Here is a 288,358-nt window from a genome sequence, read left to right as displayed (position 1 = left end):
CTTCTTCCAATGCTGTCCTCTTTTGGAATCCATAGTCCCATGATTTCCTTTTTTTTTTTTTTTTCTTTCTTTCTTTTTTTTTTTTCTTCTTTTTCTTTCTTTTTTTTTTCTTTTTTTTCCTTTTCTTTTTTTTTTCTTTTTTTTCCTTTTCTTTTTTTCTTTTCTTTTCTTTTCTTTTCTTTTCTTTTCTTGTCTTTTCTTTTCTTTTCTTTTTTTTTACTTTACTAGCTGTTCTCAATGCTTTTAGCAAACATTTACTCTTCTACTCTGTCACTAAATGGTGGAGGCCCTCTGAAAAAAATCCAAATTTATGTCTTCAGCCCATAACTTTCTTCCGAGCTCAAGTCTGATGCAGCCAAAAGCTCAGTTGTCTTACTAACTCAGAGTCTCATTGGCTCATAGGTAATAAAATTCACATATTTAGGAGGACAGTAAAAATTAATCCTCCAGACTTTTCTATCTCACAAAGTGGGGCCATCATACACCCAATTATTTCAGCTGAAAACCTAGGTAGAAACCTATGCTCAATTTCTGCCTTTCTTTACCCCCTCGCCAATATATAATCCATCAGCAATCACTATGACTTTTAGCTTCATATCTTAAAGCTGTGTATGTTTCTCCATCTCTACCATCAGCCCCAAACCTTCATCATCTTGCTGCTGGCTTACTGCCAAACCTGTGTTTGCATGTCCACTCTTCCACTTCCAGTCCACACTCTCCAAGCAACCAGAGTGGTTATAATTTTCACTAACTTCCCTAAAGCAGTTCCATGGCTTCCCATTAAAGTCAGGAAAAATAAGTTCAACTCCTGGACCTCTGAGATCTTGCACATACTGCCTCCTTCCACCTCTCCAACCCCATCTCATGTCACTTTCCCCCTTGCTCCCCAGGTGGCAGCCACTCTGGCTTCTTTTCATGTTGCATGTGCCAAAATACTTCTTTTTCAGGGCCTTTCATTTCCTTTTCTCTTTGTCTGTGATGTTTCTCCCTCTACTCTTGCTCTTGGCATGGCTGGCTCCTTCCTATACTGAGGTCCCAAATTAACCTCCTTGCCTTGTCTGACTACTCTGCCTATAGTTTCGTGGTGGCTTTTTTTTTTTCTTTAATTGCCATGGCTTTTCAACTGATTTGCTTTAAAATATTTATCACAACCCATAAATACCTCTCCCTTCCTATTCTTCTTTCTTTTTTCCTCCCTCTTCCCTCCCTTCTTTCCTTCCTTCCCTCTTTTTTCCACTTAAATGTAATCTCCATGAGGATAAGAAGCTTGTCTGTCTTATTTACCGTCCTATGTCCTATGCTTTATAGATTGCAAATGTTCAGTAAAGAATTTCTTCATAAATAAACGAGGCTGTGAAAGAGTACTTCCCAATAGTACTTTATTAATTTCACAAATTAGAATTCATTTTTTTCTTACATCTCAAAAGATAGCAAAATTAACCGTGTTCTTTCTTTTCTTTCTAATTTCTTAATTTTTTTCTTTCTTTCTTCTTTATTTCTTCTTTCTTTCTCTTTTCCTCTTTCTTTCTTCCTTCTTTCTTTATTTTAAATTGTACCGTGTCTAAAGAATTTATATTGTGTGAACTTATAAGGAACTACTTTCCGCTCTTTGGGATAAATGGTGGTAGTGATGGTTAGGAATGATTACTTTAGAATTTTCATGTTTTTAGTTAATTAATTTATTTTTGAGAGAGAGAGAGAGCACATTTGGGTGGGAGAGAGGCATACAGAGAGGAAGAGAGAAAATCCCAAGCAGGCTCCATGCTGTCAGTGCAGCTTGATCCCATGAACCATGAGATTATGGCCCAAGCCAAGTTGAAGAGTCAGACATTTAACCAACTGAGCCACCCAGGTAACCCAGGAATGATTGCTTTAATCATACAGTTTAGATTGTTTAAATATGGAAGTGCTTAAATTAAAAATTGCTGATACCCCTTAATTTTGGGGTTCAGGTTTGTTATACCTCAAAAACCAACTGCATAGTAATAAATTATGGTAATACAATTAATTATTATTATTTGCCATTTGTTGAATTCAGATAGTGAAGTTAGGTCTGTAGAGAACTGTTTAGAAAAAACATAGGACTTGCTACAAAAAAGGTATAGATGATTCAAGGTTTGCCTTTCTACTCCTCCCATATTTCTGTTTTTTCATTTCCTTTTCTTTCCTTCATATCCTTGTAAGGCTAAGATATTCTGAGCATTCTCAGTGCTCTGTTCAGCAGATGTTAGCATGCATATGCTAATTCAACATACTTCCTTCCTACTCATCCCTAAATTCACAACATCTTCAGTGTTTCTAAACAAAATCACTCGAACTATCCAGATCAAAAAAATACATATATATATATGCATATATATACACACATATATACATATATATGGAATATATATATATAAATACAAATATATGGAATATATATATATATATACGCACATATATATATATATGGAAAAAAACTTAGCTACAGGGTTTTTGTTTTGTTTTTTTTTTCCCCCTTACAAGTTTTGAATTTCCTATAAAATTGCTGCAGGTCTAAGTGAGTTTTCTGAGTTTTCATCCTCAGTATGTGGGTATCAAGAAAGGACAAGGTTTATATCTGATAAGAAAATAAAACAATATGTGTTTTTACATAATTACTTAAAACTATTCCTTCATGTGGAGAATAACTCAAGTGATTAAGAATATACCCAAACAAGTGAATAAAACAACATGAAGCTGTGCCCTCTTGAAAAACCAGCCTTGAAATACTTCTCAAAATTAGCCACTTTTTCAGAACGTGTTTTTATCATTTTACTTTCCATGTCCTGAATTTTCATATTTGTTTATTCATCTATTAATTCAACATTTATTAAATACCTGCTTTGTGTAATAAAGGATATATTTTGTAAAGTACAATGACTCAAGAGCTCTCTTCAAGGAACTTATATTTCAGGTAAATAGACCATTCAAAGTTAAACAGGGCCATTAAGAAATGTAGAAATAAAATTATTTGTTTCGATCTTCTGGAAGTAATAAGATCTGATGGATATTTGGCATTAAGAGACAGAAGAAATATGAGTAAAGTTGGTGATGAAGAACCAAGAGAAATTGTGCTCAGAAATAAATAGAATAGTTGTGTGGACATAAATTGGAGAAAAGAGAATAATACAAATAAAATAATAAAACTATATATTGAGACCAACTTAAGAAAGACCATTAATGTCAGCAAACTTGTGTGTTTTATTCTATAGGAAATAAAGAATCATTGATAATGTTTAGGTAGGAAAAATGCTTGACTACATGTGTTTTTATAGGATTAAGATGACAGACAAGATGGTTATGGGGAAGTTACTTAGAGACAAAGAGATCAAATAAGTAACAAAGTATAACAGACAACTGAGATGGTAATTAGGAAGTCAACTGTTAAATGAATACAAGAGAATAGATGAGATAAATATTACAGATGTAGAATGGATTTGGAAATGAATTAGACATGGATGTAAAGGAAATGGAGATTTTGAACTTGAATGCATATGTTGATGTGTTCCTATAAATGATATCTGACAACTGAAAAGAAATACAAGTATGAGGGGGAAGATAATAAAATCATTCAAGGCACGTTATGTATGTAAATATATCCAGTTGACAGATGGTAATGTTGGACTCAAACTGGGATGGTAATTGTGGGAATAGGAGACTAGAAATAGAATTGTTAGTTTTTCTGAGCTCACTTTAGTTTCAGGAGTGTGCCTCTAAGTGATTTAACTTCCACAGAGCTTTTTGGTATTCAAGGTTTGCTGGAGGTTATTTGGCCCAGTTACCCATGAACTAGGAAAGTGTCATTCCTCCTTTTTTTTTCTTTTTTTCACTTCCCTAGTCAATAGGAAACCCTTTGTATATCATAATTATCATAAGAAACTCGTAAGATGAATACTAATATCAACATTTTACAATTGAGGAAATAGAGTCATAACATAACTAGGTAAGTTACTAGTGAAAGGTAGATCTAGAATTCCCACTCAAAATCTTCAGTCTAGGGGCACCTGAGAGGCTCAGTCGGTTAAGTGTCCAACTTTGGCTCAGGTCATGATCTCAGAGTTCGTGAGTTCGTGCCCCATGTCGGCTCTGTGCTGACTGCTCAGAGCTTGGAGCCTGCTTCAGATTCTGTGTCTCCATCTCTCTCTCTGCCCCTCCCCCGCTCATGCTCTGTCTCTCCTCAATAAATAAATGTTTAAAAAAAATTTTTTTTTAAAGAAGAAGAAAATCTTCAGTCTACAGTTAAATCCCACCCAGAATCTTGACTCTTCTCAAAACCAAGATAGTCAGGAATCATTCATGCCTTGGAATTAGTCTCATGGCTCTAAACCAGTTACTACATTCTTGGAGGGTGTGTCATTGATTTTCACGTGTCTATTGAGTTTCAGCCTTCACCATCAACTCTGTTAAGTTTGTGAGGCTCAGTTTGCTTTGTGGCATTGGGGCCCTGCCTCATTCTCTTGGTTGGAATCTCACTTATCCTGGTGTAGTTTTTTTCTGCCTCCTCACACAGTAGGTCAGATCTTGATCTTCATAACTCCAGTCAATAGCTTGAGATTTTCTTCATCTGAGATTAATGGTGCTGGAAGGATAGTCTATAATTCAACTCACTTTGCTTAGAAATTCTGTACCTCTCTCACCAGAGAAAAAATCCTGTTAAAAACAAGTAACTAAAAGAGAGCTGAGTTGCCACCTCCTCCCTTGAGGCCACTTCTCCAGGCCTGCTGAGGAGTACAATTAATCTGGCATTATACTGGGTATGCCATTATAAAAGTAAGGTTGATACAGTCAGGAGTGTGTTTAATGGTCTTCTCCAAGAAATCCCATGATGGGCATGTTTCTGCTTAATAAGGGTAAGCAGATACTAAACAGCTCAGATATTAAACAATAAGTATACTTTTCTCTCAAAGAAGCATTCTCATTAGAGTCTTCCCATTGCTACAGCACAAGGCAGAATGCAAAGAAAGATGACTGAAGGACCCATGGGATGGTGTGAGAAGATAAGGTAGCTTAGTAGACGGGAAATGGACATTGAAACTCGTTTTATGACCCTATCCGAGCAGATTTCTCCTGTCAGTCTACTTAAATGTAAAGTGAAAATAACTATTTTATTTGTTTTTGTGAGACTTAAATGAGATAATTCTTATAAAACACCAAGTATCATTCTTAGGGCTTGTGGAGTCTAAATAAATGGCAGCCATTATCATCCTCATCATTACTTTTATTATGAGGCAGAGGTTCAGTCCATGAAAAGAGAAGCTATTTATCAGTGGTAAGAACTAGCATCTGGCAATTTCAAAACCATTTGGGAAGGAAACAACCTTCTATATAGATTATAATCATTAAACTTGAAGTTCACTTTAAGCAATTTTAAATGGAGAGATGCAGAATTTTCTGCAAATAGGAAAAAAGAAAGAAAACAGTGACATACTGGCATAGAAACTTAGAGGAAAAAATAACATGTGAAGAATTCCTATAGAACTTGAATAATGAAAGGCTGAGAGAAATCTAGGTTGTATTAACAAATGAACAAACAAACAAAACAACCACAAACTAGTGAGAAATGGAACTTAATATCAGAACCTCACTGCACCATATTCTAGTTGACATGATTATGCTTTAGATACCTTTACATTTATCTCTGTGCACTTTTCATTCTCTAGTATGGATTGTTTTATTAATTGCCATGATGTCTTCATGAAGTGCATAGGTTGTTACCTGGACAAGATAAATGTTATTCGCTCATTCTGATTAAAATGTTCATGCTCCTACTGAAGTAAGTGGCTGCACCCTTGTAGAATGGGCTGTTGTTAATCAGTCAGCCCTTCAGAAGACACTTATACAGTGTTAATAACATTGGGCCACCTAGTCGCTTCTTGAAAAAACAATGATAAAACCTCTTTTGACTTGTGGGAAGTACCGATAAGTATAAGGTAGGTTAGGCTGAGTAACAAACAACTCTAAAATTGTGTAGGCTTACAATAATAAAAGTGGTTTCATTTTCACCTATATTACATGTCAGTTGAGAAGTAGCTGTAGCCCTCTCCATGTGATTTTTCACTCCAGGATCCTGGCTAACAGTGTTGATAATCAAAAAAGGAAAAGGAAAAGAGATTTGGGGTAACCACATACTGGTTCTTCTTTTTTTTATATAATTCACACACAATGTTGTATTAGTTTCAAATGTACAATGTGGTGACTCAACATCTCAGTACAATATGCTGTGCTCACAAATGTAGGTACCATCTGTCTCCATATCATACTACTATACCATGATTGACTATGTTCCCCATGCCATGCCTTTGATTCCCATGACTTTTTCATGCCCTAACTGGAAACCTATATCTCCCACTCCCCTTCACCATTTTGCCCATTCCACACCCCTTCCCTCTGGCAACCATCAGCTTATTCTCTGTATTTATAGATTTGATTCTGCTTTTTGATTGCTTATTTATTGTTTTGTTTTTCAGATTTGACATATGAGTGAAATCATACGGTTTTTTGCTTTTCTCAGTCTGACTTACTTCACTTAGTATGTATTGCTTTTTACATCTTCACAGATCTTAACATTTTATTGGCCAAAGCAAATCATGTGGCCTAGCGTGACATCAGTGGAAATGGGATGTGTAATACTTTCAAAGAGAGTGAAAACAAACATTTTTTAACAATAATTCGATCTATCACAGGAAGTTAGCCTTTGTCCCACTGAAGTGTGTATTTTAAACTCTTCTTCCTAGTCATACTTTCTCATGCCCCTATAAACATGTAACATTTTAGTATTATTTTCCTTTAAGCTGTATAGTTGAGAACCACAACCTAACCGTTATTTTTCATATTAAATGATTTTATTTATATCACAGCTACTTTACTTTATAAGAAGCCTAGAGTCACAGGAGCTGAAGCATAATATCTAATACTGTTTTCTATGCATCACAAATCATGGGTGAACCATTTATGGATCAGATTTTCATTCTATGTGAAAACTTGGTAATTTTACCACATACCTTCAGAAGGGTAACTGTCATAATTCAGCAGAAGACAGTGTTAATTTTAAGGAAGTGAGGAACAGATGGCACTTCGGAGCCTTATTTTTAATGGAGTTACGTAATAAAAAACACATACCAGCAATTTAATAATGGTAGTCAATGTTAAAATTAAGTAACAAAAGATGGTTACTTTTAGGAACTTAAATATTTTCTCCTGTAAGCAGACACTTTTATTAAGTCAGGTCTAACCCTCTGACATGTCTGCTGGTCTTATGTGGAATCTTCTCATTCTAACTATGGTAGATATTCCTAGAGGCAAGAACAGGAAAGAAAGAAGTGAAATACAGGAAACTATGTCACCAAAGAATAATGTCAAAATAGACTTTCTTCTAACTCTTCCAGATCTGTCGTATATATTTGCAGAGTGAGGTCTTGGCAGGGAGTGGTTTGTACAGGAAAGGGAAAACTATATTGGAGTAAGGAATTTGTGGGTCCATATGGTAAACTTCTATTTTATTTCTTATTGATGGTAGATACTGAGTCTTGCTCATCCATATAAATGAGGAGTAGAGTCAGTGGAGATTGATTACAGGCCAAGTGTATTAACACACATATACACACACATGCAAGGTTCTGTTAAGAAAGCGTAGAGCAGCACTCTGAAAACAATCCCCCACACCAGTGGGGTCCTCTACCAGTTTTTATATGGCTACCAAATTAAGATTGTATTTTATATATTTAAGTGATTGAAAATTAAGAGAAAAATTTAATTTAATATAATGTGAAAATGATATGAAATTCAAATTTGAGTATCCATAAATAAAGCTTTATTGACACCTGTACTCTTGTTTATTCCTGCTTTGGTGGAGACCATATGGCCCACAAAGCCTAAAATATTTGCTATATGGTCCTAGGCAGAAAAAGGTTGCTCACCTCTGACTTAGAGTCATTCTTAAATTAAAGTTGCAAATGGTTGGCAGATAGCTTCCATTTATGTTTGGACAAAATATGAAAGATGTCAACAATCTAGTAGTTTTATTTTCTAAGAAATTAAGTAATTGACTAATTGTGTCCTCTGCTACTAAATGGGAAAGGTTATTTAAGTTAATGGTTAGGTTAGGAATTTTGGAAAATGAATAATTTAAATGTTTGTTTTCTTCTATTGAAGCAGACTCCTTGTACCATTTATTTTAGAAAATTCTTCATTATTTTCTGAAATTCAGCAATTTAGTTATCATTACCTTCATACTGACATTTAGTAAATGGTACTTCTATTGTCATTTTCCTAATAACTCCCTGGGGTTTTTAGCAAGATCTTTCTACCATGAACATCTTAGTGTCATAGTTCGGTGAGTGAGTTTCATAAGTTATTCCCTGAGTGTGCTGTAATGAAATGTTAGATTCTGTGAATCTAAATAAAGTTAGTATAATATAAAAGGTGAGATGATAAAAGAAAACTATTAAAATGTAAAAGTATTTACCGGTTTTGCCTGCATTCCAGCATGTTATAGGTTTCAGAGGAAGATGTCATAACAATTATAGGTGTATAATTTTCTGAAGAAAAATTTGTATAATTTATGTGATATAATAAAAAAAATACATATTTGGTCTCTGCTCTTGATTCCTGACACAGAGCTACTAAATTTTTGGGGATTTCCTGAGCATTAGAAGCATCTTTTGTTCTAATGAAACAACTCTTTCTGGGCTCCTAGGTCACTTCATGATGGTGGCTGGTCACCAGAAAGACCAGGTCATGATTAGACACTATGAACTTTCAGCCTCACCCCCATCCTGTAGGGAGGGTGGAGGTGCTGGAGATTGAGTTAATAGTCAATCATCCTTGTGTGATGAAGCCTCCATAAAAATCTGTAAACAATGGGGTTTGGAGAGGATCCAGTCTGATGAATACATGGAGGTACTGAAATGATGACATGCCTGTAGGGTGTTGGAAGCTTTGCATCCCTTCTTCATATCCTCTGTGTACTTCTTCATGTGGCTGTTCATCTTTATCTTTCATAATATCCTTTACAATAAACTGGTAAATGTCAGTAAATGTCTCTCTGGGATTTGTGAGCCTTTCTACATAATTTTAAACGTGGGGAGGGGGCTATCAGAACCCTGATTTATAACTGGTCAGTCAGAAGTGCAGGTAACAATCTGGGACTTGTGATTGGTTTCTGAAGTGAAGGGCAGTTTAAAGGATAATTTAGCTGGGTATAGAATTCTAATTATATATATATATATATAATATATTATTTATATATATATAATATATATATTTTTTACTTTCAACACTTGAAGTATTTCACTCCAGTGTTTTCTTGCTTACACTATTTCTTATGAGAAGTCCATTGTGATTCTTAACCCTTGATCTCCTAAGGAAAGTGTTCCTTTTCCCTTAGACTTCTTTCAATATTTTCTTTTTGACTTTAGTTTTCTGTTGTTTGAATATAACATAGCAAAGTGTAGATTTTTTGATATTTATTCTACTTGTTGTATTTTGAACTTCCTGGCTGGATCTATGACTTGGTGTATGCCATTAATTTTGGAAAATTTTAACCATTATTACTTGAAATATTCTTCAGTTCTCTTTTTTCCTTAGTATTATAATCACACATACATTACATTGTTTGAAATTGTCCCACAAATCTTGAATATTCTCTTCTGTTTTCTGTTTTATTTTGTTTTTAAGTTTATTCATTTTTCTTTTTGTTTTTCTCTTTGGGAGGTTTCTATTGATGTACTTTCAAGCACACTAGTTCTTTCCTAGGCCATTTCTAGTCTTCTGATGAGCCTATCAAAAACTCTTTATTTGTATGACAGTGTTTTTGGTATCTTTTTCTTTTGACTCTTTTTTAGATTTTTTCGGTCTCTCTTGCTTACATTACTCTTGTTTCTTCTGACTTATCAACTTTTTCTATTAGAGCCCTTAACTTACTAATTATAGTTATTTTAAATACCCTCCCTATTAATTCCAAAGCCTATGTCATATCTGAGGCTGATCCTAATGTTCCCTTTGTGTCTTCAGATAGTTCCCACCTATTGCTTTTTAGAACACTTAATTATTTATTGAAAGCCAGACATGTCATATTAAATAATAGGACACAAAGTATATAGTGACTTAATGTGAGGATTTTTGTTAATCTGAGTAGGAACAAACATGAAAGTTTGCTGTATCTGTAAGTTCCAGAGGCTTCAGATTTCTCTAGTGTTCTATTTTTATCTCCCTCTTGTCTTCAGTTTTCTTGAGTACTCCTTCTTAATGAAAATCTGCATCTTGAAGCTTTTTCAGCTATAATCCATTGTACTACTTTGGAGCACTCTTGGTGTAGTGTGAAGGTAAGTATTCTACAATCTTATGATTAAATGTCAGTCTTTTAAAGCTTCTGCATCTCTGGCCTGTGACCTTCACGTGTATTTTTCCAGTTGAATAGCTTTTTTCCTTCTTCCATGAAATATAAAGGCTGGTCAGATAGAATGGGTGGAATGAACTTCCCCCAGTTGAAATAAGACTCTGGTAAAGTCCTTTTTGCCTTGAGAGTAGACCTTTGATACGGAGAAATCTCTAGTTGTATTTCACAAAAGATTAATCGTCTTCCCCTGCCAGAGGCAAGAAAATGTCTTTCTGGAATTTTCACTGTGAAAATCTTAAGGGATTCCTGGTGGTAAAATCCATGAGAGTGCCCTTCCTCCTCCCAACACTACAGTCTCCAATAGTGTCTCTGTCAAGCCAGTCCACATTCAGACTCTGGCCAATTGTCATAATTACCATTTAAATGTTCATACCAATTTATGGCTCTAGTGGCTTCTGCTGCAGTTGGATCTTGCTTGTTATTTTCTGGCTTTAAGTCTCCCCTGATTTGGGGTGTCTGTCTGCCTTGCACCCTCAGTTCTCTGATGAGTCTAAGAAAAGTTATTGATTTTTAGTCCCTCTTTTTTTGTTGTTGCTGTAAGGAAAGAAGTGACAACTTCCACACCCTTTATACATCAGTGATGAAGACAAAAGTATCCCATTCTATTTTTTTATTTTAATTTTTGTTTTTGTTTTGTTTTTGTTTTTATTTGTTTGTGGTTTTTTTTTTGTTTTGTTTGTTTTTTTGCATGGCTTTTTCTTTAAGATCTCAAATGGCACGTATTTACAATTATCTTTCTGTCTAAAATAGATACCTTCTAAGATTACTCTCTATATAGCACAGGGGTGCCTGGATGGCTCATTTGGTTAAGCGTTGGACTCTTTATTTTGGTTCAGGTCATGATCTCATGGTGATGAGATAGATAGAGCCCCTCTTCAGGCCCCATATGGGACATGGAGCCTGCTTAAGATTCTTTCTCTCCTTCTACTCCTTCCTCGCTCATGCATGCACTCATGTGCTCTCTTGCTCACTCTCTTTTCCTGTCTTAAAAAGAAAAAACAGATTCCTTTGTAGCACATCACTTTAACAATTAAAAATTCTGTCAATTTTGCAGTGCCTGGGTGGCTCAGTCAGTTAAACGTCCAACTTCAGCTCAGGTCATGATCTCATTGTTTATGGGCTTGAGCCCCACGTTAGGCTTTGTGCTAATAGCTTAGAGCCTGGAGCTTGCTTCAGATTCTGTGCTTCCCTCTTTTTCTCCCCCTCCCCTGCTTGTGCTCTGTGTCTCTCTCTCTCTTGAAAATAAATAAATGTTAATTTTTTTTTTTAATTCTGTCATTTTTAGGTTTGGCCTAATTGGTAGGAGTAGTCTCCTCTCCACACTAATATTTGAAATCACAAAGTTCCAGAAAAGCCACTACTCTGGAATTGAGATTTACAAGATTAAGAAATAAACATTTATTGTGTAAAGCCACAAACATTTCAAAGAAGACAATTTTTGTATGGCTAACGTGTATGAACTATGTTTCTCGGAAGCACCAGCCAGCTTCTAACAGGTTATATGCTTAGCATATGTTTTTTGTTTTTTGTGTTTTTTTTTTTTTACTTAAATAGCTATAATAGAGTAGATGTCAGAGGTAGAAAAGAGAAAAGGTAAGAGGAGATGTGTCTGAACATGATTGACCATTACCAGCATCCCATGGAATCCCTGTGTCTTTGCACTCTATAATCCTAGCATAAGGTAAATGAACGGGTTTTTAAAAGTAGAAACTTGTTTGGAGGTAGGGTGGATAATCAAAGATTAGCTGTACATCCCAGATAACTACTCCTACTCCCGTAATTATGGAGGTAATCAAAGATTAATATTCCCTTCATGAAAAATGGAGATGGAAAGAACATGTTGGCATAAATCTTGTGTATAAACCAACAGGAGTTCAACAGTCTTAAAAAGCAATTTAAACTAAAGCACTTCTGAGCTTTGATTTACATTATATAGGCAGCCTGACTATAAAGTTGGCAGTTCTCTTATTACAAATGTAACTCTACCAAGGTTCAATGAAACATTTTCTTACTTCTAAACCTAAGTCTCTTTTTAGAAATAAATTAACATTTTGGTTCTTTATACTGTATTTTAGATGCTTTACTTTAGAAGCAATATAATATGTTTCATTACTCCTCAAACACTATAGAGAGCTAAATTTATGTTTATTAAATTTTGTATAATCATTAATATAAGCTGCAGCAGCCAAGAACGTCAATTTGGATTATTGGCAATTACTTGAAACACTGTAGATAGGATAACAGAAGTAAGGCTTTCCCTTGGTGACCTTTTTTAATTCAAAGGACCGGTGCTCACAGTCTGAGACTTACCACTTCAAAAGACAACAGAGACAATTAGAATCAAATTACCCAAATGCTGTGTTTCTTCACCACCTTTTTTGAAGCAAATTTTGATAACAAATATGGCACCGTGGTTAAGAACATGGCTTTCATTGTCAGCTGGAAGTGGGCTTGAATCCCTGACCCTGCTACTTCCTAACTGGTCTTAGAGAATATAGAAGTCTTTTCCTCTTGAAGCCTTAGTGTACTTTCTCCTAAGATATATAATATTAGTACTTACCTCACAGGAGTGTTTTAAGTACAGAAAAAGATAAAACCATCAGTGTGTTACTGGGACTCGAACAGAGTAAGAATTCAAAAAATATCAACGTTATTTTAATATTGTTTTAGACAGAAGCCCTAAAATTTGTAATTTTCTTGCAAACAAACATTTCTGGGGGAAATGGTCATCAAAAACAAAGTTGGATTAATTCAGTTATTCAGGAAAAAATTATCTAGTGAAGTGATTCTTTAAATTTTGGTCTGTGACATTTTATCATGCTGCTGGTATGTGTGTGTGTGTGTGTGTGCATGTGGGTTTCATTTTTGGCATGATAGCCTCCATTCCTGCTACCATGGATACTCTCCTGTGTTCATGGGATCAGTGTGCAAGCACAATATAGCCCAATATAGCTAAGGACAGAAGCTAGCTGACACTCACTGCTTGAATCATTTTGTCCAGTGGTTGTCCAGCATCTCCTCTGGAAGAGGCACTGTGGGCATTGATGCAAAACAGAAAGATATATACACTTAGTGCCCATTCCTGTAAGTCCCTGTCTCTGAATCTCTATCCCCTTCCTCTGTCCTTTGCCAACATGATTCTTACATTCAGTGTTGCTTATTGTGAGCTATCTGTCTCTAAGCTTCAAGGAGCCTTTATAGGCCTTTGTGAGGATACTGGATTCTGAATCACAGGAGATTGCTCTATTTTTTATAAATCTCCCCTGTTTTGCCTTATATTCTGAACCCTTCTCAGTGCAACACTCTAAGGACATTTTCATAAATAAACTCTTAATTTCTGCCACTATGTATTATAAAAGTTCTTAAGAATTTTGGCGAATAGTCCATACGAAGGATGGACCTTGCCCATTTATGCCAGGGGAAGACTTGATCCTAACTATTGATCTGGCATTACTGGGAGAGAGGCAAGTATAGAGCCTGAGGAGGCAAAACATTCTCTGTCAGGCACTGACCTCTCGTGAGACCTTTAAATGGTGTCCAAGCAAGTAACAATGCTTTCTTTCCTCTGGCAATGATGAGGGGAGAGGTAGGCATTGAAAGTTCTTAAGCTCATTTACCCATTAAATGTCTCATTCAAGGTCTTAATGTCTCACTTCTCTCCTATCCTGGCCCTGACTTTGGCATAGAAGATTTTCTGGGGCTATGAATTTAGATTCAATTGAAATTACATCTCTCCTATGATCAGATGATAGACCTAAATGTCAGCCTGTTCTGCACATCAGCTGCAGAAAAGGATCTCAAACACTGCCATGAAAGTGTTCTGCCTTTACAGCTTGGGATTGATAGTTGGCTGACCTAAGGCTGCCATTCTTTTTTTCAAGGCTTTTATGTCAGTTATAAAAAGTCAATCTGCTCCACAGTCTTATATTTATTCTCATTTCTTTCAAGTTCTAGAGCATTATCTCTTAAACTTTGCACTGCATTAGAATTCTTGGAGAGCTTTTCAAAACACAGATTTAGGGATCCCAATTCCTGAGTTTCTGATTCAGTAAGTCTGGGAAAGGGCAAGTGCCCACATGATACTAACACTGGTGGTGCAGGGACCACACTCTGGGGACCAGTGTGCTAGACCTATTGAAAGTCAGAGCTTTCTCTTCCTTATTCTCTTCCTAATCTACCATATGTAAGAATGTATGTAACTGTGATACTACATAATGACTGAATTATAACATTCCATTTTCCATCAGAAGTGTGGTTCTAATTTCTCTCTGGTCAGCAGGCAATTCAATTCTAGATTCTTATCCTGAGAACCTGCTTTCTAATGTGTCTACTATAATGAAGAATTTCAGCATGGATTCCCTCAAGCATACCCTGAGACAGAGATTTGGGTACAAGTAGTTTATTTGGGAGGTATGTGGGTCTGTATCCAATCAGGACTCAAAACTCACACAGATATTTAAACATGGAAGGTTTTATATAAAGAAGTATTAACTATATGATGAGATTGGAGTAACAGAGATGAGCTAATAAGGAGTAAAGACAACTGTGAAGAATATAGACATAACAGATACAAGGAGTCGCCTCTATCCCCCCAAGCTGAGATAGAGTGCCAAAGGAAGAACCTCTGATAGAGGGTCTCCATCACTCCACCACACCCCCCCCCCCAACCACACACACACATTCTCTCTCTGTCTCTCTCTCTCTTTCTCCGGATGGCCAATATCCAGACCGTTTTGAATGGGATGCAGCTTGGATCCATGAGTTCACTGAGGCTGTAAAGATGCCTAAGGGGTGCCAAGGAAAGCCATCCATGGGGAGATAATGTACTAATGCCACTTCACTGCAAAGCTGCTCTAGGAGCTGCCATGGAAAATTATTCATAGGAGATGCTGGGCTTGAGGCACTTTGCTGCAAAACCGTCAGAGAGGTATGCCAGGAGAAGCTGTTTATGGAGAGTTGACTGCCAGATACTGTGGAAGCTTCATGTGCTGCTGCAGCTTACCTAGTGGAACATACTGGAATCGGGGAGAAAACTTCCTTCCCCTCCATTGTGTCTCTCCAGCACCCTCTACTGAAACTGCTTAATGTTATTACAACTGGCAGGGGAGAAATTCTAAAGGCGTCATCTCTATTATCACAGAGTCAGAGATAAAGGGTAGATTGGGGGTGAATGAATTGATACGTGGCACAGGAAGCAACGTGTGGGAGTGAGGAAGTTATAACGGGAAAAGAGAAAATTCATAAAACCTTAATTTATGAGCAGGTTACCCTTTTGGGAAACTGGAGTCCATACCTACTGGGGGTCATCTGATAGGATTTATAGAACACAACTCAGAGTTGCCTCATAAAAGAGGAAGAAGCTGGGGTTCTTGCTTACAAATTCCCTCTTCTCATTAGTCGAAGTGACTCCTAAGGGTGCTTCTTGGCTTGTACTTCTGGTCTACTTGCACAAACCAAGGTCACATCTATAGCCTAAACATGATCCCAGGCAAAGACACAGTTAGATGTAGGCTCACATGGAAACTTTGTGAGGTCACGGCTTTCGTAGCCCAAGCAGACATGGGCAAGCACAGCATCAAGGGCATTAACTGCATCATCATGAAATCCTAAAAAAAAAACAAGGCCTACCTCACTCAGAACTAGAATAAAGTCGGGGCGCCTGGGTGGCGCAGTCGGTTAAGCGTCCGATTTCAGCCAGGTCACGATCTCGCGGTCCGTGAGTTCGAGCCCCGCGTCGGGCTCTGGGCTGATGGCTCAGAGCCTGGAACCTGTTTCCGATTCTGTGTCTCCCTCTCTTTCTGCCCCTCCCGCGTCCATGCTCTGTCTCTCTCTGTCCCAAAAATAAATAAAAAAACGTTGAAAAAAAAATTAAAAAAAAAAAAGAACTAGAATAAAGTGGAAAACAAAAAAGCAATATCCAGAATTCATGTTAAATAAAACTGTGTAGGCATTTCAAATGGTCTGTATAAATTCTACAACTTCTACCCAAGGTCTAAGACCTTCTGATAATGATAATGGTCGTTAACACACATCGAATACTTAGCATATTCCAGGCACTGTGCCAACTAATTTGCTTACCTCATTTCTTACTCACAGTAAAAGAAAAAGTTAGGTACTATTATTATTATCACATTACAGCTAAGGAAACCTTGGTTTAGAAAGTTTAAATAAGTTGACTAAGTCTCCAACATCAGTAATTGCTGACTCTTACTTACCTCTGATCCTTAGATTCCTAATCCCACATTCCTGACTGGCTGTGCTCAATTTGTGTTTGCTTTGTACATTGTACTCACTCAGAAAATGTTAATCAATAATGATGGTCTTCAAAATGAGAATTCTGGAATTCAATCATCTAAGAAATATTAAGTGACAATCTCAGATACCATGAAAACTGCCAGATTTGCCTCCTTGCTTCTCATCTCTTCAAATTCAAAATATTCTCTATACTCAGTCTGAATACTGAATACTCTGTATTCTCAATATTTTTTGAAATACTTGCTTCTTTTATATCTTCTCTCTGATACATACAAATCAATGTATTCTGACTCAATTTTGTGAATCTATTCCAATCCAACATATTTATTTTATCTTTTAAGCCATATAGTGCTCTTTTATTTCTAGCTAGTTACATACTTCCTTACATTATTGTTTTATTTTTATATTAATGTTATATTTTGTGAATCTTCTAATCTACCAGATAATAAACTCATTAGAGTCAGGAATTCTATATTATGAATCATTCGTATTTGCTACTGTGTCAACCATTGTTGAGTCCATATTAATTCAATAAGGACTATTGGAATAGGCATTATTAACAGTAGGGATAGCAACAAGAAAACATGGACCTTTTAGTCTTAAAGAGAGAATTAGCAAGAAAATCCCATTATCCAAATTCAAAGTGTTCCATTTAATCAAGGTTCTACTGTACTATGCTCCTTCCCTTTTCTGTGTAATTAAAGCCCTCCCAAGCAGATTAAATAAGCAGAGATAGGGTTTTCCTTAATTTTATTTTCTCTCTTAAATTCAACCAGCATTAAACAAAGAGATGTTCCAATCTCCCAGTAAGAATTAATTTCTTCCTCTTCTAAAACAACTCTTATAGCCTCTGGATTATAATTACTCAGTGAACATCACAGAGCAAAGCTTACCTTCTGTAAGAGTCATCTATGTACTTACTCGTGTTACTCACTAGATTGTGAGATCCTGGGGTTCAGGAACCCTGTGATTTTAATTTTGAATCTACAAGCAGAGGAATTAGTATATGAAGGCACTCAGTAACTATGTGATGTATCTAGTTTTATCTACTGGTATCTGGAAATGTACCTAACAATATAATAGTTGATGTACAAAACTGTAAAAGTTTTAACATACTTTCCTATTCTTATCTTCTCATCAATATGTAATATAAGTATAGAATTTCCATTTTGACAATGGGGAAACAGTCACATAGAGGGTGAAGTTAGGAGTAATAATATTTTGAAACTCCAACCACACATTGTGTCCTTTACTATATTTTATTTAACCATTAATTTTGTACTAGTAACCAGGCAATAGATGCCCATGCCTATCTTGTACTTAAGTATTATATTTTTATCAGATGAATGGTTAGATACTACCAAGTAAGTCTAAGAAACACATAAAAGGCACGATTCCTGACCTCAAAAAGTTTACAATCTTATTTATGAATGGATTTTGAAGGCCAGTGGAGTTAGGGAAAGGCAGCCCAGGTGATTGTTTTTTGTTTTTTGGGTTTTTTTTTCCCCCTGTAAAACACTTTCTCATCCTAAAGGTCATAATGCTTTTAGAGTAAAGGTCTCAGGTTTTAGTGTGCATAGTGATTACCTGAAGCACTGATTAAAATGGCAGGTTCCTAAACTGCATCCTCCCAGCTTCTACCATCCAAGTTAATAATGATGCAGATCACTTCTTCAGAATCCTGTGGAAAGGCTCAAAAGAGAAGTGACCAGCATTGAGTTCTAAACTGAATGCACAACCAGAACAAAAAGCATGAGTGAATAAATTGGCCTTCCATCTCCCCAGACTCCAATATAAGACAGAAGAAACAGCTCTCAGAAAAACCAAACCAAAACAATAAACAAATAAAAATAATAAAAACCAAAAACACACTTATTTCTTTTGTACCAAGTCAGGCTGTTTCATACCAAGTCACAGAGGCTCCACTTTGCAGCTCTTAGCAGGAAAGGGAGCACCATGAGGGCTTCTGAGAACACTGCATCGCGGAAGAACTTGTGAGCACCCGGTGAGCATCTCTTCAGATCGTCACCGAGATACCAGCCTTAATTAAAGGAAAACAAGAAAGAAGGCAGAGAGGGAGGCAGAGAGGCAGAAAAGAGGGGGTGTAGGCAAGCCTGAAAGAAGGAACAGGAAGGGAGGGAGGGCAGAGGAGAAAATGAGATGGTGAGTGTCAGAAATTGCAGTAACAGAAAAACAAGAATAGATTTAGAGAAGAAGGGAACGATGCCATGCTCTACTATTATAATCTGGAGAGCCAGAGAGGGCAGTTCTACTGCATGCTTTATTAAACTGACTTCTCCATTTCTCCCCAGGCTGGACTGCACAGAGGAAATTCATTAGCTCCATTTAAATGCACACCCCAGAGCCCACCTTCAGTTTCCAGCACAGCACAACACGTTTCACATTGGATAAACCACTATGACTCTAGAGAATATTTTTTTTTCTTAAACTTAAATCAACCTTCATGGAACAGTTTGTATTCTTATGATTTTTTCATTATAAGTGAAGAACTACTCTATAGACAAGGACTAGGTAAAGTCATTATACTAAATAATTCATGGTAGAGAATTTTGTTGTAATGAGATCAACAAGGCACTAATGCTCTAGGCCATTGGCCTGGGCTTAGAAATAATTTTATTATTGCAAACTTCTTTCCCCTGTATTGGTTCTTGTTAAAATGGAATTTAACTGTGCAAATAAACTTATATATATTTACAACTCACCAATGAATACCAGTTATCCATAGTCAAAACTTTAGAATTATTTTTAACTGTTCATATATTATACCCACATCCTATAAATGATAAAGTTCTATTCTCTACTGTTTTTTTTTAATTATTATTATTCCTGTTGGATCTTCCAACAGTGTCCTCGCAAACTATCAATCCTTCACTGTCCCTTAAATGTTGATCATCCTTTGAGACTTTTTTCTCTTACTATAGACTCCATTAAATTGTCCATTCTCATGACTTTAATTACCATTTATATCTTGATAACTTTCATAGTTATATTTCTAGACCACCCCACTCTCCTAAGAGTTATTTGTATATTATCAACTGTGTTTTGGTTATTTTATATGGATGTAACACAAACTAATGTCCCAAACCAAATTTATCATAAAACCCCCAAGGCACATTTCTATCTTCCCCTGTAATCATTAACTGAGAGAATGACAGTACATCCATCTAATTGGCCATGCCAGATACTCCTTACTCCGTCATCCCTCATTCAAATTACCACCATTTGAGACATTTTTAAAAGGGGAGGGTGATGCCTCCCAACACTGGGATCCACTGACCGAAGAAGATATAGCTTATTATCAATCAGTTATATCAATCAATATAGCTATATTATTCAATGACTTATTGGAGTGACCTCCTTCTAATCCCATCAGCATTAAAGATAGGACAGAAATCAAGTTCAGACCAAACAGCCTTGGGAAATGTGACATTCAGGATCCAGGCAGTAAGTCACCTTCCTAATAGCTGGCTGACATACTGAACAGATTCTTCCCCATCATACATACTCTCCCATATCAGCAGAGTCCTAGACATTGACCCCAGATACCCACTTCCCCTGAAGAGCTCTATGAAGAAAGAGCTCTACAGAAGAGAAGAGAGTTCTTTCACCACGTATTCACAGGAGATGCCATTCAGTATTAGCTCTGCATCAGTAAGCATTCTTACACCTAAAAAAGAGATGTCAACCATTATTTTTGACACTATAGATCTATAGATTGAGAAATTTTAGGACTAATCTACACTGGTTCTAACTGGGAGCAGACAGCTTGCACAGTGTGAAGCACAAGATGCCATAATGACTGGCACACCATGCTTCAGTAGACATGTTTCAGGTGAAGAGAATTTCTTTAAGGCAGGTGAATTTTGCAAGCTGTCAGAATTTATGTTAGTGATCCTGTGTGTGTGTGTGTGTGTGTGTGTGTGTGTGTGTGCGCGCGCGCGCGCACGTGTGCGCACGTGTGTGTGTGTGTGTGTGTGTGTGTGTGTGTGTGTGTTTCTTCTAGTGGAGTATATGAGTCATTTGCCTGAATGCAATCAAGGCAGTCCGAATCATCATTGATGTTAGAGTCAGAGACCTCTAAAAGAAATGACTTCTGTGCAGCCCCTTACATTGGGAAGGGAATTTTCCCTGGTTCTCCACAAGGGATCAGAGGAATTCAACTTCCCTAATAGTTTTTGTAATAAGAAGTCATCTTACAGATGAAATTTATGAAAAAAATGAGGAAATTTTATTACATACCTTCTGTTTGTTGTTATAGTTCCTGACTCCATAAAGGATGTCCACAGTCATCACTCCCAGGGCCTTGTCACCTTTATTTTAAAGACTTTTCTCTGTGTGATAAACTTACACCCTCTAACAGATAAGGGAAAGTGTCTGTCCAAAGTATTTTTTTTCTTTCTTTTTTCTGTTAACACAATCATCAGTTTTCAAACATTGTGAAATACCCTATATGCTTTTTACCTTTATATCTTTAGATTTTTCAGACTAGAAAATAATTTCTGCAATCTTGGCCCTGGAGACCAGAGAGCTGGCAGTATTGCAGATGACAGCATTTCTTGGCTGTGACATCCACATCTGACTGCCTGCATTTCTCCTTTTCCTGGGCTTAATGGGAACCTTGAAGCCATAGTCAAAACACAATAAATGCTGTTCTTAGCCCTCCCTCCTGCCCCGTTGATACTTTCCCTGAATATAATATATTTGTTTCTATTTCTTCTTTCATCCTTTTTCCTTTTTTCTTTTGTGATTACCTGGAGAATTATTTCTCCTAGTTTCAGAAGAGCAGCTGCTGCTATAAAAGTCCACTGAATTTTATCCCTGTGACAACGAATCTTACACTGTCATAAAGATACCTTTAGCATCCCTCTGCATCCTTAGGCACAGAGGAAAGGAATGCATCTGGGAACACATAGTTGCAAATAGCCTGAGTGTTGCCAAACATCAGAGAGCCCAGATCTGGCTAGTGGTCAGCTCAGGCCCTGGCATCTTGCCAAGGAATGCTGGGAGACCTGGAGGGGATTTAAAACTATTAATGACTCCAGCCAATGTGTTTTTTGCAGTAAAATTAGAATAGTGGTGTCTAGTCAATATCAACATTACATTTCAGGGTTTATTTTCTTTGCAAAGCTTTTTGAAAGTCCACCAATCACACAATTGGTAAGCAATGTGATTCTTACAGGTCACCTGGGAATTATTATGCTTACATAAATTAACACAGAAGCAAAATAAATCATCTGTATAATGTTTCTAAACCACCACTTCATTTTGTCAATGTAGATTTGATGTAACTTATTGTAGCATTTATTAAAATGCCAATAATGGTCTACTGAATCCCATTTTAAAATGTGTACCGACACTGCTTTTGATTGGCCTCAGTCTGGTAACTAGCGGTCTCAACAACGTTCTCAAGTCCCCATATAAAATGTTCCATGTGCCTGGAGATGCTATGCACTCCAGATTAAGGCCCATACCTAGAAGCCAGTTGCTACCACATCAGCCTTGACTCAGTGCCCAGCTCTGACAACAGGATATATCTGACTCCCCAGCCCCAGTCTATTCTATGTGTTGTGTTTTTACAACTGAGCCCCATTTTTTTTTTTTTTTTTTGGTTCTGGTAAATGTCCTAATAATCATGTCTTCTTTTTAATTAGTGCTGTGGCTTTTTAAAACAACAACAACAACAACAACAACATCTTAAACTGGGATGCCTGGGTGGCTCAGTGGGTTAAGCATCTAACTCTTGATTTCGGCTCAGGTCATGATCTCATCGTTCATGAGTTCGAGCCCCACATCAGGCTCTGTGCTGAGAGCATGAAGCCTGCTTAGGATTCTGTCTCTCCCTCTGCCTCTCCCCCGCTCACTCATGTGCTCTTTCTCTCTCTCTCTCTCTCTCTCTCTCTCTCTCTCTCTCTCTCTCAAAAAAAAATTTAAAAAAAATTTAAAAATAAAAATGTCTGAAACTTCATGGGTTCATGGATTCTGCCATTGTGTAAGTCTTGATGAAAGCTGGGTCCCTGATGGACAGCCAAGGAGAAAGAAGATAGGTTCTGTTTTAAAAATAGAAAAAAAGCAGCTAATAGGAACTCACATGTGATTTAAATTTGTCCCAATTGACTCTTCCTGCCAGGGCATTTGAAATAAATGGTCACAGAAGCATGGATGATTCAGAATTCATTTGGGCAGAAGTAGTGCCGCATCCTTTATAGACTGATAGTAGCAGCAGTAACCCAGCTTCGTCATTCCTGCCCAAAGGGCTCCAGGTTTAGTTTATTTCAGTTGATTGCAACCGAGAAACAAATCAGAACTTTCTTTGTTTTGCAGCCTGGATCCCGAAACCCAGCTAGCAAGAAGCTGTTGACTGGGGAGACAGGTCAACTTCCAAGTGTCATTCAGCCAGGAGTCTTCCCACCTACAGAAACCAGCAACTAAAGGAACTATTCCACATTGGACTCCCATTGCCTCTCTACTTTATTCATGTTTAATGCAACTTGTGTCTGATTGAACCCGTACACCTTGTGCCTGCCCTGGATTCATCCTTCTCCAGAAGCACTTGCCACTGGGTCAACTCTTCCAGGACCGATCCTGTTAAAGTGAGTGAGACTTCGTCAGAACGGGGCTTCTCTTGGCCTGTTTCCTGGGGAACAGGATACATTGGCTTCAGAGAATTGACAGTGTGCAAGTGTTGCGATAAATGTGGGAGTGGGGTAAAATAGATCTTACAGGAAGCTCAAAGAAACTGAGCTACTCTAAGCCAGTCGCAGAGTGGTGTTGCTTCAAAATTATAGGGATTGACTTTCAAAATTGTTGAAGAGTAATTGATTTTTATTATGAATTTTATTGGAGAGGCGGCATAAAAATTTCTCAAAATTTGCAGAGTTCTTCCCATAGGAAAACTTCCTAATGTTCCCTTGAAGCCATTTTCTCACTGCAGCTGTTCCTATTCATTCCATCCCCCCACCCCATCCACCAGGCACAGCTCCTTCCCCCTAGTTATACACTCCCAGTCACCAACTCCTCTGAAGGTCTCAGGCAATATGCCCTCCAGGAACCTCTCCACCCAGTTCTTTCACACCTCCTTTCCCATAAATAATAGCCCCTGAGAGGTACAGTCCCTTTCTACTTGGTCTTATTTGGTTTTGCTAAGAGTAGCCAGTTAGGCATTCTGGTTCATCCTAGGAAAAAATACTTGTTGATCACCTATCGTACGCAGCTGTAGATTCATTACACATAGAAATTAGGTTGGGGTGGAAGAAGACCACTGTGGCTTACCTGGGATCAATATCTGTATGAGTTTTGTCCAGTAGAATTTACTGATAGTTCAAAGGATATCACTGTGAATCGAATACATTTCTTGAAAGAGCATTTAAAAAAAAAGTTACAAGAAGAATTTTTTTTTTTCATTTTGTTTTGTTTTGGGAGATTTAAATTTTAAAAGAAACTTTATTGGAGTGAAATTATACATGACTCTTAGTCTATCCTATTTTTCATCATCCCTGAATTAAGGATTTTATAATATATGATTTCAACAACATCTAGAAATAAGAAAACAGTTCCTAAATCTGGGTTTGCTTAATTCTTTCTCTCTGAAAATCAATGGGAAATTCATATAGTTTACATCACCAAATAAAATTTAATAGGTTATATATGAGGACTGAGAAGCAGGGCCTTGTAGCATGTTCACTGTTGGGGAAATCATTTTAAATGGCTAGAGGAACTGAGGAGTTTCTGACCCTGGAAAATATCTAAAAGCTGCTGAAAGAAGAGAGATAAACATTGACTCTGACACAACTCTTTAGTGGCTAGGAAAAAAAAAACAGTAACAAAAGGTTATTTTACCAACAAAATAGCCAATTTCCTAACTGATCAATATGTGTGTATAAAACACATGGGAGGGTCTGCCACCTCACGGTTACCTTAACAGCCTTACTTCCTGCTCTCATAAGCACCCTTGTGAGCCATCTGTTAAAATAACTCAGTTAACAGAAACTATAGAGGGGTCAACTCACTAATCTAGGTGGAGCTGATGAGGGAGCATAAGGCAGGCTGAGGGCAAAGTACAAACTAGCACCCCCTTCCCCCCCACCCCCACACCCCAGCCACCAGATGGGATATGTGTGATATTCCTCAGTCACTCCTGGCTGCCCAAGAACAGAGGAAAGGAAAGAAAACAAATGGTTAACTGATAAAGATCACAGTCATATAGGACATGGGTCTCCATCAGTTTACAAATATCTTAGTAAATTACAAGAAAAAGGCAATCTTATCAATAGCCTAATCTCCAGAAACCTGTAAACTAACTTTCCTGGAACCCCAAAATCACCCTCCCCTCCATAGCGATGTGGGAACAAAGGCAAGAAGGAAATGGCAGGTAAAATTAAATTTCTTTATGACCTGCAGTCCATGGACAAATACTGAAGCAAATACAGTGTGTAACATTTCTCTAGGAACCCCCTACAGTCCTAATGTTACTGTCTTACTAGAAGAAAAACAACCTTAGCTTGACAATAGCAAGGCTCCTGGCATCTTAAGAGTTCTCTTTAGCATATCAAAGTCCTTCCAGAAACCTCAGTTTTGACTTTACCTCTCCCAACTCCATAGTAAATAACCAGTCACTCTTTACAACCCCAGTGCAGCTCTTTCTGCTCATGGATCCTATACCCATGTTTTAATAAAATCACCTTTTTGCACCAAAGATGTCTTCAAGAATTCTTTCTTGTCCGTTGGCTCCAAACCCCACCCTCACCCCAAAACTTCATCAGAACTGGTCTGTGGGGCCTCCTGAGCACTTCACAGAGGAAGGAACGGGAATCATCAAGTGTATCAGGAAAACCCAGAAGGAGGCATATCTTATTCCATCTTTAAAGTACTCTTGGAGGGGCGCCTGGGTGGCTCAGTTGGTTAAGCATCCGACTTCGGCTCAGGTCATGATCTCGCAGTCCATGAGTTCAAGCCCCACATCAGGCTCTGTGCTGACTGCTCAGAGCCTGGAGCCTGTTTCAGATTCTGTGTCTCCCTCTCTCTCTGACCCTCCCCCACTCAAGCTCTGTCTCTCTCTGTCTCAAAAATAAATAAACATTAAAAAAAATTTTTTTTTTTAAAAGTACTCTTGGAGCAGTTAACGCTGCCTTGTGGCTACTGGGATTGTCTGTTCTGGCTAAATCCTCAGGATCTGCCTATGAAAAATATGAAGGAAAGCACCTGCATACTTTGCTCTAGGAATGCAGAATTGTGCAAGAGTCTAAAAGACAGGGAAAAAGAAGGTATGTGTCAAGGACTCAGTGGCTGATATAGGAAAAATGAATTGGGAAGAGGCTAAGAGAGAATCTCAAGAGAATCACACCTTGTTAATCAGCCTATGATGAATAAAGGTCAAAATGGCACCATTATCTGTATAGTAAACATCACAGGGAATGTTATTAAAAGACTATATAACAGGAACTGCTTAGAACAAGAAAATAGATTCCAGGGGCTATTCATGGAGAGAAGGGTTGATATGGTGGTGAGCAAAGTAGTTTTTAAACTACCAAGTCAAGGACCACCAAGCATCCTCTGGCATGGAGTGAACAGTGTATCTTGAAAATTATGCCCTGCTGAAGAATTCTTAGAAATAGGAAACATTCTAGCAAATAATCTGTGAATAACCAAGTATGCCTCCTGAGTAAATTGTTAACCTTACCATAAGCAAGCCTTCTCAAAGAATTATATCCATCTTACAGAGCCACAAGACTATTCCTGATCCTGGAGATAGAATGATACAGCCTAGAGAATGGATCTTCTCTCATTAGTAAGCGTCTCAAACTATATACATCTAACCTATAGCCAATTCCTTTCTCTTAAGTATGTTCTCTATTACAAGAAAGTTCTTTATGTATTTACTTATGGAATTGTACATTTATTTAAACAAAAATTCTCCAGATATCAAGATAGTCATATGAGGATCATAACCCAAACTATTGCATGACTTTGGCAAAGTTATCTAACTTCTCTGGGGATCAATTTTCTTATCTATAAAATTTGAAAATACTGTGCTTGCCTTACAGGATTAATCAAGAAAATCCACGTAAAGAATTTTGAGTTTCAGTATCTAGGTATGAGCTCAATAAAATGTTAGGTATTGTTGCAAAATTTGTCAAGATTCTTATCACCACAATTGTTTAACTAGAAAGACTAAATGCAACTATGTAAACATATGTTTCTTGTTGTATTTCATTATAAGACCTGAAGAATGTGGAGTTTCGGAAGTGATGACCATGGGCAAATATGCTTTGACATATTTGCCTTTAGTAGAAAATGTGATACATAGTTAGAGATGACAGTTGGTGATTTATGATCACCATTACCAACAAAATGATACTCAATTAGTCCAAGTCACAGAATTTTGGGCAAAAGGAAAAATAAAGAAGAAAGAAGTGGCAGAGAGGAAGGGATTAAGAGGAAGAAACAATAAAGGAGGAAGAAAGGAAGCAAGAAAGGAAAGAAGGAAGGAAGAGGTTATATTGTATTTCTGGTTACTGGAAGAATTCAAGAAAATACAACTGATGATATATATGTTAGAACCTAAAGAGAAGATTGACTTTTATCCAACATAATAGGATTACCATTTGCTATGGTCTGAATGTGTCCACCCAAAATTCATGTTGAAATCCTAACTGCCAAAGGTAATGGTATTAGTTGGTGGGGCCTTTCGGAGGGAATTAGGTCATGAGGGTGGAACCCTCATGAATGGGATTAGAGCTCTTACAAAAGAGGTTCCACCTGTGCTCTCCAGGCCCTTCTGCCCTGTGAGGCTTTAACAAGAAGTCTGCAACCTGGAGGAGGGCCCTCACTTGACCATGCTTGTACCATGATCTCAGACTTACAGCCTCTAGAACTTAGACTAATACATTCATGTGGTTGATCAACTACTCAATCTGTGGTATTTTGTTATAGCAGCCTAAACAGACTAGGACACCACTTCTTTTAGAAACTGGAGATATATGGAGCTGATAATACTATTAGTCTTTCCTTCATAGTTTGCTTTGTTGCTGATCACACAGGCTCTTCTGCTTTCCAAGTTTCCTCCCAGAGTTGGTGGGCTGGCAGCTGGTGAGGAAGAAGTAGGTGGAACTAAGGGCACTTCAAAGTAGTTATTTTAGGAGACAGCTGCAAGCCACAGAGTTTTATGGACTGGGTCCTCACCTCATGAAAATTCAAGAAAAAATTAAAGGAAAGATAAATGTGGAATTTGTGTTGGGGGGAGGTAAGTGGAATCAAAGAAAATCAAAGTTTGTATCAATAGAGTAATAACAGACTAAGTGGGGAAAAATGCAGCTTGCATCTTGAGTACTCCACAGAACATTGGCTTGTCTTGTTGAGGGAGGGACAGTGAACAGACTCAGCTAAGCCAGAGAATCATCAATCCAGCCATCATTTGAAATGCATTTTATATTCTTAAAAAAAAATTAGTTTTAGTTAAAGTGAGCATTTATAACAATTTCTATGGGGGAAAGACAAAACAAAAGTAAAACACAGAAATCCATCTGATCCCAACAGCTGCATCAACAAGAGAACAACATTTAAAACAAATTCTGCAAATGTTAAGAATTTTATTAAAACATTTACCCAGAAACCATGCATAATTTCCTAATGTTGCCCAGAAGTGATTGCCAGACAGATCTCAGAAACCAACAAGAGGAGAGTTTTTGTTTTATGTGCTGAGCCAAATCAAGTAGTGTTTAGACAGTCATGTTCTAGAACATAGAGTTCAGTAAACACTAGATGAGCACCTAGCAGATGCTGAGCATTGTATGAGAAGAGAAGACAGATGATCTCACAATGAATCTATGAATGTGGCAAATAGCACAACAACCTATAGGGGCCTATGAAATCTGAGTGCCACTGCCTCAATTTCTAGGACATGAAAGAATCAAAAAGAGCTGAACTTTGTGTTTTAGCCACAACTGTATTTAAGCAGATGCAGACATTCCTATTCTCCCTATAGACTTAGGGCTGCTCAGCTGTGAATTTTAGAGAATCTCAGTGGAAAGAACCAATATGTTATCAAATAGAAAATACTCTTGATTGCAAGGTACAATATTCAGTGTTTCCCTAAAAACAAAGACAGAGCATGAGAAAAAGTAGGGGAGAGGGAGAGGCACATTTTCTGGGATTCTAATAGGGATTTCTGCAAAATCCATCCTAAATCCTCATTGCAGAGGTAAATAAGAATTAAACCCAATGTTCAGAAAAGGACAGTTAGGGAAACTTGTATGTTTCAACATTGACACTGGATAGAGGTAGGGAGAAAAATATCTCCCATGAAAATTTGAACTACAATCTTTTGCAGGTATGCAGTCTGAGTTCACAATGCTCATGTGGTCCCAAAATCTTTAGTAGAGGATTTAATTTGAAGTGGTCTCAGCTTGATAGTGCCCCCAGGTGACTGGCAAAAACAAACACAAAATCTTCCACAGAAGGAGGAGAAATGAGAGTTCAATCTGGGACAGTAGAAGATGCATCAAATGGGAGGGGCATCCTGATTTCAGAGATATGCAAATGTGAATAAAGTGCATCCTTAATCTGAAGAAATCAGACAGCTGGTATGAAATTCTGCTTGGTCAAGCACACTGGTTTTCATACATGCTCAGTTATGCAAAGACCATGTGGAATTTTGTTTGTTTGTTTGGACTTGATTTGAGGCTAATTCTTTGTTCCTAGCTGCTGTTCATATTTTGGGCATCCTGGAGCTTTGACCTAATACATCTCTATTTGCTTTGATTGCATCCTACTCTTTGCTTCTTTTCTCTGGTTTTATCGTACTTTCCTGAATTTCTACTTTTTCATTCATTCATTCATTCATTCAAGAATATTTATTCAGATGATTCAGAACTTCATGAGACAGGAGGATTCTTGTCTTCATGGAGTTCAAAGACCTACCTAGGGATTTTCAGACTTTAGTAAATATTAAGTTCTTATGAAGACTATTGAGAAGGAAAGTGTTCGTGTCCCTCTTTGGGTGGCTCTGATTCAGAAAGTCAGGGACTTGTTCTTAGTAGCTGCATTTTTAACAAAGCTACAAATTAATCTGATGCACGCTAATGTTTGAGAACTCCAGACAGTGTGTGCACTCCCATCTCACCTCCAAAATCCCAGAGTTGACTGCTTTGTTTCTGCTCCTCACAGTCCTGGGCCTAAAACAATTAGAATTAAAACTTGTCCATGAGAATTCTTTAAGGCAGGTGTGGCCCAAGCCAACAGAATCAAATTATTCTATAAAATTAGCTGGATTTGATCAACTTAATGGACTCAGCCATGCAATTCCTACTGTATTGTTTGCTCCCACAGCAGCTGAATTCCTGGAAAATGGCCCTGATCTTCCACTTTGAAGGACTCACCCCCAAAACACAGAGCAGAGCTTTCTGGAATTCCTATTGTGTGGTGAGTTCTCTATGGATGTTTTTTGAAATGAATGAGTTGGAGTCTCTAGAAGATTCTTCAGTCCCTTCTGAGTGATTAGGGAAAAGTTGTATTAGAAAATGAGTTTTCCGAGGGCATCTGGGTTGTTCAGTCAGTTGAGCATCTGACTCTTGATTTCAGGTCATGATTTCACAGTTTGTGGGATCGAGCCCCACTTGGGATTTTCTCTCTCCCCCTCCCTTGCGCTCTCTCTTGCATGCACTTTTTCTCACTCTCTCTCCATCTCTCAAAAATAAATAGGAAGGAAGGAAGGAAGGAAGGGAGGAAGGGAGGGAGGAAGGGAGGGAAAGAAAGGAAAAAAGAAAGAAAGAAAATGGGGTGTTTTGCTAATAGCAGAGAATTATGGTCCTGTGAGGTGAATTGTATTCTTATTCCCTGGGGATACATGACTAATTGCTAGTGTGTATAGAAAAATCAGAAAGTCCCATTTATAATCATGTCACACATTAGACACTTTTGTGTTTTGCTTGTTACAAGCACATTTGCAAAGCATGCCATGTTAAATACCCTGATCATTTTTCAGCTTGATTATTGAGGTAGAAAGAGAGGGAGAATGAGCAAAATTTCAAAGTTCTGATCCTGGCTATGTCACGAGCAATCTTATACTGTGGGCTTCAATAACCACACCTGTAAAATGAGAAGACTGACTCACATGCAGTCAAAACCCTCAGGTTTACCGTACAATTCCTGTAAATCACCATGTGACAAACGTGAAATGCAAGGTAGAGCTATCATTACTAATAATGTCATTAGAATGAAGGGAGCAGCAGTTGTAACTTGGTTACTTTCAATAACAGAGATTCAAACTATGACTGGAAGCGTATTATAACCTGTTCGCATGCTGAGTAAATACATGCACCTTCATTCACTTAGCACCTCTGTAGGTTTTCAGATTAGGAAATAAACCATGATACAAACTTAAACTTGACATTGCTCCACACCTCTCAATCAGGATTATCTTATATCAGGTTATCAAAAAAGACACACCATCCACTTTCTTGGTGACATCTCCAGTCTTTCCTTTATTTTCACTGTTTGTCGACACACTGTGCTTGTGGCTGCGTTCTCAAAAAGGAATGAAGGAAAGTTCAGCAGCAGGCTGTGTAGCTCTGTTCTAAAGGCAAACAGCCTTTCAGGATATACCACTTTTCTTCTTCTGTGTGATATTGTATGGACCAGAGAAGTGTGAGTGGGTCCTCAAGGTGATGGCAGATCGTGTGATGACAGATCGGTTGCCCCAGAGAGCACTGTTAGTGACTTTATATTCTTTGACAAGAAGGAGATAGTATAAGTCAATATTTCTAACCATTTCAAAAGTTTCAAATTCTACCTTCAAAAAAATCCAAATCATTTCCTTCGCGCTACTCCAGGTCTTAATGACAAATTTTGCAGTTTGTCACGTGCTTTACTATTTGGTTTAGCTACTTAAGTGTTATTATTACTACTCCATCACAGTTACTATTATTAAAAAAAAACAGTTTCTGTCTTAAGTGAGTAAGAATAACATCCCAAATCTGGATGTTATACAGACTTTCCCATAGGGGCACTGTTGACTGGGAGAAGGGGAAAAGAATATTTCACTGCAGTGTTTATTGGAGAGTTTTTCCAATAATATTAATTTCTTAAAAAAGGGCATCCCATCTTGTGCTGGGGAAATTGGAAGCCTGGCACCACAATCCCATAGGGATTGAAACAGCCATCCATAAATCTGCACAGTGTGTCTGATTCTGCCCCCATTGAGCAACTGTAATAGGAGTTCTATAGACACGGCAGGGGCTGAATCAAGACTACTACCGAGTGAAAGAAGGCTGCTGTCAGCACTGTATATGCATTAAAAGACAGTAGACAGCTGCGCATGCATCCTGGGGTTGTACAGTTTCTGAATGTGCTAAGTCCTAGATTCTAAAACTATTTGTGTTTATTTACCAATACCTTGCTATGCTATTTATTAAGTTTGTCGCTAAACCTTGTTTTGCATACACTGGTACTTGCTCATGCATGCCTTATGAATATAGAAATTAGCATCTCATTAACTTGATAATTAGGCCAATGATAAACAGCTGTTTGGTTGCCGTGTAGGGCAAGATTTCTACCGAAGTTACTTATCTGCCATACACAATAGTGGTGCAATTATTTGTCACACTATCAATTATAGACAAACAACAATAGGAAATAAACTTTTCTTTCACACATTTGCTTTCATTGTAATTAAGATCCAAATTCATGCTCTGCTTTTGGAAAAACAATAATGCAGTGTTGTCTAACAATCTTGATAATGTAAATTTTCAGCTTGGCTTTTATATTTCACACACAGTTCAAACATCTCACATTGTGCATTCTGCTATAAATGACTATTTCCAAGATGTCTTTTTTTATTTTTTTAAAGCTCTCCTGTTTCCATTTTATGATGTTGAGAACACTGATCATTGAGAATTTCTCAAGTTGTCTGGTTTTGCTCTAGTTTCTGTCTCCCTCCCCCTCCAAGATTAAAATCTATACTTTGACCTTCTCTTGCTTATAATAGGATTTGTGCTGAGAGAAATCATCTGAGAGATGTCTGGAGTGCAATGAAAGCAATGACAATGTTTTCTCGATTGTTTATGCATAGCTCAATCTACATTATTTCTGGAAGAAAAGAAAAAAGAAAAAAAAGAATAAAGAAAAAGAAAACAATGCATTTCCCTTCAATCCACATGGATTTAAAACTGGAGATGTAATTTAAAAAAAAACAGAAGCAATGTTTTCTCGATTGTTTATGCATAGCTCAATCCACATTATTTCTGGAAGAAAAGAAAAAAGAAAAAAAAAGAATAAAGAAAAAGAAAACAATGCATTTCCCTTCAATCCACATGGATTTAAAACTGGAGATGTAATTTAAAAAAACAGAAGCAAAAAACAAAAAACAAAACCAGAAACTGGTCTTTCCAACTAATAAAAAGGAACTCAGTGCTGTGCTCACAGCAAAGTCGTGGAAGATAATTTGAAACTTCAGTTAGCTTCCTGTAGAGAAAAATAACAACCACCAAACTAATGGGTAATCAATGGCCAATTGCCTCAGAAAAGAGGCGCCCCACAGAATTCCCTAGAAATTAATGTGCTACATAGGAGGCATTGGAAAATATCTTAAGACTATCCTAGTGAGCCCACCTTTCTTAACAAATAAGTAAGGTCTAGGGTGCTATCTTTGCTAATAAAGACCTGGAGACGAAATGCGGTCTTCATTTAAGTTTCCATGTGCTGTTCTCTGAACCACTATATTAAAAACAATCTTCCCCCATGATTTCTAGTGCTGTAGTGGAGCATAGTTTATGTGAAAGTAAATCTGGAAAGATTACCTTTCAAAACTGCCAGATGCTTCGCATTTTCTGGTAGAAATCTGGATTCTAGGTCTGTAATGATATTTCCTGCTGTGCTCAACACTCAATCAGAACGTATGCTTCTTGGAGGGCAATATAAGGATTCCAAGGCTAACTTGGTCATTTGGCTTTTATATTTTTCCAATCCAGCTGGGGGGTATAAATTTAAATTTTGGGCCTCCCAAGCTAAACTTCAGAAGGGGTCTTTGTTAATTTTAGATCTCCTGCAGTTGAAACCCCTCCTTGCATAAACTTTCCCATGCAGTGCAGTTTATGATTATATTTATACCAATGAATAAAACATACCTTAAAAAAAAAAGAAAACTAAATTACGGCATTAATGATACAGGAATGTATGGATTCTCATTGCCCTTGGCTCTCCCATGTTTAGATTCAAGTTCCTTCCTCTACCTAGTTTGAATTACATTAGTGTCCCCTTCCCTCTCTTCCTTCATCCATCTTATACATTCTTTAATAGGGTATCATGGTTCTAAGCACATACTCTGAAGTGTATAAGACCATGGTTAGAATTTTGGCTCTTTCATTTTAAATCTGTTGGACTTTGGGGATGATTAACCTAATTTCTGTGATCAGTGGTGTGCTCGTCTGCAAAATGGAGCTAATAATAGCATCTACTTCTTAGCGTTATTGTGAGAATTAAGAGAAATAATATAGAGAGAGCACTTAGCACAGTGCTGCACAGAGCACACGTATCAGTTAATGTTAGCTGCTTTCCCTAACCAGGGGACAGCCTTACAGAGACGCAACATTGCGGGGGTGGGGGGTACTCTTGCACCTGCTTGCCTTGGTTCAAATCCCTGCTTTGGTGCACTCTACATGTGCCACCTTACACAGCTATCAACATCTTTGTGTCTCAGTTCCCTCATTTCAAAAATGAGAATGATAGTAGTACCTATCTCATGAAGCTATTGTGAAGATTAAGCGGATTAATGATTGGTCAATAGTGAGTTCTATATATGTTCATTAAATAAACCTGTTAAATATTTGGTCCAACTCAATTTGGTCCAGACTCTTCCCCACCCTACTGCTATTCATCCATTCCTCGCAGTGCTTCTCTTAAAACTCTGGGCATTTACCTAAACAGGCTCTTCCTGTGCAGGACACCATACAATAGTGTCACCTGAACCAGAGGTGACTGGTGAGGCAAGCAGGTCATTGAAGGCAAGCAAGCTAGCCTGGAGGTTATGCAGTCACGCACTGTAGGCTGATAAGAGCTGCTTAGCTCTGGGGATTCTTATTTTGTAACACTATTTTTTTCATCCAAGGACCTTCATTGTTTTCCGGGCTCTCATCCTATAAAGTACTGCACATAGAAGGTCTAGATCCCTTACTACTGAGATGCTTCTTGTGGTACTTCCAGCCTAGACACACTGGGCCTCAAAAACCTTGCTGAGGTTTATAAAGGCAAGTCTGGAGCATTGCACTTCTCTGCCATTTCCCTGCTTGTAAATTGCACCTCATATACCTTTGTATATATTTGTATCATATTAGTATCTCCGTCATCTTTGAATGACGGTTGTATCATGATTTGTCTAAATATATGTGTATTATTTTCCTAGTTAGCCAGAGAATTCCTCAGGAATACCTGACATGATGCATGACCTCAAAGCCTGGCACTATCCTTAGACTGTCACAGGTACTCAGTATACTTTTGTGTTTGGATAATTCTGATAAAACCAGTGAGAGTTAAATTTGGTTATAAGTATCAGGAAAAAAGACCATGGTTTAACTAAGATAATATATTTCCCTCTTACCCTCAAAAAAGATGTAGCCTAAAGTCGGTGTGATGGCCCAGAGTGCCATATTGGTTCCTTCTGTGTCATTCCTTTGACTTCAGATCATGGCTCTAGCTCCTGAGATCGTCTCATGGTCCAAGAAACTGTTGAAACCCCAGCCATTGTTTTCCCAGCACAGAAAACAGAAAGGTAAAAGGGGAGAATACCTCACTTGAGGAGAACTTGCTGGTAGTTGAACACTAGGCACATTTGTCAGCATTCCATTGGCTAATGGACCACGCATAGCTGCAAGGAAGATGGAGATGAGGAAGTATGGTCTTTGTCCTCGGTGGTGATGAGTCCTGCTAAAAGTCACAATTTGATGACTAACGAAGAATGGGAGAGTAGACACTGGGGATGATGACCCTCCTGCTCTGCCCTAGCTGCCATGGCTTTTTAGTTCCTGGTTCCAGATCCTTCCCATTTCCCGATCGTTTTGCTTTCTGTTCACAAAAAGAAATCACTTTGATTTCTGTGATTAAATCTAACCAAAGAAGTCTAAGCAGTAAGCAACATATCCATGTAACCATGGACAATTTACCTTATGTTTATTGATTTTTCAGAATTGGCAACATATTACCTAGCCCTTTGCCTATGTTTGCTATGCAGAGTTGTAAAAAGTGGAAAAAAATAATAATACCCAATGCTATATACTAGGGACCTGGAGATACCTATTTTAATCCTTACACCAATCCTATGGGGCAGATTTCATTACTTACATATAAAGATAAAGAAACTGAGGAGGTTAAAGTATGCCTCAGCCATACTGTTGCTGATGAGCATAACTGGGATTGGAGTCCAGGGCATTCCAACGCCTGCATCCACTGTGTAACCTCTTTGCAATGCTTAATGAAAGTTAACTGTTGAACTGTGCCGTAAATCTTGTAGACGTAGTTCTGCATCCTACACATTTTAATTATCTGATATGTGATTATTTTTCTTGATGACAATTTTATGTATTCTTTGCACAGCACAGCAACATATGGAAATCTGACATGATAACATATACCTTTTAGGAATGAAGGCTTAATAAATCATCTCAAAATTTCTCACAGTTTTGTTGCTCTTACCATTAGAACGTTCTTTATTCAAAGTTTGTGTCTTATAGATCATAGAGTGAATTAGAGGCATCCTTTCCCTCTTGATTTTCCTGCTATACTCTAGCATGGTGAGAATGAGCTAGAACAGATCATTTAAGCTCTCAGAACTATGCTTAGAAGGACCAGAGCACATGGAGCATAATAATTAATTGCCATAGTTGCTTACTCAGCATTTTGTGAGATGCAAATTCTCTTCAAAACTGTTCTCTATATCACCCTTTGGTGTGACCATGTTAAAAATGAAAAATGAAAAATGAAAACAGTGTTCCAGAGGAGCGGGGGGAAGGCTTGAGTTTCAAAATAAAGGGATATGGAGGGGCATCTGGGTGGCTCAGTTGGTTAAGCATCCGACTTTGGCTCAGGTCATGATATCGCGCTTCATGGGTCCAAGCCCCATGTCGGGCTCTGTGCTGACAGCTCTGAGCCTGGAGCCTGCTTCAGATTCTGTGTCTCCCTCTCTCTCTCTCTCTCTGCCCCTCCCTTGCTCACACACGCTCTCTCTCTCTCTCTCTCAAAAATAAATAAACATTAAAAAAAGGGTTATAGAATGCTCCCATCTATATTAATCTCTCTTTCATAGCAATGAAAAATGAAATTCAGAAGCAATGCCCCTGAAATGCAGGGGCAAATGCTTACCTCAGTCTCTATCCTTTCAGAACTGCTTGTCACATGTCAACCCCATCCTTGAGATCTGATAACAGTGTTTGCCACGTATGACCCCACAGCCCTGGCCATAGGTAACTGGACAGGTGGGGAAGTTCTCCTGCCTAAAACTAGAGCAATAAGATTACCTCTGCCTCAGGAGTTTGTAATAAGGGCTGAGAGGCAGTCAGTCATTTTAGGTTTAGAAATGACTTTTTCTTTCCACTATGCAAAGAGATGGAGAAAGCTGAACTGTAGAGAGTCAAAAGTGAATGAAGCACATGTGTTAAGAAGACCAAAGATATAAGATGGAGAGGTTGAGTGCCCTGCATTCCCTAAGGCTTTTTGCCTCCTGGTTCCCTCATCTCTTTCCCTTTTGCTTGCTTTGGCTTGATTTGATTTCTGTTATTAAATGTAACCCAAAGAACCTTAACTAATTCAGGCGGGAAACAATGTTAAGAAAGGCAGAGCGGGAGAAGTACTTCTAAAATAGGTTGCTACTGCACAGAAATGAGGCAGAAAAACCAAGACCCCCAGAGATCTAAGGCAGCCTTGTTGATTATACCCCCCCCTTGTCCCCATTCAGAGTGGAGACCAGTTTTCTCACTTGTCAGGCTACTCATGACAGTATCTAATCACGAAAATCTCTTCCAGAAAGGCGTTCCAGGAACTTTGCCCTGAAAAATATTTGAAACTGAACTGTACAAGCTTATAAACAGACTCCTAGTATTCGCAGTGTAATGGAAACAACAGGACTCCCCATGCATATCTTCAGGCAGGAAAATCTCCTAGAAGCTATGAAGCCTGAAACCAAAGATTCTTTGGAATATATTGCATGAAGACGATCTTTTTCTTGGCACTCTTCCACAAGCCTTCAATCACTCTGTGAACTAAATTTCTTTCCATATGTTTTTCATTCATTTACATTTAAGATAAAAATTATTGACTCTGAGAGCCATTTGATGAGTGGTGATTCAGTGATTCTTTCATTGTGATCTCAGTTCAGTGATGATGCCTCTCGTCCACAAGATGTTCCAAAAAAGTGGAATCATTACTGATGTGACTGAAGTCATCACTGGGTAATAATAGACTTGCATAGTTTCTTTTAATCCCCAGCAAAGAAGTCTGAAACAGAATTAATATCTGTTCCGTCGCTCTATTTTGAATTCATTTATTTTGAGTTCATTTATTGAAAACCTAACATTCTAACTAGGACAAAGAGCCATTGTTTAGTTTTTGGAAATTGTATGTCTATCTTATACCAGTTGCTGCTTCCAAGAACATACTAAGACACAATTAAAACCTCTCCATCTAATTTTGGCACCTCTGGCCTTAGTTTATATTCTAGGGAAACATCGTTATTTGATTTATTTTTCATTACTAAAAGCAATGAGGGGCACCTGGGTGGCTCAGTCGGTTAAGCGTCCGACTTCAGCTCAGGTCATGATCTCACAGTTCACGGGTTTGAGCCCCAAGTCAGGCTCTGTGCTGACAGCTCGGAGCCTAGAGTTTGCTTCAGATTCTGTCTGTCTCTCTCTCTGTCCCTCCTCCACTCTCACTGTGTGTCTCTCTCTCAAAAATAAATAAACATTAAAAAATATTTTTTAAATAAATAATCAAATAAAAGCAATGAAAAACTTTTTGATATGGTCACATTTATGCTACACTGAGCGATTACTTCATTTCTTCTCTGACATTGCCAGTATGTGTCATAACATTCAAAATATAAGCATTAAAAAAAAAAACTTTAAAAAGCAGCCACTGGTGTAAAATACTTGAGCTGTTCATCCTAGTATCTGCCTTCCCATATCCTCTCTTTGATGAAATGTAATTTCTCTTTTGCCTTCTCTGAAGCTGTATCTATCTACCTGATACCAAATCGTTGTGATAAGACAGTCCCAAATCATGATGAACATCCATTTACCAAGTCCTACAGTGACCCATAGCCCTACATTTTTTCTTGATTGGGATTCTAGATAGGGAAGTTTGTCTAGATGTAAAGATAAAATAGAGGTGGTCTTGGAGAAACTATTTTCATCATTTAAGAAAGAAATATATATTCCTGAGCCTTCACTGGAACTGTCCCACTTGGGTTTTTAGAATGACAAAAGGCATATTTTGCCTCATTTGCCTGCGAAAATATGCCTTTTTGAGTGCATAGAAAACCTATATTATTTGAAGTGCAATTTGATAAGTGTTTCATTTTTATGAACCCCAGGAAAACAAATTTATTCCATTTTTACAAATAATAAAGTTTTTTTTATTCTTAGAGCCATCTCTTCACTAGAAATTGAGATCATATACTGAGTATTTCCTATGTAGATGGGAATTATTCATGAAAGATAGGAGAATACAAATTTTCTTATGACCTTATTAGAGCTAACTTTGAGGTTTTAATAAGTGCTGAGTATTTCACAAATGTTATCTCATTTAATCTTTCATAACTCTAAATGCCCAATTATTAGCCCCACTTTACAAACAAGAAAATGAAACTGTTAAGAGTTTAAATAACTTAACTGTAGTCACATAGCTGGTAAGAGAAAGAGCTGAGACTCAAGCCCAAATTCCAAAAGCTGAAGGTCTGAAGGTATATCTATTATAAATTTTGAAAACCACCATTAAGGAGAAAGAGATACCAGGATGCCAGGGCTACCCTGCCATTTTATTCATAAAGTGGGTTTGAGAAAGGCACGTACTTCTGCATATATTTTTTTGTCTTTCAGTAACGCAGGGATAATAATAACTTCTGTGCCCGAGAGGGTCAAAGAAGGTAGTCTTTATAAACGTACTCTGATTCTGCCAAGTGCTCTTCATAGATATGATGGAACTATTAAGTTCATCTACATCTGCAGTCTTAGAGCTTTGCAGTATGTGTTTGCTCTTTAAGGTCACAGATGAGAACCAATGTGCACTGGGCAGCAGGGTTACATATTCTTTTTGAGTGAGGAGTGATTGGCACTGATTGCTCCAGCTTTTCAAGTCATCTGTGGAAACAGAAAATATTGTGTTTTATCTGAGGCAACAAGATACTGTTTTTCAGCATTCACATTCTCATCAATTTCTCTTGAAGAACATATAATTATACAATGGGTGGATCTGAATCCTGAGAGTAAAGAGTAAGAGATGGAATTGCAGAAATCTGTAAGATGTGAGGCATGTGATAGAAGATGCGTATTTGCATCCACTTCCTTCCCGGAAATGATGGTTTCATTTTCTGAAAGAGAAATGGTAATGATAGTTTATGAGAGAAATAGACTATTCTCTGAAACATCCTGAAGAATATTTTTGCTCAGAATAAAAAGTGGTTACAGAACTGTTCATAGATCCTATATATATATATATATATATATATATATATATATATATATATATATTTTGGTCAACTTTAACGTTTAGAAAAGTTCATTGGATGAGCTAATTTTGGTATTGGCATTCTCTCTCATGTATATGTATTTGTATATGTATATGTACATGTATATGTATATGTACATGTACATGTATATGTATATGTATGTGTATAGTCATATGTATATGTAAACAAATGAGAGACAAGGTAGCATTGGTATTTGGAAAACCACTTCTTAATTAGCACTTATCATGTACCAGGCAAAGGCCTTCTTTTCCCCTATCTTATTTAATCGTTCCTACAATGTTGTAGGTGTTATATTCAGATGAAAAGCAGAGGCTTGGAGAGGTCAGTGACCTCCACTCTTTACCTCTGCTAATAATCATATTTGAGAGCCTGTTATGTGCCTGACATTTTACATACATTATCTCCAGTCCTCACAACAACAGTACAATGTAACTGACATTGTTCTCATTTGCCATTGCAGACACTAATTCTCAGAAGACTTGAAAAAATACTAGAAGTCATACATCTAGTAAGCCACACAGCTAAGAATCCATGCCATGCTGGACCGACTTCAAAGCCCAAATCCACACTTCATGGTACAGATTATAAATGGTCAATAGGTTCACTAGCAGTTGGCAGAATTCTGTTCCTCAAGGTATCACCTCACCTCTGTTGTGTGGTGCTGTCTACAGTATAGCATTTTGCCTCTCTAAGACCAGCTACAGGGCATCTTTCTTTAGGGTGCTAAAACAGTTCTAAAAATATAATGTAATAAATAGAATAACATACCATCACCTTTGGCATGTAATGTAACCTCATCAAGAGAGTGACATCTCATCGCCTTTATTATATTCTTTTGGATAGAAATAAGACACAGCTTCCACTTCAAGGAGAGGGGATGATACAAAGATGTGACACATGTCAGGAGGAAGGAGTGACCACTAGCTGCCTGCCACAGCTAGTACACCAAATAATTTTACTTAGATTAGAATTATCATATAACCCAAACCCTATTATTCTGTGTCATTAAATTTACAAATACTTGAAGGATCAAAAACGGATACAATTTTCTTTATAAAATTATGTAGCCAACATAATACATATTAATGATTTTGTCATCACTATTTCCCCACATATCTAGTTCTTGATAACCATTTTGTACATAAAAGTAAGTGCTCACAAGCATCACTAATTACTACAGTATTTTATTCTTTCAATGATTCTTTCAACATTTATATACTTCAGTTGATTGATACAATTTACCATATAAAACTAAATAGGAAATTTTCTTTCAAGTTATATCTAAAATGCTTCCCTATATTTGAAAGTGAATGTTTGGATATCAACAATAAACGTAAATGATATACTTTGTCCCTATTAACATAGTTACAGTGATTACGTACAATCGCAAGCTGTTACTTGTGATAGGAAGCTATATAATCACATAAGCACAGATCATGTAGAATTCCAGGCATGTTAGATATAATGTTGAAGTAGGCATGAGGCTATTCAGCTTCTAAAATGCTGAGTTTCAAATTGAACCCAATACCAAGGCAAAAGCCGTTAGTGTTGTTTCTACTGATTTTCACTCATGGTAGCTTTAGAATTGCTGTTGTAGCTGTAGTTGCGACCCATTTTTCATTCTTATTTTCATTTACTAGTGCATCCTATCATTTTTTTCTTGATTAATTTCACCAAAGCTTTGCCTATTGGTTTTATTAAAGAATTGCCTTTGGCTTATTTTATTAAATTTTTCTATGCCTCAAATTCTCTTCTTGTAAAAGTGGAGATAGTAATAGTTCTCCTTAAAATTTGTTTCCTATTTCAATTAATTTTTGTTCTTATTATTTTGTGTTTTCTACTATATTTGGGTTTTTCCTACTCTTCCCTAAGTTCAATTCTTTACTTTTTAATTTCTTCTTTTTGAATAGGAGTATTTAAAACTATATATTCCCCCAGCTAGTGCACACGTTTTGACACACTTTAACTTCATTATCTTTCAGATGTAATGTTTAAATTTTTTAGTAATATTTATTCTCTGACCCAAGAGTTATTTATAAGTCTGAGTTCCAATTTAACAGATGTTTTGTTTTAATTGACCTTTTCATTGCTTTCCAATTTAATTGCCCTGTGGTCAGAGAAAATGATATGACATTTCTTTTTTCTGAAATTCATTGACACTTCCTTTATGGACTGGAATATGGTCAATTTTTTAAGTTGCTGAACATTTCAAGAAGATTATATATTATTTAATTGTTTTTATTTGATAACCCATGGAAATCTTAATGAATTAACATAATAGAAGCTTCTCTCTCACTCAGGTTAAAGTCCAGATATTGGTAGTCACTTCAAACTGTGATTCAGGGTTTAGGCTGCATCCAACTTTAGTTCTGCCATTTTTGAAATGTGATTCTTAAAATGACCCTATAGACTATCTCCATTCTGAGTACATGAGGGAAAAAAGTCACAGAGACCAGCTTGGTCACATGGGTACAAATGACTAAAAAGCAGCTGAAAAATGTAGTCTAGCTCAGAGCCAGGAAGAAGAGCAATAGATTTTGTTGATTAGCTACAGTACTACCTCAGTTCTGATATTTTTTAACTCTATAAATTAAACACTTCTATCATTTTGTTAAATACAGAATTACAAATATTTAGATTTTCCTACATGTCTGCACATACCTTTGTTCATCATTTTCTTAATTTGTTTTTTGTTTTTTGATTTTTTATTATTTTTTTTTAAAAGGATAGGCAGGCGATACAGTAGGGACCAATTAATACTGAAATCTCATTGGGTTAACCCATAAAAAAATTATTTCTCATTCACACTAAATGTCTGATAAGGTGAGTGGAGCTGTTTCTCCTTAAAATCAGTCAGGGACCTCATCATATTGTGCTGTTGCCTTGGAATTACACGTGCCACCAGTCCTGCATGTCCCTCCCTCTTATGGCTCATTAGTCAGAACCCATGGTATGGCCTCCAGCTGACTGCCATCACCTCATAGCAGAAATTGGGTGGTGAGCACACTGTCTCTGTCACGCTTCCCTCTGGTTTCATTTTCTTCTTTCCTTTAGAAATTTCCTCCTGTGAACTTCTGTTGGTTGTAAACATTCTTATTTTTTGTTTCTCTGAATATGTCCTTATTTATCTCCAATATTTAAATATAGGCAGTTTTCTTAGAATTACAGTTATAGGTTAATTACAACTTTCTCTTGACATTTTGAAAATATTATTCCATTATCTTCTGGCTTCCACTAGGCTTCTAGAAGTAGATGACATTTTACTCTTTTTTTTTTTCCTGTAACTTTAAAGTTTATAAATTTTTAGCACAACGTGTGTGTGTGTATCTTGTTAATGATGTCTGGAACTCAATGGTCTTTTCTTGAATTTCAAGGGTTTTTTTCTTCAGTTCAGTGAACTGGTATTCTGTTATTTCTTTGCTCATTGTTTCTCACCTGTTCCCTTTTGTCCCCTAGTAATTATATTATTCATACACTAGATATCCCAGATCTCTCCTCCACATCTCATATTATTTTGATCATATTTTCTGTTTCTTTGTGAATTTGTTCTGCATTGATGGGTATTTCTTCAGTTTGATCTTCCAAGATAACTATTATTCAAAATAACTATTTCCTGCCATGTTGTCTTTCTTTGGAACTGTTGTATCTCTTACCTTCTTCTTTTCACTCAGGGTAACCACCATACTTCTCTGAGTACAGAAGCTTCTGGAGAGATCTTCATCTTCCAACTACAAAATCTGCAAGTAACTCTGTTGCACCTGTTTTATTTGCTTTTGTCCCTATTGCAGTGGTCAAATACACTATCTGTACTATAAATTCTAGTATCTCCCATATTATAATTCTTTTTGTATTATCATTCATTTCTCTATATTTATTTGCTTATATCAGCAAACAACCATACTATAGTAGCAGGGAGTATAACATGGTGCTTCTGAAATCAGACTACGGAGATTTAAAGCTTAACTATGCCAATTTCTAGCCTTGGGGACCTAGATAATTTAATTGTGTTTGCTTTATATCTCTTTATATGCTTTTATTAAGGGAGGAAATACCAGTATTTGCCTCTTGGTATTATTAAGATGAAATACTTTATGAATTTGAAGCAATTGGCATAGTGCCTGACCCATAGCACTAAATAAATAGAACTTAATATTTTTAATCTTAAAAAGTAAAAACAGGGATGCCTGGGTGGTGCAGTCGCTTGAGTGTCAGATGCTTGGTTTTGGCTCAGGTCATGATCCCAAGGTCGTGAGATTGAGCTCCAAGTCGGGTTCTGCGCTGAGCATGGAGCCTGCTTAATATTTCCTCTCTCTCTTCCTCTGCCCCCTCCCCTACTCACATTTGCTCTCTCTCTCTCTTAAAAAAAAAGTGAAAACAATGTCACTTGACCTACAGAAAGCCCTGATTTCTACCCACTTGTCTGTTCTTTGTCACATAAAATCTGTTCTCACAATGTGTCCACAAACTCTCTCTCCTTCTCTGAATCACCCCATGCATTGCTTAACTTGAAATACAATCGACACGCTAGTAACCCCCAAATATCTCTCTACCTGCCAATCTCCTTTGCATCCTAGACTCATATGTGCTTATTCAGTATCTCTATTTTTATGACTCTTTTGCATCTTACTCTTAACATGGCCAGAAATCAATTCTTGACCTTGCCCCTTCCCCCTCAAATAGTTTATTTTTCCACTCTTTTTGATCTCATTAAATGTCACCACCACATACCCAATGTCTTAAACCAGGCTCTTAAAAATTATCTTCGATCACTGTATTTCCCTTACCAACCACATCAGCATGTATAGTTGGTTTTACCTCCAAAATGTGTCTTGCATCTGACATCCTACTACTGTCTCCAAGCCACAACCTTGTTCAATCCAACATCATTGTACACACATTGCATTTTACAATAGCTTCCTAATTACCCTGTCCATTTCCATTCTTGCACCAATAGCCTCTCGACATGTTCTCCAGATAATTGCCAGAATCTCCCTTTAATAATTCAAATATCATCATGTTGTGATCCAACCTAAGATTCCTACTTTTTTTTTTGTAGCCTAAAAGTTGAACCAGTATATAACTTAACACATCCCTGCCTGATCCTCTCCTACTGCCTATCTCTCCTACTTTATCTTGATAATTCTCCTTACATTCACCATGTTCTAACTACCCTGTACTGATAGTTCATAGAGAATCTGAGCTCCTTCTTGTCTCAGAGATTTCAAGCTTAGTTTCCCATTACAAGAATAATATCCATTTGCCAAATCCCTCCAATTCTTTGGGACTGTGCTAACACCTACATGGAAAGGATTTTTCTACAACCTCACATACAGTAGTTCAGACCTCTCCCTTTATTCCCTATCTTAGCACTGTTCTTATTGTCTTCACAATATTTCATACAGCCTCTCATTTTCTTATATTGTGGTCTCTTGTTTACTTCCTGTCTCCCCACTTAAAATAAGTTTCATAGGGCCAGGCCACCTGTCTTGTACCCTGTTAAATACACTGTGCCTGGTACATAATAGATTCTGAGTGATTTATTCACTAAATAAATAAATGAAGACTAAATTATTTCTGAACAATATTATTTTGTTAATTTATCTTTCAAATTTTAAAGTAAAATATTATGTCTTATTTCATTTCCAACAATACATTTTTGTGTTTTAATTATCTCTCTTCAAAAAACTGTATTACAGTTGTATTCAAATTTTCCCTTTTTCTTTCTTTCTTTCTTTCTTTCTTTCTTTCTTTCTTTCTTTCTTTCTTTCTTTCTTGTTTTCTTTCTTTCCCTCTTTCTTTTCTTTTCTTTCTTTCTTTTTTTATTCCAATAGTTCTACTTGTACAGAACCACCAGGCTGGTTCTTTGGCTTGCTTTCCTTCTTCTGATTTATTGTATCAATATAAATTGATTGTGATGGTTCCTTAGCTGGCCATGTTTGAATTGGCCAGTGGTTGATGTGTCTCAGGCAGTGGTGGACTGGAAGTCAGTGAAGATAAAGAAGTAAATTCTTTCTCAGTGAGTCAAATGAACTGTAAATCAAATGAATTGTAAATCAGGGAACTCTATTTTAAGTCATGTGTGATGCAACCTCCCTGTTTTTCAGGTGCAGGTACAGACAGACTGTTCTCATCCCAGCACTGCAGAAGGTACTAATGCTTCCTGTATTAAAATGAACAAAAATATTAGTCTTTCCTAAAACAAAGCATCAAAAATTGACCAGAATAGTCTCCTCCCTGTGCTGAGAGGATACTCCTATGTTTGCACTTTTCATAACCCTCATCAGTCTCCTCCTAGACTTGAAAAGAAAGGTACAGCATATTTCCAAGCTTCCTGGTTCTTAATATTTTCTACCACCTTGATTAATCACACTGTTTAAAGAGTTACACGCTGTTCAGGTACCTAATAAATTAAGTCTGGATATCCAGATGTATCAGGACTACCTCCATGGTCAACTATGATAGTATCAAAGAGAAATTAGGAGATACAAAGGGTCAAGAATGGGTTTTCAAACCCCCATTTCCCATCTGTGTTTTATTTTGAAAGCCTGGTTTGAATCAAAAAAGAACAAATGTTGCTATATGTCCCTATAACATTAAACTTGACTCAGGTATGGAAAGAAATTTAGGTTTGGGATGAGAGCAAGGGTAGTTGAGAAGAGGTAGCATGAAGAGTTAGCTAGAAAATTTAATGACTTTGCAGGTGTTTTTGACAGTGGAAAAAAAATGTTTCAATTTATGTCAATTAATTGCCATCTAACGGTTTAAAATTTTTTAAATTTGTTGCGATGCACCTTATAATGTATTATAATGTGTTATGTGTATGATGTATATATGATGTAAATATGTCAAGATCAAACACTTTGGTATTAAGTAGTTTCTGCTGGCTGGTGGATTGCCTTAGATGTTCACCTTAAGCAGATAATATCGGTAAAAATACCTTGGAGAATTTATAAAGAACTCTTCAATTATGATTTAATCTGGACCTCAAAGAATAAGTTCGATGTTTATCTTGAGGTTTTTTTCAGTGACAAGAGGTAGCAAAAGCTAGACCATAAGACAATTAATACACAAACAATGTGATTAAAAGAACTAGCACAGTTCAACTAATAGTATACTTCCCTGCCATTTTTTGCAGTTACTTCTTTCTTGAACTACTGTAATTCCAGTACTTAGCACAAAGTGTGGGATACAGAAAACACTCACTGGGTAGAATGAGTGACCTATGTTCTAGAATGGAGAATTTAGTCTATGAGTTAATCATTATGGATTCTATTCTTCATTATAAAATGTAGCAGTCAGAAAGAAAATTATGCCAGGGGTGCCTGCATGGCTCAGTTGGTTAAGCATCCGACTTCAGCTCAGATCATGATCTAGTGGTTCGTGGTTTCAAGCCCTGTGTCAGGCTCTGTGCTGACAGGTCAGAGCCTGGAGCCCGCTTCAGATTCTGTGTGTGTCTCTCACTCCCTCCTTGGCTCATACTCTCTCTCTCTCAAAATAAATAAATTTTTAAAAAAATTAACTTTTTTTAAAAAAAGAAAGAAAATTATGCCAATGCTCAAAAATAGTATTGGTTTTATAAAAGTAATAAAATATATAATAAAATAATTACAGGGAAGAGAAAGAAGAATACAGAGTTTCAGAAAGTCAAAAATCAAACTAAAAATCCAAAAGTCAAGAAAGAACCAGAAAAAATAAAACTCTGAAAAAAAAAGTATGTTATAGAAAGAAAACTGTAAAAAACAGAAATATTAGAATATTTCCCTCTTCTATATAAAAGGTCTATCTATGCAGGTATTCTCATTTAATAAAACTAATCAAAGGATGTGTCCAGGTAATATGACATTGATATGAGCTCCCACAGTTGGAGAAGTCATTGTTTTAAGGCAATTGGTCTCGCTCTCATTTTTCTGTTACTATTAAACTAATCCAGAAATAATAATTTAAGGGAAAAATGAAAACTAGGAGGTCTGTCTGGATGGAAGCCTTTACTTTTTCTGGGCCTTGATTACTATTGGAACAAGTTTCTTTTTTAATATACTTCTCGAAAACAAAAAAGGCCTTTTGTGGGAATATTGGCAAGTTTATCCTTTTAGTATCCTGATAACTGGCTTTATTGACACTTGAATTTTGGAACAAGCCCACAAATAAATTTTGATGAAGGGGTACAGACTACATGGGTGGCAAAGGATGACACATTTACCCTTAGTTTGTTTCTATTTAGAGAGGATGATTTTTCTTGGCTGAATTTCTGCTGAGTAGAGTAATTTCTGGACTAAAATGCAATGCTTTAGAAGCATTCCTAGCATTTGGAAAGGGCTCAAGAGCTGGTACATTATCTTAAATGTTATTTTGATGGCATAATGGTATTTAGATTGATGTGAAAATGCCTCCTCCTGCATCCTTTGTGGGAAGGCACTGTGGGAATGTGCATTTGGAATCATCCCATGACCTCTTGCATGTTTATAGTGATAGCTGCTTTAGGACAATGAGAATCTGAAGTTTATGGAATATTCTAATTAATCTGATAAGATAACAAAACCCACTGTCTAGAGATGAACATGATCATATATGTCTGAGACATAGCAGCTAAGCCAGAGAATTCTAGAACAGAAGAATTAATAAACTAAGAATGCCAGGTATTGGCATATACGGGGTTGGAAACATTCAATTTTTGCTAAGGCAAAGGGAATAAATATATTGTTTCTTATGGTGTTACTAGGGAAAAGATGGCTGGATTTAAAAAGAAAATCAAAATGACAATAATAATAGCTAAGGTATGTTGAGTACTTAACTAACATGTTCAACCAGCACTTTGTGGTCAGCGCTTCACAAGCAATAAGTCATTTCATTGTCTCAAAAACCTAATGAGGCAGAAATTGTATTATCCCTATTTTAAAGATGAGAAAACTGAAGCTCAGGGAGATTTAATGACTTACTCAAGATGACATAGATATAGACATAATGCAGCTGGACTTTTAACCCTTGAGTCTCTGATTCCAAGATGCTTAAAATATGCATGTATTAATCTGTATAAGATCCAAACACCTGCCTATTCTTGTAAATTGAATTGTCTTCTGATGTCTACAAAGAGCAGCACTTTTGAATCTAGAACAAAAAGCTGCCTTTTCATTTTGGCTTAACTATGGGTTGTAAAATTTTAATTACCTTTTGTTTAGAAAGTGCTATAGAACCTGAACTTGTAATCAGTGCTGGAAGTAGGCACACCAAGGGGTTGTTGATTTCCCTAGTGAATTTGAGTATCATTTATGGAAATGTAATTACAGTGGAATCCTGTTATAACGATCAATTTGGGCAACCCCCATTTGATCATTACATCCAAATGATTACCACACACAGACCATAAAACAGCGAGCCTCTCAAACCAGACAGGCTCAACAGTAAAATATCCATCTTGCAAAAACAGTATTATTACCACTAAGTACTTCAGAACCAGCACAGGTCAGTCGAATTATAGGCTGTAATTAGCCCTTCTAAAGGCTATAACATTCTTTAGCTAAATCATAACAGCTTATATGAAAGGTTTGAAACTCAACTAAGACAACAAGTATTTATTATGTACCTGCTGTGTACCCCCACAGGAGTGAGGCACTGAGGAGAATGTAAAATAAATAGGAATTTCTTTTTGCAGCTCACCATCCACTTAGGAAACAAGTTGCATAAACTCCTCGAACAATCTTGTTTAAAATGAATGGGTACTCACAAACCCCCATATTACACTATTGGTTGGTTTCAGAGGTGAAAACATTGGCACCAGTAGAAAATAGTTGGGAGAGTAATCTTTTGTCACAAAACTTGACTACAAAAGAAATGGGATGGGAAACGGAAATAAGTAGTTCCTACCTGCAAAACCAGCACCTTAAGTCAGAGACAGCAAAGGGGAATCATCTCACATTCCAATTTCAATGAAGTGTTACCTAAATCTGGGAGAGCAAGAAGATTTTATCTCTCATATCAGTATTGATGAACTGCTAATGAATGACTGAATTGTTGGACTGAGAATGATCTTGAGGCCAAATCAAGACTAATGGGAAGGTGTATTTATATGGATGAGTAACTCCAGGCATGGGGATTACAGGTGGAAGTCATAGGTGAAATACTGAGCATTGTCCTATCTTGGACTTCTTTAATTTCAAGATCTCTGAATTGACATGCCTAGTATCTAACTACACTCCTAGAATCATAGCACAGAAAACACTGTACTGTGTATTGCACATAGTAGGTGATTTTTTTGCCTTTTCTACTTTTCCTTCATTTTTACTTTCCTTTGCACTCACACTCTGTTATAGGAATTAAACAGAATCCAAATTGCTACTCTGTCCACATCAATAATCCCCAACTGACGACTCTTATTTCTGTACTCAACCCGGATACTGTAATCCACCACTTAAACATTGCTCTAGGGGCTCCTGGGTGGCTCAGTCAGTTGAGCATCCAACTTTGGCTCAGGTCATGATCTGGCAGTTTATGGGTTCAAGCCCCGCGTCGGGCTCTGTATTGACAGATCAGAGCCTGGAGCCTGCTTCAGATTCTGTGTCTTCCTCTCTCTCTCTCTCTGCCCCTCCCCTGCTCACACTCTGTCAATCTCTCAAAAAATAAATAAACATTAAAAAAAAACATTGCTCTAAGAACATAACATACCTTATGTCCTAAGCCCTTGATAGTCAATATTTTTCTCAAAGCCTGTGACTCAAGCCAGTAAACATGTAGAGCCCAGCAGAAAACCTCACCACTCTATCCAGGCAGATACTTTCTCTCTCTTCTCACTTTTAGGAAACCACAATTTATGCAAGCAGTGGTATCTGTCTACTTAAACTGCTATCTTTCCCTGTAACTACATGTTTCTAAACACCTGCTTATTCCTTAGGGTAGACGGCAGTTGCCTTGTATTTTGATTGTTTCCAACACCCTTCTTATTTCCCTTTCCTCTCCAGAGAATCCACTACAGAATATTCCCTCATGATTCTCCAATGTATTATATTCCTGAACTTCAGTCCCAATTCACATATGTTGTATTTTAGCATGCAAGGTGTATTCTGTGAAGCTTCCCCTAACCTCTCAATCTTTTGTATAACCATTATATCTTGAAATGTGATAATATGGTATCAGTATAGAATATTATGATGATATCTTTTCACGTCTATCTTTCTCACACAACTCTGAGCTATGTCTTTTCATTTTGGGGTCCTTATCCCCGGGAAAAATTTCAGATAGCTATTAATTTTCCCAGGGTACTTTTCTAAAGCTCTTTGGGCGTTTTAAGAAGGAAGACATAACCAGGCTTCTTGGCCATCATTGTTTTTGATTTTTTTTTTTAATTTTTTTTTTCAACGTTTATTTATTTTTGGGACAGAGAGAGACAGAGCATGAACGGGGGAGGGGCAGAGAGAGAGGGAGACACAGAATCGGAAACAGGCTCCAGGCTCTGAGCCATCAGCCCAGAGCCTGATGCGGGGCTCGAACTCCCGGACCGCGAGATCGTGACCTGGCTGAAGTCGGACGCTCAACCGACTGCACCACCCAGGCACCCCTGTTTTTGATTTTTAACACATACTTTAGAGAAAAGAAATATGGCACCCACACATTCAGCAGCCTTCTAGACTAAACTAAGAAAACCTGTTGAGAATGCTTACCTTATGGAGCTGACCACTGATATTTGACCTACCCATCAATTATCCCCATTACTATAACAATCAGAGATAGATTTCCCTTAACTCTCTGATAAGGGTAAAATCATACATGAGGACTAATTATGTACTGAGCCATAACAAAACAGGGACAAGGGTTGCATTTGTCCCAGCAGCTTTCATGATTATTAAGGTTTCTTGGTCATAGCAGTCATGGTTTTTTCAGCATATAGGGACCCTTCTGCCCAGACCGGCAGCTCTGGAGGATAAAACTCGTAGTGTAACATGTAGTGTGTGTTTGCTCTGTGGGTGGGCAGTAGTAAGGCAGGATGTAAAATTAAGGAATAACTTGTTAAAGTTCAGAAGAAGTGAAACAGCCATTTTTTAAAAATAACTAGTGAAAAGGAGATCAGTAAATTTCATACAGACAAGAGAACAGAGAAGGCTAAGACAGTAGCAGTCAAAATAAATGTGTATCATCTTGGCAGGCCTATGGGCTGGAAAGGACAGCCCAGAGAGCCTGCACTGAAGCTAGCATTTTAAGAAGTATATTTTGTAATGGTATTCCCTCTCTCAGAAGCCCTAAGACAGGTGGGGGCGGGGGGAGGGGGGAGACAGATTGGGATCTATTGAAACTAGGACTTCCTCCAATACTAATAGTAACTATGGTAAAACCAACCCATCCCATTTTTGACTGTGACTTTTCCCATATATCGTTTTCAGAGACACAGAAAGTTTTTCCACTTTTACAGATCCTGGAATGCAAATGAGCCCTTCTACTCATTTTTGCTGATTTTCTATTAGAGTGGTTAAACCTGAGGGTATGGGCTGCAAACTGCTTGGGTGGTAACTGTAGTCCTAAACAATTAAAAGAAGCACAAGGGTGTGGGAAGGTTTAGCATAGGCGAGCTTTGAGCTCAGCCTCAAAAGGACAAGAGAAAGACATGACAGCTTCCCCATCATCTAGCCTCTCACTGAAGTAGGACAGCAGGCTTGGAACCGAAGCCCAGTCAAGAAAAGGCACTGGGCATTTGGTTGGAGTGTTCTCTTTGTTGTACTTCTTAACCTAAGAACAGTAGTTAGAGATTGTTTTCTGTATTGAGCACTTGGCAGACACATGATCCTAACATGATTTCCAAGTTTAGTAATTAGTGAGTGAACTTTCTGAATTAAATAGGCACAGAAAAAAACCACTGACTAGGTCAGATTTGTTGCAGATCAAAATGGTCAAGTGGCAGCAAAATTTTAGATTAGGGGGAAAAGCAGGAAAATAGGATGGGGGTGATGGAGGGAGTTTTAAAAAATGTTTATTTTGACAGAGAGAGTACATGCGTGTGAGCACAAGTCAGGGAGGAGCAGAGAGAGAAGGAGAAAGAATCCCAAATAGGCTTTGTGCTGTCAGCACAGAGCCCAGCGTGGGGCTCGATCTCACGAACGACAAGGTCATGACCTGAGCAGAAATCAAGAGTCATACTTTTAAGTGGCTGAGCCCCCCAGGCACCCCTGAGAGATTTCTTGAGTACACATTTTTCCATCCAGTGCAGATTGCCTGCCTACTGTATACAGCAAAAAGCAGGTTGAATGATACACTTCAAATGGTAATTATAGATCTTCCATGGAACCTTGTGGCCAATTTTTGAACTTCTGAATGATAAAAATAGGCCAAATAGTGCTTTCCTACCAGAGTTGTAAGGACCCAGTGAGACACAGCAAAATGCTCGGTAGAGAGCTTGGTGTGTATGTAGCCATTCATGCATGCTGTTTCCTTCCTCCTCTTCATTTCCCTCCATTTTTATTAGGTTATGCAGAATTAATCTTGAATATTCTTATGAGTTTGGTTTGAGTTCCCAGAGCTGCTATATCAGTAATCAAGGAATCCTGGGGGCCAGCACCCCTTCCTTTGCCACCACTTGCACTGCAGGGTTTGATCCTTTCAGTCAGCCTGTGAACCTGTGTTTCCAATGTAGGTTGTTTGTTTCCTTCTCTGGTTTGCATGAGAGCAAGAAGATAAGAGCCCTGAATTTGTGGAAGCTCTTGTGAGACTAAGGCCAAGCACATGATTTCTGCAAGTGCTGGCCCCTCCTTGAGTGAACCAACTTAGCTTTAAGCAGAGTTATTATGTGTGTCATTTGGTGCCATTGCTATATCCAAGATGAATATAATATCAACCTCAATATTGTGAAGATTGTGGAATGCAGACATTGATGGATGACAAAGACTCATTCAATTACAATTAGGACAAAACAAACAGCTTTTTGAAATGAAGCTCATGGTGGGAAGGGAGGGGGAGAAATTCCTATCCTGTTGTACTGATAGGTTTCCTTTTCTAAATGAGCATGGCAGCAGACAGGTTATACAGAAATGCCTCTGGCAGTAGAGATGACAGTGACATTAACAGCATTTGGAAAAGAAAACAAATTGGCATCATCAAAGTACAGCATGCACCTTGTAAATTTATTTCGTTATTATTTCTTTTACAACTTGCATAGCATACATATGTATCTATAATAGCTGTTGAATGTAGTAACTGTGTAGTACAGAATATTCAAGAACTGCATATAGATATGTAGTTCAGTGCACTAATTATGGCATTAAGTATTGCCTCTTTAAATAGAGGATTTGGCATAGTAAGGGTCAATTAGAGCAAAAGACAAAAACCAAAAAACCAAAAAAGAGGCAATAGTATGAGTTTTAGAGTGACTCAGACCTGGGCTCAAATTTCTGCCTCTACCTCATCGTAACTGTATGCCTTTTCCAAGTTTCATTTTTTTTCCACTGGAAAATGAGAATATTAACACCTATCATGCAAGGTAGTTTCTCTTAAAGAACTGTAATGAACACTGGCTGTCTTGTGTTTTCCTAGTTAATTCCTACTCTCTTTATAAACTAAAATACGAACTTGGACATCCATCCCTAAGCCCACCAGAGAATTAAGTGGCCCTTAATTTGCGACGTTTACCTCAACTACTCTGAATTATAAATGCCTGTTGATTTTGCTGTCTCCTGCAACTAGACTGGGAATTTTTTGAGAAAAGGACCCAATACATATTTTCTGTAAACATAAATTAGTGCCTGAATACTTTAATTAAACAATCAAAAATTAGGCTCCTCCTGCTTCTTATCAAACATTATCAGCTCCCTGACATTCAGTGTTAAAAGAGGTAACCTGAAATGGTATCTACTAAATCATTTCTCCAGTGAGCCATCAGGGAAAATCAGCTACCAATGTAACTTTAGCTGACCTTCATGCTTAATTCACCCTCAGATGGATGGGCATAATATGAAATAGGTTTTCATATTTATTTTGAATTTAGAAACAAGATCAGAATCTGGAATTGGAAAGTTTCAACACTTTCATGAATAACCACTTTTTTTCCAGAATTGTTTGTCTCATTTATATAGATAAATAATAGTATATCTTTATGTGTGACTTATCTTTATAAATCCAAGTGCTATGTATTGGAGATTAGGAAAAGACAAGTAATTATTCATTAAAAATTTTTTCTACTAAAGACTCTGAAAAACTAGTTCTATAAATACAAAATGTAAGCTAATAATCCAAATAGTGCTATATACTTTTAGGAAGGGAATAAACAAGTGATCAGATGGCTGTTAGCAAAATTTTACTTGGGCCTGAAAGCAAAGGTCTTTGCATAGTTTATGGAAAATTTTCAAGCTTATAAAAACATTAAAATATTATATATGTGTGCATATATAAAATATGTAATGTATGCGTATTATATATGCATATAACATATGTGTATAATACATACACATATATTTTAATGTTAAAATATTTTATGTGTATAATGTATATATGCATACACACAAATTTACATGTGGTAGGGTTATGACCATGCAGTTCTCAAAGGAGATAATTATGGTACCATTCCATTCATGACACAAATGTTTTCCCCAGTAACAACAGTATAGCATATAAAGGTAGATATTGGGCACAGAGGTGCTTTTTTTTCAATGAAATTACATTTTTTCCATAGCTTAGATTAGATTATTTTCAAAGGGTTAATCAAACGTATTCTTAGAAAACCAAGAGAGAATAAGATACACACACACACAAATCATAATAAAATTTCAGGATGAAAAATGCTGCTCAAGTTGGTCTTCCTCACCAAGTGCTGCACCACTTAATGGTGTTTTGTCCCACTCAACTAATGGTTTTCCACTCTAGGCTCTCCACATCTTAGAGAAATCAGAGGCTAAGAAGACAGTTTGCAAAGGTTTTTCTTGACCCTGTGAACTGCCTTCTTTGTGGCCCCTGCCAACCCCCATTCCTGGATCAGCATTCACCGTGTTGAGAATGAATGGCACTGATAACATTGTGCATTCCATTTTCTTCCTCTTAGACTTGTGTTATTTAGATGCACTGAACCCATACAATGTTATGAGGTAAAAGCTACACTCATGACCTGTAAAAATAAATGTCACTTTCTGAGATATTGGGGTAGGGCTGTGCCCTGGGAGAATGTGCTGCCCTCCCTAACTGCGATGCATGCATCACTGTGATGCTCAGAAAGTAACAACGTTCTCTCTTCCCAAAGAAGAATGGAACATATGTGAAGCAGTCATTTTACTCACAACAAGGTCAGAGAACAAAGCGCTGCGAAACCAAATGAGGAAATTGGGGCGTGAAGATAATTATTTTAGAATATTTCTGGAAATATGTTAACCAGTCAAGACGGCATTTATTCTAAAGTGTGGCATTATCATTTTGCATGGGAATTTTTTTATGAGCATTTTTTGTCACTTTCAGAGAGATGTATTATGATATGTAGTGCTGAAGGGAACATGTTGACATGTCTGAGAGCTAAAACAAACGTGAAGAATGAAGCTGAAAATAGCAGGCTGTGAAGAAAGCATTAAAAAGCACTGGGTGGCACTCAGCATTGTACATCTAGAATTCAGAGATGTGTTAGGAGAAGGCGTTAACATGGCACTCGTAGCACGCTTTTCTGAGAAGGAATTAAGAAGGGCACATCATTTGCTATTATAGACTAAGGTAATTGGTGTCTACATCTCTATGCTCTTCAGTTGCCAATAGGGAAGCACATGAAAAAGATGCAGTGCCTCTCTCCCTGCATAGTGCATTCCTGAAAGCTCTACGCAAATCATATCCCATTATAAAACCAGAAATGGCTATTATTTTCTGATTAGTCTTCAATAGAAATCGCTCCTAATATTCAACCTTTAGGATCCTTTGCCTAAGCCACATGAGGTTCAACTCCCTTTTCTATGGTAGCAGTTCCTAAATATTAGTTCTGTTTTTATTATTGAGATATAATTGACATAAAACATTGTTAGTTTCAGACATAGAACATAATGATTCAATATTTGTATACATTGCGGAATGATCACCTATAAGTCTATTATATAAAGTTACAGAATATGCAGTATAATATTACTGACTAGTCACCATGTTGTACATTACATTCCCATGACTTACTTATTTTATGAATGGAAGTTTGTGTGTATTGTTCTCCATTTTCCATTTTGCCCATCTCTAAGCCCCCTCCCATCCAGCAACCATCAATCTGTTCTCTGTACCTATGGATTTTGTTTTCTCATTTGTTTTTTGGATTCCACATATGAGTTAAATACTATGATATTTGTCGTTCCCTCTCTGCCTTATTTTACTTAACATAATACCCGCAAGGTCCATCCATGTTGTCATAAATGGCAAAATTGTATTCATTTATATGGCTTAGTAGTATTCCTTCTTTATCCATTCATCTGTCAGTGGATGTTTTGATTGTGCTCATATCTTGGCTATTTTGAATAATGCTGCAGTAAACATAGTGGTGTATGTATCTTTTCAAAATAGTGTTGCTGTTTTCTTTGGATAAATACCTAGAAGTAGAATGGCTGTTATGTTAGTTATTTTTAATGTTAGTTATTAAATGTTAGTTATTTTTTAATTTGTTGAGAAATGTCTGTACTGTTTTCCACAGCGGCTGCGCCAATTCGTATTTTTACCAGCTATGAACAAGGGTTCCCTTTTCTCCACATCCTTGCCAATACTTGTAATTTCTTGTCTTTTTGATAATAGTCATTATGACAGGTGTGAGGTTTTGTGTGTGGTTTTGACTTGCATTTCCCTGATGATTAGTGATATTGAGCATCTTTTCATGTGCCTGTTGGCATGTGTATATCTTCCTTGAAAAATTATCTATTCACAATGTCTGCCCATTTTTTTTATTCGGATTACTTGGAATTTTGTTGTTGTTGCTGTTATTGGGTTCATATGAGTTCTTTACACATTTTGGGTATTAGCCTCTTGTCGGATATATCATTTGCAAATGTCTTCTCCTAGTCAATAAGTTGCCTTTTCGTTTTGTTGATGGCTTCCTTTGTTGATGGTGCAGAGCCTTTAAGTTTGTTGCAGTCCCATTTGTTTATTTTTGCTTTTGTTGTCAATGCCTTGGGAGTCAGAGCCAAGAAAGTATCTCTGAGAGCAATATCAAGGAGCTCACCACCTATGTTTTCTTCTAGAAGTTTCATGGTTTCTGGGCTTATGTTCAAATCTATAATCCATTTTGAATTATTTTTTGTGTATGGAGTACCAGAGTGACTCAATCTCCTTTTGCATGTGGCTATCCAGTTTTCCAACATCATTTATTGAAGAGATATCCTTTCCCCATTGTATGTTCTTGGATCCTTAGTCATAAGTTAATTGGCCATATATGTACGGGTTTATTTCTGTGCTCTCTATTCTGTTCTACTGGTCTGTGTGTGTCTGTTTTTATGCCAATACAATATTGCATTTTGATCACAGCTTTGTAATATAGTTTGAAACAAAGGAGTGTGTTACCTCTAGCTTTGTTCTTCTTCCTCAAGATTGCTTCAGTTATTTAGAGTCTTTTTTAGGATTGTTTGTTCCATTTCTGTGAAAAAAAATGTCATTGGAAGTTTGATAAGAGTTGTACTGAATCTATAGGATGGATGCCTTGTGTAATATGGACATTTCAACAATATTAATTCTTCCAGTCCATGAGCATGGAATAGCTTTACATTTCTTTGTATATTCTTCAAATTCTTTCATTAGTGCCTGTCATTTTCAGTGTACAGGTCATACAACTCTTTGGTTAAATGTATTCCTAGGTATTTTATTATTTTTATGCAATTATAAGTAGGATTGTTTTCTTAATTTTTCTGACAGTTTATTAGTGTAAAAAATGGAACAGATTTTGAGTATTGGTTTTGTGCCCTGAAACTTTACTGTTTTGTTTCTTAGTTCTAACAGTTTTTGATAGTGTCTTCAAGGTTTTCTAATAAAAAATCGTGTCATCCACAAATAGTGTCAGTTTAACTTCTTCCTTTCTAATTAGAGTACCTCTTATTTCTTGTTCTTGCCTAATTGCTCTGGCTAGGATTTTCAATACTATGTTGAATAAAAGTGTCATGAGAGGGCATCTTTGTCTTGTTCTTGATTTTAGAGGAAAATCTTTCAGATTTTCACTGTTAAGTGCAATGTTAGCTGTAGATTTGTCATATATGGCTCTTATTGTGTTGAGGTACATTTCCTCTATACACATTGTTTTCAGAGTTTTTATTATAAGTGTATGTTGAATTTTTTCAAATGCTTTTTCTGCATCTGTTGAGAAGATCATATGACTTTTATCCTTAATTTTGTTAATAGTGTATCATGTTGATTAATTTGTGGATGTTGAATCATCCCTGCATCCCAAGAATAAATCTCATTTGATCATGGTGTATGATTTTGTTAAATGTATTGTTGAATTTTTTTTTGCTAATATTTTGTTGAGATTTTTACATCTATGTTAATCAGAGATATTGGCCTATAATTTTCTTTTTTCTTGGTCTGATTTCAGTATCAGTGTAATACTAGCCTCATAAACTAAGTTTGGAAGTGTTTCCTTCTTTTCACCTTTTTGGAAGAGTTTTTGAGAAATTGATGTTAAATATTCTTTAAATGATTAGTAAAGTTCACCAGTGAAGTCATCTGGTCCTGGACTTTTGTTTGTTGGGACATTTTTGATTACTGATTCAATCTCCTTGCTGATAATTGATCCATTCAGATTTTCTGTTTCTCTGTTGTTCAGTCTTGGAAGATAAGGATTTGTTTCTAGGAATTATCCATTTCTTTTAGGTTGTCTAATTCATTGCTGTGTAATTTTTCATAGTTGTCTCATGTTCCTTTGTGTTTTATGGGAAGTTGTAACTTCCCATCTTTCATTTCATGATTTTATTTATTTGAGTTTCCTCTTTTTTTCTCCTCAGTGAGTATAGCCAAAAGTTTATCAATTTGATCTTTTCAAAGATCCAGCTCTTAGTCGTTGATTTTTTCTATTGTATTTTTAGTCTCTATTTCATTTATTTTTGCTCTGGTCTTTATTATTTCTTTTTTTTTTCTTTTTTCTTTTTTCTTTTTTTTTTTTTTACTTCTACTAACTTTGGGCTTTGCACTTCTTTTTCTAGTTCCTGTAGGTGTAATATTAAATTGCTTATTTGAGATCTCTCTTGTTTCCTGAGACAAGTCTGTATTGCTTTGAATGTCCTACTTAGAACCGTTTTTGCACATCCAAATTAAATGGCTCTTTTATTCTAAGCTTATGTATTTTTTTTAACCTTTTGCTGTTAAAACGACAAGACTTTTTTTTATGAAATAGTGCCGATAAGAGACATTCATTTTATTGTGTTGCTTGAAATTTTACTAGATCGTGAAATCCAAAACTATTTGGACCACAATATACAATCACACAAACAATTTCAATGAAACCTTCATCAAAAGTTATTGCATGTTTTAACAAACAAATAATTACAAGACCTTCTTTATAGTGAAAATATGCCATGCCTATTTTGTAACACAAAGATAAGTCTTCTGGCATTTCTGGTGTTTAGCATATTCTCTTTTTTTCCCTTTTAGCAAACTCATCTGACTGGTGATAAGAATAATAATAAGGTCTATACACTTGAAATATAGTAATTTAACCATCTTGAAGTTCACATTACATTAGTCAGTGCTCTTAGTTACAAGAAACAGAGTTTTATTTGTTTACTTACTTACTTATTTACTTACTTATTTATTTAGTAGGCTCCATGCTGAGCACGGAGCAAGCCTCAACACTGGCCTTAAACTCACAACCCTGAGATCAAGACCTGAGCTGAGATCAAGAGTTGGGTGCTTCAACGACTGAGCCACTTTGAGGCCCTAACAAAAAAAAAAGAATTGGGGTGCCTGCGTGGCTCAGTCAGTTGAGCATCCAACTTCAGCTCAGATCATGATCTCACAGTTCATGAGTTTGAGCCCTGCATTGGACTCTGTGCTGACACCTCAGAGCCTAGAGCCTACTTCAGATTCTGTGTCTCCCTCTCTGTCCCTCTCCTGCTCTGTCTCTGTCTCTCTCTCTCTCTCAAAAATATATTAAATAAACATTAAAAAATTTAAAAGGAAACAGATTTTAAATATTCCCTAGCCTTTAAGATCACTTATGAAAATTGAATAAGATATTGCACATAAAACACATAGTCAAAGCTAAAAATGTTATGTATTATCACTTCCCTGAAGAATTATTTGGTGGTGAAAAATGTTAGTTATCTTAGCACAGCCATACTGCTTACAAAAAAAACTCCACACACACAGTAGACTAAAAACACGATGCATGTGGTAGCTGACATACTGATTTTCTGTAAAGAGTCTGTTCTGCCAGAGCTTAACATAGAATGTTGAGTGCTTCTGTTCTTGGTCATGAGTCCTAGTCACCATTTCCCCTCCTCCAAAGGAGATATCCTATTCAGCATCCTATATCATAGTGCACATTTTAGTGGGAATGACAGATATTAATACATCACTGAAATATATCATTATAAATGACAATAAGTGCTGTGGCAAGAAACATACATGGTAAAGTAAAAATGTATGACCAAAGGACCTGATGTGTATCAGCAGCTTCCTTGAGGAAATGACATTTGAACTCAGATTAATAGGATAATTAGAAGTTAATGAAGTATCCCCTGCAAGGGTAATGGTCAGGATCAGGAGCCAGGAGGGAGTAGGGTGAATTAAAGAAATTGAAGGTCAACATGGTTGTAGCATAGTGGGTTAGAAGATGGAAAATGGTGTCATGATAAAGGAAGAGGCAGCTTCTCAAGCAGTATGGTGGGACAGACTTATTTGAACAGACCCCCTTACCCAAAAAGATATAAATGCTTTATATATAATAAAAGGTGATTTTAACTATATTACCAATACCTGAAGGGAGAAAAAGAAATTTCCATAGGCAGAAATAAAGAGATAAATGAAAACTAGAGTGGCTAAGACTTGTACAGTACTGATCCACTAGGTTTTCAGATCAGATATTGACCATTTCTACAGCCCATGTAGAGACAAGGGACATATCAAAGGGCTTTGTGAGATGTGGAATAGGACCACACTCCCTGCAGAAAATCTGAAGGACTGGAAAACCCTGAGGCTTCCAGCAGAAGAATATTCTGGTTTGTTGTGGAAGAAAACATTGACAATCTAGGGTACATGAATACCTCAAAACTTTAACAAATTAAAATTCTACTGAAGATGAATTCCCAATAACAATGACAAACTGAGGGGGGTGCCTGGGTGGCCCAGTCAGTTGAACATCTGACTTCGGTTCGGGTCATGATCTCATGGTTCAGAGCCCCACATCGGGCTCTATAAAGAGAGCTCAAAGCCTGGATCCTGCTTCAGATTCTGTGTCTCCCTCTCTCTGCTCCTCCCCTGCTCATGCTCTGTCTCTTTCTGTCTGTCTCTCAAAAATAAATAAACATTTTTTAAAAATGATAGACTGAGGATTGATGGAGGGAGGTGGGTGAGGGATGGGCTAGATGAATGATGGGGAGTAAGGAGGGCACTTGTGCTGAGCATGGGTGTTATATGGAAGTGATGAATCACTGAATTCTTCTCCTGAAGACAATATTGCACTGTATGTTGGCTAACTAAAATTTAAATTAAAAAAAAAAAAGACAAATCATATCATAAAATAAACTACCATGGGGGATGTATGTCTCTTCAAAGATCATGGGAAAGGCCTTGATAATATGTCCTCATGGCCATGTATGACTTTATAAAATTTTCGAGTAAGATATTTTAAGATATTTTAAGTGTAATCAGTTTAGACTGTGTTCGTTTTTTGCTGTAATTTCCCCTCCGTCACAGTTCCTCTTGTGTTGAGTGGTAGTAGGGTGACCTTAGAATATTTTGGATCCACCTAAAGGAAATTGAAGTTTACTGGGATATACTCATGTGATTCTCAATCACTTTCTTGTGTAGGTAAGTTATTACTCGCTGACCCAATGTAGGAATGATTTCCAGACATCCTCCCAATGCCCACTGGATCAACTCATCTGATATTGTGCAGGACAAGAAGTTGTATTGCAGAGTTTGTCATCCTATGAAACCAAGCACTCCAGATATGAGGGTAGCAGGAGAAAAAGAGAGAGAGCACAAAGTATTAACAATTAACAAAACAAAATGAATGATACATAGGAGTTCATTTTACTATTCTTGTAACATATCCTAGGAAATAAAAATAAAGTATAAAGTTAGAAAACACGAAATTTTAAAAAAGTCTTACAATTTATCATCATTTTAAAGAAATATTTACTTTGGCATCTAAATTTGTATTAGTAATTTTATATTGTTCCCTTATAGAAGGCCCTAAAAAGTACAAATGTCAGATCTCACAGTACCTGGATGAGCCAGAACAAATAACAACAAAAAAGAATTAAAGCCTAAAGAAATAGAAATAACCCCCGACTGGGGCGCCTGGATGGCGCAGTCGGTTAAGCGTCCGACTTCAGCCAGGTCACGATCTCGCGGTCTGTGAGTTCGAGCCCCGCGTCGGGCTCTGGGCTGATGGCTCAGAGCCTGGAGCCTGCTTCCGATTCTGTGTCTCCCTCTCTCTCTGCCCCTCCCCCGTTCATGCTCTGGCTCTCTCTGTCCCAAAAATAAATAAACGTTGAAAAAAAAAATTTAAAAAAAAAAAAAAGAAAGAACCCCCGACATCCCCAAGAGAAAAAAAAAAAGAACCTGGAGATTATAAAATAAGCATGTTTAACATGCTTAAAGATATTTTTGAAGAAAATTAAATCGTGAAGGGGAAATGTACTATATGAAAACTACAAGGTATCTTGTAAAATAATCAACCAGACTTTATGAAAAAATATATATATATACATAGTCATTGATACTAAAAAGCAAATAGATGGGATATATAGACATTTTTAATATAGAATTAATTAACTGAAAGGTATAGATATGAAGGGATAACTTTGTAGGAAACAGAGAAATGAAGAGATAAAAATTATAAATAGAGTATTAAGATATGTAGGTTATTGAAAGGAAGGTCACAATATATATTTAGCCAATTCCCAGAAGAAGAGAATTTTTTAAATGTTGGGGGAAAAATCTATTCACAGAAAGAATCGGTAAGAATTTTTTTAGAATTATAAGTGATGTTAGTCTTCACATTGAAAAAGCACACTGAATTATAAGGAAAAGCAAAAAGAAATACAGACTTGGACACATCATGCTAAAACAGCAGTTCATGAACACAGAGACTATATTAAGTTACTAGAGAGGAAAAATAGTTTATCTACAAAATAACAAGAATCAGATTGACAGCTGACTTCTCATCAGCAATAATACATGCCAGAAGACAGCTAGAGTAAATAAACTGTGACTATAAAATTCTATAAAGCATTCATTCAAATTTGAGTGTAGGAAAGACACTTGCAAGAAAACAAAGAGGTGTTTTGTTTTGTTTTTTTCACTCCTCACAGACCCTTACTACAGAACTTCTCAAGAAGAAATAAACTGCATACCAAAAATAATGGTGAGGGGGAAAAAGTGTACATATTAGTAAATCTAAGTAAACACTATATAAATTAAGAATCGTAATTAATAGTTTGGGAAAGGTATAAATGAAGGTAGAAATAACTTACTAATACATGAAGAAGAGCTCCTTTGGCTAGAAAGATAGTGATATTGATTCATTTATTTTTTTATTAAGCTAGGTAAGAGCGCTAAATATTAACAATACTTGTAAATAATAAATTTAAATCTTCAAAACCAAATAGAAGAGAAATAGAGGGGAGTGATTAAGAGAACTTACTTACCTAATAGAAGGCAGGGAAAGCAGAAAAAAATGAAGAAAGCATGAAAAAGAGAAAACACAAATTGACAGTAATCATTTGTCAAGAATTACATTAATAGAAATGATCATATGTACCCATCTAAAAAATAGGATTCTATGATTAGATGAACAAAATCTCACTATCAAACTAGATTCAATTTACAAGAAACACATAAAATGTTAAGAGCACAGAAATATTGACAACAAAGGATGGATAATAGTATTACCCAAATAACAACTAAAAAGTAAGGTGGCAAAATAACATGTGATAAACTAATGAACATTAACTTATAAACTATCATTGAATGAAGAATATAATTACTTCATATAAAGGGGAAATGACAGAAAGGTATAATAGTTATGACATTTTATGCCAGAAATATAAATTAAAAATAAATTAAAAAACATTTAACAGAATTATAAGGAAAACATAAATATCAATCATAAATGGATGTTTTGTAATTGAGACATCCCTTAGACAAACTATTATTAAAAATAGTAATTTGAACAAAATAATCAACATGATTGATGGATAGATATATATTCCCAAACTCCAATTTGAATGTTTTATTTGTTTGTTTATTTATTTTTGAGAGACAGAAACCGAGACAGAGTGTGAGCAGGGGAAGGGGCAAAGAGAGAGGGAGACACAGAATCCGAAGCAGGCTCCAGGCTCTGAGCTGTCACCACAGAGCCTGAGGCAGGGCTCAAACTCACGAACTGAAAGATCCTGACCTGAGCCGAAGTCAGATGCTTAACTGACTGACCCACCCAGGTGCCCTCCACCAAACTCCAATTTTGATAATGTCTGTTTTGTTCAAAGGATCATTTATAGGCATGGATAATTTTTATATATGTTTTCCTGAAAAAATATATTTAAATGAACATATAAAAATATATTTTATAGAGTTCAAACATTTAAAAATAATTGACACACAACTCAGTAGAAAAATTAACAAAAAATGTTACCAGATAATTTTTTAAGCAATTTTATTATTTATTTATTTATTTATTTATTTATTTATTTATTTATTTTTAAAGATTTTATTTTTAAGTAATCTCTACACCCAATGTGGGACTTGAACTTACAACTCCAAGATCAAGAGTCACATGCTCTACTGCCAAAGCCAGCCTGGTATCCCTACTAGACAATTTTTAAAACAACTTTTCTGGTCAATAAAAATGTGAAAAGTTGTTTATTCATCAGAAAGTTGCCAATTAAAATGAGGTAAAATTCCCTATTTTTTAGGTTGTCCCAAATATCTTGGGACAATTCTGAGCATGTGCGAGGATTCTGAGCATTGCATAATTGTCTGAGTATCTTAATTGTTGGAGAGTAGACAGAGAACCAGAAAATTTAAAGTCAAGAGGAAAATTTGGTGCAACTACTTTGAAAGAAATTGTCAATATCGACAAAATATGAAAATACCTTGTGGTCTAGCAATTGTACTTTGAGTTATAAACTCTGGAACAGCAGCTTCCAAACTTTTTGACAGCAATCCACAGTAAATAAACATACATAAGTATTTTACTTTATATGTATGTACATAAATAATAAGTATACAGTTGACCCTTAAACAATATAGATTTGAACTGCACTGGTTCACTTATATGGAGGTTTTTTTTATAGCACAGTACTGTAAATTGTATTTTCTCTCCCTTATGATTTTCTTAATAACATTTTCTTTTCTCTAACTTACTTTATTGTAAGAATACAATATATAATACATATACTATACAAAATATGTATTAGTTGACTATGTTATCTGTAAGGTTTTCAATCAACAGACTATTAGTAGTTAAATTTGGGGGGAGTCCAAAGTTATACATGAATTTTCAATTGTGTGTGGGGTAGACCCCCATAACATCTGTGTTCAAGGACCAACTGTATATAAAAAATACATATGTATTTTTCCCATTGCAAATCAGAATATGCATACATACTTATATACATGACAATTGCACAATATAATACTTAGCCTTTTACATCCTATTTGATAGAATCTTTATTCTCTTCTTTCTATTCTATTCTATTCTATTCTATTCTATTCTATTCTATTCCATTCCATTCCATTCCATTCCATTCCATTCCATTCCATCCCATCCCATCCCATCCCATCCCATCCCATCCCATTATATCCCATCCATTCCACTCCTGTCCTTGAATGGTTACAAGGCATTCAGTTGATTTCAAGACATCAGTTGGTTGTACCCTTCAACTTGAAAATCATCCTGTTAGAAAAATTCTCAAACATGTTCAGAATTGTCCAAAGGTGTTTGTTAAAGTATTATCTATAATAATGAAATGTGTGATCAATCTAAATGTCAAAGAAGAGATATATAAATAATTATATATAATCATATAGTAGAATTGCTTGGAGCAGTTTAACTCTCCTGATTTACCTGGGGCAGTCTCTGTTTCCCCTGTTATCTCAGTATTCCAGGTAGTTAGCACCTCCTTTTGCTCTCAAACGTGTCAAGTGTATGATAAGGTCAGGGCCAGATTCATGGGCAGATAACCAGTACACCAACAAAGGATCCCATTCTCAGAAGAGGCCCACACTTCGGGTTTAATAACCTGTAATATTATCTTTGAATTCGAATTTTGGAAGGAGGTTGATGAGGTTGATGACAATGGACAATAGAATATATGTGGGGCAAGAGAGGCTTGGAGACTCAGGTCCTACATGGTTTCACCTCCTCCCACCTCTTCACCTTCCCTGATGCTTTTTGGCTGCCCTTTTCTCTGCCAATTCCCACCCGGGCCCCCACTCCATGCCAATGGCCATTAACTGCTGCCCTTTCTATTGTAGGCTCAAGGAGTCTTAGGATCAGTTGAGTTCTCACAGCATCTTGGGGTGGGATATGGTACATGCAACTCATAAACCTCTTGTCCAGCCCTGGTCCCTATGCCAACAGACAAGTTGCAGTCCTTTAGGGGTGACCCATCTACTACAAGTTGGGGCATCAGGTCTATGAGAAGGGGAGATGCCTAAGAAGAAGAATATTTCCATGCCTGAAGAAAGACATTAAACAGCAAATAACATACACCATGGCAGGTAGAGAAAAAGAATATAGAAGAAAGACACCTTTACATTTTAATATCTTTATGGGATTTTAGCATCCTTTTCCTTGCTGCCTTTTGAACAAGCGGCAAACAAATTTTGTAGCTAAACCTGCATAAAATCTATGATATCTTATTTTATTCTTTCACAGAGCAATGAGAAGCCATCAAATTGTTTTCATCAAGCAAATGGCATGATTAGATTTATATTCTAGAAAGATCACCCTTTAATTCCTGTTCCTGCTGTGAGTTCTTGCGTCCATCTTCCCCACCTGAATGCAGTACACTGATACATCCACTGCTTGAGCACTGTTTTTCAATTATTATGAATGTGTTATAATCCTATTATAAACTTGAATCACTGGAAGTCAAAAAAGGAAAGAAAAAGAGCAATCTTCTGCCACTTGTCCTGTCTTCTTCCTACTCCATGTCCACTCCCTTATCAGGTGTTTCTCTTCATTTCTGATTGTCATCCATTTGAGCCCCCCTAATCTGAGTGGAGGGTCCTTTAGCAACACTGCACCTGGAGCACTTAGTGTACATTCTGGTGATTACCTTTGTTGATTAGTTTTGTCAATTCCTCTCATCCTTTCAGCAAATTTAGTTGGGTCACCTTGAGGGTACTTCAGTTTTAATTTGAATACATTTTTTTAACTCGCTTGTGTTCTCTGACAGTTACTATCATTCCATTTGCTCTGTGAGATATTCTGTAAGTTTATTTTCTCTGTTTGTTTCCCCTAAGATATACTGAGTTCAAAACCGAAATCATAAAATAAGACTGAAAGTTGGCTTCCAGAGGTTATCACATCCCTTCCCTCTTCACAAGGACTGCAAGGAAGCCACATCTGAAAAAGGAAGACTTACTCTATTTTCAGAAATTGCTGGAGAAAGAAGAATTCACAGCCACTCTTCATACCCATGCTGGGGCTAGCGAGGCTTGTCAGGGAATTTTTTTCTTATATCTAAACTAAATCTAGCTTAATGTTCCTTTCAGGGCAGGCAAAGTACACTGTGTTCATTTAATACTCAACTAAAGCTTTCTTTTTGCTCTGACGTGCCATGCCCCAAGGTGTTTTAGGACGGTGGTTGAACATGTCAGAGAGAAAATAGGTTTTTTGTTATTTGGTCTGAATCTCCATTAGGTGCCTATTTGTCTGGACAAACAGGCAGGAGTGCCCATCTTTAAATAATGAGCTCAGAGTTACCTAGAGAATTACTTACCAATGAGTGTTACCTTCAGGATGAGAAAAAATAGCTGATAAAATCATTACTAAGAGTTATAAAACACCCAGGTGGGTAGTATACGCAGCTTCTGCCTGGATAAATCATGGCTTTCTAATCTAGTTGGAATTTTTGAAAGAGTTAACAAAATTGTGAAGTGTAGAGAAGTAGTGGGCATTAAATATTTAGACATTCAAAAGGCTTTTGATCAAGTCCCTAACCAGAAGACATTTAGGATCCATTTCAGCCTTAGGTAGGACCCGAGAGGTGAGAGGTAAAATTTTGTCTTGTAAAACCTTGATGTTAAAAAAAAATGGATAACAATGAAAATGAAAGGTAGAAATAAATGATGTTGTTAGCCTGAAAGGAGGTTAATAGAAAGGTGCCCCAGGGAATGGTATTGGAACCAGATTTTTTATGTATGTTAACACCAATCAATCTGGAGAGCCTTCTGAATAATGAGGTTGCAAAATGTGTTGGTAACAGAGAATTATTTGGCTAGTTAGGAGTGGGGAATATTTTGAGGAACTCCAGAAGGAAGCACAAAAAGTGGGTAGTTGAATAATCCTTTGTCAGATACAATTGAGCCAAGACAAGAAAACGGTACTTTATATTATGAGGCATAATTTAAGCTACTGATGCACACTGATAGATTTTGAATTACAGTGTAACCTCTCAGGAAAAAGGTCTAACAGTCATTATGAACATCTCAAAAGAGGTATCTGCTCACAGCAGAAAGACTGTAGGAAAGGTCTACAGAAGTGCAAGCAAAATGATTAGATGCACATGAGAAAAGATGAAGAAGGTCAAGATTATTTCATTTGGAGAGGAGAGCAAGCAAGAAGAAATTTGTTAGAAGAGGGTAAAAGTTGAAATCTTAAAACAAAAAGTTCAGCTGAGCACTCCTATTCACTTCTTTCCCATAATACTAGGAATTCAGTGAAATTAGATAATAGAAAATTTAAATGAGAATGGAGGAAAATGTTTATGTAATTCATAGTTAACATTAAGAGCTCCCTGCATGGAATGTCATTGAGCTGGATACCAACTACTGAGCAAGGTATCAAATGGGTTACACATTCACAGGGGTGGGCTGAGATTAAACTCTTTCCAGAAGATCCTATTAGAGATGGTGTATGAATGTGTATTCAGTCTCTCTTATATTTGAGTTGATTTATGTCTCTTATCCAGTTATAAACTCCTAGAAAGCAGAAGTTTTTGTCTTACACATCTTTGTGTCCTTTCCCCTCTCCTCTTCAGTGTCTAGTAATATGCTTTGCGTCTACAAAGTACTCAATAAATATTTGCAGATTTAGAGCATGTGTGGCTTGGGATTGAGAAGTGAAAGAGAGGATTTTCTTCCTTGAGTCTGTCTGTCCCACCATTGCCACTAAGTGTCTGTTTAACTCATACAGCAGCCATCAAAGAGCAATGAAATGAGATGACATCAGAAAAAGGAAAGGAAGCTGGAAGTAAGATTGGAAGCCATTAATCATAATTAACAATCTGTATGTGCCAAGCACTTTGCTATGCATGTTGATGCATGCCTTATCAACACCTTAAAAAAAAACGACAGTTGAAGTAAGGAACAGTCACCACTTATTTGGCAAGGAAATAGTCCTAAATTTTTTCCCTGTGCTTGGTCCACTCCTGAAAATATAAAAGAGCTCAGAGAGTTGTCTTTTTTAGAAGTTATTTACCTTAAATGAAAAGCACATAATATTGAACCAATAGGGTGTGTGTGTGTGTGTGTGTGTGTGTGTGGTAGATTTTAAGGAACTTAGACTTTAAGGAATTGGCTCATCTGCTGATGGAGGCTTGGCAAGTCCAAAGTCTTCCAGGTCGGGTGGCAGGCTGGAGACCCAGAAAAGAGTTGAAGTTTGAATCCAAAAGCCATCTCCTGGCAAAATTTGTGCTTTCTCCAGAGAGATCAGTATTTTTTCTGTAAGGCTTCAGCTGATTATATCAGGCCCACTCATATCCTGGAGCATAATCTTCTTTACTCAAAATCTATTTATTTAAATGTTAATTTTATCTGAAACATACATTCATAGAAACATTTGGAATTATGTTGGACCAAATATCTGTTTAAGTTGACACATAAAATTGACTATCACAGTACAGCTATTATAGTCAGTCGTTGTTAGGGAGCAACTTATAGGAAATGCAGCCTTGGCTTGATGCAGTGGTAGATGGGTGCAGGGTAGCAGCAGCTGAGGCTGTCAGTCAGTTATGCTCTCTTTGGGAGATCTGAGCATGGCCATCATACACACTAAAGCAGTGATTAAGGCAGGATCAAAAGTGCTGTCCAATATGTAGCTATAAGCAAATGCTGTAGAGTTGAAGAAAATCAGTGGACAGACAAATAAGACCAGGCAAGTGTATATAAAACAAGCTAAATGGGTAGCCACAAATGGGGCAATACTTTGAAGCTGAAAAGAAAGCAGAAGATCCAGAAGTGGCAGTGTGAGCAACACCATTGTATAACAGGCACTATGCTAAGTGTAAGCTCATCCAATTCTCTCCCAAACACAATTAAGCATAAAGTAATATCATTGTGGAGAGAAGAGACATTGGCTCAGAGAGTCTATGTAACTTGGCCAGACTCATCTGGCCAATAGTAATGAAGCCAGATGTAGAATTTGTCTTCCTGATCCTGTATCCCATCTCTTTCGAGTCTATTACACTGCCTTTCTCATCAGTCTCAGGACCAAGAGAACTATTAAGGGAAGAGATAGGTATGGGGCAGCAGAAGCAAAACATCTTTGGTATGAAGCACATCATCTGCTTCAACCGAGCAGCATCTTAATTTATTTCCTACGGAGGCAACTTCCAGTCCCTGGGGAAGTCCAGGTTCAGGCCTGCACGTGAAAGCAAGAAAGTAAGTGGATGCAGTCGGTGGAAGCAGTGGGGATGAGGGCAGAGGCATGAGCTGATCCCGACATCTTTGTGAAATGGGAATGAACTATCAGAAACAGAAGACAGTTTTCCTTTGAAAGTCTGTCACATTCACAATGAGAGTGATGAAAGACTTTGCTTCCTTGCCTTTTAGGTGACTTCAATATGGCCAGACTTTGAAATCTAATACAGTACTGAATTTTGTATTGAATGTGGTGGTGCGATATTGAACTATAAAGCAGGGGCTGGAACAGTACTTTTCAAATACTTGCTGCTCAGAATCCCTTTGCCCTTTTCCACTTACAGGTATGATCTTATCTATTGATATTTTCTGTCTGAAAAGACCCTCTGTCTATTCTATCAGGTTGCCCTATTTTTCATTGTGTAATAGGCTGCATTTTGAAAATGAATAGCCCAAACAACTTCGATATATTGCTATTACTGTGCTGGTCTTTTGAAGAAATTCTTCACTTGGCATTTGCACTTTAATCAGACTTCAAGCTGCTATGATAGCAGCGTCCCTCCATTGCCAGACCCCACCACCACCCAGGCACTGACTCCTTTGTAAATCTCAATGACTTCTGTCATCCTTAACGCTGAGAGTGCCCCTCCTGACATCCTGAGTTGGTGAGGCGCAGCTGGGGGCTTTCTTCCCACTTCTTCCCAGCAATGCCCACTGCCGCCACTCTGCAGCAATCAGCACACGCACTGTGTGGCTTCCTTTATTCTTCTCACTGCCCTGTTCTGCCCACCTTTGCTCTTGATGCCCAGTTGAGATCCTTATGCATCGCATTTGCAGGTCCTCATGGGCACTAGATCTAAAGTGAACATGCCAGAAAGAGCTATGGGCAGGCCACAAGTCTGTGAAAAGCTATTTGTGTTCTAGAAGCATACTGAAGAGTGAGCCCACTTATGTAAACACCGAGCACATTGACATGGTGGTATTCTAGCTGCAGTTGGGAGAATTTCTAAATACGACTGGTCTGGGTAAAGAATATAATTATACAGATATGAATAGTCTCGCCAAGCTGTGGTCCAAGTCATGGAAGACACAAAGCTAACAATATAGTGTGGTGAGCATGACTCCTTTACTGCAATGGTTGAAGACAGAGACTGAAACTCCCAACACTCTGAGCATTCAAATCCCCTGCTGGCACCATGGATACTCGGTCAGTGTGTATTTATCAGAACTGAACTTAAAAAGCAAAAAAAAAAAAATTGTAGTTCTTAAGCTTATTTGTGTGCAATGTGTTTCAGAGTTTGGGACGATCGGGTGAAAGTTAAGAGCCCTCCCTCCAGAAACATACACACACAAAAATTTGCATCAAATTTTAAGTTATTCTGTTACCCACCTAAGATGCTGCCATGAACCTCATTTGAGGTTTTCATATACTCAAGAGCCTAATGTAAAAAATGCAAAAATTAGAGGAAGACCCATGAAGTATCAATAACCGGAGTTACATCCTCTTCCGGCAAAAGGTCGATAATCTGACATTTAAATACAACCCTGAAGTTCACTGTTTATATAAAAACATTTCTTAACCTACCTAAACCTCATCTGCAAAATAGGGATAAAACATTATTTTTTTTCTTCTGTATGCTATTGTGGCATTTAATGTGATAATTTATGTGAAATAGTTATGCAACCTGTCCACAAATGGTATTATTATTGAGAAAATCTAAGCTGCCTATTTTATGTCTGCTTGTTTCTTTTCATCCTCTTGTCTTTCTTCTTCTTCTCCTTCTTCTATTCCTCCTTTTCCTCATCTTCCTCTTCCTCCGCTGCTCCTCCACATTCTTATTCTTTTTTTTTTTGGCTTGATATTTGGTGAAAAATGTTAGTATTTTCATGGTTATACATGAAGAGTCATGAGCAATGAAAATACCTAGATGTCCCGTTAGCATCTAAGAGATAGCTAGTAGCGTGTATTTCTTAGTTTCCATTGTTTATACAAAAAACGTGGGTCCAGACCTTGAAAGATTGTAGATTTGAGTACTTCCTTTCATTTATTTTGGGAGGGCGGCTTAACAATCTTTTTGTACATCTGTACTTGGAAAGCTGGCACTTTTGGAAAATGGGTATAATAATGGTAGGATTTGAGACTTCAAGACTTCATATATACTTAAAAATAATACTTTGTGAATTGGAAAGCACGCTGCAAGAGTCACTTACCTTTAGGAAATAAAGATGAGAGAGTGTCAGTCCCACCGCTCTTTCACTGTCTGGATGCTCTGAGACTGAAGAGGGCATTTATGATTTTGTCTGCCAGCCCCTCTGATGAGATCTGAATTGCTTTTTAGATTCTACCCTGTTCTGTCATGTATGGGAATGAGAACTTCTCTGTACTCTTCTTCCCAGCCGCCATGACTAGTCCTGGGTTGGCTCAATCAGAGAGTTTTCCTAAAATTTTCCAAATTAGAGTTCACAGAAAAGGAGCGTTTCTTTCAAGGAGCCAAGCTGGGAAGTTGTAAGTCTGGAGCTTTAAGTGGCCATGGTTTAGCCTCAAGTGAAAAGGCTGTTTTCAGAGGATAAAGCCACCATACAACAGGGAGCATGGAGAACAGGACAAAATGGATCCTGAAGTGATTTAAATCCCCGACATCCCAGAAGTCACCCCAATCCCAGAAGCCACATTCTTGAGGCTCAAATGTTCTGATGTTCCTTAGTGATATGATATGTTTCTGTTACCACATTTTCAAAAGTTTCTTTGAGGTGGGTTTCTATCATTTGCACACAGAAAAATGCCAGCTGACACAGACCCTGCGTGTGCCTTCATAAGGTACAGAATGTAGTTATCAAAACGATGTCTCTGCACACCTAGAGATAAAAACCTCTCTGGCCCCGCTTTGGTCCTAGCCCAATCAAACCCACTTTTCAAGTTTTGCTTCCCAAGGAAAGCAATATGTTCGGTATCATCTGCCTAAAAAGCCAGGAAGATGCGTATCCACAATTTACAAAACAGCCTGTTCCTTAGCCCAGATCTCATGTGAGAAAGTACTGGGCATCTTGTGAATTCATCGTGTTTCTTGCAGCCAGAGTATGTCTTTAAGAAGCCCAGCCGGGGGAGACAGCGTGAATAGGGCAATTTGGATTGATTGGAGAGGAGACAAGCATGAGGAGGGGACAACAGCAAGAAAGAAATGATTTCTGAGCAAGAGTAGATTGCCTCTGTTTGGCTCTTTTAGCCCATGGGACCCAATAATAATTTCCCCCAAGTTTCAAATTTTCTTCCAAGCCAGTCCTATAATCACATGTGGAGCAAGGTCTGAATTACTTTGCTAGTCAAAGAGGAGTGTTGTTTATAAGTGGCGAGCTAACATACCTCTCTGCCCTCAAGTCAGGCAAAGACAGATCCTTCAGAATAGAAATAAGGAAATACCTTAAAACTCCCACTTAATGTTAAAACAATCTGGAATTCTTCATTATTCCAAAAACTGATCAGAATATTTTGTTTTAGGGGCGCCTGGGTGGCGCAGTCGGTTAAGCGTCCGACTTCAGCCAGGTCACGATCTCGCGGTCCGGGAGTTCGAGCCCCGCGTTGGGCTCTGGGCTGACGGCTCAGAGCCTGGAGCCTGTTTCCGATTCTGTGTCTCCCTCTCTCTCTGACCCTCCCCCGTTCATGCTCTGTCTCTCTCTGTTCCAAAAAATAAATAAACGTTGAAAATAAATAAATAAATAAATAAATAAATAAATAAATAAAACGTTAAAAAAAATTTAAAAAAAAAAAAGAATATTTTGTTTTAGGCCTTGCAATAATTAATCCTGCCATCCTTTTACATTTGAACTGTGACAAACTAATATATTTTATTTTAAAAAAAAAAGCCATCAACTTGCAATTGCTTGTGTAAACCTATCTATAGAATGTGTCCCTCTCAAAACACAAGGTACAGAAACTAGGGACAAACATTAAAATAGGCTTGCTACCTTTCTCTAAAGCCTGGGAACGCTTTCAAAATTCCACACAATAAAATACTACATCATTTCTTGGGCCTATGTAGTGGGAATCTTTTATAGGAATTCCTAAAAGTGATAGTCCTCCATTCCCTCTTTTAGTACCTACTCCTGATTCCTACCCTTGTCTACTTCTCTGTTGTTACTGTATTAGTGTTGCCTGTGTTCGATATTCCAGAACTTTCTCTAGGCTTAAGGAACCAGCTAGTCTAAGGGTTTTTGCTTGTTTGTTCCTATCTTTAGGTATTTAAAAAGCATTTTGTTATGTTAGTCCCTTCTAAGTTTCAAGACTCTCTGAAATGAAATGAATTTATAGAAATAGTTGCTAATTCCTTACTGTTGTACTCATTTTTCTCTAGGTGTTATTGTACATACGTCTAGAATTAATCTTTAAGGTAATTAACTTTATCACTTGCATACCTCTTACATCCTCACATACTCATTAAAAACACCTTGATATTTTAACATTTAGTTTTGAGCTTCGTCTTATAGAAAACAAGCATTTTTTTTTCCTTCACTTGTCTAATTTTCTAGTCTTTATATGACACACTTTCCTGGTAACCCCAATCTACTAAAGATAGATTTATAAATGTCAGAACAAACAACTGTGCCATTATGTGTATCATTTAATAGATTTTTATTTCTTTCTTTCAATATTCCCTAGGTCCACTCAATTTTTGTTTTAGACAATTGGATTTTAAACATTATCCTTCAGGTTTCCAAACTATATTGATCTAAATATGATTCATGTTGTCAATTGAGTTTTTAAAAATGTATCGGCCTGTATTCACACATAATTCAAGATGTGTATAGTTTTCTAGTCTTTTGCCCTTTTGCCCTGCATAATGTATAGTAAATCTGTAAGTACAAGTAGCTTATGTCAGGGTGAATTATCGAACTAAAAGTTTAATATATGATCTGGGTAAAATACAACATTTTCACTGAAGACAAACCATAAATCTCTTTGGGGCAATTCACATGGACTCCTTAGACGCTTATTTCAAGTTTTTTTTTTTTTTTAAGACACGCAGTTATATACTTATATCTTTATATTTATGAATGTATTTCATTTTGTTGTTAATAAATAATAACAATAGAAAATGTTAAAGAAGACATTTATGTTTCTATAGAAACTTTAAAATATATTGGTGTGCAAATGAGTGACACAACAAATCGGGTGCTTATGTTGACTCACGTATGATTTGCTTTCATGTTTTCCAAACATTTTTTCCACAATATAATTTTATTTATTATAGAAATGATACACAGCACATTCCTAAATTATAATGAAGTAGAAGCATGTAAGAAACATGTGAATATCCCCTTTTATTCTTCATCCCCCAAACTCACACATGCATATACATGTTTATACATCTCACACACCACTGCTGAGCCCCACTTCCATCTATAGATATGATTGCTTTTGTGGTTTAATGTGCTTCCTTTCAGAATATTTACATATATTTAATTAATTTTAACATTTATTTATTTTTGAGAGACAGAGGGAGAGAGCATGAGCAGGGGATAAGCAGAGAGAGAGGGAGACACAGAATCCCAAGGAGGCTCCAGGCCCTGAGCTGTCAGCACAGAGCCCGATGAGGGGCTCGAACTCACAAACTGAGATCATGACTTGAGCCGAAGTAGGATGCTTAACCGAAGGAGCCCCCCAGCCCTCCACCCCCCTTTTTTTAATGTTTATTTATTTTTGAGAGACAGAGAGCAGGAGCAGGGGAGAAACAGAGAGAGCTAGAATGTTTTCACATATTTAAATTCACATATGCAATTATTCCCAAATATATTCCAGCTTGCTTTGTTTTGGCTGGCCATGAGCTTCTACCTAACATATAAATGCTTTACATTGCTCTTTCCTCTTCCTGAAATTGTCTTCCCCAAGATGGACAGCAGGCACAGCTCCTTACTTCTTTTATTTCTAACCTCTCCCTTTATTGAGACCTTTCCTAGCTCCCCTGTTAAGAACCGAAACTTCCTCCCTTCCACATATTCTCCTCCATACCATCCTTGTCCCTGACGTATGTGTCATCATAGTTCTCACCTTATGGCGTCACATAATTTATGTTTTTGCCCACGATGTACCCAATAGAGTGCAAGATCCATCTGAGCAGGTTTTTCATCTGGTTCATTTATTACTATGTTCTCAGCACCTAGAGTGCTTAATGCCAGTAAATATTTAAGGTGTTAATGAATGAAGATTGTGGTCACTAAAAGTGATTTCTTTGGAGCCAGATTGCCTGGATTCAATCCTAGCTCCCACATTCACAAGTTGTGGGATGCTGGAAACTTATTTAAACTCTTTGCTCTTGGAGCCCCTGGGTGTCTCGGTTAAGCATCTGACTCTTGGTTTCAGCTCAGGTCATGATCTCATAGTTTGTGGGTTTAAGTCCTGTGTCAGGCTACATGCTGACAGTGAGGAACCTGCCTGGGGTTCTCTCTTTTTCACTCTCTCAAAATAAATAAATAAGCTTAAAAAAAAATAAAGAAAGTAAACTCTTTGTTCTTTGATTTCTTTTTTAGTGGTATGAAGATAATAATAGTGCCTATCATCTGGGTTGTTACAAGGATTAAACAAATTTACTATGTATACGGGGCAGTGCCAAACTTCTATAATCTTCACTAAATTGTTAGCTAGTAAATGTGAAGCAGTAGTAATAATGTCAATAGTAGTAATAATGTGTAACCAGCTCTTTCATTCAACAATGTCTTAGAAACATTTCAGTCATTAAATATAGGTCTACCCACATTTTTATTGCTGCAGAGTATCCCATTGTATGGCCTTCTTTTCAGATATATAACCGCTTCCCTATTGCTGAACATGAAAGTTTCCCACATTTACATGTTACAGAGCAGTTGTAATTGCAAGTGATATTCTTGTACACACTTGTGTTTGTGTACAAATTTATGTGATGCCATTGTTATATGTAGTATATGAATCCCATGGTCAGAGAATATGTCTATTCCAATATTCTCTTTCACTTTTTCTCTTTCAATTGCCTTTGCTTTATAGAAATTTTGAAATGTTAGTCAATTAAACTAAGTACTTTATTTATGGCATCTAGATTTGAAAATTATAAAGTCTTCTATATTTTCTTCAAATGTTTTTATTGTTTAACTGAGCACTTAAATCCATTTGGTAGAGAATGTGTTTATATGTGTAGCAAGAGGTTGGCATCTGATTTAGTTTTTCCTTAAAGGAATAGTTTAATTGTCCCAACATAATGTATTAAAAATTGCTTCCTTTTCTTACATAGTTGATATTTTATCTCATTCAGATATCGTATCCCAAATATATCTGTCTTTCTGCATTCTTTTCATTAATGTCTTTGTATATTCATATGCATGTAGCATATTATTTTATTTATTTATTTATAATATAATTTATTTTCAAACTGGCTAACATACAGTGTGTACAATGTGCTCTTGGTTTTGGGGGTAGAGTCCCATCGTTCATCACTTGCCTACAACACCCAGTGCTCATCCCAACAAGTTCCCTCCTCCTTGCCCATCACCCATTTTCCCCTCTCCCCCACTCCCACATCAACCCTTAGTTTGTTCTCTGTATTTAAGAGTCTCTTATGGTTTCCCTCCCTCCCTCTCTGTTAGTAGCATATTATTTTAATTACTATAGCATTATAGTCTGTTATGAAACCTATTTTCTTGTTTTTGTTTTTAATTTTGAAGATAATGCTTTCATTAAGGTAAATTCCCAGGAATTACTGAAGTCTAAATTAGCTCGAGTAGTATCACAGTCCATATTTTTCCAAAAATATTTTTAATATCAATTTTACTTATTAATATTTGCTAAAAGAATAATTCATATTAACTGTAATACTACTGAAATAACTCAAATTAATTATAATATTATAATATCTTAATGTATTAAGCGTTCTCAAATGATCTTCATAAAGAACCACACATGAAAACAAACCTTTTAGGCTACGTTTCTCAACATTGGCATTATTGTCATGTGGACCAGTGAATTCTTTGTCCTGTCTTGTATATGTTGCCTACAAGAAACTAACTTCAGCTTTAGGGACACATAGGCTGAAAGTGAAAAGACAGAAAAATATATTCCAAGCAAATAGAAATGAAAAGAGAACAAGGCTATCTATATTTGCATCAGACAAAATAGATGTTAAGTCAACAACTATAACCAGACACAAAGAATAAAGATAAATGATATAACAATCATATATGCATCCAACATCAGAACACCCAAATATATTAAGTAAATGTTAACAGATGTGAAGGTGGAAATAGATGGCAGTGCAATGAGAGGTGGGGACTTCACTACCCTACTTTCAACAATGGATGGATCATCCAGACAGAAAGTTAGTAAGGAAATCATGGACGTGAACACAACTTTAGACCCAATGGACCCAACAGACATACATGGAACATATTACCCAACAGCAGCAGAGATACCAGAGATAATATTTTTTGGCTAACTTCTATCTCTCAGGGTGCCATTTATACAGTAGTATATGCTCAAAGACTTTAATGCCTTTTAAACTCCTGTGATACTGTGATGTAATAACAGATGTAGTTAGCCTTCTTCCCTGGTTCCTGACACAGAGCTACTAAACTTTTAGAACTTTTGTGATAGGGATAGACCATCTTTTGTTATTCATAATGAGCCCTTTCCAACCATACCTGAGTTTGTGTTAATGAGGTAAGTCTTGGAGGATGAGGGCTTGTTGCCAGAGGAACCAACCATGTTGTTAGAAGTGGGAATTGCAGCTGCACCCCCAGACCTCTGGGAGCAGGAGAGGGGAAGGAGATTGAATTCAGTCACTAACAACTGATGATTTACTCAATTATGCCTGTGTTGGAACGTCCACAAAAACTCTTAAACACTGGGGTGCAGAGACCATCCGGTTACTGAACACATCAAGTGAGGTTCTGGGAGTGTGGCACATGTGGAGAAAGTGTGGAAATTCTGCGTCCCTTCCTCCATACCATGCCCTGTGTGTGCATCCCTCCCATCTTTGTTGTATCCTTTTACAATAAACTGGTAATCCTCTAAGTAAACTGTTTTCCTGAGTTGTCTGGCCTTTCTAGTAAATTCTCAAACCTGAGGAGTGGGTCATAGGAACCCCTAATTTATAGCTGCTTCGTCAGCAGTACAGGTGACAACGTGGGGGAGTCTTGTATGACAGCCCTTACTTAGCCTGTGGGGCGTTTGAACTAACTCTGAACAGTTGGTGTTAGAATTGAGTTAAAGTGTAGGACACCCAGTCTGTGTCCACTGAGAATTAGAGAACCGTTTAGCGTGGAAAAACCCACTACTGGTTTTCCGAGTATTGAGAGTATAGAGAGAAATAGGATAGTTTACCTTTCCCTCCACACTACATGATAGGACATTCTGGGAACAATGAATACTATCAAATATTCTTGAGTATTGCCAAGGCATTTTGAAAGTGCAGAAATCTTTGCTTTTAGTTTAAATTTGGCTCGTTCCTGGAAGCCTGCCTTTGATCCCATTCCAAAATTCCCTTGATTGTTATACAGTACATTCCTCTATAAGAGGATGGGGGTGATCCTTATCAAAAAGAATTTTACTGGCTTAGACCAAAGTATCCAGTGAACTTACCAGTATATTCTTTTTGAAAATGATTTCAATCATATTAACTCTATAAGATGGATTTCCTAAATCTCAATGATATCTTGATAGCATTTGGAATTTTGTTTAAATCAGTGATTTCACAAAACACTTGAATACCAGTTTATTTTATAAATCACTTCTTAAAATCTTAGCAAGAATTCTCAGACAATTCAGCTTGAAAAACTTGAAATAGAACATGATGGTGTTGGCAGTGGAGTGTGGGACAGATGATTTGGATGTATCCTAAGATCAAAGACTATCAAAGAGCAAAATCTTTGACCCCAAGCAGCCGTCACTCGGATTCATCATTTTGTCAAAGAAGAATGAGGATCCAGTGTACCATTATATCACTTATCACAATTTGTTGGTGGAGAAGAGGGTTTTGAAAATGAATAGAAAAGGAAAAAATAAAATAAAATGAATTTATCTTAACATACATGCCCTCTTGCCTGTGAATTAGAAGAATTGCATTTACGTACAAAAAAAGCATTCCTTAACCTGTTTCCAGCCTTGATCTGACAGTAGGGAAAATAGTCTAGTGTTAACATCAGCTGGAACACAGCCCAAACCTTCTGTCTTACTCACAGTTGCTGTTCATGCCTGTAACACCCAGCAGAGAGACCCCTGTGTACAACTTTAGTAGTAAGTGTGGCCAAGAACAGGGCCATGTGGTAAGCACACACAGGCGTCATGAGTGACAGAATAGGAGTTTCCCTATGGATTCAAGCCAGTTCCCCACAAGTCCATGCTGCCTCTCATTTCTAAGCCTAGGCTGGGGTGTAAGAGAGAGAGAGAGAAATTCCCTAAACTAAGATATTCTCATTCCAGGCTTTGATCTTTACCTGGAATATACTTTCTTTTAATATATTCAGAAAATTGCTATCACCCTTTAAATCTCAACTTGAGGGGTGCATGGGTGGCTTGGTCAGTTAAGCATTTGGCTCTTGATTTCAGCTCAGATTACGATCCTGCGGTTCATGAGATCAGCCCTGAGTTCAGCTTTTCACTGATAGCACCAGGCTCTGTGCTGACAACATGGAGCCTGCTTGGGATTCTCTCTCTCCCTCTCTCAGTGCCTCTCCCGTGCTCATATGTTTGCTCTCTCTCTCTTTCTCTCTCAAAATAAATAAATGAACATGAAAAAAATTTTTAAACCCACAAATCTCAAGTCTAGCATCACTTTTATACAGAGACTTTCCTACCTGCCCACTTAGGCAAGAACCATCCTGTGTGTTTCTGTTACGGTCTCTATTTTTCTGATTTTCTTACCTAGAAAATTTTACTCACACATACAGAAGGATAAAGAAGACTATAAGAAATTGATCCACAACTGAGAATTAATTAATATTTAATTTTCTTTCCTTCCAGTGTTTTCTTCTGTATGGAGTTTATTTTGTTTATACCTAGTCCTATTGCATGTGGCCCTGACCTAAGAGAAATACTATCATGAGCTTGATTTACATACTTCAAATCCACTCCTATTTCTTATACACACATACACATAAAAACACCATTAACAATAATACACCATTGCACTGTATATGTTGTACATTTACCAAAATATATCATTTTTCTGTAGACAACATGTTTTTGAAATATATCTATGTTGATAGTTGTAGACATAGTCCTTTCTTCTTCATTGCTATGGCTTATTACATAATTCTTCTTCTGTCTTTCACATGTATGTGCTTAATCTTATTGATTATGTCTCAGAAAACTTCATTAAACTATGAACTTTGTTCACCATTTTTCTTTCATTGCATAGCATAGTATCTGCTATTCTACTGACAAACTGTAGAATACTGAATCAAGTTTGCTTTTACATTTACCTTGAAATGAGTATCTATATATACATATGATATAGATAGATAGATAGATAGAGATATAAAGATATATACATACACATACATATACTCTCTCTCTCTCTCTCTCTCTCTCTATATATATATATATATATATATATACATATATAAAATATGTATACGTACTAAAGTTTATGGAATCATTCAGAGACAATGTTGATGAAATCTTATTGACTTAACATCTTTGGTCTTAATTTAGAGGGATTTTTGAGAGACTTATTAATGTTATGTATTGCTGGGCACCCAGTAAGCTATGGTAAGCTCACTGAAAATGCCAGCTGAGTGCAGAAGAGCTCCTGAACGGGGCTCAGTCCTGACTTGCATGATTCTGGACATACTACTTCTGCTCTCTCTCCAAATTTCGATTGTATCTGTCAGACATGGTGGAAGGTGATAATACTTCACCTTCAGAATTAAAATAACCCATGTAAAGCTGTGACACAGTGTCCAGTATACCATACGAGTACAATGAACACTGGTGGTTACACAGATTACAAACTATTAAATTCTCTACATTCTAAAATGCCAAGCAATGCCATAAATAACTTCTTTTGTGATATAATCTAATCACATTTTCTTGGAAAGACCTTAGAAACTTACCTTTAAAGTTCACAAATAATATTCACAATACCTTTCTACAATTATTATAATACAAAGAGTAGAGGCTTTGGAATCAACCCGACCTAAGTCCAAGGTGCTAATAACTGGTTAGTTGTGTGACATTAGCCACGCTATTTCTCCTCTCTGAGACTCAGGTTTTCACCTGCTGATCACACTTTCTATCAGGGAGTGTCAAACTTCCTTAGTAATCTATTGTCCTTGCTCACTCTGCCTCCAGCCTATCACAGAGGAACTCTGATATGAAAGTGAGGAAAAATAGAGTTCTCAAAACACACACAATGATACTGGTGAGGGAAGTTTTTGTGAATTAATTAAAGCCATCACAATAAATCTGACTGATATTTGCTTTTCCTTTCCACTTCTATATTTGCTGTGGCTTGTGTGGCTAGGTCGGCAGTAGGGATTTGGGATCACTCCCCCCCCCCTCCCCGCATATATCAAAAACAGGAACTGGATTGAAGCCAAATAAAGAATACATGGAGGAGAAATCTTAAGGCAGTCTTAGGATGGAACCTTAAAGAGGGGAGGCGGGTCTTCAAGAACCCTGTGTGGCTCAACCCCTATCAAGGCAGTATGCCAAGGACGGATATGGGGCAGGCACTTGAGCTGTAAATAAAATGTGTGCCCTTACTTCTAGTAAACTTTGCCTGTAGAGCCTTTGGGAATTCAGTAAAGCATGGACACTTGGTGGCTAGATCAAACTGTAAGGACTTGGGGTCCACATCTTCACCATTTACTTTTCAATAGACCTCATGTTACCACCAACTTCAGACATGTTATGAGACCTAAATGAAATGATATACAGGAAGTAATTTGCTTATTCTTTCTTGCTACAAGTTCTCCTTCTTAAGGACCTTGATAGGAGCAAATTCTAAGTAAAATGTCAAAGTGGGTGATGTTGTCTTTGGCATTCTCCCTTCTACTTCTTTGTCCCCTGATGTTTTATCTTCTGTCTGTCCATTTTTGCAGATTCTTTGTCTAGCTACACCCAGGAGTAGGGTTTCTAATTTTTTTGTTTCACCTTTGTAAATATGAGACTTTAGGCAGCCCATGAGTAATCAGGAATCTCAGAACCCTTGAGCAAATAATAACATTAAGCAAACGTCTTGCTATCCAACTAGCTAATCATCATGTCTTATCCAAAAATCTGCTTGCTGCAGTTATGATTAAGTATAGACTCCTTAAGAAAGAATTTGCCTCTTCACCCACTCACTCAGAACTACCTATTATGAAAAATAAGCATCTACTAATAAATGACCTTTCACAGATTTTATTTTAAGGGAGGACTCTTGAAGATTAAATAGGATTCAAAGCAATGAGTTGCTATATGGAATTTCAGGTACAGTCTTATGGGAGCAAGTGATTAAGGTTTCTAGGCTATAGCAATTGCTCAATGATGAACAAATGAATGAGAGATATTTTGGAAGGGGATACCTTCATAGAATTCCTTAAACCATTTAAAGATGGTGCCCCTGGACTCGATGGCTATTTCAGAAACTAAAAACTCTAACCTATCTTCTACATATCCTTGTTTTCTAAGAATGCCCATGGGAGATCTGACAAAATAACGCATACCAGGGTGGTAGAGGGGAATGAGTTGCTGACCTTGTGTGATACCTGGAATGCGACCTACAGACTGGATGGAGTACACCTCTGTTTTAAAATATTTCATTCTTACAAAGCTTGTGTGCATTTATGGCTTTAAGGCAGGAATTCTCTCAGGCTTAAGACATAAATTAAAGCCATGCAGTGTCAGCTTCAATAAGGGCCTCTGTTTTTCAAATTTTTTGACTTCCACTTAGAGAGACAACACTGCACTGGGAGGTTACTCTTTTTGATCAGTCTCAACTTTTTTCCAGCCATTCTCAACTCCCCTTCAAAAGAATCTCCCACTAGAGTTACATGAATATTGTGCCCCCAAGGTGAGCACAATGTTTGGAACAACAAAATATTGATTTCCCATTGTGTAACTTCCATTTAATTTAAACCAAAATGCAAGAAGGGGAAAGAGTTGGTAAGAAAGTATACTGATGTAGCCCTTTCCAGTGATCCTTAAAAACTTCACACATTTCCAGTGTTGAATTTTGTTGACAGATACTTCTTTCAGTCACATTTTGGCCTTATATATCTCTTTAGTGTCTGGTTTTGAAAAAATCTAAAATCCTTCTTAAAGTTTGGCTTCTCCAGCCCAGGGTGATTCCAAGAATTGGTATGGTAAACATTAAACTCTAGCTGCCCAATTAAGCCTAATTCATTATAGTTGGTTTAATTCTTAGGACTTACTCCAAAATAGCCTCTAAATTTATTGGCTATTCCATAAGTGTATGAAAAAATCAGATCTAATACCACCTCCAGCAACATGTACTTTGTCTTTGCAACACAGTTCTTCCAGTCTAAGAGTAATTTGAAAACCTCTTAAGCAATGTTCTACCATTTTGTATATTCTATTATCTTGCTAAACATTTCCTGATCTGCTTTTCTCTTCATCCCCAAAGATCAGCAACATTTTCCTATGATATTTTTCTCGACCTAACATTATTTTATAAAATTATATTAAATAAATTTATCATTGGTTATTATTTTTTGGGCTGTGTCTCTGCTGGATTGCTGAAGTCCTTACATCTGATTGCTTTAGATGGGAGATATACTGGGTATTTTTCTCAGGTTTTAGCATTTTTATCACTTAATGTATAAGGTAGTAATTCTTCTCATCATTAACTTCCAGATTTTGTAATACATTCATTACTTTCACTCATTTTAAAGTCATTTAATAATGGGAAAAAAAAAGACAACCTACCTCTACCAGACCATGCTAAAAGCATTTTATTTTATTTTATTTTATTTTATTTTATTTTATTTTATTTTATTTTATTTTATTTTATGTTTTTAAATATTTTTTTAACGTTAATTCATTTTTTTGAGAGCGAGAGAGACAGAGCACGAGTGGGGTAGAGGCAGACAGAGAGGGAGACAGAATCGGAGGCAGGCTCCAGGCTCTAAGCTATCAGCACAGAGCCCAACGTAGGGTTTGAACCCACAAACTGCGAGATCATGACCTGCACCAAAATCAGATACTTAACCGACTGAGCCACACAGGTGCCCCTAAAAGCATTTTGTATACACCATTGCATATACTTTTCACAAAAACTTTAAGGAGTTAGTTCTACTATCCTCATTTTATTGATAAAACTGAGGCTCAGAAAACTCATATAATTTACCCAAACTACAGTGGTAAATAGGAAAAGCAGAATTATAACCAATAACCTTCACTTTCAAAGTCTGAGTTTTAGTCTTCATACTATCCTAAATTTATCAGTGGATCACTATAATGTCTTATAAATAAGACATAATGTTTGCTGGTAAGAAGAGAAAAATAAATTTAGAAAAGATACTTCCTTTTCAAAACTTGCAATAGAAAGAAAACAATGTATATACACCAAAAACTATAATACCTGGTATAAATATGACATAAGCCTGGGAAAGATATAGTTCTTCAAAATAGAAGCTTTTCATAAAATGGAGAAAAAAAAGGTGGGTCAAATTTTTTAGTTCACATAATTGCACAGTTCAAGAGTAGTCAGAGAAGCTTGGTCCTATGTTTCAATGGTATGACCAGACCCATTTTTTTTTTCTCTTCCCTTTCTTTTAGACATTTCTTCAGTATGGGTCCCCTTTCCTCTGTCATTTCAAAGCTTCAAGGTAGCATGCTTTCTGGTTTACATCCAGCAAGAAAGAGAAAACCTCCTTCCTTAATAACTCAGTCAAAAGGCATGGAATTTAGGGGATCCTGATTGGCCTCACCTGAGTTGTCTATCTCCTAAACCAATCACTGTTGCCCAGAGGTATGTTAATTGGCTTAATTTAATTAGAGATTGCTGCTGAGTTCTGAATGGGATCAGTTAGACATACAAAGCACACAGCAGAGAAAATCAGGATATTATCAGAAAATGGAAGAGAGTAATGCCAGTCACTAAGGATTTGTGCCCTAAGATTTCATGATTTGTTTATGCTACGTCTTCAACAGAAAAAAAAAATAGTATTCAATTATTTAAAATTGTGAAGAGATATTCTCAAATGCTATTTACCAATATGCTTTTTTTTATTGGGTTTGGTATAGGGTGATTCTTTATAAATTAACAATCCGCTATCATGAGGACATGGCTTGTAAGTTTCATCTTGTGATTTTTTTTCTTTGCTCGTGCTGTTCCCCTCAACTGAACTACATTCCATCACTCCTCTAAATTCTTAACAAACTAAAGAGCACAACTTAAACCCATCCTTAGAGTGTCTTTCCTGGCCACTTTCCCCCAGAGCACTGTCTAATTCTAGTCATATTTAATATCACTGCTTGTTATGTTAGTTATTTGTCTTTATTTATATGGGTTGTCTCTTCAACCTGATAATAATCTTCCTGAGATCTCTCACTGAATATGCAGGCTACTTGTATATTAAAAATAAAGGGCGTTTGTCATTGCAATTACAAACACAGTTCATTTTTAGCAGAGCAGTGCTTCCCAGCTTGGTGAGATGGAAGAAAACCTAGAAAAACATTAAAATTATTATGTTGTAAAGACACCAATATATCTGATTTTATGCAACTAGATATATTATTTTATGACATGTTAGTTACCATCCTAAAATTTATGTAGGTAAGTAATAAGAAGCAACAAAAATAGAAGAATAAAAAAATTATGAGAGGAAAAATATAAAAATTCTACTAGTGTGTATGTCTTACTGATATGTTTCTGTTGTGTTTTGCCTTGCTTTGTTTTTGGGTGAAGCAGGGGAAGTATAAGCCTTCTAAACTATTAGTGGTACAATTCCTTGATTTAGTGCACAAGGCCTTGGAGTTCTATGGGGTCACACTTTGCAAACTTCTGCCACTGTGGCAAAATATATTTATTCGTACATCAACCTGTGAGACAGGTAATGGTGACACATGTCATTAATTGCAATAGAACTCAGACTAGCTCAGTTACACTATTAAGAGCTTGGTCTTAAAATCAAATCTAATCACTAAGTCCAAAGACAGTGTTTTGAAGGCCTTAGTACATCTTGTTTTGATCTTTCAGATATTTGGCCCCATATTCCTATTTTTCCAGAACTCTAAGAAAATATATAGAGAGGTTGAAAACGTAGTAAGCATTTTCAGTACTGTTGTGATCTACCAAGACACTTTTCAATCTTTAATAAACAATGGACAGGAGGTGAGAGAAGGCACCAGTATTTCTTTAGTCCTAATTGTGTGCCAGGTACGTTGTATGACTTAATTTATACATTCATTTACTCATTCTTTAACATACATATTTGAGAGCTGGTAGGCAACCAAAAAAAAAAAAGAGTATTACTGTGATAAGCAAAAATAGACTTATTCCCTATATTCATGAAGAGTTTATATTCTAGTGGGAAAGTCATACACTAACTAAACTCATCATTGTAAACAGTATTGGGAAGGAATAAAATGTAATTTTATCTTTAACAATCCTTTAAGGAGGCATGCTGTTCCCTATTCATAAGTGAGGAGATTAAGGAACTTGTCCAAATCTACAAGGTTAGTAAAGGTCAGCAGGCCTGCCAAGAATTGCTGGGCAAGTGTTGTCCTGTACATCTCCCGGGGGTAGGAGCCATCATTCACATCAACTCTAATGTGACTGAAACTCCTAGAGTTTTGTAGTAGACCACCTGCACAACCATATGCATGGCCTTGAGTCAGATGGGATTCAATACTTTGTCCATATTACCCTGGTTAATGTAGATTTTCAGAGTAACCAGATCTAAAATGTGTTAAATTTGTTCATCAAATCCACTGTATATGAAGTTAAGTTTTATGGGACAACATCTAAACAATACCCCGAGATATAATTCCTCATTAAATTAATAAAAGATTGTTTGGATGCCTCAGGTATGTAAAAAAAAACAGGGAAAAGATGTTTCTTGGCCTCACAGAGTTTCTAGTAAACCAGGAAAATAAAAGGAATTGAGATTGGCCATTATGACACAATGTACTTAGAAGGCATGGTATTGTTAGTAAAAGATTCTTGTTTCTCGTAGAGGTTCAAAATACTTATAGGATAGATGTTTGGCAAGGCAACCAGAATGCTTGGATAAAAACTTTGGGTTTTCTTACTCTGGTCAATAATGGACCACTGCCAATTTGGGGAAATGGGAGTTCAGTGTATTACACCATTAGGGTGGCTACTCTAGCCATGCAGACACATGATGGAAACCAAGTCCCAGGGAATCCAGCTATAAGACTTTAACAAACGGTCAATTTAATGTGACAAGTTCTTATATTATAATAATGAAAAAATTTTTAAAGGGGCAGGAGGATAAATGCAGAAAAACGTACAATTCAGAAGGAATATTGAAGTCTTGCTTCTTCTTGTTTTCTTAGAGTTCAGCTTTATGTACAAGTAACAGTAAATCTTTCTTACTTTTTCATTGTAATATAAATGAACAATTTCACATAGCTCATTTCTCAGCTCGTTTTAATTAGTATCAGAATAGGAGAATGGGTATCTCAGGCTATTAGTAATTTGATATAGAACTTTTCACCTCCAGGTCAATGGTAAGTGAAACACATTTACATATTTTTAAGTGGATTTATTGCTCTTGAAGGGAGCCCAGTTGTAATCCTTCACTCCAGAACATGTTATTGCCAGAAAGCCCACAGGCGTTGAAACATTGATCAGGAAGTAACAGGGAGAAAGGGTCCAATTTCAACTGCTCTTCAGTGTTTGGCTTGCAAGATCTTCTTAAATTGTTTTAATTAATCCTAATTATGATTCTATTTTTAAAGACTGATGACAAATTGGATATGGACCAATAATCTAGGCCTATTTCAATTTAGAATATGCGCCATGCAGTTACTAAAAAATAATTATCCATACCAGAAAAAGCAAGAAATTTACTAGAGAGCTCACTTTGTGCTAAGGGGGAAAAGAATGAGTGATAGAAATTCTATTACAAATTTCAGTAATAGGAATATGGCTTTTACAATTAGAAGACAATAGCGTCATTTACACTGATCTTGGCATCAAGAGAATTAGAAGTTACTTTTCCTAGATGTGTGTACCCCTAGAAATGGCCATAATGGATTCAACCCTGTCCGGCTTCCCCAGCCTCCAAGGCAACACATCCGTGGCAACAACTAAGCATCATTACAGTTTCTCAACTGTGGAAAAATAACAATTCCTTAACTTGCTTTAGCCTATGCTCTTCTTAGCAATATAAAAACAAAACAAAACAAAACAAAGCCCAAAATGTCAATTCTATCCTCATTGACAAAGCTATATGCTTTGTCAGACATGTGATTATGAAATGGGCATATAATTATAAATAAAACATAATACCTGTGTCATAGCTTGAAGTGCAAGGAATGAAGGACTTGAGAAAAGAGTTTGCATGTAGATTATTTATTAAAGACATGATCCCTAAGATCAGGAGTGAGAGACAGTGGAGGGAAACAAGGAAGAAGGGAGAGCCAAATGAAGGATTAATGGATTGGCCAACACCACGGGCAAATGGTGTTCCATCCTGCCAGATTTTCTAAGGAGACTTATGACATGTGTCTCAGAATTTTTCACTTGGAAGACAGAAGAGAGATCATTTTATCCATTGGCTCCTGTTCTCCAGTTGTGAAGTGGGACTTTGTGGACATGAACTTCCCCACATTGCCCACTTGGCACATGTATGACAGACACTGGGGAGCAACCATGCTGCAGCATCAGGGAAGCCTCATGGGGTCTAAGCAAGACACTGTCAGGTTCACCTGAATGAGTCTGCTCAGGGCCTGTGTGCAACTAGACATTGTAGCAGAGACTGGAGAAAGAGATCATCAGAGTGAGAGGATTTAATGTGGTCTGGGACAGGTGTCTAACACACTCTGCCCTTTCAGGATTCAGTATTCAAGGTCTCCGCAAGGAGACACAACTTCTTTTGAGGGAAAGGAGTTGAAAACAAGGAAAATTTTTAAATCTGTAGAAATGTTTAAAGAAGCATCCTTTTAAATTATTGTAGAAGGGGCGCCCGGGGGGCTCAGTCGGTTAAGCGTCCGACTTCAGCTCAGGTCACGATCTCGCGGTCCGTGGGTTCCAGCCCCGCTTCGGGCTCTGGGCTGATGGCTCGGAGCCTGGAGCCTGCTTCGGATTCTGTGTCTCCCTCTCTCTGCCCCTCCCCTGTTCATGCTCTGTCTCTCTCTGTCTCAAAAATAAATAAACGTTAAAAAAATGTTTAAAAAATTATTGTAGAGTGCATGGCTAGAGATTGGATACATGGACTTTGGAGTCAGATGAATTGTGGAGTCAGACGAATACTGTCTCAAATTCTTACTCATTGTGTGGTGCCTATCAACTCATTCAGAATCTCCTGATCAGTATGGTGGGGGAAAGGAGGTAGAGTAGTTTCTATCCCATGTAACAATTGTGAATATATTTTTTTTAACAATTGTGAATATGAAACAAGATTAGGTATGTGTACAGCATAGTCCATTGTCTTGTAGGGGTACCATATCGAAAGAGAGAGAGAGAGAGAGAGAAATAGCTACTGCACAAGGTAAAGCCTGGCAATCTTCTCATTTCTTATCTCCGTTTATATGTTTGCATGAAATGATGCCATGAAGCCTAGTACCTTTTTAATATAACTTGAAGTTTTCTAGGGTAAGAATAAGTCTCCTCAAAACCGAAAAATAGGGAGCTATATTTTGTCTACAGTCTTTCATCAGAGTTCAAACCAGAAGTTGTTTTTACCTTCATTTTTAATTCACAAAGTTTCTTTAAAGTCTACCTTATGAGAAGAAGGTAGCAGATGATTTGGTGTACTAGTTGTTAAACTAACTTTTTAAAGATTTAAGGAAAAACTGACGTTTGGCTGAGCTGTTGCTTGAAACATCAGTGACCCTGAATGCAGTCTTTACAAGCTAAGAATTCCCCAAAGCTCAGTGGGAGAGTTGATATCTTAACCTACACAACAGAACAGCAGGATCAGGCAAGTCGCTGCGCTGAGACACCACTTGGGGCCAGATTTTAATAGCTGACAACTCATAATGGATTGACAAAAGCAAAACATCATTAACTTGAATCTACAAAGTCGACATTTCCATATGCAAATTGGAGCTAGCACATATGTGCCAGTGTACAAGTCTCATTGCTTGTTTAGTTATCTGTATGTCCTTTAGGTTGCCTTCCTTTGTCTTTAAGATCCCAGTGGACGAGAACCACGTCTGGTAACCCACTTTGCAAAACAACAACAGGTGCACAGATTGGTCCTCACTAAATGTTTTTTATGGTAATGATGGTGATATTGTTGACTTTCTTTCTCACACAAGAGTTTAAGATCTACAATGTAATGTCAGCACCCAGGGGTAAAAGGACAGTCGCGAAAAATACGTTTGAGCAGTGTAACATGAAAGTTACTGCCTGTTTAATTTTTTTTAATGTTTATTTATTTTTGAGAGAAACTAAAGTGCCAGTGGGGGAGGGTTAGAGAGAGAGGGAGACACAGAATCTGAAGCAGGCTCCAGGCTCTGAGCTGTCAGCACAGAAGCCTGAGGCAGCGCTGCAACTCACGAAATTACCATGAGATCATGACCTGAGCCGAAGTCGGCCACTTAACTGACTGAGCCACCCAGGTGCCCCGAAAGTTACTGTATATTTATATAACAAGTTCCACTGAACTGATCCCTAGGGGAATGAGTACTAGAAAGAACACTCATTATAAATTTCTACATCTTATTCTAGGTTCCTAATATGGATCCTTACTAAAGATGTGTCCTACGTTGCAAGCTAGGCAATTCTTTCGTGTTTATCTTTCTGGAAAATGATGGGGCCGTGACATTTTACTTTTTAGTATAATTCTTCTTGGTTCAGTGGCATAAAAAAAAATTATAGCCAGCCTAATTCTGGCCCATGGGAAAATGATTTAACCTCTCTGAGCATTAAGTTCTTGAGTTGTTACAACGTATCTTACAATCTTGTTGGGTGGATGAGTTAAGATCAAGTAAGATAATGTAAAGTGCTATAAAAACTTAAGCTGTTGTTATCCCCCAAAATGCATCCTTTGGGCTGTGCTTATGTGACTTGAGGAAATAGCCAATTATGCTATTTCCTTTCTGAGACTATGATCTTGGACTTATTGTTCAACATGCCTGTATGAACACACCACAAGGCTCAGCAGCCTCTTAAGATTCTTGACTCATTACTTTCTTTCTCCATTTTCCCCAGTGAGCTGTCCTTTCTTGGCTTGTCTTTCCTTTTCTGTTGTGTATACAAATGTTGTGTGTTAAGATCAAGGGGGTGGACACCTGGTTTGCTTCTCTGAGTTCTATCACTCACTCTCATAAAGATTTTGCTTTGGGCATTGCAGCTGGCATTCCTCTCCTTTCTTTTCCTTGCTGCCGAAGAGTTACACAGGAAAGAATCATGAAGGCTTAAATTCTCCAATCCTGCTTCCTATCTACCTCGCATCCTCCCGTTACCAAAGGGGAAACACATGTTTTTCAAACTCAATTTTTGCTGATGAAAATTTTGTTCAATTTCACAGCTTGACTTCAGAATTTTCCCCACTGATGGTAAATTCCATTCCCTTGCCAAACAAGGAAAAATTCTACAACCATGTTTGGAAGGAAAACTTAGAAATCTCCCTCCAGCTCTAGTATCAGATAAATATAAGAAAGAAAAGAATTTGTTATGCTAGCCTGTCTGTCATTCAAAACTCTAACATGTTTGATGATTGTAAATTTGGGGAAAATATTTAACATAGGTGAATGGAATTTGTTGTTACAGAAACGTAAAGTTCGAAGCACAGATATTCATAGCAATGGTAGCATTCAGATGCTGGTGGCTTGTGTTGAATGCATATTTGTTGAATCAATTACGGTTGGAAAGAATGCTCAGTTAGATTTTCTTCCTCTCGTGCATTCTATTATTTTGCTTAGAATCTTTTTTTTTTAATAACTTACCTTTCCTTGTGAAAACTTATTTCTCTTATTCCTTTTATTTACTTGATAGTTACTTAAACCAGTATAATTCCAAGTGCTTTTTTCCTTCCTTAGTGCGCCACAGCCCAGATCAAAACTCTTTCGATAGGTCACTTTCATTAAAGGTGTTATAAAAATAAATGGCTTGTAACAGGTAGGGAAAACATGAACCAGGGGAATGGTGCAGAATCTTATTTCCCAGCTGTGCCACAGGAAGCCTTCATGTTCTTTGGGGTTTTATTTCTGTGTTCAGTTCCGGCCAAGTAAAACCCCCTGCCTGGATGTCAAGGGCTAGTACTGAAAGCTACAAAAGGCGGGAGAGACCTTTCTCCCTGAAAGGGGTTTTGGAAGTGAGCTAGTTTATTTAATCCCCAGGCAAACCTGTAGTCAAGCTAATAAGAATGAGGGAAACAGCTTCCTACATGTGAGCTAGGACTGTGAGAAATTGTTTTTCAGGGTGTTTTATAGCCAAAACCCTTCAAGGGTATGGAAGAGCTCTCCAACCAGGGGCACAAATATTCAAGGAGAGCTTGTTTGTTTTATGGTTATTCTTATCCCACAATAAACAGCTTAAATTTGCAGACTATACTTTTTTGACTATAAAGTGGGTTATTTCTCAAGATGCCGGTGCTTTCCGTAACAGATGGAATAAATAGGAGAAAATGCTGAGAATACACCACTGAAATTCTGATTTATTCAATCATTAACAAAAAGAAGTGCAATTTCAATGGTAATAGAATGAAAACCCAACTGTTTCTGCTTTCCTTCTGAAAACTTGTTTTCTATGGAGAATTCTGCTCTTAGGCAAACACCTATTTAAACCTCAGCAATGTATAATCTTAACTTCAGGCAGCATGGTTGTATAGGTTCAGTAATTTGTAATACCTCTGCAACTAGGGATAAAATATTAACTTTCAATAACATAAGCACTCTCTGCACTACAAATAGTGGGGGGAAATACCACACATGCTATTTCCAAGGAAAGATGTCTCATATATACACGTCATGTATATATCTATATCTATATCTATATCTATATCTATATCTATATCTATATCTATATCTATATATCTAGACACTTTATACTTGCCTTTCAATGTTTATCAAGGCAGTTGCTTTGCAGTTTGTTAGAGGCATCACAGTCCATGCATAACCTTTGGGGAGTTGGCAGTAAGTAAGAACAATTAGTCCATTGTCTCTGTCTCAAGATACAATTAAGAAGGAGGGGAAACAAAAGCCATTTAAGTGCAACAATGCTTACAATAATCATAGTGAGGTCAATTCAAGGTTGGAAACCACACTAAATGCTTCCTGGGACAATTGTTTGAGTATAATAAAGGCAAGTAAAACATTGCAGTAGTCTTATAAGAAAAACAGAATACTTAAAAACTCCATGATACACACTTATGTATAAAAATGTTCATAATACACATACATGCACACACAGAACATTTCTCCGTATTTTCACTGCATATCATAATTAAGGCTGTGGAATATGAAGATTTCAGTATAGGCTTACTTAAACTTTTCTAATATTTTAAAGTTTCTTCATAATCAGTCCTGATCTGGGTGAACCTAACAGAATTCACCTAGTATGGAACCAGTAACCCAGTTACAGTCTGTCTGTGTTACTAATCCATGGTGTGACCTTGGCTAACTCATTCATTTTTCCTCCTGGGATCCTTTATTTTAGTTTTTTTCTTGAATTTGGTAACTGGGCTCGTAAATGATCTTACAAGACCCCTCTGGTTCTAAAATTGTACCGTTTTGGGACACCTGGATGGCTCAGTAGGTTAAGCCTCCAACTCTTGGTTTCGGCTCAGGTTCTGATCTCAGTTTTGTGAGTTCAAGCCCCGCATCCAGCTTGCCACTGACAGTGTGGAGCCTGCTTGGGATTCTCTCTCTCCCTCTCTCTCTGCCCCTCCCCAACTCGTGCTGTCTCTCTGAAAATAAATAAACTTAAAAATAAATAAATAAGTGAATAAAATTGTACCATCATAAGGTTTTCTTTTTATTTGTTGTCAATTGAACATATCCTTCCTTACTTTGAGCTTATTATTAATTAAAAAGAAATCAATGTAAACTTAGATTGGGGTGGTGCAGCCACCTATATTGACAAAAGAGAAAGATGTTTGTGACAAAAACCCTTCAGTTTTGTCCTTTATTAACTTTGGTTTGTATCAGGTGGAAAATTTCTCCTGTACTAAGATGGCATTTATAATCTATGAAGCTTAGAATGAAAATTCCTGAAGTCATTTGATAGGAGACCCAATTTAATAGATTCACTTCCCCCTTGCTTATCCCTCTCCTTCCCCTTTTATTTCAGCCCTAGCTCAATTCTTAAACTCTTAGAGAACAGACTTTCACAGTAGCCTTTCCAGGAGTTTTCACAAAACTACATATATAAATACAGTCCAGTTAAACATTTTCAATCTACATATTCTGAAAGTCGATGTGGCTTCTCCTGTCCTAATGCTGTGACCAGAACACAAGATTGCTGCTCAATCTAGCAAAATTTTTAAAAATGTGCTGCCCATTTCCCTTCTTGACCCACCAAATAGTTGCCACTATTTTTTTAAAATATTTTTAGTACTCTGTCCACACAGAGTATCATGCCTATCTTTTTGTGCAGGTGTGTATTTTGTTGGGGTTTGTTTACGATGGTGGGGCTTGATTGTAAAAGCCCTGTATTATGAATAAACCAATGGCTGAAATGAAGTGGAACCTTGATTTATTTGGGTAGGACTGTTTTCCAGTGCTGTAAATCATATTTTGGTGTTCATTTACCTTTGCATTCTTTTTGAGCCACTGGCACCGAGGCTGACGAATGGGAATCAAATGAAGTGTGCTAAGTGCTTCTGCTGGAGGGTTTCATCTCCCCACATGCCGGGGTGTGATTTATCTCTGCAATACATCACGCAACTTATTTTCCTTTACTTATTTTATTTAGTGTTGTCACGAATAATATCAATTGGCCATTGACTGTGAACTCTAAACAGTAGTAAATTAATGAAATAAGCTACATCTACAGAACTCATCTGTCCCCAATTTGATTAGAGCCACTTTGGTTGCACCAAACCATTTACTAGAGATGAACCTCATTTATTAAACAAGCAGCTTCATGAGTTCTATGTAAATTGTTATGCATAATATTTGCAGTGATTTTAATGAAACACTTAAAGCTGACTCTTATATCTCAATCACTAAGAGTACTTTATGTTTGTGGAATAGGCATTTTCAGTCATCCTGTGACATTAATCTAAGTAACTCTATCTGAAGTAACTGTCCATTTAGAGAAGGAGATGTTCATTCTTTTTTGTTTCTGGGGAAGACAACAGGAGCAAGGAAGAAGCACAGGGATTTTTAGAGAAAGGGCTTTATGGAGAAAGTGTCACATGAGCATGGTTAATTTTCATCACAACACAGAGAAGGTACTCAGAATCTCTGACCAAGCATTCCAGCATTGGGCTGCACCAGTATATCAAGAATTTCAGACCACAGGAATGCATAATTCCAAGAGTTTGATTTCCCTTGGGATTTGGAAAGGTACGTTTCACAAAAAGAATGGCTTAATAAAAACAATCTTAATAATTCAAATAGATAATGCCTATGTTTTTTTTGTAGTGGCTTAAAAAAATGTAGGGAGTCTAAACATGTCCCAGAAAAAGCACGGAGAGGTAGGTAAAAGCTGTAAATCAAAACCAGGGGAGACATAAGCAAGTTCAGTTTGAAACAAGGTGATAGCCTCTGGGCACTAAGGCAACTGTCTACAGAAACAGGAGAAGGGGTGAGGGGTTTAACCGAGGGGAACATATATCCAGAGCTGTCCTGGAATGGGAGGGGCTAACTATACAATTTCAGTGAAGAGTAGAGGAACAAAATAGAGCAACAAAGAAGTCGCAGTGTATGAGATAAGAACATTCCTGGGAGGTATCTGTATGGGACTAAAGCGGAGTAAAAATTGGAAACATTTGGTAGAGTGTCTTTTTCCAGAACATAAATGAAGGTGGGTGGTGGTGATAGAATGCAGAGTATCCTACACATTCGCTGAGGACATATGCCCTCCTCATGAATCCCCTTGATGAGATCTACTGCAATCCAGATCTGATTAAAGAGCTGTGAGGCATCACAGTGAAGTTTAGTATTAAAGTTAAAAGCATATTCAATATGCTTGCTTTACTAAAGAATTCGATGCATGCCAGCACCTCAAACCCTCATATATTTTCAAAGAAATTTAGAACCCTAGAATTCTATTTTATTTTTGAGAGACACAGAGACAGAGTGCAGGTGGAGGAGGGGAAGAGAGAGAGACAGAATCCAAAGCAGGTTCCAGGCTCTGAGCTGTCAGCACAGAGCCCGACACGGAGCTCCAACTCATGAATGGTGAGATCATGACCTGAGCCAAAGTCAGATGCTTAATCAACTGAGGCACCCAGGTGCCCCTGAGAACCCTACAATTCTAGAACTTGCAAATTGTAAATGAGGATTTAGATATCTCAGTCCCAAAGATTCTGTTGTCTCCCGAGAGTTATTTCAGATTTTTTCCATATATAGTTATTAATTGAAATCCAATTCACAGATACAAGATCTTTATTTTAAATAGAACTGAAAAGTCCATTGAAACAATCACCTGATTAGAGGGAACATATCGAGGAAGGAAGGAAGAAAGAAGAGAAGAAGGGATGGAGGGCTTGCAGTTGATTTAAGTATATATTTTTTCTTATTATTATTACTGAGTGGGTTTTATTTTATACTACATTATGCAACATATAGATAAGATGCAACATTTAGGTTGAGGAAAAAGAAGTTAGAAAATACTGGATAAAACATGTCTAGGGAAGTATGCCCTAAAGTGAGTTTCATAACAAATGTTTACTACTCAAAATATTGGAAAACAACCACAATTATGAATACCTCTTCAATATATACAGTATACATAGTCAAGGTTCTGAAGAATCCTGCAGTAAAGAAAGTTGTTTGAGTTTGTTCTAACTTGCATTTCAAAAACACATTTGAGTAGGGTAACTTTTTTCCATTTAATCCCTACTAACAGCTGTAGCACTGGTGTTCCTTGGAACACATTTTGGGAAATGGTGCTCTCAACACATCTGAAGAACTTACCTACAAAGTCTAACTCTTTCAGAAATTATACGTAGGAAAATGTGTCCAAGGGTAGAGTTATCCACAAGAAAATCAAGGTTTATGAAAGGAATTCTTAACTCTGAATTCTTCAGAAGTGACTGATGATGGGGCACCTGGGTGGCGCAGTCGGTTAAGCGTCCGACTTCAGCCAGGTCACGATCTCGCGGTCTGTGAGTTCGAGCCCCGCGTCAGGCTCTGGGCTGATGGCTCAGAGCCTGGAGCCTGTTTCCGATTCTGTGTCTCCCTCTCTCTCTGCCCCTCCCCCGTTCATGCTCTGTCTCTCTGTCCCCAAAATAAATAAACGTTGAAAAAAAAAAAAAAAAGAAGTGACTGATGATGAATGAAAATCTCATTTTGGAAGTTCCCCAATTCCAAATATGTTTTATTTTTCCCATAACAGAACTTGAAGTTACAAGTTTAGTCTTTAGAACTACAGTAGTATCTCCCAAAAACAAAACAAAACAAAACAAACAAAAACAAAAAACACACTTCAAATCAGAGACTCACACTTAGCAACCTTCTTTTCTCCTGTTTTTGAAGTTGTATACATGACTGAAACCCACTTATGAAAATTGCAATTTCTGTGCAACAACTTTCTTTGTTACCTGGAATTCACATCCTCTACAGCAATCATGCTGCTTAAATCTCCTTCTCTCAAACTTGCAATTACTCTCTTCTGATTATTTCTCAGATTCAGCTCCCTTGATATTTCAGACACATTCGATAGTGTTGATCATTATCTTCTCACATGTGTTCTGGCCCAGGTCCTCTGTGCCACTCACTTTCTCTCCTCTCACCTCTCAGATACTCTCCTGGTCACTGTTTGCTAAACCAGTGATTTCACTGCTCCCATGTCACAAAGCCCAGGTTTCAATCAAATGTTCATTTCCCTCCATATTCATTCTATTAGAGTCCCTGCTTTGTCTCTCTTTTTCAGTTGTCTTTAAAAATATGCCTGCCCAACGTGTTTATCTCTCCCAGCTCAAAAGCCATCTTTGTAGTATCAAGATTACCAGAATATATTCTCTCAAATACAATTCTGATATATCCAACTTATCAAGTGAACACTAAACTTACCATCTACCCTAAGTCAGTTCCATTTACCAATGATCTTTATGCTCTATGTAGCAACACTGTTTTTCAGCTTAAAATGTAAGTTTTTTTCCAGTGCCTTGTGTACATTTGCTTTCTGCTTGATCGTGAAATTCTATATATCATGCATCAACGGTTTATTAAATCTGTAGAATATTCCACTACAATAGTAGGCATAGATACAAAGTTACTTGACCTTCAGGAAACTCATAATTTAACATGAGAAGTAGGAATATAAACACAGAATTTAAATAAGTCCAATGCTACAAGTGCAAGATATATAGGTTGCTATGGAAGAAAGTTTCCAAAGAGACATGGTGATATGACAGTATTAGAAAACGCTTAAAAAGAAACAACATTTGAGATGGGTCTTGAAGGATGAGTTGAAAGTCACATGAGGCATATGACAAAATGGTATTCTATGCTATAAATATTAATAACTTATTTAAATAAATGGCAAGGGGCGCCTGGGTGGCGCAGTCAGTTAAGCCTCCGACTTCAGCCAGGTCACGATCTCGCGGTCCGTGAGTTCGAGCCCCGCGTCGGGCTCTGGGCTGATGGCTCAGAGCCTGGAGCCTGTTTCCAATTCTGTGTCTCCCTCTCTCTCTGCCCCTCCCCCGTTCATGCTCTGTCTCTCTCTGTCCCAAAAATAAATAAACGTTGAAAAAAAAATAAAAAATAAATAAATAAATAAATAAATAAATAAATAAATAAATAAATAAATGGCAAAAGGTTTGGTGTGTCTGTGAGGCGGGATAAGGATTCATACAACTTGTGTTTAGAAGGAATGTTAGGAGATGAGACTGGAAAGTTGTTGAGCCTGCTTTACTATGGACTTTGAATAACTTGCTAAAAAGTTTATACTTGACCCTGAAGATGCAGAGATGATCAGAATTTGAGCAGACAAGTGCATAATCATATCTGTATCTTAAAGTTATCATGCTGGTTAAAACAAAAACTAAAACTAAGACAAGAATGGGAAATAGAAGATGGGGTAGAGGACATCAAAATAGTCTCCCACCTAGTTTCTTTATTCTCAGCTCTTTACTTAATTCCAATCCTCCTTGGATGACTCTATGGTACTTTATTGCACAAATATAAACAAAAATATTTCAGCAGTATTTACCTCTTTATTGTTACGTCAAAATTAAGCTCTCTGCCTGACTTTTATCATTTACTATAGACCAAATGTTTGTGCCCCACAAAATTGTTATGTTGAAACAGTCTCCAATGTGATGGTATTTGGAGGTGGGGCCTTAGGAAGGTGATTAGACCTTGAGGGCAGAGTCCTCACGAATGGGGTTTGTGCCCTTGTAAAAGAGACCCCAGAGAGTCTCCCCACCTCCTCCACCATGTGAGGACACAGTGAGAAGATGGCCATCTTTGAACCAGGAAGGTGTTCTCACAGGACACTGAATCTGCTGGTGCCTTTATCACGGACCTCCCAGCCTCCAGAATTGTGAGAAAATGAATTTCTGTTGTTTAGAGGCCATCTAGTCTATGGAATGGGCTAAGACAGTGTCCTTTATGTTTATTCAAGGACTTGTTATCCTGCATACAGCAAGTTTATTCCTCTCCCAATGCTCACCTTCCCCCGCTCCCAGTCAACATTTTCCTTGCCTTTACAACCCAGTACTCCAGCTGAATGTGTTGCCTTTTTCCTCTCCCATGAGATATTCTTCTTCATGGATTCAGATCAGGCCTATTCTCCAGTATCAAATTCAAATCCCTTCTTTTCCCACAGTCTTTCTGGAAGCTTTACCTATCTCTTGCCCTTGATGTCACTGTTTTTTGTTTTGTTTTGTTTTTGTTTTATTTTCTAAGTGCCTTGGTATATGCTGGATCTCACAATTCATGCTTTGTCTTCACTATTTGCTACATTTATGTTTGAGTCTAATTTCAAATAATTTTTTGTTCATTAAGGACAAGATTGATGTACTTATTATACTTCTGAGTTTTTTACTTTTTTATTGGACAAATTACAAATTATCAGCATCCTAAAAGAAATCTACAGGGTTCCTGTTAGCATGTTGTTTTCAATGCAAGAATCTGTAATAAAATCAATGTCTAAATTTATTGAGCACTTATTATATGCAAAGCACTGTGCTAGGTGGATCTATCATAAGCCTTACAACCACTATGTTGTAAGTATTATTATTGTTATTGTTATTCATATCATCATATTATCACCATAACCACATAAGGAAAGTGAGTTAGAGATACATTAAGCAATTGCACAAGATCACTAATTCATTCAATCTATCAATACATTTTTATTGAGTTTTTAATAACGTCCCAGGCATGATTCTAAACATCACAGAAGGAACATTGAACAAAGCAAAACTTTTTTTAAGTTTATTTATTTTTGAGAGAGAGAGAGAGCACACAAGCGAGGGAAGGGCAGAAGGAGAGAGGGAGACACAGAATCTGAAGCAGGATCCAGGCTCTGGGTTGTCAGCTCAGAGCCCAATGTGGGCCTCAAATGCACGAACTGTGAGGTCATGACCTGAGCCAAAGTAGGACAGTTAACTAATTGAGCCACCCAGGCGCTCCTGAGCAAAGCAAAATTTGTCCTGAAAGCAGGGCATTTTGCTTGGGGAATAGACTATTAGAAATTTAAACATTTTAAGAAAACAGTTCAAGCAAATGGTCTTCTAACAATATCTGGTGGAATGATGCATGCTATAAAAAATCAAGCAAGGCAAGAGCATGGAGTACAATGAGTACTAAATCATCCAGCCAGCATGGGAAGGCAGGCTGTCCAACTCTATGTCCTCTGTAATAAGTCCCCTATTATTTATCAGCCTCAGGTACAACTTCATTACTAGCATCTGAAGCCTGCAGTAATCTCTTTCCACACACATATTCTAATGTAACTCAAGTCTCATCAACATCAGATCTACATTCTAATGGGACAAGTACTACTATCTTCACTTAAAATGTACTCACCATGGCTTTTGTGTTTCCCCCAGCTATTCTTTTAGCACATGAACACACACACACACACACACACACACACACACATACACACACACACCTTTGTTTCTTTTAACACAGATTTAATTTACTTTTCCTCTAAAACTGTTTTGTCTATTAGAACAGGAGTTGCATCTTCAATTTTGTTAGCAATCTCCATCATTTGTACTGTTATTCTAAGCAGTTTATAAATATGTGTTGGCGTGACAGAATTTTTCTGAGTTCTAGTTCCTGAAAATTATGAAAAGAAAACAATTATATCAATATGTGAAAAAGTGAAGAATTATAACTTTGGATCTAACTTTCTGATGTAGTGTCTGCATCAACAATTAGTTTTAAAATTAAGGTGTAAGGTCTTAAAGTTTCTTTGACATAATGGACCTTCTGATTAAGGAAAAACATTGAGGATAAATACATATATGATATGTGTTATGTTAGACTTTGAAGCGTTTAAAAAACATTACATTCACGGTAACCCGTAAATCCTTGTATATTACTATTATTTAAATTTTATGTCCTCTAATTCTGAAGAAAATATGAGAACTTAATTAAAATGGTTATTTATGTCATTTCAGCCATTAAATGTTTAAACACATTTAAAAGTTGTCACTCAGTCGCAGTGAAGAGAATGGTTCCTTTCTGAAAAAAAATGAAGCAGGTGTATTTATAGCTAAATAGGAGAAAACCTGTTTGAGAAAAAGCAGAATGCTGAGAATGCATATGGTATTTGCATCATCTCAAACTAATGCTCAAGTGACCTTGCCAACAGTATTTATTCTGAACAACCACATAAGCAACTATCTTCTCAATATAAAAAAGTACTCATTGTTCTTTTTTTTAAATATTTCTAACAATAATAAAGAGTCAGAAATAGGCCTTGGCTAAACTGTGATTGCTGTTCCTGCTTTCCATACTTTTCTAACTTTAAAATACTATTTAAAATACAATTTGTGTATCTTTGTAAGCAAAACAGAGCTTTCACTGTACTCATTAGCAGCTAGCATGTGTTGTTAAATTTGACAGATTCAACCAGAGGAAGAAACACAAGTAGCACGTATAAAGTCCGAACAAAGTTGCCATTATAAATACCACACCCATTTGTTAGGGCTGCTGTGGCAAAATTGAAAACTGTTTGAAATTTATTGACTCACAGTTCTGGAGGCTCAAAGTCAGCTATCAAGGTGTTGGGAGAATTGGTTCCTTCACAAGTCGGTGAGGGAAGGTCTGCTCCAGGCCTCTGTCTGTATCTTATAGTTGGCCATTTTTATGTTCACATGCTGTTCTCCCTGTATATGTGTCTATCCAAAATTTCCGCTTATGAATTTTCAGTATGGGTCCACATTAATGGCCTCATTTTAATTTCATTATCTCTTTATAGGTCTATCTCCGAATAAGATCACATTAGAAGGTACTGGGGTTTAGGATTTCAACATATGAATATTGGGGAGGGGCACAATTCAGCGCATAACTGACACTTTCCTCATTTTTCTTTGAAATGTCATTTAAATTTTTATTTATTTCTTGCCTATAATCGAATGGATTATAACACATGTATTAGAAATAGTATTTGGTGACTCTTCAAAACTACTTCGATTTTCCAAATTAGGAAGGAAGAAGTTAAATTACCTTTGTTTGCACATGGCATGATCTTATATATAGAAAACCTTAAAAACACAAAAAATATTAGAAATAACAAATAAATTCAGTTAAGTTGCACGATTCAAAATCAATATGCAAAAATCAATTGCAGTTTGATACACTAGTAATGAACTATCCAAAAAAGAAGTTAATGAAACAATCCCATTTATAATAGCATCAAAAACAATAAGATACTTAGGAATAAACTTAACCAAGAAGGTGAAACATCTGTACACTGAAACTATAAAACACTGCTAAAAGAAATTGAGCAAAACAAAAATTAATGGAAAGATATATCCTATATTCATGCTTTGGAAGAATTACTATTATTTAAATGTCCATATTACCAAACCTATAGATTCAATCAAATCCTCATAATAATTCCAATGGCATTTGCCAAAGAAATAGAAAAAAGTCCTAAAATTCATATGAAATCACAAAATACCTTCAATAGCCACAGCAATCTTGAGAAAAAGAACAAAACTAGAGGCATAACACTTCCTAATTTCAAACCATACTATAAAACTTCAGTAACCAAGGGGCATGTGGGTGACTCCATTGCTTAAGCATCGAACTCTTGATTTTAGCTCAGGTCATGATCTCACAGTTCATGAATTTGAGCCCCACATGGGGCTCTGTGCTAACAGCGCAGAGCCTGCTTGGGATTTTCTGTCTCCCTCTCTCTCTTCACCCCCCCTCTCAAAATAAATAAACATTTTTATAAAAACAACTACCATAACTAAAACAGTACTATATTGGCCCAAAAACAGATACAGAGACCAATGGAAGAGAATACAGCCCAGAAACAAACCCATGTATGTACAATCATCTAACCTTTGACAAGGCAGCCAAGAATACACAATGGGGAAATGATGGTCTCTTCAAAAATTATGTTAGGGGACGCGTGGGTGGCTCAGTTGGTTAAGCTTTGGACTTTGGCTCAGGTCATGCTCCTGCAGTTCAATGAGTTCAAGCCCCTCCTTGGGCTCTGTGTTAATAGCTCGGAGCCTGGAGCCTGCTTCAGATCCTGTGTCTCCCTCTCTCTGCCCCTCCCCTGCTCACTCTCTGTCTCTTTGTCTCTCTCTCAAAAATAAATAAACAATAAAAGTGGTGTTAGGAAAGCTGGATATCTACATGCAAAAGAATAAAAATGGACTCTTACCTTACACCATTTATAAATGTTAGCTCAAAATAAGTTAAAGACTTAAATGTAAGACTTGAAACTGTAAAACTCCTAAAAGCAGAGGGGGAAAAGCTCCTTGACATTGATCTTGGCAATGATTTTTTTAGATATGACACCAAAAGCACAAGCAACAAAAGAAACAATAAACAAGTAGGACTATGTCAAACTAAAAAGCTCTGGTCAGCAAAGAGAACAATCAATGAAATGAAATGGCAATCTATGGAACGGGAGACAGTATTTACAAATAATGTATCTGATAAGGGGTTAATATCCAAAGCATATGTGTCACTCCTTGTAGTCATTTTCACGATGCATGCATATATTAAATCATGACATGGCACATCTTTGAAAAATCACACTATACAACCTAAATATATGCAATTTTTCTTTGTCAATCATACCTCAATAAAGTTAAAAATAAGAAATAAACAAAATCAAAGGAAAAAATAAAAATCTGAAAAAACTATATAGATTTGAAATAATAAGTAAAATACTTAGAGTTTATGGTTGTTTGTTATAATTTTGACACATTCCAAGTTCAAATGAGCTGTGAATCAAAAAGTGACTGAACATGGCTATTCAGGTTCATAAGCTAAATAGACAGATGCCTATCATTTGAGATACACTTGAGGTCCTAGAAGTTGTACTTCCAAAATATGTGCATTGTCCATGTCTGGTTAATATCTTATAATTGACTAAAGATTGTCTCACAATGAAATGAACATATTTCAGCAGTGGTAGATCAAGCCACTCATCAATCAGAAAAATTGTGCTGAGAATAACTGTAATGAATTTCTTCCAAGCAGTAGCTCTTCTTTCCCATCCAATAACACAAAGTCCTGTTTCTTCCCCAACCAAGCATCTCTGTCATATGTCTGAGATTCTCTACACTGTCAACTTCCAGTCCAACATACTGATGCCTCTTGCCTGAAATAAGGTCTTAATTGGATGAATATCTTAATTCCTTTATTCAGCAATAAATTATGAGGTTTACACCATGTACCAAGCACTTGTCATAGATGCTTGACTACCTCTGTGTGGGGTTTATCTAGGTGGGTATGGAAATGCCTTTTGTTTCTGTTTTTTGATCTCCTTCCAATTTGTTATCCACACAATACCCAGAGTGATCATTTCAAAGGGAACTCTGACCCTGTAACTCCCTACTTAAAGCCTTTTCATAATTTCCAATTGCTTTTAATTAAAACCTGAAAGCTTTGGTATAGACTTCAAGGCTCTGTGTAATCTAGTTTCTATTGCATTTGCACCTCATTCCATCTGGCGCTCTCCCTCACCCACTCTGTCTGGTCACACTGGTCTTCTATCTAATGGTGTCTATAACTAAATCTCTACCATCTCAGAGCATTTGCATACTTGCTTTTTTTCAGAATCTCTCTTGCTCTTCACGTCTCCATATACAACTCTTCCTTCCTGTCTCAGCAGAAACATCACTTCTTCATGGATGGCTCCCTAACTCACCTAATTTACCCAGTATTCCTGTGTCGCCTACTTAGATCTTCTCATGTATACCAATGGTGAATAATTATATATATAATGTTTATCTCTCTAATTGAATTGAATCCAATTAGGACAAAGGCCACGTGGGTTCACAATTTCTTTCTATACTTAGCACAGTACTGGATAAATAGAAAGTACTTAATACATTTCTATTGAATATAAGAGGAATGAAGAGAAGAGGAAAGAAGAAAGAGGAAAGAGAAAGAATATCCTGAATGCTGATGAGGCCTACATGAAAGTGGAATGAGCTTGAAGTGAGATGAACACTAACTTAAGGGGTAAAAGTTTGGATTCTGGGCAAAAAACTTCAGAGTAAACAACTATTTTAGCCCACATCTTCCAAGTACATTTAATGGCAGACCAATCTCACAAAATGCTTCTCAAAGGCATAATACCATGGTCAAAGTAGTGTGCACAATATTTTCAGATTCTAGAGATTCCCAACACATATTATCAGCTACTCTTAAGAGCTCCAAGAAAACTCCTTGTGGAAAAAAAAAATGTGTTTAACAACCCCCTATCTAGAATAGCTAGCAATGCTCAGAAGCACTTGCTGGGAAATATGATTGTGAGATTTAACATGCCTTTTCCACTCCCTTGCTTATTCCCTCATAATTAAAGGGATTTAGATGGGAAACCTCATTCTGTATTTTCCCTTGTCCCAAAAGACAGCCTTGGATGACTTATCTTCAGAGGTTTTGTTTTTACTTATTGATTACCAATGTATAGCATCAGGAGTCTTGGCCCCTCTTTACAATATAGGATTTACATAATTTTGGATAATTGGTGTATCCATACATATGGATTTATAGTATTATAATAATGGTCATATGCTTTCCACCTAAAATTTCTTCAGCTTAATAATAATATAGACTAGGAGTCCTCAAACATTTTTCAGTGCAAATTTCTAGTACTTGTATATTTATTTATATATGATAATATAAATGTACCACTATATCTACATATTATTTACTTTATAACACATACCCCAAAATAAAAGCTTTAAATAATGAGGTGAAAAAATATATAATGAGAGGCCCTAATATATTCTTTTCACTACTCCACGGGTCATTTTGCATGGTCCCTATATTACATGCATGTACCTTACTTTAGAGGTAGCTTTTATAAACTCTAACAGGGTTAGAGCTCACCAGGAAATAATGGGACCTATGACTGTTGTTCAAGAATAAGTGGCAATGTATTATAAGGCTTATAGTTGTTATTTACCCTGAAAATGACTCAGCTGTTATTTATTGGATGTAGCTTGTTTAGGTGGGTAAAAGGAACTGGATCTTTAGGGAAGATATTGGAATGTGGACAAAGAATACATCTTTATAAAGTTTATGTCAATATTGAGATGTTGCATAATTTACTACCATAATGTTACCAGATAGAGCCCTGTCTTCTTTACCTTGGCTTGGAATGTCAGGAGGGCATAGTTGCAAAGGCACATGGCCCTCCTGGATGACCAAACTACAAAGGCAGTCTGATCCTTTAGATAATGAATCGACCAGGGGTTCAATGTACAGAAAACAGAAGTGGTGAGGATGGAATCTAAGATTTAGCCTAATGATTTTTACTCAGGGAGAGTCCCAAAGAGTAATTTCCAAGTTAGTCAACCTGGAGAACCCTAACAATAGTGCCTGGCCAGATATACTTATCTTATTGTACAAGCAACTTAGTTTAATCCTCTATCCTGGGAGAGACTGCATTCAGAGAAGCTCTTAAAGGGGATTCATTACAGACTTATGAGTTTAAGGGCTCCTTGAGTTCCAGAGTTATTTATCATTAGATAAAAGCATCATAATCATTTGTAAGTAGTATTACAGAATGATTAGGAATGCAGGCTTTGAAGGGAGATGAGTCTGGTGTGAATTTCTACTTTAAACAACTTGAAGGCTGTATGATCTGGGATAAAATATTTCATCTCTCTGACCTACCATAAAGTGTGAATAGCTATAGTTCCTCAAATCCCACCTTAAATTAAAACACTTAGCACAATGGTGCTATAATTAATACTCACTAAAATATAGTAAAAATAGTTCTTTTTTTTTCTTCTCCTCTTTCTTCTTCTTCCTCTTTCCATCTTCTTCCTCTTCCTCCCCCTCCTCCCTCTCCTTCCCCCATTCCCTTCTTCTTCAGTACTATTTTCAGTTCCATGAAGGAAATGAGAATTGTCTATGATCCAAACTGTTTTCCAGATATGTAACTGAACCCTAAATTTCTTGTTTCCATTTCATATAGATGCACTTGACTACATTAAACCTAGTGACCTGTTAAGTTTCTCAGGATCCACATGGGGGAGGGGAAGGAAAAAGAGGTTAGAATGGGAGAGAGCCAAAGCATAAGAGACTGTTAAAAACTGAGAACAAACTGAGGGTTGATGGGGGTGGGAGGGAGGAGAAGGTGGGTGATGGGTATTGAGGAGGGCACCTTTTGGGATGAGCACTGGGTGTTATATGGAAACCAATTTGTCAATAAATTTCATAAAAAAAATAAAATAAAAAAAAATAAATAAACCTAGTGACCATATGTAAGCTGACAACTTTGATTAAGAAATTTTCTATTTAAACTTGACTTAATCTTTAGTTTAAGTGGAAAATCTGGTAGTAAGACTTTCTCTCCTCTGAAGTTTTGTTAAACACTGTGATCCATGGAGACAGAATGGGGAATTAAGCCAAGGAAGCATGGCATAAGTAAAAAAATTGTGGAATTGAACCCAGAAGCAATTATGAAATAACTGCAGAAAAAAATACATAATCAACACTGCAAAGCCAAATGACTACTGTATCTTGTATTGGGTGAATTTGAGGGTGAAATAACTTTCACAAAATGAAATTCTTAATGACGATGAGCTACAAATAACATACTCATTAATCTTGATTTTGAATGGTGTTCTAGAACAACATTTGAGTTCTAACACATTTGTAACAATTGTCAAAGTTCTCCACTGAAGACTGGGTTAAAAATTAATTAGCAATAAGTTTTATGTGTCATATTAGTCTAATCAGCTGCTAACCCTGCAGAGATAAGTTGTCACATGAAGTAAATTGGAAGTAGAAATGATCGATTTTTCCTTTCCTCAAAGACAAGATAGATCTTTAAAAAGTAATTTTTCCTTTTACGAAAAAGGACTCAGGCTTCAACATGATAGGTTGAAGTAGGCTCATTGATTGCTCTTTAAGGACCTGGAACAGTTCATGAAGCAAGCACAGAATGGAACAGAATAGCTTCAGCAGAGAACTGATGTTCCAATTCATGCTCTTTAGAATTACAAATGGCAATGCTTTCCATTATGATACATTTCCCTCTACACATCTGCAAAGAATTGTTCAATATGTTTGTAAAAATAATTTTCATTGTGATTTTATTTTCGGGGGATTTTAGATTTCTTAACTCTTTATTATGCTGAAATAATCAAGGCTAAGATGATCTCCTGAAGAAATTATTTTCTTAACATAAAAGTACAGCTAATGGAGAACACATGTAAAACTTTAAACTTTTGCAAACCAACATAACATCCCATGCATGCAGCAAAAATTGACCATCATCAAACACCTTTTTTTTTTTCCCTTTGGACAAGTTAAAAAATAGTGCACAGTGGGCTTGTACCACTAGAACAGGGCCATCTTTACCAGGGTAAGCATTGGATTCATTAGCCTAACACCCTCAAGGCAAAACTGTAATGACCTTTGGATCATAACAAGATGGAGGTCACAGGAGAGCCATTTAACTCCTAACACAAAGTTATTTATGAAAAAAAAAAGACACAACTGAATTGTTTTTTGCCTGAATGCTATAAAATATTTTTTATTAAAATAAAAATAGTGATACAAAAAACAGAAGAGAAAATACCCCAAGCAACCAAACATATTTAATAAAGATGAAGCCCATTCTATTTCCCTGGAGAGAAAATGTGTGGTTTAACATATGAGAAGGATATTTCAGTTGGTGTATGTTACCCATCATAGCTGTACCAGCAGGAGCAGCTAAAGAGAACGGTCCATTAGTTTTTCCATAATAAACTCTTTTTTCACTGGAACACTCTTGGGATTCTTTGACATTACTTCAGTGTAGTTATTGGTGGATGGCTTCAATAATTGGAACTCTCACAATCTGAAATTAACATTTTCCATGTCACTCTAGTATACGTTAAATATTATGAAACTTGATTTTAAAGGCATCTTCTCCAATATATGTGATTCCAAAGGCAAGGTTGTAAATGCAAAATGCTCTCTAAATTTTTGCATTTCACATTTGCATTTTTTTCTCAAATTAACATGTCAAGACACCTATTCAATATAACTTTATCATGCTCAAGGAAGGACTAATGAATGAGAGCTAACAGCTCCCAGTTGGAGTCTCCAATGTGTCTAACTTATACCTAAGGCAACAGCGTCCACACAAGGGAGTTCTCTGAAAAATATGTGCCCTAAAATGTACAAGCATAAATGAAAATTGGATAGAAGTCTTCATTGAGGTTAAAAAAAAAATTCAGCACCTAATTTTGCCAAGTGCTAGGAAGAAGACATGGTTCTTATGCTAAAAAGAAATCATAGTCTAATACAGAAGTCAGGCATTTAAGCAACATAGTGAGATAGATTCAGCTGGAGAAATATACAACCATTTAAAGAAGAACACAGAAAGGATGTGATTTATGCATACAAAAATACTCCTTGGAAATTTTTCTTAAAGCTACAAAGAATGTGAGACTTCATCAATTTGACTTACGTCCTCTCTAAATATCATGGATAAGATTGAAGCCTAAAGATGTATAATGACTCAAGCAGGGACCCACAGCTCACTGACCTCACATCTCCAAATTCCAAATTGAAAGTCCTATTGACTAGCGCATACACCTCTTTGGAAATACATGGTAGCACATCCCTAATTCACAAAACCAATTTGCACGTTACTGCTCTCTTCTTAAGACTACAGTGAAGTGGGGAGGATGTGGCCTGAGGGACACAACGAATTTCCTACTTACTGTTCCCTTCAATTGTGCTGTTTAATAAATTGCTGAGAGACTAGGAACTTAAAAACGAAGTCTAACTGAAAGTCTGAGAGAATAAGCAAAAAAGAAAAATAGTCGGGGCACCTGGGTGGATCAGTCGGTTAAGCAGCCAACATTGGCCCAGGTCATGATCTCGCGGTTTGTGAGTTCGAGCCCCGCATCGGGCTCTGTACTGATAGCTCAGAGCCTGGAGCCTGCTTCAGGTTCTGTGTCTCCCTCTCTCTCTGCCCCTCCCCTTCTCACGCTCTGTCTCTCTGTCTTTCAATAATAAATAAGTGTTAAAAAAATTTTTGTAAAGAAGAAAAATAGTTATTGTATTAGATCCCATGGAGTAAGAGATGACAGGTTCAGCATTTAAAAACAACAATAACAAAACGTAACATCTCTTAGAGAAAAAAAATTTTTTGAGAAGAAAATAAAAGGAAAGAAACAATAATCAGGAAAATTTAACCAGCTTAGGTAATGTCATCTAAGAAATATTTATTGAGGGGCGCCTGGGTGGCGCAGTCGGTTAAGCGTCCGACTTCAGCCAGGTCACGATCTCGCGGTCCGTGAGTTCGAGCCCCGCGTCAGGCTCTGGGCTGATGGCTCGGAGCCTGGAGCCTGTTTCCGATTCTGTGTCTCCCTCTCTCTCTGCCCCTCCCCCGTTCATGCTCTGTCTCTCTCTGTCCCAAAAATAAATAAAAACGTTGAAAAAAAAATTAAAAAAAAAAAGAAATATTTATTGAACATTTATGTTCATGCACAATGCTGGATACTAAGTGTTGCACAAGAGATGTCAAAATTACTGTTTTTAGAAAGTTATTAGTTTAGTGGGAAATTAATTGAATTATCACATTAATAATTCAACCCAAATCAAATGCTCTGTGACACAGTAACATGGTTCTTATGAGGGGTTATAACAAAGAATTCTGACATAGCCAGGAAGGTCAAAGAAGTTTTACTGTACAAACTTATATTTGAGCTGAGATGAAGGATGAATGAGAATTAACTAGGCTAAAAGAATGAGGCAAAGGAAGCAATATCTAAGCAGTTAGTGGAAGAGAACTGGGTGACATGGGTCTGTGAGCCAGAGACCATGTGAAGAATGTAGGTCTTTATAGTAGATTGATTGCATTAATGGTCTCACTCTATCATACCTCCCTAAATCCATGCCCTTCTTTCACTGCCTCCTCGTGATGACTCTGAACTTGCCATGTAGCTCACTTTGGCCAGTAGGACAACAGCAAACCAGACTTAAATAGACTTGAAAAAGCACTTTCATGTTGCTATTTCCTTTTGCTCCATCATGGGAAGATCATGCTTGGGCTTGCCTGCTGAATGAGGAAATGGAGCTGAGTTGCTCATTGTCTCTGCTGAGGCCTACCCAGACCACCTGACCTCCAGCTAAACACCTGCGAGAGCCCAGCCAAGGTAAGCAGAGCAGCCTTGCTTACTGGTAACCAGTGAATGAATTCTGCTAAGCCCTGCTCACATCAGCAAAGCTCCCCAGAAGAGCCCCAAAGAACAACTCAATCAATGCACAGATTTGTGAACTAAATAAATATTTAATGTCTTAAGCCACTGGGATTTGTGGTTGTTAGGCAGCATCAGTATAGCTATAGATAGCTGGCAGAATGTTAAATGTAAAAAAGAGATACGTAGTGGTATAGGTATATGGTGTGCATAAGAGTGGAATGATTTTAAGTTGTTATAGTAAATGATAATGGCAACTTGGACTAAGTAATAGTGAAGATGAAAACAAGACTACACAAGGCAATTTGGTTTAATTCTCTAGAAAATGGTAAACTACTAAAGGCTTTTAAACAGACAGATTGTGACAGGAACAAACCTCCACTAATTTAGGAAAATTAAATTGATCATGTTTTCATAAATACCGAGTAGAGGAACAGAACACTAGAACAAAAAATTTAAAGAAAAAAAAAGTTAAAAGCCAGGAAAGTTTCTCTTCACAACATGAACTTTAATGAACAGCCTCATACAATGACACCATTCATTCTGAGGCTCATATGTAAGAATAGATTCTCACTCTTCAAAAGATATTCTTTCTAGATGTTAGTAGTTTCATTAAAGGCCCCTTTGACAGCCCAACCTCAATTACTGGAGTCTCTAAAGGGGAATGGACTTCATGGATTTAAAAAATGATAAACTAGTTCCAAGACCTTTTCCATTCAGTGTTTTTTGTAGATAAGTAATTAAGGTATAAACAGTTTATAGGATAAGGAGTTTGTTTTAATGTCCACTTTCATATTATTGGCAAGGAATCACTAGAGATTAAGAATTTAATATGTCAACAAGTTACTCCTTTCTGACCTTCTAAAATTTTCTCACCCCCATCCTCACAACCATAATAGAAATCATATCTCATAATATAGAGACATATATTATATTCTCTCAGTGAGTGTTTAACCACTCTAGAATATTCATGGGTGCAATATGGACTAGAAACAGTTTAGGAGACTAAACAATGGATTGTAATCTTGTCTCCGTTTGAAGCCAATCCTTCCAATGGTATGTAAATCCCATTTCCTCTTGTTTGTTTAAGGACATCATTCCAGAAATTCCTTGAGCAGCCTAACTCCAGCCATTCTTCCTCATTCTTCCTCCTAGGTCAATATTTGTCTCTTTCTCCTCTATAAATGAAATCAGTGCACACATATATTGACATATCTAAATTGTTAAATAATTCTCTTGCTTCATCTTCCTTGTCACTTTGTCTATCATCAGGTTGTATTTATTGAAAAATTCTAAGGAAGTAATCTCTTCTTGTAGTTTCTAATTCTCTCCTCCCATTCTCTCCCAACTCACCTTTGGTTTTTGCCCCCATCATCCCATCAAAACTACTCTCACCATATTTACCACTGATTTCTGCATTGACAAGCCAATGACCACTGTCAACATCAACAGCACACCCACTTCCTTGATAGATTTTCCCCATTTGCACTTCATCCCATCCACTCCTTTGCTTTTCATTCTTCACTGTTTTTCCTTAGTCTTGCTTGTTGGATTTTTTTTCTCTCCAACCTCTCTTTTTTTAATTTTTTTTTTTTAATGTTTACTTATTTTTGAAGGAGAGAGCGAGCTGGGGAGGAGCAGAGAGAGAGGGAGACACAGAATCCAAAGTGGGCTCCAGCCTCTGAGCTGTCAGCACAGAGCCTGACACTGGGCTCAAACTCACAAGCTGTGAGATCATGACCTGAGCTGAAGTCAGACGCTTGACCAACTGAGCCATCCAGGTGCTCCTCTCTCCAACCTCTTAATGTTGGAAGACCCTACAGCCTTGGTCTTCTCTTCACTGTCTCCGTTCATGTCTTTGGTGATCTCATCCAACCACATGGATTTAAATATATCTTATATGTCAACTGCTCACAAATTTGTAGCTCTAGCCCATCCCTCTATCCCAAATAATAAATTTGTATCTTTATCTACTTAACTATCCACTTAAATGTCTAATAAACATTTCAAAATCCATATGCCCTAAAATAAACATGAGGCTAGTCCACCTGCAACCTTCCACATATCAAATGATAGAAATTCCATCCATCTAATTGCTCAGGAGGAAAAATTATATACATACACATATATCCTTAACTCTTCTTTTTTTTTTTTCATACCCCACATCGATCCTATCAGTAAATTCTGATATATATCCAGAACCTTATCACTTCTCTTCATCCCCACTGCTAGCATCCTTGTGTGTGTGGGCTACCATCATCTGTCCCTTGAATTACTATGATATCTTCCTGACTGGTTTCCACTATTGTCTTCTGCCAGTGTATTCTTTTTTTTTTTTTTTTGACGTTTATTTATTTTTGAGACAGAGACAGAGCATGAATGGGAGAGGGTCAGAGAGAGAGGGAGAATCTCCAGGCTCTGAGTGGTCAGCACAGAGCCCGACGTGGGGCTCGAACTCACGGACCGCAAGATCATGACCTGAGCTGAAGTCGGACGCTTAACCGACTGAGCCACCCAGGTGCCCCTGCCAGTGTATTCCTAATACAGTAGCCAGAGAAATGTTTTTCACCTTTGAGAGAAATCATGTAATTCCTCTATTGAAAAAAGTTTAATGGCTTCATTTTAATGTGGACTGAAAGCCCAAATTCTTTTAAAATATTAAATGGACCCTACTCCTGTACCTGAATTCAGTTATCTTTTAATTCAGCTCCCAATATTCTCCCCTCAGTAGAGCTGTGAGATCTCCTTACTTCTCCTTAAACATGATGAACGTAGTCTCACATTAAGGAGTTTTCTCTAGTTGTGCTCTCTGCTTAGAATATTCTCCCTCTACATTTACACATCACAAATTCTCTAACTTTCTTTTAATGCCATCTTCTCAATGATGCTACCCTAACCTCAATGTAACATTCTAACTCCCTTCCCTAAGCCCTGGCACTGTTGTTTCCCTTTGTCCTATTCTACTGTTTTCTTTTTTTTCTGTAACACTTATAACCTATGAACACACTAAATAATTTTCTTATTGTTTATATGTTTATTGTTTTTTTCTGTCTCCTTTCTCTTGAACAAAAGAAATCTGAGGTCAAAATCCTTTTTCTGTTCAGTGAAATATCCCCAAGAACACATAGAAAAAACTAAATTATGTACTGAATGAATGAATGAATGAACGAACAAAGTGATATTTTGATGTATTTGAAAGGACATATCCCACTCCCAACTAAGCTCTATGTGTGGGTTATAAACTGTTTTTGTGGTTGAAATGAATGCTTTTTTCTGTTGGCTGATATAATCAGAATAATGTGAATTAAGGCATCCTTCCCTCACTTTTCTCCTTTTTGTAATTTAATTGCCTACCATTACCACCACTTTGTATGCAATGTGGAGGCCCTGCCCTTACTGAATATAAAATGTAGGACTGACAGTACTGAGTGACTTGTGGGTTTGGGGAGTGTGCAATGACAAATAGGAGTCAAAACCCCTGAGAGATAGATAGGACAGGAACCTAGTCGAGTGATTTACCCAGTTACACAGTGAATCACCAATGGAAATGCAAGAATATGGGTTTCCTATTTTCTGGTGAAGGTTATTTTCACTCGAACTTACCACTTAGAGTCTAATGCAGAGTTCTAAAGTTAGTGGCTTGCTTCCTCCAGGATCAGACACCTCAGGCTACAAGCTCTAGGTGATGTTCATCACAGGCCCGTGTTGGACAATCCCCATGGTTGACCTTTGTCATCCCCTTTGCTCTCTTACGTTATGTTTAAGTTGAGGGCCCAAGGTGTTTAAGTCCATGTATTTCCTAGAGTACTTTTATAACAATTATTTGGTATTTGTGTGTGTCATGCATACAACACGGCCCACGTAAAGCTGAAAATTCAAAGAAATCAGAAATGGTGAAGGATTGTCTATGGTAAAAAATGAACAGTATCATGCTGACTTTAGCAAAAAGCACACTTCAACTCTGCTGTTCTACCTTTCTTCTTATATCTATCATGTATGAGTGCAAGTCCTTATATTTTATTTACATTCTCTCTGAATTTTGCTTGAGTTGTTCTATGCTTCGACAGTGAACCCTCACAGAGACTCACCTGTTAGATTGCAGAATATTTCAACGTCTCATGCTCCGACTCCTGATTCTCATCCAGACATGGCATTGATTGCTATAAATGCGAAATTAAGGATGGAAAGAAAACCATAAAATAAATACAAACGAATGAATAGATTCGTATGTATGATTAAGTACTGGGCAATTCTCTTCATTAACCAATACCAAATAAATGGTAGCTAATGTATAAAACCAAATGGTGGGAAGTTTATCTTTCTTACAGTAGCTTATTTTCAAGATTTTGGTATTCAGCACTTTAATGGCTTTTGAACTATGATCTGTTCTCATATTCGTATGCAATCACCTGCCCAGTAGATACTTATTTTATGCAGAATATTAGATTCTGTTGAGGCTTAGCGAACTATGTACTTCAAAGGATGACATTTGTAGAGCCAGTATTTGAAACCTCTTCACTACAGTGATTCTAAATTTTCCACCACATGTATCCAAATGATGTGGTTCCTTATGCTCACAACTTCTTGAGGACCATGTCATTTCTTTTCTTTATCCATTTTCCAGTAAATTATCCTCTGTAACACATGTTATTTACCTCTTCCCAGTTTCCCTCAATGATCCTATCCTCTGGTCCAGAACCTTCATGCATTACCTGTGCTAGAAAAATAATTATATGGGTTACCCTTCACTTACTCATATTGTAACTAATTTATTTAAATTTCGTATTTGTTCAAAGCTTGTCTCAAATGCCCACCCACGTCACTATTTTTATAAAGACAATAAATTTCTGTGAGTGAAAGAGCATGCTAACCGATTTGTATACAGTAATGGCACTCTTTATGCAAATAAATACAAAACATTTTGATAGTGATAATAGTGATTATAGTAGATTCTCAAATTCTTAATAATAATATTGCCTTAACCAGCCACAAATAATAATATTGCCTTAATAATATTGCCTTAACCAGCCACAAATCAACTATGAGGCATTCTATAGCATAGGAATATAAAAAAGAGGGCTGAAAGTTGGCATTTTTTGATGACGCCTACATCACCAGATCAGTGTGAGGCTGCCTCTCTCCTCCTGAAATGTGGTTTGATGCTGGTAGTCCTGTGCTGGTGGGCTTGAGGGAACTTAGAAAGTAAGTTTCTTCCTCACTTTTTCTTTTTTTTTTTTTTAATGTTTATTTATTTCTGAGACAGAGTGAGACAGAGCATGAATGGGGGAGGGGCAGAGAGAGAGGGAGACACAGAATCGGAAGCAGGCACCAGGCTCTGAGCTGTCAGCATAGAGCCCGATGCAGGGCTCGAACTCACAGACCGTGAGATCATGACCTGAGCCGAAGTCGGTCGCTCAACCGAATGAGCCACCCAGGCGCCCCTCTTCCTCACTTTTTCATTAACTCATCCTGCAACTGAAGTGGCGTCTTACTGTCATTTGTCTTTTTTCATCATTTGTTTTAACTTTACAGTGATTATAGCAGTACTTTTCAATAACTGTGGCCAGATACTAAGTAAATAAATAATAACAGCCATTTTAAAATACAATGCTATAATAGTAGAGTGCTTAAAAATCTCATTTTTCCCCCCAGATAGGAAGCTGGCTTAACTGATGCCCTATTTGGAAAGAATTCTACAAAAGAACTCTGTAACCCATTCTACAATCCATTTATCCAAATGCTATCTCCAACATGAACACAATTCCAAGTGTGGTTTTGTTTTCTCTTTTTGGTCTAGAAAGAAAAGAGGTGGCTTTTTAATACATTTTAAGTGTAGGTTTCTAGGCACAGATAACAGCTATGTGGTATTTTAAAGAATTGCTTAGGTCCACAATGAATACTTTCAAACAAGGGACAGACTTCCATGAAGGAAGAAAGAAGATAGAAGCATGGCTCTCTGACAAAACAAGTTCTGTGAGTGACTTAGAGAACATGTTTGTAGGTGCAATGGAAGATAAAAATGTCAATATAAAAGGCAAAACTGAGGAAGCCAGAGAGTGATGGCGGAGCAAGACTTAGGACACTTAACAATGGGGCAGAATCTAGATAAAATTTAAAGTCAGGGAGAGAACTGGAAGAGTTGAGTCCAACTCAAGCACATGTACAGGTAGAGTGAGGGAAAATTTAGGGGCTGTGCGTTAAATAACTTTTCTGTGAAAGAGGAAGAAGCAAAATAATCTGTTATGAGTGAAAGGATAAAGATTCTAGGGAGAATGCTATTTGGATGCTACAACAAAAGAATAAAATGATTATCAACAGGCTAATATAAAGCAGAATAACTTACTTTTGTAATAAGACCACTTTTCTAATATGTCTAGAATATCTTGTTTTCTTATTAGCTATTTGATTAATACTGAGATATTCTGTTGATATTATCATTCAATGTTTAGACATTGTGAGGAAACTGTCATGGACAATAACTAGGATGGTTTGAATTACAGAGCCCTCCACCCAGTGCAGGTCACATATCAGGAATATTGTGCCCAGTTCTAGATGTCTTACTTAAGGGCCACTGACAAACTAAAGCATCCACAGAGAGTTAGTAGCATGTGAGGGCTCTGGCCAAGCCATCTGAGAAACAATTTAGAAAAAGAAAGCTCTTCTTCCTAGAGAATCAAAGAATTGGAAAGACTCCTAAAGGTCATTGAGTCCAACTGCTTGCTGTGAGAACTTTCAGATTCTTCTGCAGATGCAACACAGAAGTTTTTACTGTCCTTGCTGAGACTAAGCCTTCCAATGAAATTCTTTTTCCTTCTTTTCCTAGAAAGAAAGGATCTGAAGTAGAGACAGCTAGATATGAGAATATAATTCCCTCTTTCTTTCTCTAAAACTATGATGGTGAAATTTTGTTATATAACAATTATCTCTCTGTTCTTTGAAACATAGAGTGTCTTTTGCCTAGTTTTCAAGATCCTCATGTTTTGCCCTACACTATATATATCCTAATTTTATTTCTCTTCACAGTAGTCAGGCTAATCTCCTCATTCCATTTTCTATCTTCCATAGGCAGATTGTTCTCATTCTATTTTAGTGGCTATTTTGGGTTACTATTGCTGTGTAATAAACCACTGCAGAATTTAGTGGCTTAAAACAGCATCTTTATGTTTTATTCTCAAGATTCGGTAGATCAGGAATTCAGGAAGGATTCAAGTGGGATGTTTTCGGTTTCAATTGGCCTCATTAAAGTTCATTCATTTTGTAGTCATCTTTCAGTGTTAGAAATAAAGAGTACTTTTTTTTTTTAGTATGGCTTTATTGCATTATCTTTTAGGAAGGTATAAACGTATTTACCCTGGTGAGTATTCAGATTATTCTTAATTTTTTCACTATTACTGCCATTGCTGTAATTAATGCCCTTTGATGACTCATTTGGGTTTCTATTGGATACATTTATGCAAGGGGAATTGCTGAATAAAAATATAAGTTCATATAAATTTTAGTATAAATGGATAAACCAACCAATAAAAGGTAGTTCAACGTGGACCAGGATGACCACTTTTCCATCTCATTTCCATTCTGATAGTGAACTGTATTGCTGTTATTTGCATTTCTTTGAACGTTAGTGAGGTTGAACATATTTTTTCTTATGTTTAATGATCATTTGTAGTTTTTTCTGAATTTTCTTTTCATAATATTTCTTCATTTTTATTAGGATGTTTTATTGTTTGTTTTGTTTTATATCTGTAAGCAGTGGGATATAATAAAGATATTAAGCATTTGAGGACTATAATAAATAATCTTCCACAAATAAATTCTCTATAACTTTTTCATAACGTACTTTTCCCATAAAAAAGTATTTAACATGTTTAGAGTAAAATTTGAGGTTTTTTTTTTGTTCTTTTCTAATTCTTGGTTTGGTTTTATACTCTTTCTTTTAAATATTACACAAATATTTGCCTAAATTTTGTTTCAGTGTTTTTGCTTTATATTTTATATAAATATTCCATCTATCTGGAATTTATTTGTGTGTATGTTATGGAAATTTTCAGATAGCTAATCCACTATCATTTATTTAATAATGCATCCTTTCTCAACTAAGTTGGAAAATAAAATTCACTGTATCTTGACCCTATTCTGTATCCCAATTGCTTTACTTCTTCATGCACAAATAATGAGCTGCTTTAATTTCTCTAGCTATAGAGTATGTTTTAATATCAGTGACACAAGTCCCTATATAATTGTCGAAATTTCTGGGTATTCATGTAAATGAATTCTTCTAAATGACACTTAAGAAAATGTTTACAGTTGTGTCATATAGTAGCACATAGCTTCTTACTGAGTTAAATTTCTAGATTAATTTGGGGAAAATATAAATTTTTACAATATTAAATCTCGTCATCAAAAAAACCCCCGATATATTATGATTGCTTTATTTTACATTTATATAGATACTTCTTTATAGTCCTAAGTTTTATGGAGTTATTTTATATAGTTATTTTCTTTTTATGCTGCAATAAAATTTTTTCTTATTCTATTTTCCTATTATCCTTTCTCTTTTTCTATTAGTAGTATATAAGAAAACTATCGCTGTTTTTACATTGTCAAAATTTTGTGCAATATCAAATTTTTACGTTAAACAAATATTGGACCACTTCATTGACTTAACTATTTCTTTTTTTAATTATGTTTTTAAACATTTATTCGTTTTTGAGAGACAGCGTGAGCAAGGGAGGGGCAGAGGGAGAGAAGGAGAAGGAGACCCAGAATCTGAAGCAGTCTCCAGGTCTGAGCTGTCAGCATAGAGCCTGACACAGGGCTTGAAACCATGAACCATGATATCATGACCTGAGCCAAAGTCAGTCACTTAACTGACTGAGCCACCAGGCACCCCTCAACTATTTCTTTCAACTTGTCAGTTGACTAATAAATTTTTTAGGTAAAATACATGTTTTATGTTATGCTTAAATAATAATCTTTTGGGATCTGCTTTTAAATTAACAATGTTATTTATTTATTTATTATCATTTCAGTGTTTATCACATTGGTTACATTTGCTTGAATAAGGTTAAAAAACTTTAATTTGATACTTATGAAAGTGTATTTCTTAAAAAGAATTAAATTTTGTTAAGTGAGTTTATGACATGGTGCCAGGCACTGTAATGATTACCATTGTGTGGAATGAAAATTGAGAATACCTGGCTATATTTCTTCCAAGGTGCAATGCATGTAGCAGTAGTTCAGGAACTCATAAGACTGAGAAAAAAGAGCACTGACTTCTTTGGAACAATAAATGGTTCAATTTGAGATTTGAGGATTACAATTTTTTTTCGTTTTGATTTTGATTATTTGTTTTTGTTTCTCCTGGTTGAAAAGTGGTGTTTGGAAGGAAAATAGAGGAAACAGAATAGTAGCCAAGGCAAGAACTGAGATTGATGAGGCAGCCACAGATAGAACTTGAATGGATTCATGAGTGATTATCGAATAATAAGCAAAGATGGAGAAAAAAAAATGTGTAACTTGAAGGAATGGGCCATGTCTCTCTTGTTCTACTATTTAATTCTAGCAACGGACAGTATCACCAGCACATAGAAAGTGCTTCATAGATACTGTTAAATGAATGAATGAATGAATGAATGAATGAAGAATCAGTGCAACTATATGGACTAAGTGCTCATCTTTGACCCAAATGGCCAGTCTGTCCACATACAAATTATTCCCACAGGTGCATTAAGATCTAGCGTTAACATCCTCACTCCCAATCCTAGTGAATATATGAATCAGTAGCCTCTTCTCCATAACCAAGGACTCTAACTCACCTTTTAGGGCTGTGTCTGGTGAGAGGGGGAGATTCAGGGCAAGACAAGAGAGAGAATTATTTAGTTAAACTGAATAGGTTCTTGGTGTTCCAAGCCGTCTTTCTCCTCCTAAGTCCTTTTAAAGAAAATAGGAGGGTAGAAAATTATGCAAGTAGATAGTAAGGGGAATAGCAAACTATCTACCATTGGTTCAAAGTTGCCTGTGATCCATAATAATACAATACTTTAAAGAAACAGGGGAAAATGCATACATCATGTAAATCCCAGGACCCTTTCTCTGAAGCAAGACTACAGAACTATTCATGTGAAAAAATTGTGTAAGGAAAGTTACTATCCATCACACCACCAGAGAAAGCTTTATTCAGGACCTAAAGACATGTAAGTGTCTAAGATCTCTGAATTGAAAAGCACATTTCTAAGCCTCAGTAACTTGGTAAAGGCTAAATACAGACTTTCTGACCAGGAAGGTTAGGAGCCAGAAATGCACTGATGATTCCTCCAAGCTTTAGGGTACTCGTTTCAAATGCCACAGTATTATACTTCCACATAAGCAGAGAAGCAACATCAAAAAATATTAATTACAATAAAAAGTTCTGAAAACAAAAAACAAAATCCTGTGGCAACAAAAACTGTATAAGGAGATTTCACATGCTCTGATTTACTCATAGCTGTGGGCTTCTTTAATGCTTTTCATATGGTGCATTAGTTCAAACATCCCAGATTACCAAAATGCATATTACTGATTTAAGTAAACTTCTGTATAGACTTTTTTGTACTTTCTGCTAAATTGTATCATATATTGGAAGGAAGGTGGAGATAGGAAAACTAGGTTCTACACTTAGCTCTGATTAGCTCAGTGCTTGTTGCACATGTGATTCATGTAGCCTAATTTCTCTAGGACTTAAATATGAAATGAACTAGCTTATCTCCAAAGTTGGTCCTAAAAGACCTTCCTCATCTAGGTACGGCCAAGTGGGAGTGGGCTTGATATGTCTGAATATTGAAAATTGAACTTAGTAGGGGGTAATTGAACTCACAGTTGTGAAATCCACTAAATTTTTAATCAAGCAATCTAACCAGAAAATCCAGATTAAAAACAAGAATGGAGTAGGTCATAAACTGATATGGTAATGTGGTTAGGAAAAAAGATGAGACATTATTTGAGCCAGGGAAAATGTATGTTTGCTCTACTTAACAGGTCAATTCAGGGCATTCCAAGTGACTTTATGTGGGGATGTGCTTGGAGGGCCCAGTGGGAGAGAGTTGTAGGTAAAAACACTATATCCATCCTAAAAAATCTGGTATACCCCTCGCCTATAACTTTTATGCCTAGCTGTCAAGCCTACATCCTCAGCAACATCTGAAAAGACTCCAGATCACAGGTTGTATTAGCTGGGTTTGGCTGGGCTGGATAAGCTTCCAACCTGCTCTGCGGTGGGCTGCTGTGATGTAATTGCAAAAGAAGCAGAAGCGACCATGTATAATGACGCCCACCGGCTTTATCTATATGACCAGGCACAACAAAACAACCCTAAAATGGACTCTGCCCAGCCAACTCTGTTTCCTTGGTCGCATCCACTGCCTGTTTGGATTGTGGGTACAATCAAAACTCCGCTGGAGGGTAACTGTTGAGAAGTTCTGAATCAGCTATGCCAGGGTGATTTGTTCTGTACTGTCAATGTGGTCATTATCCTCACTTCAAACTCTGTGGCAAAACTGTTGAATGTGGAAAACTCAAGTAGGGGGAAAAGGCTCTTAGTACAAACTGGATTGGGCTATTGATTATGCCTGGGGTTGCTGGGAGGCCAGAAGATTAATAGAAAACGCTCACTTAGAACTCAGTGGAAGATTTCCCAATCACCCTGCAGAAAGGTCTATATTTCACTTTCACATTTGCCCACTTGGGATATAGGAAAGAGGAGATGGAGGAAACAAAGCCAGGAGTAGAAGGGCAAGGGTTCAATATATGTAAATGTTTCTACATAAGTTGATATAAAACACATGACTCTGAATGACTTCCAAAATGCTTGAATCCTATAAGACACACAAAAAAATGAATGATCCGAACACCATCTGTTTGTCCTTTTGGTACATGTGGTAATGGTCACTTATCTGACTACCTGTGGATATGGAAATGCATTTGAAATAATGAAGGACCCTCTGCTCTATTATAATGACAACTACCAGTGACATTTGTAACCTTAGCAGCGGGTTAGAAACTATTTATGTCCACTCCCATTAAGAATTTTACCTCTTTTGACACATCCATTTGGTTCTGTTTGAAAGAGAAAATCATTAGTCTGACCTAAAACCACAAATGAAGACCAACTACTCTCAAGTAATTTGCATATGCTTAACTATTTATGAGTTCCCTGCTGAGCATCAAAAGTGGTTATCAATCTACCTACACCCCAAACTACTATAGAACATTCAGTTTCTGTTAAGAGTATGCTCAATTCCCTATGAAATGAAACTTGAGGTCAGAAGCATAACAGACAGGACTTTCTTTTCCTTGGGGAGCATTTTGGCATTTTCTGCAATGAATAAAGTTTATCCATTCATCCAGCAGATATTTATTAAGTAGCTACGATATGCCGAGCACATAGTCTAATTTTGGAACATGTTTAGATCTTCAAAAGAGTAGTGTATTAAAATTGATCTTATTTATAACCATCTTTTCTTTGACCAGCATTCATAACCATTCCTTCCTCCTACCATAATTCAGTTTGTCATTTGTTGATAGATGGGCTAGATGACAAAATTTGGCAAGCAACAAAACATGGAATAGCTCTTATTTGAAGCATGTGTACCAGGAGAATATCAGATCTTTAAATGTATTCAACATAGCCAGAAATAATAGTACCTCAATATGTACTTATCTTTTCTTACTCGTATATTTATTTCCAGTTTTCTTTTTTCTTTTATTTGAGTTTCCATCTGATCTAAAACAGAAGCAGCAGTTAATACTGTTGTATTTAGTATCATTTCAGTGCCTACAGTGATGAGGCAGCAATCTCAAGGAAATTACTGCTGTTGCGAGTAAATAAGTTATTCACTGTTTTGTTGAAGGAGTTACACTTCCAATATCCAATGCCTTAAACTTTGTTTATTTTACAGTTTTGATGCAAATGACTTGCCATCTTAATCTGGGAGTACATTGGAAACAGAGCCTTAGAGTCTTGGTCAAAGCTACCAATGCTCAGCAAATTTCCTGAAATTACATGGGTCAAATAGCAAGAAGATTGTTTAGAGAGCAGACTAGCATCTTAGAGATTTGGGAAAAGATAATTTTATTTCTGACCACTAATGACTTCTGAAGTCTTTAGTTCACAATAAGAAAAATATTTTAGAAACTAAACAAAAATATGTTTACTGATGCCCCTTTCAATTAGTCTTTGCCTTTTAGTATAAAAAATAGAGTGCATTTGGGTTTTCATTTCAAAAGTGTATAGAGTCTATTGAATTCCAGCTGACACTGCTGAAGGCAAGTTTTAAGATTTTCTCTTATATGATGAAAAATCATATTTACATGGCTTTGAATCATATTTTTGTGCTGTATAATTATCAAATGCACTGTTTAGGAGTTAGATGGGGGAAGGAGTGAGGGGAAACCTAAACCACTTTCTGGGGGTTTGTTTGTTTTTGTTTTTTTCTCTTTCTTCATAAAGTGTTTATAAAATGGGCAAATCGAGGGGAGCTTTCTAATTTGTGGATGGTGGTTCCAAGCTGTGCCTATACAGTTTTATGACTGCTTAGTTCCAAAATGTATAAACACATTACCCTTCTACATAGCAAAATGCCCAGGAGAAGGCAATGTAAAAGAAATGAAGCAGAGGAAAATATATTGCACCATTTCCTTTCTTTCTTTTTTTTTTTTTACATTTAATTTAAAATTGATATGAAGTGATTTCAGCTTTGAGGAGCTACTGAATACTTTCCACTTGCTGTTTCCTCATTTTATCTCAGCTGCACTTGGCCAGCAAGCGAATCCTACACAACTTCTCAAGCAGGTAGTGAAGGAAGAGATAGTCTCGTCTCTGAGAGTCAGCAGGTGAAGTTCCTAGTATTTATTTTGAAGCTACGTGATTTTTGGTTTGAAGGGTGTGTGTGTGTGTGTGTGTGTGTGTGTCTGTCTGTCTGTCTGTGTGTGATTCCCCATAGTCTTACTTTGCAATGCAAACCAGTTTTTCAAAAGGACCTGCAAAGTTCAGCCATCTGCCAACGAAATGCTTGCACATCAGCTTCAGAACAAAATGACTGGAGGTCATATTGCTTTAATGTAGACTTTAGTACACTAAAATACTATGTGTGTGTGTGTGTGTGTGTGTGTGTGTGTGTAGTTGGTATACAACTGAAAAAATGTTCCACGTTTAAGAGGTTCTGTTGTTGTCGTTGTTTGGCTGAAGAGCATGAGTTTTTGGTGAAAATCCATGATTCTGTGTTGATTAATATAAGATACATGAGGAAGAATCCAGGAAAGCTTTGATTCATAGTAGAGTCAAATAACATACATTGGGTTTAGGAGAGCCTTGGTGGTGCAGTCGGTTAAGTGGCTGACTTTTGATTTTGGCTCAGGTCACGATTTCACAGTTTCTGAGTTTGAGCCCTGCCGCCCTGCGTTGGACTTTGTGCCCACTGTGTGGAGCCTGCTTCGGATCTTCTGTCTCCATCTTTCTGGTCCTCTCCCACACAGGCTCGCTCTCTTTCTCTCTCTCTCTCTCTCTCTCAAAAATAAACATTAAACAAACTTTAAAAATAACACACATTAGGTTTGAATCTGAATGTTACAAGTCCTCAACAAATTCCATGATTTTGAGAAAAATAGTGGGGTATACTCCTGCTTGTACAGAGGAAAGGAGTCTGCTTCTTGTCCAAACCATAGAGGTTAACCTAACAAAGCTTTTACTTTGGTACCAACTCTACTGGGAATGTGGCTGTGAGAAGAACAGCAAACACTTCAGGCTTTGTTTTTGAATATGAGAGGGGCCCAGAGTCATGTGGCTAGTGCCCATCTCTCCCTGTGCAGCACAAACAAAATTCTTGAAAGGGGAGTTGGTTGCCACTTCTCCTACCTCCCATTGACTCCTTAAGGCATTGAATAACCTGCTACCGGAGTGGCTTTTGCTTTCACTCCCTGTGGAAATTGTTCATTCCAAAATCCATCTGGAGTTCTGCCAGTGGCCAATGAATAGATCTGTTTTCATGACTCATTTTTTAAGATCCATTTGACACATCATCTTCTCTTTGAAACAGACCCTAATCCCTTTAACTGATTTAGTGACTTCCTCTTTTGTTTTCTCATAACAAATTGTTTACAACTCTCTTATTACAGCTACTCTAATGTGTTAGGATTTGTCTGTATGCATATGGCTGCTCTGACCAGATTTTAAACTTTTAAAAAGCAAGAAATATTATTTATTCATTTTTAGCACTAACATAGTAGATATGCTGACTATCTTAGAAAAGCATAATAAATACTTACTGAGTGCAGAATGAAGAGATTTCTGGCCAGTTTTAGAATAGCCTTGTTGTGCTCTATGATATAGTATGTTTTATCATACATTAGAAAATGGAATCAAAAGATGACACTGGGGCACCTTAGTGGCTCAGTCATTAAGCATCTGATTTTGGCTCAGGTCATGATCCCATGGTTGGTGAGTTCGAGTCCCACATCCATCGGGTGAGCTTCAGCCCTGTTTGGGGTGAGCATGAGCCCTGCCTTGGGTAAAACATAAGCCCCATTTCTGATGAGCCCGGCGGCTTTTTCTCCCACCCTGTTTCAAAAAAAAAAAAAAAAAAAAAAAAAAGGTGACACTGATGCCAGCATCATGGCTTTCTCTCACTGGCATACAGCTTTCCTGTAATACCATTTTTGTCATGCTGAATCTCTGCTCCATCATGTATATAACTAGTAACGTTAGGCATCTATGAAGAGGAGTCTTTAATGACTCCTTTCAGGCTATACAATCAAGACAAAACTCCTTGGAACAGTCTTGCATTTTTAACATGCTTTATTTCTGTAGTACATTCCACCAAAATTCATATATTGCATAGAGGATAATGGTCTCTGACACTATGAAGTGCAATTACTTTACTGAATGTTCCAAAGGTGGTAAATGGAAGGAATCAAGTTAGAAAGGAAGGAAGAAAAGTTTCCTAAATGTATTTCTATTTCCTTACCAGAATAGAAAAGGTATTTCAAATTATAAATTCAGTTTGAGTTGATATTTGATGGCATATGTGTTTAAATTTCTTGATTGTCAAAAACACCAAAATGTAAATTAAAAGCAGAATGTCAAACTGGAAAATAATTATAACAATAATTCAGGTAAAAGGTTATTTCCTTAAGGGGGGGAAAATGCTTAGAATTAAATTTAAAAGTAGACAAATACCACATACAAACACACACATCACAAATTTGAATGACTAGAAACCAGTTTAAATGGTACGATGATATTGGGTTATCTATAAACATGTTGATATACGTTTTACATGTAAACATTGTAAAATTTGATTTTAATCTTTAAATTTTTGGCTTGTTTGAGTTTTAAGTTATAATGATCAGTGTGGGCTGGCATATGTTGAAACAAGCTTTCACAAACTGTTAGGGAGTTCAACCAGCACACATTTTCAAAATTGGAAAAATCTTTGACAGTGTTTTATTCAGAAGCTGAAATTCTCTATACTGTGCCACAGAAATTAATCAAGTAACAACAACAGCAACAACAATAACAAAACAGAGAGTAAATTCCCAGGTCCATTTTTGAGTCAACACTGTAATAAAATAAACAATTTTAAACAACTTTGAGAATATTGGGGAAAAAAATTATCAACAGGGCACTTGGATAGCTTAGGCGGTTGACCTACTGACATCAGCTGAAGTCATCATCTCACGGTCTGTGGGTTCGAGCCCCGCATCAGCTTCTATGCTGACAGCTTGGAGCCTGGAGCCTGCTTCAGTGTCTGTCTCCCTCTCTCTCTACCCCTCATCCACTCGTGTTCTGTCTCTCTCTCTCTCAAAAATAAATAAACATTAACATGTTTTTAATTATCAACAAAATACTTCCTTAAATTAGTATTGGATTCAAGAGGACATCAAAATGACAAAGTTAGTGACTGCTTAGACCATAATAAAAGATAAATACTTCATATTAAAACTTACCTGTAGATATCTAATCAAGATGAAAACTTCCATTCTAAGAATGCATATTGACCACATATACTATTTTCTTCCTTCCAAAGATCCCTTTGAAATGATAGTAAAGAAGTAAAATAGTTTAAATCAAAGTGACAAAAAGAATTAGGAGCAGGGTTGGGGCAGGGATGATCAATTAGCCTCAAGAGATTTCATCAAATTTCTGGAATGTGGAAAGCAAGTGCAGAAGGAGTAAACAAGAAACAAGCCAGAGGAAACTTCAGTCATGAGTGTAAAGAGTTTCTCAGTCAATTTCTTTTTCATAACCAAAAGCAGACAGAAGTTACAAATACTAAATACAAAGGAAGATGTGAAAGAGCCATGGGGTCTTATTGAACTACAAGTTATGGCTGCTCCCTGGACACATTGGACTTCATTGTATCTAGACACTAACAGCTGAAAGGAGTCACTATTGTGTTAGGAATAATTGACTCTGATCAGCATATAAAAGTAGGGCTCCATTTACACAATGAGCAAAATACTCCCTTGAAATTATGTAACCATGATAAAAATGGGCAACCATTCCAGCCTGAAGGGTATGATTGCCAATTGTTATGAACTGGACATTTGTTGTCCCCCCAAATTTATATCCGAAATCTAATGCCCAATATTGTGGCTATTGGAGGTAGATTTTTTTGGGAGCTAATTAGGTCATGTGGGTGGAGCTCTCATAAATGGGATTGGTGTCCTTATAAGAAGAGACCAGAGAGCTAGCTTTCTTTCCACCACATGAGGGAACAAGAAGTCCACTGTCCACAACCTGATGGAGGGTTCTCACCAGAATGCAACCATGCCGACACCCTGATCCCTGAAGTCTAGCCTCTAGAACTGTGAGCAATAAATATTTACTGTGTAAAGCACTCAGATGATGGTGATCTCTTATAGCAGCATAAACTAAAACAGCAACCTAGGGCTTGGATCCCACAGGATTGAAGGTTTGGGTCATACCATAAGGTAAACCACGAAGACCTCCTGAGGTGATAAATGAGAGAGTGAAGATAATATGGATAGATAGTGGAAGAGGAAGAGAATGAGTTCCAGTTGTGGCCCTGAGGCTACATGAACATTGGAGGCCACAGTTTACCCTATTAACCTCTATCTTTTGTTTCTCCTCAGGAAGAAAGGCCCACAAAAACCATAGAAGACTTGCTCTTCATTCAGTAGATGTGTGAGACACATGGGAAGGATAAAGTGATAATTATAAGACACTGCTCAGATCTCCTGCTGCAGGAAGCATACTTGATTGATCTTAGCTCCTGCCCTTGTGTTTCTCACCATCATGTTTGCATCAAGGCCACACTATTCACAGGCTGCTCCAACCTAATGAATGAGCACAGCAGGGCTTCCAATGCAAGCCCAATCCTGTGAGATGAGGACTCCTTTAAGATGTATCTTTTGCTCCAGAACTCTCCATTGTTAGGGTCAAACTTCCTTAGAACTGCACAGCCGTCTGAGACTATTTACCCTGCCCTCTTTCCTTTCCCTTCTCTATCAAAGAGTTCAGATCTACCTCACTTTCTGAAGAAGCCCCTACCTCATGTACTTTCTCCCACTTTTTCCTTCACCAGTGTTTTACCAACAAATCTCTTGCATGTCTTTTCCTGTCCTGGCATCTGCCTCTCAGAGGACCCAAGCTAAAAACTGTTTAAATTCAATTAAAAAAGGAACAATTCTAGAATAATAAGGAGATACTAACAATAAAACATTCTCTGAAAAAAAATTCACTTTGATTTTTTTTTAAAAATCTTTGACAATTAGTGCTGAAAAGAGTGATAGAAAAGATAATAGACATAAAGAATTGATACAGAAGGACCAACATCAAACAAAGAATCTATAAAGTGAATAGAACAAAGAAAAAAAATGGAAGAGAATTTCTGATGGCTGATAAGAAACCCAAAATTTACATTGAAAAATGTCTTACTGAATTAATGAAAAAATGATCCACTTATACTCAGGGATTTTGAAGTTTGAGAACACTAAATATAAAGACAAAAGTCTAAAGCTTTCACATGATAGAACATGTCAACAATGTGAACATGAATCAAAATGCAATGGACTTCTCAACAGCAGTAGTAGATCTTAAAAGACTATGATGGAATGAATTCTAAGTTCTGACAACATGGTCAGCCCGAAATTCTAAGCCTAGCCAACCTAGTAATCAAGTGTGAAGATACTAATAGCCTGCATTTACTAAATGGCAGGAACTATATGAATGATTTATTTAATCTTTCACAATCTTATGAATTGTTATGAATAGATGCTATTAATATGCCCACTTTGCAGATGAAGAAACTGAGCAAACAAAGGTTTATTAACTTGCTCAAAATCACAGAGCTAGTAAGTAGCAGTCAGAATTTAATCCCAATAAAATTTAAATTGAAGTCAATACTTTGAACTAATTATATTTCAGTCTAAGCAGTGTAGATTATTGACATTTTCAAGTATGCACAGTCAGAAAATTTATGGTCTATGAACATTTGCTTAAAAATTTTTTTGAAGACATTCAGGGAAAAAATGAAAATAAACATAAAACAAAACACAGCTATGGTCGAGCAATTACACCCCTTTCCCCAGGCTTCCAAAGATGTCCAGTCCTTAATTTCAGGAGCCTCTAATATGTTACTTGACATGGCCTGGAAACACTGGTGTTGCTGACAGGATTAAGTTAAGGATCTTTAGATGGAAAGATATCCAGGTGGGCCCAATGTAATCAGAAGCTTATGAGAGGGACACAGGAGACAGGAAGGGTTTCAAAGATGCTGTTCTGCTGAATTTGAACACAGAAGAAGAGACCATGGCCAAGCAATGCAAATTGCCACTAAGAATTGGAAAGGCAGGGAAACAGAGTCTCCCTTAGAGCCTCCAGAAAGAATGCAGTCCTGCTGACCCATTTTGGATTTCTAGCCTCCAGGACTATAAGATAATAAATTGTGTTATTTTAAGCTTCTAATTTCATTGTAATTAATTATAGTAGCAATAGGAAGCTAATAATAACAAAGTGAAGACTGACAGAGATATGGGGTCCAAGAAGGAAGACAACTCATCTCAGAAAGTAGTCTAAGGCAGCTCAAGGAGATAGCTCTGCAAAAGGCCTAGAAGTAACCACGTTGGGTTGGAAGAGTTGGACACAGGGATTTGTAAAGGAGTGATTTGGTGGAAAAAAGGTATTATAATCCTAGTGGAAAACAATAACTGAGAATATAAGAAGGACGTAGCATGAATAAGTAAAAAGTGATTAGAAATTTCTGGCAAAAAAATATCAAGTAAAGGAAATGCAAACATATACACAACTTCTCTTGGCATAGAACAATACCCACATCATCATGATATGAATACCCTTTTCTGATTTAACTAAAAATAGCTATATAATTATATTGAGAAGATGAAGGACTATAAGGCAATGTGTTATTCAAATGATAAATTTTCATCTGTCATTGGGTAGTTAAATAATATCTAAAATTAGTAAATCAATAAAGAACAGCAAGCACATATTCAGAGACATTCAGGGTTAATCACTTGAAAAACAAAGAGTTCAAATTAGTTGTTCTTGGGCCTGGGAGATGGAGAGAATGGAGGAGGGTATATTAATTTTTTGTTACTATGTTAGTATTATATCAAATTGGTATTATTTTATTTTAACCACATGAAAATTAATTTAGCATGACTCTAATTTATATAAAAGAAAAAAATTTTAAATTTAAAAAAAGTATGTACGTATTTAACTGAGATTTTAAGCACAAAAGCAAAAACAGCACAGAAATGAGATCAGTGAATGGGATTCTCTCAAGTGTTTGAATTTTTTGAAAAGACCAAATATACATTAAATTAAAAACAATGGCAAGAGGGAAAATATATTTACAACAAATATGAATGTATAACCTTAATCTAAAGAACCTTTTGCAGATCAATAAGAAAAGTCCAAACATTCTTATAAAAACACTGGTCAAGTACATGGACAAGTCACAGAAGAATTAGGAATCATCAATAAACATAAAAGTATGTTTAACCTCTGTAATAATCAAATTTATATACATGAAAACAGTGAATGTACCCTTTTACTCATTATAAAAATTTTTTTAACTCTATTTATTTATTTTGAGAGAGAGTGTGTGTGTGAGTGAGGAAGGAACAGAGAAAGAGGGACAGAGAGAGAGAATCCCAAACAGGATTGACCTGGGGCTTGAACTCACCAACCAAACCATGAGATCATGACCTGAGCTGATATCAAGGGTTGGACACTTAAGTGACTGAGCCCACTCAGGCGTCCCTCATCAAATTTATAATGCTAAAATTGATTGTGATGGGAGTTTAGTGATGTGGCAACTCTTATAAATGATATAACAAGAATTAATACAGCTTTTCTGAAAGTATCAAATCACTCTCTAAATATAGATAAATAAAATTATTTACCTCTTTCCTCCTCTTGACCATTGAAAATGTTTAAAGAAATATATGGAAAATGATTTTCAAATTTACATTTATACCCATCCTTCTCAGATGAGAAGATATCATTCTTCTTTTCCTTGGCTTGCTCTCTCTCTTTCTCTCCTGTTCCCACATCCCTCTTATCCCAATCTCTCCTTTCAGTAGCAGATCCTTCCTTTCCAGGCACAATGAGGACAGATCTTGCCTAGATCACATCCTATGAGGTCTCAGCTACGAAGTATGCAGAACCATGGTGAGAGGCAAAGGTTTACCAGGAAAGGCAAGGCTGGGCCTCGGGCCTGCTAATGGGGCTACAAAGTGTTCCTTAAGGAGAAATCTAGCAGTTTAGTTACCAATGTATAAACAGATGGGAATGGCTAATGTTCCGCAGCCTGGGAGGCAATGTACCAGCATGAACTAACTCAGGAGGAAGATTCTCTAGGTTTAAATCAAGGCTCTGCCACTTATTAGCCCTGTGACTTTGTAACAGCTACTTAACTCTAGGGTCTCAGTTTCCTCTCATCTAAAATTGGGCTCATGTGACTCATATTGCTATAACCACAGAAAGTTTGTACAAGGATCAAAAGTACAATCCAAATAATTTAGTATAAGGCATCACACAGTAAATACTCAATAAATATTAGTTACTATTATTAATTTCATTATTACCATTACCTGGCTGATCTGGTAGAGTTTCTTTAACCAGATTCATATGGCCAGACAGAAGACAATGGTGTCATCCTTATGTTTACTCTCTGATTTGCAGCCAGAATTCAGTGAATCACCGGAGTACGTTGTGGGTAAATACACCTCCTGGAGTCTTAATGTGCTACTAGCTTGCCTAAGATGACTCTGGGTGAGCCTGCTAATTGAGGAGAGCTTGTGAGAGTTTGTAATGAGGCAACTAGCACAGCGTGGACAGTCACCGAAAGCTCTCCTGAAGAAGAAACATGTAAGATTTGGGTGGGAGCTGGCAGGTGGAAATGGAGAAAGAAAGAGGAAATAGTGGTTGTAAAGGCATCGTGTGGGAAGAAGAGCACAAATAGAAATAAAAGGCCAATGGAGTTAGCATATGGTAAGGAAGTAAAAGTGGCTCAGGATGAGGCTAAATGGACTGACAAAATCCAAACCACTCAGATCCCATTAGCCATGCTGAGGTAGTTAAAACAAGACCTGGAGAATCTGGAAGGGAAGGGAAAAAGATAAATAACCCCACTGATTCTCATAGTCATTTCCTGTAACCACGCTAACCCTGACAAGTGTTAGAAATGGAGCTGAGGGGTACCTGGGTGGCTCAGTCAGTTAAGCATCTGACTTCAGCTCAGATCATGATCTCGTGGTTCATGAGTTGGAGCCCCGCATCAGGCTTTGTGCTGACACCTTGAAGCCTGGAGCCTGCTTCAAATTCTGTCTCCCTTTCTGTCTGCCCCTTCCCGCTCACGTTCTGTGTCTGTGTCTCACTCTTTCTCAAAAAATAAATAAACATTAAAAAAAAAGAAATGGAGCTGAAATGTACACACACATACATGAAAAAAAAAGGACAGATATTCAGAGTTTAGGAACAGGCAAATTAAAAGAGATGGACAGGCTTCTTGTCGTCCTTTCTGAAAGGTAACCCTGTGTGGTCCTCAGTGCCAACAGATGGTAACTAACCTGTTGCTTCTAACACCGAGGGAGTTGAAGAGGGTGACTAGGGCCCAAAGGAGCTGCCAGTTTAATGGGACATAAACATATAAAAGAGGTCAGGAAATTTAGAGCTTCTGGGATGCCTCATAAGGTTCCAAGAAATCTACATGAGTAAATACATTTACTTCCCCAATTGCCAGACTACAAACGAAAGCAAGATAAAATGTAGTTGCAGTTCCCACGTGACTCTCTCCCAGGAATCATGCACCCCTGAGAATGCTGAAGAATGAGCTACTGGTTGAGAAAACCTCAGGTTTACTTGTTGGACTGGGACATAAGAGAAGACTCAGTGGAGTCACAAAGGGTTTTGGACACCTCTCACATCAAACCCTTGAATCACTTCCTATTGTCCTACACCCACATCTGGCTTGAGGACCAGGCTTCATGGGAAGGTATACACATGAGTCGGGTTGAAATCCCATTTAGGTTTAAGATAGTGACTAAAGCAAAGTGACCAAAAGCAATGGAACAGAAAGGATCCAGGAGTAGGCCAACTCAAAGAGCTGCTATTGCAGTGGTCATATTAATTTAATTAATAAATATTTATTGAGTACCCTCAATGTGCCAGACTCTTCTAAAGCATTGGATAAAAGAGCAGTGAACAAAACAATCTTTACCCACAGTTTATCTTTTATTCTAGCTGGAAATGGTAATGCTTATTCATGTGGCTTTGATGTTTGACTATGGCTTTTATAATAAGCAGCCAAATACGTTTCTGCTTAATAATCTCTATAGCCAGAGAGACCTCAAGGCTTTTATGTCAGCCTGAGTCATCTGCATGCCATTATACACATACAGTGAGATAAACTCCACTTTCATGAATGCCATTAAATCAGCCTGGTCAATCAGTAGACAGTTCGGTCTACACTGTCTATCTCATTCTCACTGTGTGACTATATCGGTGATAAGAGAATTCTCCATATATTCAGAGTTTATTATACACATGCTCTTATTTAAAAAAACACGTTGTAAAAGTCAAATGATAACTGCATTTTGCATTTGGCTTAAAATGGGTGTAATGAAATCTCCAAATTTTCCTTGTTATTTTCCGAACTACCAGTATATAACTAGAATAGAAACACTTGGTAACTCAAAGAGCTACCACATAACTCTCAAGATTATTGCCTATTCTATTTGGACATGGCAAGTGGAAATTATTGGAACTCCTCTGCCTACCAATTTTTTTTTTAGAGAAGAATATTTCTGTAATATTTTGGAATGAGTTTTTGTGTTCATTAAGGATTTGTCAAAGATCAGTGTGTTTTTGTTAAATCACTCAGACCCCATAAGCCATGGAGTTTGACAAATTCAAAAAATAGAGGAGTCATAGACAATGATGCTTAATTAATAAATAGTTAATAAGGCATGGAATGGTTTCCTATTTATACTATTTATTCAGCAAACTTGAATTGACAGCCTACTGTGTTCCAAGCGCTTGCTTTTATAGAATTTATAGCCTAGACTAGAATTTAAAAATAATTATGTACATATAAATACACTTACAAATTATATTAAAGTATAATTTTAAAATACATAAAAGGCCTAAAGGTAATTCCAAAATACATAAAAGGCATAAGAAATGCTGTTTATTACAGTAAAGAAGTCTAGAAAAGTGGCAGATTTGGGGAGGTCATAAGTTCAGTTTTTAACATGTTTAGGATAAGATGTCCATGGGATTTCCAACAGAGAGAGATGTGACATAAATATGTGCAGATATACATCTCAAGCTGTCCGTTTGTTTGTTTGTTTGTTTGTTTTTCCAAAGTGAAGATTGATACAGCACAGTAACTAGGAAGCAATCATTAGTCTAGCAAAAGGATCTTTAAAACATTGATGTAACAGTTGTTGGATGTGTGTTAATTAAGGGCTGGACGTAGTGTAATATCAACAATAGATGGCCATAACTCTGCTTTACACATTCCAAGTGGATAAAATGCAGTACAAAGGGACTGTTTCCTCAAACTTGTTTTGGTTTTACAGATCAACACAGTGTGTTTGGCAAACAAAATGCATTTACTCTTTTTCAGGGAAATATACAAAGATAAATACCAAAGGATTTTCATTTGACACTGCTTAATCACCACCACTCTGCTATCCTACCAATGAAGGATTACCCCATGATCATAGATTCCTCACAGAGAAATTACTCAGATGTCTTGGCACACCAAGATCAACATTTGAATGCTGGGGGACTGGCAAGTAGTCCCAAGGAAGTCACTATGAGCCGTCCAATCAGAGTTAAGGGGTCTGAATGGAGAATGAAGGCTGAGCAGAGAAAAGCAAAACACACTGGCAGAAAAGGCAGAAATCAGAGTGTTTTCTGAATTTCCACCCATTTGGTAGAAAGCCAACTTTCAAAATAGTAGCTCTTCAGTAAGCAGGTTTTTTACTAGCCCTGTAATAGAAAGCTTAAAAGATCATTTACTAATCTGAATTTCTATGAGGAGAAGAGCTACACTTGCAGGCAAGTGCTTCCTAGACTATGAAAGATCTTAAAGGTGACTGCTCACACTTTCAACTGTGATGAGCTGGTGAAAACTGACTCAAAACCTCAGCACTGGTGTTGTGAAAGATGTTTGACAGCCCTGGAGTTCAAAGACTGATGTGCTTTCTTCCACTGGCTATACATATTGGAACTAAGTAAAAATCTTGAAAGTGAAATATTCTGAGAAAAGGATCATTCACTTGATCAGTTTATTTTGACTTCTTGAGAAAGAAGAGGGAGAAAAAGAAAGAAAATGAGATTCAGTTTTTACTTTTTTGGCTGACCTTGAAGGCAGTGATACTAATTTGAGTATAACTTAATTTCAAACAGTTAAATTCATTTAAAAATAAGAAAGAAAGAGAAAAAAAGAAAGGAAAGAAGGGAGGGAGAAGAGAAGGAAGAAAAGAACGGAAGGAGAGAAGGAAAAAGAGAAGTCTTAAGATAAAATCATTAAGCTCCTAAAACTAACCTTAGAAGTGGTCTGGCCCAATTTGGTTGCCAGTTTGGTAATCCCTTCTTCCCCTATAACTATTCTTTCCCTGTCTTCTTCTTGATCAATCACAGTGAAAGGGAACCCAGTCCCTTCTATTGTTAGATGCATCTATTATTCAGTTTTATTCCTTATGTTGAATTTAAATCTGTCTTTTAATAAATTTTACTCATTTTTCCTAATTCTATCCCCTAGACTTACCAAGATATGTCTACTTCCTTTTTCTCATGACAGTCCTTAGTAGATGAGGCCCTATGTTCTCAGACACTCAGAACCCTGATCCATGAGGAAACCTGTCTTAGCAGCAGCAGAGCAAGCAGAAGCAGACCATCCCTCAAAGGGAATACAGCTTTGGGAGCAGTCTATGACATCATCCTGATTAGAGAAAATGTTGTAGCTGGACCCCTGTGTTGCAGAGCATTTGTTAAACATTAAACAGTGAGGCCCATCTCCACAGGGAGACTAGAAACAACTGCAAATGGGGTCAGACTTGCCCAAGGGAGCCTGAGGCAGAAGTATTCTGACATGAGCAGAAAAGATTGATGTCTCCAACACAGTTTGTAAGGCAGTTCTTACATATGCCGTTTGGTTCAGAAACACTGGAGTAGTTTGATTCTAGTGAAGCTAAAGCAGAAAGTCTACACACAAAGGCATTGTTTTGTGTCGCGCTGGGAGATGGGGAACTAAAGAATTCATGAAGAAGCATGGAAGATGGTGAGCACCGTGAAGCATCCAGCTCAGGCTAGCTCAGATGTAGCCCTCAAGATGATGTACGAGTCCTGTGTATGGACGGTAACCATGAGGATCTTAGTGAACTCGGGGCTCAATCAGAAGGAGACCAATACTGAAGATACTACTTTTCTTATCAAAAAGGATGGCTTTTTTTCCCCAAAATTTCAGTTGCATGTTTTCTGCAGCTACGGTTAAAGGCGTGACAGAGGAAACAGAGCCCAGAGAACAAGGTTTGAAGTGTGGCAGCTAATAGACTTAGAATCATTACTTTGCTTCTATGATTAGAAAAATTCTCCACTTATAAACCCACTAGGTAAAAGGGAAGGGAAAAATACTTGAGATTTAACCCCAAATTAAAAAAAAAAAGCAAATACAGTAAAACCTTGGATTGCAAACATAATTTGTTCTGGAAACATGCTTGTAATCCAAAGCACTTGTATATCAAAGCGAATTTCTCCATAAGAAATAATGGAAACTCAGATGATTTGTTCCACAACCCAAAAATATTCATATAAAAATGATTACAATACTGTAATAGAATACAAAATAATAAAGAAAATACAAAATATAAAGAAAAACAAATTAACCTGCACTTACCTTTGAAAACCTCTGTGGCTGGTACGAGGGAGACAGGAGCGAGGAGGGTTATTGTGTAAGAGGATGCTCACTATCACTAATGGAATCACTGCTATCTATTGGCTCAATGGAATCTTTTTCTTTTCATGCAGCTTTAACAAGGAACCTATCCAATGACAACTGCTTTTGCCTCCTTTTGAGGATTTCCCGGAAATGTGACATTGCATTGTCATTAAACAGATTTATTGCTCACGCTGCTACAGCCTTATTCAGGTGGTGCTTTTCTACCAAATTTGGCACTGTTTCCCACATTTTACACATCTCCCTAATATCATTTGAAGTGAGGGATTCCTCCACCTTTTTCCCCTCCTCCTCTCCAGATAAGATGCAGATGTAGACTTCCTATAAAATCTTGCAATTTCGGCTACTCGCGTACCTCATTCGTACTTATCGATGATTTCCTTCCTAATTTCCACCATAATCCTTATCTTCTTTTTTTTTTAATGTTTATTTTTGAGAGAGAGAGAGACAGACAGAATGCAAGCAGAGGAAGGGCAGAAAGGGAGACACAGAATCAGAAGCAGGCTCCAGGCTCTGAAACGTCAGCACAAAGCCCAATGCGGGGCTGGAACTCACAAACTGCTAGATAATGACCTGAGCTGAATTGGACACTTAAGGACTGAGCCACCCAGGCACCCCTCATCACCTTCTTATTGCCTTTTTTTTTCAAACTTTTTCTGCATATGGGCCATTGCATACGCTCACACAGATGTTGAATATAGTACAGTATTAACAAACTGTCGTATGTGGTATTTAATGTAACTGGCAATAAAGCAGCAGAGGAAAGGGTCTATATCTGAGGCAACCTGACCTAGAATGAAGCAAAGCTTTCCTAAGCTTACTCTTGTATGGAAAAGCAAAGGACTGTCCACAGTCTTTGAAGTGACAAAAAATGCATTAGTGTTAATTGTGGGCACCTTTCAATGTTCTGAAAAATTACTGATTTCTGCATATACTGCAGCCTGAGACAGAGCATCCGAGCATGGGAGATGATCACCCACAATCCTACAGCAAGACAGAGAGACCGAGAGAGAACTATTGACTCAGTTGTGATCATGTGACGTTCGACATCACATACTACTCGTATTGCAAGACATTACTGGTTTATCAAATGAAAACTTATTAGAAATGTTGCTTGTCTTGCATAACACTCACAGAACAAGTTACCCACAATCCAAAGTTTTACTATACAACCACAGATCTGGTCATATAGGACTAAACACATGGATTATGATGACGTCAAGTTACATCTAATGAAAATAAGTCACCAGATTGTATGCTCTCAGACTATTAAGATAGATCCTGATGGACATGTACATAACTCTAGTGAGAGAAAGGGATAGGAATTGTGTGGGGTCAAACATCAGATCTGGCATAGCCTCAACAATGTTGATACAGCACCAAGAGTAGGAAAAGTTGATGATATATTCTGTAGCTGTATGATTACAAACGAAATGTTATTTCAATTAGGGTAGAGAATTTTTCAAGTGAAGCCAAACAAGAAATAAATTCATTGCATTCACAATACTAGTCTTGGAGTAAAAAGTGGTAGGTGGTATTTATATTGCTAAATTAGGCAACGTTATTCTCAGAAATTATGTTGTTTGGTGTGGTTTCTCAACTCACAAATGAACTTCTCAATGGTGCCTCTACCTTCTGAAACAAGCCTCTGATAATCTTGTTTATATTTGTTCCCAAGAGTAATTACATTTTCCATAGAAATTGAGCAGAAGGAATTTTAGTCCTGTCTGGGCTTGTGTTTTGAATGGGGTGATAGAAACTCAGGTATCTGCCATGTGACCTGAGAAGCAGAGGAAAAGCTGGCAGAGGGGAAAATCTGCAATGGGAATGCAAAAAGAGGCAAATATGAGGTACACAGAGTCTTTTCTAGTTTATGGTTTTAATTTCACCTTACAGCTGCAAATTTTTTCTGGACTGAGGGCCAATATATGCCTTCTGGTATTTTTCATGAGCTACCTCTATCTTTTTTTAATGTGTCTTTTTTTTTTCCTTGAACTAATTTAGATATTTTTTGTTTTTGTTATTGATAACCTGAGTCCTGCATGCTACAGAATAGAGCTGTGTTCCTACTTTTGAGCAAGATTTTCCACAGACCTAACTTGAGATGTAAAATCATGGTTTCTTACCAATGCTTCCTGGAGTTAGTCTAAACAGCCTAGCATAACCCTGGGGAGGGCAAGCCCTTTAGAGAAGGCTTCCAGCAAAATCAAGCATGTTGATTCAATTCACTTTAACCAACATACTTATACATGAAGCACCTGTTAGGTGATTGATTGGGACACCTGTCTGGGTGCTGGAGTTTCACTGATAGACAAGATGCAGTCCTAACTTAAAAGGAGTCTGTAAAGTCTATGGTGAAGACTAAAGAGAAAATTTCAGTGTGGTGTAGTGAGTCCTAAAATAGGAGTAAACCTGAATGATATGAGAGCACAGAGAAGAAACATCTATGCCCTGTAGAGATCAATAAAGGGTTTCTAGGAGAAATGAGGCATAAGACAGTATCCAGAAGGTAAGTAGAAAGTAAGCCAGATTAAAGAGTTAGGGTAAAGTGATCAGATTTGGAGGCCACAAGTAAAGCGTGTTCCAAGGCTTCTGGGTGAGCGTTAGCATGGATACGTTTTCACTGTGGCTGAATAAAATTCTGAGCAGAACTGGTGAGAAATAAAGCTAAAAGGATAGCAAAGTCCAGCTCCAACGTGAGGACCTCGGATTTAATGCTAAAGGCAGTGGAATATCTTTGACAAATTTCAGGCAGGGGTGTTACACGATCAAAAGTGTGTTTTCAGAAGACCACACCCCTAAATGGGTTGGAGGATGGAAAGTTTGCCTTCAGTGACACCTGGAGAAGGAAACTGGTTTACTCAGCCATGACAAACATGATGATACCCAGTATTAACAGAGCATGAGGATTTAGAAAGTGAAAAAAAAAAAAAAGCACAGTGAGCTTATTATGGAAGCATTCTGCTGGGGAGACTGCACCAAAACACGTGAGATAAAGGGGTCAGGTCACTTCTTACTGTGATCCCCAAACCAAAAGCTTTGATACCAATTGTAACCACATCAGAATATCTTAGAGTTGTTTTCTGTTCCAGAAGGAAACTCAGCGTTGGTAATTTTTATAGTTATCTGAGCCTCAAAGAGCTCCAAGACTGAATCGAAAACTTTACTTAACCACTTTACTGCCACAGAAGTTACAAAGCCCGAGGCCGGCCATAAAGATGTTAATTTAATGAATATTCATAATCAATAAATATTCATTAAACAACATTTCCGTTCCAGGCATGCTGTTGCTCCTGGCAGGTCCCGCCTGCATGGCAGAGTGCACTTGTTAAATGAGTGTTGCTCATCGCAGAAACACCTTATGGGATTTCATGAAAGAAACTGCATTCATCTACAATACATACAGATGTGTAGAGACAAGTTTGAACAAATTCCGTACAAAAGAAAAAAAAAGCTTTTCCTCTTTAGTACAATGCTTGTGTTTCACACGTCAAATGTGTGGCCAAATATGTGAAATTCTATGGGGGAAACCAAGTAGACTTCAAAGGGTTTTATTTCTGTCTCTATATGCTAGGTAAGTGAGTGCAAAGGCAGTGGTCTCTAGCCAGCTCTATGGCTGACTGATAGAAGCCAGTTTTTAAATGCAAATGGAGAATTGTGAGCATAGATGTTCAAAAAATATTTTTTCCCATTATATGACGGCTTTCGAAAAAGCCATTCATTTAACGTTCCACGAAGAAGCTACGCTGCTATATACATGCCAATTGGAGTGTGTGTGTTCTATTGAGATAAATTATTTTTCTGAAAAATGGAAACCACTACTCACAAGTGTTTCTCATTAAGAACCTAGCAGAATTCTCCATGACCACCACCTAAAGAATCTCCACGTGTTCTTACACACTGATGATAACTTACAAAACCTACCGAATATTGACAGTAAACAGATAAATACTGCTACACGGTGTTACTTGCTTCAGAACTTCCTGCTTGATAATGCTGTGTAAACAACAACAACAAATATTCAACTCTTCTTTACATTTTTAAGATACTGCAAGACCCTTGCTTTCTGTTGATTCCATAGATTGCCTCAGAGAAATAATTCTGCTCTGTTGTGTTCTAAGAGTGTGACAAATTTCCAGTTAGTATATAGTAATATTATTCTCCTTTCAGATACCTCAGATTCTTCCCCCAAGCCTGGATATGCACAGGCATTACCCTAATTGGTGGGTAGATGAGAAGATTTAAAAAAAAAAAAAAAAAAAAAACCTCCAGTTGATCTGCTACCATGCTGCCAACCTGGCAAAAAGCATCTTTGGCCCTGGGCTGCAGGCTCTTCGAAGGAGTGAGCCAAGAAGGACAGAAGTCTCATAGAAACTTTATGGGAAATTCAATGAATTTTGTTTATTGTGGTGGTGGTTATTGTTGCCATTGTTGATTTTCATTATTGTGCAGATTCTTTCATAAAACTCCCCTCCACATACTCTTAGCGACCTTCATTTCAAAAAAAAAAAAAAAAAATGAAAGTTTGCCTGTAGGGGTAGATTTCTCCAACTCTCACAATTCGACCTTTTATTTTTTTTTTCTTCAAATCTTAGAACTTTGATGAATTCTTGCATATTTCAGGTGAAGTACCAAGCAAGGGTCATGATTCAATAGAGACAGCATTTGCTGCCATTTGCCTTGACAGTCCTCGGATGGGAAATGTGAGAGGTGGAAGAGGTCAGTGGGAAGGGCTTATAGCTTCAAACCTACAGATGAGCAAAAAGTCTAAGCAAGGACACTCAAAGGAAAAATGATATCCTATACTTTTCTGTCTTTGCTTTCTGAATGAGCCTTTTCTTAATAGTCCTCATATCACATTATTTTCCTTTTAAAAAGGATAATGTAGAAACCACAGGCTTCTCATAACCAAAGTAACTGCCTGTCAAATCCAGGTCACTAATTAGCCAAATTAAATTTTTCATATATGCAACAAGCGCTCTCACTATTGGGCACTTATTATTCCTCCAAAGGAAGCTCTAATGGTCATCCTATTACCTAAGCCACTTTAATTGCATCTTGTGGCATACCATTAGTTTTATTAGTGAGTTGCTTAAGCTTGCTCATGAATAATAATTATAAAATACAATAAATTTTTAAATACAAATTATAAGAAATGTGAACTCAAATACTTTTCTTGGAGACTAATTTTAGACCAGCTTTGTCTATAAATTTAATTTTCTTCATTCAGAGAATTGAAAGCCACCGTGGAAGACTTCCATCTAATTTGTCTCCATGTGACACTATATTTTACAAAATTGTATTTCCCTATATTTTAAGGGAAGCGTAACGAAATGACTTGAAAACTATATATTACTATTAGTACTTTTTTCATGATGGTGACTTTGTCTAATTATGAAGTCTCTTCTATCCAAGATCTTGATGAGCTGTGTACCTTAGCAATACACAGGTTATTTCTTGCTTCTAATTCACAGAAAGATAACATTTCAGAGGACATTTTTTTTTAATGAGTTAAAAAAATAAAGCTAGGAATATCCATCCTGTCTCCCAAGACAACTCCCTAGTCACTATAGTATTGCATTCCATGTAACAAAGGTCATTTGTTTGGAATGCCACATGAATATTGTCTTCTGGAACAATGCAACAAGGTGGTAAGGACGAAGGAATTATGTACTTTACATTCAAGTCCTGTGCTGCTTACCTCAAATTTTACCCAATTCGAAATGGTAGTAGACAGTTAAATATGATAATATTTTTGTTGTGGTAGACAGTCTTTCTGTTGATTAGAATTCTAATATTTTTCAAACTTCCCAAACTCCTCTACCCAAAAACTTCTCTCAACTGTACTGCTCTTCTCCAGTATTTTTTTTCCCTTAAATAAATCACAGATATTTTTGCCACCTTGACTTTGCTACAGCTATGTCTCTCCCCACTGTTTGCTCTCCATGTATCTAAGCCCAACAGCTGCAAACCCAAAAGTGTGAAATGGCAGCTTGTAAACCACTAAGGTGTCAATACAGCTGGGGAAATGGAGTCAGATTTTTTTGAGCATTTGTGCTCCCAACTCAAAACAAAACCAAGCATAACAATAATGACAGCAACAAGCCTTACCAAACAGCATGTGTTCTCAGCCTATTTTATCCTGCGAGGAGCCAACCAGTTACCCCTGGTCTAAATCCTATGGCTCACAGCCTGTTAACTCTTGAGGCACTGCAGTATGGAGCCAAAGAGCTGAAGCAAGCCTCATAAATACCAAGATGGCTTCAGCTTTCCTCGTTCTGATATATGTGGCTTGGAGAACCAAGGACATAGAAAACAGTGATGTCAGAGCTTGTATCCTGAGGGATAGTGTCTCTTATTCTCTCAAGATCTTTCAACAGATCATATCCCGTGGTCTCAGGATCTTTGCTGGGCTTGTTTAGAAACATCTCCTTCAAAACTAAATACCATTTAATTGCTATCATTACCAGGTTACTGATACAACATATGACAGCTATCAGCCAATCGTGTCTATCATATATTTAATGGGAAGCCTTATCGGCCACAGAGGAACCTTAATTAATTAGGTATTCTCCATTGTAAAGTAATACACAAACATTCAGATCACACTTACATGAGATAAGCAGCATGAGTCATAGTACAATTATATACTGGTTATGTGAATGGAGAAACTGAGACTAAAGTTAAAAATGATTCATTCAAGGACAGAGAAATAATCAAGGACGAACCTCAGAAGGGAACTTGGATTTTCCTGTCTCTTGTCTGGTTCTCAGAAAACTCTCCCTTTACCACCAGGGGCAGCAATAGCATTCAAAGGCCCTTTGGAAATATAAATGTTTTGCATACAGATTTAAAATCCACAGAAATGGAATTTTAAAAGCAGCTGCAGGACATAGTAGAGATAGCTGACTCTGCTGACGGTAAACCGATGATCTAGTTGGTTTTCTAATCTCTATTCTCTATGTTCTCCTAACTAAAGGAACAGTGGCATCCATAGCACCATCAAGCCTGGCAATTTGCTTTTTTACACAGATATATTTTGGAAAGATGAAGTATGTATGTCAGTTTGCAAAACAGCGTGACTCTGTTAGCCTTTGCTCGCTTTATCTCGAGCCAAAAAAGTATAGATCTGAAAGCATCTGTTTCTACTACCCATGCTATCCCAATCATCAAAAAAGCATAAGGGTTGGGAAGGAAGTTCTGAAAGCTTTCACATGCCTGTTCCTTACCAGGAAAACCACTTTTTTTCTATGCATTCATTCTGCTTCCCTTACTTGTGTCTGGCTCACATGTTCAACCGGGAGAGAACTTAGGAGAAAGGAAAGGGGAAAAGATCAAGGGTTAAGGATTGTATTAAGTTCCATGATTACCAAAAAAAAAAAAAAAAAAAGATGTTAACTATTGTCAAATGAAAATTAAACAGAATGGTCTTTATAAAGAGAGAGAGAAAGAAAAAGAAACAATCATCTTCAGATCTTATGAAAATTATGTTAGACTATACTGGACCAGACATAAGAAATTTAACTTTATTGGAAAACTTCTGGAGACAGATCAAAATCTCTTAAAATACAGTGTAATAAAAAAGGGAAGGAGAAAAACCCATGTGTTTACTACATCGGTTTCCTTGTGGAAAATGGAGGTGGAGGAGTTAGGATTTCTAAAAGCAAATGCATAGAGTGACATTCTCTTCCTTAATGTTACTTTTTATTTCATTCTTCTTTAAGCAAATGCAATAATAATTTACCAATAAAGACTGGGAAAATGTGAACTTATTTAGAGAAAAGAAAAACTTGTGTAATATAGTCAAACCATCGCACTTAATCTTTCACTTCAAATAACTCAATATATGTGGCAAGAACACGACAGAGAGTCAAAGAGGGACATTTAGAGGAGGAAAAATGCTCTTTTTGTTTTGTTGTGTATGACCTTGAAGAATCCGTTGGCTTCTTAACTCTTTAGCAATGTTAAAGGATATATAGGAATATGTTGAGCACCGGATTATTATGGAAAGTGTTGCAAAGCTTGTTGATAGGAAAATAATCACAGAGGTATAAAGATGTTTTTATAACATATTTGATTGATGTTTCAGAAATAAGTGTATACAAATGAACACAAATTGGTATAATTTCAATAATTGTTTATTTCTTTTGCAAATATTAATAAATTCATATAAAATAATGACCATTTGAACTTTAAAAGGTGTTTAGATCACTGTGATTATTTTCCTCTTAATAAGCTTAGAAATTACTTTCCATAATAATTCCATGCTTGAAATATTCCTCTATATCATTTAACATGGACAGTGGGTTAAGGTCAGTGGATTTCTCAAGGTTATGCACAACAAGCACTTGTGTCTCATTCTTATTATACACTCAGATTAGATTTATTCATACATATTCTTAGATCTGATTCCTCTACCCTTACAAATCTTTCACTTAAAACTTTCAGTGCCGTATTTTTAATATTGGAGAATAGCCTGATCTAATATACATGATTTTGCTTTATATTTATTATTCACAGCTCTTTCTCTTTCCATCTGAAACTTAGTAATAAAAATCTAGTTATATGAGCCAATAACTTTGTGACATTAAGCCATCTGTCTATCCTTATATGTTTTGACTCCATAACGCAATCAATGACTTCCCAGAAAATTAACAGAGGTTTTCACAAGGAATGGAAGGAAATTTGTGTTTAATTATAGTCTTTGGAGAAGTTAACATACATTAACCTCCTAAATTATATACATTCCTAATACCACATTCTTACGAACTGTACATACATCTATCATGATCCTCTATGTCTGGTCTTAAATTTACCCGATGTATTTACGCAAATATTTTAGTGCAGCATCAAACTAAAGAGAAACTATGCAGAAAATGTTTTGGGGTAAATTATCTACAGTATATATGTATGTATGACATTTAGCACATTTTATGGCAGTTTTTAGCATATTTGTTAAAATTTAATAAAATAAATATGTTTCATAAATGTGCCAACTTACCAAGTTACTATTTACTGTAATTGCTTCACTCAGATAAAAATAAATCCAGTCATAGAGTAGCCTAACATAAATGGAACGTTGTGTTTGGGTACATGTATCTTTCTGTGCCAACCCCCTAAAAACACCTTCCAAAGACAGACCTAGTGCAATTGGAAGAAAAAAGGCGTCATTACACTATCTTGCCCAGGTGCTCACAAAAATCAGACTGGTTCTAACCATGCATTTGCACGAGTTCATTATCATTTGCACTAACTCAGATCACTTAAAGGCACCATAGTCTAAATATGAAAGCTAATCTACTCTGTTTCGGCTGAAATGTTAGTCGTCTGTGCTTGCAAAGTAATGTAGAAACAATCATTTAAATATTTCATACCAAAAGACTATGGTCTAGTATTGTCTGAAAAAGGTGACCGCTAAAAAGTAAACTTATTTCATTTTTTACTCAAATTATTAAAAGAACTATTCCTTTCATAAGTATAGGAAAGAGGGAAACATTGCTTCAGGATATGACCAAAATAAAATTTTTATGTATCTGTGAGACATTTAATTATTTCTGAAAGATTAACATTTTGGAAATAAATAAATTCTATTATAATTATTTAACTGCTTTTTATTGCTTTTTTCCCAAAGTATGAAATCTCAGAAAGGAAGAAACAAACACACAAACTTGAACCAGAATTTCAAAAATAGTTTTTTACCAAAAACAGAAAGGACGTTGGAGTTTCCAGTACTTAGTTTCAATTCAAATTGGATTATCTTACTTTCCTGTATGATTTTGAAAAACTGTACTAACCTTTCTGGCCCTATTTCGGTGAGCAAGATTATTATGAGAAATTGGAAAAATTTAGGTGATGGGCATGTTATAGCATTCCCACACCAAGTAGGAATTCAAAAAATGGTAATTATTTATTTTATTATTATTTTTAATGTTTATTTATTTTTGAGAGAGAGAGAAAGAGATACAGAGGGTAAACAAGGGAGGGACAGAGAGAGACTGAGACAGAATCCAGAGCAGGCCTCAGTCTCTGAGCTGTCAACACAGAGCCCCATGTGGGGCTCAAACCCACGAACTTTGAGCTCATGACCTGAGCAGAATTTGGACGCTTAACCAACTGAGCCACCCAGGTGTCCCCAAAATGGAAATTATTGGAAAATTATGGGGACGCCTGGGTGGTTCAGTCAGTCAAGCGTCCAACTTCAGCTCAGGTTATGGTATCACGGTTACGGAGTTGGAGCCCCACAGCGGGCAGTGTGCTGGCAGCTCAGAGCCTGGAGCCTGCTTCGGATTCTGTGCCTCGCTCTCTCTCTACCCCTCCCCCTCTCATGCTCTGTCTCTCAAAAAATAAACATTTAAAAATTTTTACAAATAAATAAAAATTATGTTTCATTTTTTAAATGTAATTTATATAATATTTAACTTAGTCTGGATTGTCAACTATAATTTTAAATATAAAATCAAAATAATTTAATTACTGGGGCTCCTGGGTGGCTCAGTCGGTTAAGAGTCCGACTTGGACTCAGGTCACGATCTCGCAGTCCGTGAGTTTGAGCCCCGCATCAGGCTCTGGGCTGATGGCTCCGAGCCTGGAGCCTGCTTCTGATTCTGTGTCTCCCTCTCTCTCTCTGCCCCTCCCCCGTTCATGCTCTGTCTCTCTCTGTCTCAAAATTAAATAAACGTTAAAAAAAATTTTTTTAAATAATAATTGAATTACTGATTAGGGTTACACGTGTATATGAACAAAAAAAAAATTTTAAATATATGGAGTACTATCCTTGTGTTTCACATTATTTTCAGCTACAAAGTTTTTATTTGTCTACCTGTAGTCCCAGGGTGCTTATGCTTTGTGGGTGTGACATTGTGAATCTCAACATTCTCAATTTCTGCCTTTCCCATGTCTGCATTTGTAATAAAATGACATTAGTAGAGTTTGCAACTGCAATTTATAGAAGGTAGCATATGCAAATAGATGTTCCCCTGTTAGAGATAGGAGTTCTACCTTCGCTGTGTATTCCAAACCACAATGCCATTTCAGTCTTGGAGTCCCGTGAACTGTAGAAAGGCAATAAAGGGAATCCTTGGGTCCTATTATGTTGACTTGGCTGCCCTCATTTCTAACTCATGTCAGAAATTTTGCTATTTGAGGGACAGTAGCAAATATTTCTGAAAAACAATCCAGTACCCCCTAACAATTATACTAAGAGCGTGAGCTTATTATCATGATCACTATGGTTCTTATGTTAATAATGCAGAGAATTAAAGGAAACACTATTAGAATGACAAGGGGGTATGGGGAATAGGACCAGGGATATTTTATATGATTGGAGCTTATGCTGTGTATAAGCACTGTACTTAGTTTCACCATTTCGTTGCTGTATTTTGCAAAATTTTTCTCTTAAAAATATCAGAACTCTTAAAATAAATTAAGCAATTATTAAGAAAATGTTAGACGAATAAAAATCTCTTTTTTTTCTTTTCAAGAAGTTTTACCAGCCTATCTAATGAGGAACTCAATATAAGCACAGAAGTAGAGAGCTTGTGCTTTGAGACCATAGTCATATGAATGGGAAACACAGATCTGCCACTTGGGGAAATAATTGAGTCTAATGAACCTCAGTTTCACCATCTAAAACATAGCATAAGAATAGTATCAGTTTCATTTAATCAGTTGAAGGTTAAACTAGATAAGGAATAAAGAACTAGCAGTGTTTGCATATAGAAAACAATATATATTAGTGATTATTGTTAATATAATTTTCCACTACTAGCTATAAATATGGTTCATTTGACCAAAATAAAATTTTATAGGCAACACTTCTCTACTATACTTTTTCAGGTAACGATATTTCTTATCAGTGGGACTTGATGACAATTGTTGCAAAATGAGGACTAAGCGGAAGATATGATGGCATGTCTACAGTCTGTATTGAAGAATGAAAACACGTATGTTCAACGGCGCATTATGGCTCAGTGAGATGTCACTGCTGTGACAGGATATGAACTTCTCAATGTGAAAACAAATAGATGTGATATAGCCAGAACTGCCAGATTATAATTTTTTTCCATTAAACTGCTTAGTTGTCTGCTTCTCCTTCTAACACACAGTGCAATATGCATTGCCCACATTCTCTTGATCAGTGAAAAATTAAGGAAAAAATAAGGGGTCCATGCAAAATCAGCTGGTTCTACAGCAAAACAATTAAAAATAGACTGACTAACACATACTCATTCTTCTTTAAACTTTACTGAAGTGACTGACTTTGAAATGACTTGAGGAAGTGAATGTCTTTCTGTGTGTCTAGTACAATGATGTAGTAGTCTCAAAGATAGCATGCAATGTGGCAGTTGCTATGGTAACAAGATGTTTTTCATTGAACAACAGTAAAAAAAAATGGTGGCATATAAATAACATATGTACAGTATATTGTCTTTGAGTGACTGACCTTTGCCCTTGGACCGTAAAAACATGTTTTCTTCTTTTCTGAAATTCTTGTCTATTTTTGATGTGCATATGTATCTAATAGACTGGTGATCAAACTGCCCTCTTTGAAGCTATGCAGGGTGCAGATCTGTGGTGAGGAAATAAAAGGTGGCTCAATATCATATATGCGGTCAAAAAGAGTTGATGGGTTGGAAATTAAAGCACTTGAATTAAGTACCATGCTGAACACATTTCACACTTTACAAGCCCACTTTACAATTCAAACTTAGAGTGGGATTATGTTTTCTTATCATTTGATAGTAGGACTACTGTATAGCAATTAATTGTTTACACACACACACAACCTACAGTATAGCTGTAGGCAGAGAAGTTAAAAATCTCTTCTGTTCAGAGACTTAGTACTGCTGAAGAGACAAAGACACTGCATTTGAAGTACCAAGGCTGGCCTAGGTTTATCCCCTTCCTGCTCTCAGGCCTTGGGCAAGTCATTTTGGAACTGTCTTATCTGTAAGATGGAGATAGGGCTAACCTAACTGTCACAAAGAATAGGCAAGGGTATCAAGGTAGCACATGCAGATGAGTCTGCTATGCACATGCAGATCATTGTTCGTATCAAGTATCGTGAAAAGAAATACTTAGTAAAGTCAAAGTTTAGAAATAGTCTGCCTTGTTTGGCTTTCAAATGATGGACAAGTGCCAATTGTGATTCAACTATTTTCTTATTTCGTGGTCAACCAGTCAATGTTACTCAGCTAGTAACTGTTGACTTTTTAGATTATAATATATAAACATGCTGGTGGTATAAATGTAAACTTACTTGTGTATTTGATAGTATGGCAGATATTCTGAATGCTTCTGACTGAAATAATCATAATTAGAGGTTAAAATTATGTGTCTTTATGTATATATGTATGTGTGTATAAAATCTATTCATTTATACATGTAATAGAGAATATATATGAATTACATATAATGTATGAGTATGTATGATGTATTCATGTGCATAGACATATATATATGTGTATATATACACACACACACACACACACATATATATATTATACATCTACATATTTCATATGTAAGCCTTTTAGAGTTCCTGGATCCAATTCCAATGTGGGAGGGGATCCCTCTCACACAACATCCAGCAATTCTCAAACATCAACACAGTGTCAACTCAATTCTGAGGCTGTCTACTCAGAGATAGCATCAGATTCCACAGATTAAGGATTCAGTCCTACAAGACTTCCCCCTACTCCTTGCTTCAAATGCCGGTGACAAGCCCCAGGCTGTTGCCTGTGCTTCTGACAGATGAGCTAGATTCGAGTTTCCAATGACCTTCTCCTTAAGTTTGATTAATTTGCTAAAGCAGCCCGCAAAACTCAGGGAAACACTTATATTTACCAATTTATTAAAGGATATGATAAAGATACAAATCATAGCCAACTAAAGAGATATACAGGGTGAGGTCCCAGACAAAGAAGCTTCTACCCTCCTGGAACTTGGAGGCAGATTCCTTGGTACATGGGAATGTTCTGGATCCCCAAGGGTGGAAGCTCTCTGAAAAAAAGCCAAAAAGCTGTCCTTGGGTTTTTATGGTAGAAAATCTGTGATTTTCTGTTGATGGAGAACAGGAAAGAACAGGAAATAAACTGTAGCATGGGATGTCTAATAACAAACCCATTACAGAGTAGCCTGGGTGGTTCAGTCAGTTAAGTGTCAGATCTTGGTTTCAGCTCAGGTCATGATCTCATGGCTCATGAGTTCAAGTCGGGCTCTACTCTCTACTCAGTGCAGAGCCTCCTTGGGATTCTCTGTCTCCCTCTCTCTCTCCTTCACTCCCCTGCTCTCTCTCTCTATCTTTCAAAAATAACTAAATAAACTTAAAAAAATCTTTAAAAATAAAGAAAAAAGAATGTTACAAAGGTAGTATCTATGAACAAGTACAGAGTCAGTACAAAAGTGAATTAGAAATAAAATAAAGTAAAGCTTCAAAGTATGAGTATGCAACAAGAGACTGTGAAGAATGATGGCATAGATTTGAAAATGATCCAAAGACTTTTAGAAATAAGAAAATCAATAATAATACCATGAATTGTATTCATCCCTTGATTGGAAGACTTACAGAGCACAGTAAGATATCAAGAAAGAAATAAAATATATGCATATTTTTAAAATGTTTTTATTCATTTTTGAGAGACAGAACATGAGCAGGGAGGGGCAGAGAGAGAGACACACACAGAATCCGAAGTAGGCGCCAAGCTCTGAGCTGTCGGCACAGAGCCTGCGTGACACAGGGTTCAAACCCACAAACAGTGAGATCATGACCTAAGTGGAAGTCCAACACCTAACCAACTGAGCCACCAGGTGCCCCTAAAATGTATATATATTATAAAGGAAGAAAACAACATTCATAGTTATTGAATGATGATGTGATAGTCAACATAGAAATTGCATAAGAAACTATATGTTAGTTATTAGAATTAATAAGACAATTAGCAAGATGGATCAACACAAAATCAATATATAAATATATTAAATTGTATTCAACAGCAACAATATTTTAAGCAATATACTTCAAATATAAAATATTCCATTTAACACTAAATTGTTAAAGTGCCTAGAAATAAATCTAACAAAAAATGCAAGCTTTTGATGTAAATAGGCACTAGATCTTATAGAAATACATTTTAAAAATCTGATTAAATTGGAATATTGCCAATGCTTATGATTGAAAGACACAATGCCATAAAAATATACCTTCTCTAAGTTCAATGAAATTCCAACCAAAATTCAAACATAAAATTTTAGGGAATTTAATGAGCTGAATCTAAAATTTGCATGGAAGATTGGGTGACCAAAAATAGTTTAGATAATTCTGAGAAAGAAGATCAAAGTAGATAGAATGAAGATAGAAAGAAAAAATACAAATATTAAGATCTACTATAAAGCTAAGATATTAAGACAGCGTAGTCACAAAGTTCTAAACAAATATTCACATGGAACAGAATAGAGATATCACAACAGATGTGCACATATATGGAAATTTGATTTATGACAATGTAGACATTATAGATCACAGTGGGAAGAATATTTTTTAAATTTATTTTTAAATAATTTATCCTAAGATAATTGAGTGCCCGTAAAAAATGAAATTGGATCCATAATTCACCTATATACAGAAATCAATTCTAAGTAGATTAAAAACTTAAATGTGAAGAGAAAACTGTACAAATGTTAAAAGACAAGCTGAGGAAACATTTATTATACATATAGTGTACAGAGAATTAATACCTATAAGTCATTAAGGAAAAGACAAACAACTCAGTAGAAAATTGGGCAAAAGAATGAACAGATATTTCACAGAAAGGAAAGCACAACATGTTCTTAATCATACGAAAGTATGTTCCACCTGGTTATCAAGTAAGAGAATTCAAATTAAAACCATTTTGGTATCTTTTCACATGTATAAGATTGGGGGAAAAAATGGAATAGACAATGCAGATATTGGCTGGGATGTGAGTTGACTAGAATGCTCACTTATCTGGGAGATGTGTATAATTGTACAAACATTTGGAAACAGTTTGGCATCATCTACTAAAGTTGGACATTTGTACATTCTCATCATGAGCATATATATGGTTATATGCCCTAAAGAAAATCTCGTATGAATCCATGGCAACTTTTTTCTAAGTTTATGGCAGCCCTGTTTAATACAATAAAGCTTTTAGAAATGGTCAAAATGTTGAGCAAGCATAAGATAGATATATATACATCTGAAAACTTCATAAAATGGAATATTATATACTAGTACAAAGTTAAATTTCAGCTGTGTTATATATCAATTTAGACTAAAGAAAAAAAATTATGAACCATTCGGAATATGGTTCCATTTATATCCATTTCAAACTAGACAAAACTGAACCATATATTATTTAAGGTTTAATACAAATTTAATAAAAATAAAAGTAAAAACAAAAGGATGCCCAAAATGGCATTCAGAAAAGAGTAATCTTGCTTGGTAAAGAGGAGTTAAATTGAGGGATTCTAACTGGCTAGTTATAGTCTGTTTCTTTAGCTATGTGATGACTAAATAGAAATTTATTTGATTCTTTTAATTGTAATAGACACATGTTTTATATGCTGTCATATGTATACTTCATAATAAAGAATAACAAGATGTCATCCAAATTTAGTTTACTCCTACATTAATTTAACACAGTCATTGAATGCCTTTAATCTGCCATTGAACTGATGTTAAATTGAATAGACAAGCTCTATCTTTTCCAAAAGCTAAATATCAGTATGGTTATAGACAAGCACACCAGAAATAACATTACAGTATTATCACACATTCCATGATAAACGTCTGCAGGGAGAAAAGACAGTTAAGCTGGTCTGGAGTTTGGGGTTTTGTGCATTCACAAAAGACTTATAGATGTGACAGCTGAGCTGAGCATTGAAACATGTATGAGAAGGTGTTAACCAAGAGAACAGTCCCAAGAAATGCACTCCAGGAAGAACCAAATGTATGTGAGGAGGCAGGCATCCTAGAGAAAGCTTGCTTTTTAAAAAGCTTGCTAAAACTGGTAATCTGTTGGCAATCACCATCTGATTGCTTAAGTCCTTTGGAAAGAAAAACTATTAGATTCTTGAGAGGCAAAAATAAAAAGGAGAGATTTAGAAGCTGACAGAATCTAGCCCTCTTCAAGCATGGTGGCATGATATTTTCCTGTGGACCCAACACTTAAATGGAAAGCTACCAAAAGGGATCAAAAGTTCTATAATTCATTTTTTATCTTGATGTTATACCAACAGAGTGGGTATGGAAAATTGATTAGACAAGAAACATGTTTGAAATTAAAACTGGTTAAACATCTTGAAAAGATAAAGGGATTAAAAACAAAAACAAAAAACAACAAAAACAGAAAAGATAAAAGGATTTTAAAGATTCTACTATCTTCTCAGAGAAGAAGAATTACTCACTAAAATAGAAGAGATTATATATTAAAAATAAAAACAAAAATAAGAGTTGGAAAGTTCAAAGAAGGCCAGTATGAATCAGAAATAGATTCACAAGGAAGGCAAGTAGCTAAATTAAGAAATGTTTAGTTTTTCAGGCATCATATTTTAAGAGACACCAGCAAACCCTAACACATCCAATTCAAAGTGTGGTGATTAAAATATTGAATATCCTAAAATGGGAGGGGGAACTTAACAAAAATTGGCAAGAGAAGTGAGAAATGTTTATCCTAGAGAAGGAGAGGCTCAAGAGTGAAGAAAATTGGTCTTCAGTCCATCAGTCTTGGATAATTACAGTGAAGTAAATTTTAGAGTAATATAAGGAAGAACTTTCTGACCATCAGTATAGCCTAAGTAGTAAATGAGTATTCTTGGTGCAGTGAGGTCTCTATCTCTAGGACTATCTTAGTAGAAGCTAAGTAGCTAATAGGCAGAAGATATACGGGTCCTATCAGATCCAATGAATATTACAATCTCTTCTAAACTAGGGATTTTTTTAGTATTATTTTTCATGTTTTCTTTGCATATTTTTATAGTATCCATTTGTATCCAAGTGTTGCATAACAGAGAATTTTAAATAATGCCATTTTTGAAATGAATAAAGAGTTATATAGAATTTTGTAGAAATAGAAATTATACAAGTGAACACAGGTTGTCTCTTAGCTCACATGAAGTTTATAATTTCAACAGTAAATGTGATAAGACCTGAAATACCTTTTGAGTTATTGTGGATAACAAGGTGACTCAAAACCAAAACGCTATAAAGGCCATAGAGTAAATTAGTCCTTGCTGCCAGAACCAAGAAAATAGTCGAAGTCACTGCTGCCCCTCTGAATCCCTAGACCTAGCAGTAACTTTCCCACATGCTAAGAATGTTGTATGAGGACATGCAAACCCTATTGCTCAGGATTCCAGGAAGTTACAGGAAAAAAAATACCCTAAAAATATGGAGTTTACATGCAATTTTTTGTGATTATTACAGAAAGCACTGGGATCACATGCATCCATTGATGGGAACCTACAAATAATAGTTAAAATACAAGAGTCCTTCACAACAACAAATTGCATTAAAAAAATTCTTCTGAGTCTTTAGATGACTTCAAATAGTTCAAAAAGTCTGTGTCTGAAAGAGTGTGCAAATTTAGTACATCGCAGTAAAAAATCATGACCTAAAAATTCAACTGCCCTGAAGCCAAGTATGTTTTTGCTTTCCTTTACAGGAACCAAGAATCATTCAAATCATTCATGGCCTGCATGAATTCAAGCTAGAAGATAAAAAAGAGTTATCAATGATTTCCAAGCACAGATGGTATATGTCCCACTTCCTTTTTTGTCTTCAGTTAAAGGGTGTTGACTTATGTTTTACCTGAAATTTTATGTAAATTTGTTTGATTAAAGGGTCTTCTAAAATTTCTCTTTGAAAACCCTTGGACAGGATGATCTTTATGATCCTGTACAGCTCTAAATTCTGTAAGATCTTAAACTATGCTTGTCTTTCATACCTCTCATTCCCACTACTCAGCACTGCCTAACAGTACTTCAGAAATATTGATGTATACATGAATGAATAAATAAAAGGTGAATTAATATAATCCATAGGGCTATAGTTAAGTTCAACAAGGGACATGCAGAGCATTACTAAGAAGTATCTTTTAAATCTTTCGTCATAAACACAAGTTCATTCATTTCCCAAAAGTGTATTGACTGCTTACTGTGTGCAGGTGCTATTCTACATGTATGGAATACGTCAACACACAAAGTAGAAAAGGACAGACAATAAATAACAGACAAATGCATAGCTTGGTAGAAGGTGATGGCCGCTATAGAAATTAATTGGTAAAATGTGGAACAGTGTGTAAAGGGGCTCAGGAGGGCCCAGGCTGCAGAGGTGACAGTTGTGGTAATAGTGTGGGCTTAGAAGACTTCATTGAGCAAGGGACATTTGATCAAAGAGCTGAAGATGGTGATCAAATCAGCCATGCAGAATACCTGGCAGAAAAGAAGTCTAGACGGTAGAAATAGCTGGTTCAGTGTGTCTAAGACAGGTGCATGCTTGATATGTACCAGGAAAGGTAGGGAGGGCAACGTCTCTAGATTGGATGAGCACATATGGGATAGTGGAAGATACAATTTTCTTAGTCTGCTTAGGGCTGCCACAACAGAAATGTACTTCTGACAGTTCTGAAAGCCAGAAATCCCCAGTCGAGGTCGGAGAGCTCTCTTCTGGACTTCTAAATGGCCAACTTCTCACTGTGTGTTCACATGACATTTCCCTGGTGAGTGTACTCATAGAGAGATCTCTCTTCCTTTTCTTATAAAGTCACCATTTCTAGAATCCCACCTTATGACCTCATTTTACCTTAACTACCATGTAAAGTCCTGTCTCCAAATATAGTCATGTTGGGGAGGTAAAGCTTCAATACATGAATCAGGGTGGGAGGGGATCTCCATAGCAGAGATCAACAAAATAAATTCTGGGAGGCAGATCATATCATATAGGGCCTTGTAGACCATGAGAAAGACGTGGGCTGTTTTTCTGTGGCATTTTCTATGCAAGGAAGTTTTGTAATTCTGTGTTCTATCAGGCCATAGAATTTTTCTTGCTATTATTTTTGCCTTTTTACTTGAGTACTGAAATGGCAAGAGACAAAAGCTAAGAAGATACTCAACTTGTGTCTCAAATGTCAACTTTGAATACTGGTTTTGAATATAATTGGAATAATTTGCCTGAACTTATTAATTGAATTCTATATCACAAACCTTGGAATTAAAGTCCTTTAACTTAACATGCAAATCTATGCAGAAACATGCAAAACAGTATTCATAAAGCAACTGAAACATATCTTCAGGCTTTACCATAAGGGTCAAATAATGGAGACGGCAGGGAACACAAATTCTTTAAGCAGAGTTTCTGTGTGACCTAGTATGCCAAAACATATATTGGATGTACACTTGTAAACTGACTAGTTAAGCCAAAAATGAAGGGAGACACTGTTCAATTTAATTACACAAATTCCTACTGCCTGCTTACAATGTATACTAATGGTCTAATAGATAACGTACAAAGATGCCTAATTGCCACTAAAGATCAGCTATTGAGCACATATGTGCCAGGAATTTTTGGCAGAGCATCCCTCCATTTAACTAGAAGTAGCCTGTCCACTAAAAGAATTTAATTCGATCTTTGTTCAATGTCATTAGGAAAAAAATAAATACAGGTATAGGAAGTAGTTAATGTTACACTTCAGAATTATTATCAAAGCTGAGTTAATTATAAAAATGTTGTAATCATGTATTATTTTCAGTCTTACAATAATAATTATATCATGATCATCATCAACAGTGACTCACAATGTTTTATTCCAAAACCAGTTTTCTTTATGTGACAGAGTAATAGAACCGCCCCCCACACACACCCCCACTCCCACACTGCAAATCTATGAGAAGGAGAAAAGGAAGAAATTGCACTCATTTATATATCAGTCCAAGCAGGACCTGAGATCAACTGTTTAATCTTCTCATTTTACAGATGAGGAAAGAGACCCAGAGAGGTTAAAGAGTGAAATGTGAAATGGGGATGATTTGCTCTCACACAGATTTAATGGCTTCACTCCTATAATTCCCATTTAGCTCCACATCTAGTCAAACAAATAAATGCATAATTTTTTTTTTAAAATGACTAAAATATACTCTTTGCTGTTAACTTGACCAATCAAGCACAGATTTCAACCCTAAATAAGAGGAATAACATTTTTTCAATATGATCAGACTACACAATTTTATAATTTATGTGTGTTAGTTAGGTCTGCAAGCTATTTTATTGGTACTTTTTTAAAGTTCACCCACAAAAAGCTGTTTAGCCTTGTATCCTATTTCAGACAAACCCCCTAAATCAGTTTTCAAATCCTAAAGAAATATATCCAAATACAAAAATTAGTATCCATGCATAGATTTTTCTAAATGAGGAATTTCACACAAGGTAGATCTGTGCTCTTTATCTACACTAAATCATATTACCCAAAGAATACCTTAAGAGCAAAAAGAAAAAGAAAAAAAGAAAAAGCAAAAGGCCACGAAGACCTTTGTTATGACCCCATGCACTCAAGGGTCATTGCTCTATTGCAATCAGTGCTTATTGTTACAATAATAAGGTTGTGACTTCTATAACGCTATCATGAGTTATAACCTTGAAAGCAGTATGAAGCAAAGAAACCAGCAAAGCTGACCCAACAAAGACAGATATAAAATTAGCACTGGACTAGAGATAACTTTATGCCAGTTGCTAAGGGCAACGTACAGCTGATGGATAATGTAATAACACACATTAAGCCACACTTATACTAAATAAGTTCACAACATCATTAATATCTGTAGCAGCAGGGGCACAAAGCTGACTGAGGTAAGCAAAGGTGTTGATGATGACTATACCTTAGGGAAAGGCCTAACCACTTAATGACCTGATAGGAGGTATAATAGGAGGGGGGGGGCGGGGGGAAGGACACTGTGGTTTCTGCTTCATTTGTCCTTGCTTTTAACTTAAATAGCCCCTGTAAGTCTGTTCCTCTCCACTGCTGCCACATTCTACTGAAGATAGGGGATATATCTTTATTTTTGTAATCTGATGGACATAGGTTCTCACATCAGCAAGTCTCTTAATTTCTAGTGTGTTCCGACTGCTTTTCCCCACACATAGGCTGCTTTTTTGGTATACCTGTTGTTTTTCTCTTTATCTCTTTTTTGTTTGACTTCCTTTTCAGAAACGTTGAAAACTAACTTCTGTGAAACACATCCCTGCCTGTCTTCTGCTCTACATTGGAATAGGGTTGAGGGGAGGGTGAGGAGAAGAAAAGAAAACAGAGTGTGTGAGGTTATACGTATATGAAGGCTATCGCTAGACAAAATCATGAAGGCAAAAATAGAGTCTGGCAAATAAATTCTTCTTTAAATTCACCATTCCCTGTTCTGAGGTTTCCAGTGATGTGGTTAACTAGACCATTTTGGTATGCCATGCCAATCTAGATCTTTCTTTGTCCTTCTTCCCTATGAATGCCCTCACCATCATCCCCTTAACAGCCAGTTGACTTAATAACTTGATAACTGTTGCTGATTGATTTGAATCCTTTAGAATTAAAATGAAGGACTAGAAGGACTAGAAGGGGTAAATTAACCACAGCAACTTTAGATCTCTTGACAGAATCTGAAGTCTGGAGCAGAGATGGCTGGACCATGGGATATTTTAGCGTCCTTAAATAATCCTCTCTAGCAGTCAGCAGTTCTGTGCCTTGTAGAATGGACTTGAACAGGGACAGAAGATATTAGAACTTTCAGGGACCTTAGAAATTACCTAGCCAACCACTATTGTTTTGCACTTGAGAATTTAAGTAGCTTGTCCAAAATCAGACAATAGTAATTGTAACTACAGTGCTCCTAGAGCATTTTCAACAAATAATAACCTCAGAAACAGGTAAGCGCTTTGAAATCTGTTGATGAAAAACATGGGCCCTGGATTCAGACTGCCTAAGTTTGAATCCTGGGTCCAGCATTTCCTAAGGCTTTCTAACTTTGAGCAAGTTACTTAACCTCCATGTACCTTTTTCTTCATCTGCAAAATTGGATTAATAAAATTATCTACTTCATTGGGCCAATAGAATGGCTATGAGGATTTAATAAAGTAATAAATGTAAAGCACTTAGCCTGGAACATGATAAGTGCTTAATAAATTTTATGTCATTATTTAAAGGAGTGGCAGAAAAGTCAACAGGGGTGGTCTGTACTTAATGCTGTCTTATCTCCTTTTATCTTGCCTCTAAATCTTTCCGCTCCTTCTTTCTCTCCAAATTCATTGCTCTCTTTCAAGAATGCTTCATTAAGGCCAAGATGTAGTTTTGTTCATGTTGTAAATGCAATTCCTAAAACAATTCCAGACACATAGTAGGCACTTGACAAATACTGGTGGAATAAACGTGTATTAGATCTGAAATCTGCATGATCTCCAATAACAGATACTGTTGTGTTAAACTTTTTCAAAAAGGACAATGAGTCTCTTTCTTTCTTTTTTATTCTATTGCCATAACAATTTATTCCTGAGACATTTTTGGAAATCTGCCTTTCCCTCTATAATCCCCAATGGTGGCTAAGTCACCTTTACACTTCCCAAGAAACTGGGTCCCCAACTGCTCTGTGCTTATAGCATATAGGAAGGAGTGGCAATGCTCCATCCTTACTGCGCACAGCACAGTTTTTGTCATCTACAGAAACCAATCAAAAACTAGTCAAAATCATTGAAAGTTTAAAGATCAGAATGGGAGTCTCAACTTTACTGTTAAGCATCTGTGTGAACTTGGACAACTTACAGTCTGCGTCTCAATTTCTATCTCTATAAAAATGAAAAAGACTAGATGATTTATTTCTAAGGTCCTTTTTTATTCTAAGGACCCTAGGCTCAATAACTAAGAAATACAGTTGCTTTGTAGTTAGTAAGCTTTAATAAGTGTGTGTTTGATATACTGGCATTCCACTTTAACGACATTTAGTCTGAAACCCATGGAACCTCATGGTCTTTTTCCAGTTACAAATTTGGAAGGACCACATTGTTGTATCTCAAGAGACTATGGCTTCCAATTCACTTCCACCTCAGACTTGCAGTTACACTAAGTGGAAGTCTTAGAAATAGGCCACACATTAACAAGGTTTACAAATGACAAGAAACAATGCAAAGGAGATGTTTCTGACATGATTTCAGTCTCAGGAGCACTGCAGTTTTGTGGCTCCTATCCATCGGAGACCTCTTATTGAACGTAGAGGACATGAGCTTGCGTGTTATGAATGTTCTTCATAAGGTAAGAATCTACCTGGCCAATTCCTTCATCCTTCTCTATTACACCTCCCTATTTCTCTCTGGCTCAGGTAAATTCTTAGTATGATCTAGAGGAAACTCACTTCCTAGTCTCTCTGTACCTCAGTTTCCTCATCTAGAAAATGATAAAAACAATGATATCTATTTTATTGATTTGTTGTAAAGGCCAAGAGAAAATAGAACTGTGGTAAATACACTGCGTTGAAGCTACTCTATGAATGTTAAGTATTTTATGAGTTTTGAGTACTCCATTATTCCTTCAAGTTTCTTTCTGTGCCAGTCTTGCTCCTGCAACAAAATCCTAGGACCTTTAAAAGTGGGATCTCATTTTTTACTATAGTGAAGCAAGCACTGAAAGAAGTAGCAGAAAACTTAGTATCAATCTGGACTGACAGTAGGCACTCTAATGTGAAGCTCATAACCTTAAATGAGTCATTTAGATTTTCTGAGACTTGTGTTTAAAAAAATCTGTAACATAGTGATATGATTCTGTCTAGTATGATGATCACAAGACATAATGCAAGTGAAATATTTTTAGCTATAAATTTCTTCTCAAATAAAATACTTATTTTTTATTCTGAGATTTCAAAGTCTAGTTCCAGGCACACATTAAACACTTAATAAAAGTGTGACAATAGAGACAATCCGAGTGGGAAAGAACCGTGGGGATTAACTGATTCATTTTTCTCAAGTGAAGAGACTTACTGATAGTAAAATTTAAGCTTTCAAGAGTCAAACTAAAACATGTAGGTTAATATGTTGACTAAAAGTGTACTTTGTTCTTCCAGAGATGGCCAGGGGTCACTGGTGACCCTACAGGAGTAGATAGATAACCCACACAAGTTCCCTAAACCACAAGGAAAGTGAAATAACAGTATATTGACCTACAATGATTTCTGTATGTAAAATAAGAAATTTCTCCTTAAAAAATGAAAGACATGATGGCACTAGCACAACTCATGGAAGGAGAATAAATGGTCACTCTGGGAATTTTGTCACATAGTAGAAGTCTCTTTGATGTACAGTGGATCATAATGAGACTATCCGTCAAATTAGTTTGGGCACCGATTCTCTGATCGCTTGTATGAGCTCCACTGTAAATTAATCTAACACTCATTTTATAAATTTCAGTCTTAGTACTGTTCAAAGCACTGAACCTGACTTTGTCTTAAAGAACTGCCTCTTCCAGTACCAATAATGTCTCTAATCAATCTGTTAATGGAGACACCTCAGACTTTTCATTTCAGCCAATTACTTATAAGGAAGTTGGTGCACCCCTCACTTATGACAGCATAATAGTACTGGGGCAGATCATTTAAGTGTAAGGCTTCTTAAGCCAGCTGCTTCATTAAGAGGTAAGCCAGTAACTGATATTTTTAATTTAACATTCTTTTCTACAGATCTCCTACCAATTGGGATTGTGCCAGGGTAATACTCTCATAAAGAAAGAAGTAAAACAGGCTTGAAATTGTGTCGCGGAGAAATAAAAGAAATTGATCTAGGGTTATTTTTTACAATCTAAATGATTCACTTGGTAGTTACTCAATACTAAACCTAAATTTAAATGCTTTGAAAGAAGGAAAGAGGAGGGATTAAGAGATTATAAAAGAGGATGTTGGGGGTATGGAAATTCAAATCGGCAGCAAAAAGGAGAAATGGCCCAAAATAGGGCACTCTCTAAAGGTTAGAAAGATAATGAAAAATCAGATGATATTCCTCTATATGAGTTTACCATCTGGTTTTTAGATGACTCACACATTAAAAGTTCATGCTGGACACCTTAGCTGATCCAGATGGAGATTAGACGGAGGAAGAGGAAACAATTAGTTTATACAAGATGGGATGCATTAATGGGCTCAGAAACACATAAACAGAATGCATACAGTCACAGTTCAGAGAAGAGCATAGTCTGGGTAGGTCCTCAAAAAGTTTTGCTTACATACTGGCTAAAAGATTTTTCATCATGGTTAATTGGTTGCATAAAATACAATTCTGGTATCTTGTAAGGATGAACATTTATTAAATACAACAGCTAGGTCATTTGGTAAAAGGTATCCAAAAAACCTAAATATCATAACAATCTGATACCAAACAAATCCATTTGAAAAGTTACCTAAGTAAGCTTTCCTCTGAATCAGAAATTTTATATTATTTTTTCCACGTCTTGGATTCATATTCCATTTCAATTACTGTATAAAATCATCTTAATGTAACATATTCTGCGCTTGTCTTCCCTGCCACAAAATGTAAGTGAAAATGTAAATTGAAATTTATTTTTATTAAATTTTCTTTGACTTTAACTTAGACTTAACATTATATAATCTCTTTGACTATTATACAATTTGATAATATTTTATTAAATATAAAAAGTAAACTTTATTAGAAATAATGGCTTAATGAAATGGGTAGATTATCATTTTTAATTAGTTCATGTATGATAAAAGAATGCAAATTATTTGTAAAATATTAGTGAAATCATCAATAATTCTAATCCTATTTTTTGTTTGCTTTCAGAATGTATCTGCTGAGAAAATATATTCCTATAAATAAGGAATGTGAATAGAAGGAGTTTTATTTTAGCAACACTGCTTAATTCTTTGAACATTTTCTGAGGTACATGTAAAAAAATCACACTGTGACCTATCATCATTTTTAATGATCATCATTTTTAATGAGCTGACAATTCAATTAGGTTTGTCTTCCATTTTGTTGAATGCACCAAATGGTTCCAAAAGCATATGTTACTCAGTCATTAGAACTCTTTACTTTCTCTGTTTCAACAAAGAGTTTACTAATACTTACCAAAAACTATTAATTAGATCTGTTCCTCTTCCACTTAGAGGTATACCTTGTTTGACTTGATAAGTGCAAAATTAGAAAAAACTGAAAAATGCTTTTATGTCATCACATGCTTTAAATACAACTTCATCAAAAGCTTGGAGCTACAGATTTAGTTCATTCGGTTTATGGAGAATGCAAGTCATATGACCTGATTGGTAAGAATTCGAGCCAGTATTTATATTCAAACCAATGAGCCAAGTCAGTTTTAATTTCCAGTGCAACAAACTGACTTGATTTTTCAACCCATGCTCATGACAAGCAGCTAACTTCTGAGTTCTCCAAGTAAGTAGGTAAGTGGATGACAGATGATGATACATACATAAGTCAAGAAAAATTGTCATAAGTTTGTTACTGGACAAAATAAGCCACTTCAGCATTTCTTTCTAATGCTTTCTTCCGTTTGCTTTCATGAGTCTCTCCCTGAGGATTAGTACTTTCTTTAACAAAATCAAAAGATGAAATAGGAAAGGTAGTTAAAAGGAAATTGCCACCATTCCCACTGCCCTACACTAAAGACATCCAAACACATTCCAAAATGTTCCAATCTAATTCTACATGCACGCACGCGTGCGCGCGCGTGCACACACACTCACACACACACGAAACAAAACAAAATATTCCATCCCTATGTCCCTATACATATAACTTCATAGACATTTTTATAGCATAGATTATTGATTATCCATTTCCATAAAGGGAGGTATTAACTAGAGAGTGCCAAAATAGCCGATTAACTAAATATATCACCTTTGCAATATGACTTAATCATTAAAGTGACTATAGTATGAATACCCTCCATTTATAAAGTCCTTATAATCTTTAAAGTGCTTTCCTATCAGTATCAGTCCAGGTGGAGCCAGGAAACAAAGACTACTCTTGCCTTTCCACAATGAATGAATTTAATACAGTGAATTTGGCATATAGCTAAGAAGAGAACGAAGAAACCATATAAGAGCTGGTGAGGCAAATAAAAGATGGGCAAAAGCTGGAAGCTGCTGTCCCTAGGGCTAGAAGGACAACAGGAAGAAATGATAATACCTGAGTCTGCAAGAAGGACCATTTGGCAAGAATGCGAACCCGTTGGGAGCTATCCTGCCAGAGGTGGGACCATGGAGGAGATTGCGAGCTGGGGCAGGCTGGAAGCAAGGAGGAGTCCCAGCCAGGCATGCTACCTAAAGAAGGGGAAACAGAGGGACAATACCCAGGCCTTTCCATAACTCTCTTCATTGAAATTTATTTGTTTGTTTGTTTATTTGTTTATTTATTTTAAGTAGGCTCCATGCCCAGCATGGAGCCCAGCACGGGGCTTTAACTCACAACCTTGAGATCAAGACTTGAGCTGAGATCAAGAGTCAGATGCTTAACCAACTGAGCCACCGAGGCTCATCACTGAATTTTTAAAATCTGCTTCCCATTGGCTGAAACTATGAAGAAGTCAGACAACAAGAGAGCATTTATACTTTCCTGCAATACAGAGAAGCAAGTAAAGAAAGAGCAGAGACTGGATCAGATAGCAAGCATATAAACAGCGGGCACAGCATCCATCATTTGATTCTTGCAACTCCTTCATTAGCTAAATGAGATATTCCAAGGGTTCCTTCCTTCCTTCCTTCCTTCCTTCCTTCCTTCCTTCCTTTTCTTTACTTTTTAAAAAATAAGGCCATTGGAGTTTGAAACATTCACACTGCCAAGAAGAGTTGGATCTATACCTCCAACTTGGGCCTTTTATTCTAGGGTTCTTTCAAGAACAAGACAGAATTTGATAGACCATTTTAATCTTTCAGATTTAGGCTTATGGAGGAAAAATATACCTTGTGGACATTTGGATTTAAAATAAGGAAAAGCGATGGAATGAAATAAGCTTCATTGTTGCCAGTGTACTATATTGAGATTATTCATGCTGCTTATGAATCAATAACCTAACTATAGAATTAAGAATTAAGTATATGATAAATATTTATAGCTTTAAAGAACCTCTAGTCAGGACTATTGTTTGTCTTCCCAGCAGAGAAAGAAAAAGCCAGATTCACTAATGACTTAATGTTGCCCCAGCTTTGTAAGTAGGCTATCGCCACAAAAGCATATTCTCATGAGTATTCTCTGAAATAATATAAAGCTGGTTTACTGTGGAGAGAGATTGGGGATGGTTTCTCTTACAGCCTCTTCTGTAGTTCTTCTCTCTGCAGGATAATATGCCAGTCTAGAAGAGAAGAAACAATATCAACAGTAAGAATTCTTAAGCATTCTTAAGAATTCTTAAGTCGTGTCCCTATGACTGAGTGTGTGTGTGTGTGTGTGTGTGTGTGTGTGTGTGTAAATGTTGATCTGCAATAACTATTGAATTATTAGGATCCACAGCAAAGATTCTTTATTGCATAATTCTTTTGTTTGTATCACACATTTCATTCTGACCTGAACTTGGAAATTCTGCATCATCCCATAAAGAAAAAGAGAAAAAGAAAATGGCAGACATTTGTTAGCCATTCTCACCAAACACTGCCTCCCCATACTACAGATCCCAGCAAATTTTACAGTACATAAAATGATTCTCGGCTTTGGACCTCCAAGAGTTATTAAAGGCAAATATATGTATGATTTAATACCTTGCCAAGAAAAACCCTCTAAACCAGAGGAAGCAGAGAGAAATATCACTGATGTTTAGAATTTTTGTCTGCTTTCTGCTGTTGACACTCAGGAGGTGACATTCAGGGAATGTTGAGTTTGTGGACAGGGTAACACAAACATTGCCACAATTAATTATAGTCCTTTTAATGGGCTTTGAGAACAAAATATTTTGTCGGAAGAGACTGTTCTTAGAAAATAGAAGGAAATTAATCCAAAATGTTTCCAATGGTATTTGGGGCAACGCACATTTTTTGCAATCTAGGGAAATTTTAGCATCTATTATAAGTCTGAAACCTGTGAACAGTGAATCAAATTCTGAGATATGCCTAAATAATTTCTTCTAAAGTCATCCAAGAGTGATTGGTAGTGTCATTGACAATGATAATACCATTTATCCAAAGAACAGAAGGAAGCAAAATTATGAAACTCTTGTTTTCCTTTTTAATTAGCAATATAACTTGGGGCTCCATAATTTTTTTCATTTGCCATGAAGGATACCATGTTTTGTGGGCTATTATAAGTCTGCAGCAAGATTTCATTAAATGAGCAGAGTGGCTGTTTTCAGTTAAATTTATTCTTCATGGATAAAACCAAATTCCTTTTGGTATTTTCTTTTTTTCTTTTTTTTCTTTTCTTTTTTCTTTTCTTTTTTTTAAATTTACATCCAAATTAGTTAGCATATAGTGCAACAATGATTTCAGGAGTAGATCCCTTAATGCCCCTTACCCATTTAGCTCATCCCCCCTCCCACAACCCCTCCAATAACCCTTAGTTTGTTCTCCATATTTATGAGTCTCTTCTGTTTTGTATCCCTCCCTGTTTTATATTATTTTTCTTTCCCTTCCCTTATGTTCATCTGTTTTGTCTCTTAGAGTCCTCATATGAGTGAAGTCATATGATTTTTGTCTTTCTCTGACTGACTAATTTCACTTAGCGTAATACCCACCAGTTCCATCCACGTAGTTGCAAATGGCAAGATTTCATTCTTCTTGATCACCAAGTAATACTCCATTATATATATATATATATATATATATATATATATATATATATACACACCACCTCTTCTTTATACATTCATCCATTGATGGACATTTGGGCTCTTTCCATACTTTGGCTATTGTTGATAGTGCTGCTATAAACATGGAGGTGCATGTGTCCCTTTGAAACAGTACACCTGTATCCCTTGGATAAATGCCTAGTAGTGCAATTGCTGGGTCGTAGGGTAGTTCTATTTTTAGTTTTTGAGGAACCTCCATACTGTTTTCCAGAGTGGCTGCACCAGCTTGCATTGCCACCAACAATGCAAAAGAGCTCCTCTTTCTTCTCATCCTTGCCAACATCTGTTGTTGGGTTGTTAATGTTAGCCATTCTGACAGGTGTCAGGTGGTAGTGTTTGCCTGATGATGAGTAATGTTGAACATTTTTTCATGTGTTGGTTGGCCATGTGGATGTCTTCCTTGGAGAAGTGTCTATTCATGTCTTTTGCCCATTTCTTCACTGGATTATTCGTTTTGGGGGTGTTGAGTTCTTTGTAGATTTTGGATACTAACTCTTTATATGATATGTCATTTGCAAATATCTTCTCCCATTCTGTCAGGTTGCCTTTTAGTTTTGCTGATTGTATCCTTTGCTGGGCAGAAGCTTTTTATTTTGGTGAGGTCTTAGTAGTTCATTTTTGCTTTTGTTTCCCTTGCCTCCAGAGACATGTTGAGTAAGAAGTTGCTGCAGGCAACATCAAAGAGGTTTTTGCCTGCTTTCTCCTTGAGGATTTTGATGGCTTCCCGTCTTACATTTGGGTCTTTCATCCATTTTGAGTTTATTTTTGTGTATGGTGTAAGAAAGTGGTCCAGGTTTATTCTTCTGCATGTCGCTGCCCAGTTTTCCCAGCAACACTTGCTGAAGAGACTGTCTTTATTCCATTGGATACTCTTTCATGCTTTGTCAAAGATTAGTTGGCCATAGGTTTGTGGGTCCATTTCTGGGTTCTCTATTCTGTTCCCTGTGAGTGTCTGTTCTTGTGCCAGTACTGTACTGTCTTGATGATTACAGCTTTGTAGTATAGCTTGAAGTCTGGGATTGTGATGCCTCCTGCTTTGGTTTTCTTTTTCAAGATCGCTTTGGCTATTCAGGGTCTTTTCTGGTTCCATATAAATTTTAGGATTATTTTTTCTAGCTCTGTGAAGAATGCTGGTGTTACTTTGATAGGGATTGCATTGAATATGTAGATTACTTTGGGTAGTATCGACATTTTAACAATATTTGTTCTTCCTATCCAGGAGCATGGACTCTTTTTCCATTTTTTTGTGTCTTCTTCAGTTTCTTTCATAAGCTTTCTATAGTTTTCAGTGTATAGATTTCTCACCTCTTTGGTTAGATTTATTCCTAGGTATTGTATGGTTTTTTTATGCAACTGTAAATGGGATTGATTCCTTGATTTCTTTTTCTGTCGCTTCATTGTTGGTGTATAGGAATGCAACCGATTTCTGTGCATTGATTTTATATCCTGCAACTTTGCTGAATTCATGAATCAATTCTAGCAGTTTTTTGGTGGAATCTTTTGGGTGTTCCATATAGAGTATCATGTCATCTGCAAAGAGTGAAAGTTTGACCTCCTCCTGGCCAATTTGGTTGCCTTTTAATTCTCTGTGTTGTCTGATTGCAGAGGCTAAGACTTCCAATACTATGTTGAATAACAGTGGCGAGAGTGGACATCCCTGTCTCATTCCTGACCTTAGGGGGAAAACTGTCAGTTTTTCCCCATTGAGGATGATATTAGCGTTGGGTCATTCATATACGGCTTTTATGATCTCGAGGTATTCTCCTTCTATCCCTACTTTCTTGAGGGTTTTTATCAAGAAATGATGCTGTATTTTGTCAAATGCTTTCTCTGCATCTATTGAGAGGATCATATGGTTCTTGTCCTTTCTTTTATTGATGTGATGAATCACATTAATTGTTTTGCGGATATTGAACCAGCCCTGCATCCCAGGTATAAATCCCACTTGGTCGCGGTGAATAATTTTTTTAATGTATTGTTGGAACCAGTTAGCTAATAACTTGTTGAGGATTTGTGCATCCATGTTCATCAGGGAAATTGGTCTATAGTTCTCCTTTTTAGTGGGGGTCTGTCTGGTTTTGGAATCAAGGTAATGCTGGCTTCATAGAAAGAGTTTGGAAGTTCTCCTTCCATGTCTATTTTTTGGAACGCCTTCAAGAGAATAGGTGTTAATGCTTCCTTAAATGTTTGGTGGAATTCCCCTGGAAAGCCATCTGTCCCTGGACTCTTGTTTTTTGTGAGATTTTTGATTACTAATTCAATGTCTTCACTGGTTATGGGCCTGTTCAAATTTCCTATTTCTTCCTGTTTCAGTTTTGGTAGTGTATATGTTTCTAGGAATTTGTCTATTTCTTCCAGAATGCCCATTTTATTGGCATATAGTTTCTCATAATACTCTCTTATTATTGTTTTTATTTCTGCTGTGTTGGTTGTGATCTCTCCTCTTTCATTCTTGATTTTATTTATTTGGGTCCTTTCTTTTTTCTTTTTGATCAAACTGGCTAGTGGTTTATCAATTTTGTTAACTCTTTCAAAGAACAAGCTTCTGGTTTCATTGATCTGTTCTACTGGTTTTTTTGGTTTTGATAGCATTAATTTCTGCTCTAATCTTTGTTATTTCCTGTCTTCTGCTGGTTTGGGTTTAATTTGCTGTTCTTTTTCCAGCTCCTTAAGGTGTAAAGTTAGGTTGTGTATCTGAGATGTTTCTTCCTTCTTTAGGAAGGCCTGGATTGATATATACTTTCCTCTTATGACCTGCTTTGCTGTGTCCCAGAGGTTTTGGGTTGTGGTGTTATCATTTTCATTGACTTCCATATACGTTTTAATTTCCTCTTTAACTTCTTGGTTAGCCCATTCATTCTTTAGTAGGATGTTCTTCAGTCTCCAAGTATTTGTTACCTTTCCAAATTTTTTCTTGTGGTTGATTTCGAGTTTCATAGTGTTGTGGTCTGAAAATATGCATGGTATGATCTCAATCTTTTTGTACTTACTTAGGGCTGATTTGTGTCCCGGTATATGGTCTATTCTGGAGAATGTTCCATGTGCACTGGAGAAGAATGTATATTCTGCTGCTTTAGGATGAAATGTTCTGAATATATCTGTTAAGTCCATCTGGTCCAGTGTGTCATTCAAAGCCATTGTTTCCTTGTTGATTTTTTGATTAGATGATCTGTCTATTCCTGTGAGTGGGGTGTTGAAGTCTCCTACTATTATGGTATTACTATTGATGAGTTTCTTTATGCTTGTGATTAATTGATTTATATATTTGGGTGCTTGCACATTTGGCGCATAAATGTTTACAATTGTTAGGTCTTCTTGGTGGATAGATCCTTTGATTATGATATAATGTCCTTCTGCATCTCTTGATACAGTCTTTATTTTAAAGTCTAGATTGTCTGATATTAGTATGGCTACTTCGGCTTCTTTTCTTGACCATTACCATGATAGATGGTTCTCCATCCCCTTGTTTTCAATCTGAAGGTGTCTTTAGGTCTAAAGTGGGTCTCTTGTAAACAGCATATAGATGGATCTTGTTTTCTTATCCATTGTGTCTTATCCTATGTCTTTTGATTGGAGCATTGAGCCCACTGACATTTAGAGTGAGTATTTAAAGATATGAATTTATTGCCACTATGCTGCTTGAAGAGTTGGAGTTTCTGGTGGTGTTCTCTGGTCCTTTCTAATCTTTGTTGCTTTTGGTATTTACATATGTGATATATATATCTATATATCTATATATATATATATATATATATATATTTTATCTTTTCGCCCCTCAGAGAGTCCATCTTAAAATTTCTTGCAGGGCTGGTTTAATGGTCACAAACTCCTTTAATTTTTGTTTGTCTTGGAAACTTTTTATCTCTCCTTCTATTTTGAATGACAGCCTTGATGGATAAAGAATTCTTTTTTTTTTTTAAACTTTTTTCAACTTTTATTTATTTTTTGGGGGGGACAGAGAGAGACAGAGCATGAATGGGGGAGGGGCAGAGAGAGAGGGAGACACAGAATCGGAAACAGGCTCCAGGCTCCGAGCCATCAGCCCAGAGCCTGACACGGGGCTCGAACTCCTGGACCGCGAGATCGTGACCTAGCTGAAATCGGACGCTTAACTGACTGTGCCACCCAGGCGCCCCTGGATAAAGAATTCTTGGCTGCATATTTTTCTAATTCAGCACAGTGAATACATCCTGCCACTCCTTTCTGGCCTCCCAAGTTTCTGTGGATAGGTCTGCTGCAAACCTGATTGTCTTCCCTTGTAGGTTAGGGACCTTTTTTCCCTTGCTTCTTTCATGATTCTCTCCTTGCTTGAGTATTTTGTGAATTTGACTATGATATGTCTTGTTGATGGTCAGTTTTTGTTGAATCTAAAGGGGGTCCTCTGTGCTTCCTGGATTTTGATGTCTGTGTCTTTCCCCAGTTTAGGAAAATTTTCTGTTATGATTCGCTCACATAACCCTTCTACCCCTATTTCCCTCTCTTCCTCTTCTGGGACCCCTATGATTCTGATGTTCCTTTTTAATAAGTCACTGATTTCTCTAATTCTTAAACCATGCTCTTTTGCCTTAATCTTCCTCTTTTTTTCTGCTTCATTATTCTCTATAAGTTTGTTCTCTATATCCCTGATTCTCTGTTCTGCCTCATCCATGATTGCATCTCAGTTATAGCATTTTTAATTTCATTCTGGGTATTTTTTACTTCTTTTATCTCTGCAGAAAGGGATTCTAATCTACTTTTGGCTCCAGCTAGTATTCTTATTATCGTGATTCTAAATTCTGGTTCAGACATCTTGCTTGTATCTGTGTTGGTTAAATCCCTGGCTGTCATTTCTTCGTGCTCTTTCTTTTGGGGTGAATTTCTTCGTTTTGTCATTTTGAAGGGAGAAAAGGAATTAATGAGGTAGAAAAATTGAAATTAAAAAGAAAATTAAAATTAAAAAATATTAAAATTAAAGATTAAACACACACACACAAATCGAATAGATGATGCTATATTCTAGGTGTGTTTTGTTCTGGGTGTTCAAAGTAGTTTTACAGATTAGAGGAAAAAAAGGGGGGGGGAAGAAGAAAAAAAAGGAAATCATTTGAGAATTTAAAAAAATGAATACACTGAAGTAGACTAAAATGAGATGATGGGGAAAAATAGAATTTGAAAAAATATACACAAAAGTAAAGAATAAAGTAGAAAAAAATTAAAGAAAATTAATAAAATTTAAAAATAAATATGAATCTTTCCTTTTTCTGTATGCAAGAAAAAGAAACCAAAAAGAGAAAAAAGATTAAAAAAAAGAAAAAAAGGAAATTGTTTGAAAATTTGAAAAAGTGAATACACTGTAGTAGACTAAAATAAAATGATGGAAGTAAATAGAATTTGAAAAAATTTACATAAAAGCAAAAAATATAGTAAAAAATTTTTAAAGAAAAATATTTTTAATAGAAATTGAAAGTAAAAATGAAGTTTTTCTCTTTTAGCATTCAAGAAAAAGAAAAAATGAAAAAGAAAAAAGAACAAGAAAGAAAAAAGGAAACTGTTTGAAAATTTGAAAATGTGAATACATTGAAGTAAACTAAAATAAAATGATGAAAGTAAAATAGAATTTGAAAAAATTTACACAAAAGTAAAAAATATAGTAATAAAAATTAAAGAAAAATATTTTTAATAAAAATTGAAAATAAAAATGAGTTTTTTCTCTTTCTGTATTCAAGAAAAAGAAAAGAAGTGCAAAAGAGAGAAAAAAAAGAAAGAAAATTGAATAGATGGACCTGCTAACAGATTGAAGTAGGACTGAAATTGCTTCATTTTCCCCTAGAAGTCAGTCTATGTAGCTCTTTATAGTCCATAAATTAAACCGGTGGTGAGACTTGTGTTCTTGAGAGTGAAGTTGGCCCAGTTGGGCGGAGCTCAGTGTAATGGCTCCACTTTCCACTAGATGGCGCTGCTAGCCTACTGGGGTGGAGTGCTGTGGGGCTCATAGGTGCGTATGCGCATGCGCAGGAATGGTGAGCATGGCACCACCCAGCCACTCAGTCTGTTCTCCTGGATCAGCAATCGCGCACCTGTCCTCTGCCTTCAGCTCTCATCCACTCCCTGCTTTTTCATTCTCCGTAAGCAGGCCCCAGGCAGTACCTCTCCTCTGAGTTTTGTCTCAGATGTGGCTGTTTCCCCTGGCCCCTTACTTCCGAAGGACTGTGGCTTTGACTCGTCCCGCCCCTCTGCGAGAGGGTCTCACCGAGAAATGGCCGAATGAGCAATGGCCGAATGAGCAGTGGCCGAATGTTGGCTGCACCCAGGAACGCCTGCTGGACCCTGCTGCTGCCGGTTCCCCGAGACTGTGGCCAGGTGCCAGCCCGCCCCAGAAAAAGTTCGAGAGATAGCGTAGCAGCAGCGTTTCAGGGATTATGGAAAATCGCAACACACATCTGGCACCAGGCTTCACCCTTAACGACCTTGTTCCAGCACCAGTGAATGTGGCCGCCTTCTGGGGTCTGCTGGGACCAGGTGGCTTCAACAGTCTCTACCAAATGTCCTCCCAGCAGTGGAACCGCTTTTCCCCGTGTGGCCCAAGAACCTCCCGGATCCCACTCGGTTCCTGGGATTTGCCCTTCCCACCAGAGCATCGCCAGGTATCGAGCTGCGGAGTTGCAGCCTTTGAGCTCCCCTTGTTTACAGTCTTAATGGAATTTAAATTCTCTTCTTTCTCCCTTTTTAGTTTAGTCCCTGTGGCTGTTTCCAATTTTCCACTTTCTCTCCAGCTGCTTTTGGGGAGGGGTGCTTTTCCTGTATTCTCCGCCCCCCCCCCCCCCCCCCCCGCCCACCGAGTCTCCATCCTCTCTCCGCTCACAAAAGCACCTCCCTTCCTGCACCTTCTCACTCCCCAAGTTCACTTCTCTGCGCCGCGTACCTGCTGAATTCTGTGGTTCAGGTTGTGCAGATTGTTGTGTTAATCCTCCAGTGGGTTTTCTAGGTGTGTAGGATGGTTTAGCGTTGGTCTGGCTGTATTTCATGGACAGGAGACACACAAAAAACTTTCATGCTGTTCCGCCATCTTGGCTCCCTCCCCCTGGTATTAATTTTCTATTGCTGCTAACAAATTGCTGTAAACTTCAATGGCCCAAGACAACACAGACTTATCATTTCATAGTTTCTGTGGGTCAGGATTCTAAGCATGGGCTGGCTGAGGGTCCCACTCTTGGAATTCAAAGTGTCAACCAGACTCTGATCTCGTCTGAGGCTTGGGACCCTCTTCCAAACTCACGGGTTGCTGGAGGCCTTCATTTTCCTGTGGTTGTATGATTGAGGTCCCGATTTCCTTGTTCACTGTCTGTTGAGAACCACTCCCAGTTCCTAGAGCCCTCCCTTCTTGTCTCATGGCCTCCTCCTTTACAGCATGGCTATTTGTTCTCCTCTGGGCCAGCAGGAGAAAATCTCTCTTGACACTTTATGTTAAAGGGCTCATCTGATTAGGTAAAGCCCACCCAAGTTAATCTTGATTAACTCTAAATCAACCAATAACATAATTCTGAGAGCTATTTCATCATATTCACTAATTCTGCTCAGAATCAAGGGGAAGAAGTTTTGAAGTGCGTACACACCAAGGAATATCTATCTTGAGGACTATCTTAGAATTCTATTTACCATAATTTTGCAGATTGTATATCTTAGGATTCAGAAGAATAATCGTAAATAACTCAGAAGACCACATATTTCAAGTAAATTCTTCTAGAAAATGTATCCTAGTTGCCATAAATTAAGACTTTACATAGATGAAGTTTGAGATTATTAAAAACAATCACAGCAGCAGCTAAATATATTTATACAGAAATATAACTGACCAATGCATCATGCATATTCCAAATCAAACCAAACATGTGCAAAGTCAAATATAAGGTATTCGCTATATATTTCCATTCTTTCCATGATCTGAGAAATCCTGCATTACTCATTATCACTTTTAGCATATAAGTTCTAAGCGTAAGTATCAGCTCTATTACTGTGTACGTAGTCACTACATGGTATTATTTGGTTATAAACATGTTTATCTAGGGCAAATGGTAAATGCGTACATATTTTTACGGTCAAGGAGTAGGGACACTAAAAGTTTGACTCAGAGGATCAAGTCCTTAATCAAAGTGCGGTACATACTGCATTAACACAGGTCTGATTTGATTTGGATGCATAAGCTTTTGTTCTCTTGTTTGCAAATGCTTGCAACTAACAAAAGAGCTAAAATTGTCATTTTTAGGTCATACCATGATCTAAAAGAAATGTTTTGCATTGCAGTGTTTTTCATGCTACTGCTTAAATAGCACTTATCAAAATGAGCAATACTTTTAACTTAAACCTCATGGAATAAAATGGAATAATGTTTTTCCTACAATTTGGAGGTGATGTCAGTCTAACTCATGGTAAATTCTAAAATAGCAATGTATGAACTATAGCTTTATTCCTTTATAAGCATCTTCTTAGGAAATCAAGAAGGAAGAAGTAATTATTAACTATGTTTTCAAAAAAACAAAAAGCAGCAGTTTGCTGTTTTCGAATGGGCCAAAGAAATCAATTAGCATTTTTAAATAGGCAAGTGGCGGTTTTGGAAGAGAATTCAGGTATGTGAAAATGGTCCTGAATTGCCAACTAATTTCTTTTAGTAGTATGGAATTATGAGTGTTTCTGTGTGTGTCTATACTTTATGGAATAATTTAAAGTCTTCTCTGGTTTAATGTGCTATACCTACTCACAGAGACTGATGAAAGAAGTTTTATGTAAAAGTTTGCTGTGGTGGTTATTGCTAAAATGCTACATGGTTGCTCCAAATTAATGATATTTAAACATTTCCCTCAGTAATTTTACTTCTCAGTTGAAAGGAAGATACATTTTAGGAGTGTACTGTTTTTTATTCCTTTAAACTAAATGCTCCTTATAATACAAAACAGCACTCAGTGATCCATGCAGGCTTCCATTTATAATATTAATAGAAGACATGTTCCATGCTAATCCATCTCATTAATATTAAAGAAAGGACTCCAAGACTGGTGAGCACTTAATCATCTGCAATTAGCACCTAACTGTTAATTCTATGGAGGGCTCTTAGGGAGAGAAGCAGAAGAAGTAGCTCCCGTTTGCTAAATGTTAGTTGATTTAACTTAGAGTATTTAATTCTGGGAAAACTCAGTAATTAGAACAATTCATGTAGCTAGACAAGTTTAATTGATCAGTTAAAAATAAAAGAGTCCCCAACTGAGAGCAACCACAAGATATACATTTTGGAAATGTCCATGACGTAGCCACTTTGCTAATTTATTTTATTAGGTTCTATGTACTTCTAGGCCAATGGATTTGGCATCTGAGCAGAAGTGAATAAACTTCCAGCTCAGGCTACCTCCACGCAGGTCTCAAAATCCAATTAACAGAATGGGCAGGTTGTCTGGTTTGGCTCCAACTAGAGCAGCTTGCTTCCTCGATGTCAACTCAACCTGAAAAAAAAAAAAAAGAATGCTTGTAAGGCTCCTACTTTAAGACTAAAAAGATCGTCAAGACCCAGAATAGGAGCTCTATGCCAATGACTTAGAGCAAAACCAAGCTTCCCACTGTGGTGTGGCCTCTCTGCTTTCCTTCTGCATTTATCCTGCCATTTAATGGGCTCTCTCTCTCCCAGCTCTGAAATCTGCCTTTTATAGGAACAGATCCTATTATCAATCATTTGTTGAAAACTTCTTGGAAGAAATCAAAGGCTTTGGGAGAATCTATTACAGAGTACTGAAAGGGACTTGACCACAGGGTAGCCATGCTTTAAGAAAAGGAATCTGTTTGCACCGTTTTATTGACCCAATTCTTACAACTACTTCCAGCACCATTTTTTTTTTAATCGAAGAAAAGCTTAGGTTGGCAAGATTCCTTAAAAGGCAGTGGGATTCCTTAAAATGAGCAGAGACAGGCTTGTCCATCTCTCTGTTAATGTCATTTACTCAATTAGTAATGATGGAATGCCCCCAGGACATACCATGCCAAATGTTATCTGTGGCAACCTTTAGCACCAGTTTCACTGCCAAGTCTATCGAATTAACCAGATTTAACTAAGCGCAATTCCAACAGTTTCTAATTACTGTGACAATCAAGGCATTTTTTTAACCTGTTGTTTTCATTTGACGTTTGCAGAAATTCTTATCCAACCATCTCATCTCTTTCCCACACACCTTGCTCATTTTGCGATGTGTTGTTACCCGTCAGTTGCTCTTTTTCTTTCTAGGTACTTTGTTGTTGTTATGGCTGCCCTCTTCCTGGTCTTAAACTTGACTCTGCTTCTATTCACATTTGATAACAAGGCCATCTGCTACCTTTGCCGAATGTTAGGGTCTTATTTTATAGCAGTTCTCCAGATGTGTGTGGGCACTACAGCTGCATAAGCCAATGCAGATGGCATGGAGAAATCTGTTTTCAGCCTTCTGCCTTACAATATACCCTAATCTTCACCAGCTGTATTGAAGTGCCTTAGCCTTTAAGGATTTGGATGAAAAAACATGGGTAAAGCAACAAAAGTCTTCACCGTGAGACACATACCAGCCATAAGGCTCCCTCATGGCATAAGATAAACCAGAAGCAGCACTCCAAATGAGTCCTGTTGAAGAACTAAGTGCATACACAGGATATTACTATGTGGATCGTATCTGAAAACAGTCTCCATATATGGTAAATAGCAGGTACTAGGTTTTGAGGTTCCAACTCATATGAAGATGCCCTGAGAAAGTCAATTAGTTCTCAGGGCAGATTTGGAGGACCCTTGGGAGATTCCATGACTGAGAAAAATATGTACATGGCGGTGGGGGTAGGGGGGTGGGGCACAGAATTTAACAGATCATGGATTTGATTTCATCTTCCAAGTTTACATGTGCAAGATGCTAAACCTATTTGAGGCCATTTCCTTATCTGTAAGTTAAGATAATAATAATGTTTATATCATAAGATTCTCTGAGGATTATCTAACATTTGGCACTTAGCACTGTGCCTGAGATATAATGAATACTTATAAGTGACAGTTATCAAGATTACAATCATTTTAGGTAGACATTTAGATAGGTGGCTTCTGGCATTCCTTGCCTTGATATGTAGCAAGTCCAAAAATCTTCCCTAAAATTTTCTGTGAAAATCAAAGACAGACAATAGTTGGGTTTCAAAAGGGTCCACTGACTGCACACAGCATAAAAGGAAGTAGGTGTCAACCAAGAAAATAAGTAAGGAAAGGAGCCTTTAAGCTGGAAAGTAACACTTGTCTTGAATTAATCGCTACTGTGAACTCCAGAACGAAACCTCAGGATGCGTGTAACCGCACACATTGGATGTTTGTGTGTCTACTGTCTCTCACAAAGTTCACTAGTCTGTGATTAGGCTGCGATGTATACAAAACAAAACAAGGATACCTTTTTTCTTTCTAACACTTTATATTTAACAAAGCTAGGCAAGGAGGAAGAGACATAGAAGGTGGGGTTTAAATTCCAGTTTCGCTGTTATTTGCTGTGGGATATTAAGCAAACTGTGAAACTTCTCTAAGTGTTAGTTTCTACATCTGTAAAATGGGGGAAATGATGCCCATTTAGGAGTAGTTACTGAAAAGATAATTATTATAAAGTACCTACTAGTTTTCTAGAACATAATAACATTTACTTAAGGAAACTATTATTACTACAATCAATCTTCATAGTAACTTTATTAGATTTCTATTGCTGTGTAACAAATGACCACAAATATAGCAGCTCAGAACAATACCCATTTATCAGCTCATGGTTTTGCAGGTCAGAAATGCAAGCATACAGCGGCTGAGTTCTCTACTCAGAGTCTTACAAAACTAAAATAAAGAGATCCGATGCACTGTGTTCTCATCTGGGGTTCAAGGTATTCTTCCCAGCTCACATGAGTGTGGCAGAATTCATCATTATAGAATACATCATCATCTCTGTTTCCTTGCTGGCTGTCAGCCCGGAGCCCCTCTCAGCTCCTAGAGGCCACCCAAATTCCTTGACACATGGTCCCCTTCATCTTCAAAGCTGGCGATGGAGAATCTCCCTTGCATGGAATCCCTCTCACACTTCAAATGAATCTCTTTTTCCAGGAAGAGCCGCATTCCAATTATGTACTCACCTGATTATATCAGGCCCAGGGAACACAAATTTCTTTTCTGAGTCAACTGCATTGGAAACTTAATTACACCTTAAAAGATTCCTTTACTGCAACATGTAGATTAGTGTTTGCTTAAATATTTGAGAGGAGGTGTATAAATATCAGGGGACAGGAATCTTGAAGGATATCTTAAAATTCAGGCTACCATAATAATTTAGAGAGACAGGTATTATTCACATTATTACTTTTGAGGAAACTGAGATTCCAAAGGTTTGGTTGACTTGCCCAAGGGCATTCAGCTGAGAAATAGTACTTAACAGCATATCCCTGTGGGATATTTTACAATGGTTGCAAACGGTTTTACAGCTGGAGTGTAGTGGCAACAGTCTTCAGCCAGCTTATATGCCCTACCCTATATATATCAATAAGAGGCTTGATGTAGGATTTCTCAAACTCAGTGATAATGCCATGTTAGGCCAGATAATTCATTATAATGGGCTGTCCTGTGTATAGGAGGTTGTATAGCAGCGTACCTGGCATCTATCCACTAGATGTCAGTAGTGTGGCCACCTCCTAACCCTCCTCTGCCAGGTTGCGAGGGACACAAATTTCTCCTGGGGGAGGATCAAATCACCCTTAGTGGAGAATCACTGCTCAGGGAACAAGCAAGCTTTCGCTCAACTGGCTACAAGGTAGACATGGTGCCTAGAGCCAGAGCAGCCACCATGGACCACACTTTGAAAACCAAATGCTGTGGATGCCGGAGCCAAAGCTGAAGGGGACTGGTCCCTGACACCATGGCCTGGACATCTGACACTTAAATTATTACAGGAGATGGAAACAAATTCTGTCTTGTTTGCATCACTGAAATATGAGTTTCCCTCTTACTGCAGCTGTTATTTTTATCCTAATACAGACTTCCTCTGAAAAGCTCTTCCAGAGCTGGTAAGTGTTACACATATTGCCTGTTACCTTACAATCTTGTAACTCTGTCTCCTTTTTGTTATCCAGCGCGTTATCTTTATGATATAGCCTGCCCCAAAGAGATGATACTTACAACGAGAATCTGTACTTGATTCTTCAGTAAATACATAGTTTGTTTGACCTGTTCCAACAGCCCAAATGGAGGTTTCTGTTGTAAACATTTGTTTCACAAGCAAACGCATCCAAATTGAAATGTTCCTTTTCATTGTTGTAGTGAAATATCCATTTGCTTTCAGGCCATTAGGGACTGCTGAATGCTTTTGTAAGTGTTTCCACAGACTGCTGGCCTCCCTAGGCCTAGCTCTCTCCCATCACTCAAGAATTTGCTAATGGTCAGGAACTCCTTTTGAGAGACTTGCCCTAGAGTTCAATGGTAGCCTGATGGAAGCCATCATCAAAATGCTCCTGCAATGGGAAAGTGAATGGGATTTTTTTTTATCAGAACAATTTGTTGTCCCAGTGAATACATTACTCTCTTTGCATCTAATAAGCATGTATAAGAAGATCTATTAATGATCTAAAGCCATTCATCAGTAGTTTATTAAATGGCTTTTTATGACCTTAAGAAATTACCTCCATATCACATGCTAGAGGCAGTTTTCCTACCAACCAAATGTTTTTTAACAGTGCTTTTTAAGTAAAGTTGAAAATTTAAAAGATAAAATGTATTTGGATCTATTTACAACTATACTAGATGTTGCCTGTGACTTGCCTCCAGAATTTACCTAAATGTCCTCCCCTCCCATATCCGTCTACTGAAATGCTACCTGTAGGGGCACCTGGGTGGTTCAGTCGATTAAGCATCTCACTTCGGCTCAGGTTATGATCTCATGGTTCATGAGTTTGAGCCCACATCAGGCTCTCTGCTGTCAGTGCAGAGCCTACTTTGGATCCTCTGTCCTTTCTCTTTCTGCACATCCCCCGCTTGCTTGCGCATGTGCGTATGTGCTCTCTCTGTCTCTCAAAAATAAATAAACATTTTAAAAAAGTGAAATGCTACCTGTACTCCAAGGTTTGGTCTCACTCTTTTCTCAAGTAACTACAAACCTCAAAGCTTCTGCCGGCGTCCAGCTCCTTAAAGAAGAAAAAAGTGTGTGTGTGTGTGTGTGTGTGTGTGTGTGTGTGTGTATGTGTATGTGTACTTTAAAATGCACATTTCTGGAGCGCCTGGGTGGCGCAGTCGGTTAAGCGTCCGACTTCAGCCAGGTCACGATCTCGCGGTCCGTGAGTTCGAGCCCCGCATCAGGCTCTGGGCTGATGGCTCAGAGCCTGGAGCCTGTTTCCGATTCTGTGTCTCCCTCTCTCTCTGCCCCTCCCCCGTTCATGCTCTGTCTCTCTCTGTCCCAAAAATAAATAAATAAACGTTGAAATAAAATTTTTTAAAAATAAAATGCACATTTCTACTGTCATGAAAACATCTTACCTAAACTCTCTGCCCACTAGTGGATGGTGGCAAACTAGCCAGAGCAGGCTCTTTTTGCAAAGAAAAAGTGCAATAAGGTAAATCATTCAAGCTTAGGGTATTATGCTCTGGAAAGACCTGGTGAGCATCCCTTTCTTAATGGCATTGGGACCCCTGCAAGTGAAGATACAGCTGAAGAGAGTGATGCCCCTATTATCCCATGTCACTCTATACTCTTGATATAAATTACCATAAAATTCCAGTTTTAGGGGGGCATATTTCTTCTTTAAAAATGTATATAGATTAATATCTGGATATACATTATAGCATTCATTTTAATCTGCCCTCCATCAAAGTTAAATAAAAATAAGAAATTTAGAAAATTCAGAAATAATAGCTAGCCTTGTTCAGCACTGACTATATCCAGTCTCACCTTCATTTTATCATTTAATCCTCGTTGCTCAAAGAGGGGTAAGATTATTATATGCATTTAGCTGCTGAAGAAACGAACACCTACAAAGGGTACATGCATATGCATGTGTTTGTAAGTGTGTGTGTGGATGTGGGAGTGCACGCAGATGTGATTTTTTTCAAGATCACATGGCTAGGAAATGGCAAAGCTAGTATTCAAACCCAAGCTATCTCAGAAAAATAATTACAAACAAATGTTGAAATATGCTATGTAATTTTTTTTTTTATTTTTTTTTATTTTTGGGACAGAGAGAGACAGAGCATGAACGGGGGAGGGGCAGAGAGAGAGGGAGACACAGAATCGGAAACAGGCTCCAGGCTCTGAGCCATCAGCCCAGAGCCCGATGTGGGGCTCGAATTCACGGACCGTGAGATCGTGACCTGGCTGAAGTCGGACGCTTAACCGACTGCGCCACCCAGGCGCCCCTATGCTATGTAATTTTTAAAAAAATGCTAAAGGGGACAAGAGATTTATGAAATCAAGTGGATAAAAAAAAAGGGAGACAATAAAGTAAATATACAAATGAGCTGTAGACATAGTCCTCCTGATGCAAGTGGCTCTCTGGCTTCTGGGACCTTGACCTTGAGGTGTTTAATGGAGAACTTCAAAGGTCAAGCATGAAGGGCAAAGAACATGACAGGACCTCATTTCCTGGCAAGTTCAGGACTGTCAGGCATGTGGCTCTGCACTTTACTCAAAGTCAGCATGACTAGAGTGAATGGCCAGAGTATTGTAGGTCTCTGCTCTTTCCTTGCTCGTACAGTCAAGGTGGAGCAGGCTTACTCAGGCAGCTTACTCTCTTCTCAGTGAGCTCCAGGGCCCTGCGTGACATTATCAGCAGGCGTGCACATGTTTGGACCTTGGATCTTGGTTTAGCAACTACCTAGCTGTAGAGACTCAGACAAGAATTTTAAACTTCATGCACCTCAGATTAGACAGGCCCAATGCTGCTGTGAAATTAAAATGAGATTTAAGGCACTGATCATGTAATGGAGCCCATAATGGTTAGGTGTGTGTCATCAGTAGTCAAGGTATTAATCAAGTCACATTTGTATTTGTGCCACCACAGTCAACTCCTATAGCCCAGCAAGCACTCAGGTAATGTTTAATTAAAACCAATTTGCCACAGAGTTTAAGAAATATTCCACATTCTTTATTTACTGTCATTGAATCTGAAGTTTTGAAATACAGCCACTGTTGATTCTTTTTTCCTGTCTTCTGGTTAGATAGTTTTATGATAATGATACTCATTGTAGTAGGGTTTGACCTGCATGTTTCCTCTTTTATATTAAAACAATGCAGGAGAAGACAAGAATTAGACAAATGATAGACCCTGTGACTTAAATTTCTTGGCTGTTCTCATGCCATAACTTCCCAACTTTATATTTTTGAAATGCTTATTTTGTGATTGGTTTGAACTGATTACTTTTTGCTCTTTAGCAGAATGGGTATGATTTTCATCCACATTTATGCAAAGAGGAAAAAATTAATATACTCATATCTGGGGAAGATGTTCAATTATTTTGATTGTGCTTCCTGAATGAACACATTACTACTTAATGGGTCTGACATTCCAAACAGTTCAAAGAAGAAATGTAAATGCAGACAGCCAACATTCAGGCCACTCTTCTACCTTTGGTGGCACTGGATGAAAGGCGATATAGTTTAAAATACTGTTATTGTTTAGCTCAGCCTGAAACATTTGGGAGAAAAAAAAGTAATTTTTTCTGTTTTGACAGCCACTCAAGCAATCATTCCAGGTACCTTTCATATTAGAAGGGGAGGTGTGGCAGGACAAGGCCAAGATTGGTAGGTCTCCTGTACAAAGACCTATGATGTAAATCTAAAATCTTCAAATGAAAGACAAAGATGGAATAGTGGAATACAGGCCTGGCCAATTCAAAGCTATTTCCTTTCCAAGCATCCTTCCCTATCCCCGGATAACCATGATATCAATCTCATACTGGCTACATGTAAGAACATACATTAACACAGTGTGAAGAATAGATACCTTGGGACAGAAATCTGTGGATTTGGATCCCCGACTGCCACTTAATAGCTATTTGGCCTTCGGAGAGTTACTTATATTCTTTATGCCTAAGTTTTCTCACCTGTGAAATATGATGCTAATATGACCCACTCATAGGAAGATGGAATAGGTTAATATACACAAATCAGTTAGAATAGTAACTGGCATTTCCTTAGCATATTAGCATACATGAGTAAGCTAATAAATATTAGCTATTGCCATTCTGAATTCCATGACATTACACATATATTTTGATGTTCTTTGCCAGTTTGGAATGTCTGCTGCTCTTAGAATCCAGGTTGTTGGTTCTTTGAGGCATTGAAGGGAACATATGTAACTGCCAGTCTGTTTGTTTGTTTGTTTGTTTATTTATGGGAGAGAGAGAGAACGAGTGTGAGCAGGGGATAGAGGCGGCGGGGGCCGGGGGGAGAGAAAATCTTAAGCAGACTCCACATTCAGCACAAAGCCCAACACAGGGCTCTATCCCATGACCCTGGGATCATGACCTGAGATGAAATCGAGTCAGATGCTCAACTGACTGAGCCAACCAGGTACCCCTGTAACTGCCACTTTTGAGATTGAGAGTATACAGGAGTGGGAGGGTGTATAAATATAACTATACACAAATATATAAACATAGGCAGTCAAGCACTCTATTTATATCCAGATACCATTCATTATGGATGATGGGCCACTTACTTTTTCCAAAAATAAAATGGTTAGGAACATATTTATGCCTCTTTAATATTGGCTCTAGCAGCTTCACAATTGGCAAAAACTTTCAATATGATGACCCATTTATGCCTAACAAGCTTTGTGTTTGAGGCTGTACTTTGTGCCTTCTAAAAGATACTTAGACTGTTTAAGCCTTTGTTTTCTAGAAGTGATATTAGGATGAGCCAATGAAAAATAGGGTTAAAAGGAACAGAAAGTGGGGTGCCTGGGTGGCTCAGTCAGTTAAGCATCCAACTTCAGCTCGGGTCATGATCTTGTGGTTTGTGAGTTCAAGCCCTGCGTTGGGCTCTGTGCTGACAGCTCAGAGCCTGGAGACTGCTTCAGATTGTGTGTCTCCCTCTCTCTCTGACCCTCCCCTGCTCACACTCTGTGTCTCTCTGTCTCTCAAAAATAAATAAACATTTATAAAAAGGAACAGAAAGTAACTCATATACAGATATTGAAGTAACAGGAAATTAATACAAACTGTTGCTTTTTAGACCTTGCCACTGGACTGAGTTTTCATTCATGATGTAAACTTTTTACTTCTATTAAACTTTGTTAAGTGCTTTATGAAAGAAAGATAGACTTTCCTTATAGAAAGTATATGTACCTGGGAGCATATAAATATATACATATTTATTCACACATACACACACATCCAAAAATAATACAGTAGATGGGACTGCTATATCATTGTTACCGACACATCTGATGAATCACTCATAGAATTTTTCTCACTTAAAACAGATTTCTTTAAAAGAGTAAGCTTCCTTACTCTGAGAAAGGGTCCATAACCAAACTTAGAGGTTCTACTTTTCCTTTACCTACTTTAGCTTATGGATTATATAAAGTTTACTGTTCCCTTGAAATGATCCATCACCTAATTCCTGTTCAGTCCATGTGAACCAATCTGTCTTCTGCTCTTCATGATAATCTGAATATTTCCTTCTGCTTTTCCTATATTTGGTAACATCTAAAATGGTGATAAAGTTTAACCAGGAGACTTGGTAAATACCCTTGTAAAATGCATCATTTCTCTAATTCAAGTCTTTCCTTTTCACTCTGCCAGTACATCCTGGCAGGGATGGAGTCTTAATTCATATCTGTATACTCAAGCCTGGTATATAGTAGGTCCTCAAGATATTTTTCTAGACTTTTGAATTGAAGTGACCATTTACCTTAGTTTTTACATATACATTTATTCTACTTCAAATATATTTTTGTTCTGAGCTAGGTAGTTTATTTAAACAATGATTGTCTTCTGCAAGCTTGGATGAAGTGTGTTGGAGATAAAGAACGGATCATTTTGCAAACTGTCATGGAAAGGTATAGAAAGACATGGTTCCTCATAAAGATTTTTTAAGATCTGTTTTCTTCATGGAAGTAAGAATATTTTAGTTCAACAACCCCTTTGATCATTTCCATAATCAAAATTAAACTTTATAAGAATATATAGTGATGTGGAAATGTTCATGCGATCTGTGTAAGAAGAATAAAACTAGCTTGGTCCCCTGCCCTTTCCCAAAATAAGGACTGCAACAAGTACATTTTCTAAGAAGATATCTCTTATAGCCCAAATCTAAAAGCTTTAGCTGACTCTTCTGTACCTTAAGCATTCTTAACGGGTACATCACTTCAAGGGTCATGTTTCTTGTTCTCAGAAGGCTACCTGGTCATACTTTGAAAGGTGAGGTATGTATAAACAAAATTATCCCCTACTGTTCTTCTTAATAATGTGAAGTGATTTCTCTAATGTCAGAGAGGTGACTTTGCACAATATAAGAAACTAGGATTATATTCTGCTCCCTCAATAGCAACAATACTAATAACATGTAGGCAATACCCCTGCATGTCAGACACTAAGTGTATTACTTATTAATTCATTTAATCCTCATAACGTTTTATGAGGAAAGTACTGTTTTGCTTTTTGCATTTCCACAAAGAAGCACGGGCTAGAGTTTAGGAGAACAAGGTCAGAGACAGAAGAGTGCCCTTGAATCCAAGAGTGGGATTAATTTCTTGGGTGCCTTTTCCTTAAATTATGAGAAAGTCAAATTGAGTAAACACTTTTTACAATTTTCTTCCTCTCATTGTAATCATCTTTAGTTACCCTAACACCTTAGAAAGTCAATTATACAGATGTGGACTTGATATATTGCAGAATAAATGGACAAAAAGCAAAGGAAGGTGTAGCCTAACTTACATACCCTTAGCCACCATGTTTTCAGGGTGGGTAAAGCATTCTAGAAGGAAACTATGCTCCGGAGCTCTAATGGAGACCAGCAGAAAAGTTATAGGCAAAACTATTACTAATCTGGGAGTAGCAGGGGGGCAGACTATGGCTCCAAAGAACTGCGTAAACCAACACCGCAAAATGAATATTCTTTCTCATAGTACATACTATAAATTAAACTGGTGATTTTTGTTGGGATGTTGGCTTAAAGGCTGGCACTTAGGCTATGTATTCTCAAGTGATAAAAACAAGAGAACAGTTTGGGAGGATCAGAATGGTAGAGTAAGAGGATTCTGAGCTCAATACCCTCCAATGACTGCAAGTACATATAGACCAACTCTCTTTGAGGACCACCCAAAGACCAGCAGAAAAGCTCTTCCACAGCTAAAGATATAGGGCATAAGCCACTTTGAGATGGACAGGAGGGCAGGGAAGAAGTTTGGTTGGGATCCACGCATCCTGGCATAGGGATCCACATGGAACAGAGGCACTCCAAAGGAGTGAGGGGCTGAAGCCCCATAATCAGGTAACCCTACCCTGGAAACCTACACCAAGTAAAAAGCCCCCATAACAAATGGCTTTGAAAATCATCAAGGTTTAACTTCAGGAGAGCTAGAGGGCTATAGGAAACCAAGACTCTGTTCTTAAAGGGCCTGTGCACAAACTCACTTATTCTGAGACCCAGAACAAAGGCAGCAGTTTGAAAAACACCTGGATCATACATGAAGGACATTAGGGCCTGTGCTGGAAGGGCAGAGATCTGCAGGAACTTTCTCTGGGAATGGAAATAATAGCAGGTGTCATTTTGGATACTCTCCATTTACCTTACTAACACCACTCATCCTGACCCCATTGTTCCCCTGTGGACCCGCCCTGCCCAATCTGTCCATACAGCAGGCATGATTCCAAGGTGGGTCTTACCCCACTGTACATAACAGGTAATGTCAGCTGGACCCAAGGCCTCCCCCAAAGCAATGTCTGTCCATGGACGGAGCAAGTTTTGCCCACCAGCACATCTGCAGCGGCCACAACTGAGCCTCTCAGCCAGTCATGCTGGAGACCAGCCCCACCCACTAATGAGCCCACAGCAGTTACAGTCAGGCATGAAAGCCAGCTGAGCCAGGGACCAACCCCACCCACCAATGCACCTGTAGCAGTTTCAGCCTAGCCACAAGAAGAGGACACAGCGTCCCACCGAGAGGACACACCTACACTGCCTGATCAGAGATTATGCTTCCGGGCTTCACAGGGCAGCTTCTAATTAAGACCACTCCTTCAAGACCAGGAGACATAGCTGATCTTCCTAATACATAGAAACACAGAGGGTCCAAATGAGGAGACAGAGGAATATGTTCCAAATGAATGAAAAAGACACATTTCAGAGAAATAACTAAACAAAATAGAGATAAGCAATCTACCTGATAACGAGTTCAAAGTAATGGTTATAAAGATACTAAACTTGTGAGCAGGATGGATGAACACAGTGAAAACTTCAAAAAAGAGATAGAAAATATTAAAAAGAACCAATTAGAGATGAAGAATATGATAACTGAAATAAAAAATATAAATGCTAGAGGGAAACAACAGCAGATTACATGATGCAGTATAAATCAGCGATCTGGAAAAGAAGGTAGTAGAAATCACTGAAGTTTAATAGCAAAAAGAAAAAGGAATTTTAAAAAATGAAGATAGTTTGAGGGACTTCTGGACAACATCAATGACACTAACATTTGCATTATAGGAATCCCAGAAGGAGAAGAAGAGAGAAAATTGTAAAAGAGAAAACTTCACTGCTAAAAGCAAAAAATAAAGGTAATGGATCAACCACTCATAAAGCTAATATAAATGATAAAAGAACAAATTCAACTGTATCTACACTAATTAGCTTAGGAGTACACAAAATTAAAGACGTAAAATATGATAAAAACATAGAACATTGCGGGGAAAGTAAAAATATAGTGCTTTTAGAATGTGTCCTGTCTCTTTTTTTGTTTTTTGTTTTTAAACATTTATCTATTTTGAGAGAGAGACAGACAGAGAATGAGCAGGGGAGGGGCAGAGAGAGGGAGACACAGAATCTGAAGCAGGCTCTAAGTTCCAGCTGTCAGCACAGAGCCTGACATGGGGCTAGAACCCACCAGCTGTGAGATCATGACCTGAACCAAAGTTGGATGCTAAACCAACTGAGCAAGTGATCATCAACTTAAAATCCACTGCTATATATGTCCAATATTATATATAAGCCTCATGGTAACTATAAACCAAAAACTTATAATAAATACGTAAAAAATAAAGAAAAAGAAATCCAAACATAACACCAAAGAAAGTCATCAAATAATAAGGGAAGAGAGCAAGAAAAGAAGAAAGAAACAAAGAACTACAAAACAACCTAGAAATGATAAACAAAATGGCAATAAATATATATCTATCAATAATTACTTGAAATGTAAATAGACTAAATGCTTCAATCAAAAGACATAGGGTGACTGAACGGATTTAAAAACAGACTTAACTATATGCTGCCTACATGACACACCAAAAGATAGATCCAGACTGAAAGTGAAGGGTTCCATGAAAAATATTTCATGGAAGTGTAAATGAAAAGAAAGTTGGGATACCAGTATTTATATCAAACAACATAGACTTTAAAACAAAGACTGTAACAAGGGACAAAGAAAGATATTATAGAGTGATAAAGGGATCAATCCAACAAGACGATATAGCAATCATAAATATCTATGCACCCAATATAGGAGCACCTAAATATATAAAGCAAATATTAACAGACATAAAGAAATATATTGACAGTAATACAATAATAGTAGAGGACTTTACCATCCCACTTGCATCAATGGATAGATCATCTGGACAGATAATCAGTAAGGAAACACTGGCCTTAAATGAAACATTAGAACAGGTGGACTTAATACATTCACACAGGACATTCAATCCCAAAACAGAATACACATTTTTTTCCCAGGGGCACGTGGAACATTATTCAGGATAGATCAAATGTTAGGCCACAAAACAATTCTCAATAAGTTTAAGAAGATTGAAATCATATCTTTTCTGACCACCATAATATGAAACTAGATGGGGCGCCTGGGTGGCGCAGTCGGTTAAGCGTCCGACTTCAGCCATGTCACGATCTCGCGGTCCGTGAGTTCGAGCCCCGCGTCAGGCTCTGGGCTGATGGCTCAGAGCCTGGAGCCTGTTTCCGATTCTGTGTCTCCCTCTCTCTCTGCCCCTCCCCCATTCATGCTCTGTCTCTCTCTGTCCCAAAAATAAATAAAAACGTTGAAAAAAAAATTTAAAAAAAAAAAAAAAAAAAAAAAAGAAACTAGAAATCAATCACAAGAAAAAAAAAACTAGAAAAGCTCAAACACAAGAATGCTAAACAACATACTATTAAACAACCAAAGGGTCAATGAAGAAATCGAAAAGGAAATCAAAAAATATCTGAGACAAAAAATGGAAACACAACATTCTAAAATCTGTTGGATACAGCAAAAGCAGTTCTAAGAGGGCAGTTTATAGTGAAACAAGCTTACCTTAAGAAACAAGAAAAATCTAAAATAAACAACTTAAACTGCATTTAAAATAACTAGAAAGAAAGAAAAAAATAAGCCAAAAATTATCAGAAGGAAGGAAATAATAAAAATCAGAGGAAGTAAATGAAATAGAGAGTAAAAAAAAATAGAAGAGATCAATGAAACTAAGAGGTAGTTCTTTGAAAAAATAAACAAAATTGATAAATCTTTAGCTAGACTCGTCAAGAAAAAGGGACGAAATAAAATCAGAAATGAAAAAAAAGAGAAGTTACAACTGATCCTACAGAAACGCAAAGGATTTTAAGAAGCTACTACAAAAGAGTATATGCCAACAAAGTGGACAACCTGGAAGAAATGGATAAATTCCTAGAAACATATAATCTTCTAAGACCGAATCAGGAAGAAATAGAAAATCTGATCAGGCTGATTGGTAGCAATTAAACTGAATCAATAATCAAAAAACCTCTAAACAAATCCAGGAACAGATGGTTTTACAGGTGAATTCTACCAAACATTTAAATAAATGTTAAAACTTATCCTCCTCAAACTATTCCAAAAATTTAAGATAAAGGAATACTTCAAACTTATTCTACAAGGCCAGCATTGCCCTCATGCCAAATCTAGACAATGACACCAAAACCAGGCAAAAAGTCAGGAGAAGGAAGAAAAAGAAAGAAAAAGAAAGAAAGAAAGAAAGAAAGAAAGAAAGAAAGAAAGAAAGAAAGAAAGAAAAGAAAGCAAGCAAGCAGGCATCAAGGCAGGCAGGAAGGGAGAAAGGAAGGGAAGAAGGAAGGGAGGAAGGATGGAAGGAAGGAAAATTGCAGGCCAATTTCCCTGATTAACATAGATGCAAAAATCCTCAACAAAATATTAGCAAACCAAATTCAACAGTACATTTAGAGAATCATACACCATGAAAAAGTGGGATTTATTCCAGGGATGCAAGAAGGTTTAATATCTGCAAGCCAATCAATGAAATACACCATATTAAAAAAATGATAAAAATTATATGATCACCTGAACAGATGAATAAAAAATTTGACAAAATTCAACATCAGCTTATGATTAAAACTCAACAAAGTGGGTATAGAAGGCACATACCTCAACATAATAAATTTCGTACATAACAATCTCTCACTTAGCATCATACACAATAAGGAAAAGATGAAAGATTTTCCTCTAAGATCAAGAATAAGCAAGGATACCTACTGTCTCCACTTTTATGCAGTGTAGAGCAATCAGACAAGAAAAATAAATAAAAGACATCCAAATTGGTAAGGAAGAAGTAAAACTGTCACTATTTGCAGATAACATGATACAAAATGTACAAAGTCCTAAGGACCACATCAAAAAACTATTAGAACTAATAAATAAATTCAATAAATTTGCAAAATTAACATACACTAATCTTTTGCATTTGTATACACTAATAACAAACTATCAGAAGGAAAAATTAAGAAAACCCATTTACGGTTTCACCAAAAGAATAAAATACCTAGGAATAAATATAACCAAGGAGGTTAAGAACCTACACTCTAAAAAGTATTGATGAAATAATTTGAACATGACACAAGTGAATGGATAGATGTACCATACTCATGGATTGAAAGAATTAATAGTATTAAAATAGCCATACAACCCAAAGCAATCTACAGATTCAATGCAATGCTATCAAAACACCAATGGCATTTTTCACAGTCAGAACAAATAACTCTAAAATTTGTGTAGAACCATATAAGCCCCCAACCAGCCAAAGAAATCTTGAGAAAGAACAAAGCTGGAGGTATTATGCTTTCAGGTTTCAAACTATACTTCAAATCTATAGTAATCAAAACAGTATAGTACTGGCACAAAAGCAGACATGTAGGTCAGTGGGACAGAATAGAAAGCCCAGAAATAACCCATGCTTATATGGGTTATTTTCTTTGCTGTTTAGTCCACAACAAAGAAGATAATCATATACACTGGGAAAAAGACAATCTCTTTAATAAACGGTGTTAAGAAAACTGAACAGCTTCATGAAAAGGAATGAACCTGGACCACTTTCTTACACTATATTAAAAAAATATAAACTGATGATTAAATACCTAAATGTAAGACCTGAAGCATAAAGGACCCAAAAGAAAATGGGCAGTAAACTCTTGGACATTTGTCTAAGCAATATTTTTGGATCTGTCTCCTCAGGCAAGGGCAACAAAAGCAAAAATTAGCAAATGGTACTACATCAAACTAAAAAGTTTCTGAACAGTGAAGAAACCATTAACAAAATAAAAAGCCAATGTATTAAATGTGAGAAGACATTTTAAAATGATATATCCAATAAAAGATTAATATCCAAAATATATAAAGAATTCATATAATAGCAGCACCAAAAAACAAACAATCTGATTAAAAAATGGCCAGAGGACCTGAATAGACATTTTCCCAAAGAAGACATACCAATGGCCAACACACACACAAAAAGTTGCTCACTGATAATAGTCATCAGGGAAATGTAGATCAAAACCACACTGAGACATGGCTTCATAACTGTTGGAATGGCTAGTATCAAAAAGACAAGAAATAACAAGATTTGATGACAAAGTGGAGAAAAGAAAATACTTGTGCACTGTTAGTGGGAATGTAAACTGGTGCAGCCTCTATGGAAAACAATATGGACGTTCTTCAAACAATTAAAAACAGGAATATCATTAGATCCAGCAATTCTACTTGTGGGTATTTATTTGAAGAAAACAAAAACACCAATTAGGAAAGATATATACACCCCTATGTTCATCACAGCATTATTCACAATAGCTAAGATATGGAAGCAACCTGAGTGTTCACCAGTAGATGAATGGATAAAGGGGTGCCTGGGTGACTCAGCTGGTTAAGCATCTGATTCTTGGTTTCAGCTCAGGTCATGATTTCATGGTTTGTGGATTCGAGCTCTGCATTGAGCTCTGTGCTGACAGTGTGGAGCTGGCTTGGAATTCTCTTTCTCTCTCTCTCTCTCGGCCCATCTCCTGTTCTCTCTCTCTCTCTCTCAAAATAAATAAATAAATAAACCTACAAATATTTAAAAAAATAGATGAATGAAGATACACACACACACACACACACAGATACAATGGAATATTACTCAGAAAAAAGAAGGCAATATTACCATTTGCAACATGAATGGACCTAGAGGGTATTATGCTAAGTGAAGTAAGTCCAACAGAGAAAGATAGTACTGTATGATTTCACTTATATGTGATATGTAAAAAACAAAATGAATGAACAAAAACAAAACAGAAACAGGTTCATAAACAGAGATAACAAACTGGTGGTTGCCAAAGGAGGTGGGGGGGATAGGCAAATTAGATGAAGGAGATTAAGAGCTACAAATTTTCAGTTATAAAATAGGTAAGTCATGAGAATATGAAGTACAGCGTAGGGAATATAGTCAATAATATTGTAATAACTTTGTATACTGATAGATGGTAACTAGACGTCATGGTGATCACTTTGTAATGTATATAAATGTTGAATTACTATGTTGTACATCTGCAACTAATATAATATTGGATGTCAATTACACTTCAGTAAAAAAGAAGAGTCTGGTACTAAAAGAAGTCTATGTGATTATGTTAGCAGTGATTATGGATGAAGGAAATATGGGTGACTTAATTGCTTTTTGTGCTATTGTACATTTTCTAATATCATTATGATTTATGATCTCTATTTTTTATATCAGAAAACTGCTATTAAAAGGTAATTATAGATTCATAATCATGGATAGCCAAGCTTGGCACTAATATTTTAAGGATTCTTTCATTTAGAAGGACACAAATGCTGTCTTTTAGAGACCTCAGAGATTAGTACTAACAGCCTTCTCCACTACTTACCAGCTTTTGACTTTGGGCAATTGTTTCAACTCTTAGTTGAAGTAATGAAAGAAAAGTAAGGAAGTAGAGAAAGTCAGATTTCTTTACTTAGAAGACAAGACAATATAATTTCTCATATACAGATTGCAAAAGGATCAAATGGAATAACACATGTAAAGCACTGAGACCAGGATCCAGCATACAGTAAATGTTAGTTAATATTTTTTAATTCACATAAACACACTAAAGAGGATAATGAGGAAGAGAAGTTTTCATTACTTGTCTAAAGTCAAAAAGTCAGGGAAATTTTGGCATCAGGATTTGAATACAGATATGGCTGGCACCCAATTCAATATTCTGCTTAATATTCTCTTATTACTGTTGGTGAAAACTCAAAGACTCATAGCATGATTGAGTGAATGATTCCTTGGCCATCTGATTAATCTACTAAAACAGAGCCAATATCCTTTTCTCTTTCCTTTCTTCTTTTCTTTGCATTTTTCTTTTTTTTTTTCAATTCTCTAGCCCAAAGTGAGGGAAATATAAAATGGATAATGATAACATTGATATTGTACTAGATTAAGATGTTTAATTAAAAAAATACCCCAAGACAGCTTTAACCAAGACAGAATTTAATTTCCCTTTCACATAATTGACACAACAGTCTGAACAGAGGTAAGCAATACAGAGCTGGTGGGACAATGCTACCATCCTCAAAAGGTGGCTTCCAGAGTTGACCCCGGCGTCATCTTCTCCCAGACAGCAGGAAAAGAAAGTCCATGGCAAGTATATTTGAAGAAACGAGTAAGAAATTGTCCTCAGAAAGTCCAAAACCTGGATGGGAAAGGCCAAACCTGGGTCTCAGGGAGAATTGGAAATATAGTCTTCAGGTTCTATTACTAAATGATAAAAGGGAGGGCAGATCTAGAGGGGGCAATTTTGGGCTCACCCATAAGAGTGTAGAGAACATAAGTACATGATCAGTAATGTCTGAGTTTCTTTCATACAGTATATCTGTTCCTAACAACTGAGAGTAGAAAGTTTGTGTCATAGGCATTGTGGAATAGGCCCATCACAGATTTTGTTATTGCTATATTGTTGAAACCAGCACCTTTATTCTATGATAATAATTGATGCTTTTGCTTCCTGTTTCAGTACTACCTTTGTGAACAGTGTCCCCAGAACTGTGCAATGCAGCAATGCTGGTAGAACTATTTTATATTAAATTGTACTATAATGCTCACAAGTTACACTGAGTGATATTACAAGAAATAGCTCAATGAAACATTCCAATGTCTTTATGCTTTTAAAGGGGGGTGGAGGGGGGTGGTATTAAGATATAATTGATTCAATCATTCAGCATTCCATGAAGATCCTCAGGAGAAATTTCTCCTAGGCCATATTGGTAGTAAAATCTCTCTCTCTCCCTCTCTCTCTCTCTCTCTCTCTCTCTCTCTCTCTCTCTCGACAATTTTTTTTCTCCTATAGAAAGAAATGGGAACCATTTAACTGTTTTGTTTTGGTTACTAGGAAACTCAGCCTAATCCACAGACTACTTTCACACATTTATACGGCTCATGTGGTAAATTTTTCTTTCGTCATCTTGTTATTCTACATCATTTTCCTTCACTCTGATTTAGTCAATTTTTTACATGTTTTTATAACTCATCTGTAGGAATGGTGGGTTATACCAACAAATAAACACATGCTGAAATTCTATCACATTTATTTAGTATACAATAATTAAATGTCTGAAGATTACAGTTTTTACTCTAACTTAAAGCATTTTTAACTTCTAGAATGAAAGGAAATTCATTAACAAGTTTGGTCATTCCCTACAAAAAGACATGAATATAAAACTGCAAGTTGGTAAATTGAGAACTTGCTTTTAGTTTGGAACAAGTGCTATCAATTTAACTTATGCTTAAGTAGGAAAAGGTAACGCTTACATATGGTGCTGTATCTCCAGTAGATTTGCAAACTAAAAAGGATTTTGCTTATGATAGAAAAACTGAAATGCCCATAGTGACTCTAACTTTTTTTTTTTTTTTAATCGTGAGGGTAAAAAGATGGATCACTCTGGGAGAGAACTTGGGGCTAACAATGCAAGGTTTAACACCTTTCCTGTGATTACCTATACCTCTGACAGAAAAATCTTTTCTGACCCTATGGGTCTTTGCCATGGTTTAAGCCAGTCGGGACTTTTCAGAATGGTGGATAATCAATTTAGCCTGATTAAATGCAGTTCCCATCTTAAATTATGCAAAACGTAAGGGTCCACGGGTCAAAACTGAGGTAGAACTGAAACCCGTAGGCATTCTAGCAGTTAAGCCATCCTAGCAGTTATGGAGACTGAGCTACGGGAATGTGATTCTTAGTTGAATTGCTTTGAATAATTCTCCTTGCTTAGAAGCAAATGATGATGCATGCTGCTAAAGTCCAAAGAAGAAAAATAGTTTAATGATTCAGATTATGAACATCAGTATGAGAAAACCTGAAATGTAAAGCCCCTTCAGTCGATAACAGGACAGTTTTGTAAACCACTTAAGGCTGTGATAAAATCCTACTTGACTGGCCCACGAGCAGATGTGACAAGTTGAATTTATTTCCTCTCTTACCAGGAAGCTTTGCAGGAAACTCTTAACATATGGTGCTTTTCGCTTCCATCTAGAGCTATAAATGTTATTGGAAAAGGATGTTCCCAAGAGCAGCGAGTTTCTGACGTCTCTGCCAAATGGAGTCCAAATGATCCTTCTGTGGTTCTGAATTCCCTGAGTTCTTAGGAGTTGGCAACCAAGGGTCTCTGATCTAAACACAGCTCACTAATTTAATTATTTTATTATAGATCTGTGGAAGCTCTTTCAGACCAGTGACTTAGCATCTGTATTGTATCTAGCTATACAGGAAGCACGAGTTGGAAGGGTGTAAATATTTTGTTTCTTAACTGCTTTCGTTTGAAAGCTTGGAAATCATTTCGCACAGAAACCAGGCACCACAAGCTGAACACAAAAGAATGTGAAATTGAGATAAGTCAAATTTGCAGAAACTTTTCTCATGGTTAGAGCTTTTTGTACCATACATAAGATGCACAATCTACTACTCCGTGGTGATGTGGCGGTAAACGCTCGCAATGATTAGCAATTTTACAAAAATGAAATATTGCTAAGTAAAAAAATCATTGACTGTTATGATAGTTTATAAGACTCCACAAAGTGCTGAATACAACGTTATCTCATGCCTTTTTGAAGCATTTCATTTTAATAAAATAGAAGGACGACATTGATACTCTGACCATTAGAATTTTGCTGCTAGATGAAGTAATACCATCATTGCTAAGATAAAACTAATGGCACCAACTGGTTTATATTGCCCATGCAACGAGCTATGTTGAAATGTCATTCGGTTTGAGGCAGCAAAAGTATTAAAGTAAAATATTTGAAAACTGGCATTTTTAAAGTTGTGTTATAAATGATTATTCCATAATTTGGGACTGATCATTAAGTCATACATATATATAAAACATATGCATGTATCTTTAACACTTTATAGCATTTTAATAACACTTTAGCACAAAATTAATTATTTTATGGCCACAAATATCAGGTATTTTCTAGCATATTTTACAGTTTCATAATACGCGAGAGTCCTAAAGATTCAGGTTCAATATATGTGTGTATATATGTGTTGTAGTCTATATGTATGTCTCTATATATTTCTATATGTATCACTATGTACAGATAAATACCTATCACATATAATATTTAATGAATTTAGATATAATTTATCAGGAAAAGTACACATATACTAACCTGCCACTTATACTGTAGTAAAAACATTTTACTATAATTATACTATAGTAAGGACATACTATAGTTATACTATAGTAAAAACATTTTGAAAATTTAATTGTAAATATAATTTAGCAGCTCTCTTTGAAAACCTAAATTATCATTTGAATCTTTGAACTCAAAGATTTAATATACGTTTAAGGGGGGAGAAAAATTATAACAATAGCTATACATTTAAAATCACTCAATTACAAAATTAAATGCTAATCATTATAAACTAATAAGCAATACAAAACCTCTTAAAAAGTCTTATTTTGGGGCGCCTGGGTGGCGCAGTCGGTTAAGCGTCCGACTTCAGCCAGGTCACGATCTCGCGGTCCGTGAGTTCGAGCCCCGCGTCCGGCTCTGGGCTGATGGCTCAGAGCCTGGAGCCTGTTTCTGATTCTGTGTCTCCCTCTCTCTCTGCCCCTCCCCCGTTCATGCTCTGTCTCTCTCTGTCCCAAAAATAAATAAACGTTGAAAAAAAATTTTAAAAAAAAGTCTTATTTTTGCTAGCTTAATATTTAAGAATCAATAAACATCTTAAAATTATCAATAATATTCACTTAGAATGTCCTTATTTAAAAGTAATTTTAATTTCATTTTTCTTGAATGTGATGTAATCATCGAGTTCATTTTATCACTATATTATTAAATGAATTTCTAAATTAACATAGCACTTTCAGAAATTCTAAGAAAATGTTGTCCTTTTCTATTGGTGTTTACCCTTTTCAAGACACTGCATCCCTAACTTTAATTATTATGAGCATTACAATTATTTTTTGGTAGACAAATCCCCTTTAGCATTGCTAAAAAATGAAGACAATTCTAGATGCCATTCAACTATCATGCCATTAATCAGGTAGCTAACCTAAATTAATAGTGAAATTATTTGTATATGTGGCATGCTTTATTGTTAATAAAATTGTACCTCCATGCCACAGTTAATTTATTTTCTCAAATGTTTACTTTTCCAAATTGTTTTCTTTAGTTTTAAATGAAAAAGGAAATTTATTGGACACCTACTGCAATATATATTATGACTTCCCTAATTTAACTTTTTTTCCCCAGGTTTTGGTATTTCACTTGGTTCTAAAACTAATTATAGGTTTTCAAACTATCCAAAAGAACAGTGGCATTGAAAAGATTCAGTTGTTGGGTATCCCTCATGCAATGATTAAATCATCAAAAACAATTTGATGGTTGACTGAAATTATCATGTTGCAAAAACCTAAATCTTGACTCGTGTAATTCTCTTTTCTAAAGGGGGAAAAGAAAACAACACTATGCAACTGAATGTGGTTGAAACCAGCTTTAAAAAATAGAGCTATTTTCTAAATTCACTGACATTTTATAATTAGAAGGTTTTGTCATCTAAGACAAACCCCCAATTTTTCTTAAGAAGCAAATGAACCCCCAAATTATAAAGCACATAGATTTTGAGGGCGGCGAGGACCATTTAGAAAATCATGGAATAAATTTAAATCGTGGCAATCTGGGTTGTTTCAACCAAACAGGTGCCCTGACTAGATCAAAGTGCTGATGCCCAAAGCTCCTGCATCTGAACTCCTAAGAAATTGCTCTATGCACATTGTCACATGGGTTGAGTGAGGACAATTGGAATAAAAAAGTAATTGAGCTTTTATGTTAGAAGGGCAAAGATTAACAAGTCCACTGCTCTCTATCAATAAATGAGGTCCAGAGAAGTAACAGCAATTCCCAATTAAGTTTGATGTACTTTTTAATTATGTGTTCCAATTCAATGGGGTAATTTGACCACTTTAGATTTTGTTAAACAGGCAAACACAGAGAGCTCAAAGGAATATAAAAGTTAATTCAAGAGAAGAATTGGGAACTTTCCTGAAAAACAAATTTGGAACTTTACTGAAAACCACTCCTTACTTCTATGGATATGGAATAAGTAATAATGACAAGTGTCTTTAAGTACATAATAAGGTTCCCCAAACTAATGAAATGATATTCAATTTTCCATAGAATGTACCATCAAATAATATCTGGCTAGTTGCTACTTTTGTTTGGTACCTGATGTCCCAGTCACTCTTCACACATTATTTGACTCTTCCCAGTCTTATGCCTCACATTAATATTTTTCTTGCTTTTCATGCTTCCCCTGATTATCCACCACATTTCATTCATACTAACCTCTCTATGGCATTTCCCATTATTATAGTAAACGTGAAGCAGCCAACACTGAGGGCACAATGCCAGGAACTTAAAGATGTACCCCTGAGAGTTTAATTAACAGTTCTTTGTCTTGTTCTTGATCTGCAAAATTGATACATACACAAAATAAAAGGCAGATAGCATTTAAAAAATGAGGTTAAGCAAAGAAATATTTTCACTATCCAGAAGAGAGAAAGAAATAGTAATTAGCTAGGAGGACGTGTAAGAGATGGCGAAGGGAAGGGCTAACGTTCATATTCTCGTCACTAAAGATTATTTATCAGATCTTTTCATGACCTGGAAAAGTCTACTCATTTACCACCATTTTCTGCTTCCTACTCTGCATCTTTTTGTTTGCTCAGGCTCTAATGACGTTTGGAAAATTGTCTGTCTTAAGTCACTTTTGAAATGGCCATTCATTAGTGACACATACTGTGGCTGTGACATCGGGCAATCAGTTGGTGCCCAAGTTAGAAAAGCAACCTTCTCCAGCTTTATGATACTGACACATAAACCCAATTTAGTATAGCTTAAACACAATATCCATTTATAAAGTGACTGAGGGAAGTCTTAAAATCCTCGAGATTTAAACCTCAGAATACACGGAAAATATGTCTCTCACCATCAGCCTATCACATACATGACTATTTCTGAATCTACCCTCCTTTTGTAGACAGACAACTCAGTAGGTTGCTCAAAAATAAAGTTTACTGTGCTGGGATTACCACAGTATAGTGGGAATTTGCACCCTCTTCTATAATCTGCCACAACCTTGACAGGTAGAGGTATACAGACCTGTTTCCTGCCATGTATTCCCTGACCCAAGATGAGAAAAAATTAAGTGTAGTATCCATATTGCATCTACTATATTAAAATCAGTCAAGTGGATAACATTATAAACAAATACTTTCTTTTAATTTTTATTTTCTCTGCTTTGAAGTACTTGTTAAGATAAAGTTTATGCACTCAAATAATCATGTCTGAAAAATGATAATGCTTCTGTTTATCAAGTACAAATCGACAATTATATTTAAAAATTTGAGAGTATAATTAAACATGTATTTATTTTTGAACTAGGAATAAGTGGGCTGTGTAAATTAGCACCTGCCCCCAGGTCCCACGCATAAAAGAAACTGCTGAAGTGTTATAAACCAAAGGTGGATGATAACACAACCCTTACTATAACGTAGGGCACCAACCTTGAAGGGACCCTGGCCTTGGAGTCAGATGGCTTGCTCTGGGGCCCCCCTTCTGTCATTTACTTCTTTGTGACCTCAGGTAAATTACTTCACTGCTCCGATTTACAGTTTCATTACCTTTAAAAGGAAGTGCCTCTGGTTTGTTGTGAGGATTAAGGAAATTCTTGTGTATGAAAAGTGGCCTTGCTTGTGAAAGTGTAAACTCATCAGTAAATTTGAAAGATAGTTGAGGACAATATACAGATATACAGTTCTCGTGATGTAGTTACAAAGGTTCATAAAAAGTTAGCTTTAAAACAAACAAATCACTACAACAGTAACAAACTTTGGTTAAGGCTGATCCCACTCCAAATCTTCAGACCCTAGGATTATCGCATCCATCCCCGTTCTTCCTCTCCTAATACTCTCTGAATGAAAAGTACAATAAGTTCCGACCACAAACTCCTCTCATTAGAAGTCTCTCATCTCCTCACTTCTAATGAGATCTGTTTCTCAGTCTCATTATTATCCCTCCCCTCCCCATCCCTTGATAGCTCACAATTGTCTTAGTTCATCAGCCCATCTTCTGGCCTCATTTGCTTGCCTAACCAGCCTTGACACTAGGGTCAGCCATTGTATTAGATTTTCACACTCTCTTGCCCCAGAGCTGCTGTTCCAATCCACAAGAATGGGTAAATACCCTCATTTGCCTTCCCAACTCCCAGTCCCAGGCTGCCAAACATTGCCTAAGAAAGTCACAAAGCCAGGTTGACTGGTTCCACTACACTTCCGAGCTTTCTGAAGTCCGCTGGGCCCTCACTGCTGCCTGACAGTACTTGTTCTCATGGATGATTTAGAGCCCTCTGAATTCCCTGTGGTGTCAATTCCAAGATTTCCTCCCACCCTCAGTTTTTTATCTGATATGATCTCCCAGTTCTTAGAGAAAGTCAAGGCCAATGTTTGATTCCTCTTCTTTTCTTCTCTCCATGTAAAAGCTCAACTTTGCTTTCTGATCTCATAGGAAAGTGCTCTCCTCTCCTGTGATAAGCCTTTCACTAAGCTGAGCCCTTCCTTTTTCACTAAGACTTTATTACATCATTTGTCAGCATTTTTCCCCTGATCCAGGCTATTTTGCTTCCTTCCTTGAAAAATTTATTGAATGGAGAGTGTAGTCTACACTTATTGTTTCCACCTTTTATGCCATCTACTCACCCCTTGTGCTCTGCTTTCTGCTCCAATAAGTAAGTCCAAAGATGGTTTTACGACCTTCCCCATTTTTGTTCTTTGTAAAGCAATTGACATATTGACACTGCACTGTCTTGAAATTCTCTACTAAGTTCTCTCCAAAACCATTCTCTGTCAGTTTGCATTTCAGTTTCAATGGTACCCATATCTTCCCAGATACCTAGGATTCAACCTCTAGAGCCATATTTGTCTCCTCACTCTCTTCTGTGCTTTATGACCAATAGTTGATGTGTTTATTGCTTCCATTTCTGCAGTATTTTTTTTTATTTATACTTTATCTGAAATTACTTTTTCTGGGACTACTGGAACAGATTCATATAGTTTTCTCCTAGCTCCTTCTCTTTCAAGTCTTTTTTCCTACAATGTGTTTATATCTTGGGATTGTCAAGGTCTTCTTTAATCTGTCCCAATTTTTAAAAATGTTTAAAAATATCTTATTTATTTTTGAGAGTGAGAGAGAAAGAGCAGGAGCAGGGGAAAGGGCAGAAAGAGAGGGAGACACAGAATCCGAAGCAGGCTCCAGGCTCTGAGCCTATCAGCACAGAGCCTGACACGGGGCTTGAACCCATGAACAGTGAGAACCTGAGCTGAAGCTCGATGCTTAACCAACTGACCCAACCAGGCACCCCTAATCTGTCCCAATTATTATTCTTAGCATTTCCTATCTTTATCTTTTCAAAAGGAACTCCTGGTTCTTGTTCTTATAAAACCCGAGATTACCATTCACTTACTTCTGCCCAGAGGTGGGAAGTCAGGGAGATGATAAATCACATTATGTGGCTTTTGCCTCTCCAAACCAATGACACTGATACATATAACATCTGAATGAAAAGAGTACAAAGTACTTGGATACACAGATGTTTTCAGATTCTAAAAATTCATCAAGCTGTATATCTATGATATATGAACTTTTCTCTGTGTGTAATATACTATATTTTCTATATGTATAATATACTTTGATAAAAATGTATGCATAATATACTTTTTGTATGTATAATATATTCCTATAATTTTTTTTTAAAAAAATCAGTGAAGACAGGCTTAAATGAAAAGAAGAAAAGATGGCAACATACAGTCTGAGCAAGAAGTTTAGTAGGAAAAAATAAGTCACACAAAATTTTATTATCATGATTCATTGATTTCTTCTTTTAATTCTTTGTCTCACAGAGTTCTTCCAAACATCTGGTACCCAAAGAAGCCATAGAATCTCCAGGACATCAAGATTATTATACTCATATTCTAGATAACATTTTATATTTGGCCAAAATGTATGACTGAGCTATAGATAAGACTATTAGGAGAGACATTTGCAATTAAAACCCCATTTGAATTTATAATGTTACATGTTTCCCAAAAAAATCATAAAATGGCCCAAGAAAGCAATTCAAAGATGACAAAAGTCAAGTTGCTAATACATTCATTTTATTCAATTAGAGATAGGATATCAGCACCATTCCTAAGTTAAAAAAAAAAGTCTCTGAGTTATCTGTCTAAGTAACATACTTCAGTACTTAAGTACAGATTCAGGGATCAAACAGAACAGACCTGAGTATTGATTCCAGCTTAGCTATTTACTTACTGTATGACCTGGGAATGTAGCCTGAACCCTATGAGTTTCATTTTCTTCATTTGTGAAATGAACATGACACTAACTACCTTGCAGAAAAATGGTGAGGATAAAAGATATAAGCAATTTGAATAACACAACATTGGAAACAATGCACATTTAATAAGTAGCTGCTATTTATTATCTCTTATCTGTAAATAAGGTAGCTGAACTACAATAAACTTTAAAGTCCTCTCCTCCTGTTCTAACTTCTAAGCTGTCTATGTTACCAATACCAAGGTCTCCTTTTCCATAATAGTGGCTGTTACTTGCAGGTACCAAGAAAATATTAAAAAGGGGAAACAGCCAATCTGATTTGTAGAGTCTTAATGACATCATAGTATCAACAGACATTTTGGGAGCTAAATTTTGGGCATTAGTCTATCTCAAAAAATTAACTATTCCCCCATTTTAGCATCCTCAATTCAGCATGTGGAATTGGTTTTTGCTTCAATTAGAGACTTTTTTCCAGGGGATTTTTTTCTAATTTGTTGTTTATTTTCATTATATTTTATAATATCCCTTCCAATATCTATTGCTAGATTAGACAACAACCGAAACGACATTAGATGGAAGACACTCTAAAGAAATGCAGGTTCAGGTTTTCAGTGTCAGCCCATTTAATTTATAAGGAAACCAAGTGAAAGAGTCCATTGTAATGGACGCTGTATTATGTCACCCAAATCCTTCAGAATTGAGACACCCCTTCTTTCGGGCATTGGGAATGTTAGCTGCTGACTTCTCATGGTTGAGTCTCTTTCTGGCCTCCTCCCCAGAGGCAGCCTATTATACTTAGAGTTCAGTGGGCTGGCCTTCTTTCCTTAATTCAAGGCACCTTTAAACACCATCCCATCTCCAGAGATTCCCATGGAATTGTCTGAGGTTTCTTTTGTAATTTTTCCTTCTGTCCGATCTTGTCTCCTTCACCTTGATGGGTATTGTTCCCTACAAATATGCAGCTCTCTACTTCAGAATCTGTTTCCTTGGAAACCTGTTCTGCCACATCCATTATTATCAAATATCGGAAAATAATTGGGAGGACATTTTCAACAAATAGCTTTAAAATCAGACACTCTCTGCCTAAGCTTAAAGTTCAGAATCAGTCTCCCAAATGTTTTGAAGTTACCTTCATCCATATGACCAGACGTTTATTAACTCAGTCAACTTCTATAGATATAAGAAAAGAAGGAATGTATAATTCAGTACTGGAATCATTGTATAAAAAAACTACCTGTTTTTTATACAATGCCTAATATAACCTAGAAGACCTGTGAATAATTAGGGAGTTTGACCCTCTCTATTTGTAAAGTGGTTGACTTTGTTAAATTTGGCTATGGATGGAATGTAGATCATACTGACGATGCTACGTAATTTCACAAATGTTGCATTCACAGCAATGTGACATGCCTGGGAATCTCATAGTGGCCGAAGGATAGTGACTGCAGCAATTGGGTATCATGGATCAACAGAGCGTTTGATAAATGAGTTAGTGTTATTCTCATTTCTATCCATTCTATACCTACATCCCCATGGTGAGATGACTGTCCTCCTGTCAGATACCTACTCAGCCAGGCCCCAGAGTGCAAACATTTGATGCACATACCAGAAAGATCAAGTATCAACTGAAAAATGATCTAATCAGTTAACACAACTCCTTGTGCCTACATTTAAGTACAGAGTTGAGAACTTAGCACAACAAAACCTACTTTAGACTAATAGTCCAATAATACAACTTAGATAATCATGAGGCATAAAGTAAATGTCTAAATTAGCTGTTTACAAACTTTTTGAACCCTTTACACTACAAATTAGTGAGGATTATAAAGAACATTTGTTTTTTATGTGAGCTACATATATCAATATTCTCCATATGAGAGATTAAAACTGAGAAATTTTCAAAATATTTATTTAAATTATAATAAACCCAGAACATAATATAAGTAACATATTTTTATTAATAATATTTCTCCAAAACAAAAACAATGGTGAAAAGAATAGCGTATTTACTTTTGCATTTAATTTTTTGTGAGATACTGTTTGGAAGCATGGAAAGAAACTCTGGCCTCATGCAGATATGTGATTGGAAGAAGAAAGAAAGTATAGTTCAGTAGCTAACTATGAATATTCTTTAATATTATACCATACCTTGACATGTGTTCGTTTCTTAAAGTTAGCTGCAATGTAGAATCTGAAACCATCTCACAGACTCTTCATACTCTACTCTCTCAAAACTATTTGACTAAAAACAAACAAACAAACAGACAAAAAACTAGTTGACTAAATTGCACTTTGAATGGATCTTTCACCCATGCATGATTCTGTAACCTTACGAGTTTGTAAAATATTGATTCATAGAGTAATGCACATTTTCCAAATGTTGACGTATTTCCTAATACAAGAGAAAATGATTACATTGTTTTGTTTGTTTTTTTAGAGAGAGGAGAAAGGGTGTGTGCACATGCAGGGGGTGGGGCAGAGAACAAGAAAGAGAGAATCTTAAGCAGACTCCACACACATTACACAGCCAGACCTGGGGCTCGATCCCATGACTCTGGGATCATGACCTGAGCCGAAATCAAGAGTCAGATGCTTATCTGACTGAGCCACCCAGACACCCTAATTGCATTGTTTTTTACATTGAGTACCTCAATGAACATGATGACCACCATTATAGTTTGGTGCCACTGCCTTAATTCCTGCTAGGGTGCCAATGGTTTTATCCACCATTGCTTTTATATCATCAGTGCAAAACTTATTTCAGTGAAAATGACAAATAACATCTTACTATTTATATAAAAATAGTTTTGATCTTGCAGACTCCTGGAAATGTTTTGCTACACTCAGGGATTCCATGATAAACATTCTGAGAACCACTACTCTAGCCTGGCTTAGCCAAGGGCAAAACCCAACATTTTGGGTGAACACTTGGCACTCACCAGGATAAATGGGAGAGTAGAGATTCAAATCCCAATTACGCGTCTCTGTTCCTGTTTCCACCCAAATCGCAAATACAAAACTGGGGTTGAAAGCAGACATGAGATTAATGGACATAAGCATTTTTCCCCTGTGGCAGCAGTCTTATAAAATACGCCCAGAGAGTCTTTTGTAGTTATCCCTCCTGAAAGTAAATATGACCATCCCCTCAGGCTGGATCATTCTCATCAGCTCCCAGACCCTAACGCCAAATAAATGCCAATTGCACTACAGTCTTAGATATCCCGAAGAAAACTTATTGCACCAAATCCCTTCACAGATTGTTTCTGTATAGAACAACTTTTTTTCTTCCCCCCAAATGTTCCTTTATATCTAACGCAAATATAAGTCTGCAGTACAAATGTCCCTCCCTTATTGTCTCATTAGGTCCAGGTGGAAGAACTAGTCAGCATGCTCATTATAATAGCAGGGCACATATATTTAAACAGATCTTAAGTCACTCTTTAGCCTCTTTAATCCTTCAGCCTGAACAATCTTAGTTATTAACCTTCCCTCTCAGGTTCTATTTTCCCACCCTTTTATCATTTCTGTTACTCTTTGCTGGACTCTCTCCAGTTTTTCTACATTCCTCAAAGTGTGAGAACAAAACTGGACACCATCCTTTATTAAGGTCTTCACTAGTGCCAATGCAGAGGAAATATTACTTCCTGAAGTTGGCATGTCACACTCTTGTTAATATATTACCATCCAGCCTTTTAAATAACAGCACTGTTTGTGCTGACTGGTATTCACTCATAGGTTGGCAGTCACTCTAGACTTTCTGTCGTAGTTGTACATATGCAGACAGCCCCTATCTTTAATCTCTGCATTTTGTTTCTGGCTTTTGATTGTCACATCTTGCCCTTGCCCTATTTTACTTTCTCCTAGTTTTTCCTGCCAATTTCCCTAATTTATCAAGCTCACACTGAACTATTCCCGGTGTCTAAGATGTAAGCAATACCAACCACTTAATGTCATTCACACATGCTCTCGATTCCATCATTCTAGACATTCATTTAAAAAATACCAATTGAATTTGGGCACATTATTTTCTGGTTATGGAGGAGAGAAGTACAGTAGCTAAAATGGGCTTCTCAAAGTCACCTCCTTCCTACTTTTTCACTACTCAGAAAGTAGAGAGGTGCCCATATGCGGCCAAAAATAGAAATAAAGCAAATCCTAGTTCTGCTATATTTTAGAAATCCTACCTGTGCAAGGAATATTAACATGAGACTGAGTTGCTGCATAAAAAAACACCAAAAATACAGGTATTTATAGACATTAATTCCCTCTCATAAGAGACCGCAGGTAAGCAGGCAGGTTAGACGTGAGGACCACATGTTCATTCAGAGATGCAGGTTTCTTCCATGCTGTTGTTCTATCATCCTCTAGAATATTGTCCTCATCTGCATGATTCAAGCTGACTCGAGCTCGGCTTTTCAGAGGAGGAAATGAGTGTGAAGTTGTGCTCAGTGTCTTCAGGGCCAGCCCTAGAAATGGCATGCATCACTTCCACTCCAGTGCCATCAGTTTCACCCCAGTGCCATCTCCAGGAAGACTGTTACCTGCAGGGGAGAGTGGAAAGTGCATTAGTTTCATAGAAGATGAAAGAATGGATTTTGGTGGACAATTGCAGCTTCTGCCACCAAAAGTCTAGATTAACTTAAATGGTACAGTCTATTATGCCCAGCACGGATCCTCCCGGTGGTCATGAAAAATGACCCTTCTCTCCATAACTGTTTACCAACTTTGTTCATGTGGCTATCATCAGCCTTCTTTTCAAAACCACTGTCCTAAAGAGGCCAGATCTCTGTCTACACGCTCGTTGGCCCATGGTTTTCCATTCTACTTCCATGGCATGATAAATAGAACCACCCTTCACTCTCTTCTCAAGCTGGTTGTTTCATAACTTGAGTTTGCTTGAAAGTCCTGAAAGATGAGTTAGGCTTCAGAATTAGACTCGCTGTAGTATATCTTCCATGGAAGAGAAAGCCTTAAGAATCTGGACTGTAGTTTAGGCTCCACTGTTCCGGACCTTAAGGGAACAATTTGACTTTTGCATTTCAGTTTCATCACCTATACAATAAGAATCACATCACCCTCTAATACCTTCTGAGATCACTAAATGTAGAGAAAGGGTGAACATTTCATGGCAATGTGTTGGTATTACTGTAAAATGACCAATCTCAATCAGGTAAAAATAAAAACACTTTAGACAAGTTATCCCACCCGCATTCTGTTTGCAGTACCCAGAGCCCCCTCTCTGGTATTAACAAGAGGGATGGTGAGGGTTTGGATGGGAGGCCAAAAAAGTGATGGCTGGTTTTGATTATGTGAAATAAGTATTTTATTAATAGTTGCTGGGAACAGAAGGACCACATCTTCACATGAGAAACATCAACTCCACAAGGGACTGGGCTGCTGACCACCTGGAGGGGCATTGTGGACCACACTTCATGAACCATAGCTCTAAAATTACTGAAAATGGATTTTCAAAAGTCTTGTAGAAATGTGCCTGACCTATTGTTTGAACCCTTTCCAAAAACAATGACTGTGCGTGATTACCTTTTTGCATGCTAATTCAGCTGTTTTATTTTTATCCTCTGCATTGGCCTTGCTTCTTAAAAGTATTCCTGACAATGCCCTGGGTGAGTACAACCCAGTTATACTGTAAAATGGCGGTTTGGGCATACTCTGGTTCTTTCTCTTTCGATCTTCTTCTTCCCGTCTGACTAGCTCACCTAATTACACAGTAAGTCACTGATTCTATGACACAGGGAGAAAAGTCTTCCTGAGCTAGTCAATTGATGCTTTTATTTCACTCAGGGAAAACTTATCAAAGGAGACAAGGAGCCCTAAATGCAGCAGATATTTGATGCTAGTGGTAAGCTTATATTGTTGCCATAGCAACCTTGTCATTAAGGATGTTTCAGCATTTCCTATTAACCTCTATTTTCAGAGGTTTATAACTTCTTGGCAAAAATTCCCTCCAGGCTAAAATTTGGTATACATGATCTCAGACGTGCCAGGTGTCAGTGAATATATACATATATAGTATCCATTTTCTCAAAGAAAGGCTGGTGACTTTCCAAATGAATTATCTCATTTTTTCGTAGTGTACAAATTCATTAAATTTAGTGTTAACTTGATTATTTTTAAAAGATTCTTATGGCAACATGACTAAGCACCTGTACGATTTACTGTTTTCTGTTGCTTTCTTTCCTTTTACCTTACTAGCTGGCATGGTCACAGTGCTTTATTGCAAATATCACTATGAGAGACTTGACTGGCTCAAGATTAGTTTCAAATTCACCTAAACACAGGCAGTTACAAGTGGAGACTATGTGAATCTGGAGTTTTTATTTTACATTTATCAGAGTATGGGGAAAAATAAAAGCAATCTAGCTGGTTGTACAGTGCAGGAGTCAGGAGTGATGGAAAAGGCGAGGCTAGGGTCTGAGCTCACTGTCTGTCTCTTTTCCTCTTGTGCTCAAAGTGGCCACATTTTCCATGGTTTGTTTTGTCTCATTTAGGTAATTTCTTAACCCATTTTGCAGTTTTTTGCATTTTCTTCACTTTTTATTTTGAAGCATTTTAAACCCATAGAGAAGTTGCAAGAATAATAGAATGAACATCCATCTACCTCTTCCATTAACCAATTGTTAACATTTAACTAAACCATTTGAGAGTTGTTAACATTATTATACTTCAGGCTTAAATATTTCAGTATGTATCTCCTAAGAATAGAGACAGCCTCCTATGTAACCACAAGACAATGATCACACCCAGGACATTTAACATGAACGCATATTACCTAAAATAATTCTTGTGCAGTGTCCTCAGCTGCCTCACATATTCTTTTTAGCTTTGTTTTTCATCTAGGATTCAATCAGAGATCATACATCACATTTGGTTGTCATATCTCTATCGTCTCCTTGAATATTAAGTGTTTCTCTAATCAATTTTATCCTTCATGACTTTGACTTTTCTGAGTCTTTTCTGAGCATCGCTCAGTCGTTGCCTCGTGATTCGATTCGGGCTGTACATTTTTGGCAAGGATGTTATACTGGTCATACCAGTCCCTTCTCTGTATTACACCAACAGGAACATCATGCCACTTTGTCATTTTGTCCCATTATTGATGCCCACTTTATTTCTTGGGTTAAGTAGTATAATTCTTTTTTAGTCCATTTTGTGTTTTTAATATAACGTATTAAACCATCCCCTTAGTGATAATGTATTCACTGGGAGGGTCTGTCCAGCTGCATTTGTGTTTCCCCCCATGCCATACACATGTGTATCCAGGTATATAAATCCTTACGTGATTTTTAAATTTTCCTTCAGTGGGATCAATTCCTGTAAGTGAGATTACTCCATCAAAACATACATGCACTTTAATTTTAATAGAATTTGTCAGCTTGTTTTAAAGACTGTGTGTCCTCATACTGCTCATATTGAGAGAGACGTTTCTCACATGCCCACCAATAATAGTATTCTGAGTTGTTTCAGAGCTTTCCTCTCTGATAGGTGTAAAGTCATGATATCTTATTAACACTCTATTGCTTTTTATGGATTAATGTGTTTGGGCAGCTTTATCTGTTTATCGGCTATTTTGATTTACTTATCTATGAATTGCTTCTTCACCTCATGTGTTTATGTTTCTAAAAGAACTTTTATTGCTCTCTAGTGAATTTGTAAAAGATATCTACATATTACAGATATAAACCTCTGTCTTTTTTTTCTGTGTTTTATATATATATATATATATATATATATATATATATATATATATTTAATTTATGGTCTATGATTTTGGTCTGATTTGATTTGTTTTATGATAGGACTTGCCATTTAAAGACTTTTAGAATTTTTTTTAAAGCTGCTCAGATGCTGTTTTTTTTTTTAAGTTTATTTATTTATTTTGAGAGAGAAAAAGCAAGTGCACAGGAGTGGGGAAGGGCAGAGAGAGAGAGAGAAAGAGAGGAGAATCCAAAGCAGTGCACCAGCAGTGTGGAGCCTGATGCAGGGCTCAGATTCACAGACCATGAGATCACTACCTGAGTCAAAACCAAAACTAGGACACTTAACCCACTGAGACACCCAGGGACCCCAAGACTCTGAGAATTTTTATATAGTAAATTATGTATTTTGTTTGACAGCTTCTACATTTCCAGTTTAAGGAAGCAGATCACTCCTATCCCTGGATTTTATATGTAATCTCCTAGATTATTTTGCAGAATACTTATTTAATATTTAAACAAAATTAATGTTTACTCATTTTTGAGAGAGAGAAAGAGAGTGGGAAAGAGACAGAGAGCAGGAGAGGGGAAGAGAGAGAGGAAGGCACAGAATCCGAAGCAGGTTCCAGGCTCCATGCTGTCAGCACAGAGCCCGATGCAGGGCTCAAACCCATGAACCGTGAGATCATGACCTGAGCTGAAGCCCGATGCTTAACTGACTGAGCCACCCAGGCATCTCACTTATTTAATATTTTTAAGACTTTAACATAGGTGTAGCTTAATTTTATAAGGACATAGTATTTAATTTTATTATCTTCCAGATGAATGGCCATGTAACAGTTTTTTTAAATAGCACACTTTATTAAATAATTTTATCTTTTCCTACTAAATAGAAATGCCCTGTTAATCATGTTAAATTTATATATGTACTGGAATCTGTTTTTTCATTTTCTTTTTCTTTCCACTGACTTGTCTTTTTATGTACCTATGTCATGTGGATTTGAATAAATATTTTCCCATTTTAAGGTATCTATTCTGATTTATTGTTTGTTTAATCACAACTGCTCTCAATTATTTCCTTAGATTGAGGTCTTTGGGTGCTATTTTAAAAAAAGTATTATATATGCACAAAAATATTTTTACCATAATAGGTGAATGATAATTTATCTGTTTATAGGACTATTGGATTGGGTTTCTGCCCCTCAGAAATTTGTAAGGTATCCACAGATAGTATTCTTTCTTAAAACTTGCAATGTTGCAAATGAGAAGTCTGAGGCCAGTCTGATTCTTTTGCCTTTTTCAGAAACTCATCCTGGGGCACCTGGGTAGCTCAGTCGGTTAAGTCGTTTCAGCTCAGGTCATAATCTCCTAGTTTGTGAGTTCAAGCCCCACATGGTCTCTGCGCTGACAGCGTGGAGCCTGCTTGGGAGGGTCTGTTCGTGTGTCTATCTCTCTCTGCCCCTTCTGCACATGCATTCTCTCTCTCTCTCTCTCTCTGAAAATAAGTAAACATTAAAAAAAAAAAGAAACTCATCCTGTCTCTCAAAAACTGTATAACATGTTCTCATTGTTTTTAGAATTCAAACAAATTACCTGTATATATCTATTTATATGCGTGTCCTTTATAATCATTCCTTCTTAGAACACGGTGAGTCCTTTCAATTTACAAGTTCAGTTCTTTTTTCATCTTAGGGAACTTCTTTAATGATCTGTTTGATTATTGCCCATCCATTTCTTTTTAACTTATAGTTTTGGAATTTTGATTAATCTCATGCTAAGTTTCCTGGATCTATCCTGTCAGTCTCATAATTCACCCCATCTCCCTTTCTCTATTACATTTTGTTAATTGCGGTTTTTTTGGAATAAATTTTAAAATTAAAATTTATTCTATTTAATATTTCAAGTCACCAAGTCACATGTCAACCATATCCATACTCTTCTTGTAACAATTCTTCATGTTTGAAATCATGAATCTGTGCCCAGCAATTCCATGTCTGTGCATGCATGTGTTGATGTACGTGTGTATACCTACTGCTACATTTGCATCCTCCAAGGTGTTTTTACTGTTTTCCTTTGCCAGTCCATGCCTGTCTCTTTGCAATAGTTCTGAATCAAAGGGCATATGGCTTAGTGGTTTTTATTGATATTCTCCCCAGTTGCTGAGCAACTAAAGTTATAAGATTATTTTTCACCCAGACTGATTGATAATTGGTCTGGTTGCTAAAGGATCCTAATTGGTGGCATTCCCAAAAGCGAGGAAAACAAGTGATCTTTATGTAGGTCAGCCATTAGCATCAGCTAGGCCTCAGGTGCAAGAAGATGCAGTCCACCCATGAAGCTGCTTGTTGGCCTGTTGAGTGGGTACCATGTACACTAAAGTGAGATCAAATTTGAACTTATCCTGAGAGAGCTATGCTCTTCTGAGGGCCAACTTATTCCAAATACACATTGCTTTATAACTTTGTAAGGATCTCTGACTTGGGTTTCCAGGTTCTTACCAACCCAAAAAGAATAAAGCCCACATGCACCCCTTTTATTAGAATTACAGTAGATTTCAAGAAAAGTAGAAAGATTAGGATCAACAAAGAGGGTGGAGAAAGGGAGCCATTACAGGTCCCAAACTGCTGAATGAATCCTTTCTATCTGCTTTTTTCTACCATGATTTTACAAGTACATGCTTAAATGTATATTAAATTTATCATTGAAGTCAGTCTAAAATTTTCCACTTTCTTTTGTAAATGTGAAGTTTTTGAGACATTTCCAACACCTTTCTATACACACCTCTCCAGCACTTGTTTTCTTATTTGGAATTATAAAATCTATAAATTTTACTTTTTTTTAATTTCAAAGAAAATCTCTTACCACATTTTATTCACATTCAAAATAATATTGAAATTTATCCCAACACAATTAACACATTTAATGGCTCAAACCATCAGTCATTTTCAGCCATGATGTTCTCATTATAATTTGATTTGTTTCATCATTTTAGAACAGATTTGCCAGCAGTTTAATAGTTTACCCTGGAAAGAACACAAACTGGGTGGCACAGGATTAAGCCCCTGTCCATTAGAGTTGCTTTCTCTTGTCTTCATAAATGAATGACAAATTGTATGGAAATAGAATTCTTGGGTCAAAAGATTTCCCCACAGAATGCTAGAGCTGTTCCATTTTCTTCTCTTGTTTAAGGTTGTAGAAATGTGGAGTCATGTTTTATGTTTCTTATACAGAATGTGCTTTTTTGCCCCCTTGATGTTTGCAGAATTCTGTGTCTTTGAAGTTTCTAATTTCACGAGGCCATTTTAAGTATGATTTTATTTTTAAATTTGGCCAGAGTATTGTACGTACTCTTGGCTTTTAAAATAAATGATCTCTTTAGAGTTGAGAATAATTTCTTTCATCCACTTTGTTTTTTATATCTATTGTTTCTTCTTTCTAAAATGTTTTATTACTTACATTTTGAACTTCCTGAATCTAGCCTTTATGCACTTCCATCATTGCTTCCATGTTTTCCTTATCTGATCATTTCTGTCGGGTCCTGTAAATTTCTTCTAAATTCTACTCATAGCTTTTACTTTCTAGCATTTACGATCTGCCAGAAAACAATCTTTTTTCTCATCACAATATAGTCCTTTCTGATAGTTTTTCTTGTCTGCTGGCTTGGGATTTCTTTGTTGTAAAAGTTCCAGATTAATAAAAAAAAAAAAACCCTGACATTCAGACACGTCTAGGTATATATGTTGAAGCATTGAAATCTGAGGCTTGAAAATGTCTACTTTTCCATCCTGCTGCTTGAAGCCTTGATCTGATCAATGAAGCTGCATGTTCCTCCATGAAGTAATTAATCTTTGGATTGGTGTTTAGGCAACATGGAAGAACAAGATCGAAGGATTTGGTAGAAAGAAGTCACCCTGTTATCTCTGAACTGCTTATTTCTGAATTTCACATAAGTTGAAACACATTTATGTTTCTTTCTTTCTTTCTTCTTCTTCTTCTTCTTCTTCTTCTTCTTCTTCTTCTTCTTTTCTTTTTTCCATAAGCCACTCTTATTTTTCACTCATTTTTAATGCCTTTTTAGGGATTATAGAGCCAGGCTCCTCAAGTTTAAATGACAGCACTGCTACTTAATTCCTTTCATGCGCTTTAGATAAAGTACTTAGGATCTCTGTGCCTCTGTTTACTCATCCATAAAATGGGAATACTGATAGTACCTATTTCATGGTTTGTTAGAGTTAAATAGGCCACTGAGTAGAGTTCTGACATACAGTGAGCACTATACAAATGTCTCTATTATTATCTGTAGCTTTAGCATAGAATTTATCTTTGTCTCATACATCATGGATTACTACAGAAAAGCTGCCACAATGGCTATTTCTTTTCTTTGCATGTTTGCAAAGCACTCTTGTTATTGTGCCTATTGACTTGTTGGAGTAGTCTACACTGACAAGAAGTCTGGGTCATGTCTCTATCAAGTTTCAAAAGCTGGTGTGCTTCTTGACAAGACCTTACCTTGATGTTGCCTCTACTTCTCCATTTCAAGAGAAATTTAACAAAGGATTTGTCAGTTCCTCTACTGAGTGTCTATATTCTAAAATCTTCCATGAGTGACATCCATGCCTTAATACCTGCCCTTGAAACTAAAGGAAAATTTTCTCTATACAGGACTTCAGACCCCCAGCAATTTTCTGTGGATACCAACTGGGTATTCTATGATTTCATTCAATTTGACTGTTAACTACCCTGAGTTACCCCAAACCCCACAGGTTAAGGGCTCAATCTTATAAGACTCCCCACCCTTCAGATGCCAATCACAAGTTGTGGGTTTCAAGGTTACACACACTTCTGTTGCCTACAACCCCCTTGTCAGGTTTGATAATTTGTGTTAATGGCTTGCAGAACCCAAGGAAACACCTTAATTATTATTATTATCAGCTTATTATAAAGAATATTATAAAGGATACAAATGAGTAGTAGATGAAGAGGTACATGGAACAGATCTGGAAAGATCCTGAGAGCAGGATCTTCTGTCCCTGTAGAGTTGGGTATGCCAGCCTTTTGGCACGTGGATGTGCTTACCAACCTACAAGTTCTCCAAAATCCTTAGTTAGCATTTGTATTGAGGTTCCTTTACATTGGCAATTGGTGATCAGCTCAATCTCCAGCCTCTCTGAGCTCCCAAGATTGGAAGATAGAGCTGAAAATTCTAAATTTCTAATCATATTATTGGTTCCTCTAACAACCAGCCCTATTCTGAAGCTGCCTAAAGGCCCATCAGAGTCACTTCATTAGCATAAACTCAGGTATGACAGAAAGGTGCTTGTTGTGAATGACAAAAGATGGTCCTCTTATCCTAGCTCTTAGGAAATCCCAAGGGTTTTAGAAGTTCTGTGTCAGGAACCAGGGGCAGAGACCAAATATATATATTTTTAATTATGTCTCAAAAATATTTTCCCATATGCACTATATCTTACAGAAATTCCTCAAGTCTACAGATAGACTTCTATGTTGACCAATATGAATTAATCAGCCATAGATGTTTCTAATAATGACACAGGTTGCTTTTCCTATTTGTAAATTTAATTAAAGCAGATGCTCATATTTATTTTTCCCAGAAGCTTAGGGTATGACCATGTGTTAAGAGTGTCTATGAGAGGGGCGCCTGGGTGGTGCAGTCGGTTAAGCGTCCGACTTCAGCCAGGTCACGATCTCGCGGTCCGTGAGTTCGAGCCCCGCGTCAGGCTCTGGGCTGATGGCTCAGAGCCTGGAACCTGTTTGCAATTCTGTGTCTCCCTCTCTCTCTGCCCCTCCCCCGTTCATGCTCTGTCTCTCTCTGTCCCAAAAATAAATTTAAAAAAAAAAATAAATAAATAAGAGTGTCTATGAGAGATGATGCCACATCCACCTCTCTGTTGGTGTTCCAAGTTGCCCCAACTTCTCATATCCCTGCTGAATCCTAGTCTTTGTTGGACTGCTGATTTACTTCCCTTTTGTCCTCAGGCTAGCTTAGATTTCTTAATGAGCAAGGGCTCATTTCAGGGAAAGAGAGATTTTTAGAAATTCCTGATTGCGTATTTTGAGCTCAAACTCAGATAAGACTATCCTGAGCCCTGGCCCTGCTCTAGACCACTGTAGTAATTAGGTTGAATGCACACACACACACACACACACACACACACACACACATACACACATGCACACACACATACACAACTTTCCCCCTGATTGGTAGTACTGTCTGTTATAATTTTTTTATTTTAATCCTAGTCACACTATATGGTGTAGAATCTATATACATTCTAATGAAATGAAGCTCTCTCCACAGAAATGGTGGTTGAATGGCTTGGGTGCATAACCATGTATTTAGGGCTGTCTGGGTCTTATAAGCTGTTATTAAGACATTATCTTCTTCTTTTCAATGTTTATTTATTTATTTTTTTGAGAGATTGAGAGAGAGAGTGGGGGAGAGGCAGAGAGAGAGGGAGAGAGAGAATCCCAAGCAGGCTCCATGTTGTCAGCCCAGAAGTCAATGCGGGGCTAGATCTCATGAACCAAGAGATCATGACCTGAGCTGAAATCAAGAGTCTGATGCTTAACTGACTGAGCCACCCAGGTGCCCCAAGACAGTATCTTCTTATAAGGACTTATTATTCATTGTGTATTTTTGTGTCATACTGAGGTATCTTAATCATGGCTCAAATTTACTTTCTTTGACTCCTGGCATATTACTTCCTATAATTTTTCCCCAAAATTTGAGGTAAAAAGCTAACTACCTAGGGGCGCCTGGGTGGCGCAGTCGGTTAAGCGTCCGACTTCAGCCAGGTCACGATCTCGCGGTCCGTGAGTTCGAGCCCCGCGTTGGGCTCTGGGCTGATGGCTCAGAGCCTGGAGCCTGTTTCTGATTCTGTGTCTCCCTCTCTCTGTGCCCCTCCCCCGTTCATGCTCTGTCTCTCTCTGTCCCAAAAATAAAATAAAACGTTGAAAAAAAAATTAAAAAAAAAAAAGCTAACTACCTAAAGATCATAAGTTTCATAGTCTTGACCACATTTTTTTAGAAACTGCCAAGCAAGATGTTACTTAATAACTACAGTCTTTCTAAAAATAATTTTTAAGAAGCTGGATGTACATTGACAAGATGTGGGAAATTGAAATATTTCCTTACATTAATCAAATTACATATTACTAGATAGGTTTCATTCTCTGGCTGGTACATCCATACTAAAAAAAACTGTCTTTCTTGATTGTGCAACTATGATTCCAGGATTTGGGGGTTCAGTGCCTTTTTTGTTTTCTGGCCTTATTCTCATAATCACTATGTTTCGAGCTCATTAATTACTGCTTATTTGTACCATTGATCCAATAGTTGGGCAAGTAGGGTATGAATAATTCTTAGCTCACACATGGAGTAATAATTTTTAATCTGGGGGATATCCAAATGCTGGATTATAAAGTCAAAAACCTCAGAATCCAACTCCCATAATGGAATTAAATTATTGGCTACATGTGTTAGTACTGGAGTGATATTGTATTGAAAGACTCATTGTGAGACTGGCAAACACAGGTTTAATTCTTTAATCCTGTATCTCCAAGTACATTAAAGTGAAACCAGATCATGACCTTCTGCAACACTTTTGTTCCTCTCCAGTTCTCTTGTACTGAATACTTTATTTTTGCCAAACTCAGAAGTAGTTTGGATGCAATATTGCAGTTTGCCTTCCTCAAAGTGGGTGGGTATCATCCAATTGGTTGAGGGCCTTAATAGAACAAAAAGTGGAGAAAAGAGGAAGTTGGCCCTCCTGTCTTGTTGGTTGAGCTGAGATATCAATCTTTTCTTGTCCAAAACACCCCAGATTCTCAGGCCTCTGGACTTAGACTGCAGCTTTCCTGGGTCTCCAGCTTGCAGATGGCAGATCATGGGATTTCTCAGCCTCTGTGATTATATGAGCCATATGTGTGTATCTATCTATCTATCTATCTATCTATCTATCTGTATCTATATCTATATCTATATCTATATCTATATCTATATCTATATCATCTATATCTATCTATATCTGTCATCTATGTATATCATCTATATCTATCTATATTTTTATATCTATAATTGTGTCTCTTGTATAACCTAACCAGCTGACATATGTATTGTATGAGGATATTTTAATATTTTTAGGTACTTTTCCCCCCAAGTCTTTCCCTGTTATTTTAAATATTTTTACACAATTTTCAAGACTTAAACATTTTTACTTTTAAATCAGTTCTCCCTGCCACCCACATCTTATTGGTTTTGTTTCTGTGGAGAACCCTAATAACCTAACATGCCACCCTTAAAATCTTTACTAAGGGGGAAATTAAATCGTTTTTAATAGTTAAAGTGATTTCTATACAGTTACATCTATTGGTATCCAAAATATGCTAGCTGAATTGCTGGTTTTAAGCTTTGGCATATAAGCCAATAGCTCTGAAACTCCCAGGCTCTAACTGTCACCTCAAAATTTTCCATACATCAGACTCCTTAACCCTCATTAAGAACAATATATAGATCATAGCTGGAAATAATTCAGGGATGCATTTATGTTAAAGTTTAGAAATTCTAAAGAAGAATTGTAAAACATGACCTGAGCTAATAACCATTATCTGCTAATTAATAAACAATTATGTTAATAAACAAACTTAGTAGCAACATTTTCAGATGCTCTTGAATGCGGAAAGCAATGTGATATTCCTCAATGAGCCCTACAAAGTTCTGATTTCCTGGATTCAAGTCTCAGTTCTGCCAATTTAATTACCAACTAATCTTAAGCAGGTTGTTAAATCTCACAGAGTCTCAGCTTCCTCATTTGTAAAATGAAGAAGATAACATTTGCCTGAATGTGTTATACTAATACACAGAATTACTATGGATGTCATTGTAATTTCTTTACTCTCTGATACATCTTGAATCAATTCTTGTGCTGTTTCTATGTCCTCTTTTCTACAAAGAGTAACTTGTTTACTTCCAGAAGATAGAAACTTCCTCCCTCCAAGTTGTGGAGTCAAAAAACCTAACAAAGTTTTCTTATTCAAGAGAAGAAAATTGGGAAGAGAGTTATAGAAATGATGTATCTTATTTATTTGTTTATTTATTTATTTTACTGCCAAATCTGAAAATAATCCTTTAGTTTGCTTTGTTATTCAGCGATTTAGTTTAAGTATGTGAATTGGGAAGGCTCTATATTCAGCCTTGTGGCAAAGAATGTATTACTGAAACTGTGAGAAAGAGATCATTGTAATTGTGTCTCTTGTATAGTCTGACCAATTGACATATACCTGTATTGTATGAAGATATTTTAATATTTTTAGGTACTCCCCCCCAATCTCTCCCCATTATTTTAAATATTTTTATACAAATTTCAAGACTTTTTAAATTTTACTTTTAAGTCAGTTTTCTCTGCCACCCACATCAGACTATATCTCCAATTCTCTAATGATAGGTAAATTGGGGGGAAAAGATTCCATGTGTAGAAACCATATGTAATTAACACTTTTAAGGAATATTTTTTAGCTGTGCTAAAGATATGTGAGACTAACTGATTTGGTAAGGCTTGGGCTAACATAAATGAGGAGACAATCTTGCTCTCTCACTTTCCACATGTCATCTAACCCTGTTGATAATGCCTCTTATATATGTCTGTAACTATACCTCCCGAAACAATTTCAATTCTGCACACAATCACCACTTGTTTTACTCAAACACTAAACTCTTCACTGCTCTTGATTCCAGTCATGCCTCTCTTTAATTGGGGCAATATTTCTAAAACACAAATAAAACAATTTCACTACTCTCTTTCAGTGGTTCCCCATTACACGTAGAATTAAATACACCTTAGTATGAGATCTAAATCTCTTCATGGTGACTTATTTTCTTTCCATCTTCCCTTATAACCTCTACTTGTATCCTTTCTTTTACAATCTATGCCCTGCCCAGTGATGCTAAATACTATCCAGTTCCTGTACTATAATATACCTTTCATTCTTCTGGAAAGTATCTCATGCCTATCTTTCCCCTTGAGCTGTGTAACACCTACTTCTTGAGGATGATTTTACTTCCCCTGGGTAGATTTCTTGAGTTTCCAGGGCTCATTAGTTGCCTATTTTCACACACCGTATGAATACCAACTCACAGAGCTTGTTTATTCCTCTGTCTACCCACAAAACTATAGCTTTATGTTATATTCTTCATTGTATCTTCTTAAAACAATGCTAACTGGTGCTAGATATCTACTATTTATCCTCCAGATCTCTTTAACACCCTGGAAATCTTGTTCTGTGTCCTAACGCTGATCCCTATAGACTGTATCAATGACTTTCAGTTGGCTTTTGCTAAAGGAAGACCCTAGCGTAAGATCAAAAGAGGGTGAAGATGAGTTGGAGGCTTGATTCCCCTGCCTGGTTGCCTTAGGTCCATTATATCTCTCCACTAAACGCCATAGTTCACCTTATCGCTCTTTCCAGGACCTGGTAACCACTCCTTCTGATTTCCCCTTCAGATCTAAAGATGGTAAACAATAAATATGTATTTAATTAATTTCAACTGAATCATTTTGCATGAATGCATGAAATACTCTTTCTCCTGGTGGATATGTCTTCTAGAGTAAAAAAAGCAAATGAGTTTTCTCACATCTGACTGCCCATAGATTGACCACTATATAGAGCAATATTTTCCATTCTACTTTTGATTCTTAGATGGTGTACAAATTAATATTTTATATTTTAATAATCACTTGTTTTGATATATAGTAAAAAAAAACCCTTAACTAGCATATCAAACCTATAATTTTATGGATAGCAAGGGATAATGTACGTTTTTCTTATAGAATGCAATTAAGTGAAAACATTATTAATTGAAAGACAAATACTAAGTAAATAACATTTACCAAATACCGGTAGCAGTGGCTATGACAACCTGATGGGAGTATTTTGTGACGGTCTGGAATTTGGAAAAGACTGCAATGAAGGATTTTGAGGCTGCATCTTGCTCAAATAGAAAAGGTTGTGATAGACTGATGACGTCTGCCATGGAGATTGGAAGGACAAAAAGTATACTTGCCAGGCATGTGTCATGTCTGGAGTCTCACCTTTTTTTTACCCTGGCAATCTGGGGAAGAGAATTTCTAGTTCAAATATCTTGCCCCAGCTGCCGTATTGGAGCTGGATATCTTAAATTAAAGCTGCCAGGTGCAAGTGTGAAAAATGCATATTTCTCCTTTTGATAGAAATTTATCTTCTCTTATTACTCCAAAAGTTAAACTGAAGCTCATTCAATTACCCCAATGCGTACAAATACTCTCTTGTATTATTGGATCCTAGCAGAATCACAAAGATCTTGAAAGAGTCATCAGTGTTGTTGTAATTGTGTGAACAGAAAAAGGTACCCTCCCATCTCTGAAGTCCATGACACTGGAAGATATTTGTATATTCATAATTTAAATTTTGGTTAACAATCAATAGATTGCTAGATTCCTGATAATAAGATTATGGAATGAGAGAAACTTTGGGACGTAAATATTTTATAGGAACTGAATAATTAAAAACTATTTCTGTGGCTATTGTCCTGGGTGGTGACTTGGTTTATGACTCTAGGCACACCACACTGGGGTTGAAACATTCAGTTGGTCCAATTCTACAGAGACAAGTATTTCATTTACTCACTTCTGTATAATTTATACCCCACCTGCCTACAAAACATATGTTACATCAAAGAAAAAGTAATAATAATGCACATTTGATTGGTTTTGAAGCACAGTAACAAGCTGTATAAATTAATTATACTTAGTATTTCCATCCCATTTAGTTTGGCTCTGATTAACCTAAGACTACCAGGGCTTCATGGATCCTGGAGCACCATCCAGACAAATAAAAGGCTAGATTGAAATGTGTAAAGTTAAAACAAACAAATCATCATTATTAACAACAACAACAAAACTCAGTGACCTGATTAGTCCTGTTAGCATGTCTACATTGATTCAATTCACTCAATAATTTCAAATATCTTATTTGTACCTAGTACAAAGCATTTATAGGCAAATACCTTAAGAACTCAAAGGGTTAAAATAGGTTTTTGTGGAAAAGGGGTGAGTATCTATTCAAAATCTTAGAAGTATCCCCCATTAAGTGAATGTCTAGTTTCTTATTGTGGTCTAACCTATTTACCAGAAGAAAATCAGCCACAGATATTCCCATTTTAAAAGACATGAGCTTAGTTTCTTAATGCTCATTACTCTATGTAGAAATCCATTTCTCTCTTTGCTGTCTCTTTACGAAATCTTTGTTTAATAATGCTCAGTAAATTAGGCCTCCATAGGCTTGCCTTCATCCCACCCTGCCAGTTTCTTTTCCTTTTTGTACCTTTGTAAAATATCTGCTTAGAGTCTCTGATTTGAAATGTTAATTAAGGTAGGCCTGGCCTCAGGTTACAGGGTGCATTCCCTTTTTACATGCAAAGGGATATGCTAACTAGGTTACTTGGAATCTGGGGGCCAGGAGGGAGGCTTCCAGAAGACAACAAAAGTCCATGAAGAATGGGGCAGTTCTCAGCCACTCTCTGGAAGCGATCGGTAAGACAGTGTTGGCTAAAATGAGTTATCTAGTACACAGAAGGGTCTGTGTTACCTTTTGTAACCTCTTAATGTTGAGTTTATATCCAGTTAATGTAGATATAATACGATTTAATTAGATATTCAAAAAAGCCAGGATGTCTAGAGTAATCCTATCTACTAATTTCAAAACAGGTAAATAACATTGAATCTACTTGAATTCAAGACAATGATCTTAAGATTTCAAGGTTTCTGATGGGGTTGTTTATTTCAAATCTTCAGGGCCACCCTGAAAACCTAAAGATGATATCTATCTTACACTGAAAAGAGAGCGTCTCTGTGTTGTGATTATGAGTGTGGGCATGAATGGGTGTGTGTGAAAATAGTGTGTATGAGGTGTGAAAGGATTTCATAGACAGCTCTAGCAAGCTGGAGTTAGAAAGGCAAAATCTACATTTGAAAGCAAGGACACTGCAGATGTTAACTTTAAATCATGTAAGATGTAGCACAAAGAAATAAATTAATATTGTTGTGTAAAAAGTACCCTAAATTAGCCTCCAGAGACATGAATTGCAAAATAAATGCAAAAGTTACACCTTTAATTACTGTGGTGGAACCTTTGAGATTTTGAGACATTTATTTGTATAAATCACTTTCCTAGTTATTATGGAAAGTATTTTCAAACTCTTTTGATTATAACGTTGTAGATGAGAAATGGTAGTTTCATTATTCTCACACTTGAGAGGTTTAAAGTTCTCCTGTCTACTGGCGGGGCACATTTCATCTGCTGAGCTCTAGAGGACAGTCATTTCAGCACACACAAAAAGAAAGTATTTAGTAAGAATCATTTTCTCTTAGAGGTCAATCGTAACTCTCCCCCTGCCACCCCCCCTGCCCCAGTGAAACAGTCTTTCCTCCTTGCTTTATACTTCATTGTGTGTGAACTATACGGCCTCTCATAGCCATAGACGGCATGGAATCATTCAGTTTTTGAATGTAGCAGTCAGTCATGGATTTTAGGTTCTCTCCTTAATTTTTGAAGGTTAACTAGCTCTCACCTTCATGTTAAAGTCATTAAGGATAAAACATTTAAATGAGTTGGACAGTTGGTATTTTGGGCAAGTGTCTGAACAAAAGATAGTGTAAAATACCCAGTGACAGAGGAGAGCTTGTGTTTTTACTGCCCCCTCCCCCCACCCAAACTTGTGCCCTTTATTAAGAATAATCCTGGCAAAGTAAATAATTAAGATGCCTGTGTTAGGGTTGGGGGCTCAGGGAGGGTTTTTCTAAAGAAAGATGAAGGAGAGCTCAGATGTTTATAACCCTGGCAATTGACACATTATACTGTCCTACAAATGCAGTTCGAAAGACCATTTAGTTTAAATATGAAAATTCAGCCCACAACTAGGAAAAAGAGCCCCTTTTTAGAATTTATTAACTGTTTCTTGTTAATGAAAAACTAATTAGAGCAATCTGGAGAAATGTAGTGATGGTTTTTGATGCCTGAAGAACTGCAAACTAATTTCTGATTGAGATTTGGACTTTTTTTTTTTTTTGAAAGTCTTTTAAAAATATTTTTCTTTTCTTACTGCATTATTTAATTAATAACATGCTCTATGCAGCTAGCATGATTCTCTGCTTTACTTCCTAGGTCCTGCTGATGAGGCGATATAATACTTTTGATCAAGGTAGGGGAAACAAAATTAAGCAGAGTCTTAATTAGCTTGTGACTCTGGAGCTTTCTCACACCATTCTCCAAAAACCAAAGTATAGTAAATTTAAAGAAATAGGTAAAGATCCGAAATCACCCTCTGTTTCATTCACTTAAAAATATGATATCAGCATTGTTTTGTAAAATACTAGTAGTCAGAGTCAAAATAATTTCATTTGGTATATCAACAAATAAAGTCGGTCATGACAATTGTCATTGACTCTGTACATCAGCACTACAGTCACTTTCGCTTTGGCAGTTATAGAAAAATCTCATTCTAAAGTAGGCCACATTACCAGAGTGCATAACTTTACTTTCCGCTCCATGGTTTACACTGATTCGTTAGGCTATTACTTTCCTAGTTGCTGATAATAATGATAGAGCCAGACTATTCCACTTCACAAAAAATATTTAAATAAAGTTTCTTCAAGCACAAATGAGATGCAGCATATTTACATTTTTATTTGATGAAGCCTGTTCCTGCTATCTTTGTTCTTAATTTGGTCTCAAAAGAATTAGCAGTAAGAGGAAAAATAGTCTGTAAATATGTATGAAATCAAATATAGAGGGTAAGCTAAAAGGTATTGACTGCCAACAGAGCTTAGCTGCAGGAGGCAAAATTTTCTCCATAGTTTTCTTCTTGGCTGGAAACACATTGCCTTCTATCTAGATTATTTAATCCTCAAAATGCACATCAAAGCTTCTCATCAGGTGGCACATGTCTTTATAGGCAGTTGAATGTCAAAGATCTAGCTTAAAGATTTTTGAAAAATGTAAAAACATAATAGATCCCAGATAATAACACAGCAGTGGCGCTTCTGTCCCATTCCTGCCGGCAAAGTACCAGCATCACAGGCTGTGGCTAATCTCTGTGGCAAGGAGAAGAGCACATTCTGCTGCCCGAGAATGTGTGACATCTCTCCAACCGCTAGAAATGAAATGCTTCAACTGAGTTCCAGACCAAAATTAGCTTGTTAACAATCCCAATCTCACTCTACACCTGTGGCTGAGGAGAACTCTGAGCCATAAATTCTGTCCTGCTCTCCTGCCCAATTAGGCAGTGGAACAACTTATGCAAAAATATGTAAGAGGCATTTTCTGCCCTTCTATGCGCAGCAAGATGCAGGCTTCAGCACTAGCTCTCTCCTTTTAGGACTCATTTTTCAATCTTTGGCAAGGACAAATTGCTTGTAATGATTACATCAACTCCTTTAAATGATTATATCATTGTGAGTTGAGTTTAAAAGCCCTTTAACACATTTATTTTGCACTTCAAAAGTTGGCTTTTGTCTTAGAGAGACAGCGAAGCATATGGAAAGAGACAAAAGCCCCTATATTAGTTGGAATACGCCATACACGAGGGATTCCGGGGTTTAGAAGGTCACATGCTAGGTGTAATAGAAACTGCCTGAAATAGTTCCATACTGGGCTCAGAGTTGTATTCATTTATATGACGAAGCTAAGATGAATAAGAGCTCAGCCTTTGCCTTTATATTGAAAGATGGTACAAGAGGCTAACTCGGAGTCAACATTTCACCCGTACCATCATCCTCCAATATCTCTCCACCTCTTAACAGAAAATGTCTGGATATTTGTTCACATTTGAAATTTTTCTCTAGTTTGTAGTTTGCCCACAGAATAATCTCTTACATATTTTTTAACACAGAAAAAAGAAAATTAGAATCTCTGAGGTGTGCCAGCCATCAAGCACCTCCCCTAATTACGCTACCCCAAATCCCTTTCCATAATCTGCCTAGCAACCAGACACTTGCAGCTTTCTCTGGGGAGAGATCATTACAGTGTATTAATTCAAGACTCCTAGTGATCTGGGGCACCACAGCACCATGCGGCAGTTGTATTAAATGCATTATTTAAGTATATAAAGTATTTGGGGATGCGTTTTGGCACAAAGACACTACATAAAATAAAGTTTTATTTTATTAACAGAATCATGGGAAAAAATGGGCCATGATGTTCCAGGTGCAGTTTTAAGTATGGCTTTATAGTTTGCCCAACCATCGCTTTTTACTCCCCCATTTTCCTCACTTGGCTGCCTAATGGCATCTTAACCCTTACCAGGGAAGGGAAACAAGCCGTTTTTGAGGGCCCTTGACGTTTTGGATGTGTTGGTGATATATAGCAAAAGTGTTTCCACGATGCCGTATTCTTTCTCCCTCTAAACATTATTATACAAAGACTGAGGGAAGAAGAAGAATGGTTAGGAAGCTGTATATATGACAGACACCAACATTCTCACACTAGTGGCTATTTGCATCTCCGCCCAGCTTGAAAATGTTGTCTGTTGTGCCAACACAGCTTCCTTACTTGTAAAAAATGCTTCTCTCTGTTGGAGGGCTCAGAAAGATATTCTTCCTACAAAATCCCCTTACAGAAGCTCCAATCCCTTTGGGGCAAATTCTGCCGGTTTATGGTAGCGATGAACTGTCATCGGTTCCTCCTTGGTCTGTGAGATTGGGACCCGTAGAAATGGCTGTGACCGTTACTTTTCTCTTTGGGGATTTGCCCTTTTTTCATTTGGTTGGAGATTGAGACTGAGCTTTGTTACAGAGAATTATCCTGTGGCAGTGGGTTGGGGAGATAAGTCTTTGTTGAGACATAAAACACATACAGACAAAAGTGTGAAAAATTGAAATGACAAGGTTGCTGGGGTGTTGTTTCTTAAGTTTGGTCAAATGTTCAGACATAGGAAGTAAGGTACTCTGGCTCATTGTTGTGTACTCGAGTGAATTCCATGTTCCCAGAGGGGAGGTAATATATGATTGTATCATAGGTACATATGCCAAAGACTAATGCAGGATCTATCCTTGCCTTATCTCAGTGCGTATAAATAACCACTGTCTGCTTCGATTTCGGTGTGATAGAGGAATAAGATGGATGCCATCTTATAAGAAGCTGGACAGAGGAATCAAATGAAAGCAAGTTTCTTAGTATCTATTGTTATAAATGATAACGGGATTCTATACATGGTTAATACGCATCAACATCTATAGGGGTTCTACATGAAAAGCAGAGATGATATTTAATTTATTTTGTTTATTCTCATTTCAGTCAAATAAGACATTAATTTCTAGGCCTCAGGTTTAAGATTTCTGAAGTCCACATGAAATTAATTCAGTTGCTGTGTAGAATGTGTTAAATACTAAAATACTATATCGCCACCAACAAAAACAAAGTCTTAAAAAAAAATTCAACATCTTCAATCTTAGAAAGAGAGCATTACTTGGTATCTACTTTAAGTATCTTTGAAGTTTTTAAAAAGAGAACCTCTTAAGTAATGATTTACCTTCTAGAAATATTTTGTGGTTTTATTATACCTTCCCAAGCTCTGAATAACTTTGTTTTCTTCATAAACATGATTTGAATCCCGTTTATTGTGATTCCAAGACTCTGGTAATTTTAAGAGTCAATATCAATAAGTGGTATGAATGTAACATTTTTTATTTGGTATGTTTTATAGATGAAGTGTTTAAAAAAAAAACAAGGTTAATGTACAGCAACCGTTCTGGAAATCCAGAATTTTGTTTTAATGTGAAAATTCAAATGAAAAGCTGGTGAATGTTAAATAAAAAATTAAATAGAAAACTATAAACTGACATACTTCACTGAAACTTTCTTTCTCAACGATGCAAATCATCAAATTACATTAAAATATTAATGAACACATGAACTTTCTAGTAGAAATGTAAGACTAGCAAATAAAAATAACTATTGGAATAAAGGTCATCGTAAGGCATATTATTGCACTAACATTTTGTGATAAATTTTAATGTTTTGTACAACCTTTCTGCTCTTAAATTTATTCAAATTTCAGTATTTTTTTAATTGAGAGAAATTACATTTAAAACCTTTTTTTTTTCTTTTTCTGAAACTGATGGTCTGAAATCTGAAAAGATCTAGGTTCTCATCCTGGCTTTGTTCTTAATTTGCTACCTGCTTAAGGCCAGCTATTAATGTCTCCAGATCTAGGTGTTCTCTTCTTCAACATTAGAAGATTAAAATTAGATTTCCTAATTTTTTATATTACCATAGTCTGTGACTCGACCCTCTCTATTTTTTTTTTTTGTTAGTTCCAGGCAATCTTTTGGAAAGGAAGTTGTCACCTTAAATCCCAGTGAAGGAGATCCTGCAGTCTATTAGTATTTTTAGTCTTTTATTTACTCACCTAATAAAATGACATTTCGGTGTTACCAAGTTACCTCAAATTGGTTTAAAGTGAAAAGCTTTATACCAATGACACTCAGTGTCTGCATAAAAAAAGGGGGGCATTTATCTCTTTCACGTGTGTTTTAAAGACTTTCATTACTTTAATTGTATATCATGATATCCATTTCAAAATATGCTAAATCATTAACAAAGTAACTTTTTGTGGCACTGAAGCTAAATATTTTAATTAAAAGTTATGGTAAATCTACATTCAAGACTCTTCAATTTCCCTAGTAAGTCTTCTTGTTAGATATTTTAAATCAGTATTTATCTGGTTATATATGATATATTTTACTTTGTATTTATATAGCTGGCTGAACATGAAAAATGGGTGAAATAAGTAAGTCAAAACAAACCAGAAATAAAAACCATCCACTCTTGATTGAACAATACTTATTCTTGAGGAATTACTCTTAGGCTCTCCGCTAAAAACTAGTACCATAAGTAATTCATATTTGTTAGATCTCAAACATTTTACATGCTTTATTTAATTCATAAAGAAACCTCATGAAGTAGTATTGATATTCCATCATTTAGACAAGTTAACTAAAATGCATAGAAGTTAAATTCCCTATCCAGGGCCATGCAACTATGGCAGGTGCCCAGCCTGCACTCATGGCTGGTGCTCTGAATCACTTGTCTGTATCCTAACCTCATACAGTTTTAAAGTGTCTGCATTTACTAAGGTAGATAGGACATTCGCAACTTGCTAAAATGATTCAAGTTCTCTAAAGCAGACCTGGATATATTTTAGAAAGTGAAAGGAAAGAGACGTTTTTGTAGGTTTGGTTTTTTTTTTTTTATTTTTTTATTTTGGTTTAGTTTGGTGGTGTTGTTGGTTTTTTGTTTTTGTTTTTTAGTGGTAAGAGTGAAAGGCATTTTTAAGTCTCAAAATAAATACTCACTTCCTTGAGAAAATCTCATTGTTAATTGAAAGACGTCCCCACAACACAACTTGCTCCATTTCCAAGTGTGCTGACAGAACTAGGCAATGTGCACAGTGGCAGCCTAGAGTGGACTCCAGTGAGCTTGCCCGCTGCCTACTTATGCCAGCAATGGGAGTTCTAGCTGCTTCCCTCTTACTACTTTGCGACATTGACCAGTTCTTGGCTAGGAAGGTAGACTTAAGTTGTGCCCAGAATTTTTGCCATGAGGGATAATCCGAGGATACCCCACAGTGGGGTTAGCCGACAAGATTAAAATGTTCCTCCTTTCTCCATTTCTATCAGTTGCATTTTCATGAATCTGTTGGAGGACCACACAGTTTTCTTCATAAATCAGAAGGTCCCTGTAAACAGTGTTTTTTTTTCCTTTATGTTCTGGCTGGCACAATTCCTGTGGAACTTCCTTGTTCTTTTTGGACATTTACCCCAAATCAAATTTGAAACCATAATTGCTTATGGAAACCTTCTTTTCTGCTATTTTGAGGCTTCACATGATTCTTCTATTGTATTACTTTATGCTATTTAAATTAAGCAAAGAAAATAAACACTGAATTGCACATATTTCCATTTGGTTATATTCTCCTTTTAGTACTATATAGAAATGGATTGTAAAGCTATTAATGTTTCCTTTTCTTAGCCACTGAAAAGTTAATGTTCTATTTTCTCCCATTCAGTTATCTTGTAAAGTCGGATAGAAGCATAGTTCCTGGTCATAACTTACCATCGCAGAGGGCAAGTTTCAGTCTTGTCTTGTGCCAGAATGAGGTTGGGGGGGTGTGATGAGTAGAGGCAGACTGTACTGAAAGACAACACCTTGACTTCAGCCTTTTCCCCAGAACTTACACTGAGCTGTAGCTGAGAAACCTGATTTGCCTTGAACGAGGCACAGTGCAACCCTATGGTGTTCAGAATTAATTACTAGGGGGACAGCATCGCTTTATTTTTTCTTCACATTTCAAGCACGATGAAACAAAATTCGCTCAAATAAAAATACATGACACAAATATTAGGTCTTATGCAAAATAGTCACATTTGAAATATGCCCAATCACTTTTATGGTTGTATGTGTGTCCTGCTTCAAATGCAGACTTAAATGGCTGTAACACCTTTACACCTAAAAATGACAATGCCTTGCCTCCTTTCTGACACATTTATTTTAAGTATGAAGGAATTTACTGACCTATGCAAATTCTTATTTACTCTACCGCTATCTTCGGATTGACTAGAAATACAAATGAATCAACATTGAGGATAGTATAGGTGGATTTGTAGGAAAGACAATCTTGGTATTGTGAATACAAGAGCTGATAAGAAACAATATAGCTTAAGCCACTTGTACTAGATGAAATAGTTTGAAAAAAGTTGCTAACTAACTGATTAGTTGCTAACTAATCAGCATGGATTCTTTTTTTTAAAAGGAAATTATAACTATAAAGAATATAGAACCTCTGTGAAACTTCAAAAGGTACAGCTGGCCTGGAGAATGTACAGTCCTCTGAGACTGGGGGTAAAAACCTATAAATGCACCCTCCAAAGTCTTTTCTCCTGACCTCGTGCCAAGGTTAAGATAGAAGATTTTTTTATGACTTTGAAGCAGAGTTAAGGTGAAAGAATTTGATAAAAACAGATAAGTAGGGACCCTTCCCATTACTCAAAGGAAGAACCCGAGCAAAGAGGCCAACTTCTGTCACCCCAGTGTCCCCCATCTGCATCTCAAGTTTGTGCTGCAATTTCTGTAGGTGGACCTTTAACTCCTGCAATTACGTATGCAAATCAGCGAATCCTGCCTGCTACATAAAGGGTATAAAAATACGAGAGCAAGCTGGAGGTTTTCTTATTTCGTTTACAGGCATCTCTTCTTAGTGGCCCTGTCCTCTGCCCTCCTCCAAAATAACTGTCAGAGAAAAGTGGCAGGACTTAGTGAAAAACAAAAATATTGCTGCTAATTTCCAATAGACGTTAAGGACTATTTGGCAACATCGCTGTGAGGCTCTTCCGTGCACTCTGCGGCTCACACAGGACACATTTCATTTCATTCAGGATGCTGTGTTCAACAGTCAGTGCTAGCAGAAGGACACGTTTTTAATCACATTCTGAACTGTTTGTCATCTTTATTTTCCCTTCTCAGCTGTTTTAGTTCTGTCCTTTCTTCTGAAACGGTAAAAATTATGACAGTAACCTTTTTTTAAAAAAAAAAAAGTTCACTTGAAGCTTTAATGATCTAAATCGCTGAGATTTATATATTCTTTCAGATTCTAAATATCTCCTTTAAAAAGCAAAACAAAGTAACTGTCCTCAGGTTCAGCTTCTAAAAATGTGCTTCTGTAAATTGTGTGAGGATCTCCAGCCCCTCACAGGGACTTGACCGGAAGGTCGCTGATGTGTGTTCCTTAGAAGGGTTTTGCCTGCGTTCGCCACCACCGCCCCACCCCTTGCCCAAGAAATGCGTTACACAGTCTTTGAGCTAATTCATTAAATCAGTCTTTATATTAGCAGCATATTACCCATGCCATTAGGCCCAAAACAAATGACATGCATTTTAATATCTAATTTTAAAAAGACCCACTGAACTGTTGTGATGCAGGTGCATCACAGAAAGCAAGCAGTGTCTAACGTGGAGACAGAAGAAAAAGGCAGCCCTTATTAGAAGGGGTAAAGTAAGGTAAGCCTTTATTTCTGTGCTGTTTAATGAGGCGGGTGCGTGCAACCTCCACACAGAGACAGGACAGTGATAAAAGGCACTGAAAAGGCAAAGGGTGTGTACATGTAGGTGTGTATTGTTATCTTGGCCAGGAACTCAGCTGAACTGGCACCCTCCAGGAGACCTCTTTACACCTGCCAGTGATACATTTCGGGTTCAAGGCATTGGAGGCTAACTAGTAAACAATCCACACACAGACTGACCAAGGATTTGATTTTTATTATACGACTCCTGCCAAGGAGGAAATATACCTAACATTTCCTAAGGGTGGAGACCAAGAAAAAGGGGCTCACGGAAAGCAAGATGAGTAAACAGGTGCAGCAAAGAAAGGCCGAGCTTAAACAGAAAATAAAGATAAGTAAAAACAAAATAAAAGAAAAAAACAAGAACAAAAAGTCTGGGTTTAAACCAGTTTCCCTTTCAAATGAGATTGCTGATTGTAGCACTTGAGTGAGCTTCAAGCCCCGTGAGAGAAACACACTGCCTGCCTTTAATTGTTAACCCTCCGTTACAGGAGTCTTTGTCATAAAACTAAAAGCTGTTTGACTCAAAGCACAATCTTTGCACATGAGATTGCACAGGTTGTGATGAGCCTGGAGACTTAATTACTTTCTTGCTTCAACTAGAGGGGATCCTCCAGATCAGGCTTATGGCATATTGATGGGAAATAAAAGAAACCTTACAAAAAAATGAGCCTCCAGTGTGCTGGTTTCCCAGACACCTAGGAAAGCTTGATCTCTGTTTCTACTTTTCATAATTTCTTCCTATTCAGGAGCAATATATTTACCATGCATGCTGATGCTGAGTAGGAGGGAAGGAAAAAAATGAGTAATGCAAAATGCTAGTCGGCTTACAAGCACTGTGCTAAAATAATTTTCTGCAAAGAACCCCCCCCCTCCAAAACAAGAAAGAAACCCTGATCTAAATCAGTGAGCATACTTCTTAAAGTTAGAATGTTACTTAATTAAATTTGTTTTATTATGGACGGCTGAATTTGCAATTGCTTGTCTCAGTTTCGAATAGAAATCTTGTCTCTTCTATTTAGTTTTTGTGTTCCTTGGGGTGAGTTTGTGCGATTGCTTAGTCATAAAAGTGATTTGTTCAGCAAAGGTTCATTTCGTACTGTTTGTGGGGTTTTATTTCACTAAATATAGAATAAATTTGGAGCTCAAGAATTGCTTTTGGTACAAAAATCATTACAAAGTTCTAAGTGCAAAACCTTAAGACAAAGGATACGCTGCAAATGAATTCTGGAGACAATGGATGGATGTTGATTTCCGTAAGGGAAAACAGCCCAGAGTCCTGTCCCTGACGCTGTTCTATGTCCATCACTCTCTCTTTCTCTGTGGCTGAATTCAGTTTGATCAGCTCCTATAGCAGTTCTATATATTCTGAAGGAAGAGGCAGCGTGTCAAGGCCTTGTCATCTCTGGTCAGTAGAGTAGTTTGTCAGGAGAGTTTTCAACTATAAAAGCATCAGTAACTCATCAGAATATTTGTTGTTTCTTTTTGACAAAAGAGGCAAGTGTCTGTCAAGAAAAATCTGGGGTTTTCCTTGCCTTCCCTGAGGAACTTGGAGTCCGCCTCGAATAGCCGTAGACTCTAGAAACCTTGTGTGCAAAACAGATGTATTGATTCCTGTAGAATCTTGTTATTTGTGACATGCAACAGTAGAAGTCAACATGACTTCACCTATTTGTTGCCATGTGTGAAACAGAATGTGCAGCTTTCATTAGTGAGGAGCACATTATGTGTGGAGGCTTTAAGGGAGGTCTCATTGGAAACCCACGGAAGCACAAATCCACACATAATAATTCAGCAAGAGACATCATATGCTTAACGGGTAGCTCTCCAAATGGTTAAATATCGATGTATTGGTTGAATGTTTTAGAAATTTTTTCCAGAGTAAAAATGCATACTCATGCTTGTAAACAAACAAATCAGTTGCTTAAGGGTTATAAGAAATTTAAATGCAAACAGCACTTTGTAATGATGCCCCAGAGACTGACATTGTAGTCAATTTCTTGAGAATGCATCATTGTAAACTTAGTTTTTGCTACTGGTTTCCTTAGTAACTGGAACAACATATTGTTCATGACATAAAATAATATCCTATTTCAGCCACTGAGAATCTTGAACCAAAATGTAATTGATTTTGCATGAGGTACAGGATTATCATGTCCTCCCCATTTGGTTCAGTGAGGTATTTATTACAACACAAAACGAAGGTCCTAAGAAATATTTTTCAAACCAGCCATTTTGTTTCTAATCATCTCATTGTGAGAATACTAAAATTGGTAACAGTGTGGACTGTTATTTATACCTTTAAGAGGTACAGATAATTAAACAGAATTATGCAGTTAATATATATTTCCCAAACATACTGGGATAATGTTTATTTCTTTTATCCTCACATGCAGAGAGCAGCATAATATGGAAGTATCTATATTCCTGTTAAATAATAGTGATACTTATTTTGTGAGATCTGTATGCATATCACTATGTATCCACATAGATACTATAGAGTGTGTTTATAGAGGAAAGTCTGATATCTAGTAATTTTACAGCCTGAAATCGGGACAAAGAATCAGAAAATTTTATTTTAATTTGGTTTTTGCAGCTGGTCTGCTATACTGCCGTAGGCAAATTATTAGATCTCTAGTGTCTCAATATCCTTATCTATAAAATGGGAATAATAATACCTACATCACAGGGGTGTTATGTGGATAATTACTTGATGTGTGCAAAGAGCTTCGAAGACATAATATGCTAAATCTTATGATTGTTTTAAACCACATACATAGCAGTGTGTTATAGGCATAAAATTAGAGAGTAGTTTAATGAGCTTAGAAAATTGGAGGCCCCAGCTTTAGGAGAAGAGTATCTGGAGACTTAGCAAATCTCCGTCTGTTTTACTGTTTGCAAATAGCATTTCCTAGAATCACATGGCACTCGTGGAACTGTTGAGTGATTGATTTTTGATGATATCCTTCCTAGAAATACTGTGTTCCCAAGGAGGTGATCATATTATGCTCTGGGCACCTCTGCTCTGGTGAAATTTGTTAGTAGATTTTTTTTTCTTCAACCCATTGGGAAATTGACCTCCTTCCTAACTGCTCTGTGGGAGATTTGGGGTTCTGCAGGAGAGTTTCCAGATGAAACTGCTGCCTACCATAATACCTTGTTAACTTCTTTGCCAGCAGAGGCCCAGGCTTCTGTCACACCAGCCACTGACTGCTTTTTTATAAAGTGGCAGCTTGCAGGAGTTTTCTAGTCTATGCCAAAGGAAACACCCTGAATATTAGGGGTGTTTTATTACTGTATTCACTCATTCAACAATATTGAAAGTCTACTATGAACTGGCTAGTATTTTAGGCATGTGGGGATTATAAAGAAGTATTATTACATAATGGTACTCACCCCTTACGTCCTTCCCAGTACAGTGGGGGCAATGATCTGCATCCACTTAACTGCCGTATGATGCTGTAAGTGTATCATAAACATTGTACAAAGAGCTCTAATTGTTCTGAGAGTGGCTAAGATGATCAAAGATGGATTCTAAGATCAATGGCCTTTAAGCTGGGCTGCGTGGAATAGGTAGGATTTCAAACGATAGTGAAAAGAAAGAGACAAAGGAAAGGTTATAAAAAATACAACACATTAGTGTATTTTGAGAAGGAAAAGGAACAACATTTGATCTCAGGCAATCCGCCTTGGTGATAACATCCCGCATGTGGAAGAGAATAGCAGGAGATGAGGGTAGAAATAGCACTGTATGTGGTATCATTTCCCATGAACTTAGTACTTGATGCTTTGTAATAATCAAATTATTTATTGGTTGAAGTCACTTCGTTCTCCCTCCCTGTGTGTCCACTCCAAACAGGCACCACTTTCTACATTATTCTAGTTCCTTGAACGTTTGTTGAATGGAAGCAGGTGAGGACCAGGTTGTAGAGAGACTTGAAGCCACGCTAAGGGGCATGGGTTTTGTCCAGGGAGCATCACAGACTTCCTGGCAGTTGCTCCTCCTAAAGAAAAGAACAGAAGAAACAGGGCGTAGGGAGAAGTGGAACCTCAAAGTAGGAAAACCTGTCAGATTTTTTTTTATTGTCAAAGAGTGAGTTATAGGCTCTAAGCCAAGGTGACGAGGACTTGCTGGAAAAGATGTATTACGACTGAGACGTGATGCTGACGGAGTAGCAGCAACACTGTGTTTCACAACAGCAGTGTGCTTATAAGAAATTGGGTATTCGTGGGCAGGAACTCATCTGGCTGGATACACAGAGACGTTAAGTTATAAATAGGTTGAGTATGAGACACTGTTGGAGCATCCAGGTGGAAGTGTCTGACAGATACCAGAACACACACTAAATCAAGAGAAAATTGAGAAAGGGAGATAATACTTTTCACTGCCATCTGTATAGAACTGATGCTGGAAAACCATGGGTTCATTGAGAGAACATGGAGAGAAAAAAGGACAGAGGAGCCAAGAGAAAACTTGACATTTAAGAGATGAGATGGGAAACAGAACCAGGTAAGAGAAGGTTGAAGTGCTATCTATCAGAGATGCAAGAACAGAACCGGGCATAGAATTCAAAAGGCGTAGACTCTCAAAATGGACAGGCTGATACCAAAAGCACAAGTAGGAAGAGACTTAGGACGAGTCACTGAATATGATGAAAGTTCACAGTTGATATAGAAGGGTTTCCTTTGAGCCGCTGGTACTGATGTCTGACATGAAGTGATTAAGGAGTGAAAGAAAGAGCATTGAAGAGGTGAATGCAATAATTGTAAACCACCCTTTCAAGAGGTACCAGTGGCAAGTGTAGAAAAATAGGAAAATCATCTGAGAAAGCTGTTGGCAGAGATACCTGGAAGTCTATCGCTGTTCGTGTCGCTGCCTCAGGTGCTCCTCGACGGTGTATCTATTTCCAATACAGAAATAGAAGCCTCCCCTCTCTGTCTGGCCGCATAGAACCCTGTCATAATTACCCCACATTTCTAGGTCTTTGATAGATAAAAGCTTTCATAAACTCTCTGGTGTCCTTGTTCAGCACAGAGTAGTATTAAAAGGAACCACATTTCTAACTCTAGCCAATGTTTATGTTCTCACAAGATGGTAAAATTTTTAAAAAATGCAAATTAATCTGACATCTGACAAATTAAATCTAACATTAAACTCTCTGCGAAGAAAAGTATAACTTCATGTAACTTTCTAGACTGTTGTTTTATAATTAAAAATCACATTTTAATCATATTTCAAGATACAGATTTTCCCCACTATCTGAAAGTAGAGTGTTCCTGTGAAAACTTGCAAGATGAAATGATGTAAAGTGAGGAAGCAGTTACCTTAATTTGTACAGAAACATTTTTGAACATTAAGAACATTTTAAAAAGGCAACCTCTCTTAGGCATTTCTGATGCCTTAGGACTCATCTTGCTAACGGATGCACAAAATAAATCGAGAGAAGGCACAGACACAGATACAGTCAGAGTGAGGGAGGCTTGATGCTGAGATGCTCAGTGGAGTTCCTGCAGAAGGAGCTTAACAGTGCCACTTTTTTTTAAGTTTATTTATTTATTTAGAGAGAGACATGGAGAGCAAGCAGGAGAGGGGCAGAGAGAGAGGGAGACCGAGAATCCCAAGCGGGCTCCACAGCGTCTGCATAGAGCCCGACGTGGGGCTCAAACCCATAAACTGTGAGATGATGACCCAACTGAAACCAAGAGTCAGATGCTTAACCGACTGAGCCACCCAGGCTTCCCTTCACAGTGCCGGTCTTGCTGCTCAGGATACACACTGACTGTACAGAATCTCACTATAAAACAATGCTGAGTGCTATGTCTGCATTTTGCCTTTTTTCATACAAGTGAAAATTCTCTTTGGATTTATTTTGGTTAGCAAAATCAGGTACCAACATAGGTCCTTCACAAAAATGAACTGGCATAACAGGAACTTTTGAAAGGCAGAGCATCCCATATTATGTTTTGATACTACTGGATAACAATTCTCCAAGGATACTCTGTGTTTCTGCACATTTTATGAAGGAGGCACTGGATGCTTGTAGAACAGTCTTAGAAGACAGAGATAGTGTCCTGTCTTAGAAGACAGAGACAGTGTCCCTCTTCAAAGTAAAAGGCAGACTTGTTCTTAGCCTTGGAAAATAGAGATAGTGTCTCCCTTTGGAGCAAATGGTGACCGTGCTTACTGATCATTCATTCTCCTGTAATATCATCTATCGGTTGTGCCACCATTATTTGGCCCTCCTCATGTTGTCCTGAGGAAATTGGGGCTCAGGCATATGTTTCAAAATGGTGATACTCTGATATGGCTATTGCTGTAATTAATAAACTGCACCTTGTCTCTGATCTGGGAGTCTCATGTCTTCCCCTCAAACCCATAAAACATGGCAGACAAATTTATTAGCTCCCAAGTAGCATAAATCTCAGAGTCTTCCTAGTTTTTGCATATACATTATTAACACTAATAACATCACTAATGAAGTTTTAAAAAGTGATAGCATGTATTGACTACCTAACATGCCAGATTTTAGATTGAAATTCTTAAGTATTATCATTCATTCAATAAATATTTATTTAGCATCTATAATAAACCATGGATTATGCTGGACTGGATGTTAGGAAGTGGGGAACGAAACAAATATGAGTCTCACTCAAAAAGTCCATGGTTCATTTAATCCTCACAACAGCCCTGCAAGGCAGGGGTATCCCTCTTTTAGAACTGAGAAAATTGCAGGTCAGCAAGATTAAATAACTGACTCAATGTCATGGCAGTCTATGGTTGGGCCAGAATCTGAAACCACGTCTGAACTGAATAGGTCAGTGTTCTTTTTACTGTACCACATAAAACATTATTTACATTTTTATTTTCTTTCTTACAGTTGGATAAATATATCACTTTAAATTTCTATTTTATAGATTCCCCCTTACATATATCTGGCACTTTGATAATATCTAAATTGTTTTTAAATTGAGTTTTCAGCAGGGACGTAACCATTTTAGTAAAAATAATTCACCTCCCACACCCATATAAACCCCTCTTCTCTGTATTTTCTCCAATCAGCATTGGAAATTCTGAATTTTAAATGCTTTTTTTGTTTTTTTAATTGGTGTTGGTATGAGGTTATACTGTATTAACACTTGGAGGCAAAGAATGTTGTCAAGCAGTGTGATGGGCAGGTCCACATTTGAATGAGTAGTTTATTTTGTTTACTTTTACTAAACATGTTTCCTGCTATCAATTTTTGATGTCATACAGTGATGTAAAAGAAGAGGCAGTATTGCTTAGTAGAAAAAATAAATCATAGGCTCCAAAGCCAGAAGCTATGCATATACTTGTAGCCTACCACTCACTCCACTTGTGGTTTGTGTGAATTTCTTTTCTGTTCCTCAGTTTTATTTTCTGGAAATTTGAATAACAGTGGTATCTGTGGATAAGGCTGTTGGATGGCTTAATTTCAATGATCTCAGTGCACCTAGCACAGTGCCTGTTACATAGTGTACAATAAATGGTAGCAGCATCTGTGACATCATAATGGAGATGCACCAAATAAATGTCTCCATTAACTCCATATTTTTTCAAAGGGATAGTTGTTCAAAGTAATTTTGCTCTGAACTCTGAGCTCCAAAGCAATGGACTTTGATTTTTTTGACTATTCCTAAGCACAGGGTAGGCATGCCAGTTCAAAAATGATGATGCCTGACTTATAAAAGTAAATGTCAGCAGCATCTACCGTGAGCATTTAAGGAAGGTGAGTGGTCTGAAAGAGAATAAGGAATCAGAAATTTTGTCTCCTATTCCCAGCTCCATTACTGACTTACGAGGGCAGAATAAATAAATCACAAATAAATAAATAAACAAATCACTTAACCTTTCTGTATTTCAGTTTCAGCAAAATGAGAGCGATAAGCTTTTCCTTTTTAAGGGCTTTGAAATCATTGGCTGGAAGGTGCTACAGGAGTGACAAGTGTTATTAACTTTCCAGTATTTTGGTCTTACTTGTGCATACTCTGAATGTTTGCTTTTCATCTTGGGAATTAAATACTTCTTTCACATTGATATGTGGTAACTGCAGGAATTAGTGAAATTCGCCAGCTCCTCAGATAAAATCAGAGGACAAATAAGTCAGGCAGTTAATTATGTGAAAGAATAGATTAGGGGAGGGAAGAACAGCTTTGACAGACATCTCCCGATTGTTGTCCCAAGTTCAGGGTTACAACTTTGGAAGGTGAAACAGGGAGGGTGGAGGTTATACAGATAAAAGGAGAACGGTTCCTCTGTGTTCTGAAGTCCTGCTTTCCCTGTACTCTGCCCACACTTCTAGATTCTTGCCTCGGCCTGCACAGTGTGGAACCACTTCAATCAGATTCAAGCTGCTATGTTTTGTGTTTTTTAAGTAATCATATTGTTTTCCATGTCTCAGAAACCTATTTTATTTCAAAAACCGTTTGTTTGCCTGTTAATTTCCTCATCTGTTTAGTTTTCATAAACTCATTTTTGAAAGTACAAACTGCGCATCCCTTTATATATTGTACACAGATACATATACATAAATTTTTTGTTGTTTGCAAGGATGTGAGGGAGTTAAATAAATCTTTAGGACTTTGTTATTAATCACCATTATTATTCTTATTCTCTTAATTATTTTTAAATGATGAACATTTGTACATTTTTGATGAATTATTGAAATATGTGAAGCATTACGATTGTTGCTCCTGTTCATAAAGCAGACACAAAAGAGTTACGGTTTGTTGGCCAAATGAGATTTGCTACACTCCTCATAAATCTTTTATTTATGTGTTTTTGTAGGAAATCAATATTACATTGGTGTAAAATACAGATAAAATACAGTTCACAATACATTTTATAAAATAGGCTTTACTAGAAGTACTTTCAGTATACATTTTAATATGTCACATTTTTATTTGAATGTAGGATTGTTTTTTCACCTATATGGGAATGTGTCTTCCCTTGGAATGTGCAAACTCCAAATTTGTCTGTATTATGTACATACATATATGTATGTATATATGTGTATATATGTATGTATACATACACATGTATACATGTATATACATGTGTATATATGTGTATATGTATGTACATATGTGTATATATATCTTATGCACGTACATAGAAACAAAAATATAAGCACTTTTTTTTTCTTCAACATTTGCTATACCTGAATTTTGCTTTGTAACGGTTCTCTTAAGAGAACACCATAGACACATCAGTAAGCTACAGACATAATAATATATATTCAGGTATTGTCCATGTATTAATATTCTTTGAAAGAAATCTTACAGTACTCATGAATTTAAATATTTTTTTATATAAACCATATAAATATAATGATTAACAATCTGCTGTATTCACTATTCAGGACATGAGATGTAGTATTTTCCTAATTACATAGACCAGTGTAGGAGAATATGACTGCAAAAGAAGATTAAGCCATTTGTATTTATTCAATGCTGCTTTCATAGCATTAACTAGAAAACTCAGGCCTGCTCTGTTGAATGTGGAGGAATTTGATTACGAGCGTAGTAGACTCTGCCAATCTTGGCTTGAGACAGCAGACTCAACTAATTGTCTATCAGCAGTGATTTAGCTGTATCATCCGTCTACAATCTTGCTATTGATGGGAGCATTTAAAATCTGATGAAAATTACTGTTTAATAATCAAGACTTGGAAAACCCACCTGGCAGATGCTTTCTTTCTATCTCTCTTTTTTTTTCCCCACTCATGTTCAAGGAAGATGGAAGTCAACTTTCCCAAACTTAAAATTTAGGCTTAAAAAATATTTAGAAATCCAGTTTTACAAATATATATTCTCAAGGGCAGACCTAAATTTTGTTTCTGTTGTTCTTTTCTTTGTTTTGTCTTACAGTTTCCATGAATGACATTGATCCTACATTTTGTATCTTATTTTTAGTGTGGAAGATGGTGGTTCCGTGGTTAGGGATGTGTTTAGGACAACAGAAGCTACATTTTTTAAAATTTTTTTGAGAGAGATAGAGGGAGAGAGAGAGGGAGGGAGAGAGGGTGGGGCAAAGAGAGGGAGACAGAGGATCCGAAGCAGATTCTGTGCTGACAGCAGAGAGCCCAGTGTGGGGCTTGAATTCACGGACTGTGAGATCATGACTTGAACTGAAGTGGGACACTTAATCAACTGAACCACCCAGGTGCCCCCAGAAGCTATCTTTTGATTGCTGCTGTGCTTCTCTCTACACTTATGTTCTGCTGCATAATGCATATTGGAGATAGTGCTTTAAAATATTAGCCAATATATCCAATATATCATATAAATATTGTATATATATCCAATATATCATATAAATTTAAGTATGATGATTCAGATATATTTTTTAAAGGATGTTTGTGCCTCAGAGATTTTACCACTTAACGACAAATCTAATGTGTCCCAAAATGGTATATTTCATTATGTGATCAAGAAGAAGAAAAATATTTCACCTATATAGGAGAGGAGATTTTACCACTTACAACAAATCTAATGTGTCCCCAAATAGTATATTTCATTATGTGATCAAGAAGAAGAAAAATATTTCACCTATAGAGGAGAGGATTAAGACCTTCCAAAATTAGGGGCGCCTGGGTGGCGCAGTCGGTTAAGTGTCCGACTTCAGCCAGGTCACGATCTCGCGGTCCCGGGGGGCTCTGGGCTGATGGCTCAGAGCCTGGAGCCTGTTTCCGATTCTGTGTCTCCCTCTCTCTCTCCCCCTCCCCTGTTCATGCTCTGTCTCTCTCTGTCCCAAAAATAAATAAACGTTGAAAAAAAAAATTAAAAAAAAAAGACCTTCCAAAATAGTATATAAAAAATAAGGGTGTGTGAATGAGCTGAGTACAAAATCAATCACCTCCTGGTTGCCAGGTTTGATGAAATACATATTTAATAATTTGGGACATTTATATTCACTCCTTACCTACTCAAGTGAGCTTTGCAGAGAGTTTCCCTAAAATTAGTATGGCATTTCTGTAAGTAGACTGTTCAATGCACAGAAGGAGTCACTTAAACGGTCCTCCATTTTTCCCTGAAGCAAAATTTGCAGTGAGCATATGTAGCAGTCTGTATTCCAGTGTGAATACCAATTGGTGTCATTAGGTGCCTGGAGTCCTGAGTTGCATTTTCGAGGCATGATTTTCTGCTGGAGCAGACTCATACATGCCAGTCTCAGATCTACACCATGGGTTTCATAGTTTGATATTGTGTAAGTGATTGGTTTTGTTCTGGGAACTTCCCTGGTATTCTTATTTACTTGGAGAAAGAGATGATTTACTAAAGGTTGTTGTTGTTCTTGTTGTTGTTTTGTTTTTGTTTTTGTTTTCCTCCTGGACTGGACTTCTGGCAATCCCTTAGAGATGGAAATGAAGAATCAGTAGAAAATCAATGCAGATGGGAGGCGGGAACAAAAAAGCATAAGGGAGATTCTAAGATTTTATTCAGGTATTCAAAAGGATAGAGTCAGAAGGAATTATTACTGGTAACAGAGAACCATAAACTAATGGGCTCCTGAGCATATCAAGTTTTCTGTTTCTATTCCATTTGTCATTGGTAAATATGTTTATATATTCTCCATCCTTTGAAGAACATTGACACAAAGGATTAGTGTGAGGTCTGTATTTGAGTTCCCAACTTATTACTATTTTGCAGCTATAAAAGACAAATCACTTTCCTTAATTTTACCTCATTTTTCTTATTTGTTTGTGATAATATATCCTGCATTTCTATGAGATAATACATCTAAAAATACTATCTAAATGATGAAATGCTACATAAATATAAATAATTAGAATTAATATATTATTGCTTAGTTCCTAGGAAGCCACACTAGAGTTTTATTTTTCACTTTCTAAAACATTTTAATTGCTTTTCTAATTTCCTACATACTTTTATGGGAAGTATTGACTAAAAAAGTATAAGAAGTTAATCTTTGATCAAACAGCTTCTTGGTATGTGAAAAATATAATTGAGAGATTTTAGAATTTGGGAAATTAAATAAATTCTTTGGCTGATGAAAAAACATTAGCCTAATTATATATCTTAAAACAGGTAAGAGAAGAAACCTTCGTCAGTCTCTTGTAGAGAATGGTCCTGTTAGCTTCTTAAATAGCCGTTTTTCCCAATGGATATTTTTTTTAAAAATACTCTTAGGATCTAGAGGATGCTGTTTCCTCAAATTACAACTTTTTTCAGGAAGGCCAAATTCCCGTTTTTAGTTAGCCTTAGATCAAATAAAGTTATAACTTTATATAACTTTCAATTTGTCAATTCAAAGGCAATCATCAGATTTACTGTCCATCACCCACCTGCTTTAGATCAAGAGGATCCTTATCATTTTCAATATCTTGTTTTAACATTTTTTGTAACTTAGGAGATTGATGAGAGAATTATGTGAATGATAGCAGCCTTGTTTTAACATATATTCTCATTCCAAAGTTGATAGGGTCCGATATAAATTCTGAAATTCCTCAAATTCTGTATGCAACCATTTTTCCCCATGCTGTCATTGTACTGAGTAAGTTATATATTTTTAAAATGCTAGGGTCCTAATTTTATTTGGTTTGCATGCCTTTGTTATAAATTACATAGCGATCATACAACTATCTAAAATTCTTCAAAGGTGAAGGTGATGCTTGAGAGATTATGATGGTGGATTTACAATTTGCATTAGAAAATATGAGCTAGGGATGGAATTTTTCAAAAATTATTTGACTTTTTAAGTTTAAGGCAACCTAGTCTGTTTTGAGGTAATCTACCTTCCACTTTTATTTCCTTCATCATTAAGTATATCTAGATTATTTAAATCCGGACAAAGAAAGTGCATGGTCATTTGAATTTTAAACTGGGACTGAATCTCACTGTCAGTTATAAAATAGAAGAGCATTTGAAAGCCAGTAAATTCACTATATCTTAAAACACGTCCGTGAGAAAAAATTTTGACAAATAAAATGTTAATTATGAAACTTGGTTGTAATAGATACAAGTTAATTATTATGACATGACTTGGATATCAGCAGGAGCCTGGGATAATTGATGTCAGATGAATGTGGAAACTCCCTAGGATGGGCTCAGTCCCAGACGAAGTGACGATTGGAAAAATATAAAAGCTGTTGTGATGCATGTACTTGTCCCCTAATGAAAGCCGATTAATTCCAAAAGTTGACATTAAGTCAGTGGGGGGAAAAATCTATAAAGATCCTTTTACAAAACTTTGAATGGAAGTAGGCTATTTCTATCCTTAAGGTATGAAGAATGCCATTTGTTGAGGTGGATATTTTGCTACTATTCATTAAAGGGTCCATTGAGTCTTACACTCCCCACCTTCCTCCTCCTGTAATTGTTTCATATCCCAAGATAGAAAGTGTAATTTGTTCTTTTTTTTATTGTCTTTTCTTTGTATGAAAGTAGGAGCATATGCATTTTAGATTCTTTTGTTTCATTACACGCCAAATTAGCAGCAATTCCACCAGCTTGGTTTTGATATTTCATTAATTCTAGAATAGCACTGGGTAACAGAATAGGGCACCAAAATGCAGGAGGCAAAGCCAAATCTGTCTTCTGCTTTTGTTCTCAACATTTGAGCCATTAGCTGTGGAAGGAAAAATCTCCATTGAATTCAAACAAGAGATTTTTTTAGCTCTCTATTTATCCAGTCACATTTACAAAATCTTTATTGATTCTCTGTCAGTGATTTGTTCCTATGCTTATAGTTCCAATAGACAAATGGACAGAGGTTATATATATCACAAACTCACCAACAATTATTTTTATACTCAGAATTAAGGGATCCAAGTGGATCGAAGAATTGATGTTCTGCCTTTCTGATCTTTTGATTTAACATGCATACCACACTAACTTTTGTGTGGCTTCGTGTAAGCATGTTAGCCTCTTCAATCTGACTAGTTTGACATTGCTGCGTGAAGAATGTGTAGCTCAAAAAGTGATCAGAATTGAAGAAAATGTATACCCATTTAGACTAACTTTCTTATGAAAAAGGAAAGTCAACAACCAAAAAGATTTTCAAGATCTCAGTTCATTCAAAATCTTGCCTGTGATTATCCTCCAAAGCCTTTATGGCTCTCAGCTTCTAACATTCAGATAAACTTCTGGGTTTGCCTTTGATTTCCACACTGGTCCACCTTTGAAGAGAACTTACTGTCACTCCTTTGAACAATGTCTGAGTTTGCTATTGTCTGGAAATTTGGCTTACTAAATCTTGTTGACTGTTCATTCTTTGTCCTGCTTCTCTCTTTCCCTGAAGTCTCAAACCCTACTACAATTTCCAAAGACTGCCCAGCATTGTTTTGGGTTACTTTTGTCTTAATGGCATTTGGTTTTAATAGATAAGAGGTATTTCACTGCTGGCATTTAGCAAAAATTTTGTTATATACAGACTTTACCACAGTGGTTTGTTATGAAAGGAATTGGTCTTGAGTTTCTGGAAAGGATTTCATCATGACCCTAGCCTTTTCTAAACAATAAAATGTCTATGTTTACTCACACATCTGTACATAATTGGGTCCTCTCGTAACATTGCTCATGTCCCTGCACTGCCCAAATATTCCATAGTATTCTTTATCCTTAACTCATGATCATGTACTTCCAGACTTCCCTTACTTCTTATCTTCACCTCCTTCATAGAAAAAAAAAAAGAAATCCTTTGTTCAAAGCTGCTGCTGTTCTCTGAGTTAGCTCCTCTACCTGGGAATTCCCCATTAAGGAAGACTTTGCATTGCCTACAAGCTGACAATTAATGGTCCACCATAAGTGTAGCTGCTGTTTTAGGGAAACTTTGTTGTTTTTACCTATTGTGTTAAATTACGTGTTGATGTTACAGGGTTTTGATGCATAAATTTCTAAAATTTCACTACATAAAAAATATATCATAATATTATGAAATAAATCTGCTTAAATGGAATATGCTCAATTTCCATATATGGTAACATCTTACTTACCCAGTTTATTCGGCGGGATGGCGTGTCTCTTATAAATCTATTTTTCAGTACACAAAGGCGGTATTTCTATACCCATTTTTAGTATATAAATTTGGTTAAGATGCTATTAAATTTGTGGCATGTTTTCGTATCTCTGCAGACAAAATATGGGCAACATGATTTAACATTTTTCTTAATGACATGAGGGTCTTTGTTACCAAAATCAGTTGTTCTGTTCTATATTATTCTTGGGATTCCTGCCCTGTGTGCCCTTATTAACTGTCTACAGATAGTTGAGGGTTTTATTTGTTTGTTTTGGTTTTGAATTCTTCTTCTATGCTGGCTTTCTGTTCCCACTTTGCTAACAACATGCCAGTTAACGAACAAAGATGCCTGGGCAAATTAGCACCAAAGGCACAAGCTGGGAATTACAGTTTGAGAAAACTTTGAGTATCCTACTTACTATCCTCATTTTGTCACCTTTTTTGTTTATTTTATTCAGATTCTCTGCCTTTGTTCCATTCAGAAGGTGCAATATAGGGGAAGAAATGTAAGCTGTGATTTTGCTCGCAAACCATGCTAAACAGTGACAAAAACAGCTTCTGTGTCTAGGAGCAAAGAATGAACAGCTAATGCATGTGGTTCCTGACTTGTCTGGTGCTACTAAAAAGATATGAGTGCGAATATATTTTCCTAGAAATCTGCACAGTGACCACCCTTGCAAGGGCCTCTTCCTGTAGAGTATCAGGCCCTTGAGGACAGAAGCTTTGTCTTCTCACAAGCTCTTACATATCTGTGGGCTGCTTGGCTGACTGACAAGGATGGCAGAAGTAAAGGAGTAAAGCATTAATAAGGAGGAAGGCAGATTGGCAAACATCCCTTTGGCAAAAATGAGACCTTAGCTCCTCATTTGTTGCTCAAGCTACTAAAAGAGTCCCGAAAATGGTTGACAACAAACATACTTTCCCTATTTCAGTTGAGAAGTAGGAACATCAAGGTCACTTCCACCATTTCAGAGGGAAAAAAACCCCTAAAATATTGATAAAATGTCAATCAAAACTGTTTTTTCTCTCTATGCTATGGTAATAGGAGTCATATTGCTCTATTGCTTTTTTATTTTTAAACACAACTAGATCTGGTAGTTTGGCAGCATTTTTTTCTTCTTCTTTTTTTTTTCCTTAACAAAGACAGAGCCTTCAAACTCTTTTCATAGCAAGGCTGAAAATCCTGCCAGGTAAAAAAAAAAAAAAATGTTATTGAAAACCTTTCTCCCCTCATAGGCCCGTTTTGACAGGAAATCTTTGAGAGGCAGTAGCAATGAAGTGCCCAGAGATTTCATCTGTCTTCTTTTGCTTCAGGAAATGCTGAGCACAAGGCTCTCTATTAGGCAAATAGAAGGAGTACCAAATCCCCTTAACAATCATCTCCGGCCTGCTCCTGGGTTGACAGCTCTCTCTGTGTCCTAGACTGTCAGACAGGCCCAGGATCATATTACCGGGACCACTGTAAAAGTTTCTGACAGTACTTTACAAAAAAGATTATATTGTCTCTGTTTGCTGGTTATCTGGCACCATAAATTTTGCATGGACTAATAAGAATAAGATCTAGTAGACCAGAAAGGCATTAATTTATCATACTTTTATTTTTTTTTTTTCCTCAATGATTTTGACATGAAGTTTCTGTTGGGGTGGTTTTCCCCTGTCATTCTGTGTGATTGGTTAAGTTCAGCAGTCATTAGATGCTATATTATATTATCCAATAAGATGACAGAGTTTTGTTTTGTTGTTTTGTTTTGTTTTTGACAGATGCCAAATTTAAATTTTAAATAATTCTTTCGGAAATCAAAATGCCAGCTTGTAGCGATACTACAGAAGTCTAAGCAGATGTACTTTAAAAAATAATTAGGATTAGGTAAAATGAGTAAAATTCACAGTGGAAGTTAGAAAAAAATCATCTCATAATTTTAGACAGATACACTTTGTTCGGTTTAGATTTGTTGATGAATTTTCTGTTAGTTCAGAACTATATGTAACTAACACATTGCCTAGAATTTTTGCACAACAACAACAAAATGCTTAAAAAGTGTAAATCAATTAGCGAATAATTAAAAAAATTTAATAGTAAGTGGTATGGGGATGCTGGGTGGCTCAGTCAGTTAAGGCTCTGACTCTTGATTTCCACAGAGGTCATGATCTCATGGAACCAAGCCCTGCATCAGGCTCTGCGCTGGGCAGTGGAGCCAGCTTGGGATTCTCTTTCTCCTTCTCCCACTGCCCCTCCCCCACACATGCTTGCTGTCTCTCTCTCTCTCTCTCTCTCTCTCTCTCTCTCTCTCTCAAAAAAGGAAAAAAAAAGTGGTATGAATGTATATAGGTATATCACACGCTGTTGTGAATTAATCATATTGTAAGTACAAACATCGATTAAATAACAGCCTATGTCCAAGGAAATAGAAGAAGGGAAAAGGTATATAATTTCTAAAGTATTCCCTGAAGTAAATTGATGGCAGTGATGTGATTTTTGGTACATCTGTGATGAGAAAACAAGTTATAAAGAGGATGATTGCAGTTGTCTAATAGTGAAGTTCATATAATTCACATCAGCTGGGCTTCTATTTTGGTAATTAACACTTACAGACAATAATTAGAACAATAGCTATAAAGGGATGAATAAGTACAGGACTGAAGACAAGCAGTAGAAAGGAAGAGTGTTCTACATGGTATGTCGGACCCTAGTTCTGGCCACCAAATATCTGACCTTGGGTGATATCCATAAAAGGCAAGATGTATTAAGTCCCTCCTCTATCTAAAACACTTCAACAATTTCCGATTCAGAAAACTAACATCCGCATTCCTCATGATTTGCCAGACTCTCCCATGTCTGGGCCGTACCTCTCTGTGCTTACCCTAACATACGTATCTCCATGACCACGGTTTATTCACGAAAGCTTCTCCAATGCCTCTACGGTACAGTGACTTGAATGTATTGTCATTGAGTGATTGGTTGGGTAAAAGATTGCAGGTATAGTGGGTATTTTGGTTGCCTGTTGAGTATTCGTGTTTCCCTTTCTCCCTCCTTGGAGACTTTCACAGTTTTGCCCGCACCCTCCCTTCCCCTCGTGCAGTGTTTGCCACGCAGTGGAAAATCATCCCTGATTACAGAGGTAGGCTTTCACTTGTCTACACAAATTAAAGCCAGTGCAACTCTCTTAGTTAAGGGTAGGCCCGTGATGTGGCAAGAGGTTTGCTGGGCCAGTGAAATAGAAGAGGTTTGTTGGGGAGTTTCTTTTCGTACATGCTCTCCAAAGTGACTGGCTTTCTGCTCTTTTAAGTGCTTTTACCTCTGATTACAATCAGAATGTGCAAAATGCCTTAAGAATGAGACACAGTAGAGCATTCTAAAATGAAAAATAATAAACATTAGGTGTTGTTTATTGTTCTTTTTTGGTTTATTTATTTTGAGAGTGAGAGAGAGAGAGAGGCAGAGAGAGAGAGGGAGAGGATCCCAAGCAGGCTCTGCACTGTCAGCACGGAGTCTGATGAGGGCCTCCATCTCACAAACCTCAAGACCATGACCTGAACTGAAATCAAGAATTGGACGCTTAACTGACTGAACCACCCCAGTGCCCCCAGGTATTAATTTTAATTGTTAAATCTATGTCTAAAAGTCATGGATTTTATATGATTTTTAAATATTAAGTCACTAAGGCATTTTCAAAATTACCAATATAGAAAAATTTAAATATAAACTATAATTGACATTCATAAATGCCCTTCCACCTACAGAACTGAACAAAAGTATACTTCTTCAGCAGAATTAAAAAGTACTCGCAGTTCACTTCCACTTCAGGAAGGCGAATGCAGTGTGAATATAGCTTCTTTTCATTTACCCCGGTCCCTGTTATAGTGCCAGGGAAGGAATTTTAAAAGATACCATCCCATCACAACAAAGAACACAAAAGCAGCCAGCACCTGAGGGGAATTTTCAGAATATTTCAGGGAGATGGGAGGCTGATGGAAGCTGATTGTGCAGGGAGGGGAGGCCTGGAGCACACTCGGAATGCGGGCTGCAGTGGAATGAGACCTGCTGTCCGGCAGATGCCCAGAAACCAGGCAGCTTCAGACGCAATGTGGCCTCTGTAAAGGAGAGAGAGCAAGAATGCAAGCTGGGGCTGGCTGGACGGAGGCTCAGTAATGATGAGTTTATAGAACAAATGTCTTTTACTTCCTTCCCTTACAGGTCTGTCGGTCTCTCTCTCTCTCTGTCTCTGTCACACACACACACACACACACACACACACACTATCACACAATTTGTGTGGGAAGGATAAACACTCACCATAGTTGGTCAGCTGGAAAGTGAGCCACTTCAGGCTCAGAGTCACCTCTCTATGCACAGCCCTTGTAGTGCAACGTGCCAGTGGACAAACCCCACCAATGTGCGCAGTATTTCGAAACCATCTCACACCTGCTTCGTTCTTTTTTTTTACTTATTTTTTTTCTTTTTTTTTCCTGCTTCGTTCTTAAAGATGCATTTAGTGAACCAGAATGACCAGTCACGTGAAGAAAACCCGTAGCATAAAGAAAGACCAAGATAAAAATAGATTCAAAATGTACCCTGAAGGAAGCAGAGTTTTCTTCTGCGAAGATTCTCCCTCAGAAAAGAAATGTAAAAAATAAGTCTCTAGCATATTCCGAGAAAGTCAAGGTATTACATCCATAAAATAAAAATAAGGTACTATGGAAAAGGACACACCAGACAAAAACAACTCTTAGAAAATTAAAATTGTGACTAACTTCCAAAATAAATCTGTACAATTGCAAAAATACACAGTTGGGAAAATCAATTAAAATTTAAAATAAAAAGACAAGATCAGTGAGAAATAATATAGATATAATTGTTCTACCCAGTAGGCCCTGTATCCAAGTATGAAGAGTTTCAGAGTTTGAAAAAAAAAATAGAAGAAATTTAATTATCAAACAAATATTGAATGGAACTATTCTCAAAGAGAAGGAACACATGTGCCCTGATAATGTCGATCATGGGAAAACTTATAATGATAAGTTATTAATGAAATAAATGACTCAAAAATAGGCTAAATATATCACTATAGATTTCAGGACACTAAATATAAAGAGAAATCTCTGAAAATTTCCAGACAGAAGGAGGGAAGGAAGAAAGGAAGGGAAATTAAAGATTTCTTTATTTTTAAAAAGAGCAAAAATTAGACTGGTTTCAGACATTATCAGTAACATCAGATGCTAGAAAATGTTAGAGAAATGCCTTTAAAATTATGAGAAAAAATAATTTTAAATCTAGAAATTCTGTGTTGAAACAAATCCTCAAATCACATATAAGCACCAGAGAAAGACGTTTTAGACACTTGTGTCTTATGTTGCATGCATACATTCTTAGAAAGTTAATGAAAGATGTGCTATCATGTAGTAAGTGATTAAATAAGGAACAAAGTTATGGGTCCAATAAGAGACCTATCTAAATCAGCAGGCTTGTTAGGGATATCCCAGGAGGATAAATAGCTAACAGCTAGATTTGTGCAAGAAGGTGGAGGACTTCAGGGGAAATGTCTCAATGGAAAAACAAATTGAGGCAACTGGAGAGAAGCAATTAGTTAGCTGAGAGTGTATGCATGCCTAAGGACATGATAAACAATTAAAAAAAAGAGAAAGAAAGAAAAACAAAAACAAAGAAAAAGAAAAATGTGTTGGTGTGGGTAGGTAAAAGAATCAGAAACTTTAGGGGGCACCTGGGTGGCTCAGTTGGTTAAGCTTCTGACTCTTAGTTTTGGTTCGGGTCATGATCTCAGGGTTTCATGAGTTCAAGCCCCAAGTCGGGTTCTGTGATGGCAGTACAGAGGCTGCTTGGGATTCTCTGCCTCCCTCTTTCTCTCAAAATAAATAAACTTAAAGGAAAATCAGAAACTTCAGGAAAATTAAAGTATTAGATAAGAAACATAGTGCATGTCCCTATTGATATAAACAATATTTACCACTGTACCCCAACACCTAGAACAGTGTTTAGCACAAAGGAAAAATGCCGTTTAAGAACTTGGGAAAGAAAGGGAGGGAGGGATAAAAGAAAGGGATGGAGGGATGGAGAAAGGGAAGGGTCGTCATAATGAAAATACTGTACATTGCTTTTCAACTTTTAAATTCAATTCAGGGGCAAAATTCAAGAACCATAAATTTACTGAATTCAATGTAAAATTCACTACCCTTAAAAATGCAAAAGTACAGGGGTGCCTGGGTGGCTCAGTCAGTTGAGCATCCCACTCTTGATTTCGGCTCAGGTCCTGATCGCAGGGGTCATGGGATTGAGTCCTGCTTTGGGCCCCACGCTGAGTGTGGAGCCTGCTTAAAATTCTCTCTCTCTCTCTCTCTCTCTCTCTCTCTCTCTCTCTCTCTCAAATAAATTTTTAAAAATAAAAAAAATGCAAAAAAGTACATAAACAGATGACAGATACTGAATTGAAGGTAATTTTAGGGACAGTGAAATCCTCATTTTATATTGTGGGCAATCAAGATATATCTCTCTTTAGTTGCTAAAATAAGTAAAACCAATATAAGTACATAATTTTAAAATATAGTGAACACTGAGAGTGCTGATGCAAATCATTTTTTCTAGGCTGTAATAGGAATGTGATTGCTAATATTTATAGTTTAAAAAATCAGGAATTAGCAAATTATGTAAAAATAAGAGAGCAACCAGAAGTCTAAAAACAGCAATGGCTAAAAGAAGTTCCCTGTAAGGAATAGAACTGGGGCGGAGAGAGATGGGGCAAAGGATTCTTGCTTCTTAGTAGGTCTTCTGTATTACCCTGGATATGTTTTGATAATACGCAGATTAGTTTGATTTTCTTCAAGTTAAGTGAAAGCTGTATATTGTTTTTTTACATGATTTTTAGTAATGAAAAGTTATAGTTAAATTCCTTTATTTTTTTTGCCTTTTAAAAATGTTTTTCTATTTTGCCTTTTTAAATTGACAATTTTATTTTTTTTATTTTTATTTTTTTTAATTTATTTTTTTTTCAACGTTTATTTATTTTGGGGACAGAGAGACAGAGCATGAACGGGGGAGGGGCAGAGAGAGAGGGAGACACAGAATCCGAAACAGGCTCCAGGCTCTGAGCCATCAGCCCAGAGCCCGACGTGGGGCTCGAACTCACAGACCGCGAGATCGTGACCTGGCTGAAGTCGGACACTTAACCCACTGCGCCACCCAGGCGCCCCTAAATTGACAATTTTAAATTGTCCCTCCAAATTAAAAGTAGGTAAGCCCTGGAAAATTACTATATGGGTTAGGATTCTTTGGCTACAAACAGCAGAAATTGAGTCTGGATGAGTAAGTTTAGAAGGAATTTATTGGAAGGACACTTCACTGAAAAACTCATACATTCAAAAAAAAGCCTGATATACCTGGCCAAAGAAAGATCAGGAGTAATAATATCTCAGAGGGTGTTGGGAACTCACTGAGAGTCTGTTTGAAAACTTATATTAGAAAAACTTAAAAACAAACAAACAAATAAATAAATAGAAAAACTTAGCTCCATTTCCCCAACATCCCTGTATCATTTCACTCCTAAGTCATAGTGTTGGGACAGCAAAGACTGAACGGGCTCAATTGGGTCACAGTCTCATTCACTAATGAGGGCGAGATGGGGTGAGGGAGATAGAAATAATGTGATGGATGGTTGCACCGAGGCTGTGTGATATAGGGAAAGAAGACTAAAGTAATGTAAACAAAAGTAAAATAAAATTGAGTTCTATTACCAAAAGATGGTGATAGGATTCCGTGCAGACAAAAACGATTGTTCATTACATTAGCCTTAAAACTGAATCGCCCTATTTGGGAGTTGTATCCATGGTGAAACATACAGAATGTGGTTCTGAACTACCAAACCAAGCAACCAAGCAATCAAAAAATATTGTGTACATAATACAGGAGGAAAAAAATTGTCCTGTCAGTTCTAGCTCCAAAACATATCTCCCCTCTCTTCCCTTTCCTGTATCTTTGGAGCCTACCATCCTTTCTAATTTCATCTTGTAAAATGACCCACTAGCCTCTCCTCCCTGCTTGTACCTTTCCCCAACTCACTATGCTGCTCCTTTGTCTGTAAAGTTACTGGAATTACAATTTTAAAATAGAGATCAAATCATATCACTTTTCGGCTTAATTGCCTTATCTTTGCACTTTGAGAAGTATCCAAACTCCTTAGCCCCACACATTTCTTTCTAGCCACCTCTTCACTGTACTTCTGGGCTCTTGCCTTGGCAGCACTGTCTGTCCACAATGCCATTCCTTTAAGGCCTCATGTAAATGGCTTATTCTCACCCTTCTGCACAGACTAATCCCTCATTCCCAGCTACTGTCTCAGGACCTAATGTATTTCATTCATAGTGCCCTGTCTGGTTTTTGCTTGTTTGTCTATTTGTTTTTTACTAACATGCTTACTCTCTCTCCAGCCCCCATAAAATCTACAACCTGGAAGAGGCCCAAAATCTTTGGCTTGTTAACCTTTGAATCCCAGCATCTATATAATTGAGACTGCTTTTTACTGGGTGCACACAAAAAATACAAAGCAAAACTAAACCAAAGCAAACCAAAGAAACATACTGAACAATAGAAACATGTGCAAATTCACTTTTGCACACAGAGCAGGGACAGAGAGCGCAGGGAGGGGCAAAAAGAGAGAGGGAGGGAGACAGAGAATTCAAAGCAGGCTCCATGCCATCAGCACAGAGCCTGATGCAGGCCTCCAACTCATGAACTGTGAGATCATGACCTGAGCCAAAGTCAGATGTTTAACCGACTGAACCATGCAGGTGCCTCCAAAAGTGAAAGAGTTTACCTTCAAACTGTAAAACTATGTTCGTTAATAAATAACAAAAAAATAGCCAACCTTGTGCTAACTGAATCGATCTGTGATGCTTTGCATGCCAGATTGTTGGCATTACCCACTTTCTGTACATACAAGAGCTTTGAAGTCTGGGAACTACAGTTCCCAAAAGCCCTTGCCAGCAGTGTTCTGGGTTAGTTCTTCTAAAAAGGATAATTCACAAGAGATTTGGAAGCAAGAGCATCGTCATAAGCCATATTATGGCTTCTCTGACAGTAGTTAACAGATGTGTGAATTTTCACATGTGCAGTTTTGCAACAGCTTTCCAACTTTCTAAATGCTTAGTTGCAAGTTGAAAATTATCAGCATCTTCACTTGTATTCTCCAGTCATTCTAGTGCTTTTTGTTTTAAATTTCTATTTTGAACCAGTTTCAAATTTCCAGAATGTTGTAAAAATATTATAGCAAATTCCTCTGTACTCTTCACCTAGAAATCCCATTCAAGCCTCACCAATAACTCCAATATTCTTTTATGGCAAGAAGATTATGTTTGCATCTGGTTGTCTTTTTAGTCTCTTTCAATCTGGAACAGGGCCTCTGTCTTTTCGTTTTCATGACCTTGATATTTTTGAAGATGATAGGGCAGCAATTTTATAGAATGTTTGTCAGTTAGATTTGTCTGATGTTTCTTCTTGAAACATTTCATGTTGTAATTGACAGGTTATGGATTTGGGGCAGGATTAACACAGAAGTGACACACTGTTCTTCTCTTTACATCCTATCTGGTAGCACACAATATTGATTTGTCACACAATATTGATTACTGGTGGTTTACATTTTGATCACTAGGCTAAAATTTTGAATACCAGGAGTCTCTTCTGTATTTAAATTTTTTCTCCCAATGTTTGTTTATTATTGAGAGACAGAGCATGAGCAGAGGAGGGGCAGAGAGAGAGGGAGGCACAGAATCCGAAGTAGGCTCCAGGCTCTGAGTTGTCAGCACAGAGCCCAATTGTGGGGGCTCAAACCCATGAACCATGAGATCATGACCTGAGCTGAAGTTGTCTGCTTAACCGACTGAGCCACCCAGGCGCCCATTTTTAAAATTTTTGCTTTACTAATAAGGTAAATATTAGTAAATATTCTATTTACTAATAGAAATATTTGAGATTAGAGTAATAGCCCTTTTCTCATTCAAATTTCACCTAATAGTTGTAGTATTCATTGATACTTATCCAAATTAGTTCTATGATGATTGCCAAAGTGATTTCACTAAATTCATCATTTGTCTACATTCATTGCTTGATATGACTGTAAAGGGCAGATTTTTCTTCCCTCCATTTACTTACCCATATGGATTCGAGGATTTCTATTTTATTCAATGGGTTAAAATCCATTAATATCATTATTTTCTTTGATGCTTCTACTTCTTATTTGGCCAGTGGGAGCCCTTTCAAATTGGTTTCTTTATCCAACTTGCCTTCAAACCTTGTTCATTCTCTGAGTATTTTGCTACTTATTTATATTAGCTTAAGTTAACATGGTCATTGCTACTGGGGTGTTGCTGTATCCAAAATCTCTCATCAGGCAGAATTTGGAAGTATATATATGTATGCATATGCATGTACATCCACACCACACACACTCACACACTCAAACACACCCTTTTGTCTGTTTTTACAGATCTATCATCTAGTCATCACTTATCTATCAACTGTCTGTCATCTATCTGTGTATCTTTTTAAAAATTTTTTTAATGTTTATTTATTTTTGAGAGAGAGACAGAGACAGAGTGTGAGCAGGGGAGGGGCAGAGAGAGAGAGGGAGACACAGAATCCGAAGCAGGCTCTAGGCTCTGAGCTGTCAGCACAGAACTCGATGCGGGGCTCAAACCCACAAACTGTGAGATCATGACCTGAGCCGAAGTTGGATGTTTAACCAAATGAGCCACTCAAGTGCCCCATCTATCTGTGTATCTTAAAAACCAGGAATTTATACCAATAGGTCCAATTTCATATTAATACTACAGGGATTATTTCAGCTTTCCTCATTTCTATATTTGTACTTTCCTTCTCAATCAGTGAGACATCTCCTTCCATTATTCTCTAATACATTTGCTTAGTTGCTCAGTTCCCTTAATATGGCTAACCACAACCAACCCTACCTGACTTACTTTCTTACCCCAACACAATCAACGTTTTGTGGACTGCCATTACTGATTGCCTCTGGGACAGTCTTGCCATCCTGCTCCAACATGCTGTCCTCATGGGAACTTCCTGCAGATTGGCATTACTGGCTACCATCAGACTACCCTAACTTCCTGTTACATGATACCATCCTCCAGCAGGGAACATCACTGCCCTTGCCTGATACCTTTTAGAGGAGGAAGGTAGGAGACAGACAGGCTTTTCTGCATCTTTACAATGCTAATCCCCTGTACTAATTCCTTTCTGCTGGACACACCCAGAGTGGTTTTTATTTCTTTAACCAAGAGCTAATCATTATACTTTGGCCTATAAATGTCAGTGTAAAAAATTTCTAATGCATTTACTGTATAAGTAAAACTGTATGCCAAGGTCAAAATAATGAAAAATGTGTGCCTAAAGAAAAGGAAAAAGGTAACTAAATATTTAATCCGAAAGTGGGTATTTTGTGAAATTTTGAAATTTCGAACTTAAAATGTTTAACAACTCTGATTATTAGTGTTGGTACTCCTAAACAGCAGATGTTCAGAACACTTGGTTGAGTAGTTTTCACTTACAGTACTTAGTTGAAACTTAGAATTTCATCCTGCTAAGCTTGTTCAAGTCTGAGGTACATAGAAAATGTCAGACTTTTCAACTGTTAAGATATATCAAAAATATCAGGCACCAGTAAATAAATATCAGGTGTCAAATTTTACATTATTTCTACTAAATAACTGTTTTCCTTTAGCATTGAATGAATGCTGAGTTTTATTTTTATTTTCAGGGAATGGTGTCTAGAATAAAAGTTTCTACAAGAAAAGGAATATGACTACATTAAAGAACATATTCATTATGTGCATGTTGGAACAGCATTTGACTAGCTTGAGGCACAAGCTACACTATGTGTGTAAGAAAGACTTTTCCCAATCCTGCACTTCTAACCTTCTGTTTGTTCATCTTGTGCCACATGGCAAGTGAAAAGTGTAATCTGAGAAAAAAATAAACCTCTGCTCACAGTATTTCTGCTAAGTGAAGTTTGTTCATTTGAAATATTTGTTCCCAAGAAAAATGACCCCCAGCAGTGTCTCCATATCTTTCTCGCATGGTTTTAAAATCTTTGGATTTTTAAAATGATGAAATTAGAAGAAAATCTACCAACCAGTTGATAATAGTTATTTAAAAAATGTATGTCTCATTCGTTACCAAACACAATTACAAATGAATAAAAACATCAGAAAAAGTACTGTTCACTTTCTCAATTTTATTATGTATGTGAATTAAATTGTGAACTAAAAAATGCTTGACTTATGTGTACTGCCTATCTCATTTGTATACCTGAGTTCATGGTTAGTGCACCTGTTCCTAAACCCATCATGAACACAAAGTTAAAAAAAAAAAGTCAGGGCCAGTTTTCAGCTAGTGCAATTCCAAGGGTTTGAGGAGCTACAGAATAATAATAAAAAGGCTGAGGAAATCTCAGTTCTTTAACATGATTCAGTAAATATTCATTGGCAGATTCCTCTATCTAGATGTATTGCTAGGTTTTTTTTAAATTTATTTTTTTATTATTTAAAAAAAAAATTTTTTTTTCAACATTTATTTATTTTTGGGACAGAGAGAGACAGAGCATGAACAGGGGAGGGGCAGAGAGAGAGGGAGACACAGAATCGGAAACAGGCTCCAGGCTCTGAGCCATCAGCCCAGAGCCTGACGCGGGGCTCGAACTCACGGGCCGCGAGATTGTGACCTGGCTGAAGTCGGACGCTTAACCGACTGCGCCACCCAGGCGCCCCTAAATTTATTTTTTTAATGTTTATTTATTTTTGAGACAGAGAGAGACAGAGCATGAACAGGGGAGGGGCAGAGAGAGAGAGACACACAGAATCTGAAACAGGCTCCAGGCTCTGAGCTGTCAGCACAGAGCCCGACGCGGGGCTCGAACTCACGGACCGTGAGATCATGACCTGAGCCGAAGTCGGTCGCTTAACCTACCAAGCCACCCAGGCGCCCCAAGATGTATTGCTAGGTATTAAGATAGCCTATGAAATGAATCTGGAGCTTCATAATGTTTTCAGTCAATAATTGGAGATGCGGGAGGAGGGATTTACACAAGTCAGTGTAACACAAATGAGCGGCTTTTGTAAGAGCTATGACATGTCCTCTTAATGGCATGGAAAGTCGTATTTCCTCTCTCAGTGCATCTCTGTCTTGGAACTTGGAGTGGCATCTTAATACATAGAATATATATGACCACTGTGAAATAATTTGAAGGCACAAAAAGCACTTAAAACACTTGGGACTAATAATGGCATTCTAAAATGCCGTGGAATGGGAAGCTAGAGCGACTCTTCCCAAACGCTGCTCAAAGAGGGGAAGGAAGTTGATGCTGGGAACGAGAAAAAAAGAAAAGTATTTCATGGTCAGTGAGCTTGAGAAATGCTGGGTTAATTAAAGTTGAACCAGTTTCTTTCCTGTAGAACTTCTCTCTGTATAAAAAATTTCCACGAGGGTCTATAATATGCTGGGACACATTTGGGGGAATTCTATGCAAATAGGCAGAAATAGCAGGCAAAACAACAACCTAAAATAAAAATTCATTTAACTGCTTTGATTTCCTGTGCTCTTTTTAAACATCTAACTCAAATGTTGCTTGTAGCTTAGCCAATATCAATCCCTGTTTTCTGTTGCCACATTTAAACACTGGAAACAAATGCATCAAAATGCTTGGTATCTTTTTATCCCTTACAGATGTCCTTGCTCCCTGGTAAAGAAACCATTGGAATGTTGCCATTTTAATTAGGTTTAGCTACCAAAAAGCCTTAATCTGCCATTGAGATGTATATTTGCCTGTTTTATTAAAGCTTGGGGGAGGTGGATAGGGGGGTTAAAGTTTATAGAAATTATGTAATGACTCAGACAAACTTATTACAAGATACTTTTATAACTTACAGTGAATTTGAAATATAATTGATGATTTTGAGGCTGCTGCCAAAATAAAGAACAGTTTTATTTTATGCTATTTTTAATAACCAGGCTTTTTTCTATCATTATTAAAGCGATTATTTCTTGGAACACTGTCAGGCTGTATAATTTTTCATGTTAAAAAGAATCTCCCAGTCATATACCAGATACTTTTATTAGCATAAATATCACCAGCCCTTAATTAAGGAGAAATCAAATTGAGAAAACAGCTTTTATAAGAGTGCTATTAACCTACTACAATATTTCTCTAATATTTATTTTAAGTAAATGATTGTAAGGACTTCTGAAATTATTTATACTTTTCCCTTGTATGATTTCTTAAGAATGAATTTGGAACACATTCATTCAGAATTATTTTAGGTTTGCAGAATTTTTTTTCCATGCTACACTTTGTTTACTACAATAAATATTTATTTAAAGGTAAAAGAACATAAAAGAAGAAGTATGTCATAAATAGGGGTACATCATATATTCAGAACAAATAAGCCTAATGCCTATTTTGGAGCATGAGCAGCCATATTAATACTTAGCTACTGCTCTTTAAAAATACTGTGTTTGTGATTTATCCAATGTGCCAATGTCTTAGCTGAGTGAGAGCAGGTGGTAGTACTAGCTAAGGAGCACAGACCACACGGCTACACTGCCTGGAATCAAACCCTGATTCCACCACTGTGTCCACAGAAAAATCTAACTTCTCTGTGCCTCCGTTTCCTTACCTGAAAGAATAGAATGATAATAGCATCTACCGCAAAGCATTGTTTGGAGGTTTAAATGCCTTAATATTTAAGGTAATGCAAGCACATCTCTCAGATCTTGCAGGTTTGGTTCCAGACCACACAATGAAGCAAACATTGTAATAAAGGAAGCCAAATGAATTTATTTGGTTTCCCAAGCACGTGTAAGAGTTATGTTTGCACACTACTGTAGTCTGATAAGTGTGCAATAGCATTATAGCTAAAAAAAAAACACACACACACACACAATGTATATATCTTAATTAAAGAACATTGTATTGCTAAAAATGCTAACTATCATCTGAGGTTTCAGCAAGTCATAATCTTTGCTGGGGGAGGGTCTTACCTTGATGTTGGTGGTTGCTGAATGATCAGGGTGGTGGTGGTTGAAGGTTTGGGGTGCTTGAGGCAGGTTCTATCTTGTTTTTAATTAAGTTTTTATTTTAACTCCAGTTGGTTAACATATAGTGTTCTCCAGTTTCAGGTGTACAATATAGTGATTCGACAATTCCATACAACACCCGGTGCTCATCACGACAAGTGCCTGCTTTAATTCCTGATTGTGGCAATTTCTTAAAATAAGACGGCAATGAAGTTTGCCGCATGGATCGACTCTTTCTTTTAGGAACAATTCTCTGTAGCATGTGATACTGTTTGATAGCGTTTTACCCACAATAGAACTTCTTTCAAAATTGGAGTCAATCCTCTCAAACCCTGCTGCTGCTTTATTGACTAAGTTTATGCAATATTCCGAATCCTTTGTTGTCATTTCAACAATCTTCACAGCATCTTCACGGGAGTAGATTCCATCTCAGGAAACCACTTTCTCTGCTTATTCATAAGAAGCAACTCCTCATCCCTTAAAGTTTTATCATGAGATTGCAGCCATTCAAATATAATAATAATGAAAAAGTTGGAAGCACTGGGAGAATTACTAAAATGTGACACAGAGGACACAAAGTGAGCAAATGCTGTTGGAAAAATGGTGCCGATAGACTTGCTCCATGCAGGGGCAGGGCGAACCTTCAAGTGGGAAAAAAGAAAAAAAATGCAATATCTGAGAAGTGCAATAGAGAGAGGAGAAATAATATATATTTAACTGTCCCAAGCATCAAGTGCCTAGAACAGTGTCTGTGATTGTCATTAAATATGATTGACACATGATTAGCGTTAAATGTATTCAGTTTGCCTCCATAAACCTAAAATTTATTTCAAGAGTAGTTAGTATCACCTTAAAATTTTCAATTCAATTTATCTTTCCTTTAACTTGCTATAGTTGCCTTTGGGTATTATTAATGAAAGCTCCTAGAAGAATTAGAAGGCATTGGAGAGAGAAGACTCTTAAGATTTTAAATAGCAACTTCACACGAGTGCTAGGTCTATGGGTACCAAAAGTCTCCACCAAAGTTTAATAAAATAAAACTATTGCATTTTACTTCTAAACAAACCAATGAGTTCATAGCTGGTTTTTCTTCTAAAACATATTAAAGAAAATTATCATTAATTTTTTTGAACAAAACCTTTCCAAACAATACTGCTGTGAACAAATACCTGAATCTAAAAGTAGAAAATCCTTATACTCTCCCTCACTCCTGATTTTATTTTTTTTATTTATTTTTAATTTAATTTTTAATTTTTTTAAATTTGCATCCAAATTCGTTAGCATATAGTGCAACGATGATTTCAGGAGTAGATTCCTTAGTGCCTCTTACCCATTTAGCCCATCCCCCTCCCACAACCCCTCCTGTAACCCTCAAGTTTGTTCTCCATATTTATGAGTCTCTTCTGTATTGTCTCCCTCCCTGTTTTTATATTATTTTTGTTTCCTTTCCCTTATGTTCATCTGTTTTGTCTTTTAAAGTCCTCATATGAATGAAGTCATATGATTTTTGTCTTTCTCTGACTAATTTCACCTAGCATAATACCCTTCAGTTCTATCCACCTAGTTGCAAATGGCAAGATTTCATTCTTTTTGATTGTCAAGTAATACTCCATTGTGTATATATATATATATATATATATATATATATATATACCACATCTTCTTTATCCATTCATCCATCGAGGGACATTTGGGCTCTTTCCATACTTTGGCTATTGTTGACAGTGCTGCTATAAACACGGGGGTGCATGTTGTCTCTTTGAAACAGCACACCTGTATCCCTTGGATAAATGCCTAGTAGTGCAATTGCTGGGTCTTAGGGTAGTTCTATTTTTAGTTTTTGAGGAACCTCCATACTGTTTTCCAGAGTGGCTGCACCAGCTTGCATTCCCACCAACAATGCAAAAGAGCTCTTCTTTCTCCTGATCCTCACCAACATCTGTTGTTCCTGAGTTGTTAATGTTAGCCATTCTGACAGGTGTAAGGTGGTATCTCATTGTGGTTTTGATTTGTGTTTGCTTGATGATGAGTGATGTTGAGCATTTTTTCATGTGTCGGTTGGCCATGTGGATGTCTTCTTTGGAGAAGTGTCTGTTCATGTCTTTTACCCATTTCTTCACTGGATTATTCATGTTTTGGGTGTTGAGTTCTTTGTAGATTTTGGATACTAACGCTTTATCTGATATGTCGTTTGCAAATATCTTCTCCCATTCTGTCGGTTGTCTTTTAGTTTTGCTGGTTGTTTCCTTCGCTGTGCAAAAGATTTTATTTTGATGAGGTCCCAGTAGTTCATTTTTGCTTTTGTTTCCCTTGCCTCTGGAGATGTATTGAGTAAGAAGTTGCTGTGGCCAAGATCAAAGAGGTTTTTGCCTGCTTTCTCCTCAAGGATTTTGGTGGCTTCCTGTCTTACATTTAGGTATTTCATCCATTTTGAGTTTATTTTTGCCTCACTCCTGTTTTTAAAACAACTTCAGAGCACTTAGCATACTCTTTTTCCCGTTGATGATTTCCTACATGGTTGGGGGTTTTTGTTTGTTTTTCTCAAAGTTAAAAAAAAACATTTAAAGTGAACTTTTAATTTGACATTTCTTGTGTAAGACCAAGTTTCCCTTGGTTTGTCTTCACCTGTGTTTGTTGTATCCTTATTTCCAAAACCTCAGTAGCTCTAACTGACCCAAGTGTGAGTTCATTGTAGGCTATAAAATTTATTTTGAATCTCCTTTTACTTAAGAACTTCTCTTCCTTAGTACCTGTGATTGGTACCTATCAAGGCGTCTTTCTAGCCTACATACTAATGACCGGATTTTCTTTTTCTTTTTACAGGTGCTACTCTCCAAGAGTACCACCATCAGCTAGCCCTATACTGGGTAACACCAGTCCTGATCATAGCTCGTTAACACAAAACATCTGTTCCATGTTGAGACAGTGAGATTTCTTATTCTTAGGGAATTGGAAATGATTTGTAGTCTTTGGTTGTGAGTGTACCTGTACATGTGCAATTAGAAATTTGGGGTACCTTTGTTTTATCATGTGGAAGGAGGAGCCGACAAGAATCCGCAAAAAAAGAAAGACTAAAGTCAACACTGTGGGAAGAGGAAAGATGAAAACCACAGGAGACAGGAGTAGGCTGCTAACTTCCCTTTTCAGCTTGTTTCTTTTTTTTTTAATTTTTTAAATTAAAAAAAATAAATACAAGTTAGTTAACATATAGCATAATGATTTCAGGAGTAGAATTATTACATGTAATACCCAGTGTTCGTCCCAACAAGTGCCTTCCTTAATGGCCATCACCCATTCAACCCTTCCCCTGACTCCCCTCCCCTCCAACAACTCTTGGTTTGTTCTATGTATTTAAGAGGCTCTATGGTTTGCCTCCCTCTCTGTTTTTATCTTATTTTTCACTCCCTTCCCCCACTATATTCATCTGTTTCGATTCTCAAATTACGCATATGAGTGAAATCATATGATATTTGTCTTTCTCTGACTGACTTATTTCCCTTTCAGCTAGTTTCTGACATCTGTGCTCTAGGATACATCCCTTCCTTTCCAACAAAATTCCCATTTTGGTAGTGATGGAAGAACCAAGTAGAAATTTTGAGAAATCCAGACTCTTTGTAGTCCTAACACATTTTCTGTGATAATAGCTGTGTCTGGCCAGTACTATTAAAATGTAAATTTGAGTTTTACTAGAAGGGCCAACAGACATGGATGCAGGATCAAAATAACAATCCTTCAGATTTAGAGAAGAAACCCCCATACTTGGGTAGTCATCAAGATAAGTGTCAATAATTGAAGCAGTTTGTTTAATCAAAGTCTCCAGCAACAGTTTATTCAAATTATAGATGAAAACTCCCCACAAACCTGCACGATCAAAAACCATTGCTCATAGTGCAAATCATCCACACTTTTTTATTTCATTTTTATGTGCAGTGAGAGTTACTAGATTTGGCAAATAAAAGTATAGGAGACCAAGTTAAATTTGAATTTCAAATTATAAATACTAATTTTTAGTGTATGTCCTATGTAATGCTTGAAACGCACAGTTATACCAGAAACATTTCTTCTTTATGTAAAATTCAGATTTAACCGGGCATCCTATAGTTAATCTGTCAGTCCTCAGTATGGTAAATAATATGCCATCATAAGCATAGGAGAAAGAATTTTATTTCCCCAATACACATTTTAAGTGGTATGTCTTGTCGCCAGGTAGTGAAATCAGCCAAGATGTGAAGTAGAAACTTCTCTCGAAATGTTTTCTCAGTGAATTGTATAGATGTGTCAGCTGTTCCTTTCTGAGACTCACTCAATTCCATTTTGTAAGGAGAGTTGGGAAACGAGAGGACATTCTACATATTAAATATTAGTAAAATTTTCTTTCTTTAATTCCTGGTATTAATAGCAATATAAAAACCATAATTTTAAACATGAACTCATTTTCTCCAGGAGCGTAAGATTGTAGAGGAAGAACAGAGACAAGAAGAGGAGAAAATAAGGGTACCCTGGTGGCTCAGTTGGTTAAGAGTCCAACTTTGGCTCAGGTCATGATCTCGTGACAGGGTTCTCTGCTGTCAGTGTAAAGCCTGCTTCAGATCTTCTGTCCCCCTCCCTTCTTCCCCTCCTCCACGCATGTTCCCTCTCAAAATAAATAACCATTTTTTTAAAGGGAAAAAAATAAAGACAAGATAAATTGATTTCATAAAGAAAATATTTAGATTTTATATGTTATATAGGTTTTTTTTTTAAGCTCTCTGGTTTGTTTTTTATTTCTTGTTTTGTTTTCAGCTGTTTGGCAAATCCAAACTGGATTAACTCCAAAGCAAATGTAATCGTTTGGGCAGAAATTGGTAACAGTGGCTGGAAAAAAAAAAAAAAAAGAATGTAACCAGTAAATAATCACAAACATTGATACTGCTTCTGATTATGAAAACTTGGTTATATTGAGATTTATATAATAGTCCAAAAAGATTGATTTTGTTTTTGTTTTTGTTTTACTTTCTGAAAATACCTCCCACCACACCTTCACACCCTCTTCTCTCTCACTCCCTTTCACAAAAGAAAATAACATATAAGTGTAATGTGTGAAAAATACCATATTCAGAAAGGCTTGGCTCAGAAATAGCAGCCAGGAAAGGAAGAAAATAGGAAAGTTTCCTCTGCTACTGGGATTTTGGCCTCTTGGTGAAACAGGGCTGTGGAGTGGTGACCGGTGGGAATGTGGTTTGTAAACACTCTCCTTAATAAGGACTCATGCTATAGCAGTTCATCAGGTGTCAGTCAGTATGTTGATTTGTATTTCAGAGAATGTCATTTTTCTGTCTGAATCATGTAATAATTAACTGTGATACTGAAGAATATTAATTAAATCAAGATAAATAAGTGATGTATACTCAACAATAACACACGGATTTGAGCATAATGTACATCTCGAACACTTTACTAATAAAAGAAGGCATTATTTTCAGAAATAATTGAGCTCCTTTTCTAAATTGAGGCTGAAGTTCCATAAAGGCAAATTCCAGCAACAGGATTTGCTTTCACTCGGTGCGTATCGAAATGCTCCTTGTGGTAGCTCTTGGAAAGATCATTTTTTTTTTTATGATTAGAACAGGGAATATAGGTGTCTTGCTGACTAAATTGCTCTTCCTTATCTCTGATGTACCCACCCACTATGTTAGACTCTACAGTACTAATGTGTAGGTCCCTTTAAACCAGTAGGTTACACATCAAACTTGAGGTTTGAAGCTCTGGAAGATTCTCTAGGATCACAGGTTAAAATCTCACCGGGTCCAATGCAACCTTTCATTCTTCTAGGAGGGATAAATCAACCAGCACGTACTTCACTGCGTTAGGGTGTTTCAGATGAGAACTTATAAACTTAGACTTTTTTTTTTTTTGCTTTGTAATGACATTAAAGATCTCATGGAGTGTTTGTTCTAAGGTTTGGAGACCGCCCTAAAACCTTGAGTAATTTTTGCTCATACTTGAAGTCTATACTATGAGAAGCTTGAACATTCTTAAGTGCTGTTAGGGTTTTATGCTTCTTATGAAGTCCTGAAAATTCGTCTTTATAAAGTACCTACAAAGTTAATGTTACTGGGAGTAATGATTATCGTGTATGTGGTTTGAACATCACTATAGTCCCATTTCTACCTATTGTGTGTCACATGAGAGTTTTATATACTCTTCAGCAAAATAGCATGACAGTTGGGCCAATGTCTGCATTGTTAATAAGCTCCAGCCTATTGGTGTAAGATTCAATTCTATAGTCATGGCATACAACACATTTAGGCCTCTGGTGACTTCTTTGTGTTGAAGGCCCCAAAGACTTTTTGAAGACTTTAATAAAGTCACTCTCATTGCCCTGTGTCTGATCGAGCCTGCCTGGATTGCCCCCTGCCCTGTACTATATTATAAACATTCATCTTTTGATTTCAATTCCTCTTTTCATGATTTTTTTTTACTTTATTGCTTTTAAATTGCCATTTCCCCCATTGTTTATGATTAGTTGATCTGTCTTTCTGGCAAACAAATAAACAAGGAGCAAAGTGAAGGAGCAGCCAGCGAATGTGTGACTGGAAAAAGGGAACAAATTTTCATAATCAGCATTCATATGTTGCCCTTGATGATTTGAGTTTAGAGTTCGTTTTAGAAATCTCCGAGTGCTATCTATAATACTTTGTGTCACACATTTTTGCTTCATTTTTTCTTGTTTGATTGAAAGCCACTTAGAGGGTTCATTTTCATTTCATTGTGAAGCATGATCCTCTGGGATCATTCCATCAGAAAAATTTCCACACCCTGCTCACAAATCCCCGTAGGGAGGGTGTCCTGTTGGAAACACCCAAAGAATTGTGGGAAGGTTATTTTTACAATTTACATGAAATTACCTGAGGAAACTTATATGTAAAAACCAAACTTACTCCATTTTTCAAATATCTGAATAATTCCTCCTTGGAAGTCTTTTACAAACCCCACGCGGAGATGTTTCTTCCATTCTCTCCATTTTCTCTCATACATTTGCAGCCCCATAGAAACACTCCCTCTTTTCCCTTCACATATCATCATAATTAATTCCATAAGCTTCTTTCAGCTTGAGAATTTAATTTTTATTTTAATAGAAGTTAATAGCTTTGTAATAGAGCAAATGCAGGGAGTAGTTCCTATGAATGGAGATGCCACATTTTTATGTACCAAAATGAATCTCTCTTTTCTGTGTTTAGCATGACCTATGTTCTCTGCCAGAAATTTTAATATCGTCTCATTCATCACTCAACTTGCTCAGTCTCCTTTGTCTATCTTACTCATTTTTCCCTAAATCACTTGCCGATAGAGCATAATTATTACTATAGTGTTTTCCTGTTTTAGGTTTATTTTTTTTCTTTGAATAATATATCCCTGTGATTTCATTTGAATGTTGGGTTCTAAATAAATATAGTGCAGTGTAACATTTTAGAGTCCATGGTCTGTATAAACATCAAACAAACGCACATGTGAACACACACAAACATACTTCGTGAGACAAAGATCTTTTGTGTCTTATTTACTGCTGTTATCTCTCAGGTCTAAATCAGTGTCAAGCACATAGCACACAGCCAACAAATATTTGTTGAAAAAATGAATTATATCGTAATCAATTCATATGTATTTCTATAAATGCATTAAAATATTTGAATTTTTTAATAAATCAAAAAAATAAACGCTTGTAATCAGTCTGATGAGTTAGAACAGAATGTGATAACATCCCAGTCAACTAATTCTCCAGGACTAGAGCGCTTTGTGCTTATGGGTCTGGCTCCTGCCTCCCTTTTTTCTTGCCTTTTGTATGTCTCTCTCTTCACCTTTTACTCACACTTAGTACACCAGCAACACTGAATGTCTTCCATCCTTATGTTACTCTCTCTCTCCTCTGACCTTCAGACATGCTGCTTCTTCTCTGTCCATTCCACTCCTCCCTTCCACCTACCGGTTAGCCACTCCTTATCTTTCGTTCTCAAATAAGGGCCATATCCACAGGCTAGCTTAGATTAATTGAGTTCATATCTGCCACTTTATCCCAGGCTCATGTGCTTGGCTCACGCTTATTTTTAGATAGAATATAATAAACTCCTTTTCTGTTTTAATTTTTTCTCCTATTTGAATAGGTTTAATTCCAGATTTCATTTTAAACCTGTTTTATTTAATCCTTTACAGGAGTTATTTGGGGAACCAATATGTCATGAGAGTTGGAAAGTTAAAGGGGTCTTAAGATGGTACAATTTTTGGTTTATTGAAGACCTTGCAACTATTGTAATTCCTTGTCCATTCTTTCTGCCTGAGTTAAAAATAGATAAAACATCATGGGAGAGCTTAACTTCTTATGTTTTTAAAGATTTCATTGACTGGTAATGTCAGTGTTATGGAACTGTTACTTATTAGCCACCTCTGACTCCATGAACTCGTGTCATGTTTCCCAAAGGAAGAAACAGGGCATGCAAAAACAAAAAAAATTAGAAGATGACTTTTCTTTGCAGCATATTTATTGAAAATATTACAAAATGCTGGGTTTGGGAACTAAAGTTTCTAGTTTTACGTCTGAAGTTAATATCAGAATCTTCCCATAATCTATTAACTCAGTGTAGAGTCAAGACATCAGAGGTTTAGGATGAAGGAATCGTGTGTGTGTGTGTGTGTGTGTGTGTGTGTGTGTGTGTGTGATTTTCAAATGTGTGTGTGCAAGTGTTTTCTGCGTGCACTTTTCTTGTGATAGTGGTTTCGGGATACGTATGCATCTTTTGGCAACGCAGAGAGGTATAAAAAATTACTACTGAAGCCGTATCTCTGCATTTTTTTTTGCAATACTAGTACTTTCCAGCAGTAATTTCTAAAATGTGCCTTGTTCTGAATATGATGACTGGAAATGCACCTGCTCCGAAGATAATTATACAAGCCTCTGTAAGACTCTTACTCATCTGGAAAATGGAGAAAAACTGGATAACAAATGTGACCAAAAAATCACTCAAACTAAAAATTTAAATTAAAGCGACTACCCATTCCCAGGGTTCATCACAGACAAGGAATCATATGCTAAGAGTGTTCACCCTCTGCTCTGGTTACTGGCTTAAGTGAATTTGGGCAATTCACTTAACCTCCCCATGCCCCCATTTCCTTCTTCTGGCATCTGTTGACATTGGTAGTGAATTTCCTTGCAGTGATGTGACAATTACCCGATTAGTGACTGTTAAACCTCTCTGAAGATAGAATGCAAGGAGATGCTTAATAAAATGGTAAATAAGGGAAAAAAAGAACAGTGAAGGGCCTGTAGTCACAATTGGGAAAATTAATAAGGGTTATTTTGAGAGGAGCAATGAGAGACATCTCCAGCACCGTCTAATTGCTGATTGCCTGATCTTATCACTCCGAGCTTGGCCTGAGCTTTAACGGCGTGTGACCATAGGGTCTTCCACACCTGCTTCTTGGAGAGGCTACCATCATAGCCAAGTTCCCAATCACAGTGGCATCTGAACTTTCCCCCTAAGGGCTGCTTTCATTTCATAGACACCTCTGTTAAAAAACTAAACTTTTTTTTTGCAAAGATAGAACACTAAGTCATTTCTCTCCCCTTCACAGCAAACTTCCCCTCCCTTCTCTCTAGAAGGGCTTTACCTCTGTAGTTCCCTGTAGTTCAAAGGAAGAAATAGAACATAATGGGATTTGGCTGAAGGGTTATAATACTAAGAATTCCAAAACTTTTCATCAAAGGGCCATTTCTAAAGAGAGCTTTTATCCATTGGCAATTTCAGCTGAGAGCTATTCAGTCTGACTCAGGAGGTACCACATAAAGGCTTTAAAATGCCCTGGTCAGCCACTGTCCCTTTGCAAGGGCAGAGACAGAGCCTCTGTGTGGTGTTTCTCGGACCATTTGTGATAGCATTCCTCTGAAAGAGGAATAGCCTAGAGCTAAACCAGGAGGTATAGGAAGGCTGTTTCCTTGGCCAAATCCAATGTCAGAGCAGGGACTCCCTCTTTTCCACCCACTGAAAGAGGCCTTAACATTTCTTACTAGTCATCCTCAGCTAGGAAGGTCAATACGGTGGAACCAGGGGTTTCTTTGCATCCGGAATGACACCATGACAATGGGGAGGGAGGCAGTGCCTTGTGACCTGTGGGAGAAGAGAAGAGAAGAGAAGTGATCACATGGTACATACACACATGTATGTGCACGTGCACCCATACACACACACACACACACACACACACACACACACTCATGCTTTACCACCTAATCTCTTCCCATTTCAAGGAAACAATCGAATGAATCTGTTTTTGTGGGAGAAGCTGAATGTGAGTGCAGAGGTTTGACACACATGCTTGCTCTAATCCATATCTCAGCCTTCCTGACTATAACCTGGGTTCTCTTCCAGCCATTATTCAGAATGAACACAGAGGCTTCTGAGCAATTTTCCCCATTAGAATAGGAAACTGTTAATATAGAACAGAAATGTTCAGAAATATCCTTGTAGTATCTAGTGAGTTATGCACACTTTCATTGCCTTAGGAGGGGGTAAGAGTAATTTATTTCCATGTAGTCCCAAGCCTTTAGGATGGAGCAATGAGGCCTCCCCGAGTACTTAGAGGAAAGGGAAATAAGGTTGTCCTGTGAGAATTAAATGGCTCGAAAACAACACTTAGCAAAATGTTTTCTAGTTCCATGGGAACATACTAGAATATCACTTAATTAGTGAAATTGTCACATCTGCAGTCAGCATACATCATCTAAAGAGAGCAGCCATATAGCAAGTTGGCTTCCAAGGGTACAAGTGCCTGCACAATTCAGGATGCAAGAACAGAGACCAGACACCTCATAAGTTCCGGATGATCCATCCTCAAGACCTTTGACCACACCCTATTCTGGTTCTCTGATTACTGAGCAGTCCTTTGATTTAACACTTCATCTCACCTGGAAAAAATCCTGTTCAAGAACTTCTAAGAACTAAGCAGCACCTTAGTCCCCAGAAAGTAATATTCCCTGTCTGTAAATTAATTACTTGGCTTTGTCATTCACCTATCAGCTTCAAGTTAATCTAGCTAAGATAAGCTTGTCTCTAAGAGTCTTTTTGTGTTTACTTATGAATCCTCTTTTCATACCTATGAGACCAAGGACCATGGTGAATTCTCAAAGGTGATTCTACCTAGTGGGGAGTCCTTGGGGTCAGCCACAGCATCCCACAGACTGTTTGCTGATATTCCACCCACGTGAATGTTTTCTTCCATTTTAACTGCAATAATTCCTAGTTTCTGTACATATGGCTAAGAGGCTCTAAAGACTGAAATGATGCCCACATTTCCCTACAATATGAATCTGACTCTGTTGTTTATAAAATTGAGTCTTTTCCTATGAAATGTGTATATTTTCATTTAGGAAGCTGGTTCCCAGTGATGCACAGAATGATAACACTGGTCATTCCCACAGTTAAAGAGTAGAACGAAAAGCTAACTCCACTTTACCCAAGTCTGAGTGATTAGGCTATAAAGCAGGAACTGGCTTATTTTAAATTCTTTTCTGTCAAATACACTCCCTTCAGTTATTCATTTAATTTTTTTTCCAAATGCCTATGTGCCAACCATTTTCTAGTTTTTGAAGATACATTGATGAATAAGGCAAACCTTTACAGAATGTGTGGTTAAGTAGAAAACATAAGCATAAGATGAAAATTCTCAGGACGCCTGGGTGGCTCAGTCAGTTAAGCATCTGACTTTGGCTCAGGTCACGATCTCACTGTCTGAGTTCAAGCCCTGCGTCCCGCTCTGTGCTGACAGCTCAGAGCCTGGAGCCTACTTCAGATTCTGTGTCTCCCTCTCTCTCTCTAACCCTCCCTGACTAGTGCTCTGTTTCTGTCTCTCAAAAATAATAAATGTAAAAAAAAATTTTTTTAAAGATGAAAATTCTCAAGGTAATCCATTGATGGAAACCATGTTCATGAAGAACACAAATAAGATGTTTTATTGAATAACATGGGGCTGATTAGGAAAAGATTCTCTGACAAAGTAACATTTAGGCTCAGCTCGAAGGGATAAGTAAGGACCAGCCAGGGAAGGGAACTGAGGAAGGGCATCCAAGCATAGAGAAAAGTATGGACAGAAATCTTGAGATCAAAAAGAGAATGGTGTGTTTCAAGAACTTGAAGGAAGTCAGAATAGCTGAAATTGAGAACTGTGAGGTGAGAATAAAGGTTTAGACAGCAATCTGTGCCTGCACAACATGGTAGCTTCTATTGTGAATTTTATTTATTCTTTTAGCAAATACCAATTGAAGGTCTGCTAATAAACCTGCAACTAATTGTTCCATGTATTCTCCATTCAACAGGGAACAATATCCTTGGGAAGGGGGCAGACAATAAGTATTTTTCTTGTATGTCAGAGGTTACTATTCTTAATATTCTGGAGAATAATGAAATGGACAAAGAAAGCAGGTTGAAGTCCAGTTACCATATATATAGCATACTAAGACATAACCTTACTTACAAGGTGGTTTTGAGCAGAGACCCAAGTAAATTTGAGAAAGAAAATCAGGGGGATACCTATAGGCAAATCAGGCAAAGGGTAGAGCAAATGCAAAGGCCCGGGGGTGAGATCATAATTGCAATGCTCAAAGAACAGCAAGGTGGCCAGTACAATCCAAGTAATTAAGAGGGGAGTAGTAGGAGACGAGATCAGAGAGAGTGTGTGTGTGGGGTACAATTTTGTAGAACCTCCTAGGCCACTATTAAGACTCTTTAAAAAGAAATAAGAAACTTTTAGCACGTTCTGAGCAGAGGAGTGCCATGATTTAATTCCCACTGAAACAGTTCATTCTGGCTTTTGTGCTGAACGAGATGATAGGGGGTGGAGGACAGGGAAGGGACATGGCAAGGAGACCACTTAGGAAGGAAGCTCTTTTTCTTTATCCTAAAGTAGTGGGAAATAATGAAAGATTTTTAAGTCAGGGAGTTATACTTTATTAAAATGTCATAACGTACAGATGGTCCCTGACTTAACGATGGTTTGACTTGAGATTTTTTTACCTTAAGGTGCGACAGCGATATGCACTCAGTAGAAATCATACTTCGAATTTTGCATTTTGATCTCTTCCCAAGCTAGCGATATGTGGTGTGATGCTGTCTTTCTGGGCGGTGGCAGCCAGTTGCCTGCAGGTCTCTGCCAACCGTGTGCCTGAACATGGGATACCTGATGACCATTCTGTGCCCATACAGTTTTTCTGTTTGCTACTTTCAGTACAGCGTTCAACAAATTACATGAGGTATTTGAGACTTGATGATAAAATATATATCTTTGTGTGAGATGATGTTGCCCCACTGCAGGTTAATGTTAAGTGTTCTGAGCACATTTGAGGTGGGCTAGGCTAAGCTGTGATGTTCGGAAGGGTAGGCGTATTACATGCATTTTCCACTCAAAGTGTTTTCAACTTATGATGGGTTTATTGGGACATAACCTCTTTGTAAATTGAGGAAGAACTGTATATTCTAGTTGTAACCTCAGTTTAATAAATAGTTGAAAATAGAAACACCACAGTATAATTAAACTACTGTATTAATTACTGCTAAATTTCATTTCGATTTTTCTTTTCTTTGTTTCACCTAATGTGCTGTCATTTGGCCTGGATACATCATCTAACTCTCTTCTGATATTGTCATAAACCAGACTAATTCTAGCTCTAATTGCCCTGCTAAGAAAACACTTGGGCTGCGTTTTTCCAGTCTCAAAAAATGCCTTGGATCCCTGGGGCTTCCCTTGTGAGGCAGATATCTGCAACACTGGAGGACAAGAAAAATCTGAGTTATCAGTATTCTCGAGAATCCTAAAATCACTCATGCTAGGATTTCCTGCTCCTTCCACGGGATTGTACAAAATTCCCAGAATCATGGGGCTGTCAAAGAATGGAGAATTTTTCATTCCAGCCTGGTCACATGGTGCATGGCTCCCTCCCTGTGCCCCCACGGGCAGTTTGAACGGAGATGACACCAATAGTGGCACCCACTTTCTCAGTGCCACACTCAGTCATGAGGACACCTCAGCTCAGCAACCAGAGCTTCAGCCTTTAGTGTTCGATGCTGCCACCCTTGCACCTGCTATCCTGCTAGTTTGCCGCTGCAGTTTGAGAAAATTTCTAGTCACAGACACTCTCAGAAACTAGCAAATTGTAGTCTTTATTTTCAGAGAATTAATAGTCTTCCAAGTGTCAGATTGAGATTCTCAGAAGCTAAAAATCTGGAAGTTCATGTGAGTGCCTCTGAGTCTAGATCCCCCTGCAGTAGCCAGACCATGATATCTGGTATGGCTTCAAAGACAAGTGTAATAGTGACTGGAATTGTGTAAAATACCATTCATTTCAGTTTTCTACTAAACCTGGTAAACTGTGTGAAGGGTATGGATGACATGCGAGCAGACACTCCCCACGTCCTCCATTGACATCTAAAGTGTTCACAGTGACTTGCCTGAAACCTGGTGGGCATTGCAGCCCATGTCAGGTAAGGATTCAGCCAGGATCAAGGGCTCAGAACTTGGGCTTGCCTTTCGTAAACACTAGGCTAGCAGAAATGCCGTGTCAAAGCCTAAACATTTCCCCATTGCCATAATCAGGAAATTCTTATTGTGTATACACTTCCATGTGCTCTTTCTTAGAGAGTAATCAAATTTACAGGATAGTCCTGGCCCCACCTCTCACCTCCACACTCTTTTGTCCTCCATATGCTAACATTCTTTGGAAGAGGAACAATATAAATCAGAAAAACAAATACAAATTATTACCACCATAATTCACCACCTATCAGTATAACAGTAAAATGATTCTTGCTCTGTGACTTTGCTACTCTTCCTTCTCTACTTCCAGCTAATTGAAAAAATAGAAACTGTTTTACCTCCCATATATTTCCTGAAGATTTTAGTTTGCTCAGCATCCGTGGTCTGTGGAAGACCCTCAGTTTTCTTTTTGTAATTTTGTTTGTTTATTTATTTTTGAGAGAGAGAGAGAGACAGAGCACAAGCAGGGGAGGTGGAGAGAGAGAGAGAGAGGGAGAGAGAGGGAGGGAGACACAATCCAAAGCAAGCTCCAGGCTCCAAGCTGTCAGCACACAGCCTGACACGGGGCTCGAACCCATGAACTGTGAGATCATGACCTGAGCCAAAGTTAGATGCTTAACCGATGAAGCCACCCAGTTGCCCCAAGACTCTCAATGTTTTCATTTCCAGTTGAGAGAAAGCTTTTTTTGGCAACTCTTTATATTCATTCCAACATCAACTCTTCTGATTCATATCTAATCTCATAAATTTATTTTTATACTTAGTTTTGTTGATTGCCAGTGGTTTTAGATCTGTATCACCATGGAAGACTGATGAAAGCTTATGCCTTTTAATTTTCAGGAAATAAATCTTGAAGCATTTTAACTGACATTATTTTTAGAAATGAATGTGCAAAGACCTTTTCACAGAAACCAACAAAATCTCTTAAGTTTATTCAAGAACTATAGGTTCCCTCAAGAAGAGGTTGATAAAGAAAAGATCATTGGAGGAGTGAGGAGAATTTTAATCATGCAATGATCACATGGCAAATACCTACCACTAACTATATATATACATTTATCCAACTATATATATATATATATGCAACTATATATATCCAATTGTATATATATATATATATATCCAATTGTATATATATATATATATATATATATATATATATATATATCTCCAATTGTATAACTGTATTCAGCCTGTCTTGATTGGGCTCCTAAGTTTTCAAAAGCAAATGTCAAGCTTACCTCAGCTGGACTGATTCTTATAGGTATGGCTCTGCTGTCGGTTAATTTAAAAATATCTACACTCCCAAGTATTTGTTCTTTTTTTTTTAAATTTGTATTTATTTTTGAGAAAGTGCAAGTGGAGGAGGGGCAGAGAGACGGGGACAGAGGATCTGAAGCAGGCTCTGCACTGACAGGCTGACAGCAGTGAGCCCAATGTAGGGCTTGAACTCATGAGCCACGAGATCATGACCTGAGCTGAAGTTGGACGCTCAACCAACTGAGCCCCTCAGGTGCCCCCAAGTATTTGTTCTTCCTGATGCTCTAGATTTATGGCTGATTGTAAAAGGTATCTGTGATGAATGAGCTGAGGAATATGAAGCCTTTTTTTAATCTGTTCTAATTTCATCCTTGCATCATCTTGGATTGTTATTGAACTGCTATATGAAACTATGACTTGGTATCATGTGGTTTGGCATTGAAGAATGTTTATGAGTAAATATTCTCATCCTACACTTACTTTTAATGAGGTTGTTGAGGGCAGTGTTTCCCATATCACACACTTTCTTTTATGAGAATCTATAAAAGGACATTTTTATCAGCTTTCAGTATGAAAAAAAGCTTGCCTCTCCCTTGCTCTTTTTTTTTTAAATAAACGCTAACTGAATTTTTACTACATGCCAGACACTGTGACAGATATGAGGCACACGCTGATGAACACAAGGAGACACAGTTCCTAATCTCATGGAACTTAGAGTTTAATAAGTGAGAGATGCATAAACTCTACTAGCCTATTAAAAACTGTTGAGATGGAGCTATGATGTGTGCTTTGAAGAGTAGCACTGTATTGTCAGGGCTAATAGTATAAGGGACTTGACCCCTTTGTGAGGTCACAGAAGAAATACAAGTGGAGATGGAAAGTCATTGAAAAATTAAAAAAAAAATTAATGTTTTATTTTTGAGAGAGAGAGATACAGAGTGCAAACAGGGGAGGGGCAGAGAGTGAGGGAGACAGAATCTGAAGCAGGATCCAGGCTCTGAGTTGTTAGCACAGAGCCCAATGTGCGTCTCGAACTCATGAACCCTGAGACCATGACCCGAGCCAAAGTCCAATGCCCAACCAACTAAGCCACCCAGGTGCCCCAGGAAGTCATTGAAAATTTTAAGCATGTTGAAAAAGTTTGACATGATTAAACTCATGTTTTGAAAAGAACACACAGCTGACGTGTGATGGGCAGATTGCGTTTCCCATTTTGAACAGACTCTTAGGAAGCACTGTCCAAATTTTCAGCCCACTTTTCCCTAAGTCTAACACTGGATGGCATTTCAGTCACTAACTTTACCCCTGACTCTTTATTACTTTCCTTCTCTTAATTTTCCTCTGCCCCATTATTCTTGCTTAGCAATTTTTGTTTTAGTTTTCTACACATCTCTTTATAATCCATATAGTTGTTTTCTT

Source organism: Prionailurus bengalensis, chromosome C1 (assembly GCF_016509475.1).
Source record: "Prionailurus bengalensis isolate Pbe53 chromosome C1, Fcat_Pben_1.1_paternal_pri, whole genome shotgun sequence".
Classification (NCBI taxonomy): Eukaryota; Metazoa; Chordata; class Mammalia; order Carnivora; family Felidae; genus Prionailurus; species Prionailurus bengalensis.
The sequence above is the reverse complement of the archived record's forward strand: the minus strand, read 5'-3'. Positions refer to the sequence as shown.